The sequence below is a fragment of the Podarcis vaucheri genome, assembly GCF_965113315.1.
Source record: "Podarcis vaucheri genome assembly, chromosome: 16".
Taxonomy (NCBI): Eukaryota; Metazoa; Chordata; class Lepidosauria; order Squamata; family Lacertidae; genus Podarcis; species Podarcis vaucheri.
Genome location: NC_138754.1, coordinates 22,603,340 through 22,850,185, shown reverse-complemented (window position 1 = coordinate 22,850,185; position 246,846 = coordinate 22,603,340). Strand labels below are relative to the sequence as shown.

At 46.5% G+C, this 246,846-nt stretch overlaps 2 protein-coding genes and 1 long non-coding RNA gene across 6 annotated transcripts; 1 reads left to right on the top strand and 2 right to left on the bottom strand.

The window, feature by feature from the left end:
• Positions 1-16,387: 16,387 nt before the first annotated feature.
• On the bottom strand, positions 16,388-41,441 carry HSPB8 (heat shock protein family B (small) member 8). Of its 3 annotated transcripts, none has more exons than XM_082203512.1 (4): positions 41,055-41,441; positions 28,405-28,832; positions 20,299-20,362; positions 16,388-16,672 (listed from the first exon to the last, which is right to left on the bottom strand). In XM_082203512.1, the coding sequence occupies exons 2-4, from the start codon at positions 28,790-28,792 to the stop codon at positions 16,513-16,515; spliced, it is 612 nt and encodes a 203-aa protein (XP_082059638.1). In that variant the 5' UTR covers positions 28,793-28,832; positions 41,055-41,441; the 3' UTR covers positions 16,388-16,512. The 3 variants fall into 3 exon arrangements, with proteins under 3 accessions (XP_082059638.1, XP_082059637.1, XP_082059639.1); XM_082203511.1 differs by lacking the exon at positions 41,055-41,441 and adding an exon at positions 28,949-29,306; XM_082203513.1 differs by lacking the exon at positions 41,055-41,441 and adding an exon at positions 29,022-29,306.
• On the top strand, positions 29,902-40,866 carry LOC309521186. 2 transcript variants are annotated; one of them, XR_014214539.1, is made up of 2 exons: positions 29,902-30,284; positions 39,299-40,866. It is a non-coding gene; the product is annotated as an uncharacterized lncRNA (long non-coding RNA). The 2 variants fall into 2 exon arrangements; XR_014214540.1 differs by having other exon boundaries at positions 29,902-30,289.
• Positions 41,442-54,948: 13,507 nt separating the features above from the next.
• Positions 54,949-177,995, bottom strand: SRRM4 (serine/arginine repetitive matrix 4). The gene is made up of 13 exons (XM_082203349.1): positions 177,803-177,995; positions 99,164-99,304; positions 91,674-91,757; positions 89,422-89,496; positions 86,100-86,126; positions 85,050-85,100; positions 80,239-80,337; positions 77,653-77,815; positions 65,075-65,406; positions 63,455-63,577; positions 61,048-61,158; positions 58,984-59,130; positions 54,949-56,482 (listed from the first exon to the last, which is right to left on the bottom strand). Exons 1-13 carry the CDS (start codon positions 177,931-177,933, stop codon positions 56,209-56,211), a joined length of 1,758 nt encoding a protein of 585 aa, XP_082059475.1. The 5' UTR covers positions 177,934-177,995; the 3' UTR covers positions 54,949-56,208.
• Positions 177,996-246,846: the final 68,851 nt, after the last annotated feature.

Genomic DNA, 246,846 nt, shown 5'->3' with positions numbered 1-246,846 from the left:
AGACAATGGAGTGTGCCTCTGGCTGTGAAGTCCAACCTCTGGAGAATCACAGCACCTGAAGTGGCTGCAGAGACCAGTAACTCATAACTGCTGTCTCCTGCATTGTTTTTGCTGCATCTGCAGCACTGAAATGACCTCATCGGGGTGCAAGCCTGGGCAGTGCATGTAGGTCCTGGGGTGCCCAGACAACGACCCCCTTCTAAGTTTCACCAATGATGTTGTTGTTGTTTAGTCGTGTTTGACTCTTCGTGACCCCGTGACCCCGTGGACCAGAGCACGCCAGGCACTTCTGTCTTCCACTGCCTCCCGCAGTTTGGTCAAACTCAGGTTGGTAGCTTCAAGAACACTATCCAACCATCTCATCCTCTGTCATCCCCTTCTCCTTGTGCCCTCCATCTTTCCCAACATCAGGGTCTTTTCCAGGGAGTCTTCTCTTCTCATGAGGTGGCCAAAGTATTGGAGCCTCAGCTTCAGGATCTGTCCTTCCACTGAGCACTCAGGGCTGATTTCCTTCAGAATGGATAGGTTTGATCTTCTTGCAGTCCATGGGACTCTCAGGTGTCTCCTCCAGCACCATAATGCAAAAGCATCAATTCTTCGGCGATCAGCCTTCTTTATGGTCCAGCTCTCACTTCCATACATCATACTGGGTAAACCATAGCTTTAACTATATGGACCTTTGTTGGCAAGGTGATGTCTCTGCTTGTCAAAAGGAAAGCAGAGCAATATGTTTGGCACCAAGTTGGCAGCTGGGATTACTGGAAGGAAGTGTTCAAGACGCCATCCAACCATCTTATGGACTCCACTCCAGATGCAGCGGTTCTCAACTTGTGGGTCCTGAGATGTTGGACTACAACTCACATCATCCCTGAGCTCTGGTCTTGCTAGCTAGGGGTGACGGGAGTTGTAGTTCAACAACATCTGGGGACCCACAGGTTGAGAAAGGCTGTGTGTGGCGTTTACTCTAGGCTTGCCATACGTTCGGGAATTCCCAGGCACGTCCTCTTTTGAGGGCCCCAAAAAGCTCAACAACTTTGTTCACCTCTTGAAATATGGCATCCATAGTTTACTCCTTAGCCTTTTCTTCTGCTGAAGATGTCCCACAAGGCAGTGGGTAATATGCTTTAATTGTGCAAACTTAAGTTTCTGGCATGTGACTGAACTGCTCCTGCAGAACAGTGACAGTCTGGAGGCAACCCTGGTGGGTACTTGAAGATGAAAAGCTGTTACGGTTAAGTCTCTGACAGGTTCTTAATGTACTTGGAAAGTTTTGTGTTCGTGAAATTGTTCCAGGGCTCCAGGGGCGTCATCAGAACAAATGTCGTAAGAGAGCATACCAAAGGAACGCAGTCATCAGCTGGCTCTTTGACAAACGTTATTACCAAATGTTCGAAAACATTTTCGCTCCCTCGACTCTCATCTTTACATGAGGAAGTTACCCTGAGCAAGGCTGTGGATACTGGGCGAGATTCACCTTGTGTGCACCATCAGTGAAAGTACCGTGGGAGGACTTTTCCTTGCACAATGGGGCTTCCTCTTCTCCGTTACACCCCTGAAATGGGGGGGGGGGAGTGTTAGGAGGAGCGAGGGCAGTGAAACTGCCTCTCCCTGCCCTAGAAATCTTATTCAGCACTTCCTTTGGCTTGCTTCAGTGGCCCTTGCCTACCTGCTCCCAAGTGTGTTGTTGTAACCCTGAAGGCTAGATATTTGCTCTTTGGAATAGCCCTGCTATATTTATTTCCCACATACAGTATGCTTCTGTTTTCAAAGCAGTTCACATTAAAAGAGAAACAGGCGAAAGACAGTTGTAAAATAAGGATACGTAATATATAAAAGGATCCTTGGAACTGTAGGATGTTACGGGTGTTTGAGAGACGCCCATTCCCCTCACTGGGCAACCATTCCTAGAGTGGTTTAACAATCAGTCCCTCTTCCAATGGAACCCTGGGAATTGTAGATCTGTGAAGGGAAGAGGGGTGTCGCCTAACAACTCTCAGCACCCTTAGCAAGCTTCATTTCCCAGGATGCTTTGAGGAAAAACCACAACAGCTAAAAGTGCTTTAAATGTATGGTGTACAAATTGCTTTAAATTTGCACATAAGCAAATTTGCATTGAGGTCCTTTTGCTCTAGAAGTTTTAAGCACTTGCTTCACATTGTGCATCATTTTATGTTCAATTTGTCCCTACGAGCAGTGCATAGAGAGAGGTTCGGAGAGCCAGATGGACTCATTCCAGAAGTCCATCCGAGACACACTCTGAGAAACAACCTCTGGAAAGGTGAGAGGCGGTGGTCAGCCTCTTCTTCTTCTTTGGTGATCACTCGTAGCCGAGTAAGATTGTCTTCCATAAACATGTGTTTAACAGTGAGTCTGTAAGTGACTGTGGAGGCCAATTCTGGATCCACACGTCCTTCCACAGTGGGGACATAGGTTTCCGGGAGGGAGTTGATCATGGCGAGGGTTTGTCAAACATGCCTTCCTCTTAGCTCGTTTCTCCCTTTCATCCTGAGTTGGAGTGTCTTCAAAGCCCATGATACCTTTGGCAAAGGCTGTTCTCCAATTGGAATGCTCGCAGGCCAGTGTTTCCCAGTTGTCGATGTTTATACCACATTTTTAAAAGATTTATCTTGAGAGATTCTTTAAACCCCTTTTGTTGACCACCAGCAATACGCTTTCCATTTTAAAGTTTGGAATAGAGTAGTTGCTTTGGAAGACGATAATCAGGCATCCGCACAACATGACCAGTCCGACGAAGTTGATGTTGAAGAATCATTGCTTTGACACTGGTGGTCTTTGCTTCTTCCAGTACACTGGTATTAGTTCACCTGCCTTCCCAAGTGATGTGTAAAAATTTTCAGAGACACTGTTGATGGAATCTTTCGAGGAGTTGGAGATGGTGTTTATAAGTGGTCCACATTTCAGAAGCATACAGTAAGGTTGGTAGTACAATAGCTTTGTGAACAAGCATTTTGGTTTCCCTGCGAATGTCCTGGTCCCCAAACACTCTGCCTCTAAAACCATGGTGGTTTTATAACAATAATCAGTGCTATTTTTTTCAAGAAAAAAAGGTGCCAGAACACCTCCCTTGTTCTCTTATAATGACAATGGTGCCCACCTGAGAGGTGCCAGAATTGAATTCCGGCAAGTTCCGGTTGGGAAAAAAAGCCCTGCCTATGAGGGAAAGAAAATGGTTTCCGTATATTGATCTGAAGCAGCCAGGCATTGGATCCCTTACTACTGTTGTTAAATTACACCTTTCAATCAATAAATAGAGAATACAAAGAACTAACCTCTTACATGATCGTGGCTGTAAGCTTGCCATTTACTCAGGGAACAAACTGGAAAGCTTTAATAATACCTCAGAGTAGAGATTGGATAAATGAGCTTTGGGAATTAGCTTTGATGTCAAAATCATTGCACTACTTAAGATCAAAGAAAGGGGATGTCGGCAAAACAGATTTCCAGAAGCGTGGTGTAGCAGTCAGTCAAGTTGTTTTCGGTCCTGGTGGCGTAGTGGCAAATTCAGAAGTGTACGGTCCCTTCACGATAACCACAGCCAGGCCCCTTCACAGCCACACCTCTTCTAAGATTATACAATACCTTTATCATTATGCAATAATGATAATTAGGGATCTCCATCAGCTTTGATCTACTATTTTCTGTGCATGTACTGTTCTTCTGCTCGGACAGTTTGAGGGTTTCCAAGAAGCATCTAGTTGGCCACCATGAGAACAGGATGATGACTGAAAGGGCCACTGGCCTGATCCTGCAGGCTCTTTTTATGCTCTTAAACTCTGCCTGAGCCTTCATTGCTGTCCCAGATGGGGATGAGTAAGTTAAAGAGTAAGTTAAAGAGGGACGCGGGTGGCGCTCTGGGTTAAACCACAGAGCCTAGGACTTGCCGATCAGAAGGTCGGCGGTTTGAATCCCCACGACGGGGTGAGCTCCTGTTGTTCGGTCACAGCTCCTGCCAACCTAGCAGTTCGAAAGCACGTCAAAGTGCAAGTAGATAAATAGGCGGGAAGGTAATCGGCGTTTCCGTGCGCTGCTCTGGTTCACCAGAAGCTGCTTAGTCATGCTGGCCACATGACCCGGAAGCTGTAGGCGGACAAACGCCAGCTCCCTCGGCCCATAGAGCGAGATGAGCGCTGCAACCCCAGAGTCGGTCACGACTGGACCTAATGGTCAGGGATACCTTTACCTTTACCTTTAAGTTAAAGAGCCCTTTGTCCTCTTAGTGCATGTTTAAAAGAGCTGATCCCTCAGCCCTCAATTAAAAGCAAAATACTTGCTGCCAACTGGGGATCCTTATAACTGCAGGTGCAAAAATACCACTAGTCAACAGGGGAGACTGCAGCACTCAGTGCAGATTTTCCGTCATTGACATCTCTCATTGGCCACTGTGAGAACAGGATGCTGAACTAGACGGGTCACTGTCCTGCAAGCTTTGTGCCCGCTCCGTTTCTGACACTGTTGTGTTTGTGGCATCGTGGTCTCCATGGCAGCTGAGCGGACGATGCTGGAAAACAAGCTGGGGTGTGTGTGTGTGTGTGATTTGAGGGGTGCTGCCTGCTTTGCCAAAGGCAACTGGGCAAAGATTCCTTAGACAGTTGTATGAGACCAAGAGACATGCAGACTGCCATAACTTTTACTAAGAAACCAGAGGCTTTTTTTGGTTGGGAATAATAGGGGTAGAGATACCTACAGGAGACAAAATTTTATTTATGTACACAACCATGGAGACCTGAATGATTTATGCCCAGAGACGGGAAGAAGATAACGTTGCAACCAAAGAAGAATGGCAGCAAAAACTGTTGGAGTACGCAAAAATGGCGGAACTTACTGGGAGAAAAAAGAAACCAAGAAGACAGAGTTTTTAATTTAGAGTGGAAATCATTTACTGAATATCTAAAAAGTAATTGTAAACGGATTAAATTATTAGCTGGATTAATATAAAGACGTGCAGTGAAACAAAACTAGTTTTGACAATACTGGATAAATAGTAATTAGGTTTAACTTGGATATGCATTGAAAATAATAAAACAAGCAGCCGCAGAAAGTGGGGAGGGGGTCGAAACTGGGTAGAGTGGTACCTCAGGTTAAGAACTTGATTTGTTCTGGAGGTCCGTTCTTAACCTGAAACTGTTCTTAACCTGAGGTACCACTTTAGCTAATGGGGCCTCCCGCTGCCACTGCGCCACCGCCACGCAATTTCTGTTCTCATCCTCAGGTAAAGTTTTTAACCTGAGGTACTATTTCTGGGTTTGCGGAGTCTGTAACCTGAAGCATCTGTAACCTGAAGTATCTGTAACCTGAGGTACCGCTATACTGGAATTTGATGTAAAAATATTTGTTTTCTGCAATGGTAAATGGAGAGAGAGAGAGAGAGAGAGAGAGAGAGAGAGAGAGAGAGAGAGTCTCATGCAGGCTGCCTCACTGTGGAACTGGGTGCCAATTGGCATTTCCTCAGCAACCCTGGGCAGATCTGATCTCTACGTCACCCCGCTGCAGAGCCTCCCTTCCCTGCCTCCTAGGTACCAGGGCTTGTTTGTTTTGTTGACTGGCAAGGATGATCAGTCGTCGTCAGGGCAGGTGGCAGTGAAGTCAAAAGCATGTCCTGCCGTGGACTCCTATTATCTAAGGGCACAGCGAATGTAGGCCTCACTTGAGAAGAACTGTTGCTGTTGCAAGAGGAATCATGTTGTTGTGGTTTCGGGAGGCAGTCTGGATAATGACCAGTTTTTCGGCTCCTGTATCCATGGAGGTAGAATGTAAGGAACTCAGGATAGCTCAGTTGGTAGAGGATGAGAATCTTAATCTCCGAGACACAAGATCTACCCACTTTGGAAGAATGGCAGATGAAGGTGATAGACTATATGGAATTGGCAAAAATGGCAGAATCCGGGACCAGGAAGAAGAGTCGGTGGAAGAAGATTGGAAGAAATTTAAAGATTTCTTACAGAAATATTGTAAAATTAATGAATGTTAGAATGATGTTGGATAGAAATTAAGTGGTTTCTAGCTGTAATGCTTTAAGAGAATATGAAACAAAGGTCTATAAATGGGTAAAAGCTTAATGGTAAGGATTTGCTGAACTAATAAATTTAAGTGGGATACAAAAAAGGGAGGTATGAGGAGGTCCGGGGAAATAAGCTTAAGGAAAATAAGAAACGGAAAATTAATGTGTTTTTAACTGTTTTTATTTTGCATTTTTCTTTTTCTTTTTCCATTTTTATTGTAATGTGTGAAAAAATCTTAATAAATATCTTATTAAAAAAAAGAGAATCTTAATCTCCGGGTCCTGGGTTCGAGCCCTTTGTTGGGTAATAAATTCCTGCACTGCAGGAGGTTGGACTAGATGACTGTGGTCTCTTCTCTGAATGTGTGAGAGCAAGCTTGCAAAACCAGTCCCTTTGTCTAGGCAAAGCCTTTGGCTGACCAGTTGAGCACCACAATCAGCATGACCAAAGAAGTTGCTGAGTGCCAGAAACTAAGTGGGTGGGCCTCCCCACTTTCCCTTCCCTGCCACCATCTCACCAAACTAGTAGGTAAGAGAACATTAACCAGCGGTATATGTGAGCATTGAGCTGGGACCAGGCGGCACAGAGATGAATGGAGAAGCAAGATCTGCTGGGGTGTTAATGCTGTGAGCCCTTCCATCTTATGCTCAGGTGGTAAAGGTAAAGGGACCCCTGACCATTAGGTCCAGTTGTGACTGACTCTGGGGTTGCGGCGCTCATTTTGCTTTATTGACCGAGGGAGCCGGCGTACAGCTTCCGGGTCATGTGGCCAGCATGACTAAGCCGCTTCTGGCGAACCAGAGCAGCGCACGGAAACGCTGTTTACCTTCCCGCCGTAGTGGTACCTATTTATCTACTTGCACTTTTTAGCATGCTTTAGAACTGCTATGTTGGCAGGAGCTGGGGCCGAGCAACGGGAGCTCACCCCGTCATGGGGATTCGAACCACCGACCTTCTGATCGGCAAGTCTTAGGCTCTGTGGTTTAACCCGCAGCGCCACCCGTGTCCCTTGCTCAGGTGGTATATCTGTGTAAATAAATTCATATATCCCATACCCGGCAAGTGTCCCGAACAAACTGGGAAATCTTGGGGGGGTTTTCTCATGAGAGGACAGCAGCCATTTTGAGCAACATAATCTAGTGCAATTTCAGGCTGCGATTAAGACATCGTAGCACAAAATTGCTCAAGATCAAAGTGCCCCAAATAGCCACCGTCCTCTCGCGAGTAAAAACAGGAAGGTGGCATCCTGGAAGATGGTGTCCCAGGTTTTTCCCCCTTTAATGTGTTGGAGGGTATGATACCCTTAGCACACCACAGTCTCTGCTGACCTTCGTACCAAGGAAACTGAACTCGGGGTAAGTGCTTTGAACTACTTGGGTAGTGCGCAACGTTGTTTTAAGGGCTGGGAAAATGTGACAGTGATTTCTTCTCCCCCGTTATGACTTTGGGTTAACATGAACTAGGGGAAATGCTTATTCTCTGCCCCACATACAATTATCACTTATTGTCAGGCTTCGGGGAATCAACTTCCTCCCCCATGGCCGTAAATGAGCAGATCAAACAAAAAGAATTCTTACCAGTTAGTTTCTTTAATAAACACAGCAAAGGACAAAGGAAAGTGTCCACCCAGAATAGCGGTGCTCCCAATTAAGGTTTACACCTCCTCCATCCCTATTAATCTACATCACTCCTACGTTTTGTAATCTGAGTTTGTACCCTCTGCGCTTTCTGTTCTAACACTTTATGAGCTCTCTGTGTCTTTGGAGATGGGTGTGTGTGTGAATGCTGTCCAGAGACTGTGAATCTGTTAACTCTCTCTCTTCTGTTTCTTCTGCTAGCTGTTCCCCATCCAGGATTTCACAGCTTCTGCCTTCTGAATTATCCCCTTCTGCAAACCACTGTTTCAAATTTATACTGTCCTCCTGCTCTTAGGACCATTCAGGATCCAGGTCAGGGGGAGGGGTGGCTCCCACTATTCCTCCTCAGCACAGTCCCTGACATGTATTCTGTTTGAGTGTGTAAACCAGCAGTGAGGAACCTCAGCTTCAGGGCCCAAAGTCAGCCCTCCAGGCATCTCTACCTGGTCCTTGGCACTCTTCCCAGGCCAGACCCCTCTCCGGCCTTGCTCCACCTTATTTCACCCCTGCCTGGGATATGTCCCTGAACTTTGATAACGGTCACATCTGCACCATACAGCAAAGCACACTTGTTTCCTTGCAAAGAATTCTGGGAATTGTAGTTGGTTAAGAGTCCGGAGAATGGTTGCTCTGTGAGGGGTGAACTGCACTTCCCAGGATTCCTTGGAGGAAGCCATATGCTTTAATTGTGTGGTCTGGGTGTAGGACCAAACCCGCTTGCTTGCCTGGATGCAGGGTTGAGAGGGGTTTGCTTGCAAACTAGTCTACTGGACAGAGGTAACTCTGTCCCCTTGTGCCTCTGGCTTTGCTCACCTCTGGCCTGTGGCCCTGGGAAAGCTGTCTTGGAAGGATTGCGACCCTCAGGCTGAAAAAAGGGTTCTCCACCCTTGGACAAAAAATGGAAGAAAAACCTGATCGCATACGAGATGCCATTGAGATTCCAGTCACGCCTCTCCAGAGTTTGCACTGATTTCCGAAAGATTGCAGTATGTCTATATCGATGTAAATTGCGGGTCTTGATGAAAAAGGAAAACAAATGGAGTTTTAAAATGCAGCTAATCAGGGAGTTAAAGAGAGGTTAATCCTTATGGATTAATCAAATTGCATGTGTAAAGGGAGGGGAAGGAGGTGAGAGGTAAAGAGGGATGAGAGAGGAGACGAGAGGAGGGAAGGAGATTGAAATTGGGCTTGGCTGTTTTGAAGCAAAGCTTTCTGAGGAAACTATGGGAGAAATTGATCTTCCGGCCTTTGTTTGTCTGCTGAGCAAAGAGTAGGGCCACTTGGTTCTTTCTCAGGTGAGTGTTTAGGAACTATTGAGGGCTTCAATTTGCCCCTTGGAAACATCTCGGGGAAGGGGGGAGGGTCTGGACAACCTCAGACTCTGCCCCAATCCCTGATAAATGTGTGAGTCATTGAAACCCCACAAGGCTACTTGCTGTGGTGTAGTAGTTCGGACTAGGACCTGGAAGAGCAGGGTTCAAATCCTCACTCGGCCAAGAAGCTCGCTGGGTGTCCTTGGGCCAGTCATTGCCTCTTAGCCTAACCTAACTCAAAGGGTTGTTGTAGGGATTAAATGAGTGGGGGGAAGGGAACCACGCACATCACTTTGAGAGAAAAAGTGGGGTATTATGCAATAAATCACAAATAAATGAATAAAATTTTAAATTAGGGGCGGGGAACATGAGGCCCTCTAGATGTGGTTAGACTCCAGCTCCTATCAGCCCCAGCCAGCAGTTCACCAAGGATGATGGGAGTTTTTGCTCAACAACAAAAACATGTTCTTATTATTTTATTTATACGTATACCCAATGCTTTTTTTCTTAAAAAATGTTTAGGGGTACAGTGGTACCTCGGGTTACATACACCTCAGGTTACATATGCTTCAGGTTACAGACTCCGCTAACCCAGAAATAGTACCTCGGGTTAAGAACTTTGCTTCAGGATGAGAACAGAAATCATGCTCCGGCGGTGCAGCGGCAGCAGGAGGCCCCATTAACTAAAGTGGTACCTCAGTGGAACAGTTTCAGGTTAAGTACAGACCTCCAGAACGAATTAAGTACTTAACCTGAGGTACCACTGTACATTTTCCTACTCGTATTGAGATACTGCCTCTCAATGAGGCCAAACTTAGATTCACAAAAAGTTTAGGGGTCTGTGTACCCCTGTGTCCCCCCCAGAAAAAAGCACTGCATATACCACCTTTTCCTCCAAAGAGCTTAAGGTGGTGTACACAGAATCACAGAATTGTAGAGTTGGAAGAGACCCCAGGGGCCATCTAGTCTGACCCCCTGCAATACAGGAATCTCCACTTAAGCATTCATGACAGACGGTTCTCCTCCGATCCCTATTTCTTCCTCACAACAACCCTGTGAGGTAGCTTAGGCTGAGAGATGCTGACTGTCCCAAGGTCACACCCAGTGAGCGTCAAGGTCAAGCGGGAATTTGAACCCCTGGTCTCCCAGGTCATTGTCCAACACTAACCAACACAAGACACTGGTGGGGAGGCATATGCTCTCTGTCCCTCTTTCAAATAAATTGCAGAGGTTACTCTGCACAGAGGAAATGCGTGCATGGTAAGAAGTTTGCTTTTCCAAACGTGCAAGTTTGAATGCAACAGATGCCAGCAGCATGGCTTCCTTCTTTGTAGTGGCATGTTTGGCCAAGAAGGGAGTGCAGAACGAAGGTGCCACCATCAAGAGTAATCGCCCATCTCAATTTGCAATCGCCCTCTCCTGTTCCATCCTGCCGGGAGCCCGTTTCCCCCTTCCAGATGGGAGCGGGCTCCCCTCGTTAAAATTCTGAGCGCCCGCATCTCCGGATATTATCTGGAGGATATTAAGCCATAAAGCGTAATATGTTATGACACCATAAAAGGCAGCGTAATTGCTACGGAACCATAAAATGTAATACAGTTGGCTCAGCGGCCATTATCTTCCCCTCCTCTTGCGGCTCTAAGTACTTGAAAGTGTTATCGAATAGCCCGGGCGAGGGCAAAGAGAGCAGCTCAAAAAGCCTCTTTGTTGTCGGAGACTGCAAGCAGAGGAATGACCTCAGATGCCCTCTTCCCGCTCCTGGAGGAGCTGACTCCTTTTCTATGCAGAAGGCAGCGCAACCGAAAGTGAACTGGAAAGTAGGGCGCTAGTACACTCAGTTGGTTCGAGCATGGTGCTGAGAACGCCAAGGTTTGCGAGTTCGATTCCCATACGGGACAGCTGTGTATTTATTTATACATTGCAGGAGGTTGGACTTGTTAAAGAAATTCTAAGGTCATATATATATATATATATATATATATATATATATATATGCTTTCGTAGATTTTCACGGGTACAGGAATGCAGGTTTTGGTGTCTTCGGGTGTCTTCCCGTGTAAGAGTCGGGGTGTCTGTGCGGATTTGAAGATGACGAGTGAGACCTCGTCGAAACGTCGCACAGACACCCCGACTCTTACACGGGAAGACACCCGAAGACACCAAAACCTGCGCATATATATATACACACACACACACACACACACACACACATATATACACACACACACACACACATATATATATATATATATATATGATGTCCATAAATGTACAAGGCAAACACATACATAAGTATATAAACCACGTGTCTGAAATAGTACAGGAGAACAATCCCGAAGGTTTTTTTTAAAAAACAACAACAAATAATTGTTTTAAGATTGCTGATTTTAATGATGTTAATTTGTTTTGAATATATATTGGTATTTTTAATGTAGTCTGTAGCTTGTCCTTTGTAAATTGCTTTGTAAACAGCCATCATCTTAAATTGCGAAAGCAGTATACAAATATACTTGAGTAACCAGTATACAGGGACGCGGGTGACGCTGTGGGTTAAACCACAGAGCCTAGGACTTGCCGATCAGAAGGTTGGCGGCTCGAATCCCCGCGACGGGGTGAGCTCCCGTTGCTCAGTCCCTGCTCCTGCCAACCTAGCAGTTCGAAAGGACATCAAAGTGCAAGTAGATAAATAGGTACCGCTCTGGCGGGAAGGTAAACGGCATTTCCGTGCGCTGCTCTGGTTCACCAGAAGTGGCTTAGTCATGCTGGCCACATGACCCAGAAGCTGTACGCCGGCTCCCTTGGCCAGTAAAGCGAGATGAGCGTCGCAACCCCAGAGTCGGTCATGACTGGACCTAATGGTCAGGGGTCCCATTTACCATTTACAAGCAGTATACAAATTTTGTTGAATAAAAATAAATATAACATGCCTGATATATCTACAATATACCTGAGACTTTTCTCCCAGGGAGGTGGGGATATGGCAACGCTAGAATGGGCCTTTTTAGTGGTGGCTCCCTGCTTGTGGAATGTTATTCCCCATCACTGTCTATTTTCAGGTGCTGTGCCAGGCAAAAACATGTTTTTTTTACCCAGACTTTCTACCCGGCGAGTTTTCAGTATTTATGGCCTCTTTTAGTGGGGTGGGATCTGCTAGACTGACCTTTTATATCAATGAATGGAGGTGTTTTTAGGTACTTATTCTGTTTTGGTTTGAAAATTTCTTTGGGTCGCTCTTGTGAAAAAGGGACTAATGAATACTAATCATAATGGTAATGATTTATTTATCTTATATTTCTTGCATTTATCTCCCACCTTTTTCTCCAAGGAGCTCAAAGTAGCTGGCATACATGGTCCCCCCCCCCAATTTAATTTCCACAACAATCCTGTGAAGTAGTTTAGGCTGAGAGACAGTGACAGGTCCAAGGTCATGTAGTGAGCTTCATGTCTGAGCGGGGATTTGAACCCTGATCTCTTCCAGGTCCTAGTCCAACCCTCTAACCACTGCACCACATACAAATGGTATTCATAATAACATTATTATAGGATTTACACTCATGAAAAGGTAAGAATGCTGAGCTGAATGGAGCTGTGATTTCTAAATCTGTTGCAAATGGGACAACAATAGATGACATTGTTGTCTGCCAGAGAGGGAACTGGTAAGGCTTTTTTACAGGTGGTGTGAATTTCACAGTTCATGGTTTTCCATAATGATACATTACATCTTTCGAGGCCACGCTACTGCATCCTATAATTCTGGTCGCAGTCCAGGACTCAGAAACCCACAATTGTACAGCTGTATTCATTAGACATGCTCCAGGAACATATCCCAGTAGGATCCGGTTTTTATCTGAAGATTAAAAGCTCAATAAAGCCTTGATTAAAGAGAGAGAGGCTTTATTCTCAACACACCCTTGGATCGCAGGGTTGCCACAACCCATATAAATTAGGAATCTTCATAAATGCGATTGCTCACGTTTACTGAAGAAGGCGGCTTGGCAATTTAAACAGCTGCAGAAAGAAATAAGCAAATACTTTCTCCCCCACATTTCCCTCCCCACTCTGGAACTCTAACAATGGGGCACCTGTTTGATTGTTGCCTGTTGGTCAGCGGCGTTGCAGTCTGTTCAACAGGAGTGGCTATGGCTAGGAAAGGTATGGGGGAGAGCACTTTCAGAGCATCCAACATGACATGGGGAGAGGTGATAAGGCAGGTCAAACATGCCCACCTTGATACAATTTGGCTTCCTTTATTAATCTGGCAATAGGAACAACGCCCCCACCCTGGCCACTCACATTCATCTATGGAAGGGCTTCATAACAGATAAATAATATGTTTATTTGTACAATGTCATACATATGTGCCAAAGATAAAACTTCTGCTTATGTGCCTTCCTATATTCATAGAAACGTAAGGCTATCATCACACTGCAGTTCACATGGTCATCAATAGGTGGCTCCACCAACTGCACTGAATGGCAGGCAAGTGAGTGAACAAGCAGCATGGAGGGCAGCCAGCCCAGAAGAGTTGTTTAATGGAGGGGTTGAGGTGCTTCAGAGAGCAGTTTGGCAAACCGCTCTTTAAAGCACCTACCCCCTCCTTAAAAAAGGGAATGGGGCTTGGGGTGAGCTGTGAGGGGCTAGCCAAGGGCGAGGTGTAAAAAGATGTATTGGGTCAGGTATAAAGCCCAGTTGTTCTGGATTACCATCAGCCTTAGCCAGCCATGAATGGAACTAGTGGACCAATCTGAAAACCTCCGAGTTAGGATGTAGCAGATATACATGTACACACAACTAAAAACTTCAGTTTGGGTTTATTGTTCAATAAAAGCACAAGTCTTATTTGGGGGGGGGAAGGACATTGCTCCAAACAAGGGCATAATTTCACATGTTTAAGTATTTTCAGACTAATGACATCCTCCAGGTCTAGAATGTACCCACCCCACTCAAAAATAGCTAATCTTGCGGTTCACATCAACTTTATGGGGAGCTGGATTGCCTTTAATTAAAAAAAGAAAGCAGGAAAAGCTTCCTAAAGGCCAAGAATACTGAACATTTAACCTATCTATTCCTACTGTCATAAATATCTCACATACACCAAAATTATATTAATGACAAACGACTTGTTGCTACGTTCCACATACAGATACAAAATGCTGGAGCATGGCTTGTAAGACCTTGATAAAACCAGGGGTCATAGAGGCAGTTGTACCCAATTAAATCTTGCAGAAAGTAGGCCCATTGAAATGAACAGAGCCAAGTTAGCCATGCTTATTATTTTGAATGGGTCTACTCTGAGTGGGATTAACATGGCCTACAACCCCAGGCGTTAATTTGCAACTAGGGAGTGTTTCCGTAAAAAGGATCAGTTGATAAGGTGTTGTTGCAATCCCGAGTTTCTGTAAGACTGGCTTGGCCTGGCCTGTCCCAACGCAAGGACAGCCCTTGAGAGAACAAGAAGCAATCATGAGAACCTGGCAGGGAACTGGATAAAGACCAGAGCACTGAGGACTCCGCGTCTCTCAAGGACCAAGGCGTTCTCAGTCTTAATCAGTAGTTAGACACTGACGCTCCAGGAAGACTCGTAAACTTTGATGGATTACGGCAACCCAGAGGGACAGCTTTAGTGCAAAATCAGGGGTGGGTGTGTTGGTGAACCTCCCAGGAGCAGCCCATGGCTCAAAGGGCCCAAGAACAGCGCTCGATTGTAGTGAATAGCTCAGAATGGGACACGGAGGAGAGCCAAGTTTTCTGACACAGTGTGAGCTGTCTGGTGGCTTCCAGAGCATCACATTGAACAGAGCATGGGATTCAGTCACATCCTTGCAAATTCAGGTGATGCCAGTAAAAAGAGGATTCTAAACCCGCTTCTAAACCAAACCAAACCAATGGATGTTTTGCAGGAAGGAAAGTGATGGGGAAAGGAACAGGGAAAGTGGGTATAACAGCTGCTTGAATCAGCATTGTTTGCCTGGCAAACAGATCAGAATGGTTATTCAATGAATGATGGATGTTGTATAACCTCCACACAAGTTTTGTGCAAATAAAAAGCAGGATAGATACTCAATAAACAGGCTGTCTGAGAGTGATTTCTGACCCTACACTTCTGTGTGATTTCTTGCAGGCAAGGGGACTACATCTGATCTTAATATACGAGCCATAGGAAGGATGCCCTGGACCCTGAGCTCTTTTTGGGAACACAAGCCAGGAGCTTTCAAATCGGGAGAAAGACCTCAGTTAACTGTGGCACCAGGAAGAATGTGCAGCTTAACTGAGCAGAGGTGGGAAGGCATTTAACTGCTGGAGTAAAGGCGGCTGGACTTAGACCAGTTCTGCCTTCAACATACTGAGTCAGACCTATTGGTTTATCGTGCTCAGTATTTTCCACACTGAGTGGCAGCTGAGTCCAGGGTTTCAAGCACAGAATCTCTCTCAGTCCTACGTATACCTCTGCCCTGCCCTGCCCTCCAGGAAAGGACCAATGACTGCCATAGCCCTGCCCTCTTCAAGCTGAAGGAATTTCAATTGAGCCTATTGCCTCCTCAACCTCTGGAACACCTGGACAGCCTTGGGATGTTGATGTAGTAGAAATTCAGCGAAGGTTGGGCATCACCTGGGGGAAGCTAAGAAGGTCTCAGCACCTGAGAAAGGGCCCACTCCCACCACCCCCTCTAGCTGGTGTGACAACCTGAGTGCTTGCAAGCTCTGGGTCAATGGGCCCCCAACACATCACAGCTGCTAGGAATTGTGGGAAATATACACGGCAACTGGAGCTCACCCAGGCTCCAAATGATCTGAATTCCCCTTCAGATGCCAAACCGCACAACTTTCCGAAGCCACCTGAAGGCGTGTGGGGAAGTTTTTAACGTCTGATGTTTTGCTGTGTTTTTATTATGCTGGAAGCCGCCCACAGTGTAGCTGGGGCAATTATTTATTATATAACCACCACGGTTTTAGAAGCTGACCGCCACCTCTCACCTTCCTCTGAGAAGCCTCCCAGAGGTTGCGTATCAGATGGTGACAGGACTTCTGGAATGAGTCCCTCTGGCACGGAGGTGGGGAGCCTCAGGTCCCGGGGCCAATTCTGGCCCTCTGAACCTCTCTCTATGTGGGCATGCCCCTCATTGTCCCTGCTTTGCATTCTCCTTGAGTGCTTTTCACTGGTTGAAAAGTGCCCTTGAACCCCAATAATGCCGTTTTGCTTGGCTAGATGGAGGGAGGGGTGTTTGTGTGTGCAGAAACTATCTGGCCACACAAAGTTAAAATTAGCATTTCTTGCCCCGCCTACCACTGACATGTGGCTGCCTAGAGAGGAATGCCCTACTCGTGGCAAGGACCTGGGTCATGTGATTTTAAAAGGCCACTGATACGAAAGCCACACACTGATCTGATTGGAATACTGGGAGGAAGCAGCAGAATGTTTTGAGGAGGAAAAATGCTCTTTATAAGAAAAAAAAATGTACAACATCAAGTGGCAAATGCATGTAGGGAGAGAAACAGGGGGTGGGGATGAAGGGAGCTGGGAACTTCTAGATGGGACATCCTTCAGGCACAAGTTGCTTCTTGGTTCTCCAGAGGTATTTCATTACCATAGCTGCCATCTCCGTACTGGATGTAAGGAGGTATCTGAGGAGCCTCAATGATCAGCAGCCCCTCTGGTGACAAGGATGCGAAAACTGTGACGGGATCCACTTCTCCAGGAAGCCTAGGGAGGGAACATAATGATTCATAAATAACACACACATTATCATTCAGCCCAGACACCGAGATCCATCTCTGAGGGACTTCTGGTGGTTCCCTCACTGCGAGAAGTGATGTCACTGGGAACTAAGTAACAGGGTCTTCTCGGTAGTGGCGCCCGCCCTGTGGAACGCCCTGTCACCAGACATCAAACAGATAAATAATCTGAAGGCAGCATGTAAATTCTAATAATTAATTTTCTTCTTCATCATATATTGCATGTATATACTGCATTTATTTCCCACCTCTTTCTCTGAGGAGCTCAAGGTGGTCATGTGGTTCTCCTCATGGTCTAAACTCCGCAACAACCCTGTGAGTAGGCTAGGCTGGGTGAGGGATTTGAACCTTGGTCTCCCTGGTCTGACATACTTACCACTAACCCACACAACTAACAATGAATGAATTAGGCATTGCTGGTAGCTAATCATTTGGCCTTAAATGTTAACTGGGTACACACCCTACATTGAAAGGACATGACCCCCCCCCCCAAAAAAAAAGATCCTGGGAACTGTAGTTAAGAATTTGGGAATTGTAGCTTTGCAATTGGGTAAAAGCAACACCTCCCAGGATTCTGTGAAGGACGCTATGTGCTTTAAACAGGTTTTAAATTTGTGGTGGGAGAGTTTAGAAGGGAAAAGGCTTAGGAGAGGGATTATGCTCGCTTTTCTTGCTTTCCCCCCATTTTTTTTAAAAAGGGGTGTTGTATTGTAATACAGGCTTTGTGTTAAATCTGTGCAAATTCTTTGGCAAGCCGGTTTGGCTGGATGCCTTCGTTTAAGCTGAGTACAAGCACATCAAAGTAAACTTTGGCCGTTGCAAGCAGGAAAGAAGCATGCCCAAATAAGGAGCTCTTGTGAAACTCAAGAGACAGGCCAACCATGGCCTAGTTGGGTTCTCAGCGAGATGGTAAACCTGGAGAAGATTCTTCTACTCTTTGTGACCTGCAGTCCCCTGCTGCTATTTTTTTCTTAATGGCAGAGAAAGTTCCGGAGCATGACTCATCGCTTAAAAGTAAACAATGAGGGCCCGAGAGCATGATGAGGCATAGATTCTAAAATAGACATGAAGAAGCAGCTTTGCAAAGCAACTCCAGGACTGAGCTCAAAGCCCTACCTGAACCATCCATTGAAAGCAGTATGATACAACTTTAAGCAATCTAGGCTTCCCCCAAAGGCTCCTGGGAAATCCACGTAGCTCAGTATTGTCTACACGGAGGCCTCTTCTGCACCGTGCCTATAAAGTGGTATCATACCACTTCAAACAGTCGCAGCTTCCCCTCAAAGAATCTGATGGTCATTTATACCTCTGGTACCTCCCTACTGCTGCCCTCTGACTTCTTAGCACCCCCCAAGCTGCCCGGGGGCAGTGCCACCTGCTTTGGGAACTACTGACCCATAGCGTGGAGCTCTGGCCAAATGACACCTTGTCCTGTGAGGGGTGGGGAACAGCCAAAGATTTCCATGAATGTGCAGAACGCCCCTACTCCAGTGTTTGGAGGGGTCTGTCCTCCTCCCCAATTAACCTCTGTCTCCAGACAGCCTGGGGGCTCCTCAAAATGCCTATCAGCTCAGAGCATCAGCACAAGATAGCCATGAGAGTGACCATGCTGCTGTCAGCCGGGAGGAAAGGTCAACATTGCTCCAGCCTTACTGGCACCTAGAGAGCCCTGTATCATCTTTACAGGAAAAGGTTCCAGGAGCGCGATGGGCAGAGGTCAAAGAGTCAGTGAGCAAGTGAGGAGAGGCTTTCAATCTGCTTGCCTGTAATAAAATCCCGCCAAGCAAGGAAGGGGAAAGCCTGAATGTCGGTTCAAGGCAGGGAGCCCATATCCTTGAAATCCAGAGCATACGATACATTCAGCATTCCTAACAGCTGACCCTGATCAAACTAGTGTTCAGAGAAGTTAACCTAAAGACAACCATTTACAGTGGTACCTCGGGTTACATACGCTTCAAGTTACAGACTCCCCTAACCCAGAAATAGTACCTCGGGTTAAGAACTTTGCTTCAGGATGAGAACAGAAATCGTGCAGCGGCAGCGCGGCGGCAGCAGGAGGCCCCATTAGCTAAAGTGGTGCTTCATGTTAAGAACAGTTTCAGGTTAAGAACGGACCTCCGGAACGAATTAAGTACTTAACCTGAGGTACCACTGTATTTATTTTTTCTGTTAAAAACAGGTTTCCACTAATTTAGTGCCCTTCAGATGTTTTGGAGCATGCTGGCTGGCTGAGGTTGTCAGGTCAGGATCATCCCAGACCCAGAGATTTTAGGGCCCAAACCTGTTGACCTGAGCTGTCAACTGTTCGACAGTGGAATTTGCTGCCAAGGAGTGTGGTGGAGTCTCCTTCTTTGGAGGTCTTTAAGCAGAGGCTTGACAACCATATGTCAGGAGTGCTCTGATGGTGTTTCCTGCTTGGCAGGGGGTTGGACTCGATGGCCCTTGTGGTCTATTCCAACTCTATGATTCTATGATTCTAACTTTTCCCTTTTCTTGCGAGGAATCCTATTCAGAATAAGGGAATTTCCGTTTAAAAAAGGGAAACGTTGACATCTATGGACCTACTGGCAGTCTCTGGTGATGTCACGGTGACAGGCCCTGGTGATTCTTCCTCTGCAATCTCTCCCACCACTGATCTCTGGAGACAGAGGTTAATTGGGAGAGGGGAGGAGGAGGAAAGTCTATGTAATCATTTGTAGTTTGCTTCTGCCAGGCTTAAGCTTGCAAGGTGCACTCATATTAGTTTGCTCCTGCTTTGAAGGCATTCCCAGCCAGAGATTCAAGCCCTCTCTCTGCCACCTGGAGGGGGCCAGGAAAAACCTGGAGACTTCAGGTCAGCCCTGGAGGTCTGGCAACCCTATCGATGGGAGTTGTAATCCCAAACATCTGGATTTGGAGTTGGCTCAGGGTTGGAAACTTGTGGCTAAGTCGTTGTTGAACTCCAGCTCCCATCAGGCCCAATCAGCATGACCCACCCCCTTTTAATTTGCCCCAAATCGAATGCCCCGTCCTATAGATCTATGAAATCTAGGTGCCCAGTGAGGAGGGAGGTAAGTGGCAGCAGAGCTGAGTCATGAGGAACCCTTCTGAGATGCTGGAGACCTTGGCTCATTGACTTGGCTGATCGATAGCACTGGACCCAGGCAGAGATATACTTTCCCCAGACGTATTTAGAAGTTCCCTGGTAAGGTAAGGTAAAGGACCCCAGGATGGTAAATTCCAGTCAAAGGTGACTTTGAGGTGTGGCACTCATCTTACTTTCAGGCCGAGGGAGCCGGCGTTTGTCCACAGACAGCTTTCCGGGTCATGTGGTCAGCATGACTAAACCGCTTCTGGCGCAACGGAACACTATGACGGAAAGCAGAGCGCACGGAAACGCTGTTTACCTTCCTGCCATAGCAGTACCTATTTATCTACTTGCACTGGTGTGCTTTCTAACTGCTAGGTTGGCAGGAGCTGGGACAGAGCGACGGGAGCTCACCTCGTCATGCGGATTCAAACCGCTGACCTTCTGATTGGAAAGCCCAAGAGGCTCAGTGGTTTAGACCACAGTGCCACCCATTTCCCTGGGAAACGAAGCTGTGAAATACTTACTGGATTTTCTTGGTAAAGTTTTTGGATACAATTCCGCCTTCCACCTGTTGTTCTTCATGTTTACCTGCAAAGAACAGAGGGGTTTTTTTGGTGTACAAATTCCACAGCACAACAAATTTCCATCAAGCTTGCCACACATTCTGGTTTGTTAACTCAGCTGGTTATTATAATTTCATGTTGCTGGGGGGGGGGGGGAGCGTTAAAGCAGCAGTTCTCAAACATTACTCCCCATCCCAAGCAGACCATCTGAAAATTGTAGGGGAGTCTCAGTGGACTACTTGATCTTTCATTCATATAGCACCAGCATAATTTTCAAATCTAGCATGGAATTATCAAAATCACAGTCCGCAGAGGGCCACTTACCCAGTACGTTTTAAGAAACAATTAGCAATTACACCAGCTCCATCTGCATTTAAAGCTGTAACATCCCACTTTAAGCAGTCATGGTTTCCTCCCAAAGAATCATGGGAACTGTAGTTTGTTAAGGGTGCTGGGAATTGTAGCTCTGTAAATTCCCAGGATTTTTTTTTGTGTGTGGTGTGTTCTTTAAATGTATGGTGCATCTGCAGCCTCTCTCAATCTCACCTCATGTTGAGTTAGGACATTTTTTATTTTTTTTACTGTTGCCTTCTAAATAATGTTATGACTTTACACAATTTCAGCTCTGTGGGGTTTCCTTCCTCTGCCCTTACTTGTTAAAAATTGATTTGTCCCTGTAAAGTTTCTTTCCCTCTGTTCTGTGTCATGGCTTTTTAAAAAAAGCGATTTGTTAAACTACAATGAAGGCATTTTGCTGTTGCAATATTGTTTAATCCATATATATATATATATATATATATATATATATATATAGTAAACTGCTTTCAGGTTTTACTACAAATCTTGAGAAACAAACAAAAATAAACTGCCCAGAGATCTTGGGTTATAGGGTGGCCTATGATTGTATAAATAAAATAAACAGTGGGATAACATGGGGCGTAAATAGCATGGGATGCAAGCTGAACTCCTCTGCCCTGAAGCAAGGCAGGATTATTTATTATTTTAACTACTAAATGTTGATCCCATTTCTTCCAAAGGAGCCCAGGGTGACAAACAGTGAAATATAAACTCTCTCTCTCTCTCTCTCTCTCTCTCTCTCTCTCTGATATCATATATCTATATAATATATTAAAAAGCCAAATATTCTCAAACTAAATTAATGTTTTTTTTTGCTCATTAGTTTTTATTAATTTTTCAAAACTGTCAACAAATTAACTTCAAATTACCGTATTTTTCCATGTACAAGACACCCCTGTGTATAAGACACACCCTATTTTTTGGGACTCAAAATTAAGAAAATGCACTATGCACTATCCCTGTATAAGACAACCCCTTATTTTAAACTTGAAAAATTTAGGAAAAAATATAGTTGTATACATGGAAAAATACAATAATTCAAATTTAAAAGCTGACTTCCCACCCTTCTCCCACAATGTTGCCATTCTCCCCCCCTTTTCTTACCGCATTATATAACATAAAAAGGTAAAAGTAAAGGACCCCTGACATTTAAGTCCAGTGACAGATGACTCTGGGGTTGCGGCGCTCATCTCGCTTTATTGGCCGAGGGAGCCGGCATACAGCTTTCAGGTCACGTGGCCAACATGACTAAGCTGCTTCTGGCAAACCAGAGCAGCGGACAAAAACACCATTTACCTTCCCGCCAGAACGGGATTCATTCTCATAAGAGGCAGGGATGGCTGCCGAATTGGGCGCGTTTAAATGAGGATTAGACAAATTCCTGGAGGATACAGTTATTGTTGACTGCTAACCATGATGCTGTGGGTTAAACCACAGAGCCTAGGACTTGCCGATCAGAAGGTTGGTGGTTCGAATCCCCGCGATGGGGTGAGCTCCCCTTGCTCGGTCCCTGCTCCTGCCCACCTAGCAGTTCGAAAGCACGTCAAAGTGCAAGTAGATAAATAGGTACCACTCCAGCGGGAAGGCAAATGGCATTTCTGTGCGCTGCTCTGGTTCGCCAGAAGCGGCTTAGTCATGCTGGTCACATGACCCGGAAGCTGTACGCCGGCTCCCTCGGCCAATAAAGCAAGATGAGCGCCGCAACCCCAGAGTCAGCCATGACTTGACCTAATGGTCAGGGGTCCCTTTACCTTTACCTAACCATAATGGCTGTGTTCTACCTTCACTGTCAGAGGCAGGGTACCCTATTTTTGGGAATCACAAGTGGGGAGAGGTGATGTTGCACCCAGGACCTACTTGTGGGTTTCCAAAGAGGCATGAGACTGGCCACTGTGAGAACAGGATGGACCTTTGGCCTGATCCAATGAGATTTTTATTACGCTCAGACACCAAATGCATGGGCTGAACAGGAATGTTTTAAAACTCTATCTACAGGTTAATAATAAGGGAGGGGAGATGCAGGTCTTTGCCAGCCAGGGCAGTACCCAGCAGTGATTTAAAAACATGCTGTGCTCCAGTTACTGTGGACGTTACTGATATCCTGTTCAGCTGCTGCGTCTATTTTTGACCTGGCCAATCCTTGCACCTGGATTGTTTTCTCCTAGCTACTGAATGGTAGCGAGATACCAAGGTGGGGTGGTATATCTCTGTATTAAATACATATACAGTGGTACCTTGGTTCCCAAATGGCTTAGTTGTCAAACAAATCTGCTCCTGAACACTGCAAACCCAGAAGTAAGTGTTCTGGTTTGCAAATGTTTTTAGGAAGCTGAACGTCAGACGCGGCTTCTGCTTGAGTGCAGGAAGCTCCTGCAGCCAATCGGAAGCCGTGCCTTGGTTTTCGAATGGTTTCAGGAGTCAAATGGACTCCTGGAACAGATTAAGCTTGAGAACTAAGGTACAACTGTATAAAGAAAAGCCAACTAAATTTTACTATGAGTAGAACTATGGAGATGAATGGACCTAAATTGGTCATGTTCATTAATGGCAATGAGTCTACAATGAGTAGGATTAGCACTAGACACAACCAAGTACAGTGGTACCTCGGGTTACATACGCTTCAGGTTACAGACTCCGCTAACCCAGAAATAGTACCTCGGGTTAAGAACTTTGCTTCAGGATGAGAACAGAAATCGGGCTCCGGCAGCACGGCAGCAGCAGGAGGCCCCATTAGCTAAAGTGGTGCTCCAGGTTAAGAACAGTTTCAGGTTAAGTACGGACCTCCGGAACGAATTAAGTACTTAACCCGAGGTACCACTGTATCTTCATATTTGCTCCCTGTTTTGCTTCTGATCACATTTCACTAGTGGGCAACTCTCATTTGAAGCCATGAATCTGGTTGCAGCCTTTGTGCTAAGCATAGGATTGGAGGATAGGTTCGTGGCTACTAGCCAATGAGATACTTCTCCATGAATTGGTCCAAAAGTCTTTTAACAAATCCAAGTTCCTGTGGGAGCGAGTTCTGTAGTTCAACTATATGCTGTACAAAGAAGCCATTTCTTCTGTCTTTCAGCGCCTGCTAAACACATTCTTGTTTAGACAAGCCTACCCAGATTCTCAGAAACGCTGGCATGAATTTTATCTTTCTGTAAACCACTTTGAGGTGCTTTTTAAACCCAACAATCAAGCAATGATTTTATGAAATAAATATGTCCTGAATCTTCCAGCATTCAGCTTCATTGGATTCCTCTGGGTTTCAGTGTTACCAGAGAGGGAGACAAACTTTTCTCTATGCTGTACATCGTTTTATACATGAGGCTCCAGCATCGCCAGGAACAGCTGCTGTCTGAGGCACTGCCGTAAAGACGCTCAGAAAATCTCTACGGAATGGAATTCCCTGGCAAGAGTCTACCCACAGACTGCCCTCATGGCAGACAGGTTGTCTCTGCCGTCATTCCCAACAGCTTCTGGGTGAACTAGCAAGAGCCTCAGCAGGAGCGAATCCACCTCAGATACGGCTCTGGAGAAACAGCTGCTGCTGCTGACATTCTCTCCCTAGGCCACATTCATACCGCACATTTAAAGCACTATGGCGACATTTTAAACATCCTCAGCTTCCCCCAAAGAATTCTGGGAGCTGTTGTTCGCTAAGGGTGCTGAGAGGAGACCCCCTTTCCCCCTTGCAGAGCTACAATTCCCAGAGTGGTTTAACAACAACAATTGGTTATTTATATGCTGCCCATCTGACTGGGTCGCCTCAGCCATTCCTCCTTCCTGGGCAACTCTGGGAATTATAGTTCCGGGAAGGGAATAAGGGTCTCTTGACAACTCTCAGCACCCTGAACAGACTGCAACTCCCAGAATTCTTTGGGGGGAAGCAGTGAAAGTGGTATCATAGCATTTTAAATGTATAGCGTGAAAATGGCCTCAGTACATTCAGCATGGATTTCAGTCACCACACAGAACATGGGTATTTATTCTAGGCAGGCCGGATCCCTGACCAGCCCTGTGATTATCCATTAACCACCTGCTGATGTGCAGAATAATGTAGGGAGAGAGAGACAGAGATTGTCATCCATCAACAACCTGATTAAAACTGTTTGCACACTATACTTTAAAAGGCATTCAAAACACATTCCTTTCCTCAGAGAATGACGGGCACTGTAGTTCCACCCCTCACAGAGTTAAAATTCCCAGCAACTCTTAAACTGCCCAGAATTCTTTGAGGGAAAGGATGCGCTTCAAGTGCGTTTTAAAAGTATAGTTTGTACACAGCAGATCTCCCAGATGGCTGCTATTTGCGGGTGAGATTCAAGGTTCGTCCATACTGTCGTTCAATGTTGATAGCCAGTTTCCTGTACCTCTGTGTATTCTCCGTTGTCTGTATGACATTTCTCCTCTAAATCACTGTCTTCACACACCTTCTCCTCCTTCAATCTGGATTTTTTAAAATACCCTCTTCTCCTTTTTGGAGTGCCCCTGGTATGAGGAAATCCAAACTGAGAGAAGGGTGTACGATGGCCGTGATTTGTAGGAGAACACCATATGGTCAATACGATGGTCATCAAATAGCCTGCTTTGTCTAACCTCCCTGAAAACCAATCACGATGAATGCTCATAAAGAGATTGTCTGGAAGTGAGCTAAGGGATGTCCCCAACTTAAAAATAAATGCAGGAATACTTCGACCCCAGATATCTCTTGCTTTGAGTGGGCATCTGTGTGCTGTCATAGCACATGGCATCGCATGGGGATGGTGAATGCATGTACAGTGTTACGCACATTCCAGTGCCAAACTGATTAGACCAGCTTTCTCCAGCCAATGACTAGTGGTGTGTGGTAACACAGAGGCAGGCTTTTTCACTGGAGACACCTGCTGAAATATGAGAGGCCCCATCACTATTGGCATTCTGCTGGCTCCTGAAGGCACTCCTGTTTAGGGAAGCGTTCCCCTGAGCTGAACTTGTGATTTTATCATTGTAACTGTTTTCTTCTCTTTTCTTTTTAAAAACTGTATTAACTGTAATGCTTCCAAATTGTTTTATTGACTATTTTAACTGAGGATGCTTTAATGTGATTGTGTGTGTGTGTGCGCAAATTTAAATTATGGATTGGCTTCATATTTGCAAACCACTTAGAACAAGTCATTTTGTCATATACGTGGCATCAATCTAATCATCACCATCATCTGATGCCTTCCATATTGTTTTGGACCACAACTTGCCTCAGCCCCAGCTAATATGATCTAGTGTATAATTTACATGCACTGTGGATGGGGGAATCTTAGAACTGGTTCAGACATGCATGTTGATGACTAAACCAGGGGTCTGCAACCTTTAAGACAAAAAGAGCCACTTAGACCCGTTTCCGAAGAAAAAACAACTGGGAGCCGCAAAACTTGTCATTATAAAAATAACTTTTTTGTCACTTTTTATTATTTCTTTGTTTGACCCCTCAGAATTACTCCTCCTCATAGAAATAAACGTTAAATTAACAAATTACCTTTTTGTGTGTGTGTTCTTCACTCCCCTTCAAAACAGTGACCAGCGTACATGCCCCTTACAATGTAGCGGCCGGGCGGGCGGGAAGGTGACATCGGGACGGTGCGTGACTAATGCACACACCGCCCCCATGTGACGTCACAGCCAGTACAGTGCCCGCCACAGTGGGGAGTGTCGGGGCGCACAATGCGCCTCCTCCCCTCGCTAGTATCCGCCCCAGAGCCGCGGCAAAGGTGTAAAAGAGCCACATGTGGCTCCGGAGCTGCGTGTTGCAGACCCCTGGACTAAACCATCGAGCGAGGCTGGGCAGCTTCAGATTTAAAAACAAAAACAAAACACTACTGGGGAAGTGCCATAGCTCAGTGGTTAGGGCAGTTGCTTTGCATGCAGAAAAGCACAGGTTGGATTCCTGGGACTGGGAAATACTCATTGCCTGAAACCCCCAATAACTGCTCCTTCTCAATGTAGACAGTATTGAGCTAGATGGATTAATGGCTTGACTTTGTACAAGATGGCTTCCTATGCTCCTTTTATATCAGGGAAGGGATGTAGCACAGTGGTAGAGCATCTGCTTTGCATGCAGAAGGTTCCAGGTTCAATCCCTAGCATCCCTAGCGAGGGCTGGGAGAGATCCCTTGCCTGAAACCCTGGAGAACCTCTGCCAGCCAGTGTAGACAGTAGTGAGCAAGGTGGACCAATGGTCTGACTCAGTATAAACCAGCTTCCTAGGAACCACAGAACTCCAAACAGAAGGCATCTCAAAAACAAGCAGTTCACACATATGGCAACCGGCCAGGAATCAAATGACGCACTTTGCTTTCATTCTCCCTGTCTCAGAAGCCTGACAGGCTTCAACTAGATGTCGGGGATTGAATGTCACTAACCCCATACTGCGGAAAGCAGAGGCCTCCTCGCTTTCAACGTTGTCTCTTGAAGACCCTTGTTCATGTCTTTGCAGCTGTTGAATTATTCTTATAAAGAGCCAGTCACGTTAGTGATCATTCTGCATTGTTTTCAACACTCCTTTAGGCTTCACTGCATTCCTCTACATTCTTACACATCACCTAGGTATTTTATAGGCGTGGGTGGTATATAGATACTTTAATATCAGATGGGTAGCATATAAATAGTAATTTTTTATTATTATATCAGACTTCCTCAACCTCAGCCCTCCGGATGTTTTTGGCCTACAACTCCCAAGATCCCTAGCTAGCAGGACCAGTGGTCAGGGATGATGGGAATTGTGGTCTCAAAACATCTGGAGGGCCGAGGTTGAGGAAGCCTGTTATATTATTATTACAGTATTAATGCACAGATCCCAGAAAATCCTATTAAAGCACATTAATTCATTTTCCCCCCCTGGTTGGGGCGATGAAAAAAAGAGGCTTTGGTTGATTAGTTTCCCCGCCTCCCCATCTTCAAACGGGAATTGAATTTCAGTGAATTTGGAGATTATAAAATGAATCACCATAGGTGCTTTCTGGAGATAGTGAAGGCTGTTCAATCAGCAACATATATTTCTTCCCCCACCCCCCAAAAAATCCTAGGCAGTTTGTTAAGGGTGCTGAAAGTTGTTAGGAGACCCCATTCCCCTCACAAAACTACAATTCCCAGCATGGTTCAACAGTCAACCACTCTTCTCAGGGACCTCAAATAAATAATAATAAATAATAATAATAATAATAATAATAATAATACCCTGTCCATCTGGCTAGGTTTCTCTAGCCACTCTGGAAATTGCAGCTCTCCGAGAGGAATAGGAATCTCCAAACAACTCTCAACACCATTAAAAACTACAGTTCTCGTGATTCTTTGGGGGATGCCATGACTGCAAAGTCAGTGATTTAGTGGTTAGAGTGTCAGACTATGACCTGGGAGACCCAGGTTCAAATCCTCCCTTGGCTCTGTTGCTCACTAGGTAACCTTGGGCCTGTCACTGCCTCTTAAGCCTCACCTACCTCACAGGGTTGTTGTGGAGGTTAAAGAAGGAAGCGAAGAATCACGTACGTCTCCATGAGGGGGGAAAGGTGGGATAATATAGATGCAATAAAACAAATAATAAATAAGATGCGATGACACTGCCTTAACTGGGTAGTGAAGATGGGTTCTTAAGTCTTACACATGTTTCGAATGCTTGCTCTGACATGTACCATGCCTTCCCACCCCCAAATCCAAAATGACAGCCCTCTGCTTAATTTCCCCATCACTCACCTGAGACTTCCACATAACCGTCCTTGGTTTTCACCGTCAGTTCCTCGGGTTTAAAGCTCTGCACGTTGACACACACTTTCCACGGCTCCCCGGAAAAGGGGGGAGGGCTGCCCCCAAAGGCCGGACCTTCTGTGTACTCCCCAAATCTGGGGCCATATCCTGGCGGGGATAGGCCAGTGGTCCGGGACCTCAGCGACCCCGGCCACGCTGGACCCAGTCGGGAGCGGGCCCAGTCCGGCCAGTCTGAGGTCAGGCCTGTGGGAAAGGAGGACAGGCCAAAGTCATCGTCCAGAAGCCGCGAAGACAAGCTGGGTTCCCGGAACGTGTCTCGAAGGGTCCGGTGCCGGCCGGGATAATGGCATGAGAAGGGGATCTGGCTGTCAGCCATGACAAGTTTCTTCTGAGTCGGAGCCGAGAAGAGTCAGAGACTAAGGGAGAGAAAAATCCAAGAAAGATAACTTGATTGAATTTGGTTCAGGACCCAAAAATATCACTCGTGCTGTATGTGAAATTTCAGCTTCAAAGGTGCTGGTTCGATCGATACCTGGATACTTCCCCGCTTTTAAAGCACCCAAAATGAAAATGTTTGCGTCCGCAAATCTTAAATGAGAAAGCACCTCTTCAACGCTGAGAAATGAACCAGAGGAGCTCCTGTTTGCTTTTGAATTCCAGAGAGGAGACGAGCAATCCTTTGGCCGCAAGGTTGAAAAGCAAACGCACCTGGCTGCTGCGCTCTCCTGATTAAAAAACTCCCTCTCCCTCCTGTTGCTCACACAGGAGCTTAAATAAACCTCTTTCGTAAGAGCCGCGAAACTTCTCTGAAGTTCTAGGCAGCTGCTTGCCCTCTATTTATAAGCGCTTTAGTGCTGCTGCTGGTGTTGCAATGCGTGCCCTGCAAAGCCGTATTTTTGGAGAGGGTGAAACAGCCCTGGAGAATCTGGGCTGAAACAGCTGACTTCACCCCAGCGGGACAGACAAGCCCCAATGGAGAGCCAAGTTTAGACAGCCTCTCTCACCAGCCCCACCTCCTCTCACCTCCTTGCTTCCTTCCCTCTTAACATAAAGCAGGCAAGGCGGCTATTATTAGTTTGGGGTGTCAGGCCTGTTCCTCTGCGAACATCTCTTAATATCACCTTTTGGGGGTTTGCCCTGAAAACAGAGCCTTGTTGTTGTGGGACCTTTAAAAAGCCAAGTGGACATAGGAAGCTGCCTTATGTTTTTGGGGGAAGCCTTTTAGCTCAGTACTTTGCAAGCAGACGGTCCTAGGCCCAATCCCTGGTTTCCATCTCCAGGTAGGGCTATGAGAGATTCCTGGTTTGAAACCCTGGGGAACCAGTCAATGTTGACAATCCTAAGATAGATGGAGCAACTCAGTCTAATGGATATTTATTTGGGGAAAATCCATGGGTCAGTGGAAGAGGACCTGCTTTGCATGGACGAAGCTCCCAGGTTTAATCCCTGGCATCTCCAGGTAGGAAAGGGTTCTGTGGCTGCTCAGTTATGCTAATGCATGGGTAGGCAAACTAAGGCCCGGGGGCTGGATCCGGCCCAATCGCCTTCTAAATCCAGCCTGTGGACAGTCCGGGATTCAGCATGTTTTTACATGAGTAGAATGTGTGCTTTTATTTAAAATGCATCTCTGGGTTATTTGTGGGGCCTGCCTGGTGTTTTTACATGAGTAGAATGTGTGCTTTTATTTAAAATTCATCTCTGGGTTATACGTGGGGCATAGGAATGCGTTCATTATTTTTCTCTCAAAATATAGTCCGCCCGCCCCCCACAAGGTCTGAGGGACAGTGGACTGGCTCCCTGCTGAAAAAGTTTGCTGACCCCTGTCTAATGCATCAGGAAGAACTACCTGGACAAAATTGCAGTAAACTGTAAGGTATAAATAGGAAAATATCGCATGCTTTGTGAAGTCGCTAATCTACACGTACATCTGCATTTTATGATTGGGTTGGTTCAGGCAGCGGCTCTGCTTTTTATATACAGTTGTATAGTTATATAGATATTTCTTTTCCTGACAGTGTTTGCATGGTTTTGTCATGGCCTTTGGCTAGTACAGTAAAGCTTATTTTGATTGATTTGAGGTAGGCCTGGGGGAGCTGCTGCAAATCAAAGTGGGCAATGCTGAGCTCTTATCTGTGTTTATTGGGCATTTGTTCTGGGATAGTTATAAGACAAAGAGCATGGCCACTATTATTATTTATTGATGATGATGATGATGAGTGGTTACATTCATTATTATAATTATATTATTTATAATTATCCCAATTCATTCATCATATAGTCATTTTAATTTGAGGGGTGCTTATACCATCAGCCATTCACCCACTTTTCAGTGAGGGGTCTCCTGACAACTCTCAACATCATTAGAAACTAAAGTGCTCAGGAATGTTTTGGGGGAAGCCATGACAGCAGAGGCAGAGTGGTGTAGTGGTTAGAGTGTTGGACTAGGACCTGGGAGACCAGGTTGAAACCCCTGCCCCCCCCCCCCATTCAGCTATGAAGCTCACTAGGTGGGCTTGGGCCAGTTGCTTCCTCCCAGTCTAACCTACCTCCCAGTACTGTGGAGGAAAAGGTGGGATATAAATGCAATAATAATAATGAATATATTGCCTCATCTTGTGGCAGTGAGTCCCACAAGTTAATTACACACCGTGTGAAGAAGTACACAGCTAGGTGAGGCATTGAGGACACTTCTCCTGGGTGCAACCCTGTCTGGGGGCAACAGGCATCAAAGATCATGCTGTAATAATATTATTTTAATATCTGTAATTATCAGTATGTAATGTTTTCCTTTCAGTGTGGAATAATTAAAGATGAGCCAGCATCGTGCAGTAGTGGTTAGAGGGTCAGATTAGAATGCAAGAGATCCTGGCTGAAGTCTCCACCCATTGAACAACTCCAGTCATTTTGCTCAGTATCGTCTATCGAGGGAAACTTTGGACCACCAGATGTTGCTGAACTACAGCTCCCATCATTCTTGACTATTAGCCATGACTGCTGAGGCTGTTGAGAGTTGGAGTCCAAAAGCAACTGGAGGGCTGAAGATCCCCCAAGCCCTGGTCTCTTCTGACTGGCAGCGACTCTTCAGGGTTTCAAAAAGGAGTTTTTCCTAGCCCAAGAAACTGTTGACCACCCATCCGTCTGCCCTTTGTTTTGTGCATACAGTAGTACCTCGGTTTTCGAACGCCTCCATAGTCAAACGTTTCGGAACTTGAACGCCAAAAACCCAGAAATAAATGCCTCGGTTTTCAAACGCGCCTCAGAAGTTGAACAGGAAATGCGGCTTCTGTTTTGAGTTTTTCGTTCTGAGGCTTCGGTTTTTGAATGTTTTGGAACTCGGATGGACTTCCGGAACGGATTACATTCGAAAACCGAGGTACCACTGTACTAGGAATGCCCTCAAGGAAGCCTGGGAAGAGGAATTCAAGGTAAGAATTTCAGTTTCCCCCAGCCCAAAGCATGTGCTGCGCTACTGAGCTATGACAATTCCTCTGGCGCTCAGTGTTCCTGAAGCTTATGGGGAGACCCTGGGCCACAATCTTTGAGTCTATCCCACCTCACAAGGTTGTTGTGATAAAAGATGTCTATGGGAAGAACGCAAGAAGATCAAACCTCTCCATTCTGAAGGAAATCAGCCCTGAGTGCTCACTGGAAGGACAGATCCTGAAGCTGAGGCTACAATACTTTGGCCACCTCATGAGAAGAGAAGACTCCCTGGAAAAGACCCTGATGTTGGGAAAGATGGAGGGCACAAGGAGAAGGGGATGACAGAGGACGAGATGGTTGGACAGTGTTCTCGAAGCTATGAATTTGAGTTTGACCAAACTGTGGGAGGCAGTGGAAGACAGAGGTGCCTGGCGTGCTCTGGTCCATGGGGTCACGAAGAGTCAGACACGACTAAACAACTAAACAACAATAACAATGGAAAGATCCACTTAAGAACCTCAGGCCTAGGGGTCAAATGCCTCTCTATCCGTCCCTTAGCATATTCCTCAGGCCATACCCTGCACTGGTCCTGCTTCATGCCCCAAATGTTTTTGCCTGGCTGGAATGTGTCTTGATAATGCCTCACGCTTGTCTGGGTCGAGGACACACAGAGGTGTGTGTATAGAAGGTACCGGTAGTTTAATGTACCAAAGTAAAAACTGCATTCATTGCTCTACTCACTTTTGCCCCTGGCCTGGCCCACAACAGACATGTGGCCCCCAGAATCTTGCGCACAAGAGAATGTGGCTCTCTGGTTCTAAAAGGGTTTAAGCCTCCCTGATCTCCTTGGATGAAGAAAGCAAAATGAGCCTACTAAATATATAAAGCTTTCCAGATAGTAGATTACAAAAGCTAGACGTCAGCTTTCTCGGAGGCTTAGTCAGGGCAGCAGGCCACATCCGCAGCCTAACCCAGCGTAGCACATTCAGCTTTGTCAAAAAGGATAAAATGGGGGGGGGCACATGACATCACACAGTGACAGCAGCCAGCAGGAGTTATTTGCAAGCACCTCTCAACAGGAGCAGTCTTGCCTAAGCACCATTTCTTCAGTAATATCTTTAAAAAGCCCATGACTGTGTGCCTTAACCCAGCGTTGGTTCCGGCCGAAGGGGGTGAAGAGTTCAGAGAGCTTGTCTCAGGTGTAGGAATGTCTATTTATGGCACCGAGTGCCAAGGCTGTTTTTAAAGCACCGCTTTTAAAAGTTGGCAACCTTATTTGCAGGTGATAGCCTACTTTTTAGGGTCGTATGGTGTTGCCTGAGGTTGAATCAGCCCATCTTGTCAAGCCCTGATGACTGACTGGCAGCAGCAATAAGGGGTCTCAGCAGGAGGCGTTCATATCACCCATCACCCGAGAACTCTTCTTAACTAGAAATGTGGAGGATTAAAACCTTAGATTTTCTCCATGAATGAGATGAACGAAATGCATGAGGTTACGATAAACAGGGTGGATTTGATTTAAAACATTTTTTTTTTACAGAAAGACTCATTCTTGCTGGTATAATCTTAATATTTACAACCAGAGGAAGGTTTCATTTTTGGAATTATAAATTTTCAGAGTAGTTTTCACAAAAAATTCTGATTTGATTATATTATTAGAAATACATAGACGGATAATTATGAAATTATTGTGAGGTTCAATAAGTTAACTGTTTATATTTGGGCAACTTTTCTGCTGTACTTTTATTGGAAGGAGAAAAACAATCATATCCTTAATAACAATTTAAACTATTTATTCAACTAAGACAATAACATTATAGCATATGGATCCATGTTTGTTAACCGATGTGGTTAAACAATTAAAAAACCCCAAAAAACTTAGACTGAGTTTTAGCACGCATGCAAAATTTAAAGCAAATCCTTATTTCCTGGTGAATAGCCTTTGGATTATAATGTAACTTAAATAGAAAACTATCTTTAGAAAGATTTTTCCTCCAAAAGCACTTTATTTTAAAAATCCAATTTAAATAAAAAAAAAATCTGATTTAAATAAAAGAATCTGATTTTTTAAAAAATCATTGATTTTTATCCACCCTGGCAATAAAGACACTTGATATTATTATAGAAAAATAGGGGAAGGGCTCACTCAGAACAAAATATTGCAGAGTGGAGTGTTTTAAACTGTTTTTAAAATGTGTTTTAAATGTTGTAACCTGCCGTGGGACCTTAGGGTGAAGAGCAGGTAAATAAAAATGAGTTAAAAGGGCCATGTTCTGTGTGGTGACTGAATTCCTGGCACCTAGAAACAAGCTTTAGTTTCCAGAATTCTTAGTTTTAAGTGTATGGTGTACAGGCAGCCTGGGACAGAATACCGAAACTGCAGAAGCTCTGTGTCTTTACTTAAGGTCTATACAAACTGCTCGCTTTCAATGAAATATGCATTCTGGTTTGAGCAGTTTAGAAAGCAGATTATGTCTCACCACATGTGCGAAATTGACTGAGCCTGAGTCAGCACCCAAAGGGAGAGTCCTGCTGTCAGCAGGTGTTGACAGCAGGTATCTAAGGAAAAGTCTGGAGCTGGTGGAGTAACTGGGAAGGATGAACCTTCGGGATAAGCTGGTTTTTTGGGGTACTTCTGCAGAGTCTCAAGATTTCCCCAAGCTTGCTGATGCTCCCATCTTGTGCCTGGGTGCTGTGTTTTTGACAACATAAACAACAGCTGTCATAGCTCCAACACTGGAAATAGAGGGAATTAAGTCCGATTGGGCTCTGAAGTAAGCAACTGTATATTCTAGGCTAAAACTGTACAGTGTAATCTCGGGTTGCGAATGTGATCCATCCAGGAGGCACGTCCGCAATCCGCAGCGCTGCGTCTGCGCATGCGCGTGACATGTTTTGGCGCTTCTGCGCATGCGCAAAGCACGATTTAGCTCTTCTGCACATGTGCCGAAAACCGGAAGTAACTCATTCTGTAACCCGAAAACGCGCAGCCCACAGCGTTCGCAACCCGAGGTATGACTGTAGTCAAATCCATACTACATACAGTGGTACCTCAGGTTAAGTACTTAATTTGTTCCGGAGATCCATTCTTAACCTGAAACTGTTCTTAACCTGAAGCACCACTTTAGCTAATGGGGCCTCCTGCTGCTGCCGGGCGACCGGAGCCCGATTTCTGTTCTCATCCTGAAGCAAAGTTCTTAACTTGAAGCACTATTTCTGGGTTAGCGGAGTATGTAACCTGAAGCATATGTAACCTGAAGTGTATGTAACCCAAGGTACCACTGTATTTTGCTAGTGGTGTGTGTGTGTGTGTGTGTGTGTGTGTGTGTGTGAGAGAGAGAGAGAGAGAGAGAGAGAGAGAGAGACGAGACTGAGTGAACAGCAGCTTACATGTAAATCTTGTTGAAGGGTGGGGTATAATAAATACCTAAAGTTGGGAGGCTCTAGAAGACATCCGTCACAGATGATAAAAGGAAATACCATTCCTGACTCAGTTGAGTTTAACAAGATCTCCGTAGTTCGACCACCCCTGGAGACTTAAGGCATGCATGCTTGCTATCCACAGTCTGAATCCAATCTGCCTAACATTACATCACACGTGAGATAATTACTGTTTATAGTAGGGAACTAGGCACTCCCAATTCTGCCTGAGGCCTAAAAAGAGGCAGCACTGAATCCCTCTGAACTCAAAACTCAGCCATTCTACGCTCTGCAAAGTTGGTCTCGCCAACTAGGCGGAGGACGCAAATTTTAATCTTGGTTTTTAATCCTCTTTCATTTCATAAAATTTATACACCCCTTGATTATGGAGTGCTCAATCCCTGTATATTCCAAATTAGTTCCATCTCAAAAGGTTGGTGATGGAACTGAAGCCTTTTGCTGTTGCCTAGCGACCGCAGGGCACCCTCCCAACCCTCTTAGGGCTGGCCTGGAAGAGAATGGGGTATGTTTCTCGTTGCTGTTGCTAGGCAACCACCAGTGTTTCCCTGTCCTCCGAATCCACAACACAGCTGGCTAGGAACAAGGGCCAAAGAGTGTCCTGTGATGCAGGAGGTCTGCAATCATATCCCCTGACATTTTTATTTTTTACTTCCTTTAAAGCAGCCAGATTTTGACTGGGGAGAAGTTCCATTGTAAGACCACGACCTCAGCTGACCACTTAAAAGTGCCCTCATCAGCAGCCCCAAAGAGTAGGCTAGGTTGCAAGAGCCATTCCTAAGGAACGATGCCCTCCGGGCTAATGGGTGGACATTCCCTCCACCTGGCCCTGTCCTAGCCGCTAGGAAGGAGAACAGTAGCCATAGGAATGTGAGTGACTGAGCTGGAATCAGGTTGGGAGCTGGAGACACAGAGACCGGCTTGTTCTGTCCTGAATCCAGAGCTGTGACTAATGGAGAAGCAAGATCTGTTGGGGTGTTAATGCTGTGAGCCCCTCCATCTTATACCCAGGTTGTTCAGCCCGGACACTGAGATCCAGCACAGAGGAGACGTGAGGTTACAGGGAAACAGGCAGAGGGCCTTCTTGGTGGTGGCGCCCGCCCTGTGGAACGCCCTCCCTTCAGATGTGAAGGAAATAAGCAGCTATCCTATCTTTAAAAGACATCTGAAGGCAGCCCTGTTTAGGGAAGTTTTTAATATTTAATGCTGTATTGTTTTTAACACTTGATTGGGAGCCGCCCAGAGTGGCTGGGGAAACTCAGCCAGATGGGCGGGGTAGTAATAATAAATTATTATTATTATTATACAGTATGTATAAATAAATCTATATATCCTAAAAGATGCCACAGTCTCCAATGAAGCAGTATTCTTTCTGTTGTAAGACTAATTATAGCACTTTTCCCTCTTTTTTTTTTTTTTTGCTGGAAGATAGAGCAGTGGGAGATTTACTTTAGGAGGGTGGCAACATGAAAACGGGCTTTTTCTTTAGTGTAATGCTCTCCCCAGGGAGGTTTGGCCGACGCCTTCATGATATACCTTTAGGTACCAGATGAAAGGGACGCGGGTGGCGCTGTGGTCTAAACCACTGAGACCAGGGCTTGCCGATCGGAAGGTCGGCGGTTCGAATCCCCGCGATGGGGTGAGCTCCTGTTGCTCGGTCCCAGCTCCTGCCAACCTGGCAGTTTGAAAGCACGTCAAAGTGCAAGTAGATAAATAGGTACCACTCCGGCGGCAAGGTAAACAGCGTTTCCATGTGCTGCTCTGGTTTCGCCAGAAGCGGCTTAGTCATGCTGGCCACATGACCCAGAAAAACTGTCTGCGCACAAACGTCGGCTCCCATGGCTAGTAAAGTGAGTTGAGTGCCGCAACCCCAGAGTCGTTCGTGACTGGACTTAACTGTCAGGGGTCCTTTACCTTTACCAGGTGAAAATGTTCCTCTTTAACCAGGCCTTGGGCCGATTGACATCCGATGCCCTTTTAAATGTGTTTTGGAATGGGGGTGTGTGTATTATTGGGTTGTCGTTTTTATTTTTATTATGCATCTTCTGGGTTTTAAAAAATATATATTGTGATTTTATGTTGTGAACCGCCCTGAGATCTATGGGGATAGGGCAATGGACCAAACAAACAAACAAACAAACAAACAAACAAACGGTGTTCTGTGGGATGGGAAGGGTTAAGCAGTCTGCATGCAGCAAGCCTGGGTTGCGAATTTAGAAATCTTATTCTAGCAGAAGGGCCACCTCTTCATGGGAAAGCGTCTGCATTTGCAGGTTCGATCCCGAACGGCATCTGCAGGTAGGGTGAGACTGTCACCTGAAATCCTGGCCAGTGTGGTCTCATTTGCACTCCATGTTTAACTAAGTACACGACTTTAAACGGTCAACAAACGACACTTCGCCAGATTTCTTCGGGGTGGGGAGAGCCGGGACTGAAGGAGCGTCTCCACCCCCATCGTTCTGCCCAGACACTGAGATCCAGCGCTGAGGGCTTTCTGGCGGTTCCCTCCCTGCGAGAAGTGAGGTTACAGGGAACCAGGCGGAGGGCTGGTAGTGGCGCCCGCCGTGTGGAACGCCCTCCCATCAGATGTCAAGGAAATAAACAACTACCTGACTTTTAGAAGACATCTGAAGGCTGGTTCAGGGAAGCTATTAATGTTTGATGTTTTACTGCGATTTTAATATTTTGCTGGAAGCCACCTAGGGTAGCTAGGAAAACCCAGCCAGATGGTTGTTGTTGTTGTTGTTGTTGTTGTTGTTGTTATGTGGGATGATACAGCCTTAGGCCTATATGCAGCACAAATGGCAAGCCACATGACCATGGTGGGCTGGGCCGCAGGAAAAAAAGTGAGTGGGGCAATGAATGTAAATGTCACCTTTATACATTACGCTGCTTTCTACACAAACACACACACACCTCTTTTTCTAGAAAAAATAGCCCTGCATCCTGGCACACAAGACCCATGATCAGAGTTCAAGGGCACTCATGACATGGGTGTAGCTGGGGGGGGGCAGGGAGGGGCAGTTGTCCCCCCCCCTAAATCAATAAGAATACATAGCAAGCCAAGGTCCTGTGTTTGGTAGCTATCCAGCTCAGACCTGAAACATAGCAAGGCAGAATCATAGAGTTGGATGGTACCTCCAGGGGTCATCTAGTCGAACCGCCCCTTTGCTAGAAGTCCTAACACTCTTTGCCTCCTTAGCAAATCTCCATCTGGCACTTAACGCCACCACACCTCATTATCCCATTGAGAGTCACTCAGCAAATCGCCTGTATGGCATAGCCACACAGACGAGACTCCCGCCTGCCCGCCCTTCCCCTTGGCAGGAATGAAACAAGAAGTTGGTTCCTTCCATCTGCTCTTCTCTCCATTTTGGTTTGCTGCGTCCTTTCCTCTGACAGGTGGTCGCTCTGGTCGCCTCTCCCTCCTTCCCCTGCCAAGGCCGTTGCCAGTTTTTTGAGAGGGACCTGGGCAAAGTGCCCTCCCCACAGAGGTTAAACAGTGGCAGATGAGGATGGGCAGTGGCAGCTGAGAAGGGTAGGCAGCTGTGCAGATGCAACACACTCCTTGAGCCCCATGGCTATCTACAGACCCTGGCGTGATTATCTTCCTTGAACCCAGTGCTTCTGGGACCTGCCTCGGATATGTATGTCAGGGCCCAGAGGCGTAAGGGTAAGGGATGGGGAAGAAATTCCATGCAGTTTGCATTTAAGCCCTACCTAATTTGCACTTCCTGGAACAATAGACAAACTAAAACACAGGCATCCTTCAGAATTTGCACTTTTTAGAAGTTTTCGATGCAGTTCTCTAGCCGAGAAGTGTGTACAAAAATGCCTATACTAGGGTAGTCTCCATAAAAATGCATATGACATACAGTAACACATTATATCAGGGGAGATTGCTTTGCAAAAAATATGTTCCTCAAGAGCCACTGCATACAAAAAAGTGTTTGTTAGGATGTTCACGCAAAAATGCTGATGAATTTTCATGACCTTTTCTTCTTCTTTTTTTAAAAAAAAGGCTAACTGAGAAGTACAGAACTGAACTGAAGACTGGAGAAATGAGAAGCAGAAAACAGAAACTGATGTTATTTCACCCATCCTTCATCAGGGATAAAGAAGATGGTGGTTGCAGCCATGTGGCCTAGCACTTTAATGTCATGATTTATTTGTTTAACAATATGCATATACCACCTGATTGTGAAAAAACAAGAGAACCTTCTCTTCACAGTAGCAGGAAAACCATGGTTACAACTAATGGCTAATCTGGAGAGAGCTAAACCATGAGCCCGGGTCTGGACAACATGTTAATCCAAACTACAACCATATATGCACTGCACCTTTAAAGCAGTATCACACCACTTTAAACAGCCATGGCTTCCCTCAAAGAATCTTGGGAAGTGTAGTTTGTAAAGGTTGCTGAGAGTTGCTAGGAGACCCCCTATTCCCCTCACAGAACTACTGTTGCCAGAGTGGTTTAACAGTCAATTCCTTTTCCCAGGGGACTGAGGGGAAAAGGGGTCTCCAACAACTCTCAGCACCATTAACAAACTTCACTTTTGAGGTGCCTTTGGGAGGGAAGCCATGACTGTTTAAAGGGGGAATGATCCTGTTTCAAATGTATTGTGCTTCTGGGGATCAAGATTGCAATCCTATATATGTGGGAATAAGCCCCACTGATGCTAGTAAGACATACTTCTGGGTATCACGCACAGGAATCCTGTGCTGCAAGGTTAAATAATTATTTCATCATCAAAACCTCAGACAGGGCCTATGGCTTTAATCAGCATGGCAATGTGCAGAGAAAGGCTTATCTGAACCAAGATACCAACATATAAAGAAGAAAGTCATGAGGGAAGATTTGTTAACAGGCTTACACCTAACATTCAGAAACCTGTGAAATAACGATACTCTTCTGCTGACATGAAACCTGCTGCACCTGAATTAATTGGCAAGTTTGATTTAACTAATCTAGGACTCAGTTGAGAGCAGGGTTGTCTTTACTGCTAACACTGTTACGGCCAGTCAATACGGAACATTTGCTCCGATTTATTTCCCAATCAGCCTTTTGTCCATCCATTTCGATGCATTCCTAACCACACTTTTTCAAAAAGTGATTATGTCATGCCAGGGCGACAAAGCTCTTCATGCCTTTTAATTGCACCAACCAAAAGTTGCAGCATACTCTTGAATCCCTCCTGCAAAAATACCGACAAGGCTGGAGGCATTGTGCGTTCTCACCAATAACAGCTGTTGTGAAAGGTCACTGCAATAAACTAGGAGACATTTGAGCTTCACAGAAACATGCCTTGAAGTTACTCTTATCTCTGGCATTTCTTAACCCACTTTCTCTCTCACACACAGGTGTAGAGAGAGAATCTGCCAACCAGTAACAGCACTTCAGAGACGAAGAGCCTTGTGGCGCCTTATTCCGGTGCACAAAAGCTCGTGCTAGAAGAATATAGTTGTTAACCTTCAAGGCAAAATGGGACATTTTTGTTGCTTTCGTTGCAATAGCCCTAACACTGCGAAACCCGCCCCAGGAAAGTCTAAAACTTGGTGCAGGCACAATAAACCTTTAAATGAGCATGTGATGCTCTGTTTATCTGTGTGGTTTGCTCTCCCAGGCTAAATCCCACCGGGACTGGAGGTCTGAAATACACGCAGGAGATCTAAACTCAGACATCCACATAAGCAGTTTGAAAGCATGACCCCTCCCATAGCTCAAAGCATCAAGTCTTCCTTCCCCCCTCCCTGGCTCCCTAGTAGTCTCTTACCCACAGAAGCCTCTGTCTGGAAAGGTCTCCAAAGGATGACAGGCAGTGCCTAGTCACTGAAGTAGGCTCTGGGGCGTTCCCTTCGCAACTGAGCAATGGCGCCTTCAGTGCTGAATCAGACGTGCACCAGCCAGTCCCCTACTCCTCTTGACAGTTCAGCAATGCAGATAGAAAAAGCTTTCAGCCGTGTCCCTGGCTTCCCTGGGCAGGCAGCCACACAGCAAAGCAGTGTTCTCACACTGGGCAGAGGTGGAGCGAGGCAATGCGCCAGGAATGCTATCTGGAGAGGCCCTAGGAAAAGGAGCTTGGAGGTGGTTCGTTTTATTTTTGCTTGGTTTTTTCCCCCAGCAGAGATGGCCTTGGCTCAAGCCCAGCGCTCTCTCCGGAAGGCCTGCGCTTTTCGCCCAGTCGCTTCTGACCCTGACACTTGGAGGCCGGAGTGAGGAACTGCATTTAACTCCACCCAAAACCATCCAACCTGCATCAGCTGGAAACTGCTGATAGCAATTGGGCTTTTATTGGATGGAGGGGGGGAAGAAGGGATCAAAGAAACAAGCGCCGGCTGGGTGGCTGCAGGCTGTTTTTCAATTAACCTTCTGGAAAAGAAAAAAGGCCTTGAAATACCTATTGGCCGAAATGCATTTCCTGGAAATAAAAGCCACATTTTCACCACACCTGCACCCCTTTCCAGGATCTTGAGATGTCTTCTCTTTCATTTTGGAGTCCTGGATTTGAGCCAGCTGCCAAAATAAAGGAGTGAAATGAAAAATGAACAATGCTTTCGATTTCATTTCTCTCTCTGTTTCCCTCCCCCACCAGACTTAAATTCATTTCTGCATCTGTTTGTGACTGGATAAGAAGAAACCCTCAAGGAAATTTATCAGCATTTTAGTGTGAATTTCACCTAATATTTTGGGCTCCTTTTTGGGGGAGAAAGGACAGGATATAAATTCAATAAATAAATAATGTACATGTTTTCATACACAGCTTTAACTAATATACACGTTATTGCAAGTGATTTTCCCTAATGGAAAGGATCTTTTTGTATGTTACTTTACTAATGCATGCCTTTTTAATATATGTGTTTTTGTATAAACATTGTCTGCTGGGATGACTACTCTGCAAAATTTGAGGCCCTGTGAACGTTGAAGGGCAGCTGTGTTTAGATTCACACACTGATCTGAAAACTGTGAATTTGTTTCTCGTTAAAATGTAAGCAAAACGGCATCAAACACCTTGGTACTCGGACGTTTTGGCTCCCGAATGCCACAAACCTGGAAGTGAGTGTTCCAGTTTGCGAACGTTCTTTGGAACCTGAACGTCTGATGGGGCTTCCGCAGCTTCTGATTGGCTGCAGGAGCTTCCTGCAGCCAATCAGAAGCCGTGCTTTAGTTTCCAAATGTTTTGGAAGTCAAATGGACTTCCGGAACAAATTCTGTTCAACTTCCAAGGTACGACTGTATAGGGTACTTTAATATTTGGGGTGCTTGACAATAGAGGCAGCCAAAAGTACATCATTTACAGTCTACCACAAGTTCTCTGGGTAATTGGCAGAAAATCAGTAATGGCCTGACTTCCTAAGATTTCAGCAGTAACAGTAAGGCTGCAAATAAAAAAACAACCACCCTGTTGTATCTGCTCCTTTTGGTGTTTATCTTTTGCGTGGTGTTATAAATAAATTTTGCTACCAGTTGCTGACACAGTAGTCCTGGCTTTCATCCAGCCCACAGTGACATAGGCTCTTACTCGAGAAGAAGGAAGAGGTCTTTATCATGACAGATAAGAGATAAGAGGTTCAGCAATAGGTAAATGAGTCACAGCAGCTTCTACATCCAGGTTTGATGATGGGAAAACCAAGGTTAGACATACAGTGGTGCCCCGCAAGACGAATGCCTCGCAAGACGGAAAACTCGCTAGACGAAAGAGTTTTCCGTTTTGGAGGTGCTTCGCAAAACGAATCTATGGGCTTGCTTCGCAAGACGAAAATGTCTTGCGAGTTCCTGAGGGTTTTTTTTTCCTTTCCCCCCTTTTTTCTAAGCTGCTAAGCCACTTATCAGCTGATCCGATAAGCCGCTAAAAGCCGCTAAAAGCGCTAATCCGCTAATCCGTCAATGGGCTTGCTTCGCAAGACGAGAAAACTGCTGGACGAAGAGAATCACAGAACGGATTCTTTTCGTCTTGCGAGGCACCACTGTACTAGAAGGATTGGTCCAAGCTCGAGGAGTCCCAAGCTGTAGGCAAGGAGGTCAAAACTGCATGGAAGCCACAAAACTGTCCCAATGGGTTGGCACACCCACCCACCAAGCTTTTAAAGATCAGGCCAAGTGCTCTCACTTGCCCTTGTGCCTATCTAGATTGTGCCTGGGAGGGTGTGTCTAGGTCCTGGGTGACCAGACTGTCCTTTTCCCTTCTGACTCCAGTTCCTCTACCCCTAGCGATGGGCCATTGCCCAGCCCAGATTCCATTGCTTTGTTCCTTTCTCCTGGTAGGAAGAAGGGACCTGGGAGTCTTGCCTCTCCTGCTGTGGCAGCTGGATCTGGGGAGGGGGAAAGTACCTACCTTCTCCAGCCATTGTTCCCTGATCTCAGCGCCCCCTCCCCATGTTACCCTCGTATTCCCCCTGTTTCAGCCTTCCACTCCACTTCTGAGACACATGATACCTGAGGATGACTGACGAGAGCATTGTTTTACCGTATTTTTCACTCCATAAGACGCACTTTTTTCCTCCTAAAAAGTAAAGGGAGATGTTAGTGCGTCTTATGGAATGAATGGCGCTGCGCAGAGAGGAAGAACTGTGCAGCGCCCCTTCAGCGACACGCCTGTCCTGCGAAGCCAGAGGAGGAACAGAAGGGGCTCCTCCTCCCTTAAGAGGCTTGGCATGGCTATCCCAGAAGCCAGAACAGCCACAGGCTATCCCAGAAGCCAGATCCCTCTTGCTGTTCTGGCTTCTGGGATTCAGAATATTTTTTTTCCTGTTTTCCTCCTCCCAAAACTAGGTGCGCCTTATGGTCTGGTGCGTCTTATGGAGCGAAAAATACGGTGCTTTATACAGCTTAGGGAGAGAGAATCTGTGCCCACCTCCTCCTCCAGATTAGCCTCCCCCAACCTGATGCTCTCCTGTTTTGGTTGGACTCCAGCTCCCATCAGCCCCAGTCAGCATGGCCAATGGAACCAAGGATGCTGGGAGTTGTTGTTGACATCTGTTTGTCTCAAGAGAAGATGGAGTGTGAGGATGAAATCAAGCTGCTGCATTAGCAACACTGAAGTGACCTCTCCACAGTGCAAGCCTGGGCAGTGTGTATAATAATAATAATAATAATAATAATAATAATAATAATAATAATGATAATTTATTATTTATACCCCGCCCATCTGGCTGGGTCCCCCCAAAACGGCTTCCAACAAAACACTAAAATACAATAACCTATTAAACATTAAAAGCTTCCCTAAACAGGGCTGCCTTTAGATATCTTTTAAAAGTTTGGTAGTTATTTTTCTCTTTGACATCTGATGGGAGGGCGTTCCACAGGGTGGGTGCCACTACTGAGAAGGCCCTCTGCCTGGTTCCCTGTAACTTGGCTTCTTGCAGTGAGGGAACCGCCAGAAGACAGCGCTGGACCTGTGTCCGGGTAGAACGATGGAGGTGGAGACGCTCCTTCAGGTATACTGGACCGAGGCTGTTTAGGGCTTTAAAGGTCTGAATGTCCTGGTTTGCGCAGATGACAAGACCCCCTTCTGGGCCTCACTGATGTGGTCCAAAGGAAAGCAGAGCATGGTGTTTGGCACCAGCTTGGCTGCAAGAGTAGCTGGAAGGAGGTGTGCAAGGCACCATTCAGCTGTCTTAAGAACTCAACTCCAGATTTCTTTAGCCTTTTCTTTGCCTGAAGGTATCCTGCACGTGGTTTTGGATCAGAATTTTCCTTCTCCTAAATGGAACCTGGGCTACCTTCCCAAGTTGATGAGCCCCATCTGCCCCTTTGCAGTTGTAGTCCAACAATACTTGGAGAGTATTGACATTTAGAGGACATCTGAAGGCAGCCCTGTTTAGGGAAGTTTTTAATGACTGATGTTTTAATATATTTTAAATCTTTTGTTGGAAGCCGCCCAGAGTAGCTGGGGAAACCCAGCCAGATGGGCGGGGTAGAAATAATAAATTATATTATTATTAAAGGTTAGCTACCAATGCCCCGTGGTAGGAATGGAAGGTTATGTCAATTTCGCTTATCTCAGTTTCTAATTTCCCCAAATTTAAATTCAGTTCTCCACATTTTGCAACAATTTGAGGCTTGGGTTTTTTTAATCCTCATAAACACTCACCAGCAAGTTTTGTGTAAATTTCTCCTAACATATACGTTTTTAATATGCAGTTCTGACCAATGTGCCTATCTTTGCAAGCAATTCGCCTAATATAATGCATTTTGCATGTAATTTTCACTAATATTTTCATGCACCTTCCCCCCTAATCTGATCTATGCATTTTTAGAAATAATTGATGTGAGAACTCCATTGCAACATTTCAGATAAGCCTCAATTTCCAAGGATAGCTGTGTCTCGGTTTACATTTTGTTTCGGAAGTTTTGGATTTGATAGATTTGATTTTAAACATGCATTGAATCAGATTTCTCTTCCACCCCTAGCCCGACTGTGTGAAAAATAGAATTGCACCATGGGAAGAAAACCCTGGGAAGGGCTAGGAGGAACAGAAGCTATGCAAGGAAAAGGCAAATATTGTAAAGGGGTTGTTACAATATAAAAACAAACTGGGTCAAGGTTGCTTTTGCTTCAGATGCAGCTAGAACAAATGTTGTGGTTGCTCATGTTATGGTTGTGTTTATTATACAGTACTTTTTTTAAAAAAAACAACCCTGGTGAAACAGGAAGGGAGTCAGAGAGCAGGGGCCTGATCTTAAAGGAGACAATATTAGGAGTTAAGCATATATGGGTGGATTTACACAAGAACAAAATAATGTAAGAAGGGTTAAGTATAGTAATTTAATTCACTGAACTTGTGAATGCCTGTAGGCCTTACTATATGCTTGAATTTGATTGGTTGGGAACTGAATTCTGGACCTAGCTGTCAACGTTTCCCATGTTTAAAGGGAAATTCCCTTATTCTGAATAGGATTCCTCACAAGAAAAGGGAAATGTTGACAGCTATTATTCTGGAGAGTTCTCTAGTACAGTGGTACCTCGGGTTACAGGTGCTTCAGGTTACAGGCTCCGCTAACCCAGATATAGTACCTCAGGTTAAGAACTTTACTTCAGGATGAGAACAGAAATCGTGCTCCGGCGGCATGGCGGCAGCAGGAGGCCCCATTAGCTAAAGTGGTGCTTCAGGTTAAGAACAGTTTCAGGTTAAGAACAGACCTCTGGAACGAATTAAGTTCTTAACTCGAGGTACCACTGTAGTTCTTATATGATTGGTTAATGGTCACATGAGAGGCATCTAGTGATGCGGAGACTCCATTTTATGTGAAGCAAGATGACTGTGTTTTAGAATCCACCGTGAAGCATGCGACTGTAAGTATTATGCTTTAATTCGTCAATAACTATAGGTTTCTGCAAGCAAAGTTTTTGAATGTTGAAGTCTGGACATTGGTTTAATTACCAAAGTAGGGTGTCAGTCATGATTAGAGCTTCTTAGCTGCGGTTTCGCTGCTCTGGTCTCAACAAGAAGAGCTTTCTGGATCAGGCCAATGACCCATCTAGTCCAGCATCCTGTTCTCACAAAGACCAACCTACAAGCAGGATTCGACCACAAGAGCATTCTCCCATCCTCTGGTTTCCAGCAACCAGAGCCATAACAGTTGCAGTTCCAAACGTAGGACCTGTTTGCTGCTATTTGGTTTTGCCACCTATGTAAACCTGACTGCAGAAGACTTGCACTGCCATTGACACATGTCCCATCCCCCTGTCCCCCCACTCATTCACAAGTGATTTTCTACTAGAGCTGCAAAGCTGACTTCAGCATCTTGTTCTCACAGTGGCCAACCAGTTTCCTGTAGGAAACCTTCAAGCAGGATCAGGGCCAGATTAAGGTTTGATGAGGCCCTAAACTACTGAAAGGTAATGGGGCCCTTTGTACGTCCAGCTGTCCTTTGTTCAACAACAAATTGCCGCTGTTTTTGTGTGTTGAACGTATGCTATAAGGTAATTTATAGACCTAACAGGTATCTAAAGCCATTTGCACATGTTGCCATGCAGAATGTAGCCACCCTATGCAGTGGTACCTCGGGTTACAGATGCTCCGGGTTACAGATGCTTCAGGTTACAGACTCCACTAACCCAGAAATAGTACCTCGGGTTAAGAACTTTGCTTCAGGATGAGAACAGAAATTGCGTGGCGGTGGCAACGGGAGGCCCCATTAGCTAAAGTGGTGCTTCAGGTTAAGAACAGTTTTAGGTTAAGAACGGACCTCCAGAACGAATTAAGTTCTTAACCCGAGGTACTATATACCACTGTATATAGAAATGAGCAAACCAGTGATATTTTAGGGAGCAGGCTAGCAGGCTGGGCCCATTACTTACATCATAGCAGCCTACACAACGCAAAACACTGTTGCTGTATGTAGGTTTTATTTGTTTTTTATCTTATATTTTGTAAATGTACATCCAGTGTTGTTTTCCTTTAATTTTGGGGCCCCCCCCAAGATAGTGGGGCCCTAAGCTATAGCTTGTTTAGCTTATACGTAAATCCGGCACTGAGCAGGATCTGAGCCCAAGAGCCCTCTCCTCCTCCTGTGGTCTCCAGCAACAGGTATTCAGAATCATTACTGCCTCCAGATGTGGAGGTAGACAGGGGTCAGCAAATTTTTACAGCAGGGGGCCGGTCCACTGTCCCTCAGACCTTGTGGGGGGCCGGACTATATTTTGGAAAAAAATAATGCACGAATTTGTATGCCCCACAAATAACCCAGAGATGCATTCTAAATAAAAGGACACATTCTACTCATGTAAAAACATGGATTCCCGGACTGTCCGTGGGCAGGATTTAGAAGGCAATTGGGCCGGATCCAGCCCCTGGGGCCTTAGTTTGCCTACCCATGAGGTAGAGCATAGCTATAGTGGCTAATAGCCACTGATAGCTTTTTCCTGTACAAAGTTGTCTAATTGTCTTTTAAAACCATCCAAGTTGATGGCCATTGGTTACCAGCCTTTGACAGCCTCATTCTCCACGAATTCATCTAATTCACTGTGATTTCTTGGTGCTGAGGTTATACAACGACGTGCATCCATGCTGATTTGCTTGCAGGGTGTTTCTGTATCTGCATGTCAATCGCTTACTTTCTAGCGCCTTTCCCAATCACTATCTCCTAAATGCAAGAAATCCGTTCATGGATTTGCTATGGCGACGGAAAGCTTCAAGGCCGTTTTATTGCGCAAACCGACATTTCTGGTATGTACTTGAACCCCTTCTGCAAAACAGTGGCAGCCTTGTGGCGCATTTTGTGTGCATTAATTTATTTCAGGAACAAAAACAAGCAGTAACGACGGGTGAGAATGAAACACAGCAGGATTTTATTATTATTATTATTTGTACATTTGTGTGTGTGTGTGAAACTTCTTCAGGAAGACTAAAGAATACAGCCATGTCAAAGGTAGGTTTTTTGTTTAAATCTGAAGTTCAATGAACCAATGTTTTGGAGCAGCTTAGTAGCCGCTTGTCAAAATGTGAGAACGAGAGGGATGTGTTGCCTGCTACTCATCACACACAGCCCATTCTGCGGCCTGGCTTTGTTCTAAAGGATTTGAATTCATGTCAGGACTGGCTCTACCATTAGGTGGAGTGAAGCAGCTGCCTCAGGTGTCAGATTCTGAGGGGCAGGCAGTGGCGGCAAGGAGTTGGAAGACAGCCTGCTATGCCCCTTAGGCTAGCCTGCTCCCCTCACAGGAGGGCAAGTAGACAGGAGGAAAAAAAAATCAATTGCCAATTGCGTCAGCTTCTGGGTCTGAGATGAGGACCACATCTTGTCTTTTGCCTTGTTCTGCTTGAGTTCAGATGCTTCAGGAAAAGAAAACCTCTATTTCTCCTTCATGAAATGTTCTACTGCGTGTTCTTCTTCAGAATATGTAGCCGTCACATGTGAACAGAATATAAAAGGAAAACACCCTTGTCTGGGTCCGAAATGTTTAAATTTCTGAGATGTTCAGTTGCTGATTTTCTTCGTTAGAGAGAAACTAGTGGTTCTCAAAATGTAATGAAAACAATTTTTGTTTGGGGGGGGGGGTAAACACCCACCCCTCAACAACCCAAAACCCAGTGACAGAATCGTTTTCATTAAAAAAAAATCCAAATAAATAAATAAGTAAATAAATAAATAAATAACGCGACACCTGTCTCTCATCATATATACAGTGCATGATAAATTAACAACAACAACAATAATACCAATGGTTTGACTGGAGACAGAAATGAACTGGTAACATGTAAGGTGGAAGAGCAATTCAGCATTTAGCAGTTAAAGCAGAGAGGGAGGGAGAGAATCAAACCCTCTAATGGGGAGGCTACAATACTACCCACCCACCCACCCCAGGAAACCACTGTGGCTCAGGGGTAAGAGCATCTGCTTTGCATGCAGAAGGTCCCGGGTTCAAGTCCCGGCATCTCTAGGTACAGTTAGGAGAAAGACCCCTGCCTCCATATACACTGAATTCAGCGGCCCTTACTTTTGAGTAAGCAGTTCATGTTTTGGATTGGGCTTTTTGAAATCTCTTGGAATGGAGGTGGCCGTCTTTTGGAGAGATCTTCCCCCAAACGTTTTCCCCTTCTTTGGATGCAGAGTGGGAAACCAGACTTGGGGGTGGTACGGTAATTACATGCAGAAAATGGGAAATATTTTAAGGTATTTATTTTAGGGGAAGCTGGAGATTTTCGTGAGTGCAGAAGAGGAGAACGTATTGGGCAGGGTTACAATTCCCAGAGTTCCCTGGGGAGAGGGATCAATTGTTACACCACTCTGGGAATTGTAGCTCTGTGAGGGGAAGAGGGATCCTCCAACACCTTTCTGCCTCCTTAAGAAACTATAGTTCCCAATATGATATGGGGGGGAGCTACAAAAGTGGTAGCTAGAAGCAAGCTGGTTTAGGGGATAGTCTACAGGGCATGCGTTGTTCTATCTTCTGGCATCTCACCCCCCCCCCCAAGTCCATAGCTGTCAATTTACAGATTTGAAAATAAGGGACCAGCAGCCTCAAAAATAAGGGATCAGCAGCCAAAACAAGGGATTTTCCGAACACAGGTATGTTCAGCTTCTGAGCCCCTCCGAACCAAAGGCAGAAAACCCAGCCAGCAGCCAAAGAAAGCCTCAAGCGGTGGTTCCCACAGCGCAGCAACCCGGCAAAGGGGATGCAGCAAGGAAAACCGCCGTCACCTCTCCGCTGGGAAGCGCTGAGCAAAGGCGAGTCCCCAGGCAATGCGGCCGATTTGATTGGCACAAGGCATGCAAGCTCCACCCCCCCAGTCGTTCTTAGACTCCTTATTGGGTGAGCAACGCAGCCAAGCAACACAGTTGGAGCCTCCCTCCTCCCTGGCTGGCTGGCAGGGAGGGAGGGAGGGAGGGAGAGGAGCTGCTTCCTTTGAAACCCGGGAAATTTAAGGGACATCATCAATAAGGGACAGCAGAGGGACACGGCGCTGGGATAAGGGACTTTCCCACCAAATAAGGGACAGTTGACAGCTATGTCTAAGTCCATACGCCTCCTTCCCACACCCGCCATTGGAAGCCTCTGCCTCATTCTGCCTTATGGTAGGGCCAGTCCCAAATTTGGCACTAAACTCTGTTGAAGTTGCTGCTTGTGACCGAACAGCTGTCCCCCCCAAAGGGACAGGAAATCACTGAAATCTTTGCAGGTTCACATAGGCTTTTGGGGGGGCACACCCTTTAATTTTGTTCTAGAAGGAGCACCACCCAGAACTGAATGCTTGGTTTAGCCAGTCACAGTTGCTGAAGGAGTCAAGCAGCCTCCAAACTAAGGTGGCATTGTGGGTAGAGGCAGGGGTGTCGCAAGGGGGGTGCGGTCTGGCCCGGGTGTCATGCTTAAAGGTAGAGGTAAAGGGACCCCTGACCATTAGGTCCAGTCGTGACCGACTGGGGTTGTGGCGCTCATCTCGCTCTATAGGCTGAGGGAGCTGGCGTTTGTCCACAGACAGCTTCCGGGTCATCGATAGACGTCTTTTGCTTCTTATCCGTAGACTACATGAAAATACTCGGATCCGTGTTAGATGCGACCGTTATGGGAACCTATCAAAGGAAATCCAAAGTTCCCATGGTGTCAAGCAAGGCTGTGTTCTTGCCCCTATTCTTTTTAACTTCTATATAAACTCCTTAGTCGGAAAGATGGAGGAAGCAAGTACTCACTCCCCAAATCTAAATAATACACCAATCCCGGTCCTTTTGTACGCGGATGATGCGGCACTTATTTCCTTCTCTTGTGTGGGTCTAAGAAAACTTTTACGAGCTCTTACAGAGTATTGCGAAGCTGAACACCTAATAATAAACTACACCAAATCAAAAATTATGGTGTTCTCCAAGAGAAAACTCCGACATAAATGGAAAATTAATAACCAACCTATTGAGCAAGTAACATCTTTTAGATATCTTGGAATAATTTTCGATGAGAAGGGATCTTGGTGCCATCAGATTAAGAATTCCATTGTAAATGCGCAAAGATCTTCCAGAGCTATCATAAGATTCTTTTATAGAAAAGGAGGTCAATATGTTCCCGCTGCCTCCCAGGTCTTTGTTGCAAAAATACTTCCACAATTGACCTATGGCACCCAGATATTTAATTGTCAAAAACTCAAGTCCCTGGAATCTGTACAAACTAAATTCTATCGTTCCCTACTAGGGTTACCTACCTGTGTCTCTAACACTGCCGTTAGGCTGGAGGTTGGCCAACTCCCTATTAATGCCAGGATATGGATCCTGAAGATTCATTTCTGGCTAAAACTCATATTTTTCCCAGTGGGAGTGGCTCCATTGACTCTACTAGACCCGTTCCAGTCTAAATGGAGATTGTCGCTCTATGAAAAACTGAGGGGCCTGGGGCTTTCCTCACAAGAACTTATAGCCTCAGGCTTTGAAAAGGCTAAAATGATGGTGAGCCAGCGAATAGGAGATGTAGAGCTTCAGGACCATATGAGCAAGATAGATAAATATCCAGCTATCCAAGATTATGGAAAAGGGTTTAACCTAACCCCATATTTGATGGACCTACAAATCGCAAAATATAGGCGGGCGTTTACCCTTACTAGATTTGATGTATTGCCATCTGCCTTACTAAAGGGCAGATACGAGGGCACACCCTATGCTGAACGAGTTTGCCCATGTGGTCTGAAGGAGGTGGAAACGGCTTCACATGTGTTATTACACTGCGACCTTTACGGGGATATCAGGTTACTGTTTATCTCCCCTATCATTCAGAAATTTCCAGGTCGATCTGAATCTCAGCGGCTGAAAATCCTACTAGGAGACAAAAACCCAGAAGTAACACTGAAAGTGGCCAAGTTTTCTGCGGCCGCGATCAAGCGGAGGGCATTAGCTGTAAAAAAGTAAAAGATCTGACCCCTGGATAAGCCCCCCCCTTTTTTAAGCCCATACATATACTGTAGTGCATATATGAGTATGTATATGTGTGTGTGTCTGTGTGTATATGTGCATTGTTTTTATGTATAATTTTACAACTTTTAACTGACACCACCATTCCCTTGTAAATTATTGCTGCCTTTTATGTTTTTTTTTTTTCCTTTCTTCTGGTCTATGACCGTAATAAATTCATTCATTCATTCAGCTTCCGGGTCATGTGGCCAGCATGACTAAGCCGCTTCTGGCAAACCAGAGCAGCACACGGAAACGCCGTTTACCTTCCCGCTGGAGTGGTACCTATTTATCTACTTGCACTTTGATGTGCTTTCGAACTGCTAGGTTGGCAGGAGCTGGGACCGAGCAACGGGAGCTCACCCTGTCGCAGGGATTCAAACTGCCGACCTTCTGATTGGCAAGTTCTAGGCTCTGTGGTTTAACCCACAGCGCCACCTGCGTCCTGGCGTGTCATGACTAGGGGGTGTGTAAATACGCCTGGCGATCAGTCTTGCACCCCCCGTTGGGCTGCGTTTGCACCCTCCGGCGGGTGGTTTTATGCGATTGGCGGTCGGATTTGCTCAACAACTCTGGGCAACCTTCCCTAACCTTCAACAATTTTGTGTGTGTGTGGGGGGGGGTGACAATTTTTTTTCTGCACTGGGTACCATCTGACCTTGCTATGCCTCTGATTGCATGCAGCACTGCTTCTGACTGCTGCGATTCGTCTTCCATTCAAAGCAATGTTCTTTTTTCCCCAGGTCCACTGGGGCAAAATTGTGAAACATGTGATTTAGGTAACTAACTATGTAAATGACTTTGCCATTGCAATAGGGCCCAACCCTACTTTGTGATTGTCAGTTGTTTTAAGCTACTTTTAACGTTGTGTCTCGCCATCTGCTGTGGTGAGATTACGCAACTTGCGTAATTTCTGTAATCATTGCATATTGTCATTGCAATAGGACCCAAATTATTTTTGTGACTGTAAGTGGATTTAAACTGTTTTTAACGTTGAGTTTCAATTGTTGCAATCCACTCTGAGACCTTAGGATAAAGGGCAGGTAATAAATTAAAATAATAATAATAATAAAAATAGTAATGTTTTTCCACCCATCATTTCAATGCAAAGAAAACACAATGCTAATAGTGGGAAGGGGGGTGTAATCAGCAACATATGATTTGCAGATTGAAACCAATAACAGTGACTCTCAATTGAATTCACCGTATTGATTTCCACTCCAGATATGGGACCAAACACCAGCAATTTCCACTCCTATTTCCATTTTCATCAGAGTTTTCTGACATTCCTAATTAGGGGGAAAGAGCCAGAGGTAGCAAAATATAGTAAAACTGAGCCTGAACGTCACTCGTGGGCCTCTACATCCCTGCATTAAATGAAACAAAACAACCCTAATAATAATAATAAATACTAATAACTTAGTGCTCAAAAATGGGAATAAATTAAACTTTGATAGCGACAGCAAGTGATTGACATGCAACTCAGGACCGAATCCCAAACGTAATAAATAATTACAGCAATCAATAAATAACAAAGGAACATATAACAGCACACGGTCGAATTGAGGGAAAAAGAAGGAGCCTTTGCTGCCACGGAGTCAAACGCCTGTGGACAGCCCTCTAAGCAGGCACATCTTTCCAGGGTTTGCAAAATCCCACATTTAACCACCCTCTATGTGGTCTGGCAGGAAAGGTTGGGGTGGATGCAATACAGCGGAGGAGGGGGTTGTTCAGAGATCCCTCCCACCTCCAATAAATAACATGGAACTTCTGTCTCTCTCTCTCCTTTTTTGCCTCTATTTATACAGGTTTTACAAAGATGAATGGTGATTAATGCGCACAACGCCTCGCCTTCCACAGAGTGATGGACTTCCCTTATCTATGTTGGAGATGCTATTTCGCTTCACTTGACCCCCTCCCTCAAATTCCCTGCATCATTTGTTGTTGTTGTTGTTTAGTCGTTTAGTCGTGTCCGACTCTTCGTGACCCCATGGACCAGAGCACGCCAGGCACTCCTGTCTTCCACTGCCTCCCACAGTTTGGTCAAACTCATGCTGGTAGCTTCGAGAACACTGTCCAACCATCTCGTCCTCTGTCGTCCCCTTCTCCTTGTGCCCTCCATCTTTCCCAACACCAGGGTCTTTTCCAGGGAGTCTTCTCTTCTCATGAGGTGGCCAATGTATTGGAGCCTCAGCTTCAGGATCGGTCCTTCCAGTGAGCACTCAGGGCTGATTTCCTTCAGAATGGAGAGGTTTGATCTTCTTGCGGTTCATGGGACTCTCAAGAGTCTCCTCCACCACCATAATTCAAAAGGATCAATTCTTTGGCGATCAGCCTTCTTTATGGTCTAGCTCTCACTTCCATACATCACTACTGGGAAAACCATAGCTTTTACTATACGGACCTTTGTTGGCAAGGTGATGTCTCTGCTTTTTAAGATGCTGTCTAGGTTTGCCCTGCATCATTAGCTCGGTGGATTTTAACTCCTCCTCATTAATTCCGGAGGTGGGTTTGAGAATCGTAGGTTGGGGGTGGTCCTGGTTGTGGGGAACCAGTGGCCCTCCAGCTGTTGTGGGACTTCAAGTCTCCAAAAGAATCTAAGAAGAGCCCAACCAAAGGCCCTTCTCATCCAGAATCCTGTGATGGCCAGTCAGATGACCCAACTGGGAAGACCACAAACATCCATAACTGTTGGCCATGTTGGCTTAGAGTTGATGGACGTTGGAGTCCATCGAGCATCTGGACGGCCGTAGGTTCCTCTCCCTCGGGTCATACTAAGTTCCATGGCCTGGACTGGGAGATGCTGCTGATTTAACAAGGAAGTTTGTCGGTCCTTGGAAGGCCGGCAACTGGTGTGTCGTCACACGACTGTCACTCTCTGGTGGCAGAAAGTGAGATTTTTGCAGCCACCTGGGTCAGCCAGGGAAGATTGAGGCTGCAGGTCACAAGAGGAAGAAGGACATGGAGGACAGAAGCTCAAAGGGATCGATCATAGAATTGTAGAGTTGGGGGGGTCATCCAAGTCCAGCCCCCTGCAATGCAGGATTCTTAGTGCATGACATAGCAAAGTCTACTCCCCCTTAATGGGGAGCAACAGGAACCAGCAACATGACTTGCTGAAGAGTGGAGGAATTTGGGGTGCGGCATCAATAGCACTCCCTCAATGGGACGGTCCAACGGTGGCTGTGATACAGGCAAGAGGAGGACGCACCCAGTTCTCTTGAGTTCCCAGAGCTGATGGACTGGTGTGAAGCAGATCCCATCCCTGCAGGAGAAACGTGCTAGAGACAGCCCAGGTTTGCACTCGCCGGCCTGCAATGACAAGGAATCAGTTTCATGGCTGGTTTTTTTTCCCATGGGTTGGTGGGTCAGGTGGAAAAAAGATAGAAAGGTGCATCCCTCTGGGACGTTCCCCACAATTTAGGGTTGCTGAACGAGTGGTGTCGTTTGCTTCCGGTCAAGAACAGGACGCCTTTCCGGATCTGCCCCTCGAGAAATTCATTCCGTTGAGTCCATTGAAGTGGGAGGGAAGGGCACCCCCTGCTGGCCGTGGTCCGCTAACGCCGCAAGCTGTCGTAGCTGCCTGCCGACTCGCCGCTCCTGCTGCCGCTCCGCCGGCTGTTCCGTGCCCCTGAGCTGCTGCCACTGCGGCTCCGGTTGCTGCCGCTGCTGCTCCAGCTTCTGCTGCGGCTGGTCCTTTTGCTGGAGTAGCTGCGGCTACGGCTGGGGGAGTAGCTGAAGGGGCTGTGCCAGGAGGAGTAGCTGCTGATGCTGCTGGGGGATGAGGAAGAGGGGCTGGGGCGGTAGTAGGGGATTGGGCGCTTCCGGGCACTGCGGAGACAAAAGAAATGAAGAGGGAAGCTTTTTTCTTCCTTTTCTCATTACTCAAGAACTCGCGGACATGCAAAGAAGCCGACAAGAGCAAAAACATTTGTCCAAATTTTGAAAGAAATTTCAAAAAAGAAAATTAAATTTGCAGTTTAAATGTGTAAATTTGAATCAATTTAGATTGCTTTTAAATGCAAAAACAATTTAGATTACTTTTAAATGCAAAATCATTTTAGATTATATTTATTATAGATTATATGATCTATAATATATAGATTATATAATAAAATATAAAATATGTAGACCATATAATCTATTATATAGCTTGTATAAACTAATCTATTATATATAATAGATTATATTATATTTATATTTAAATGCAAAATCAATTTTAAATTCACGGAATTTTCATTAAATATATAGATTTAAATTTGCAGAATCTTCACCCTGACATTCTTTGTGCACTCAAAATCTTTGCAACCTGAAATGGGGCAAAATTTGACGAAAATTTGGTTCAGTGCTGTCAATATATATTTTACTGCATTGCTATCTCACCCTCACAGCAACATACCCTCTAAAATTTCTCTGATGAAAATAGGGATGTCCTGTATAATAATGATAATGATAATGATAATAATATACCCCACCCATCTGACTGGGTTGCCCCAGCCACACTCTGGGCAGCTTCCAACATATATAAAAACATTAAACATTTTAAAATATCCCTATGCAGAGCTGCCTTCAGATGTCTTCTAAAGATTGTCTAGTTATCTCCTTGTGTCGGAGGTCACATAACTCCATACCCTCCAATATTTCTCTAGTGAAAAGAGAGATGTCCTAAGGAAAAGCGGGACATTCTGGGATCAAATCAGAAACCGGGATGGCTTTTGTAAATCCAGGACTGGAAAATAGGTACACTTGGAGGGTCTACAGCAACCCTGTGAAGTAAATTAGGCTGAGAGGCACTGACTGGCCCCAAATCACCCAGTGATTTTCATAGCTAGGTAGGGATTTGAGCTTGGCATGTCCCAGTCCTAAGCCATTCTTTCTACACTACCTCCCCAGTTAGAGGCAGTACACTTCTGAACACCAGTTGCTGGAAACCAGAGAAGGGGAAAGTGCATTTGGGTTCAGGTCCTGCTTGTGGACTTCCCTAGGCATCTGGGTGGCCACTGTGGGAAAAGGATGCCCTACTTGATAGGTCTCTGGTCTGATATAGCGGGTGGCGCTGTGGTCTAAACCACTGAGCCGCTTGGGCTTGCTGATCAGTGTGGGATGTGAAACACAAGAGCAGTCAAGTACAACATTCCTAGAGTGAACATGTTTACACATGGGGAGGAATGTTTGTCCAGCCAGCAGGTAAACTTCCTGTTTCCTTCTGGGCTGGGACAGACTTCCTTTGCATGTGAGTAGAGGTGGGTGTGGCCTCACCTGTGCAGGTAATGACAAAAGCACAGGGCGGGGCAGCCATCTCTCTCTCTATGACTACTTTCGTCGAAGAAGCAACATCTGCTTAGCTAAAGATGCTCTCTTGGCTTCAGCCAAGAGAGGACAAAGGGACTGACTTCTTATGGAATAGTTTCCAAGTGTATGTTACTTTTCTAAGCTAAGTCTGCCTTCTGGGATCCTATTGTGAACAGAATGATATGTGAGTAAACCTTTTTATACTTTTATAGAAGACTGTGTCGTGTCTTATCTTATATGAGGGAATAAGGGGGAAATACCAGAACAGATATTATAGATGCTTTAGCGAGCCTGAGCAAACGCATCCACAGCAAGTTTAAAAAGGGGAATGTTACTCTGCTAAATTGTGGAACTTGTTAACACAAGTTGGAAAAGGATATAATCAGACAATATATCTTCTCCTGCATCCCTGAACATTCCCACAATCAGAAGGTTGGTGGTCCTAATCCCCGCAGCGGGGTGAGCTCCCATTGCTCTGTCCCAGCTCCTGCCAACCTGTTTAGGGAAGTTTTTAATATTTAATGCTGTATTGTTTTTAATACTTGATTGGAAGCCGCCCAGAGTGGCTGGGGAAACTCAGCCAGATGGGCGGGGTATAAATAATAAATTATTATTATTATAGCAGTTCAAAAGCACGCCAGTGCAAGTAGATAAATAGGTACCACTGCAGCGGGAAGGTAAACGGCACTTCTGTGCGCTCTGGTTTCCGGCACGGTGTTCCTTTGCACCAGAAGCGGTTTAGTCCTGCTGGCCACATGACCAGGAAAGCTGTCTGTGGACAAACACCGGCTCCCTTGGCCTGAAAGCAAGATGAACGCCGCAACCCCATAGTCGCCTTTGACTGGACTTAACCATCCAGAGGTCCTTTACCTTTACCTTTTAACAGACTGTTCTTATATTTTTATGCCTCTTGAGGTGTAATTCCCAAGTGGGTGGCAGCTCAGCCCTGACACCTAACCTTTCAAGGTGGTTTGATCACCTTGACAGCAGCTGAGGAGGACAGTCTTCCTTTTTTTACCTCTGGGACAGCCCTAGCTCACCTTGTTATGCGTCGGGCTTCCAGATGGCTGGGGGAATCTCTTCTCCGCTTCCTCATGGGTGAATATGATTGTTTGCGGCGTTGGCGGTCACGGTGCCTGTGAGACTCCTTCCCACTGGACCCGTACTTGTGATCTCGTTCACGGTCCCTGAGAAAAAGAGATAATCCCATGGATGATCAACCGTGCTTATCTTAGTAAGTACTGGAGATGCAAAAAGGTTGAGGGAACGTTCTTTCATATGTGGTGAACTTGTAAAAGGGTATTGGGAAATGATCCATAATGAATTGAAAAACATGTTTAAAAGTGCTTTCCCCCCCAAACACCCAGAATCCTTTCTGTTGGGGATAATTAAGACTGAAATTCCCAGGTGTCAAAAAAGGTTACATATGTATGCCACTACTGCTGCCCGTGTTTTGTTAGCCCAAAAATGGAAAATGAGCAAGGTCCCAACCAAAGAAGAATGGCAACTTAAGTTGACAGAATATGCACAACTTGCAGACTTAACATATAGAATTAGAGAATAAGAAGAACGTACATTTAGAGAAGATTGGAAAACTTTTATTGAATATATGGGAAATGCCTGTGTACAGCTGAAAACACTGGAAGCACTATGAAAAATTCAACAGTGTAAATAAGTTATGATGGATGTAATAATGAAATACTGAATGGTATAGTTTCTGTAAATATACAGGGATTTATGATATGTAAAATAAACCAAGGGAAGTCATTGATATCTTAAGGATGTAAAAAAGTACTTTAAATTGTAAAACAGAAAATTTAATAAAAAGTACACACACACACACACACACACACACACACACACACACACACACTGCTTATCTTAGCTCAGGCAGATACACAAGTTCTTGTTATTTACTGGATTTGTCAGTTGCCCTTTTTTTTTTTTTTTGCTGTGGCAACTCAAAGCAAATATTCTAAGCAATAAACAAACACAGGCATACATTGAAGCTTTTCTCCCTCTCTCAGAATGCTAGAACTTGTTCAGGGAAGTTTTTAATGTGTGATATTTTAATGTATTTTTAATCTTTGTTGGAAGCTGCCCAGAGTAGCTGGGGAAACCCAGCCAGATGGGCGGGGTACAAATAATAAATAAATTATTATTATTATTATTATTATTATTATTATTACAACTACTACTACTACTTGTGGCCATCCAATGAAGTTGAGTGTCAGAAGATTCAAGACTCATAAAAGAAAGGACTTCTTTTGAACTATGGAACTCATTGCCACTGGAGGCAGTGATGAGGGCCACCAACTTGGATGGCTTTAAAAGAGGGTTAGACAAATTTGTGGAAGATCAGGCTATGAGCCATGATGGCTACCTTCTTCCTCATCGAGAAGTGCAAATTTGGCAGTTCCCAAATTAAAATGCAAAGGAAACAACCCCTCCCCCAACCCTAGTCTGAAGTTTGCCCTAGGCCTGGTGTTGTTCCTGGCGACCGCCAGGCCTTGTGTGACTTTCTTGGGGCTGCGTTAGACCCCGAGCTGGTCCTGGCGCTCACCTGGCCTTGTGTGACCTTCCTGGGGCTGCTCAGCCCACCATCATGAGCAGAAGGCCAAAGACAACAAAGGTAAGAGAGGGGAGGGCAGAAGGGGGGGGAAACAGGCAGGTGAGGAAGGGGCTAGCGGCAGGGAGGGGGTGAGTGAGCAAGGGAGATGTGGGGTGGGGCTTGCCCCAATAGTGGTGGTGAGGGTCTGGGTTTTTGATCCCTGGAAAATGGCAACCCTAGATTAGTTGACATGGGAAAGAAGACTCTCATATCTTCTGTTAATAACCTCTTAACAACATCCTCAGATTTACTGCCCACCCACTCCTATCTCCAAGTCCTTCCTATCTCTTAAATATCTGCTAATGTCAAATCTCTTGCAACCATCTGCAGAGCCTTCAAACATCATTCCGCAACCACCCTGTGACCCCCAGGTATAGGGTGGTATATACTGTATAGTCAATGAATGAATGAATGAATGAATGATGGAGATCCTGGATGAGAAGTGTGTGGATGGTAAGACGGGGGCACTGGACACAGCACAAGCAAGTGGTACCTGATAGGACTATAGCGAGCATAGCTGGGACTTCGTCGCTGCCTGGAGCTTCTGCTCCCGGGGCTTCTCTTGCAGGACTTGGGTGAGTAGCTAGGAGAACGTGAATAGGATCTGGAAACAGGGGAGAAATATAAGGCTGATGGGAAAGAGCAAGAGGTGCAAGATTCAACCCCCAACAGAAGCTGTATGCACTGGAAGGTGGTCTTGCTGAGGTTGTGGTTACACAGGGCCACAGAACTCGTTCACAGAGACGTCTTGCTACCTGGTGTAGGATTCTGTTGAGCTCAGGGGTGCAGATCCCTTTAGTTCTCTAGATACATACCTTCCAACATTTCTCTGATGAAAATAGGGACGTCCCATTCCATAATGCTAATTTTACTATTTAAACCCCACACATCTCAGTGACCCAGCCACTCCGGGTAGCTTCCAACATATATGGGTAAAGGTAAAGGGACCCCTGACCATTAGGTCCAGTCGTGGACGACTCTGGGGTTGCGGCGCTCATCTTGCTTTATTGGCCGAGGGAGCTGGCGTACAGCTTTCCGGTCATGTGGCCAGCATGACTAAGCCGCTTCCGGAGAACCAGAGCAGCGCACGTAAATGCTGTTTACCTTCCCGCTGGAGCGGTCCCTATTTATCTACTTGCACTTTGACGTGCTTTCAAACTGCTAGGTTGGCAGGAGCAGGGACTGAGCAACAGGAGCTCACCCCTTCGCGGGGATTCGAACCGCCAACCTTCTGATCGGCAAGTCCTAGGCTCTGTGGTTTAACCCACAGCGCCACAACATATATAGAGAAACATAATAAAACATTAAACATTTTTAAAAACCCTTCCCTATACAGGATTGCCTTCAGATGGCTCGGGGGTTGGATAACTCCATACCTTCCAACATTTCTCCAATGAAAATAGGGACACCCTAAGGCAAGCATGGCCAAACCTGGCCCTCCAGCTGTTTTGGGACTACAACTCCCATAATCCGTAGCTAACAGGACCAGTGGCCAGGGATGATGGGAACTGTAGTCCCAAAACAGCTGGAGGGCCAAGTTTGGCCATGACTGTCCTAAGGAAAAAGGGGACATTCCAGGATCAAATCAGAAACCAGTATGGCTTCTGTAAATCTTGGGCCGTCCCTGGAAAATAGGGAGGCTTGCAGGGTCTGTAGATGTTGTCGGACCTCAGCTCCCATCAGCCCCTGCCAACATGGCCCACTGTCAAAAATGTTGGGAGCTTCATAGATCATAGAATCGTAGAGTTGGAAGGGACCCTGAGGATCATCTGTTCCAGCCCCCTGCAATACAGGAATATGCAGCTGTCCCATAGGGGGATTGATCCTGCAACCTTGGTGCTATCAGCACCATGCTCTGACCAACTGAGTTGTAGTCCAGCAGCATCTGGAGAGGCACAGGTTTCTCATTCTGCCGGGTATGAATGACAAGCAGTGTGGCACAATGGTTAGAGCATCATACTAGGACCTGGGAGACCCCGGTTCGAATCCTCCCACTCAGCCATGTGAAGCACCTTGGGGGCCAGTCATTGCCTCTCAACTTAACCTCCTCATGAGGTTGTTGGGAAGATAAAATGGGGACTTGGAGAACCACGTGCACCACCCTGAGCTCCTTGGAGGAAAAGGTGGGGTATAAACACAATACATAAATAATATACACGTTTATATCATGCATTTTAAAATACTACTTAATCAACCAGAAACCTCCATGCCGTTTCAAAACTTTTTAAAGCAAGCCTTCCTAGGCCTGCATAGTTGATATAAAATTAAACATGTAATTTTATTTGTGTGAAAACTGCTGATTTTGTTTTTGAATTCCTTTTTAGGTTTACTTTTTTTTAAAAAAACACATTATTGGTAATTTGAAATGTATATTTTATGTAAGCTACTTAGAAGCTTCGATGACTAAGCAGCATATACCGTATTTTTTGCTCTATAAGACTCACTTTTTCCCTCCTAAAAAGTAAGGGGAAATGTGTGTGCGTCTTATGGAGCGAATGCACGCTGTGCAGCTATCCCAGAAGCCAGAACAGCAACAGGGATTGCTGCTTTCGCTGCGCAGCAATCCCTCTTGCTGTTCTGGCTTCTGGGATTCAGAATATTTTTTTTCTTGTTCTCCTCCTCCAAAAACTAGGCCCGTCTTGTGGTCTGGTGCGTCTTATAGAGCGAAAAATACACTAATTCCAATGTAAAAAACGAGTTCGCATAAAAACGCATACCTATGCAGTTTCAAAACAAATATACACAATCAAATTCCGCGTTAAAAGTATGTTTCAGGATAGACTTTTCTAAATGTAAAATGCTTTGGCGGGTCCTGAAAAGGATAAGAGTGAAGGTGCCTCCCTGATATCAGTGGGGAAGGGGAGTTCCAGAGAGTCAGTACTGCCCCCCAAATACCTCACCTTGTCCCTGATGAACAGGATCTGCTGTGTGAAGACCGGGATCCCGCCTTGTGATGTAATAAATGGGAGTGGTTAGACTCTGGAGATGACCTGCTGGATGTAGAATCATTCCGGGCACATGACCTAAGAGGCGAGCCAAAAAAAAAACAAAGGGTGAAAACAAGACTTTCTTTTCTGAGTGCCCAGGAGATTGCAACAAGCCTTTTCCTGAAAAGGGACATTTCACACCCAAAAACAGCATTCTAGCCTTACAGGAACTTGGTACAGCAAACCAGTTTCTGCTCTAATTTCACTCACTTTAAAAGATGCAATTTGAAACACAGAAAAGCTGCCTTATACTAGGTCAGGCTATTCATCCATCTGGCTCTATACTGGCTACTCTGACTGGCAGCAGTCTACTCTTTACCCATCACTGCTATCAGAGACGCTTTTGCCTTGCATGAAAAAGGTCCCAGTTTCAATCCCCAGCAACTCCAAGTAGGGCTATGTGAGAACCCTCTCTGAAACCCGTGTCAGCCATGAATTTGTCTAATCCTCCTTTAGAACAATCTAGTTTGGTGGTCATCCCTGCCTCCTGTGGCAGTGAGTTCCATAGTTTAACTAGGAGGACTTTCTTTTATCTGAATCTTCCAACATTCATCTTCATTGGATGCCCATGAGTCCTAGTGTCATGGGAGATGCAGAGACACCTTTCTCTGACCAATTAAGCCATGCATAATTTTATAAACCTCTTTCATCATTGCTCAGGTCCAGTATATCTGAAGGAGCGTCTCCACCCCCATTGTTCAGCCCGGATACTGAGGTCCAGCACCGAGGGCCTTCTGGCTGTTCCCTCACTGCGAGAAGCTAAGTTACAGGGAACCAGGCAGAGGGCCTTCTTGGTAGTGGCACCCGCCCTGTGGAAAGCCCTCCCACCAGATGTCAAAGAGAACAACAACTACCAGACTTTTAGAAGACATCTGAAGGCAGCCCTGTTTAGGGAAGCTTTTAATGTTTGATGTTTTACTGCGATTTTAATATTTTGCTGGAAGCCGGCTAGAGTGGCTGGGGAAACCCAGCCAGATAGGTGGCATTATTATTATTATTATTATTATTATTATTATTATTATTAGGGATGATACGGCCTTAGACCTATATGCAGCATAGATGGTGAGCCACATGACCATGGTAGGCTGGGTCGCAGGAACAAAAGTGAGTGGGGCAATGAATGTAAATGTCACCTTTATACATTAGACTGCTTTCTACACAAACACACACACACACACCTTTTTTTCTAGAAAAAATAGCCCTGCATCCAGGCACATAAAAGCCGTGATCAGAGTTCAAGGGCACTCATGACATGGGCGTAGCTAGGAGGGGGGGCAGGGAGGGCCAGTTGTCCCCCCCATCAATAAAAATCAATAAAAATACATAGCAAGCTAAGGTCCTGTGTTTGGTAGCTATCCAAGCTCAGACCTGAAACATAGCAAGGCAGAATCATAGAGTTGGATGGGATCCCAGAGTGGCTGGGGAAGCCCAGCCAGATGGGCAGGGTATAAATAATAAATTATTATTATATTATCAGGAGCTACAGCAACTTCCTGTTGCTCCAGAGCTCAGACTTTTGGGGTGGTTGCTCACCTTTGATCCTTGGCTCGAACCCTTGGAGATGGATTGTCTAAAGTTGCCCCCTTCGTCCGGGAGAAGCAGCTGGTGAAGGAATTTCCTGAATCAGAACTGCTCCCGTTGCTCACCTTCCCGGAAGAGAAGGCCCGGCTGAAACCATCACAGACTTGATCACATGGTGGTTTGGGGGCCCCCTTTGACCTGGATGCACTTGTCTGGGTGGATGGAGGGGAAGAAGTATCATTTCCTGAGTCGTACTCGTGGGGTTCTCCATTCTGTTGGGCCAGCCTGCCAACCCGACCCTCTGCTTTTTTAAAGAGGTCAGCAGGACACCCAGACTTTGAAATCTGCAAGCAAAACAAAAGCCATTGGCCAGCGTTTAAATAGATTTTTCCTCAGCCCATTAGTTTTGTCTGATTTTATACACTCAATCACTATTCTTTTTTTCCAAATAAACCTTTTTTCTTTTATTTTCTTTTTAACCATCATGATGCACAGTCTGTAATCAAAGGAAAGAAAGAAAGGAAGGAAGGAAAGAAGGAGAAAGGAAGAAACGAACAAAGAAAGAAAGAATAAAAAAACAAAACAACACATCTCCCTGAAAGAAAGAAGAAATGTCTTTTTTCCCCACCCAGATATAAATTGGAAGATTTTAAGGCATCATGCAAAGAGTCCTAGGCATGCGAATCAATGTTGAATGAAAGATCAAATAAAAAATATATAAAGCAGACTTAAAACCAAAGCCTTCTCTAAAAACAAAGGGGTTGAAAAAGAAAAGGAGTATCTTTAAAAAGACGGACAGACATATGCCTTAGAAATTAGAAACAGAACAGAACAGAATCCTGCAAGCATAATCCAGCTAAAATTAAGCACTTCTAGTTCCCATTGATTCCAGCAGGGGAGCCTTAAACAGCCATCGCTGACCCTGGTTCCCTCCAGATGCCCCCTGCTGGTGGGGGCTGGTGGGAGTAGTAGGCCAGAACATCTGGAAGGCACCAAGTTGACAAAGGATGGTATTAATCGTGCATAGGTTCTTTCTTGAAGAAATCAACAGAGTATAAGGAGGCAATCCTATGCACCAGTAGTCCCCAACCTGGGAAGTCCTCCAGCTTGTTTTGGACGACAACTCCCATCAGCCAACATGGCAAATTGTCAGGGATAATGGGAGCTGTAGTAGCAACATCTGGAGTGCCACAGTCCCTGACACAAACGAATGTCCTGTCTTGCCCTGACTTTGACTGGAAGCCCACTGGAAGGACATAAGGCAGGCCAGTAGTTTCAGCACCATGGGCAAAAGGCTGGCCAGTGGTTTCAGCACCATGGAAAGCTCCAAGTGAGCTACTTGCTCCAAGAATGTCTAGGACTTAATTGAAGCCTTCATTGCCTCCAGGGGCCAGATCACCCCCTCTGAGACACCACACCTTCCTCAAGGAGTGGAAGGACATACTGCCTGGGACCGATGGGAATTGTAGTTCAAAACATCTGGAAGGCACCAGGTTGAGGAAGGCTGCTGTACACATTATATGAGATTAAATCCCATTTGAAATGCAGTGGGGTTCAATCCCAATTAGATATGGATCGATTGCATGTCCCATTGAAAGGAGTGAGTCTTAACTCCTGAGGGACCATGCCTGGAGCCAAGCTGTAGAAGAGCTTAACTTTGGCTGGGGTCTTGCCCTTTTGTGATTGATCTCCATTTCAAATCAATCAATCAATCAATCAATCAACTCTCGACAAGGAGATGGGATGTCTATCACAAACTTTAAAAGAAAAGGAATCTCTTAGGAATGACATAAAGGAAATCTGGCAGGCAAACTGTAATGCCTTGAAACAATAATCAAAAGAAGGAAATGAAAGAAAACTTTAAGAAAACAAAAAGCAAAAACTCCCTCTGGGAAAAAAAGGTAGACATATATATTTATCTCGGTGTGGTTTTTTCCCCTCCTAGAAGGCACAGCTCAGGAATGGGGAACCAATGGACTCCCAGATGCTGCTGGACTACATCTCCCAGAATCCTCAGCAGCCAGAACGGCCAATGGTGGAGGATGCTGGGATCTGCATTCCTGCAATATCCAGGAGGCCACAGGTTAGTCACCCCTGGTACAGCTCATACTTTCGAGGGACCTCTAGTAATAAACGTCCTAGCATCTTGCGGTTTTCATCCACTTACCAATCAAGATTTCCTCCTTTAGTAGGGTAAGGTGTAAGAAAAAGGGAAGAGTGGGCATCATAAGTCCATCATTAGAGTCTCAAATTACAAGAGAAGATTAAAAAAAAAGAAGAATCCACAAACCCTCTCTCTATCTCTCTCCACTCAAGTGTTGGGTGGTTGTTTTTTTGTCTTGTCCGATTTTAAACAGCTTTGCCATCATTTTCTCTCTCTCTTTGCAAACAATCCCTTTCGAGCTATTTCCTTTTGGCCACTTGTTTATCTGGGATTTATATGGCATCTATTCACATCATCACCTTTGGCTTTTAATGCTGACCCACATAAAAAAATAATCATTAAAAGGAGAACAGAGATTTATTTATTTTTTGGTAAAAAAAAAGAGAGAGGAAGATTTCCCGCTTTGCTTTTTAGTGAGGACCAAAAGGAAGACGTAGGCACTGGCTACAAAGTACAAACACACCTGTTCTCTCATTGATGCTTTGTGGCTCCCCACAATATCATCAGATCCATGGGGAGACGATCCTGGGTTCTAGAGCAGCTCATACTAGCCTCGCCTGCAGACTGTCCCAATGCAGATTGCAAGACGTAGCAAACAACTACAACAAGCTCCAAATCTCACAAAGCATGCTGCCTTATACCAGGTCAGCTGCCTGACCATATCTAGCTCAGGACTGTTTTTGCTGTCTGGCAGAATGTGATAGCTGGTGCCCATTGAGACTGCTGGGGAAGAAAGCAGGGAGTCCCACAGCACTGGCGGAGGAAGAGGGGGGTGGGGGGAGCGTACCGGCCCTGGCACCATGATCTTGGTGGGGTGCCATCGTGGCTGCCCCCCCGTGCTGGGCACCACGCCCCCAGGACACGTGCCATGCCCCTGTGGGTGGTGCACCATGCCCCAGGATGCATGCCATGCCCCTGGGACATGCACCACGCCCCTGTGGGTGGCACACCATGCCCCCAGGACGTGCGTCACACCCCTGCGAGTGGCATGCCACACCCCCGGGACGTGTGCCACACCCCTGCGGGCGGTGTGCCATGCCCCTGGGCTGTGCACCACACCCCCAGGACGCATGCCAGTCATGCCCCTGCCTGAGAGCCAGCGTGGTGTAGTGGTTAAGAGCGGTGGACTCGTAATCTGGTGAACCGGGTTCACTTCCCCGCTCCTCCATATACAGCTGCTGGGTGACCTTGGGCTAGTCACACTTCTCTGAAGTCTCTCAGCCCCACTCACCTCACAGAGTGTTTGTTGCGGGGGAGGAAGGGAAAGGAGAATGTTAGCCGCTTTGAGACTCCTTCGGGTAGTGATAAAGCGGGATATCAGATCCAAACTCTTCTTCTTCTTCTGCTGCTGCTCTTCACCCCGGTGCTGGAGCATGACGCTCCGCCACTGTCCAACAGTAGAGGGCACCAGAGCCAATGACAGGTAGAACCAACTGATTCTGGTTTCCCATCCTTGTCCCTAGTGAGTTATGCAAGGGGCAAGACTGAGAGGAAGCTGAAAGCCAGGGCTACCCCCTGGACTGGTTGTAAGTGGAAAAGCAGGCAGCAGAGATTGAGTCTGGTGGGGGCAGTGCCCCATTCTCCACCTGGCATCCTTGGGCAGCTGTCGGGGCCTCGGGGGTCCCATCTGCCAGGCGGCTGGATATGGGATCTTTCCAGCATTTTAATTACCCACAATGCCCCTGTCATCGTGTTGCTACTCCAGGACATTGTGAGCAATGAAAACTAAAATGGGGCCGGTCATTTGCATTTCCTGCAATGCCCCAGAATGATGTCACACCAGGGGCATTGTGGGTAATTAAAGCGGTGGGTGGTTCCCAAAGCCCTTTGCCACAGACCCTTGCCAAGGTGAGGAGGAATGTACCAGGGGACATCCTCAAGCAGGGGTTCCTAAAGTGTGTGGTACCATCCCTTGAGGGGGATTACCTAGGGGGTCTAAGAGGCAAGTGGGAATGTGTAAATGGCTATCAGACTTTGAAAAGCTGGTCTTATGGGATCAAGTTCATCAGTTTTGTTGAATTAATAATAACACATAATAATAATTTTATCATTTGCACTCAGCCTACGTGACTGAGTTACCCCAGCCACACTGGGCGGCTTCCAACAGATATAGAAACATGAGAAAACATCAAACATTAGAAACTTCCCTATACAGGGCTGCCTTTAGATGCCTTCTGAAAGTTGTATGGTTATTTATCTTCTTGACATCTGGTGGGAAGGGGCATTTCACAGGGTCCCTGTAACCTCACTTCTCGCTGTGAAGGAACCGCCAGAAGGCCCTTGGAGCTGGACCTCAGTGTCCGGGCTGAACCGTGGGCATGGAGACGCTCCCTCAGGTATACAGGGCTGAGGCCGTTTAGGGCTCTAATTACTCAAACCAAATGGTTTATACTGGATTTTGAATAAATGTGCAATTAAGGGCTACTTGCTTTGAATTTTGTCGTGTTATCACCTTCCTTAGCAGGGATGCCAACTTGAATAAAATATTGGGGGAAGAGGGCAGGTAAGCCCTGCCCTGCATAATCCACAAGATGTGGTACATGCACACCTTCTGAATGGCACTGTCCATCAACTTTGGGGGTCCCCAGCCCCCTCAAATATTTTATGGGGGTGGTGGTGAAGAAACCTCGGCCCCTGGGAGTTGGCTCCTAGGTTCCTTAGTGGCTTGTGCAGACTGCTATTCTGAGTACAGTCATACCTTGGTTTCCAAACAGCTTAGTTCTTGAATGTTTTGGCTCCCAAACGCCGCAGACCTGGAAATGAGTGTTATGGTTTGCGAAATATTTTTTGAAGCCGAACATCTGATGCGGCTTATGCAGCTTCTGATTGGCTGCAGGAGCTTTCTGCAGCCAATAGGAAGGCGCCTTGGTTTCCAAACATTTTGGAAGTCAAACCGACTTCTGGAATGGATTCTGAGAACCAAGATACGACTGTGATGCTTTTTATAGGTCAGGGTAGGGGGAACTGGGGGATGAGTTTATGGAACCAAGAAAAAGTTTCAGAGCAGCTACCCTACACTATCTGCATATAAACAAACTGAAATATTTCCTCGTTTAATGTGGGGCCTGGGAACTAACCCTCAGACCAATGCGCCACAGTTGCTGCGCAGACACCTTCTGCCATTCATTCTCAAACGCATTAATTTCACGGTGGGTGCCTTGTTTCATATCGCTTTGCTTAGATCTCTATCTAGGTGAAACGATGGAGATTGCTCGGTTCTCCTGTCAAGAGAACATTGCTGTTACCGTTTTGCCGCCAGGCCATGGGTCTGTGAGATAGGCAAGAGTCCTGCAGGGGAAACTTCACTAAGCCTACTTACTCTTATCAAAAGTCCCATTGAACTCTGCAGGACTTAACTTCTAACTAAATATATTTGGGATCAGGCTGTTTGCAAGTTTTCTGGTCGGGTCAAAACATTATTTAATTGAAGTGGGAGGAGGAGAAAAGAAAGGCTCGTACCTTGGGCTTCAATTTCCGCCGAATGCTTAGCTCATGAAGCAGGGTAGCCCAATAGGTTACAAAAGTATAATTGCAGCGAATTTTCCAATTAAACTGAACAAGCCTGCTTGGTGTGCTTTAAATGCCTCCTTGGAGAGACGTTGCTATCAATTTTCTCAACCATATGGAACCAGCAATTTTTGCAGCGCGCTTAAGAAACCTCTCTCTTTCTGGGGGGTCTTTCTTGTGTTTTAAAGCTCCAACTTCAAAGTCAGAATATCCTTCCCTTCCAGGAGGTGCCTGGCGGCGGAACGAGCCTGCACAAATCCACAGATTTTCTGCATGAAGTCCCAGATTTCTCTTTGGCTGCTCTTTCCTTTACTCTCCCATACAACACTCCCACCCCACCCTGAAAGCGTGCACATCTATTATCAAAATGTGAGTGGCAGCCGCCAGCTTGGTTGGTTTCAGAAAAGGAGCCAGCAAATCTATGGAGGACATGGCTATCGATGGCTGCTAGCCACAGTGGCTATGATCTACCACATAAGAATGTTGAAAGAGCCTGCTGGATCAGGCCAATGACCCATCTAGTCCAGCATCCTTTGCTCCCAGTGGCCGACCAGATGCCTGTGGAAAACCAGCAAGCAGGATTCGAACACAAGATCCGTCTCCCCTCCTGTGGTTTCCAGCAACTGGCATTCAGAAGCATCGCTGTAGAGGCTCTGACTGTAGAGGCAGAGCATAGCCATTGTGGGTAGTAGCTATCGACAGCCCTCTCCACCATATTGGAAGCAGTGTGCTTCTGACTACCCAGTGCTGGAAACTGTGGGATGTACAGTGAGGGGGGGGGGAAAGTATTTGACCCCCTGCCAAATTTTCCCGTTTGCCCTCGGACGAAGAAATGACCAGGCCATAATTTTAATGGTAGGTTTATTGTAGCTGTGAGAGACAGAATAACAAGAGGAACCCCCCCCCCCCGAAACCCAGAAGACAAAAGTCAGAGATGGATGTGCATTAGAATGAGTGAAATAAATATTTGGCCCCTTTGCAAAAAATGACTTAGTACTTGGTGGCAAAAGCCTTGTTGGCAATTACAGAGATGAGACGTTTCTTGTAGGTGGCCACCAGGCAAATTTAACAGGGGATCAAATACTTTCCCCCCCTCACTGTAAAACTGCAGTCAAGTACAACATTCCTCCAGTGGACATGTCAGGGGATGTTTTGTACCACTCAGGAGAAGACTTCCTGTTTCCTCCTGAGCTGGGACAGACTTCCACCACATGTGGCTTGAAGAGGGTGTGGTCTCTTGTACTAGGATGGAGGAGCACACGGCCTCCACGTTCTGATCAGTGTGTGTTCTCCATTTTGTATGTCACTGTGTGTTTGGAGAAGTGACTGCTTAGTCGCAGTCACTTGGGACTAACTTCTTTATGGAATAGTTCTAGTTGTTATGTAACCTAAGCCTGCCTTCAGGGATATGCCTGTGAACCTGAATGAATCTGCGAGTAAACTACTTTTATATTAACGTGAATCAGATTCATGTGTTGATTCTTTTTAAGAGGGATTAGAAGGGATTTTACCAGGAAGGAATCTTTAACAGTAAGACTCAGGTGAGTCAGCAACAAGCTGATCGCTGCGTAATTTCAAAAGGGGGATGTTTGGAATTCTGCTAGAATATGGAACTTGCTAGCGCAAGTTAGGAAGGATATCATTAAATAATATATCCCCTCCTGCCTCCCTAATCATCCCCACAGAAATCACAGCAAGGGAGAGCACTGTTGTGCTCAGGTCTTGTTTATGGGCTTCTCAGAAAAGTCACCTGGTCGCCCACCATGAGAACAGAATGCCAGACTAGATGTGCCATTCACCTTGAATCAGCAGTGCTCCTCCTAATCCTCCTCCTCATCTTACATGCAATACCTGTAAAAAAACAGCAACAATAAGATGACCTCCTGTTTGGCAAAGAGCCTTCTCCATCTGCTAATCTGGCCATAGACTTATTCAGAATCTTGAGAAGCCACCTGCAATTTTAAGTTCCCACACTGTTCCAGAGGAAGGCTGCATCAGCCGTTCCAAAGCACTGTGGGAAATTCAAAGCGATGGGTGGTTTCCCAGCGCCTGCTGTTGCTAGGCAACCGTGCGGGGCTTGTAGGCCACATGTCGACAATAGTAAGCCATGTCAGTGTGCTGGAATGCCAAAGCTGTCTAGATCAGCGTTAGCCTTCCAATACTGTAGACTACAACTCCCGTCACCCCTGAACATTGGTCATGCTGGCTGGGGCTGATGAGAGTTCCCAAAGTATCTAGAGGGCGCTGTGCCAACTTTCCCTGGTCCAGACCTAGATCTGAACTTTCCCCTGCCGCAGCTCAAGTTTAATTGTGTGGTTGTTTTTTTAAAAAAATTAACTCAATTAGTGCTTTTGCTATCAAGCTCCCCAGGAGGCATCTTGATTAAGTTTAATGGGCAGTGGAATAATAATGCTTAACAATGAGTGTTCAGACAAAGTATAGCAACAGCAACTATCTCCATAGCTTTCCTCTCAGGCTACCCTTAGGAACAGACAACCCTTGGTCATAGAGTGGGGAGACTGGTTGCCTTTCTCTCCTTTGATGCTCAGCTTACTGTATTTTTCGCTCTATAGGACGCACCCGACCATAGAACGCACCTTGTTTTAGAAGGGGAGAACAAGGAAAAAAAAATTCTCTCCCTCTCTGCGCAGCCCCTTCCGTTTCTCCTCCCGCTTTGCTGAAGGGGCGCTGCGCAGAGAGAGAAAGCTGTGCAGCACCTCTCCAGCGAAGCAAAACCAGGAGAGCAAGAGGGATCGGTGTGCACCGACCCCTCTCGCTCTTCAGTTCCCGCCTCGCTCCGGAGGCTTTGGGTCCCTTTCGCTGAAACCGAGAATGTCTTGCTCTCCTGGCTTCAGCAAAAGGAACCCGAAGCCTGGAGAGCGAGAGGGGTCAAAGCCCCCTGAGCACCCTCCTGGCTTCAGGCAGCCGTCCCTGAAGCCTGGAGAGTGAGAGGGGTCGGTGCACACCGACAGGAGCTCTTCCTCTGCACTTTGGAGGCTTTGTGCTGCTATCGCTGAAGCCATGGAGCCTGCATTCGCTCCATAAGATGCACACACATTTCCCCTTAATTTCTGGATGGGGAAAAGTGCATCTTATAGAGCGAAAAATACAGTAATTCTATTGTATCTGACGTTTACAAAGATCCACAGGAAAAAGCGGTTTGTGCTCTCCCTCCCTTTCTATCTCTCTCTGGAGGAGAAAGTGGCCTTGTGTGTATGTGTGTGGCTCATTTAGGGAAGTGACCAGAAAGGGGGGCACCCAAGGCACTTGCTCAAAAACCCAAATCTGCTCATTAACTGAAAGAGGTGGGTGACCCCTCTTTCAACTGCTACTCAATATGTCAACTATGTTAAACGTTCAGAGTGAGTCATAGATAGGAGTGGGTGACTCTGTCTCTTTCAATTTCTTATTTTTCTAATCTTCAGTTCTCCACATCAGCTTGCATTAAAAAGAAAAAAAATCCTCATGGAAATTCACCAACATTTAAGGGCACATTTATCCTAATATGCTCGTTTTTAAAATGCAATTTTGCATAATATACACTTTTTTTTTTTTGCAAAACAATGTCCCCCTAAAACATTGATTTTTTGTGTGTTACTGCAAAATAGATAGATAATTTTTAACGGACACTTTATCCCAGGATATGAACATAAGAACATAAGATAATGAGAAGAGCTTGTTGAATCAGGCCAATGGGCCTTCTAGACCAGCATCATGTTCTCCCAGTGGGCAGCCAGATGCCTCTTGAGAAGTCTGCAAGCAGATTCAAGCACGAGAGCAACTCTCCCTTCCTGTGGTTTCTAGCAACTGGTATTCAGAAGCATTTCTCCTTGTGAGCATGGAGGCAGAGCATAGCCACCACGGCTAGTAGCTTTTGAATTTATCAAATCCTCTTTGGAGCCATCCAAGTTGGTGACCACCACTGACGCAATTTCTTCTACCTGTCCCAAACCTTCCAACATTCAGCTTCAGTGGATGCCCATGAGTCCTAGTATTATGAGAGACTTTTCTCTATTTCTCCATCTCATGCATCATTTAGAAACTTCTATCATGTCAGCTTCTACTCGCCTGCACTCTAAATGAAGAAATCCCTTACATCTCAGCCTCTCCTCATAGAGTCACTCCACCACCTCGATCATCTGAGTTGGCCTTTTCTGAACCTGTCCCAACACTAGAATATCCCTTTTTGAAGTGAGGCCACCAGACCTGCGCACCAAGTGTGGTTTGCATCATCAATACACATTTTTGTACACATCACTTGACTGGAGAACTTGGCTTTGCAAAATTCAAGAGGCGTGAATTCTGAAGGATGGCTGCATTTCAGTTCTCCTATTGTAGATTCACCTTGAATTACAAACTGAATCAAATTCCTCTCCGTCTCCAGCACACATCACCTAAAACAGAAGGCTGTGCTTTTCATGCAACACAGCTTCCTTCTAGCATCTCTTTCAAAGTACAAAGGTTCTGCTTTTAAACCTACCTATGAGAAGCTACTGCAGAGAAACTTCTACACATAGGGGGCAGAAATGCCCAGATCAGATTTCACACACAGCACAGTTTCCATTTTGCTGCAGTTCATATTCTGCTAAAAACCATGCTATTTGCCTGTCGTCCCCAGTGGCAAAATTATGTATGCAATGTACAAAATCAGTCACATACATTCCGTAAGTTACTTTGCCATTGTATCATTTGCAGACTGAAAGCAACAACAACAATGAATACTGATTGTTTTTGCTGGATCTATTTCCAAGACAGACATGGAACAAATAAGGAAACACCAGCAATTTCCGCTCTCATTTTTGGTTTTGTTGCAACTCTCTTACTTATGAGTCTTTTTAGTTTCTATGCCTGAGGGCAGGGTCCACCTCTCTTTGTCTCTGCCCCCATCTCTCTTGTTAATGTGAGCCACTTTGGGCCCTGCCATTGGGTAGTTTGAGATGGCAACCTCAGGTGGCATATACTGTAGGATGGCAGCAAAATATTGAGCTGTGTACACCACATGGCCTGGCCTGTGCCTGCTGCCCTCAGGTGTGATAAAGGATGCTATCCTGTCACCGGTGTTAAAGGCTGGTTTGTTGGTGTACAAGGAATGGGGGTGGCATCTTCTCGCCCTTTGCCTCAGGCAGCAAAATGTCACGGGCCAGCCTGATGTAGGGCAACGATATTTGTTTGAAATGCTGTATACACACACACACACACACACACACACACACACACAATAAATACATATTTGAGAGTATGCACTTTGAGAGTATGAGGCCATGTAGATTCCCTACATGGGATGTGGGTGGCGCTGTGGGTTTAACCACAGAGCCTAGGACTTGCCGATCAGAAGGTTGGCAGTTTGAATCCCCGTGACGGGGTGAGCTCCCGTTGCTTGGTCCCTGCTCCTGCCAACCTAGCAGTTCAAAAGCATGTCAAAGTGCAAGTAGATTCTATGATTCTATAAATAGGTACCACTCCGATGGGAAGATAAACGGCATTTCCGTGCACTCTCTGGTTCACCAGAAGCGGCTTAGTCATGCTGGCCACATGACCCGGAAGCTGTACGCCAACTCCCTCGGCCAATAAAGCGAGAAGAGCACCGCAACCCCAGAGTCGGCCACGACTGGACCTAATGGTCAGGGGTCCCTTTGCCTTTACCTAGATTACCTACACATTCACTTGAATGTTCTGATTTAGGGAAGTGGGGGTCTCCGGATGTTGGGGTCCAAATGCCTCTCTCAAACGCCATCCAGACCTCTCTCACCTGGCCCTTGAGACTCTCCTTGGACCACACCCTTCTTCATAGACCACACCCCTCACTAGCTCTGCATCTCTCTCTCTCTCTCTCTCTCTCTCTCTCTCACACACACACACACACACACACAGAATCACCATCCCTGGTTGGATCTGTGTCTGATAATGCCTCTTGCTTACCTGGTTGGAGGACAGGAGAGGGTTTTGTGTGAGTGTAGAAACCAGCCTACTGAAATTTACATCCATTGCTCCACCTGCTTTTACATCTGGCCCTGCCCACTACTAGCATGTGGCCCCTGGAGCGTAGCCGAGAAGGAAACATGGCCCTTGGCTGATAAGGGTTCCCCACTCCTGCTCTAACACCTACACAGGAATGCTTGTTTGCTTGCTTTATATAAAAAAGGGATCCTAGCAGAAAATCAGGCACATTAAATCAACACTGCGTGGAGGCTCCTCTGTCTGGCTTGGGGGTGGAGGAAAGGCAAGTCTTGGTGCCAGAAGTAGATGCATCCAGGCAGGCCTTGAGCACAAACAAACCCGACCTTGAGCTCACAGCGATTGCTGTGCCCAAGCCAGCCCTGTTACGTCTGTGCGTTCAGAGGAAGGATGCCCCCGGGAGCCGGCTGCCCATTTTCTCCTCTGGTGCTCGCAAGGCGTCTATTAGCATCCATGGGAGCAGCCACGGGGCCTGTTTGTTGAGAGTCCTCCAGCATCCCCCTTCGTCTCTCGCCACCCTTGCACCTCCGCTCCCACCCGATTCAATGCAAATGTTGCTTTTTTAAAAACAGGTTTAATCTTGCGTGCCTCCGAGGACTGAACCGCCTGGGTGCAAGAGGCAGCAAGCCCACGGAGCGGAAGAGGCATGCTACAGAGACACCCGTGTGAAATATCATTGCTGGAGGGCACTGCCTTGGTAAATGTCTCCCCTGTATTATTCATGGGCTACGGCCTAAGCAATCTCTCGTCCTCCCCGCGGTCCCATCCTCCGCCCTCCCTTTCTCCCCACCCTCTGTGCAAAAAACTGCACGCTCTCCATACATCAGAGAGCCACGTCGTTAATAATGCATCGAGCTTTCAAACCGACTTTTAGTATAACATGCCTGTAATTGAGTCATAAACATTGCATAACGGATCCTCGGGGCCTTAAACCAAGGGGCAAAGCAGATAGAGGGATACTTACAGCTTCCGTGGCGGGGAGCAAGCCGTCGTTCTGGGGGGTGCAGCCAGGGAAAGGAGTGGTGGTCAGCTCTGTAGTGCCATCGGGCTTTCGAGGGCTCTTCAAGGAATGCCGGGAGTGTTTCCATCTCGTTTTGTGGCCTTCCTCCCGTGACCTGGCTCCCGGCCTGGAGGGAGAAGGGGGGTGGCTCCTACTTAGGAAGATGCCTCATAGCGTCAGGACGAAGAAGAATTGTGGGAGGCGCTAGCCAGGGAACCCCCGAGGGAACCTCCAGAGGAGGAAGGTTCAGAGCCAGGGGATTGGTGGTGGGACACTGAGGAGAGGTCAGAGGGAGAAGTTTGGGAGGAGGTGCCGGATGCTGAAGAGGCAACAGGGTTTAGTGAGCAGGAGGAGCTTCTGACAGAGAGCAGTTCAGACTCCGAGGCTGAAGCGGGGTGTGTGTGTGTGTGTCAAGAGACTGCCGAAGAGTCCAAGGAGTCTCCTTTTCCTGCTGTGACAAGCTCCCCTCCCACTGTTCTCCCAGAACATGCAAAATAATGAGGAGAGCAGAACAGAGGCTAGAGGTGAGCAGACACAGTTTGAGACTGTTTGGGAAGCATCTGGGAGAGAAGGAGCTTTTGAAGGGGTGGAAGCCAGGTGAAATATACTCGGAGTCGAGAGTGGATTTTATGCTCTTTATTCAGCTCATAGTGGTGAGGAGGAATGGAAGTTCCCCCAGAATGTCTGCTTTTTATACATTATTTACACGATGGGCCCCACGTGATTGGCTAATTCCGGGATTCTCCTGTAGGCCAATCAGGTTGCAGATTCCCTTCCACCTGGAGCTGGATTGGGTGGCTCCTGTGGACCAATCAGACTGCTGCATTCTGAATCCTATTGTTCTAGGACCAATCAGACTGCTGCATTCTGAATCCTATTGTTCTAGGACCAATCAGACTGCTGCATTTTGGATCCTGTTCAACATAACAGCAGGGACCTTCAGTCCTGGCAACTGCTCCATAGGGACAAGACCTACTGGGAAGTGTTGCTGAATTGTATAGGACCCTGACCATTAGGTCCAGTCGTGGCCGACTCTGGGGTTGCGGCGCTCAGCTCACTTTATTGGCCGATAGCGTGGCCAGCATGACTAAGCTGCTTCTGGCAAACCAGAGCAGCGCACGGAAACGCCGTTTACCTTCCCGCTGGAGCAGTACCTATTTATCTACTTGCACTTTGACGTGCTTTCAAACTGCTAGGTTGGCAGGAGCAGGGACCGAGCAACGGGAGCTCACCCTGTCATGGGGATTCGAACCGGCAACCTTCTGATCGGCAAGTCTTAGGCTCTGTGGTTTAACCCGCAGCGCCACCCGCGTCCCGCTGAATTGTATACTGTCTCCTTGAATAAAGCGGATTTCATATAGGGTTCTCATCCAACCTTACATAGAGGTGCCACTGGCCCTTTTCTTAAGACAGTGGTTTTCACTTCCACTTCCACTTTCACTTTCATTTCACTGGGGTGCCAGGAATGATGGTCGGGGTGCTGCAGGCAGCACTGACCTCTGTCCCTCTTTCCTTCCCTCCCTCCTCTGATGCCCTGTCTTTGCCTTCCAAAGGCTAGCACAGCTGTTTGTAGCAGCAGCCCTAGCTACAAGCTCCTCAGGTGAATGGTGCCTCTGGGGCTGGCCAGGGGGTGCTTCCCAGGCCACTGTGAGGCAGTGTGAGGAGGCACCTCTCCTTGGGGCAGGGGGGGGGGCAGCCCAGAGACCTGAGGTGGCAGCCGTGGCTGCCCAGAGGACTCCCAAGCAGAGGGGAGAGGAGACTGAGTGAACACTCCACAAGGGAGTGAGAGGGTGAAAAAGGGTGAGAGGCTGCCAGCTCTGTAGGCTAGGGGTGACATAACAGGGCTCCTGAGCTCCACAGGGGTGCTGAAGGAAGAATGTGGTTGGTCCAGGGAGTCGTGGACCCAGAAAGGTTGAAAACCTCCTATGCCTTAAGACATAGGAAGATAGGAAGCTGCCTTCTACTGAGTCAGACTGCTGGTTCATCTAGCTCAGTATTGTCATCACCTACTGGCAGCAGCTCTCTAGGGTTTTAGACAAAAATAATAATAATTAACACCGGTCTTGAAAGACCTACACTGGCTCCCAGTACGTTTCCGAGCACAATTCAAAGTGTTGGTGCTGACCTTTAAAGCCCTAAACGGCTTCGGTCCAGTATACCTGAAGGAGCGTCTCCACCCCCATCGTTCTGCCCAGACACTGAGGTCCAGCTCCGAGGGCCTTCTGGTGGTTCCCTCACTATGAGAAGCCAAGTTACAGGGAACCAGGCAGAGGGCCTTCTCAGTAGTGGCACCCGCCCTGTGGAACGCCCTCCCATCAGATGTCAAAGAGAAAAATAACTACCAAACTTTTAAAAGACATCTGAAGGCAGCCCTGTTTAGGGAAGCTTTTAATGTTTAATAGGTTATTGTATTTAAGTGTTTTGTTGGAAACCGCCCAGAGTGGCTGGGGAAACCCAGCCAGATAGGTGGGGTATAAATAAATTATTATTATTATTATTATTATTATTATTATTATTATTATTATTATTATTCCCAGGTAAGATTCTTACCTGCTTCCACAGCTCTCTGTGAGGGAATTGGTGCTCTCTGAGCCAGAGCGGCAGCGGCGATGGCGGCGGCGTTGGGATTTCTGTGACTGACTGTGAGAGCTTTTGAAAAAGAAGACAGAAAAACAGAACACCTTAACATTCACCTGCAGGTGGGAAGCTGTCTTTGAAGGGTCCATGGAGCATTGGGAGATGTAGCCAGAAAATACAGCCGGCAAATGCCAGCTCATCAGTCGTAGGGCTAAACGAAAACAGCTTTCCTAAAGCGTCTGCAATGGCCTTCCCTAACCTGGTTGTCAGACTACAACTCACCTCGTCCTTGACCACTGACCCTGCTGGCTGGGGCCCATGGGAGTTATAATCCAACAACATCTGGATGGCATCTGTTTACGGAAGGCTGTGACATGGAATTCCTGTCAAATTGGTTTATCAGTGAGCCCAGTGTCATGTATGCAAGAATCCGGCCTGACTACAAAACCTGTAAGAACCAGCTAAGGAGGAACCTAATGGCAGAACGCTGCAGTAAATTGGAAAACAACTCCATATAAGGTACAAGGAGGGTTCTAATATGTACAGTAAAAAAAATGGGTTGAGTAAGTGTTTTCAAGGACTGTGGTTGTATGTGAGATGGTGTGGCGCTGGGGTGGGGTGGCAAAAATATGTATATTTGGCCATATAGTGTGTGTCCTAGGGGAAATGCTCTGGCAGACACTTAGAACTCTGTCCTGTACTGAACAACGCTTGACCAACCAATTGAGAATTTGGTGCCACAGCTGCTCCACAATATTTACAGGCAGCAAAATTGTGGGAAGAAAGGGATTTGATTGAAAACACCTCTGGGAAGTGGTTTTATATATCTCTATATCTATCTATCTATCATCTATCTATCTATCTATCTATCTATCATCTATCTATCTATCTATCTATCTATCTATCTATCTATCTATCTATCATCTATCTATCTATCTATCTATCTATCTATCTATCTATCTATCATCTATATCTATATGAGATGGTTGGATGGTGTTCTTGAAGCTACTAGCATGAGTTTGATCAAACTGCGGGAGGCAGTGGAGGACAGAAGTGCCTGGCGTGCTCTGGTCCATGGGGTCACGAAGAGTCGGACACGACTAAACGACTAAACAACAACAACATCATCTATATCTATCTATCTATCTATCTATCTATCTATCTATCTATCTATCTATCTATCCCCACCCCCCCCCCTGAAAAAAATCTTTCCCAAAAGATTTTGTAGAATCATAGAACTGTAGAGTTGTAGAGCCCTTCAACGGCTATTGGGTCCAACCTGTCAGGTTTGGGGTCTCTCCCACACGCACATGAGACGACTCTGGTAGTTGATTATTTCAGATTTATTGTCCATTACAAAGCCCCGGTCGGAGCTCAGCTAATTCAGTCATCCTCTGACGAAAGCATTGCCAAAACTGAGTTCTTCCCCCTTCTCCCCCAACAGGAAAACCCCCACTTTCTCTTCCTGTTAATTTCGTGCTTCTCGGCTAATCTCATGATTCTACGAGATTTGGGAGATGGCACTCCCTGTATTCCCATGTCTGTGTCACTATCTGAGCTTAGCCTCTGTGTTCCTTCTCCCTGTGTCTCTGTGTGAACAAAGTTCACATTCCCGCGGCTAACTGCTTCTTTCCCCTTCCTCAGTTCCTTCCCCTTGTCTCTCTGTGTCTGCTGTCAGAGAGGGACTTGCTTTGACACAACCCCTGCAATTGCAACAAAAGAATTCCACCGCTGAACAGCTCTTACCACCAGAAAATTCTTCTTAATGTTTTATCAGAATGGCCTTTCTTGTTATTTGAAACCTATGATTTGGGTGCTACCCACCAGAGCAGCAGAAAACAAGCTTGCTCCATCTCCCATGTGACAGCCCTCCAGATATTTGAAGATGGCTCTCATATCTCTCCTTTTCATCTGTATACCTGTATACCTGAAGGAGCGTCTCCACCCCCATCGTTCAGCCCAGACACTGAGATCCAGCGCCGAGGGCCTTCTGGCGGTTCCCTCATTGAGAGAAGTGAGGCTACAGGGAACCAGGCAGAGGGCCTTCTCGGTGGTGGCGCCCACCCTGTGGAACACCCTCCTTTCAGATGTGAAGGAAATAAGCCGCTATCCTATCTTTAAAAGACATCTGAAGGCAGCTCTGTTTCGGGAAGTTTTTAATATTTAATGCTGTATTGTTTTTAACACTTGATTGGAAGCCGCCCAGAGTGGCTGGGGAAACTCAGCCAGATGGGCGGGGTATAAATAATAAGTTATTATTATTTCACCTAATGTTGAATGAGACCCTGCTGTTAGTTCATATTGATGAGCAAGGAATGGGTTGAAAGAGGAAGGCTGAACAGAAGAAGCCCATCGATTCCTTCAATATTAAAATAATGTCAAGCAATATGACAGCTGGATCCACAGTTGTGCCCAAGGTTCACAGAAACATAGTTGGCCACTTTGCCCCATATTCTGCAGCGGAAGACTAAAATTCCCCAGTGCTTTAGTGGTCATCTGTCAAGTAAGTGGCATATAAGTTTTGTGAACCAAATAAAACCATTTTTCGGTCTGCTTTTCTTCCTGAAGGAGCCCAGCGCAGTCACACAGCTATAGGAGCCAACTCCAGGGGGCTGTGGGTGTACCCTATTGGCCCGAATATAAGCCGCACCCAAATATAAGCTGGACCTTTAAAGTTGGAGTGGTGAAAGGAAAAAATACCCAAATATAAGCCGCTCCCTTCCTCGCTGCTCCTGGCTGTGTACGGGGGGGGGGGGGGGGGAGCCGAACTGCGTTGCTGGCAGCCTTTCCCCTTCCTTACTCTCTCCCTTCCCGGCATTGGGGGAGAGGACAGGGGAACTACGCACGGGGCGGGAGCTGCTTTGCCGTGCACCAGTGTGGTGTAGTGGTTAAGAGCAGTAGATTTGTAATCTGGTGAACCGGGTTCGCTTCCCTGCTCCTCCACATGCAGCTGCTGGGTGACCTTGGGCCAGTCGCACTTCTCTGAAGTCTCTCAGCCTCACTCACCTTACAGAGTGTTTGTTGTGGGGGAGGAAGGGAAAGGAGATTGTTAGCCGCTTTGAGACTCCTTCGGGTAGTGATAAAGCGGGATATCAAATCCAAACTCTTCTTCTTGGCGCTGTTTGCCCCATGCTCCTGGCTGCATACCATAAGGTCACGAATATAAGCTGAATTTTAACTTTTCACGGTCAGAATTTGGGGGGGAAGTGTGGCTTATATTCAGGCCAATATGGTAATATACCGTATTTTTCACTTCTTAAGGCGCGCCTGACCATAAGGCACACCTAGTTTTAGAGGGGGGATTCAATAAAAAAAAAATAATTAAAGGGAGCGCTGAGCAGAGCCTGTATGCATCCCAGGCTCTGCTCAGCGCTCCCTTTCATGAGCCACATGGAGCGTGTGTGCGGCGCTTGCAGGCTTTTTCCGGAGAAGGGCAGCCCATCACTGACAGCCCATCACTGAGCTTGTGTGTGGCTCTTGGGGGCTTTTCCCGCCTGCCTCCCCCCTGCATTTGCTCCATAAGATGCACACACATTTCCCCTTACTTTTTAGGAGGGAAAAAGTGCGTCTTATGGAGTGAAAAATACGGTAATTGTGGGGGCCACCAGGGGCGTCTTACCCATAGAGGCTAGAGGCTCGGGGCGCCAAGGCACCAAGTTCTGGAGGGCACTAGGGAAGAGGCAGAGGCTGGACGCGGTGCCTCCCGGCATCAGCTTGCCACCTTCGCCCGCCTCTGCCATGCTGCGCTGAAGCAGGGCTGCGCCCGGAGCCTCTGTCTGCTGTGGCCACTGTGGCACGAAGTGGCCAGCTGAGCCAGGAGCCACCGCATCCAGCCTCCACCTCTTCCCCACTGAAGGAGCCACCCTTCAGCCACTGCCCACCTCCTCCAGCCCCGCCAGCAGTGCCGTCCTCCCTAAAAACTCTGGGAAATGAGGGGGGGGGAGCGGAGGGAGCTTTGCACCATGGTGCTGGCTATGCTTAAGACGGCCCTGGGGGCCACACACCCACAAAGTCATTGAGCCAAGCCGGCAGGTGGCAGTGGCATTGCCTTTGAGAGAGAAGCAGTTCAGCTCCATCCTCTGCTATTAACACTTATAAACGCCATCTCCAACTCCTTGAAAGATTCCATCAACGGAGTCTCCAAAATTTTTTACACGTCACTTGGGAAGACAGGCGAACTTATACCAGTGTACTGGAAGAAGCAAAGATCACCAGTGTCGAAGCAATGATTCTTCAACATCAGCTTCGTTGGACTGGTCATGTTGTGCAGATGCCTGATGATCGTCTTCCAAAGCAACTACTCTATTCCAAACTTAAAAATGGAAAGCGTAATGCTGGTGGTCAACAAAAGAGGTTTAAAGACTGTCTCAAGGCAAATCTAGAAAAATGTAGTATCAACACTGACAACTGGGAAACACTGGCCTGCCAATGCTCCAGTTGGAGAACAGTCTTTACCACGCAAAATGACATCACGTGCATGCGCAGAAGTGTCGAATCGCACCACGCGCGTGCGCAGATGCGGTGGTTCAGGCTTCGAACACTGCGGTTTGTGAACGTGCCTCCCGCACGGATCACGTTCGCAACCCGAGGTATGACTTTATTGCTATAATATGGATTTTTCTTTCTTTCTTTTGGGACAACATGAGTACCTCTCCCCCCTTTTTTTTTAGCTGAAGAGCTTACTTGAGCCAACGACACCCACCCACCAATGTACGCACCAATTTGCATGCATGCGCAAATCAACCACGAACGCTGGTGCATTCATAGCGACTGCCTCCACTTACTGTTTCTTGTGTTTTCTTTCTTCCTTCCTTTTGCCTTTGGGGCTTGGGGAACTAAATAAGAGAGTGGGGGGGGGGAAAGAGTATAAGCTAATGAACGGGTAACTGACCATTCGATTTAGATAGCTGGTAAAAGTTCAACGGGGGCAAGTAAATCTGTAGGAGCGCCACCGTGCTTGTTTATTTATTTATTTTTATTTCATACAATTTATATACCATTGATGGTAAATACCCCCCCCCAAAAAAAACACACCCTCAGAGCAGTAAAACCATAAAATCAGCAGTAAGAACAATTAAAAACAACTATTTGGAACAGGGGTCAGCAAACTTTTTTAGCAGGGGGCCGGCCCACTGTCCCTCAAACCTTGTGGGGGGCCGGACTATATTTTGAAAAGAAAAAAAAAATGAACGAATTCCTATGCCCCACAAATAACCCAGAAATGCATTTTAAATAAAAGCACACATTCTACTCGTGTAAAAACACCAGGCAGGCCCCACAAATAACCCAGAGATGCATTTTAAATAAAAGGGCACATTATACTAATGTAAAAACACACTGATTCCCGGACCATCCGTGGGCCGGATTTAGAAGGCGATTGGGCCGGATCCAGCCCCCGGGCCTTAGTTTGCCTACCCATGATTTGGAACATTAAAACCCCCCCTGAAACAAGTGATGAACTAAAAAAGGCATTAAAATGCTGGGGAAACACTGTTTCAGAGGGGGGGGGGGCTTATCTAAACAAAAACGTTTTTAGCCCAATGTCAATTCTCAGGGAGTTCCAAAGTGTGGGTTCTGCCACATTAAAGATGAATTTCTTACAAAAGCTAACATGCGGTGGCATCAGATCATTACCCAAAATGGTCCTTTGGCAGGAGCAGTGGAAGAATGCTGAAACTAGGATCAGGAACTAGGGGCCTTCCCCATTAGATCTGGTTGGACCAAAATGGCTAACTTCCACTGACCACTGGTGAGCTGGTTCAGCCTGTGATTCTAGAATTATTCCAGACAGTTTAGGCAAGTCCCCCCCCCAAAAAAGCCCTCACTATCCTTACCTGTGTCTCCTCTTCTTTGAAGAAAACCTGGAACATAAAATGGAAAATATTAATATTAAAATAAAAATGATTAAACCAGGCAAGAGCATCACCGGCAGAATCAGCAAACATTTTGTGGGAAAACCAACCTCAGATAACCAACATACTTAGGCCTAATTAATTCTTGAAAGGGTTAATAGCATAGAGTAAGCTGTCCTGCCCGGCTTAGCTGAGGTCACTTCCCCTCACCCTGGGAGGAAGAAGGTTACCAAGCCTTACCAGTCGACTTAAGAAGCTGAACTTGTGAAGAAGTTTGAGCTGGTTGCTCCAGTTCAGCCGCATGGCTCTCATCAGCCACTCTTGTGTTCCTATACTAATAATTTAGGAACTTTTACCACTTTGTAACTAAGCTAAGTTTTGCTGCCTGTGCAGATGTATGGAATAGCACATGAACAAGACCTTTGGAGAGTTTGTAAGTAAACCAATTTTTAACTTACCAAATATGTGGCTTTTTCTTATGCTGTGGGAAGTGGGAAACTTTGGAAGGAACTTGATCTCATGGTTGGCACATTCCTCCTAAATATGATTTTATCTCTATGTATGAATACTTAATAGTGTTACAAAAGTTGGGTGCCGCCCCCTTTCTCTGCTGAGCAGTGGCAAGAGGCCATGATGTTCCAGGAACTCACCCAGGATCTGTGTTCCTTTGGAGAACTGAGACACAGCAGAGACCGTCACAGCTTTAAGAAATAAAGTTTATTCCCTGATTTACACCTTCGGTCTGCATGGAGGGAGTCCTGATCTTATAGCATGGTTATTTCAAGAGGGGCTTGTACCCCACAGCAGTGTAGCCCTGGAGTCCAAGGCCTCTTTCCCAGCAAGCAAGCAGCCAGCCTGCCCAAGATGGATCCCATTCGTTCTTGTCCTTTTTTCTTCCCCACAGAACACCTTGCTAAGAAACTCTCTTTTTCTGTCACCTCACACCCAGTTATCCTGGCAACCTTCCAAATACCCAGTCTCTGTTCACACCTCAGGGCAAGGAGGGACTTCCCTCACATTGCCAATGGCCCTCAAGGGCCCTGTATTGTTTCTTCCTGGCCCTAGCTTGGCCAGGTCATTTTACATAGGCTAGAGTCTCCTCTGCAGATTGCATTTCTCCCTTCACATCCCAAATCATCAAAATCTTACCATTTATTAATATCTAAGGTTTAGGAAATGGGACGTGGGTGGCGCTGTGGGTTAAAGCACAGAGCCTAGGACTTGCCGATCAGAAGGTTGGCAGTTCGAATCCCCGCGACGGGGTGAGCTCCTGTTCCTCGGTCCCTGCTCCTGCCAACTGAGCAGTTCGAAAGCACATCAAAGTGCAAGTAGATAAATAGGTACCACTCCGGTGGAAAGGTAAACAGTGTTTCCGTGCGCTGCTCTGGTTCGCCAGAAGTGGATTAGTCATGCTGGCCACATGATTCAGAAGCTGTACGCTGGCTCCCTCGGCCAATAAAGTGAGATGAGCGCCACAACCCCAGAGTCAGTCATGACTGGACCTAATGGTCAGGGGTCCCTTTACCTTTACCTTTAAGGTTTAGGAAAGAGGGTCCCCCCAAACCTATAACAATTTATTTTGTATCCATTTGAAACTTGCATCCCAACGTGGAATATATTTTATTCTATTCATTAGTTTTTAAGTTCTTTTAAAAATGTATTTTTTACTCCTCTTGAGCTTATGGTGTATTTTAGCTTGATGTTTTGTTTGCTATATTTGCATATCATACTAATTTAGAAAAAGAAAAAATGAACCAAGCAAGGCAGCTCATAATTTATCTTGGCTCCATGGCCGTTCCTGGCGACTTATAAAAGTTTGCCAAACCTAGGGACAACAGAGAAATTCAGTTGGGTCCCCGTTTTAAGGCTAAGGCAGAGGAAGCTGCTAGGCAGCTCCATCACCCTCTGGACAACAGAGAAAGCAAGAAGGCAGGCATGCGCAGGGGTGTCTGGCTGAGAAGAAGAAGAGTTTGAAGAAGAGTTTGGATTTGATATCCCGCTTTATCACTACCCAAAGGAGTCTCAAAGCGGCTAACAATCTCCTTTCCCTTCCTCCCCCGCAACAAACACTCTGTGAGGTGAGTGGGGCTGAGAGACTTCAGAGAAGTGTGACTAGCCCAAGGTCACCCAGTAGCTGCATGCGGAGGAGCTGGGAAGCGAACCCGGTTCCCCAGATTACAAGTCTATCACTCTTAACCACTACACCACACTGACTCTGAGGTTGGTGGGATGGTCCTGTGGGATGCAATCTACTGAAAGCAGTCAAGTACAACATTCCTTGTTTTCCTAGAGTGGACATGCAAGGGAATGTTTGGTCCTGCCAGTCAAAACATCCTGTTCCTCCTGGCCTGGAGCATCTTTCCTTGCATGTGACTAGTGGGTGGGTGCGACCTTTCCAGACCTGGTAAAAGGCCACTCTCTCCTTTTTTCATCTTCCTTTCTTCCTGCAAACTTCCTGGACTGCTAACTGCAGTCACTAGGTCAACCCACATATGGGGTAAACCTGTTTGTATATGCTTGCAACTTTAAGCCATAAGCCTGCCTTCAGGAATCACACTGTGCTCTGCCTGATCGTGAGCAAACTTTCTTTTTATTGCTCATGAATAAGACTGTGGTGTCTTTATTCTTTTAGGCGGGATTCAAGGGGCCTTACCAGGAAAATATTAGAACACATTTCAATTTGGAGAAGCCAGAATGAATTCCGTATTGTCTTAAGAAACTCACACGAGTTTGCAACTAGTTTCCTGCTGTGTAAAGGGGAATGCACTTTTTTAAGTACAGTGGTACCTCGGGTTACAGACACTTCAGCTTACAGACACTTCAGGTTACAGACTCCGCTAACCCAGAAATAGTACCTCGGGTTAAGAACTTTGCTTCAGGATGAGAACAGAAATCGTGCGGCGGCAGTGGGAGGCCCCATTAGCTAAAATGGTACCTCAGGTTAAGAACAGTTTCAGGTTAAGAACGGACCTCCAGAATGAATTAAGTTCTTAACCCGAGGTACCACTGTAAAGGAACTTGCTAGCGGAAGTTAGGAAGCATATTAATAAGCAATATATCCTCTCCTGCCACCCTGAACATTCCCACAGGTCCACCCTAACTGCCTAGCCTCCCCTGCCTTTCCCTCCTGGCCACAGTGGGGATTGGGGCCAGGGGTGGGAGGCAAGTGAGCAGGCAATGGTGAGCAGAAGGACCAATAACATCTCTGCGCAAATCTGCAACCACCGGTACAGTGGAATCCTCTTGAGCAGGAGGAAACTTGGCAGGCATTCAGGAGTGGGAGCACAGCAGAAGAAAGACTTGCCTGTTTCTTTTCCTTTTCTTTGAGCTCTTCTTTTTCTTCTTCTTCTTCAGTGGTGAGGGGCTGCAGGACGGAGACCTAGGGAGAAGTCACAGAATCACAGAATTGCAGGGTTGGAAGGGACCCCCCTGAGGGTCATCTAGTCCAACCCCCCTGCAACACAGGAATCTTTTGCCCCAACGTGGGGCTCAAACCCAGATCCCTGAGGTTTAGAGTCTCATGCTCTGCTTACTGAGCTAAGGCAGGGCCACTGGCGGAGGAAGAGGAGTGCAGGGGAAGCGCCCCACCCCTGGCTGCGCTATCCCGGTGGGATGCCATCGCGGCTGCCTCCCCGCCCATGCTGGGTGCCACGCCCCCACAGGTGGCATGCCACACCCCCAGGACATGTGCCATGCCCCTGGGACGCACACCAGCCACTGGGCAGGGCACTCATTTTGCGGATAAGTCAAGCCCATTGCTGCTAGCTGTGCGAATGAAAGGACCTTGACACCTTTCCCTGCTTTCAGGGCCAACCCAGATGCTTGAACGCGGCAAATATGGTTTATTATTTCTTCCTAAATTACAGGGGTATATGTGTGCAGGCTTGCAGGGGGCAGGTAAAGGTAAAGGACCCCTGGACGGTTAAGTCCAGTCAAAGGCGACTCTGGGGTTGCGTTGCTCATCTCGCTTTCAGGCCGAGGGAGCTGGCGTTAGACAGCTTTCCGGGTCATGTGGCCAGCAGGACTAAACCACTTCCGGTTTAGTCTTAGGTTTGCCAGTTAGAAGGCCGGCAGCTGAATTTGGGTGACGGGGTTACAGGGAACACAGCCTATGGAGAAGGAGGATTATCTCCCCCTCTCGCCTGTGCAGTTGGATCCAACCCTCTCCATCATGCACATGGGAAATAAAGTATCCTGTCAGGTGCTTATGTGGTTGCTCGGGAGCAAACAGGCAAGACTCCAACCTGTCTTTTCCAGGCTTTATTATCTGTACAAACTATTTACAGTGCAGAGCGTCGCAAGTCCAGGTCTGCTCAGTCGCTAGCAGAATCTGGGAGTGGGCGGCCCTTATACCTTCCCCAGCATAACAGCCGTGTGACCCCCACCCTTCTCGTCCCCTCTCTGCACTGAAGACTACTGCACAGAACGGGCACTGACTCCCCTCCCCTCCGCTTTGCTCAGGCTCGGTGTTGAGGCTCTCCCTAGCATCTTCTGCTCCTTGCACAGGTGGGGCTTCCCTCCTCGCCAGAGGAAGAACTACTTCGCAAGATCTTCGGGGGCTCCCTGTAACACAACTGCCCTTCCACCTCTCTCCTCTGAGCTGATGGCAGTTCCCTGACATCTCCATTGGCAGTAATAGGTACATCCAGATTTCGGACAGCGACACTCCCACTGTTGCCCTGCCCTGCCCTGGTGATGCCAAGCATTGATAGGAACCTTCTGCATGCAAAGCAACAGACTTTCCTTAGGGTTTCCAAATGGGATATGTAATAAAACGGCTAGCTGAACCTAAATATCTGGGGCCCCCTTCCGACTATTTGATTCAATGACTGTCAGCTCTATTCTCCTGCTCAGGAAGGATTTTTTTTTTGGAGGTACGGTAGGGTTTTTGGTGGTCACAATAAAACTTGTGGGGATAGAGCCTGCTGGCCACAGGTTAGCCTCCCCTGGTTCATAGCTGTCAACTTTTCCCTTTTTTAAAAGGGAAATTCCCTTATTCCGAATAGGATTCCTTACAAGAAAAGGGAAAAGTTGACAGCTATGCCCTGGTTGTCAGGGACTGGGCAGAAGAGGAATGGTGGAGACCACCTCCCCAGACTGACCCTTCCAGAGAAGAAGAAGACTGTTCAGAATCACAACAGGGGTTTGAGGGAGGTCACAGCTCAGAGACAGATGAGGGGAAAGCTGGGAAAGAATGGAAGAGGAGGAAGAAGAAGCACAGCTGATGGATACAGCGTCTTTAGAAAGCATTCCAGGCCCCTCCTCTCCCATAACCCGGCGAGCATTAAAAGTAGGAGAGCAAAGAGCTCAAAGGCAGAGGGCACTTCTTAACACCTGTAGCAATGATGCATGAGGAAGTGGGAGAGAGGGAGGGGGTGGAGACTAAATTGGGGCAAGATTCTGCATTCCCAAGCCTCTCTCTGTAAATACTGAATAAAAAGCAGTTGGTAAGGACTTTTCATTGTCTTATCTGTTCCTGGCAACCTGCCGTGGGGGTTGGTTCCTCGGCTACCTGACGCTGGCGCAGAAATAAGCCAGTGATCGATTTCCACTCACCTCCTTCTCTTCTTCCGCGTAGATTTCTTCTTTTTCTTCTTCCCCTTGGTAGGAGGTGGTGTGAATTCCTCAGTACAGGATGGGCTTTGGATAGAGGAAGGGAAAGAGAGAGAGAAGATATCAAGTTTGCATGATGACTACTAGCCACGATGGTTGTGTTCTGCCCCCACTGTCAGAGGCGGTAGTACAATGGGCCTCTGAAAACCGGTTGCTGGGAATCGCAAGTGTTGTTGCATTCGTGTCCAGACTGCAGGCTTCCCACAGGTATCTGGTCGGCCACTGTGAGATCAGGATGATGGACTAGGCAAGCCACTAGCCTGATCCGACAGGCTCGTCTTATGTTCTCATGTTCTCATGTGTCAATCACAGCCATCTGTCAACATCTTGACAGTTCTGATCCCCAAAGTACGGTTTCTTGTGAAGGATGGGGTCTTGTGGGAGATCCATAACGTAGGGTGAATGTTTAATTGCCATGTTCCGGGTAATTTAGTCATGCTTGAAATTAACTGTCTCCTCCAGGGATTTATTGCAGATCTAATGAGAGAGTTACTGTATGTTAACTGGCTTGGCACCGAGTTATTTAAGACATATTTATCGAGGTTAACAACTCTATAATAGATTTATACATTTGGCTCCTCTCAGTAAATATGTTTTAAAATAAATTAATCAGACTTTAATTTGCATAGGATAATGGTTGCAAAGTATGGGCATCCGCCTAATTTATTTTTAAAAGAGACTTGGCAATGTTTATTAAATAGCAATCAATTACATAAACAGGAGATTTAGGCTGCAATCCCAAGGCTGGGACATGGTGGTGTGGAGCTGATGAAGGTTTGGTCACCTTATCCAAGGCTCTGCCAGGCTCTTGCCGGAAGGGCAGAAGTGAGAGTGGAGAAGGCTTCTTGCATCCCTCCATCCTTTCCCCGTGCACAGAGGTTTTTGCAGAGGTGCCCCATGCTATTGGTTGTCTTCCCCCAACTGCAGGCTAGTCATTGCATTCTACACCAGCTGGAACCACAAGATTGTGGGCAAGGGCAGGAAGAATGGCAGATGAAGGTGATAGATTACATGGGACTGGCTGAAATGACTGGCAGAATCCGAGACCAGGGAAAAGAGACGGCAGAAGAAGATTGGAAGAAATTTAAGATCTACCTTAAGATACATTGTAAAATTAATGAGTGTTAAAATGTTGCGGCTATAGAAGTAAAAGGATTACAGCTGTAAAGATTAGGTTAATAGATTAAATTAAGGGTGAGGATTTGCTGAACTAAATATTTGAAATTGGAATGCAGAAAGGGGAGGTATGAGGAGGTCGGTGAAGTAAGTTTTAAGAGAATAAGGATTTGAAATTATACTTGTTTGTCTTTGTATGTGTTTGTTTATATTGTGTTTGATTTTATAATTTGTGAAAATTTAATAAATATCTTTTTTTTAAAAAAAGATTGTGGGCAAGGGCAGCCCCACATTGCAGTAGTCCAGGGGCCATCGGATTGTATGCCCAATTGCAAGAGTCCCTTGAAAAAACCACAGGGGGTTGTTCCAGCTATAACAGAGGCTCATTTATGTACTAGATTTAGATTTATTTTTTTTAATCTTGCCCTGTCTGAAAGGCTCAGAACAGCCTACAACCAAGATGCAAAATACCATTGTCCTCTGTGTGAGGAAGGACCCCAGGCAAGGCCTCAAGGCAGGTGATGAGTCAACTTTGCCATATCCAAGCAGCTCTGGGACTAGCTAGCGCTGATAAGTGCCTACGCGCCTTTCTGAATTCATTGGAAGGTAGGGTATAAACTGAATATATACATATGTACATATAGGAAAGAGCACCTGAAGTCACGATCCCATACACACTTACTTGAGAGTAAGCCCAACTGAGCACTGTGAGAGAATTATTTCTGAGTAGAAATTTTAGTTAGCTCTATGTTGCAAACCACCTTGAGCTTGAGGAAAGGTAGTGTGTGATATACAGTGGTACCTCGGGTTATATACGCTTCAGGTTACATACACTTCAGGTTACAGACTCCGCTAACCCAGAAATAGTACCTCGGGTTAAGAACTTTGCTTCAGGATGAGAACTGTATATATATAGAGAGGTAGATTCAGTTAAGCGGCACCCCGAAATATTTCAGGGTTCAGAGCCAGAAATGAAGGATGAGTCACCGCGAGCCACTCAGCATGATTGACATGATGCAAGCAAAGGCAGCCAGCCTTTGTGTTCTTGATCAAGAACATACAGTCCCTCTCATGCCGTCCATTGCCATTTAAAAGCATCCACTTCACTATTTCCCTCTTGGTGAGGGTTTCAAAGATCCCAATGAAGATTTGTTAAGTGATCCTCGCAGCACCTGCTGCTGCCTTTTACCTTTTTTTAAAAAATAAGTGGTGTGATGTGCTATTAAAAAAAAAAAGAAAATCTGCATCAAGGACTATCTTTACAAAGAACTCAGTCACCTGATTTCAGATCAAGCTGCCTTTTAAGAGGCTCGTGTTATCAGCAGAGGAGCATTTGCTCTTGGAAAGCCTGAATGCAATTCCAGGAATGCCTCCTTTGTCTAGCCCTACCTGGTTCCTTCGGTCCTCGTGAAAGATGCTCTTAGAAGTGCTGGATGCTCCCAAGGTTCATCTTATGCCCACAAAGGCAGCACATGTGTTTTAAGCCTGGATAGCTCAGTTGGTTAGAGCACGGTGCTGATAACACCAAGGCTGCAGGTTGGAACCCCATATGGGTCAGCTACATATTCCTGCACTGTAGGGAGTCGATCCTCATGGTCCCTTCCAACTCTATAATTCTGTGATTCCATGTCCTCTACGAACTCAGCAGCAGACCAGCTACCGCAACTTGACCGAGCTGGTGATTTATATGTGCTTTGACTAGGACAGGAAACACAGGTTGTGTTGATTCTCCTGTACAGCACAGGGGGCTATTTTTAAAAGAGGGGACGTGGGTGGCGCTCTGGTCTAAACCACTGAGCCTCTTAGGCTTGCCTAAGGTTGGCGGAGTGAGCTCTGTCCCAGCTCCTGCCAACCTAGCAGTTCTAAAGCAGACCAGCGCAAGCAGCATTTTCATGCGCATCACAGTGTCCCGTTGTGCCAGAAGCAGTTTAGTCATGCTGACCACATGACCCAGAAAGCTGTCTGTAAACAAACGCCAGCTCCCTTGGCCTGAAAAGCAGATGAGCGCCGGAACCCCATAGTCGCCTTTGACTGGACTTAACTGTCCAGGGGTCCTTTACCTTTTGCTATTTTAAAGCTATGGAGTCAAAGTCAGCTGGGGCCTGACGTGGCTCAAATGCAAGCTTCTCCAGTGTTTTAATTCCGACAGATAACAATGGGTTCAAGTTTGTGCCTTTTGTGTGGTTTATTTCTATGGCTCGTGGCATCTGTGTGGCTGGCGTAAGCTTAAAATGAAACATATCCCCTCACGAACTATCTGTGACCCTGGAACAGCCTCCCATCTAACAACATGACCTGGAATGAATAAGTAACACCCTGAATAGCTCAGCCGGTAGAGCGTGAGACTCTTAAGCTCAGGGTCGTGGGTTTGATCCCCACATTGGGCAAAAGATTCCTGCATTGCAGAGGGTTGGACGAGATGACCCTCGTGGTCCCTTCAAATTCTACAATTTTATGATTCTATGACATCCGCAGCATTCTAATCTTTGCGTTTACCAGCAAAACTTAATTGTCACTCTCCAGGAACCAGGCTTGGCACAGACAATGAACTCTCTCTCAGTGTATGTTTGTTATTCAAGAACGTGCCGTCTTTCCATAATTAGAGTTGTGTCTCCTCCATCTAACCTAACTTACGGAGGAAGGCGATCTCACAGGTAAACTGGTTCCAAATTGTTAAGGGCTTTATATGCTCACTTCATGCCCACCTCTCATCTTTATTTGGTGAGGGTTTGGGCGTTTCGTCTCGTCTTGGAGGCCTCCTAAAGCTGATGCAGATTTAATTGCACCTCACTGATTGCAATCTAAGTCTAATTAAGAAAAGCAACTACAATGCACTTCAGGCCGATGCAGCGGTAAGCTCGAAATCTGGGCATCTGTAGCAGCCCCACCTCCCACCTTCCTGCTGCAGTTGGAAGCAAAACAGTTACGTGCTTCAATTCCGGGGACAGTTTGGCAAATAGGGCCCTTTTAAACAACAATCCGCTTCGCCGCAGGCTTCATTTCCCCCCACCTTCAAAATGACAAAGAGCAAAGGTTGGTCGATAGCAGAAAGAAGCCACAAAGGATGGGGGCAGAGGGAGAGGCGCTCACTCTCTTTTTCATCCTCCTTTATCCATTAGAAAGACTTTAGTCTTCAGACAGCGGAAGCAGGAGCAGAGGTGGGAGTGGTCTCCACGACTGTCCCCAGAGACAGGGTGGAAGGCAGGGAGTCCAACAGTAGGTGGCGCCAGAGCCAATGACAGCCACAGCCAACTAATTCTACTGTTATCCCCATCCTCCTCCCTGCTGAGTTCTACAAGGGCAACGCTGAGACTAAGGCCACATTGACACCATGCATTTATTATGGGCGGCCCTTTTATCGGGAAGTTTTTAATGTTTGATGTTTTTTTTATGTTTTTATATGTGCTGTAAGCCACCCAGAGTTGCTGGGGAAACCCAGCCAGATGGGCGGGCTATAAATTATAAAAATTTTTATTATTATTATTATTATTATTAGCACTGTGATTCAACTTTAAATAGTCACAGCTTCCCTCAAAGAATTCTGGAAGCTGCATGCTCTATGGCAGTGTTTCCCAACCTTGGGCCTCCAGCTGTTTTTGAACTACAATTCCCATCATCCCTGACCACTATCTAGGGATGATGGGAGTTGTAGTCCCAAAAACAGCTGGAGGCCCAAGGTTGGGAAACACTGCTCTATGGGCCTCTCTTTAGGGTGGTTTGCCTTGAAGCAGTACGGTGATTTAGGCTCTATTTTTACTCTCTTCAAACTCCCCGACGTGGTTGCACTCAGGTGCTGAAAACACGAGCTCCAAGCCTACGCAGTGCCTTAAATGCATGGCGAGGACTACTTCTTAATTGCCACCCGGGCTTATTATATCCGAAAGAGAGACAGGCAGTCTTGGAATGCAGAATCTTAAAATAAAAATAAAAAACCCAGGCTGCTCTGAAAGACTGCGGCAAAGACTGCACCGCGGGGAAGCTGAAGCATTCAGCTTTCTCTTGACTTGGATGTAAAGCCCTTCGCGAGGAAGTCGGCAACTGAGCCATCTCGCCAGCCTCTTGGAAAACACGTGGGTGCAAATGGGTCCCCTTTAGGCAGAACTCTCATTACTTCGCCATGTTTTATTGAAGAAGCGGCAGAAAGCATTTCAGAGAAAGCAGGAAAACAAAGGATGACTTAAGGAGGCATGTTCCTTTGCTGCTAGCCCTGGGTCTAATTACCAAGCAAGGCTAAACTAAAATAATAAAAAAATGCAAATACTATTCTAAAAGCCTTTTGTGCCAGCCATTTCAAAGGGTCTGAGATGGGCACTGACTGCAGGGCAGCTAGTTCCTACGGATCCTTGAATAACCTGTCTGCTGTACGGAAAGGTTAAACAGAAGGTAGGCTGAGATCTGCTGGGTAGATTCCTGCGTGGTTTTCAGCAAATCGGGGGGAACATTTGTCAGCCTGAGATCACATACCTTTCTGAGCAACCTGCCAGGGGAGCCACGTGTCAGAGTTGGGCAGGGGAAGAGGCCAAAGATGCAATGCTAGAACTCATGGACAGCCAACGAGTCAGAATGTTGGGAGGTTCCAGGACAGATAAAAAGAAGGACTTTTTCACACAGCGCATCGTTAACCTATGGAACTCACCCCCGCAGGAAGGAGCAATGGCCACCAACTTGCATGGCTTTAAAAAAGGATGAGACAGATTCATGGAGGATATGGCTATCAATGGCTTTGAGGCTTGGTGGAGGCTCTGCTCTGCTTCCACAGTCGGAGGCAGCAATGCTTTTGAATACCAGTTGCTGGAAGCCACAGGAGGGGGATAGATGTTTTTGTGCTCTGGGGGTGAAATCCCCAAAAAGGATGTTACTTTTTTTCTGTATGCCATAACAGCTGCGAGAATATTGCTAGTGAAGAATGGGAAGAAACAAGATTTACCAACTATCAAAGAATGGCAGATGAAGATGATGGACTATATGGAACTTGCCAAACTGACAGGGAGACTCCGAGACCAGAGAGGTGGAAGAAGTTTAAGGAATATTTGAAAAAAATATGTTAATATTTAAATCTTTGGAAGTAGATATCGGCTGTAGGGTTAGAAGATAGTGTATTTTAAAATAGTATTATTTGTAAATGATAAAATGTGAAGTTATTTTAAGTGTGATTAAAAAAAAAAAGATGGTTAGAAACTATGATATATGTAAACTGCTAAAGATGAAGTAAAATGAAAATCAGATAGGTGGAACCTGGGGAAGCCCACTTAATAATGTTTAGAAAAATAAGGATATGACAAGAATTTGTTTGTATTGTTTGTTTTTTTGTTTGTGTTCTTTATTTGCATTATAAAATGAATATATATATATATATATATATATGTCAGGGAACTGCCATCGGAGCCAAGAGTGGAGGTAAGGCTCCCCGACGATGCGGGAGAAGGGACCAGCAGAGGGAGAGAGAACACTTCCTTTGGGGAAGGAAATCAGCGTGACACCTGGGAGGAAGGGGAGCAGGGAAGGACTTCGGAGAGAGGGCTCCAGGACTCTTCCTCAGAGACCAGCGGGGAGAGTCCAGGACCTCCGCTAGCCACGCCCACTCTGCGCAAAAGACTTCCGCGCAGGGAGTCTAGGCGGAGACTTGGTGTAAAGGAGTTTTTATGTTGGAGGAAGTTCAGGAAACGCCCACTGTCGGATTCTGCCAGTGACTGACACAGCCACAGAGTAAAGGCTGTCCAGCCAGGGAAAGGTTTAGCCAGGGAACGTTGCCTAGAGTATCCGCACCCTCTACGCACAAGCAACCCCCAATTCCCTTTACTATATATATATATATATATATATATATATATATATATATATATATAATCTAGATAGAGATATAGATATAGATATAGATATAGATATAGATATAGATATAGATATAGATATAGATATAGATATAGATATAGATGTTCTTGTGCTCATGTCCAGCTTGCAGGTTTCCCACGGGCATCTGGTTGGCCACCGTGAGAACAGGATACTGGACTAGATGGGCCATTGGCCTGATCCAGCAAGCTCTTCTTATGTTCTTAAGTGGCAACAACAAATGTGAATTCTACCTTTGTACAGAAGGCTTAGTTTCCGCACACACTAACCCCCATTCTCTCCTCCACCCAGGCAAGCAAGAGGCATGATCAGACTTCAAGGACACATCCCAGCCAGGAAAAAAACACTCAAGGAAGGTACAAAGCAGTTGTGGGCTGTGGAGAAGCATTGTGGCTTGTGGAGAGTCCCGAGGGGCAGATGGAGTGACCCAGAGGGCCATATCTGGAGAGGCCTTAGGCCCTGAGTCTTACCTGCATGATCTGTGCCTAGCGTACTCCTGGCTGTCTTTCAACCTCACACAGCCATTGGTGCTAGAGGTCTCTTGAGTTTGGCATGGCTCCTCTGAGTGCTTGTTGTCTGTTGGAAGCGGAAGGCAGCTGAGTGCCTCAGTGCTGGAAAAGAAGGAGGGAAAAGAAGAACCTTGTTAGTGAAACATTCACAGGTGTAGGGGGCAGGGGGGCTTCTATTGCAAGCTCCATGGGGCAGAGAACTCTCAGGACCAAGAGACCACGGCCATCTTGCCATATGTTACCAATTTACTTTGGATCTGCCTAACCTGTACTGTTAGGAACGTGGGTGGCGCTGTGGGTTAAACCACAGAGCCTAGGACTTGCCGATCAGAAGGTCGGCAGTTCAAATCCCCACTATGGGGTGAGCTCCCGTTGCTCAGTCCCAGCTGCTGCCAACCTAGCAGTTTGAAAGCATGTCAAAGTGCAAGTAGAAAAATAGGTACAGCTCCGGCGTGAAGGTAAACAGCGTTTCCGTGTGCTGCTCTGGTTTCACCAGAAGCGGCTTAGTCGTGCTGGCCACATGACCCGGAAGCTGTACGCAGGCTCCCTCGGCCAATAAAGCGAGATGAGCGCTGCAACCCCAGAGTCGGTCACGACTGTACCTAATGGTCAGGGGTCCCTTTACCTTTTTTAACCTGTACTGCTAGGTGTCGGTGCCCACAAAGGAAGTGGCAATGGATGCCAGAGGCTCGTCCAGATCAGGTCAAAGACAAGGCAAAGCAGATCAGGACCATGGACACCTCCCAGGGCCTCCTGCTACCTGAGCGTGGGAAGATGTTGCAGCAAAGGGCCACCAGAGATAGCAGAGCCACTGGGAGCTGTCCACGGTCCTGATTTTCTTTGTCTTTGACCCGACCTAGAAGTGTTTGGAATTCGTTTTCACATCCTTTGTGGGTCTCCAAGCCACGCCACCACTCAGTCCATCTAGCCCAATGTTCTCCAAACTTGGGTCTTCAGCTGTTTTTGGACTACAACTCCCATCATCTCTAGCTAGCAGGACCAATGGTCAGGGATGATGGGAGTTGTAGTCTAAAAACAGCTAGAGACCCAAGTTTGGGAAACACTGATCTAGCCCATGTGGTCAGACTCCAACACACGTGAGCCCCAGTTAGCATGAATGACCAGGGGTGATGGGATTGAGTCCAGCAACATTTGTAGGGCCAAAGATTTTCCCATGCCTGCACTGTCAGGGCTGTGGATCTGGTGACTCTCTTGCTACAGATTCCCCCCTTCCTGTCTCCATGAGATTGTTCTGTAAAAACAGTGCTTGAGGTGGTTCAGAGCATATTCAAAGCAGTCCAAAAGACACATGGGTACTTGTGATATACATTCAGAACCCTTTAGTATCACAGAAGGCAGAACAGAGGCATCCCACTTACTGAATAGATCAGTAATAAAGTATTAATTTTTAAAACAAAAACAAATGAGTTTCAATAATAAATAAGAGTGGGGAGTAATAAAGCAGTAGTTGAGGGTGCAGTTTTGAAGATTCGTTTTCAGCTTTTCCAGTGACAGGAGTATCTCTCTCTCTGACACACAGGCAGGCAGGCAGGCAGGCAGGCAGGCACGCGCACACACACACACACACACACACACACACACACACACACACACACAAACACACTGTTACAGCTCCACATCTATTCCCAGAGCTTCCTCCACAGGTGTTACCCCACTCTTCCAGGACAGGAACTTGACCTGAGGCACTTAAGGGAAGCTGCAATCCTTAAAAAGCCATAAAGTTAGCGGAACCTCCAAAAAGGAATCATTTACCTAAAGGTACAGGAGTGCCTGGAAACCACAATAGCATTTTTCCTGCTCACCTATGCATTTATTTACAATGGTACTTCAGGTTACAAACGCTTCAGGTTACAGACTCTGCTAACCCAGAAATAGTACCTTGGGTAAAGAACTTTGCTTCAGGATGAGAACAGAAATCGTGCGGCAGTAGAGGGAGGCCCCATTAGCTAAAGTGGTACCTCAGGTTAAGAACAGTTTCAAGTTAAAAATGGACCTCCAGAACGAATTAAGTTCTTAACCCAAGGTACCACTGTATTTTTAAAGCACCAAGCTGGAGGACAAATGATGTCAAATCCAGGGAGGAGAGATAGTACAGACGTTGTCTGAGGGCCCTGGTGGTGTCTAAGAATCTATGGCTGCCTGAGATTTTAATTTTAGCACATCTGTTTGCCACATTGCCCCTTCTGGTCCTGTACTGCAGCTTCCAGACCTCTTTCGCTCCCAGAAAAGTTGTGTTTGGCAGCTGGGATGAAAAGCTGCTAAACCAAATCAAGCCATCCGTTAAGAAATGAGGGCTTGGGGTGGAGGCATTGAGTGGCCAACCCCCGCAGATTGATTGGGGTACTGGGAAGCCGAGACACACTTTCAGATTTGCACAAGCCAGTGGTCTTGTCAGGAAGCATTTAGCAAACAAGCAGTTCTTTTGTGCTGCGATATGGCAACTAATGACAGTCTGGGAGCCCCAGCCATGCATAGCCTTCCTGGAAGCAGGAAAGCAGCCCAAAGAGAAAGCTGGGTTGTCAGGGTGACATGCCATGCTGTGAGTCACAGATGTTGGGAGCGGGCTGGGAACAGACATCACCAGGTCTGGAGAATGAAGAGGAGCAGGAAAATCACAAGTTGGACCTGTGACAAAAAAAATGTTGCTGTGTTGGGCAAACCCCTGCTCAGGGTTTCCAGCCAGCCATGCCCTTTTCCAGGAGGCTCCATTCCATTATTTCCAGGACACTCTATTCCTTTTCCATGCCAAGGTTGCTGTGTAGAGTGGTCCTTTTTAGGGTTCCAGCCAGCCAGCCAGCCAGCCAGCCAGCCATGCTGTTTTCCATCTCACCCACCCCAGGGCACTCCATTCTTTTTCCATATGAAGGGCCCCTGTTAAGGTTTTCAGCCTGCCAGCCAGGACAGTCTTTGGGCAATTCTCCTCGATTAAGTTTCCTGCAGGGAGTTCTGCGATAATCCTTTCCTTTAAGATTAGAATAATCGTTCATATTAAATTGCAAATGCATTTCCCATCACAAACATGAAAGTCTGCAAAGAGGAAACGCGCACACGCACTCGCACACAGCCATTTATCTGCCTCTGCAAGAATCCAGCCCAAAGAGATTACTAGTATTTTAGGGCTCAGGGGAGCTTCGGGAATCAATGAAAAAGAATATTGGGCTGAAGCAAAAGCAGACTTTGATGGGATTGGGGAACAATTATTTGCATCAATAATTGCTCTCCACCCCTGGGGGAATAGTTCAGAGCTTGCTCCACAATTGTAGCACTACGTCGTCCTAAGGCCAGCTATGAATTAACCCAGGAAACAAATATGCTATTTAGCAAATGCTGGGAAAAAACTGTAGAGTTAAAAGTACATTGGGGAGGGCTGCCCCTTTCTCCATGCAGAGATGGCGCACTGCCTGTATTGCATCCAAAGCCAGAGTAACACCACACAGATATTCCCGGGGGAGGGGGGGTGGGACACAAAAACAGAAATAAAAAAACACCAATCGAAATTCACCAAGGAGTGAGCAAGCTTTCACATTGCCCGTAGCTCTTCTTCAGACTGACAGCTGAACAAAGGGAAAAAAGGGGGGGAGAGGGAATACTTTTGCCGCAAAGTAGGGCACCTCTATCTTTGCTGGGGCTTGAACCTGGGACTTTCTGCATGTGGAACAGGGGCATCACACAAGTGACCTCATCACTGCTCTTGAAGATGGTACCATCTGAATTGGGTTGCTTCATTCTGCTGCGGGACGGTGCTGGCTCTGAGTGAGTTTGCTAGGCAGTTTCAATTTTTTCTCCTTCTCACAATAAGGCTTATAAGGCGGTTCAGGAAAGGGCTACAAAGAGACTGTTGCAGATGTAGCGGATGTCTGTGAATGAACGCCTGTGAAATTGCTGCGGTCCACAAATAGACTGATCAGGATGGAGCGGTCTTTTGTGAAGGAACACCTGCAAAATTGGCACGGGCTGCAAAGAGGACTGAGTCATCCATCCCTATTAGAAAGCCCCGAGGCATTAAGAGGGACTCGAAAGTCACAATTGATTGGCTAGCGCAGCGAGAAGCCACGCTTGGTCCAACGAGAGCATGCAAGATCTTGTTTTCATTCTCTTCCCCCCATTTAATTTACAATCACAAAGTCCCTGTCCTCACAGGCAGAGGAGCAGCAGCGAGGGATATGATTGCCCTTTGGCACACCTTCCCATCACAAAGACACATCAATTGGAAATGCCAGCAGGAGGGACCTCCGAGATGATCTTCCCGGCTTGAGTGACTTGCAGTTAATCAAGGGGAGAATATTGCTCTGCGGCCTGAATGGCAGATTTCAAAATTCAGCCTCTGGAGAATGTGCTGGTTAAGGGGCATGGCGTATTGGAGGGCAGAGGAACACATAATCAAACCCAGTAGGATGCTGCAGGAGAAGCTCGTGCTTTGATGCATGCGTCTTCCACAGAGCTTCATAAAGGAGAAGAAACCCACGGAATGTGAGTTGTAGGGTGCCCCAGTCTCCTACCTCACAGGGGGGACAGCCCTCTTTTTGGAGGCATCTTCTCTTGGGTGGACTGGCTGGTCCAAGGCCAGTTTCAAGGTCAAGATGCCTAAGAAAAGTGAGCAGGCACTTCATGTTGCCAGTCCTCATTGTGTACCTGGGCAGCCAGTTGAGGAACCACATGGTCCACTTGGTCACAATCCACATTGTGTTTCTGCTTAGATCAGTGGTTTTCAACCAGTGTGCCGTGGCACCTTGAATGATGGTCAGGGGTGCTGCAGGCAACACTGGTCTCTGTCTTTCTTTCTTTCCTTCCCTCCTTTGATGCCCTCTCCTGTCTCTGCCTCCCAAAGCCTTGCACAATTGTGTGTTGCAGCAGTCCTGGCTACAAGCTCCATAGGTGAATGGTGCCTCTGGGGCTGGCCAGGGGGTGCTGGTTGCCAGAAGTTGAGGTGGCCTCGGAGTAAGCAAGCAAGCAAGGGAGCCCAGCTATCCAGTCCACCAGCCCTAGCTGTTGGGAATGGACAGGCAGGTTCCTAGGCCCCTGTGGGGCAGTGTGAAGAGGCACCTCTCTTTGGGGCATGGGGGTGGGCGTGGGGCAGGACCAGAAGGAGAGGAGGGAAGGCTGAGGGAACACCCCACAGGGGAGGGTGTTCGAAAAGGGGTGAGAGGCTGTGAGCTCTGCAGGCAAGGAGTGGCATAACTGGGCTCCTGAGCCCCACAGATGTGCCACAGAAAGAATGGAGTTGGTCAAGGGAGCCGTGGACTCAAAAAGGTTGAAACCCTCTGGCTTAGATCATAGTTTGCATCTCTCTGCATATCAGTTAGGTTTTACACAGCTGCGCCATCTTTTCTCCTCTTATTTCTTTAAATATTACTTTCTTCTCCTGCCCTTCAGCCTCCCCCAAAAGCCACTGGAGCAGTCTACAAGTCCCCACCATCAGGGTTATACAATCTAGAAAGAATCAACACAAAAGGAAAATAGATGGGGAGGGGAAATATGCAAACTCGGGTTCAAGTTCTTCGCAGGATGCTTTGGTCTCCTCTCACCCCACCCCAGAACTGCTGGGTGCAAGTGTGAGAGAGATTATGCACAGCATTCGTATAAATGCTCAGGCAGTTTGCATGCACCCAAATAAGTGCAATGCCGTAAAATAGGTGCCTCTGGAAGGTCTGCAGTTTTAAGCCAGTTATAGTGCCCATTCCTTGTGCCCACCAAAAATTCTGCATTAAGAAAGGCTGTGTAACTCGGTGACAGAGCATGTAATCTACATGCAGTAGGTCCTGGGTTCAAACTCTGACATCTCCAGATATGGCAAGGAAAGACTCTTGTTTGACTGCCAGGGTTTCAATGTGGGCAACACTGAGCTAGTTGGGTAACAAGGTAAAGGGCCCCTGGATGGTTAAGTCCAGTCAAAGGCGACTATGGGGTTGCAGTGCCCATCTCGCTTTCAGACCGAGGGAGCCGACGTTTGTCCACAGACAGCTTTCTGGGTCATGTGGCCAGCATGACTAAACCACTTCTGGCACAACAGAACACCATGATGGAAACCAGACCACATGGAAACACCGTTTATCTTCCCTCTGCAGTGGTACCTATTTATCTACTTGCACTGGCGTGCTTTCGAACTGCTAGGTTGGCATGAGCTGGGACAGAGCAACGGGAGCTCACTCTGTCGCGGGATTCGAACTGCTGACCTTCTGATCGGCAAGCCCAAGATGCTCAGTGGTTTAGACCACAGCACCACCCATGCTAGTTGGACCAATGGTCTGACTATGCATAAGGCAGGTTCCTACCAGTGACTGGCATTGGGTAAGCTACATGCAGTAGTGGAGACACTTTGTCCAGGTGGGACCAGTGGGGACCCAGGATCAAGCCCCACTGTCAGCTGGATCAACCAGTGACATTTTTGTTCCCATGATACCTCCACAGGTGGTGTTTGTGGATGATTTGGGGCTTGTGCCCGGGTCCCAACTGGAAGTGGTACACCATCTCATTCAACTTTAACCAGTTTAACTTTAACCTCATTTAACCAGTTTGGGGCTCCTGTCCTTTTCCCCATTTCTGTTTATGAAACTACCCAAGGTCACTCTTCGCAAAGCTTTCTCCATAGGGGCTGACATCATACAGTCACATCTATTGGTAATCAACAAAGTTTGTAGGTTCTTCCGTTCCAGCTAATTGATGCCTGACCTTCTCTGAAAGCCCCATTTAAAACTAAAACCCCTTTTGAAGCTAAGTCTTTTGGAATCAATTCTGAAATGTTTTCTGGAACCGGTGACCTGGGTTAATGACCAATTAGGGTGCATTAGTTAAAATGTGAGCCTTGGGCTAAATATGGCTCATAGGAGTCGATAAATAGGAGAGACTTCTGGAAGGAAAGTAGGGTTAGATCAGCCAGGAAGCTGAGGAACCTTTGCTTTCACCATGAAAAGCATTTATGCGGTCTCCAGCGCCTGGTATTCGCAAGCATTAGTGCCTCAGATCATGGAGACAGAGCATAGCCATCATGGTTAGTAAATACATAGAAATGTAGAGTTAGTTGGAAGGGGTCACAAGGGTCATCTAGTCCAACCCCCTGCATTGCAGAAATCTTTCATCCAAAGTGGGGCTCGAACCCTGGGATTAAGGGTCTCATGCTGTACTGATTGAGCTATCCAGCCTCATCTAAGTAGCCATCAATAGCCTTCTCCGTGAATCTAATCCTCTTCTGAAGCTATCCAAGTTGGTGCTCCTCACTGCCTCTTGTGGAAGTGAGTTCCATAGGCTAATTATAGGCCGCATGAAGTACTTTCTGTTCTTTGTCTTGAATCTTCCAACATTGGCTGTCCAGACAGAGAGAGAAAGGGGTTCTCTATTTAGCTCAGTTGGTTAGAGCATGGTGCGGATAACGCCAAGGTTGCAGGCTTGATTCCCATATGGGACACCTGGGGTTGGGCTAGATGATCTTCAGGATCCCTTCCAACTCTACAGTTCTTTGATTTTATCCATTTACTTGCCTATTCTCTGAATCAACATTTCCTCATAGGGGGAGTTGCTCCAGAAATAACAATGCAGAGTTGGAGCCTCGGTGCTGTCAAACAGTGCCTGAAACTGCTGCTATAGGAATAATTGCTAAAACGCTTAACTCTGATCACTTTCTGGTTTGGATTTTCATTCCAAGATACCCTCCGCAAAGGGCACGTCAGGTCATGGCAAAGGTCAGTCTAGCTCGGCGTTGTGTTGCGATACAGAAACCCAGTGCTTCATCAACTTCTTGCGTTTTTACTTTTTGCGTTGTTTTTTTTAAAAAACTCAAATCAGTTCACTTCCCACTCAGAATCAGAGCAAAAATTTGCATTGCAATTTGCATAATATGCAAAGCAGACTTTCCATGCTTTCATGAACTGGAATATGACAAGGCTAGGTGAAAATTTCTCAGCAAAGATTCAATACCTGCTCGTGGATATATTTAGGATGGTTAAATTACCGAAAAGCATTTTTATATACATAAAAAAAATCAAAAATGTTTTAATGGTGTTGGCTCTGCCTGTAACCACAATGTTATCTACACAGGTTAAACAGTCAAGGTGATTTTCTCCTTCGGCATGTATGCTCTGTACACAAGGCTTGTTCACAGTGCAATCCTAGGCCTTCCTATTCAGAGAAAGCCCTATGAAGTTCAAGGGAAATTTCTCTAGACCCACCAAGTGTCCCTGTTTTCCAGGGACAGTCCTGGATTTACAGAAGCCATCTCAGTTTCTGGTTTGATCCCACAATGTCCCTATTTTCACTGGAGAAATGTTGGAGGGCACCCCAAGCCAAGGAGATAAGTAACTATACAACCTTTAGAAGACGTCTGAAGGCAGTCTTGCATAGTGAAGTTTCTCTTTTTTAATGTTTAATATTTTATTATGTGTTTATATATGTTGGAAACCTCACAGAGTGGCTGGGGTGACCCAGTCAGATGGGTGGGGTATAAATAAGAAAACAATTATCATAATCACCATTGAATAGGACGTCCCTATTTTCATCGGAGAAATGTTGGAGGGTAGGATACTATCAAGTAACTTTGTGTAAGGGAGGCGGGTGGCGCTGTGGGTTAAACCACAGAGCCTAGAACTTGCCGATCAGAAGGTCGGTGGTTTGAATCCCTGCAACGGGGTGAGCTCCTGTTGCTCAGTCTGTGCTCCTGACAACCTAGCAGTTCGAAAGCAGATCAAAGTGCAAGTAGATAAATAGGTACCGCTCTGGCAGGAAGGTAAACGGCGTTTCCGTGCGCTGCTCTGGTTTGCCTGAAGCAGCTTAGTCATGCTGGCCACGTGACCCGGAAGGCACATGACCCGGAACCAGAGCAGCACACAGAAATGCCATTTACCTTCCCGCCGGAGCGGTCCCTATTTATCTACTTGCACATGACGTGCTTTCAAACTGCTAGGTTGGCAGGAGTGAGCCTGTTAGAATGCTGAAAAATAATAAAATCCCCTAAATGGGACCACTGGCAGAGGAAGCGTGTGTGTGCAGTGGGTGTGGTCTACCCCAGGTGCTATCCCTGAGGGGGGGCATTGCTGCCCCGCCCCCCCGGGACGCTTACCCCGCCCCTGCGGACGGTAGCCCCGCCCCTGCCTGGGACAGTTCCACGTCCTACCTTGAGCAAATCGAGAGCAGTTCTTTCAGACACTGCCTCATTCCAAGCTCAGAACCCAGGGCCTTATAAAGATGGATGCAGATGGATTCAATCGGGAGGGAAATCAATTAAATTTTAAACAGGGAGGAAGATTAGAAATCAGGCACAATGCTTTCTTAATTATAGCACCTAATCACTGACTTTAGGGGGAAAAATAAAGTTGAGCTCATTTCCCTTCCTCCGTGCATAGATTGGATGGCTCATAACAAGCGTCTGCGACTCTCCTCAAGCACTCATTCACCGGGGAGGCTTGTCGGATTCATAAAATGATCAGGTGTCACAGCAGAGTGTTTCATATGGTTTCGCTCTCACGCACCCCTGAGATTTTCCTCTTTTTTTCTCCTTTTTGAAAGGTTTTTGTCGCTTATCACCTCCCCTTGGACTCTGGGTTTATTGTGCAGAGATAAGACGGGAGGAAAAGCTTTATGGACAGAACGTGATGAAACGAGTCTTTGCAAGGCTGCCGGAACGAGGCGATGGCAGGAACATCGAGCTCTAAAGAAAATAGCTTGAATTGCAATCAGTGTCAAGTCGCCCGAGATATAAATTACTTGGAATGGGATCCTCCTCCAGTAATTGTTCCCTCTTCCTGCTCTGTGTATTCTCTCCCAGGCCCACCTTGTACAATAGAGGCTGAGCTTAACACTTCGCTATCTACCATGCCATCTGCAGTGTATAATGCAACACAATCCATTCCTTTAAAAAAATAAATAAGAGAGCCTTTCACAATGGAGGGAGCACAGAAGACAGAGGACTCAGCTACCTGGAGGATCTTCTTCTCTCCTATCGGTCTGCCTGGTCACTGAGGACAGCGAATGAGGTGTCCGTTGTTTTGCCACAGCCTGAAAAAGCCCACCTCGAAGCAGTCAGGGGCAGGGCCTTCTCTGCTGTGGCACCCTCCCTATGAAATAATCTCCCCTCTGAGCTGAGGCAACCCTGCTATCATTCAGACACCTGCTGAAGACATTTCTTTCCTCACAAACCCCCTGCGAATTGCTGCTCAAATGAAGGCGACTAAGGGTCTCTCCTCGAAACTCCCAGCACCCATAAAAAAACTACACTTCCCAGAATTCTTTGGGGATATTTGAAGTGATGCAAAACTGCTTTAAATGTACATTGCAGATGGGGCCTAAGCACAGTGAAGGGCCTTAACTTGGTTGGCAGACCCAACAGCTGCGGATCCGAACCAAGAAGCCGGATTGCTGATGGGAGCCTTTGAAAGCAGCGAGACGGAAGAAGGCATTCTTAATTGAAATTTTAAAAGTAAAACCACATTCCATTACATCACGGCAAAATATTTCCCTGCTCGTCACCAGCATGTTTTCCAAACGGTACGCCTGCCCATGATGATCTCTCCGGAGTGAAATAAATGCTTGTTTTGAAACGTATACAGCTGGTTACTATCAAACCTTGATTTAAAACAGGCTGCAATCATTCCCATAGTTTACACAACCAGCCTTTCTTTGAGAGGGGGATCACGGCATGATTTACACCATCACTGGGCCAGAGAAATCAGCTGCGCTGCTGCTAAAACCATCCTAGATCAGATTCTGTCATCCCCACTTTGCATTTTCTGGAACATATTCCAACCACAGTAGGTAATACGTCTGGTACTGAACACCCTTGTCACAATATTTATAGCATGCAAGGTGTCTTTTCAATACTTTCTCTGGGAAGGCGGGTATTTAAAGCACAGGATGGGTTAGCGTGGTGGGAAAGGGATCTTTTTCAGCCCAGTGATTACATTCCCTCCTGGGCCATCTTCCGGGGGCCACATGTCAGTGGCAGGCAGGCTTGGGAGTGGGGGAATGAGTGGAGCAATTAATGTAGATTTTGCCCTGTACAGTAGGCTCGTTGCTATACACCCTTCTCCATCTCAGCAAGCAAAAGGCACGATCGGAGTTCAAGGACGCATTCTGGCTAGGCGAAAGCATAGGGCCAGGGAGGGGTGTGGCTTAGGGAAAGGAGGTGTGGCTTAGAAAGGGGTGTGGCCTGTGGATAATTCCAAGGGCCAGGCAGAGAGGCATTTGGCCCCCAGACCTGAAGCTCTCCAACATCTTGGTTAGCAGAAGCGGGAAGCTAAACCCTCAAGCTGCCCATGCTCTCCTCCCTGTTCTCTGGAGGACTTAGAGCTATTTCTCTCCTAGCGGGGTTGCATGTCTGGAAGGAATATTAGCTTAGGTCACCCATGTCTGAAGGGAGGGAGGTTTGGTGAGGTGGAAAGGGAGGAAAGGGTGGTTGGGGGGGAGGTTGGCAAAGTAGGTAGGGTTGGCAAGTGGACTGAGTGGGGTGACAGTCCCAGTCATAATAAAATAAAATAAAATAAAATTTGCTATCTATCATCTATATATGTCTGTCTGTCTGTCTGTCTGTCTGTCTGTCTGTCTGTCTGCCTGTCTATCTATCTATCTATCTATCTATCTATCGTCTATTCCTTCATTGCAGGGGTGGAGATAACTCTCATGGCCCCTTCCAACTCTACAATTCTACGATTCCATCAAACCTATCACCTGTATCTATATATTATTGCATTCACTATAAATATACACTTTTAAGTTCTTTACGCGGTATGTAAAACCATTTAAAGAACTCTAATTTCATTAAAAAATAATAATCCTAAAATTAGAATTGATGCAAACTCTCAAATTGCCTCCTTGTAAAATCTATACAGGAGATGCACAAATTCACTTTGCAGCGGGAACACAGCAACACATAAATTAATCCCAATGCCTTCTAATTTAATAATTAATAATTCTCCTTTACATTTGTTACTTCCTAGAGCCGCATGCAATCCATGCTTTATACTTACTACACCTAGCTTTATGAGAATCATGGGAAATCCAGAAATGGCAGTGTCACAAGCCATGCCAATCTTCGAACGGCGAGAGAATCCGGGGTTCCTGGCGCCTATCCAGGTTCAGTTTCCTTGGAATGAAGGACAGCGGAATATGTGGTGCCTTTAGCATGCATGGTTTTATTTACACATATGTACAACCTGAGCACGGGACGCGGGTGTCACTGTGGCTTAAACCACAGAGCCTAGAACTTGCCGATCAGAAGGTCGTCGGTTCGAATCCCAGCGACAGGGTGAGCTCCCGTCGCTCAGTCCCTGCTCCTGCCAACCTAGCAGTTCGAAAGCACGTCAAAGTGCAAGTAGATAAATAGGTACCGCTACGGCAGGAAGGTTTCCCGTGCGCTGCTCTGGTTCGCCAGAAGCAGCTTAGTCATGCTGGCTACATGACCCGGAAGCTGTACGCTGGCTCCCTTGGCCAATAAAGCGAGATGAGTGCTGCAACCCCAGAGTCGGCCACGACTGGACCTAATGGTCAGGGGTCCCTTTACCTTTACCTTTTACAACCTGAGCATGAGATGGAGGGGCTCACAGCATTGTCGGCCCTACAGATCTTGCTTCTCCATTTGTCGCAGCTTTGGACCCAGCACAGAGCAAGCAAGCTTCTGTGTATCCAGCTTCCAGTCTGTTTCTAGCTTTGCTCAAACACACCACTCCAGCTATTGTACTCCTACCTAGCTACAAGGTTGCAGGGAGTGGGATGGAGAAAAAGCACCTATTAGCCTGGAGGAAACTCTTGCAACCTGGATCATTCTTTAGGGATGTTGATGAGGACACTTAAGTGACCAGCAATAATAATAATAATAATAATAATAATAATAATAATAATAATAATAATTTTTTATTATTTATACCCCGCCCATCTGGCTGGGTTTCCCCAGCCACTCTGGGCAGCTTCCAACACAATATTAAAATACAGTAATGCATCAAACATTAAAAGCTTCCCTAAACAGGGCTGCCTTCAGATGTTGTCTAAAAGTCTGGTAGTTGTTGTTCTCTTTGACATCTGGTGGGAGGGCATTCCACAGGGAGGGCTCCACTACCGAGAAGGCCCCCTGCCTGGTTCCCTGTAACTTGGTTTCTCGCAGTGAGGGAACCGCCAGAAGGCCCTTGGGGCTGGACCTCAGTGTCCGGGTAGAACGATGGGGGTGGGGACGCTTCTTCAGGTATACTGGACCGAGGCTGTTTAGGGCTTTAAAGGTCAGCACCAACACTTTGAATTGTGCTGGGAAACGTACTGGGAGCCAATGTAGGTCTTTCAGGACCAGTGTTATGTGGTCTCGGCGGCCGCTCCTAGTCACCAGTCTAGCTGCCGCATTCTGGATTGGTTGCAGTTTCTGGGTCACCTTCAAAGGTAGCCCCACGTAGAGCGCATTGCGATGGCCCTTGCCTTACAAAGAAACCTGTCTGACAACTTCAGCAGTAGAATCCTCTGCAGGTTTCAATGACTGAAGCTTGGAGGCCCCCACCTAGAGCATCTCTTCAAATCTGGGGTAAGATGGAGGACTTCCAAAGTGCTGGTTCCAAACAGGCTTAAGGCCTGACACCTCTCTCTTTCTCTTTCTAAAATGAGGCAGGAGGCAGCAAACAGGCTTGCAGGTAGCTATGCAAAGCATCGGCAGGCAACGTATGACTGCTCTGTTCAATTACTTTCATCTATAGGTAAACAGCTCTGGTGTAATGGGCTGATTAATCTTCTTATCACACAAAACCCATAAGTGTAATTACATCAGAGACTACGGATCCCTGAGCATAGTATCAATCAAGCAATCGCAGATTCCCTCCCCTCCTGTTCACACACACACCACCTCCAGCTGAGATGGAAGGAGAGGAAAAGAGAAGTTCTTATATTTCCTTTGTGTTGCCAAACAGGACTGATTGAGGGAGTGGTTTGCTGTTTTAAGAAGGGTATCGACAGCCAAGGTGATCAAGGGTCTGGAAACTAAGCCTTATGAGGGATGTTTGAGGGAGTTAAGTATGTTTAGCCAGGAGAAGGGAAGACTGAAAGGGGATATGATAGGCATCACCAAATATCTGAAGAGCTGTCCCATGGAAGATGGAGCAAAACGTTAGAACATGGGTAGGCAAACTAAGGCCCGGGGCCCGGATTGGGCCCAATTGCCTTCTAAATCCAGCCCGTGGATGGTCCGGGAATCAGCGTGTTTTTACATGAGTAGAATGTGTCCTTTTATTTAAAATGCATCTCCCTAACCCTAACTCCTAAGGAAATAAAACCCGGACACCCTCCTGCACCCCTAGAACTCTCACTGCACAGACAGTTGGAGCGTGCATTAAAATTCATTTTGAGTTTTATCTTCCAAAGAAGGAATTATCCATTCGAAAGCGTTAAGGCAGGAAGAGTGGAAGGCGAAGCAGGGGGAACCTCTTGAAACAACAGCGTCAAAGAATGCACCACTCGCCCTTCAAATTAAATGAAAGGAAGTAAAATAAACGTCCGTCAAGTTCTCATGATTTTCACGCTGGTGACATCAGTGGGGATTTTGATTTGGCTATTATATTCATCTCACAGCCTGCCTTCTAAGCTCCTTTCTCCCCCCTTTTTTTACGGGGTGTGTGTGGGGGATCAATTAACTTTTAACAAGCACCTTTTATCGCTTTTGCTTTTGGAAAAAAACAAATGCCGCCGCTCCTTTTTGGGAGGGAGACCATGTATTGGCAGCACCGTCAGTGGCAGGCCCCCTCCTGGAGCCGAGATATCAAGGAATTGTGGAGCTTCAAAACCTACCTGGTGGGGATTACTGCATTGAAGGCTTGTGCTAAAGAAGAGATAAACTAGAAAACAGCAGGCAGGGGAAGGAGGGAGGGATCTGCAGCCAGCGATGGTGATTTTGTGGGGGAGGGGGTTGGTTTTAAAAAATACCAAATAGAGACTGGGAGTTAGCCATGTTGGGTTGGATATGGGTGGTTTGCGAGTGCACTTATATATGAATGAAATGTGCATATATATATATATATATATATATATTGTGCGTGTGTGTATATATTCAGTGGACACTCGGGTTGCGAACGTGATCCATGTGGGAGGCACATTTGCAACCTGCAGCGTTCGCAACCCGCGGCGCCACATCTGCGCATATGCGGGTTGCGATTTGGTGCGTCTGTGCATGCGCAAAGCGCCGAAACCCGAAAATAACCCATTCCGGTACTTCCGGGTTTCAGCGTGAAAGTAACCCAAAAACGCGCAACTTGAAGCATCTGTAACCCGAGGTATGACTCTCTCTCTCTCTCTCTCTCTCTCTCTATATATATATATATATATATGAGAAATATTCCCTGAGAAAACTTCACATTATTTTAGCACACCAAACAACTCCCAGTGCCATCTTGGCTTTTCTAATTACCATATTTTTCCTTGTATAATACTAGTTTCCCCCCCCAAAATAATAATGTCAAAAATTAGTGGGAATCTTATACACGGATAGTGCCGAGGGTAGACTGGTGATTGGTAGTTGCCACAAAATAGGGGTGTCTTATACAGGGGGGTGTCTTATAGACGAAAAAATACGGTACTCTAAATATTTCCTCTGCAGAAGGAGATATCCTGGAGAAACCTTTCCCAGTAGTTATTTTCACTTACAAATCCTATCTGCCGTACGTCTGAGATTTCCCAGACATATCTAGGATTTGTCTGTCAAAAATAGGGTCTGGGTGGAATTTCTGAAAACCGGTAAAAATGTCCAGGAAAACCCAGGCATATGGCAGCCCATGTCGGAAGCTCAACAACTTTGCAAAACAAACAAACAACCCCCCCCCCCAAACAACTTTTATGTCTGGATTTTCACTTTTTGAAATATGGCAACCCTCGTTTGAAGGGCATATTTGTGTATGAATAGGGTATGCCTGTAACTTGGATCCAAGAACTACAGTATTTACCATCTCAGAAGAATGGCCAGGCTGCCCAGGTAATGCAATCAGCAAAACATTATCAGGGATCTTGGCAGACGGCCACACTCTCAAATTTCTGTGGTGGACCACCTCTTTCTGTGATGTATGTGTGATGCTTTTAAGGTGGTCTTTGGCTAAGGGGTTGGGCAATGTCAAAAGTCTTTAAAAGTTCCTGCACACTTTGTTCTGGGTCTTTCTTACCTTCTTGAAAGGCGTGGAAGCAGGGCCGGATTTAGGTTTGATGAGGCCCTAAGCTGCTGAAGGAAATGGGGCCCTTTATATGTCCAGCTGTCCTTCGTCAACAACAAATTGTCGCTGTTTTTGTGTTGAATATATGCTATATTGTAATTTATGGACCTAATAAATTTCTGGCGGTTCCCTCATTGCGAGAAGTGAGGCTACCAGAGGGCCTTCTCGGTAGTGGCGCCCGCCCTGTGGAACCCCCTCCCATCAGATGTCAAAGAGGTAAACAACTACCTGACATTCAGAAGACATCTTAAGGCAGCCCTGTTCAGGGAAGTTTTTAATATTTAACGCTGTACTGTTTTTAACACTTGATTGGGAGCCGCCTAGAGTGGCTGGGGAAACTAAGCCAGATGGGCGGGGTATAAATAAATTATTATTATTATTATTATTATTATTATTATTATTATTAGTAGTAGTAGTACTAATAGGTATCTAAAGCCATTTGCACATAACAAATAGGAGCCTACACAACACAAAACGCTCTTGCTGTATGTAGGTTTGATTTTATTTGTTTTTTATCTTATATTTTGAGAATGTTCACCCAGTTTTTCCCCCTTTTAATTTTTGGGGGGCCCGCAAGAGAGTGGGGCCCTAAGCTATAGCTTGTTTAGCTTATACATACATCCAGCACTGAGAAATCCAGCACTCTGTTTCAACATAAAAATAAAGATTGGCCTTGCTTTCCCTAGATCCTGCCTCCATTCATTCTTCTCTGACTGATCAGTGGCGTAGCGTGGGTTGTCAGCACCCGGGGCAAGGCAAGTATTTTGCGCCCCCTAACCCGTGGATTTGCACCCCCTAACCCGTGGATTTGTGCCCCCTAACCCTAACCCCCAGATGTTGCGCCCGGTGCGGCCGCCCCCCCTGCACCCCCCCCCCGCTACGCCACTGTGACTGGTCATGAACTTAGGGGCTCAGACACTTGGGGAGTTGGGCAGCAAAAGCCAACAGATAGATAGATAAATAAATAGATAGATAGAGATAGATAGATCATAGAACTGTAGAGTTGGAAGGGGCATGGAGTATCGAGGGCTTTGGCAAGGAATACACAGAGTAGAGTGGTACCTCGGGTTAAGAACTTAATTCGTTCTGGAGGACCGTTCTTAACCTGAAACTGTTCTTAACCTGAGGTACCACTTTAGCTAATGGGGCCTCCCGCTGCCGCCGCACGATTTCTGTTCTCATCCTGAAGCAAAGTTCTTAACCCGAGGTACTATTTCTGGGTTAGCGGACTCTGTAACCTGAAGCGTCTGTAACCCGAGGTACCACTGTATTCCTGGACTTTGGGACGGAGGCACCAGCCTTTAAAACTTTAATTTGCTGGGAACATTTTGAGGCACTAGCTTAGTCCCTCTAGTTGACTGACCCCACACTACTGATCTATCCCAGCATCCTATTCTCACAGCCGGATGCCCGCAAGTAAACCCTTTAGTTGCCCCACTAGCTGCTTTCTAACTTTCCCCAGCTAAATCTTTTCCTCCTCTCTCTCTCTCTCTCTCTCTCTCTCTCTCTCCTGATGCCATTTCTGCTGGCTGCCAGCTTTGAAGTAAGATGGATATAGCTTCCCGCACCCCCACTGCAGGCGTCAGGGTCTGCCTTCGCTCAAGCTGGTTTTGAGCCATCGGAGCATGAAAAAGAAAATTGCCTCCCGCCCCCATATGTTCGGCTCCGAAGCATTCCACTCAGATAACTCAGAGGGCCGCAAAACACCCCGCGGCTGCGCTGCAGTGCTGGATGGGGCCTTCCGCCCTGGGGGTCCCGAGCGAAATGCCGGCTCAGTAGAGTCGAAAAGCCGTGGACTCGAAAACTGCTAGCTTTGTGCAAATACAAGAGAACTTCAAACGGCAGAGTTTGCTTTTCCTCCACAGTGGCTCTTTAGATAGGGTTTGGGACGGCAGCTGCAGAGTTGTGGTGGGGCTAGATGGCTCAGTCAGCAGAGCGTGTGGCTTTGAATTGCAGGGTCCAGGATTCAAAACCCACGCAGGACAAATGATCCCCGCGTTGTGTGGGGGTTGGACTGGATGACCTTCAGGGTCCCTTCTAGCACTACAATTCTATGATTGCGTGAGATGGCTATTTAGAATGTTCGGGCATGCAAATAAGGGGAGCAGTTAGAGGGAACTGATTGGTTTACTGGCAGATGATATCACAATGGGTCTTCAGTCTGCAAGATCCTGATTGCATCATTAAAGACTTTATTCCTTTTCCTAGAAGACTGGGACTTGGGAGTGGGGGCTCTCCCTCTCTGCTAACCCTGAAGAGTTGGCTGATTCACTTCAGTTCTTTAAACTTTCTTAAGATAAGCCAGTCATTTTAAAGATTATTCTGTGTTGTTTGGATGGTATTTTTTGTTGTGGGGGATGACGACTTGTAAACCACCCTGATATTTGTATATGATGAATGGGGAGCAGGGATATATATATATATATATATATATATATATATATATATATGCAGGTTTTGGTGTCTTCGGGTGTCTTCCCGTGTAAGAGTCGGGGTGTCTGTGCGACGTTTCGACGAGGTCTCACTCGTCATCTTCAGGCTGGTGCTTTCGGCTTCTTGTTACTGGAACAGCTCTGTTCCAGTAACAAGAAGCCGAAAGCACCAGCCTGAAGATGACGAGTGAGACCTCGTCGAAACGTCGCACAGACACCCCGACTCTTACACAGGAAGACACCCGAAGACACCAAAACCTGCATTCCTGTACCCGTGAAAATCTACGAAAGCATATATATATATATATATATATATATATATATATATATATATGCAGGTTTTGGTGTCTTCGGGTGTCTTCCCGTGTAAGAGTCGGGGTGTCTATATATATGAGACATGACATCCCCAGATGTTTTGGACTACAATTCCCATCATCCCTGACCACTGGTCCTGTTAGCTAGGGATCATGGGAGTTGTAGGCGAAAACTTCTGGAGGGCTGCAGGTTGGGGATGCCTGATATATCTATATCATCTATATCTATATCTACACACACACACACACAGAGAGAGAGAGAGAGAGAGAGAGAGAGAGAGAGACATAAATTAAATGTGAATGGTCACATATTCCCTCAGTCAACAGAGCACGAGGCTTTTAATCTCAGGGTTGTGAGTTCAAGCACCACGCTGGACAATGATCAGGGGGTTGGACTAGATGACCCTCGTGTCCCCTCTACGATTCTGTGACTGAGGAGATCTGGGTGGGTGTGAGAGAGAGGCTGCAATGTGCCACACATCCCCGGGATGGGTGGGTCTAGAAGCAATAGTGTAAACAATTTGTATGACCAACTAGGAAGTGCCCAACCATTGGTCCTTCTATCTCAATTCTGCTGGCCCTGACTGGCAATAGCTCCCCGGGGTTTCTAGCAGTGGCTACATGGAGACGCAGTTAGGGATTGAACCTAGGACTTTCTGTATTCAAATCAAGTGTTCCACCACTAAGCTACAGCTTTTCCTCCATAAAAACACAGGGAGCTTCGTTCTACTGAGCAACACCTTCAGTCTATCTAGCTAGCTCAGTACAGTTGACACCGACTGGCAGCAGGTCTCAGTGGTTTCAGGCAGGGGAGACTTCCATCTCTATCTAGTGGTGGTTCTCCAAGGTTTCACAAGGTTGACACAAAAGGAGGTGGGGAGGAAGGAGGAAGAGGACGGAGCGGACAGCAAAGTTGGGTGTCAGCAGTGGCATAGCGTGGGGGTGCAGGGGGGCCGGCCGCACCGGGCGCAACATCGGGGGGGGGGGCGCTCGCACTCGCAGCTCTCTGCCCTTTCTAAAATCCACGGGTTGGGGGCGCAAATTACTTGCCTTGCCCCGGGTGCTGACAACCCATGCTACGCCACTGGGTGTCAGTTCTTAAGGGTTTTCGTAACGACTATAAAGGAGACAACTCAGGAAAAGTTCGCAACTGGGTGGCATTGGAGGCAGAACCAAAGGCAGCCGCCCTCTTAGCAGAACAGATGGCATAGCTCCCCCTCCATTCTCTCCCTTCCACTCCTCTTCAGCCTGATGGAAAGAATGCAGGACTGCTACTTCACATTCACAAGGAAAAGCTCCTCTTTGCGTCTGTGCCAGAGTGAGTCACATGCATGGCTCTGTATCCTCTATGCCGCAGAACAAACAAACAAGAACCAAGTCCTGCATTCAGGAAATCCAGATCCTGCACAAAAAAATAGTGGAACTCTCTGACTTGTTTAAAAGGATCTAAGTGGCCCTGTGTGAGTACTATGCTGGGAGAGAAATACAGTAGATGCAGCTAAATAACATAAGAACGTTAACAGATAGGTAGCCGTGTTGGTCTGCCATAGTCAAAATAAAAAAAATCCTTCCAGTAGCACCTTAAAGACCAACTAAGTTAGTTCTTGGTATGAGCTTTCGTGTGCATGCACACTTCTTCAGATACACTGAAACAGAAGTAGCCAGATCCTTCTATATAGTGAGAAGGTGGAGAGGGGTATTACTCAGAAGGGTGGTGGGAATGGGAGATTGGCAGATAGCTGAGATGAGCCTGTTGACGACTCTTAACGACTGCAATAGGTCTTACAGGAAAAGGCAAGGGGTGAGAAGGTGAAAAATGGCTTAGTCATGTGTAATAAGAACGTTAAGATGAGCCAGCTGGATCAGACCAATGGCCCATCTAGTCCAGCATCCTATTCTCACAGTGGTTGACCAGATGTCCTTATGGGAAACCCCCAAGCAGGACCCAAGCACAAGGGCAGTCTCCCCTCCTGCAGTTTCCAGCAACTGCTTACTCAGAAGCATTACTGCCTCCAACTGTGCATTGCCATCATGGCTTGCAGCAATCAATAGCCTTATATGCTCTGTGAACTTATCTAAGGTAAAGGTAAAGGTACCCCTGCCTGTACGGGCCAGTCTTGACAGACTCTAGGGTTGTGCGCTCATCTCACTCTAGAGGCCGGGAGCCAGCGCTGTCCGCAGACACTTCCGGGTCACGTGGCCAGCATGACAAGCTGCATCTGGCGAGCCAGCGCAGCACACGGAACGCTGTTTACCTTCCCGCTAGTAAGCGGTCCCTATTTATCTCCTAGCACCCGAGGGTGCTTTCGAACTGCTAGGTTGGCAGGCGCTGGGACCGAGCGACGGGAGCGCACCCCGCCGCGGGGATTCGAACCGCCGACCTTTCGATCGGCAAGTCCTAGGTGCTGAGGCTTTAACCCACAGCGCCACCCGCGTCCCTAGTACTCTCTAGAGTAGTACTAGAACTTATCTAGTACTCTCTTAAAACCATTTAAATTGGTGGCCATCACTGCCTTCCTGTGGGAGGGAGTTCCATAGTTTAAATATGCACTACTTAAAGAATTCCTTTCTGTTCTCTGCCCTGAATCTTCCAACATTCAGCTTCATTGGATGTTCATGAATTTTAATGTTGCAAGAGAGGGAGAAAAAACTTTCTCTATCCAGGCAGTTGGAGGATGTATGGTGGCTAACAGATTGAGGTTGAATCCTGACAAGACAGAAGTACTGTTTTTGGGGGACAGGAGGAGGGCAGGTGTGGGGGATTCCCTGGTCCTGAATGGGGTAACCGTGCCCCTGAAGGACCAGGTGCGCAGCCTGGGAGTCATTTTGGACTCACAGCTGTCCATGGAGGTGCAGGTCAATTCTGTGTCCAGGACAGTTGTTTACCAGCTCCATCTGGTATGCAGGCTAAGACCCTACCTGCCCGTGGACTGTCTCGCCAGAGTGGTGCATGCTCTGGTCATCTCCCACTTGGACTACTGCAATGCGTTCTATGTGGGGCTACTTTTGAAAGTGACCCAGAAACTACAACTAATCCAGAACGTGGCAGCTAGACTGGTGACTGGAAGTGGCTGCCGAGACCATATAACAACAGTCCTGAAAGAGCTACATTGGCTCCCAGTATGTTTCCGAGCACAATTCAAAGTGTTGAACCTTTAAAGCCCTAAATGGCCTCGGTCCTGTATACCTGAAGGAGCGTCTCCACCCCCATCATTCTGCCCGGACGCTGAGGTCCAGCTCCAAGGGCCTTCTGGCGGTTCCCTCACTGCGAGAAATGAGGTTACAGGGAAACAGGCAGAGGGCCTTCTCGGTGGTGGCGCCCACCCTGTGGAACACCCTTCCATCAGATGTCAAGGAAATAAACAACTATTGGACTTTTAGAAGACACCTGAAGGCAGCCTTGTTTAGGGAAGTTTTTAACGTTTGAAGTTTAATCATGTTTTTAATATTCTGTTGGAAGCCACCCAGAGTGGCTGGGGAGCCCTAGCCAGATGGGCAGGTGTCAGGGGTTCAGGAGCAGAGGCGAGGGCAAGGGAGGAAACAGAGAGCGAGGGGGAGGAGGCAGACGAAAGGATGAGTGATGACGACGACCCGAGATCTCCGAGCCTTTCCAGTGAATCAGAAGATTCACAAAAAGGAGCACCAGTGGCCAGGGCAAGGGGGGAGACTAGGGGGACACCCCAGGAAGAAAGAGCCAGAGGGGACTCAGAGGGGAGCAGTTGGAGATCGGGACCAACGTCACCGCCAGAGAGTAGGAAAGAGGAAGAGCGCCAGGGAGCAAGCGCTGGCAGCTCGCAACAGGAGGGAGGGCACGAGTCAGGAGTGGCCACACCTTCATCGGGGAGCGAAGTGACGGTTAGACGGAAAGTGGAAGGTTGGGCGCGCGCGCCAAGTTCAAATGCACAGGAAGGTGGCGCAGTAGGCAGCCCGGAAAGGGAGCCAGGTCCTAAAGCCCGGCGCAAGGAGACAGAAGGGTCCGGGGGGTCAGCGTCAGAAGAATCCCGGAAGGAAGAGACCCAGGGGGGCAGAGGGACCCAGAGGAGAACTGTCAGGCGGAAAAGGTGGAGCAGGGCTAGGATATTAAGTTGGTGCGCAAGGGGCGGAGACTCAGACGGAGCTTCGCCGATCTAAGCATAAGACGTAGGGTTGCACGCAGCAGCTCGAGAATGGAGACTGTAACTCAATAAAGACTTTTATTTAACGACCGCTGGCTAGCGTGATCCTCTGTGAGCTCGGATCTGGAAGTAACCCTGACAGGCAGGGTATATATGTATGTATGTATGTATGTATGTATGTATGTATAAATAAATAAATAAACAAATAAATATTATTATTTTCTCCATGCCATGTATCATTTTATAAACTTCTATTATGTTAAGTTTAAAAGCAAACTTTAAAAAATTGTTGCAACGAAAGAAAACTAAATGTCCATTTGTTTAAAGGTAATGCTTGCTGCATGCTATATACATCACAAAAAATAAAATAATCAGGGCAGTAGGCTTTAGGGATGAAGGAGAAATTTCATCCAGTTTACATCTTACTGTAGGAGTCGCATCCATTGCTCTGCTCACTTTCATCTATGGCTTTACCCACCACTTTGCCTATATATAGCGTGTTTTGAGTAGAATCGCACTGTAAACCGTGCAACCCTGAATTTTGCCCTTGTAAACCTAGGTTAGGATAAAACGCCATGCTAGGTTTCTCCTGATGTAGCTGAAATTATATTTGCTGGACTAAATCTTGCATGACTACGAGAGAGAGAGAGAGAGAGAGAGAGAGAGAGAGAGAGAGAGGAGACGGAGAAGCAGCAACTGACCGGGTGCTTTGACTTCTGTCCTTGAGAGGAGGAATGCAGTTTCCTCTCTTGCCGGACGACAATTAGTGTCAGAGTCCTTAATCTGTGGCTGCGAGGCTCTGTTGGAGCGTGGATGCTTTGGGGCTGCGAGTGTCACAGTCTTTTAAATCCAAACAACCCCAGGGAAACAGAGGTCCTTCAACACAGGCGAAATGTATGTGGTGTCTGTGATGAGAAAACAGGCTATGTTTGTGGGCAGGGGTGCAGAGATGAAGATTTATTTCCCTACTCGCTCGGGGATATGCACTGGGTGAGTACGGATCAGATCAGCTGTGGCATCTCCTAGGGGTTTGGGAAGAATCTATCTTTTCTGAGCAGGGAGGACACTAGATTATTTTTCAGAGTGTTGTAAGTGATATGAGACTCTTGGGTTGTGGGGGTCAGTTTGGATGATGCCACAGGCCCCTTTCCAGGTCTTGGGGTCCTGTATTTGTAGGTGGGTTTTCCCAGTAGTGATGTATGGAAGTGAGAGCTGGACCATAAAGAAGGCTGATTGCCGAAGAATTGATGCTTTTGAATTCTGGTGCTGGAGGAGACTCTTGAGAGTCCCATGGACTGCAAGAAGATCAGACCTATCCATTCTGAAGGAAATCAGCCCTGAGTGCTCACTGGAAGGACAGATCCTGAAGCTGAGGCTCCAATACTTTGGCCACCTCATGAGAAGAGAAGACTCCCTGATGTTGGGAAAGATCACAAGGAGAAGGGAACGACAGAGGAGGAGATGGTTGGACGGTGTTCTCAAGGCTACCAGCATGAGTTTGACCAAGCTGCGGGAGGCATTGGAGGACAGGGGAGCCTGGCGTGTTCTGGTCCATGGGGTCATGAAGAGTTGGACACGACTGAACGACTAAACAACAACATCAACATCTGTAGGTGTAGAATGTATAAGAGAAGGCGTGCCAAACCAGCTCCTTTATTAAGACAATGGCTTTGGCTAGCTAGCTAAGCACCACAATCAACGTAACCAAAGAAGTTGTTCTGTGTCATTGCTTGCATGTGGCCCTCAGAAGGTTGCTATGAATGGAATGTGGCCCTCGGGATGAAATATGCTTCCTCACCCCTCCTGAACAAGGCTTCCTGCCTAGATCCAAATCTTTCCTAGACTTTGACTCAACTAACTTCCTCCATTGACCAAGGATGCCTGGGACAACTGAAGACTGTTCCCAAATGGGGCTCAGCTAGAGGACCTCTAGGCGCCCTTTGTAGTTACGATTCTGCCACCGTCTCTCCGCAAACATTGCCATCAGTTCTCGGGGAAGGAGAGATAAAAAGGTGCGTGGATTATTCAACGCCACATGTTTTCTCCCCTCCCTACCTCACATTTTTAATTATTTCTCTTTATAAAAAATAATTAGTCTCAATCAAGGCAGAAGCTCTTCAGAATTACAGCTCATTAGCCACTCTCCCGCTTCCCAGTTGCTATAAAAAGTCAGGCTCTGCTGATGAAAATTAGACCCTTGGAACTAGTTTTGCATATGAGGAGGGTGAGCTTCCTATATAACTGTCATCTGCATCTGCTTAGCATAGCCAATTGCCACCAGGGAGAAAAAAAGAGGAATTAGGTCTCTGTGCTGATGAGCGGCCAAAGTCCAGAAGGAAGAATGGGAGACCTCCGGACCTTCTAGGTGCTAGGAATGGGGGATCTTTGTCCCTCCTGATGCTGAGGACCCACCTCCCATCAGCCCCAGCAAGCATGGCCAATAGCCAGAGTTGTAGTTCAGCAACATCTGGGGGCCAAGGTTTCCACTACACCTGTCCTAAGCCCTGCAGGAATAAGATGTGGGATGGCTTGCAAGTTGGGAGGTTCAGGGTGGAGACAAGGAAGGACTTCTCCACACAGCACAGGGTTAGACTGTGGAACTCTCTCCCACAGGAGGAAGTGATGGCCACCAACTTGGTGTCAGGGACCGTGCTGAGGAGGGCTGCACTGAGGAAGAATGGTGGGAGCCTCTCCCTGATCCTGAATCTTCCCAGGCACAGGTTTGAAGTTAACTACCGTATTTTTCGCTCTATAAGACGCACCAGACCATAACATGCACCTAGTTTTTGGAAGAGGAAAACAAGAAAAAAAAAATGAATCTCAGAAGCCAGAACAGCAAGAGGGATTGCTGCGCAGTGAAAGCAGCAATACCTCTTGCTGTTCTGGCTTCTGGGATAGCTGCGCAGCCTGCATTCGCTCCATAAGACGCACCCGCATTTCCCCTTACTTTTAAGGAGGGAAAAAGTGAGTCTTATAGAGCAAAAAATACGGTAACTTGATCCAGACTTTTCAGACTGTAACAGCCACCCACCAGTTTTTGCACTGAATTTTGCTATTACTATTGAATGGGACATCGGAGAAACGTTGGAGGGTATGCGAATGCAAGAAGCATCATAAGAATTCAAGGACAAATCCCAGCTCCACAAAAACACAAGTGCAAAGAAGCAATGCTAGTGAGAGACATGGCATTTGGAAAGTTCCAAGGGCCAGATACGGAGGCTTGGAGGGCCGCAATCCCTGCCATGCCAGAGGTCCCCCGTTTTATTGCATCGGCCTCTTTCAAATAAAAAAACTGCAAAGAAATAATAAAGGAGTCCCGTAACCCCAATGCAGCGTTTGATCAGGGCCGGATTTAGGTTTGATGAGGCCCTAAGCTACTGAAGGTAATGGGGCCCTTTATATGTCCAGCTGTCCTTTGTCGACAACAAATTGTCGCTTTTTGTGTGTGTTGAATATATGCTGTATGGTAATTTATGGACCCCCTTCATGGACTGCAAGAAGATCAAACCTCTCCATTCTGAAGGAAATCAGCCCTGAGTGCTCACTGGAAGGACAGATCATGAAGCTGAGGCTCCAATACTTTGGCTACCTCATGAGAAGAGAAGACTCCCTGGCAAAGACCCTGATGTTGGGAAAGATGGAGGGCACAAGGAGAAGGGGACGACAGAGGACGAGATGGTTGGACAGTGTTCTCGATGCTACCAGCATGAGTTTGACCAAACTGCGGGAGGCAGTGGAAGACAGGAGTGCCTGGCGTGCTCTGGTCCATGGGGTCACGAAGAGTCGGACATGACTAAACGACTAAACAACAAAATTTATGGACCTAATAGGTATTTACATGCAGAATGTAGCCACCCTATATATAGAAATGAGCAAACCAGTGATATTTTAGGGAGCAGACTAGCAGACGGAGCCCATTACTTATATCATAGGAGCCTATACAACACAAAACACTGTTGCTATATGTAGATTTTATTTTATTGGTTTTTTATCTTATATTTTGGAAATGTGCATTCAGGTTTTTTCCTTTAAATTTTTTTTGGGCTCCCAGGACAGTGGGGCCCTAAGCCATAGTTTGTTTAGCTTATACGTAAATCTGGCACTGCGTTTGACGCATAGCAGTTTGTTCATAAACGCCAGCCAGAACTTGACGCTGCCGGTCATTGAGTGGTGAACCTGCTATGTCCAGGCCAGACCTAGGAGGGTCTGCTCTGAATTGTCCCTGAAAGACCCTCCCCAAGCTTACAGCACCCCCTCCCCTGTCATGGGCACAGGAGGACAGAGTTTGCACACAGGCATCCAGCAATTGGCAGGCTGTCACGGCTGATTTGCAGCCCTGAGCTTATGGGTTTGGATTTTGCCTGCTGGAGTCATCGGCCCATGCTCAGAGTTTGCGTGCTGATCTGCTCCGTCCAGCCACTAAACTCTGCTCTTCCTGCAGGAGAATATTTAAAGCGGCCTTGGCTCTTTGGTTCAGCTGAGACAAGAGAGAGAGACAGGGAGAGATGGTTCCACGGGGGAAAAGAAGAGAGAACAGGACAAAATTTCCCTGCAGGGGTATCCTGAGACCACTCGGGGCTCCAGGACATGGCTGTCACTTCCCATCAGTCTGACGGGTCTTGGCCGCTGACTGCATCACTCAGCCCAGAAGCAATCTAGCCAAAGTCAATCCGCTTGTTCTCCAGTTTTGTTTTGTTTTGTTTTGCTCGGCTTGCAGCAGCTCATTGCGAAACCAGGCTGCTTTTTCTCAGTGGCATAGATCCTGCCTTCCAGTTTGGGCAGCTAAAATCCGGGGTCGTGTTATTTATTTATTAAATAAAATCCATGTATCATTTGATTGTAACTGCACCTCGCCCCCTCCAAAAAAACCACACACCTCACAGTGGTTTACCAAAGAAGATAAAGCAATAGAATAGTCGATAATAGCAACAATAATTGAAGACTTTCAGGAAGTTAACAATAAACGAAAAGCAAATTAAAATTTGCACTGACTTTCTAAACATCTGAGTAGGCTTGTCTAAACTAAGCAAAAAAAGTTTTATCAGGTGCCGAAAGAGTAAAATGCAATAATAATGATGATAATAATAATAATAATAATAATAATAATAATAATAAAGTATAGTGAAGGCACCTGCCTGATGCCAATAGGCAGTTCCTCATACGGAAATAAAATACTGAAATTTGAAATAGTGCTTCTCCAGTTCAAAAGCATTCTCTATTCCGCCCCCCTTGCCACCGCCTTTACCTCAAGCACATTCTTAAACTTCCAAATCCTTTGCCATCTTTTGCTAATTGTTTGTGTACACACTTAAAAGAATTCAGATCCGACCTCCCTCTCGGCACTCCTTGGGAACAGCCATCAAGGCTGTAATTATCTGCTCCAGCTTTTATTTATTAAGAGCTGTACAGAATGAGCTACAGAAGGAGAAGGCGTGGCCTTCAAGGAAACAAACAATCCCAAACAGTCTCTCCCTGAGCAGCAATGGTATTTTGAAGATGCTGTTGGCATCACACGACCCTGGGGCCGGACTCCCCATGTTCAGGGGAGAAGACCAGGTCTTCCGAGTGGAAGGGGGTAAGGGCCGTAGCACAAAGGTGCAGCAGTTGTGAGTCGAGGACCCGCCACCCGCATGAGATTAAAATAAGACACAAAGACACATTATTTTAGGTTAATGGGCCAAATTAGGCCACAACTTTATTGGTTACCAACTTTATTGGTATTGGCTTAGGCATTGGATAAAACAGCAATACATGACTCCACCCCGCTCAGTGGGGAGTCATTTCAGGGGTTAACAACCAGTGGGAGGAGCTTGTTGATGCAAATACAACTGGAAGCTTCACCAGGAGTCATGCCATGGCCCTAGCCACCAGCAGGGCATCGTACAGGATCCACGACCGCCAGATTCCTTTAACGGAATACCCAAAAGAGGAGGGGTAGATGATGGCTATACCCAATCCTCCAACACAGTACCTCGGGTTAAGGACTTAATTCGTTCCGGCGGTCTGTTCTTAACCTGAAACTGTTCTTAACCTGAAGCACCACTTTAGCCAATGGGGCCTCCTGCTGCCGCCGCGCTGCTGGAGCACGATTTCTGTCCTCATCCTGAAGCAAAGTTCTTAACCTGAAGCACTATTTTTGGGTTAGCAGAGTCTGTAACCTGAAGCGTACGTAACCTGAAGCGTATGTAACCCGAGGTACCACTGTACACATATTCGAATGCCTAAACTGTTCTTTTAATATATATATATATATATATATATATATATATATATATATATATATATATATATATATATGCTTTCGTAGATTTTCACGGGTACAGGAATGCAGGTTTTGGTGTCTTCGGGTGTCTTCCCGTGTAAGAGTCGGGGTGTCTGTGCGACGTTTCGACGAGGTCTCACTCGTCATCTTCAGGCTGGTGCTTTCGGCTTCTTGTTACTGGAACAGAGCAGAATCTGGTGTTTGAGTTCCTATAAATACTGTTGAGGGGTGTGGTGTATAGCCTCCAACGTTCTGGGCAGAGAGGAAGTTCCTAGATTAGTGTGCCTTTTCTTCTTTTGTTCCTTAATTACTTGAGGGATATCTTGAGTGATTTCATGAGTGATATTCTGAATACCACTGGGTGGGTCATTAAGTGTAGATTAGTTGCTAAAGCTTTCGTGTCTTGACCTCTTGAGCTTGTGAAGAGTTTTTCTGAGAAGATGGCTGTGCTGCATTTAGTTGTGCTCTGGCTTGGCTTCGTGTATAGGGGCGAGCTGTGGTTTTGTGCCTTGTACACAGATCTGGCTGGCACAAGGCACAAAACCACAGCTCGCCCCTATACACGAAGCCAAGCCAGAGCACAACTAAATGCAGCACAGCCATCTTCTCAGAAAAACTCTTCACAAGCTCAAGAGGTCAAGACACGAAAGCTTTAGCAACTAATCTACACTTAATGACCCACCCAGTGGTATTCAGAATATCACTCATGAAATCACTCAAGATATCCCTCAAGTAATTAAGGAACAAAAGAAGAAAAGGCACACTAATCTAGGAACTTCCTCTCTGCCCAGAACGTTGGAGGCTATACACCACACCCCTCAACAGTATTTATAGGAACTCAAACACCAGATTCTGCTCTGTTCCAGTAACAAGAAGCCGAAAGCACCAGCCTGAAGATGACGAGTGAGACCTCGTCGAAACGTCGCACAGACACCCCGACTCTTACACGGGAAGACACCCGAAGACACCAAAACCTGCATATATATATATATATATATAAATTTCCATTTTAACAATCCAATCCAATCACATTAAATATTCCAAATTATACAAATACATATCATATAGTCCGAATATTCTGCCAAATTATAAATTTTTATTGGGACTTCCCATGCTTCAAGTTCGGTGGGGCTCTGATCATCTTATATCTCTACTGCCTTGAGTTTCTAATACTTCCTTTAAATCTTCCTGTTGTTACCCTTTCTTCTTTCATGGCCTCTGAGTTGTTTCCACAGGCGAGCTGAAGTAAGCAATGATGTGCTAACCTGAAACTGTTCTTAACCTGAGGTACCACTTTAGCTAATGGGGCCTCCAGCTGCTGCCGCCGCGCCGCCGGAGCACGATTTCTGTTCTCATCCTGAAGCAAAGTTCTTAACCCAAGGTACTATTTCTGGGTTAGCAGAGTCTGTAACCCGAAATACCACTGCATGCTTCTGTGTTCTCATCAAATGATGGCAGTATATAAGAACATAAGAAGAGTTTGCTGGATCAGGCCAATGGCCCATCTAGTCCAGTATCCCATTCTCACAGTGACCAGCCAGATGCCTGGATCTGAGCACAAGAAGAAGAAGAAGAAGAAGAGGAGTTTGGATTTGATATCCCACCTTTCACTCCCCTTCAGGAGTCTCAAAGCGGCTAACATTCTCCTTTCCCTTCCTCCCCCACAACAAACACTCTGTGAGGTGAGTGGGGCTGAGAGACTTCAAAGAAGTGTGACTAGCCCAAGGTCACCCAGCAGCTGCATGTGGAGGAGCAGGGAAGCGAACCTGGTTCACCAGATTACGTGACTCTTAACCACTACACCACACTGGCTCTCTCCTCTCCCGTCAGTGGCGTAGCGTGGGGGGTGCAGGAGGGGCTGGCCGCACCGGGCGCAACATCTGGGGGTTAGGGTTAGGGGGCGCAAATCCACAGGTTAGGGGGCGCAAATCCATGGGTTAGGGGGCACAAATTACTTGCCTTGCCCCGGGTGCTGACAACCCACGCTACGCCACTGCCTCCCGTGGTCTCCAGCAACTAGTACTCAGAAGCATCACTGCCTCTGACTGTGGAGGCAGAACATAGCCACCCGACTAGTAGCTATCGATAGCCCTCTCCTCCATGAATTTGTCTTATCCTCTTTTAAAACCATCTAGATTGGTGGTCACCACTGCCTCCAGTGGCAGTGAGTTCCAGAGTTTAACTACACACTTTTGTGTGTGGGGTGGGGTGGGGTGGAGTTAGGCATTATTCCTGTAACAGATATGGTTGGAGGGCATGAACTTGCAAACTATCAAGCACAGGGGCTGAGCCAACCTGGTGGCGATTATATAGGGCTTTCCCTGCAAATCCAAAAACTGGGATGTGATCCAACCAGGGTCTAAGGGAGCCCTGCAGGAACAGTGCAAAATGGGGAAAGTTTCTGTTTTTAAATGGCATACCATGTTTGCTGCCGACTCTGGAGAGGTATCACCCGCAGGTGTGGAAGGAATAAAATGTTCTCCATTATGGTCCCTTCCGTTGGGCTTTGAAATATTCCAGTCACATCCTCTTGCAAAATGCACCCAGATATTAGCCCATGTTTTAAAAACAAATAAACTAGTCCGCCTGCTCACATAGACTGACGCAAGCCCGTTTCTAGCACAGATCCATCCAGAAGAGTAAAGGAAATAACCTCTCTCTTTTCTAGATGTTCTTCATTGTTCTTAAATGTTTTGAGCACCCTTTATTTTAATTGTATTGTTTTCCCTGCTTTGCTTGCTTGCTGCCCTGGGCTTCTTTGAAAGGAAAGCTGGGAACTTAAGAATAACGACAACGACAATAATTACACTCCCCTCCCTGGTTGCTTGGAGGCAAATGTCTGTTCACCATAGGCAAACAGACAAAAAGCTACTGTATTTTTTGCTCTATATGACTCACTTTTTCCCTCCTTAAAAGTAAGGGGAAATGTGTGTGCGTCTTATGGAGCGAATGTGTGTGCAGTTATCACAGAAGCCAGAACAGCAAGAGGGATTGCTGCTTTCACTGCGCAGCGATCCCTCTTGCTGTTCTGGCTTCTGAGATTCAGAATATTTTTTTTCTTGTTTTCCTCCTCCAAAAACCAGGTGCGTCTTGTGGTCTGGTGCATCTTATAGAACGAAAAATATGGTATTTTATACAATCCTATACTTGTTCATTTCTACTTGCCTTTGGCTGTTGAGTTTATCTTTTGTTTTTATATTTGTAAGCAGCCCATCTTGACCATCTGCTTATTTCCATTGCCCAGGGGAGAAATATGCTCACAGGGTTCTTAGCAGCACATCCGCAACTAGCTGACAGCTGCAGAGGTTTCTGGCATGTACAGCAGTACCTCGCAGGGTCTCTTGTTTCTTCCAAAGCTCAGTTGGGCTCTATTAGACTTGCCGATTTACTGCACTGCCCCAGAGAGAGATCTGCTCCTGGGATACACAAAGCTGATCAGAAAGTAGTTGGTTGGCATCCTGTTCTCACTGTGGCAAGCAGATACCCCAGTGGGTATCTCACCTCCTATAGCTTCCAGCAACTGATATTCAGTGGCATTTCCTCCCTTCAACCGTGGAGGTGGAACATGGCTAAGTAGCCACTAACAGGCTTCTCCTCCATAAATTTGTCTAATTCTCTTTGAAAGCAATCTAAATCGGTTTTCCATCGCTGGCTTCTTTGGGAGTGAATTGTGCCCTGTGTGCAGAAGTCCTTTATTTTGTCTGTCCTGAATCTTCCAACTTGCAGCTTCCTTGGGTGTCCCTGAGTTCTAGTGTTATGGTAAAGGTAAAGGGACCCCCGACCATTAGGTCCAGTCACTGCTGACCCTGGGGTTGTGGCCTCATCTCACCTTACTGGCCGAGGGAGCTTCCTGGTCATGTGGCTAAGCCACTTCTGGTGAACCAGAGCAACGTACGGAAACGCCGTTTACCTTCCCGCCAGATCGGTACCTATTTATCTACTTGCACTCTGACGTGCTTTTGAACTGCTAGGTTGGCAGGAGCAGGGACCGAGGAACGGGAGCTCACCCCGTCGTGGGGATTCAAATCACCGACCTTCTGATCGGCAAGTCCTAGGCTCTGTGGTTTAACCCACAGCGCCCCCCGCATCCCTATATGTGATCTATTCCTGCGTTAATTTTGTTGCCTGCACCGCATTCTCTGAGCAGCATAAAGGTAAAGGAACCCCTGACCATTAGGTCCAGTCATGACCGACTCTGGGGTTGCGGCGCTCATCTCACTTTATTGGCCGAGGGAGCCGGCGTACAGCTTCCGGGTCATGTGGCCAGCAGGACTAAGCCGCTTCTGGCGAACCAGAGCAGCGCACAGAAACGCCGTTTACCTTGCCCCCGGAGCGGTACCTATTTATCTACTTGCACTTTGACGTGCTTTTGAACTGCCAGGTTGGCAGGAGCTGGGACCGAGCAATGGGAGCTCACCCCGTCATGGGGATTCGAATCACCGACCTTCTGATCGGCAGGTCCTAGGCTCTGTGGTTTAACCCACAGCACTACCCGTGTCCCTTCTCTAGTGTTATAAGAGAGGAATAAAAATATTCTCTCGATCCTTGAAGGATAACTACTTGAAAATGATTTACAGATGGTACCTAACTCTGAGTAGGCTTGCTAAGATGTATAAGACTGAATCAGATAAGTGCTGGGGAGGCAATGAGGTCGAGGGTATGTTCTTTCATATGTGGTGGACCCGTAAAAGGGTAAAAGAGTACTGGGAAATAATTTATAATGAATTGAAAAAAATGTTTAAATTTGGCAAGCCACTCTATTTTTGTTGGTATATTTGTTGGTATTATTGGAGTACTACAATATATCCAAAACAGTGGGAGAAATTGGAAGGCTCTCAAAAGAGAAGATAGACAGGGACTGGAAGGTGTTTAAAGGATACTTGCAAAACCATATCGAAAAATCAGAACTCCTATTAAAATAAACAAGTTCCGTTTTAAATACTGAAATACTAAATAAGATGGATAACAATGTGTAATAGAAAAAGAAGCATGAAAGTAGGTTAAAGGTGTGTGAAAGAAAGTAATAGAAGTGGAAAGAAATTGCAATTGAGTAGATTGGAAGTCTAACACAAAGGTGGGGTGAGGGGTGGTGGATGGTGATGGGAAAAGGAATTATCTGTGGGATTGAGTGTAGGTATGTTTGAACATTTTAAAGGATTGTATAAAATGTATTTTTGTATGCTTGTATATTTGCAATATGTATGTATTAAAGCTGAATTATTTTAACAATAAAAACTAAAAAAGAAAAAGAAAAAATGTTTAAAAGTACTTTCCCAAAAAAACTCCACCTAGAATCCTTTCTGTTGGGGATAATTCAGATGGAAATTTCCAGGTGTCAAAAAAAGGTTATTTATGTATGCCACTACTGCAGCTCGTGTTTCGTTAGCCCAAAAATGGAAAACGAGCGAGGTCCCAACTAAAGAAGAATGGCAACTTAGACTGATGGAATATGCGCAGCTTGCGGACCTAATTTATAAAATATGAGAACAAGAAGAACATACATTTAAAGAAGATTGGAAAACGTCTATTGAATATATGGGGAGGGGGGAATTGTGCACCCTTGAAAACGTTGGCAGCATTAAGATAAATTCAACAGTGTAAATAAGTTTTGATGGATGCAATAATAGAATACTGAATGGTTTAGTTTATATAAAATATTCAGGGAGTTATGTTATGCAAAATGAACCATGGAAAGAGAAGAAAGGAAGTCATTGATATTTTAAGGTTGTTTAAATGAATATTTTAAATTGTAAAACAGAAAATTTATACATATATAAATCTTCTCTCTATCCACTCTCTTATCTAATTTTAGACACCTCTACCATGTCTCCTCCTGTTTGTCTTTTCAGATGGTTCCCCAGGCAAGGAGCATCTCCTGCGATGCTTCTACTTGTTCAACAGGGTTCCGGGTTTCAGCCCCGCCTTAGGCAAAAAGATTCCTGCATTGCAAGGGGTTGAACTAAATGACCCTTGTGGTCCCATCCAACTTTCCATTTCTAGGGTTCTTTTTATTTGATTGCAAAACTGCAGCTTGTTTCATGACTTGGAGGCAGAATCTGCATGCATGACCTTTCCCCATCACATAATAATACATCTGCACACTTGGATCTGAACACAAATCACTTGCAACACAGACGGACTGGCGAACTGGCACTTTTCCCGCGTAACGCCATACGGGCCACCCAGGGCAGTGTTATTATTATGACCATTATTAATTACCCGTCTGTCAACCCCAAGGTCCCAGGGCTGGTTACAACAATTAAAACACAGCATTAAAACCAACAGAAATACAGTGGGTCCTAAAAATAGACATCTCAAAAGTCAAGGTGCATCTCCAGCATTTGCTGAAAGCTTTGTAGTGAAGAAGCCAGACAAACCCCCATAGGGAGAGAGTCCCACAGCTTAGGGGCCACCACAGAGAAGGTCCTCCTCTCCTGGGCTGCGACTCTCAAGTTTCTTAGAGGGCACCTTCTGCCCATCATAGCATCTGAGAGGGTCTGCAATGAAGGACATGGTGTTCTGGCTCTTTGGGGCTGGAGTCGTTTAGGGCTTTAAACACTAATGCGAGCACCTTGAATTGGGTCCAGCGATGAACTGGCAAGCAGTGCAGCCAGTTGCATAGCGTGGGTTGCCAGAGCCCCGGGCATGGCAAGTATCCTCAGCACTGCCCGCCAATAAGCTGGAATGAAGGGGCAATAGTATGTGACCTGCCCGAGTGGCAGCTGTGGTGCCCCATGAGCGTTGAGCACTGTGGAGAGCTGAATGGGGGATTGGTCAGGAGCGAGCATCTTTCTAAAGACTGTGCAGAGGGCGCCCTAGCAACCAGCCGTCACCCAAATCTGATCCTCAATCTGCCTGCACAAACATTGATAGATTTTCTGTGTGAGGGTGAGGGGGCACTGGCGGAGGAAGAGGAGTGCGGGGGGAGTGCACAGCCCCCAGCAGCGCGATCCCGGTGGGGTGCCATCGCCACTGCCCCCTGCCCGCACTGGGTGCCACACCCCCGCAGGCAGTGTGCCATGCCCCCAGGACGCGCATCGTGCCCCCAGGATGCGCGCCAGCCTCGTCCCCACTTGTTCTCTGCCCTCCAGTGCTGGAGCATTGCACATGAAGCTCCACCACTGCAAGGGGGCACATTTAAAAAATTTAAAAATTTAAAAATTTATTGTTACTACTTTCCCCCCTTTTGAAATTTTGCACCCCTAAGAATTTTGTGCCTGGGGCAACTGCCCATCTTACACCACTGAGGGCTGTTCTTTCAAAACAGGGGTTGTATCTTGTATGAGATCTAAATGGAACCCCAGCCAGCAATCTGGCTGCTGCTAATTGAAATTTTTCATGTCGTCTTCACTCAGAGGAGGCAACACTGAGCTAGATGAACCAATGGCCTGACTTCATCATATAGCCATCATACAAAGTACCGTATTTTTCGCTCTATAAGACGCACCAGACCACAAGACGCACCTAGTTTTTGGAGGAGGAAAACAAGAAAAAAAGTATTCTGACTCTCAGAAGCTAGAACAGCACGAGGGATCACTGCGCAATGAAAGCAGCAATCCCTCTTGCTGTTCTACCTTCTGGGATAGCTGCACAGCCTGCATTTGCTCCATAAGACGCACACACATTTCCCCTTACTTTTTAGGAGGGAAAAAGTGAGTCTTATAGAGCAAAAAATATGGTAGTTTCAGGGGTTATTGTGTTTAGTGGCTAATGCTTGACTGTCCACCAGAGGGCAGCAACACAGCTTGGCAGATGTGCTTTCTTTATGCTGCCTCCTCCACAGACAGGTGTTCAGCACCTGCAAGCATGGGGCATAAGATAAAGCAGGAGAAGTAGACTTCCTAGCTTCTACCGCACGTAACAAAATATAATCAGCTTCACCCTGGGCAACTGTGGGAAACAGCTGGCAATTCTGATTTATTGGGGGGGGGGAGTTTGAAAAATTGAGGACAGTCAACATTAGGGCTAGTGTATTATTAGGACATGCCTGGAAATTTGTTCAGAAAGGCCGAGCTTTCGAGAAGGGGGAGGCTTTATGTTTCATGCTAATCTGGCTTCTCTTGATATTTTCCCAAGGAGTGTTGCCAACGTACTAAGGAAAATCAAACCTGGTCTGCTCTTCTGTCTGTAAGAGAAACCCAATGCATAGAACATGGGTAGGCAAATTAAGGCCCAGTGGGCCAGATCCGGCCCAAATGCCTTCTCAATCCAGCCCGTGGACGGTCCAGGAATCAGCATGTTTTTACATGAGTAGAATGTGTGCTTTTATTTAAAATGCATCTCTGGGTTATTTGTCATTGTCCCATACAGAACAACGAAATTGAAAATCTACATCAGACATTCAGAAACCAACAAGCCTGCTATCCCAGTTATCCCAGCCTGGTTAGCCCCCTAAAAACTCTGATACCCCATAATTAAACACAATATACAGTGGTACCTCGGGTCAAGTATTTAATTTGTTGCGGAGGTCCGTACTTAACCTGAAACTGTTCTTAACCTGAAGCACCACTTTAGCTAATGGGGCCTCCTGCTGCTGCCGTGCCACTGGAGCACGATTTCTGTTCTCATCCTGAAGCAAAGTTCTTAACCTAAAGCACTATTTCTGGGTTAGCGGAGTCTGTAAACTGAAGCGTATGTAACCTGAGGTACCACTGTATTCCCATAGAGACTACCTTACACTGTGTTTAAAACCAAGATCGCATTTGAATAGAAACTGTTTCTCAGGCGGATAATCCTAGTCTTTCTTCTTCCAGAAGGCAAAAGCTGAAAGAGATCATTTCTGGGGTGCGCACTATCCTGCACTATCTCTGCAGCTTTCTTATGGCACCTGGAAGCATAGATTTGATCCAAGGTGGGAAGAGTGCACCCAGTTATTCTCTCTGCAGTCTTTACAACCCTGGACAGCATTGTTTTTTCCCTGACCATGCAGCTCCCAAGCCACACACACAGACCTTAAGTTAATACACTCTCGACAGTACAATGGTAAAATGCCATCAACAGGTCCTTTGAGAGATTATTTCTCCAGGGGATTCTCAGAAAATATAACCTCTGCTGTGCTCTCTCTTTCAGGTCTTCTAAAACTATCCAAGTTGTTGGCCATCACTGTTGCCTGAGGAAGTGAGTTCCGCAGTTTAACTATGAACTGCGTGAAGGATTTTTATCTGTCCTGACTCAGCTTTATTCTAGTGTTATGAGAGAGGGAGGAAAACTTTTCTCTATCTACTCCCTCCATTCCAGTGGTTCTCAAACTATTTTTTTCTCTGGGCCACACTTTCAGAATAAAAATTTGCTCGTGCTGACAGTTTTTTTTTAAAAAAAAATATTGTTATGAAATACATTGGAAAACAAAAAGAAACAGCTAGCAATGCTTGATTTATAACACAAAACACAATTACTTTATAATACAATCATGGGACTTCTGGAAAGTATACAAGAACGAAGAACGTGAATCATTCCCAAAATATAATTATAAACGAGCCTCTTACACATGTACCTTAAGTATGTATACAAACTCAGTGAGAGGTGTGAGTTTGCTTTTGCCGGCTCAATCTCATTTATATTAGGTCTAATTTGAGACAAACAAGCTCTCATCTCCTCATCAACACAAAGAAGCCTTTCTCTTTCCTGATCTTTCATACTGACAGAGCTGAAAATCCCTGTTGACAACAATATCATGGGGAGCTGTAGAAGAATAGCCAGTGCTCTTGAAGACAGGCGTGGACACTGTTTCTGGGTTCCTAAACCCAGCACCAAGCACAAAAGCACAAGAACTACCATGCAAAAACCTAAGTGGCTTGGGGTCAAAGGACCTCAGGGATGCCCCCTACCAAGAGGGACCACCTCAGACCTTGCCCTTGGCAGGAGGAATCATAGAACCATAGAATCATAGAGTTGGAAGAGACCACAAGGGCCATCGAGTCCAACCCCCTGCCAAGCAGGAAACACCATCAGAGCACTCCTGACATATGGTTGTCAAGCCTCTGCTTAAAGACCTCCAAAGGAGGAGACTCCACCACACTCCTTGGCAGCAAATGCCACTGTCAAACAGCTCTTACTGTCAGGAAGTTCTTCCTAATGTTTAGGTGGAATCTTCTTTCTTGTAGTTTGGATCCATTGCTCCGTGTCCGCTTTTCTGGAGCAGCAGAAAACAACCTTTCTCCCTCCTCTATGTGACATCCTTTTATATATTTGAACATGGCTATCATATCACCCCTTAACCTCCTCTTCTCCAGGCTAAACATGCCCAGCTCCCTTAGCCGTTCCTCATAAGGCATCGTTTCCAGGCCTTTGACGATTTTGGTTGCCCTCCTCTGGACACGTTCCAGTTTGTCAGTGTCCTTCTTGAACTGTGGTGCCCAGAACTGGACACAGTACTCCAGGTGAGGTCTGACCAGAGCAGAATACAGTGGCACTATTACTTCCCTTGATCTAGATGCTATACTCCTATTGATGCAGCCCAGAATTGCATTGGCTTTTTTTAGCTGCCGCATCACACTGTTGGCTCATGTCAAGTTTGTGGTCAACCAAGACTCCTAGATCCTTTTCACATATACTGCTCTCCAGCCAGGTGTCACCCATCTTGTATTTGTGCCTCTCATTTTTTTTTTGCCCAAGTGCAATACTTTACATTTCTCCCTGTTAAAGGGAGTCCTGATGGTGGGACTGCAGGCGGGGGGGGGGGGGGTACCTGACTGGTGCCGACCCTCCATAAGTCCATCTCCAGAGCGGCTTCCTGCTTCTGAAATGCCCCCATCCTTGGTGAAGTTTTCCTCCTTATGGGAATTTAGGCAGGATGTTAAAGCATCTCTGTTCAACCAGATACTTGATGCCTGAATTCCATCATTTCTGGCAACCTTGACATTATTTAGCAGAGAAAGTGTGTGATTGTTTAAACATATTTTAAAGTTTTTATGTTGCAGTTTTTCTGTTCGGCCACCCAGGGCTTTTTTGAGAGAAAAACCTGGACAAAAAGTCCAATAAGTAAATAAATAAAAATCTAGACCATAAGAACCCCACTAGATAAAAGTGACGAGCCAGTGAGGCTCTTCTGAACGGCTGTGCCGCAGAGGGGGAAACCCAGCTCCCCCCCTTCCAGCTCCTCACCTTCACATCAATCCCAGGGCCACAGATGTGAGGCCCCTTGATCACACTCCTTGCACCTTTGGACACCCGCTGTCCCACACCTGGCACAGGGAAGAGCAAAAGGGTGAACTGTGTATCCCCCTGTATGCACTGTATATCCCCCAAAATTATTTTGATACTAATACTGTACTATACTGTACGGAGATGTTTAAAATGTATTTGATTGTCCGTGAATCTTCCTGCCACACCTCCCATCTTCCCTGCCACACCAGCAGGGGCGGAGGAAAGGGGGGCGGTGGGGGCAGTCTGCCCCGTGTGTCACCACTGAGAAGGGCTGACAAACTGGCGGGTGGCACTCACCGCAGGGCCTGCAGCGTGCCTGAGCCACGCATCTCTCGTGGGAATGACACAGTGGCTTGGGCGCCCGCAGACTCCACTCTGCCTCAAATGGTCCACCCACCGCCTCCCCCTCAGCTGTAGGGTGGCTGAGTGGGAGGAGGCAGGCAGACTCATCGGAGGCCCCACGGAGGGTCCTGCCCTGGCTGCCTTCTATGGGGATATACGCTCGGTATTTATCACCCCTGCTATGCAAAAATCTCCAAATGAATCCGAACTTCAGTGTCTAAAATCCCTGGTAGAGGACAAGGATCCTGAGATCACCCTAGGGGTAGCCAAATTCTGTGTGATTGCCATAAAACTTAGGGAACAAGCTGTGCTATCATAATGATTTAAGGTTTTAAACGATAATTTTAGGTTATATGTTGATTGCTAAGTTTTAATTTATATATTTTTAAACTGTTGCTATATCTGTATTGTCCCTGTTATACCTAATTGCAAATTCAAATGTATCCCTATCGTGTTTTATGACTTCCTTGATATTGTATGTGGGCTGCAACTGGTCTGTGACTGAAATAATAAAATTCAAATTCAAAAGTCCTGCCCCGGCTGGCCCCGCCCCCGGGCACAGGGCCGCCCCAGGCTCCTGATTGGCTTGCTCCGCCGCTGCACACCTATGTGGTGCGCCACACCCTTTGAGAACCTCTTCTCTTTGCCATGCTTAATTTTATAAACTTCTATCATTTCACCTCTTTCTCACCTTATCTCTAAACTATGCAGTCCCAAATGCTGCAACCTTTCCTCAATGGGGAGTCGCTAAATCCTTGCCCTTTTCTGAACCTTTCTGAACTCTGTAACCTCCTTTCTTTGAGGTGGGGGCAACCAGAACTGTACGCAGTATTCCAAATCGGGTTGCACCATAGCTTTGGATAACAATGTTATGATGTCAGTGGTTTTATTTTCAATTCCTTTCCTTTCCTCTCTGTGCCCCCTCTAAACCAGCTGAAGTTGGGGTGGTATGGAGAGACCCTTTCCTCCTCCAACCCACATTTTCACCATTCACCCCCCCCCCATTCCTTCTCCCTCCGCCTCCTCACAACCGTATTGCTCTTCCATCAAGCAAACATGCATTTCGAGGGTAAATTTGGCAATGCAAATGATCGATCCACAGTGATTAATCTGCATTGGCTCGGTCACACATGGACAAGTGCCATAGCTTAGGGAAGGCACCCAGAAGCTGAAGAATGGCAACTCTGGTATCAGATTGTGCCTGCTAACAAGATTTTAAGAAGGCAGCCCCAAGTGATAAAAGAGCGAGAAAATAAGGAAGAGTGATTTATCAGAGAAAAGCATCAGAAAGCAGGGATCGCTGGAGTGTATGCTTGAGACAAATGACAGGATATCCCCCATTTGGTGGAAGGTGTTTGATGTCAGAGAGTCCCAGTGATGGAGTTATAATGTTCCAGATATGTGAGAAAATGAATTTACTATCAACATCACCGCTACTGCTGAAGAGGTACTGGCAGCGTTGAGAAGGAAAAAGAAAAAAGAAACGTTTAGGGAATATGTGCCCATTCACATTTTTTTTTAAAGTATTTATAGATCTCCCCCACCTCCAGTCATATAAAAACATCAGGATGGTTTGCAAGTCCCCCAAACATAAAATACTATCTCATGGGTAGGCAAACTAAGGCCTGGGGGCAGGATCCTGCCCAATTGCCTTCTAAATCTGGCCCAAGGACGGTCCGGGAATCAGCGTGTTTTTACATGAGTAGAATGTGTCCTTTTATTATTATTATTATTATTATTATTATTATTATTATTATTATTAATAATAATAATAATAATAATAATATTTTTATTTATATCCCGCCCTCCCCAGCCGAAGCTGGGCTCAGAGCGGCTAACGGCAGTAAAATAATACAGCATTCTAAGATCAATTCATTATAAAATCAGTTCAAATCAAATCGATGGCAACCATTGCGCTAGAGTTCTGTGAGAATTGCCAAAGGAGGGGGTCAGGCTGTGCCTTGGCCAAAGGCCTGGTGGAACAGCTCTGTCTTGCAGGCCCTGCGGAAAGATGTCAAGTCCCGCAGCGCCCTAGTCTCTTGTGACAGAGCGTTCCACCAGATCGGAGCCACAGCCGAAAAAGCCGTGGCTCTGGTTGAGGCCAGCCTTTGTGGCCCGGGACTTCCAAGGTGTTTTTGTTTGAAGACCGTAAGGTCCTCTGTGGGACATACCAGGAGAGGTGAATTGCATCTCTGGGTTATTTGTGGGGCCTGCCTGGTGTTTTTACATGAGCAGAATGTGTGCTTTTATTTAAAATACATCTCTGGGTTATTTGTGGGGCATAGGAATTTGTTCACCCTCCCCCGAAAAAAATATAGTCCGCCCCCCCCACAAGGTTTGAGGGACAGTGGCCCGGCCCCCTGTTGAAAATGTTTGCTGACCCCTGTACTATCTAAACAACACAAAATAGAATTATAGATCATAGAATTGTAGAGTTGGAAGGGACCTTTTCCCCAATGTGAGATTCAAACCAATGACCTTGAGATTAAGAGCCACACACTCTACTGACTGAGCCATCCCAGCTGACCTATGCTGCCAATCTCATTTGTTCCAACCATTAAGTGGGCCTCGCCATTGGTGTAAATCTCAAAGGAATCCAGGCGGCCATTAGAGTCCCATGTCTCCCTCTTCCCAACGAACTTATTGCCAACAATCCAATGCGCACACACAGAGAGTTAGAAAGGCAATGTTATGAATCTTGCACTTCGAATTAATAGGCCACCGCTCAACTTTTGCAACACTTTAAATAGGCCCCGTTTTCAAAGTACCACTTTTCCTGCCTGCGGAGCATGCCTGCCATTTGTCATTTATTGGCCATTAAACTCGGCCTCTGCAGGCTCCCTGGCAACGTGTGACCCGGCGACATTCCTGGCAGCGCTCTCAAGATGCTCATAATTTCCCTGGAGATAAAAAGATGCAGCCGGTAATCCGATCTCGGTTCCAAAGAAATTGGTCCCAAACCGATAACTTAATTCGACTTACGAAAGCACAAGGACAGAAGAAGAACCCGCAGGGTCAGGCCAACGGCCCATCTACTCCAGAATCCCGGCCTTCCCATTTTAAATTGGGGCAGAGTGTGTCCTGGCTCTTAAACACAGAACACAGAAGCTACATCTTAAGGAGGAAGAAGAGATCAGAGCCTGTTCCGCCTCGACTGTCCACTTGGTTTACAGAGCCTCCAACTGCCCTGTGGGAAGAATTCCAGGGGCAGGAATAAGAACATAAGAAAACCCCAAGAGGCCATCTAATCTAGCATTGTCTTCTCACCAAAGCCAACCAGATGCCCACATGGCAAACCCTCAAGTAGGACCCAAGCCCAGGAGCCCTCGTCTCTCTTGTGGTTTTCAAGCAACTGGTATTCACAAGCACAACTACCTCTGACCATGAGTGTAGCCATCATGGCAAGCAGCCACCAATAGCTTTCTTCTCCATGAATTTGTCCAATTGTCTTTCAAAGGTGCCTAAGTTGGTAGCCATCACTGCCTCCTGTGGGAGTGAGTTCCATAGTTTAACAGCACGCAGAAGTCCCTTCTTTAATCTGCCCTACATGCCACACAGAAGGCCAAAAGGCATCTACCCCAGGAAGATGTTCTATTCTGAGTCAGACCATTGGCTCATCTATTTTATATGATCTAATGCCAAGGTTAAATCTTAAGAAGCAGAGACATCACCTTGCCGACAAAAGTCCGTATAGTTAAAGCTATGGTTTTCCCAGTAGTGATGTGTGGAAGTGAGAGCTGGACCATAAAGAAGGCTGATCGCCGAAGAATTGATGCTTTTGAGTTATGGTGCTGGAGGAGACTCTTGAGAGTCCCATAGACTGCAAGAAAATCAAACCTATCCATTCTGAAGGAAATCACCTATGGCGAGTAGACATTTGCCACCAAGCAACCAGAGAAGGGAGTGTGGTGTTGTTGTTGTTATTGTTGTTGTTGTTGTTGTTGTTGTTGTTGTTGTTGTTGTATTATCAGCAGCATCATTATCAGCCCAAAATAAACCATAACAGAATAAGCTGGTAGTATTCAGCAGTACTGATTGCCAAAGAATTGATGCTTTTGAATTATGGTGCTGGAGGAGACTCTTGAGTGTCCCATGGACTGCAAGAAGATCAAACCTCTCAATTCTGAAGGAAATCAGCCCTGAGTGCTCACTAGAAGGACAGACCGTGAAGCTGAGGCTCCAATACTTTGGCCACCTCATGAGAAGAGAAGACTCCCTGGAAAAGACCCTGATGTTGGGAAAGATGGAGGGCACAAGGAGAAGGGGACGACAGAGGATGAGATGGTTGGACAGTGTTCTCGAAGCTACGAACATGTCTGACCAAACTGCGGGAGGCAGTGGAAGACAGGAGTGCCTGGCGTGCTCTGGTCCATGGGGTCACGAAGAGTCAGACATGACTAAACAACTAAACAACAGTAATGCCAAGGTTGCAAGTTCAATCCCTACATAGGGAAGCTGCATATTCCTGCCTTGCAGGGGGTTGGACTAGATGATCCTCAAGGTCCCTTCCAGTTCTACAATTCTATGATCCTTTGATTCACTTCCTGGGTCTAAGGCTGGAGATCCTCCCAGCCCGACCTGGAGAGGCCGGGGATTGAACCAGGGACCTTCTGTACATAAAACAGATGCTCCACCCCTGAGCAACAGTCCTTCCCCAAGTTCAGCCTAGGGAATTAGTCCCAAGGGCCAGAGAGAGAGGTCTGGAGGGCCACTTCAGCCCACAAGCTTGAGGATCCCGACTCCTAATAAACAAAATCTGCCTGTAAACCAGGAGGAAGGCTGACTTCAGAATGGTCATTCCCCGCGCATTTCTAATACCGCCAGTTCCTTCTAATGATGCAAATCTTCAAGTCAGAGCCCGGAGGGTCAAGTGTGTCCATGCTCTGCTGGTGAGCTGGCAAAAGAAGCCATGTCAGCAGCTTCGTTCGCTGTGTCTCTGCCCGCCTGGAGCCTGGCATCACCTGAGTCTGCCACACCTGGTTTCTACAGCTCTCTGCTGCAGCGTCTCTGAGATTGCATCCTTCCAGAGTTCTCCAGCCTACCAGAACTCATTTCTTTGCTCCTGTCTGTCACAGCAGAGGCGCCTGAGGATTTCATTCGGTCTGCATTTTTAAGCGAAAAGGACTGGATTTGTGCTTTTCTGCCACTCGCACACATTTTTTCGCTGTGATCCCAGCATTGCTGTGGGTTGGACTAGATGACGTGTGGCCAATGACACAGTTCTATGACTCTACCAGAATCCAACAGCATCTGGCTGGCCACATGGAGAACAGGGTTCTGGACAAGATGATAATGATTAATTGAATTTATACACTGCCCTATACCGGGGGGGGGGGGGTGCAGGTGGCGCTGTGGGTTAAACCACAGAGCCTAGGGCTTGCCAGTCAGAAGGTCGGCGGTTCGAATCTCCGCAACGGGGTGAGCTCCCGTTGCTTGGTCCCTGCTCCTGCCAACCTAGCAGTTCAAAAGCATGTCAAAGTGCAAGTAGATAAATAGGTACCACTCCGGCGGGAAGGTAAATGGCATTTCCGTGCGCTGCTCTGGTTCGCCAGAAGCGGCTTAGTCATGCTGGCCACATGACCCGGAAGCTGTACACCAGCTCACTCAGCCAATAAAGCGAGATGAGCGCTGCAACCCCAGAGTCGGCCACGACTGGACATTATGGTCAGGGGTCCCCTTTACCTTTACCTTTATACCAGGGAGTCTCGGGGCGATTCACAGAATAAAATCAAGATATAAAACCACATAATACATAGTACAAAATGTAGAGGAGCCACTGGCCTGATCCTGCAGGCATTTATCATGTTCTTATTATCCTACTTCGGCCACAAAGCTCCCTGGATCACCTTGGGCCAGTCGCTGCCTCTCAGCCTAACTAACCGACCTCACAAGGCTGTTGCGCAGATTAAATGAGGAGGGAGAACAAGGTGGGGCAGAAATGCAATAAAACAAAAGTACAGTGGACGCTTGGGTCGTGAATGTGATCCGTGTGGGATGCACATTCGCAACCCGCAGCGGCACGTCTGCGCACACGCAGGTTGCGATTCAGTGCTTCTGCACATGCGCAAAGCACGATTTAGCGCTTCTGAACATGCGCGACCACTGAAACCTGGAAGTAACCCGTTCTGGTACTTCCGGGTTTCGGCGGTCCATAACCCCAAAAAATGCAGCCTGAAGCATCTGTAACCTGAGGTATGACTGTAAATAGAACAAACTCGGGCAGGTAGAAGAAGCAGACAGCGAGCGCATTCTGCCAAGGCGACAGGCAGCCGGCAAGGGGTATTTCTCACAATATCCAAGCAGCTAATGAGAGAGGCAGATGGCAGCGAGGGGATGTGTGTGACAGAGAGGGAGAGGGAGAGAAACGCAGGAGTTCCCAAAAAGTTCCACTTGTCCTGTGACCAGAAGCCCTTTCCGCCTTGAGAGGACACCCCCTTCCTTAATCCTAGCATCTTCCAACCCCCTTGGGTCCTTCTCCATCCCCTCTCGCCCTCTCCCTCCCCCTTCAGGGCTGCCTGCACTGCTGTGTGGCCTGGTAATTAGAGATGTGAATCACCTCGGCGGACCCAGGGAGGGCCGCTGTACAGCTGGAGTCCCCCCCCCTTACCCCGGGGTCAAGGAGCAGACGGGCAGCTTGGCTCTTAAAGGCTTTCTTTCCCTCCCTTGCCTCCGCCACCCTCAATTCACCCACTTTGCACTTGGGCTGAGGAGGACCGAGAGGGGCTCATTATGAGGATGCGTTTGGGGGGGGCAGCAAGAGGGGGCCGCTGGGAAGGAGCAGATGGCAGACAGGCGGGTGGCGGAGCCCAGGCTGCTCCTCTCTCTCGCTCAGCAGATGCCCCAGAACAAGAGCAGGGAGAGAGAGAGAGGGGGGGGGGAGAGAGAGGATTAAAGGCCTCTCTGTATCAATTAACATCTAAGGTCAGAGAGAGGCAAAGAGGATGGCAAGGAGGCAACAGCAGGCCCCAGGAAGAGCAGGGATTCAACAAGGTCAGGAAGGAGGCTGGAGAAGGAAGGGGAGAAGGAAGAAAGATGACGCCAGGCTCAGAGGGAAGCTGACCAGTCCGTTTCAGTCCCTCTCCAGTTTGGTTCTCCAAATTTCTGCGTTTCATTCCTATTCGAGGCTCCTGCTCTGCTCCTCTTGCGATCCCTCCTCTTTATACACCAGATTAAAACTGGACAGTTCTCAGTTAGGAGGTGCTTTTAAAATATTGCATTTATCAAGCTGATGGATAAATTAACTGGGAAGCTCAGGAATCAAGAAGATTAAAGAGGGAAAGGAATTGCTGAATTAACCAATTGAACTGGAATACAAAAAAGGGAGGTGAGAGGAGGTCAGGGAAGCAAGGAAATGAAATGTAAGATACGGAAGGATTAATTTGTTTTTAAGTGTTTTTTCTAACTTTTTTTTCTATATTTTGTATTTTGTATGTTTTTCCCCCTTGTCTCTTTTATTTTTAACTATGTAATTTTTTGTTTCTGAAATTTTAATAAATATTATTCAAAAAAAAGACAAGATTTTATTTTTTTTAAAGGGAAATGTTTCTAATGTATATACAAAATCATTGTAAGCAGGTTGAAACATTAGCAGAATTTTAAATGCAGGGCTGCCTTCAGACATCTTCTAAAGGTTGTATAGTTACTTATCTCCTTGGATCAGGGGTTGCATAACTCCATACCTTCCAACATTTCTCTGGTGAAAATGGGGACACAACAGGGTGAGCTCCTGTTGCTCGGTCCCTGCTCCTGCCCACCTAGCAGTTTGAAAGCACGTCAAAGTGCAAGTAGATAAATAGGTACCGCTCCGGTGGGAAGGTAAACGGCGTTTCCGTGCGCTGCTCTGGTTCGCCACATGACCCGGAAGCTGTACGCTGGCTCCCTTGGCCAATAAAGCAAGATGAGTGCCACAACCACAGAGTTGTTCGCAACTGGACCTAATGGTCAGGGGTACCTTTACCTTTAAGGAAAAGTGGACGCGGGTGGTGCTGTGGTCTAAACCACTGAGCCTCTTGGGCTTGCCGATCAGAAGGTCAGCGGTTTGAATCCCCGCGACAGGGTGAGCTCCCGTTGCTCTGTCCCAGCTCCTGCCAACCTAGCAGTTTGAAAGCATGTCAAAGTGCAAGTAGATAAATAGGTACCACTCTGGCAGGAAGGTAAACGGCTTTTCCTGCACTGCTCTGGTTTCACCAGAAGCGGCTTAGTCATGCTTGAATTTCATTTCAATTTCAATTAATTGATTGTGATTTTATGTAAACTATGTTATTTTTACTGTTGTTAGCCGCTCTGAGCCTGGGTTCGGCTGGGGAGGGCGGGATATAAATTGATGATGATGATGATGATGATGGCCACATGACCCGGAAAAACTGTCTATGGACAAACGTTGGCTCCCTCAGCCAGTAAAGTTAGATGAGTGCCGCAACCCCAGAGTCGTTCGCGGCTGGACTTAACTGTCAGGGGTCCTTTACCTTTACCTTTTTAAGGAAAAGTGGGACATTTCAGGATCAAATCAGAACCCGGGATGGCTTCTGTAAATCCAAGATTGTTCCTGGAAAATAGGGACAGTTGGAGGGTCTACTCATGTGTGCATTGCACCCAACCTGGAAGTGACCAAAAATCATCACAAAAAGGGGTGGAACAGGGTGTTTTTCAATTGTGTTTCAAATTTACATGATTTCACTTAAATGCGCTCAGAACATAACCCCGTATAAATGGGGCATTGCCCATAATTAAACTAGTTTTAACTGGAATTTTGAATAAATGTGCAATTGATGGCTACTGTTTTGAGCTTTATTGTGTTATTATCTTCCTTAATTGGTCATGCAAAGCACTATTTGTAATGGTGCTTTTTATAGGGGGTACTGGGGATAAGTTTAGGGAACCCAAAAAATTAGGAACCGACGCTCCAAGCAGTTTACAAAAGACAGTTGAAAATATTCATTGAACACACCAGCAACATTAAAAACAAGTTACATAATTTTATTTCTTTCTAAAAAAAAATTAAATGAAATACAAAATGAAACCAGTAGCTTTATCAGACTACTAAAAACGCGTGTCAGGATTACATGCTAAAATGACGGGTCCGGGTCAGGCCAGGGCTGTCTGCCCTTCAAAACAGAGGACAGTCCTCTGCAATGTAGAACATGCAGATGCCCTCGGAGAGATTCCCAGGGTCAGCTTGGGCCTTGTGCCCGACACGCAGGCTGCACACGGGCTCCCGAGATTAGCAAGCGACTGCGCAAATCTCCCTTTTTAATCTTCCATGCAAACAGATCAAGCGACCAAATCTCTCCCACCCGCCCATGATGTGCTCTTGCGCATAACGCTCTGTCGTTCCTCTGACAATATGTCTCGGAAGATTAAGGGTTAATGGGTGTATCGCTCCAGATCTCTAGCCCCAAGTGACTCTGGGAAGAGGGAAGAGGCCAGTCTGCCATCTGGCCCATTTGTCAACCTAGAATTTGCAGGAGTCTGCCCACGCCCCCCAGCACTCTCCAATTTCCTATGGGACACAATCAGTTTGGGGTTGTTCCAAACTCAATCTTCCCGGAGGCATGGGAAATGTAGGAAAGGGCCGTGGCTCAGCGGTAGAGCATCTGCTTGGAGTGCAGAAGGTCCCGGGTTCAATCCCCAACAGCATCTCCTGGTAGGGCCGAGAGAGGACCGTATCTGAAATGCTGGAGAGCTGCTGCCAGTCAGAATAAACACTACTGGGCTAGATGGAGGGCTGCTGCCAATCAGAGTAAACAATACTGAGTTAGATGGACCAATTATATGGCTCAGTATACGGAAGCCTCCTATGATGGGGAAAGGGCAGTAGCTCAGTGAAAAAGCGTTTATGTTGCATGGAAAAGGTCCCAGATTCAATCCTCAGCATCTCCAGGTAGGGCCGGGAGATAATCCGGGATTTGAACTTGGGTCATAGAATCATAGAATCATAGAATCATAGAGTTGGAAGAGACCACAAGGGCCATCGAGTCCAACCCCCTGCCAAGCAGGAAACACCATCAGAGCACTCCTGACATATGGTTGTCAAGCCTCTGCTTAAAGACCTCCAAAAAAGGAGACTCCACCACACTCCTTGGCAGCAAATTCCACTGTCGAACAGCTCTTACTGTCAGGAAGTTCTTCCTAATGTTTAGGTGGAATCTTCTTTCTTGTAGTTTGGATCCATTGCTCCGTGTCCGCTTCTCTGGAGCAGCAGAAAACAACCTTTCTCCCTCCTCTATGTGACATCCTTTTATATATTTGAACATGGCTATCATATCACCCCTTAACCTCCTCTTCTCCAGGCTAAACATGCCCAGCTCCCTTAGCCGTTCCTCATAAGGCATCGTTTCCAGGCCTTTGACGATTTTGGTTGCCCTCCTCTGGACACGTTCCAGTTTGTCAGTCTCCTTGCCTTAAGTCTAGCACTACATTGCACCAGTTCACCAACAGGTTGAGCAGGTGTGTCATTGAAAGTTGAAGTTGAATTGCTCTCTTAGTCAAGCGGAAACGCAACCATGGATTTATTCCCACGTCTGAAACAAACTGGGGCTCAACCACCGACTCTTGTCATTTCCAAGTTATTTGCAGGTGTTGTCATGGTAATGGTATTTGCGTTCTGCCTCAGAAGTCAAGAGACGACTTGTTTCTCTAGCCTTTTCTCTGTCACCTGATGCTCGCTTAATGAGTGCTGGTGGCCTTTGGTGACTGATGGCTTCTAGCTACCCGATAGATAGCGTGACAGCATTTTTTTTAATCTTGCTCTTTACCCACTTCCCCTCACCTCAAAGGCTGCCAGAACAGCTTACAAATGTCAGCGATAAGGCAGTCTCTGCCTTTAGGATGATAATCTGAAAGGCGTGACACAAAAGGAAATGGGTTTGGGAGGGATGAGGGGAAAGGAAAACCCAGGTAGCATTTCTCAGTTACAGGAGGCTGAAAGAAAATGACAGTGGCCCTATAAGAATCTGTTGCAGGAACTTTCCACAATCAGGGGAAACAGGAAGCAGGAACAACTCTGAACCATCCCTCAATATGTCAAGATCTAGTTTTGTTTTGTTTTAAACATATTTTTTTATTGATTTTCACAGGTTTTACAAATTTACTTACATTTAAATATATATTTTCCTTAAAGTTTTGACTTCCCACCTACTTCCATGATCTTTTTATTCCCAACTTATATCAACTGCTTCAAGGGACGCAGGTGGCGCTGTGGCTTAAACCACTGAGCCTCTTGGGCTTGCCGATAGGAAGGTCGGCGATTCGAATCCCCGCGACGGGGTGAGCTCCCATTGCTCGGTCCCTGCTCCTGCCAACCTAGCAGTTCGAAAGCCTGTCAAGGTGCAAGTGGATGAATAGGTACCGCTGTGGCGGGAAGGTAAACGGTGTTTCTGTGCGCTACTCTGGTTCGCCAGAAGCGCTTAGTCATGCTGGCCACATGACCCGGAAGCTGTATGCCGCTCCCTCGGCCAATAAAGCAAGATGAGCGCCGCAACCCCAGAGTCGGTCACGACTGGACCTAATGGTCAGGGGTCCCTTTACCTTTACCCTTATACAAACTGCTTTATATGACATACTTTAATATAATTATCCTCTATTTCACTTAGCATTGTTTTCATTCCGCTGCTCATGATTCTAACCTTGCCCACGTTTTCATTTGACTGCAACAGTTTGAAAAGATCTAAGCTGCTTTCTTCAGGTGCAGACTGGACAATGTTCTGAGGGAATTGAATGTGCCTAGACCATGGTTTTTTAAAAAAACAACAACATACTTTTGACCCAGGAAAAATTCTGTCACCTAATCTACCTATTGGGTGGTTTCTTCTGCTTTACATAGTATGTGCTATATTTTAAGTACTTTGCAAAACAATCCTTCTTTTGCATGCAGGAGAAGGTATTTCATGCACGCACGGAGACGCACACGTTTCCACCCTCTGACAACTGGAAATCCACCCTCTGACAACTGGAAATCTTATTCTATCGCTTTTCTCCAGCTTTGAAATGCCACCGGGCTCCACTCCCAATGAAATTTTCTCCGGAAACATATGGACTAGGGCCTTGCATTTGGAAATAGTGGTATCTTGGGTTAAGAACTTAATTTGTTCTGGAGGTCTGTTTTTAACCTGAAACTGTTCTTAACCTGAGGTACCACTTTAGCTAATGGGGCCTCCCGCTGCTGCTGCACTGCTGGTGCGCAATTTCTGTTCTCATCCTGAAGCAATGTTCTTAACCCGAGGTACTATTTCTGGGTTAGTAGTGTCTGTAAACTGAAGCGTCTGTAACCTGAAGCATCTGTAACCTGAGGTACGACTGTAAACCAATCTAGAAGATTAAAAAGCCAAGATTCTAGAACAGAGCTTTCCAAACTGTGTTGCAACACGTTAGTGTGTTGGTTGCAGTGTGCGGGTGTGCCACGCAAACGCTCCCTGCTTTCTTTCTTGGGGCTGGAAAGGGGTTAGTTTCACATCTGCTTTACTAGCAAAACTGAATTACACTGTGTCGTGAAATGATGCACGTCTAAAAAGTTCTGTAGCATTTCAGAATTGCACGACGCCCAGAATAAAATTCCGAAATGAAATTCATTTCCACTGTCAGTCCGGATCCACCTGCTTCCTGCGGTGACTTTTGAAGACATGCTCTGTTTTACATCCCCCTTTTATGCCCTGTGAATAAAGCTTAAATATAAAATAATAAAAGGATTCTTTCTCTTGTCTCTTTACAGCAGTGGCGTTGAAATGAAATTGTGCCGGGGATTTAAATAGGGCTTACATATAAATTTGCCAGCAGGAGGGAGAAATAGCCCTTGAGCTGCTTAGATTGCAGGCAGGGATATTGGGCGGCGGGGGAGATTATTTATGGGGCGGGTGGAGTTTATCAATCGGGAATTTCCTCTGCTCTGGTGCTCCCTAATTTATAACTGGGCTAAATATGCTCTTGTCACCTGGGGGCTTTCTGGCTGGTGACCCACTTTCTCCCTGTCATTTGGAAGCCAGGCATGCCTGCCTGTCAGCACAATTTTACAGCAGGGAGGGGGACCTGGTGGCCTTGCAGATGTTGCTGGACTGTAAATCCTCATTGTCTCTGACCATTGGGTCGTGCTGTCTGGACTGGTGTGTGTTGTGGTCCAGAAGCATCTAAAGGGGTTTGCCAGCCCTGAATGAGAGCCAAAATCTGGGAAGGGATAGGACTTTGAATGGGGTGCTGATATCTAACTGAGAATATGAATATCTAAACACAGTGGTGGCTGAAGCCCACTGGGACTGGTAGGGCAGAAGGCAGGGAGCCTAACAGTAGGGGGCGCCATAGCCAATGACAGGTAGAGCCAACTCACTCTAGTTTTGTCCCCATCTGCTTCCTTGCAAGGGCAACACTGAGACTAATGAGGAAGCCGAAAAGAATTGTTTACTCCCTGGACTGGTTGCAAATAAGCACACAGGCAGGTTGAGGGAAGGGCTGGCTAAGAGCAGAATGAGGTTGGTGGGACAGCTTGCCAGTCATGCTAATGGATCAGCCACCACTGCTTGAATAAACTGGGGGTGAAACCCATCTTACTGAATGTTGTTGTTGTTTAGTCATGTCCGACTCTTCGTGACCCCATGGACCAGAGCACGCCAGGCCCTCCTGTCTTCTACTGCCTCCCGCAGTTTGGTCAAACTCATGCTGGTAGCTTCGAGAACACTATCCAACCATCTCGTCCTCTGTCGTCCCCTTCTCTTTGTGCCCTCAATCTTTCCCAACAACAGGGTCTTTTCCAGGGAGTCTTCTCTTCTCATGAGGTGGCCGAAGTATTGGAGCCTCAGCTTCAGGATCTGTCCTTCCAGTGAACACTCAGGGATGATTTCCTTCAGAATGGATAGGTTTGATCTTCTTGCAGTCCATGGGACTCTCAGGAGTCTCCTCCAGCACCATAATTCAAAAGCATCAATTCTTTGGCGATCAGTACTGCTGAATACTACCAGTTTATTCTGTTATGGTTTATTTTGGGCTGATAATGATGCTGCTGATAATACAACAACAGCAACAACAACACCACACTCCCTTCTCTGGTTGCTTGATGGCAAATGTCTACTCGCCATAGGTGATTAGGCAAGAAGCTATTTAATTCTTATTCATTTCTCCTGTCCTTTTATATCCCTCTAGTCTTGACCTTCGGGACATGGGTGGCTGTGTGGGTTAAACCACAGAGCCTAGGACTTGCTGATCAGAAGGTCGGTGGTTCGAATCCCCGTGATGGGCTGAGCTCCCGTTGCTCAGTGCCCGCTCCTTTAGTGTTGACCTTCAGTGCCATTGCTTATGTATCCAAAATGGCATGTCCAAGCAAAAGGAAGAAGTATCAGTGGGATAGGATTACAAACTCCAAAGTTTGCATAAGTGGAGGGTTTTTTGGGGGGGAGGGGAGAGTTAAAGGAGGAAGAATTCCCAAAGAGCTCAATGAGAAGTGAGCATTGCTTACTGATAATGGGATGTTGGCTGGCTATTGGCAGGAGAGAAATGGGAAGCCACGGTAGGAGAGGGAACAGAACAGAGTGAATGGAATCTAAAGGATCGTGCTTTATGCTGCAACATTTTGTTGCAAGGCCCAGTTGTAGTAGTGGCAGTAGCAATGATAGTAATCACAGTGAGAAGCCAGAAATCATAGATCACATGGTCTTTAGACATATTTTCTGGGACAACTCCGATCATTCGTCAAGACCCAATCAACTCACACACACAAAAAAAACACCCTGATCACAGCCACCTGACAATGAAACAACGAACTCTTTGTTTTGCGCTACACTACGACAATACGTGCACTATCTGAGCTTAGAAAAATGCAGATTCGGTAATCATCTGGCCGAAAGCTGTTGAAGCCAACCAAGCAATAAATTGTCAGATGCCAGATTCAATATTTCCAGACATAAATAAGAAGCAAGTCATGTCACTGCTAGCCACAATGCCTATGTTCTTCTCCTTCTGTAGCTGACTCTGAATAGTATTTGCTGGGAATCGCAGGCAGGGAGAAAGGTTGGCTGCGGGTGAGAGGGGTTAGAATAATAGATTTGTAGAATTGGACGAGACCTTAAAGGACATCCAGCCCAGCCCCCTGCAATGCAGAAATCCCAGAATCCCTATCCAACCTCTGTTTAAAAACCTTCAACAAAGAAGATTCCACAAACTGCTGTTGTACAATCATACCTTGGCTCCCAAACAAATCGGCTGCTGGATGATCAGAACCCAGAAGTGTTCTGGTTTTCGAATGATTTTCGGAAGCCGAACATCCGGTGCAGCTTCCGCGGCTCCTGATTGGCTGCAGGAGCTTCCTGCAGCCAATCAGAAGCCGCGCTTTAGTTTCCGAACATTTTGGAAGTCATATGGACTTCTGGAACGGATTCCATTTGACTTCCCAGGTACGACTGTAGTCCGTTCCATTGTCGAACAGCTCTTACCCTCATGAATTTCTCCCTAAGAGAATCTCTCTCTTATCATTTGAATCCATTGTTTCAGGCCCTACCCTCTAGAGCAGCAGAAAACAAGCTTGCTCCATCTTCCATGGAACAGCCCTTCAGATACAGTGGTACCTCGGGTTAAGTACTTAATTCGTTCCAGAGGTCCGTTCTTAACCTGAAGCTGTTCTTAACCTGAAGCACCACTTTAGCTAATGGGGCCTCCTGCTGCTGCTGCTGCGCCGCCGGAGCACAATTTCTGTTCTCATCCTGAAGCAAAGTTCTTAACCTGAGGTACTATTTTTGGGTTAGCGGAGTCTGTAACCTGAAGCATATGTAACCTGAAGCATCTGTAACCCGAGGTACCACTGTATTTGAAGATGGCCACCTCAGCCTTCTCTTTTTCTGGCTAAACAAACACAGCACCAACAACCGTTCCTCATAAGGCTTGATCTCCAGACCAAGAGTTGTAGTTTCAGACATCAGGAGCAGTGGGTGACGAAGTGGGTGGCACTGTCTCCCGAGGTGGTGGTGGTAGGATTATCTCAGGGGGTGCCAAGAGGCAAGGGGGTGGCAGCAGGTGGGGTGCTGGAGGTGCCAAACAGACCTTGAAAAGCTGGCATTCCTAGATCAAGTCCATCAGTTTTGTTGAATTAATCAAACTAAATCATTTAAATCGGATTTTGAATACAGTGGTACCTCGGGTTACATACGCTTCAGGTTACATACGCTTCAGGTTACACACTCCGCTAACCCAGAAATACTGCTTCAGGTTAAGAACTTTGCTTCAGGATGAGAACAGAAAATGTGCTCCGGTGGTGCGGCAGCAGCAGGAGGCCCCATTAGCTAAAGTGGTGCTTCAGGTTAAGAACAGTTTCAGGCTAAGTACAGACCTCCGGAACGAATTAAGTACTTAACCTGAGGTACCACTGTAAATTGTTACTGTTTTGAATTTTATCGTGTTACTGGTTTATGAAACCAAGGGTGCACAGCTTCAAAAATGTTTGGGGACCTCCTGATCCGGAGGGCACCAGGTTGGAGATTGTTGACAAAGGTCCACCTAGGCCAGGGAGCTGCATCCCGAGGTCACGCCAGCAGCAGATCCAAGACACGAAGGAGAAGATGTGAAGTGGTTTCTGTCCCCGCTTCAGGCCTCAATGCCAGGCTCTGACAAGCTCCAGGAAAGGTTAATTGGAAAAAGTCCTTTCTCCCGATTGTCTTATTTATTCTGCCACGGTACAAGCAGCTCAATAATCCATTCGCAGAGAGACATCGTTCCGATCGCACAGGGGAAACCAGAAGCCCCCAGGCCTCACTGCAAAACATTTACAAGAATCTATATGAAGGAGGGAAGGAGGGAAAGAGGAAGCAACAACAGGGGGCAGTTTCCCTCCACCCCTTATTTTTTCCCCCAGATAAACAAAGACAAGCCAGGTATGTTTCAATTTCGGCTTCTTTGAGGGGTTTGCAAGGAACGCTAGCAGCAATTAGAATAAATGGCCCAGAGTGTTTAACACAGGGACTGGGAGCGGGTCCAGTCACTGCCAGGGACAATGGCAGCCTGGATGAGTGCAGACCCTCTAAGTCATGGGTAGGCAAACTACGGCCCGGGGGCCGGATCCGGCCCAATCGCCTTCTAAATCCGGCCCATGGACGGTCCGGGAATCAGCGTGGTTTTACATGAGTAGAATGTGTGCTTTTATTTAAAATGCATCTCTGAGTTATTTGTGGGGCATAGGAATTCGTTCATTTTTTTCCTGCAAAATATAGTCCGCCCCCCCACAAGGTCTGAGGGACAGTGACCGGCCCCCTGCTGAAAAAGTTTGCTGACCCCTGCTCTAATTGTCCCTATTTTCCAGGGACAGTCCCAGATTTACAGAAGCCACCCCAGTTTCTGATTTGATCCCAGAATGTCCTGCTTTTTCTAAGGAAATCCCTCTTTTCAGCAGAGAAATGTTGGAGGGTGTGGAGTTAGGTGGCCCCCAAACAAAGGAAGCCACGGACCTCCCTGGGTTTTTTGAGCCAGTCACTGCCTCTTAGCCTAACCTACCTGGCAGGGTTATAAAAAGGTAAAGGGACCCCTGACCGTTAGGTCCAGTCGTGGCCGACTCTGGGGTTGCGGCGCTCATCTCGCTTTCCTGGCCGAGGGAGCCGGCGTATAGCTTCTGGGTCATGTGGCCAGCATGACTAAGCTGCTTCTGGCAAACCAGGGCAGCTCACGGAAACGCCGTTTCCCTTCCTGCCAGAGTGGTACCTATTTATCTACTTGCACTTTGATGCGCTTTCGAACTGCTAGGTGGGCAGGAGCAGGGACTGAGCAACGGGACCTCACCCCCTCGCGGGGATTCAAACCGCCGACCTTCTGATCGGCAAGCCCAAGGCTGTGTGGTTTAACCCACAGCAGCACGGTTATAGTGGGGATTAAATAAGGAGGAGGGGAGAACCATGCATGGCACCTTGAGCTCCTGGGAGAGAAAGGTAGGATATCAATGCAATAAATAAACACATGATTTTTTTACCTTTGCTGCTTGGTTCACTTCGGCTTCTGTCCCAGCCCACCACCAGCCCACGGCCCCCGCAAGCTTGCCCAGAACAGAATGCGGCCCTCAGGCTGGACAACGCCCCCAACCCATTCTAACCAGATGCAGGTGAAGGCTAGGATCAACGTCTCTGCATCATCATGAGTTAAAACCAATAAACTCCCCATCTCGCCAGACTGACAGCTGGAACACACACCTGTCGCTTTCCCCCTTCCTTCACAATAAAATGCAACCTGATGCATTCCCTTCCCCCCAGCGGGAAGAGAATCAGGTTTCTGGCATGGCAGCGCCAGGCAGCTGACCCCTGGCTGTCTGGCAGACCCAGGTTGGCTTGAGTTTGCATCTGGACAGCAGAGGTTGGTCTGTTAGGGCAGCTGGAGCAGTGCCCCACTGACCTCAGCCAGCCTGCCTTCTTACCTACAACGGGCCCTATCAGTTTCCTTCTCCTAAGTCTCATCATGTTCCCCCTTGCTGGTTTTGACCTTTAAAGCCCTTTGTGGCTTAGGGCCCTTGTATTTACGGGACCGCCTCTCCTGTTCTGCCCCGCAGAGGACCTTAAGGCCCATGAATAATCATTAGAGGTCCCTGGCCCTAAGGAAGTCAGATTATCCTCCACCAGGGCCAGGGCCTTCTCAGTGATGCCTCCGACCTGGTGGGATGCTCTGTCCCATGAGACCAGGGCCCTGCAGGATTTAACTTCCTTCCGCAGGGCCTGTAAGACAGAGCCTTTCCCCCCTAAACTTAAAAAGTCCCAAGCCCAGAACCTTCCTTCATCCCCTCGATCATTTGGGTCACCCTTTGCCGAACCATTTCCCACTTTACAATATCCTTTCGGAGCAAAGGTGACCAGAAACCAGAACTGTACACACAAGTATTCCAAATGACAAATGTGTCAATACTCTCGTTCTTGGCTTTGTTGACGCAGGCAGCCGAACGAGGAATCTTTAGGTGGCCGCAGTATTTTTTATTTATTTAACTTATTAAATCTTCTCCGCACCCTTCCTCCCCGAGGAACCTCGGAGAAGAAAAAGGAGGAAGAAAATCAAAAGCGCATTAACGCATCTGTGGCCAGGCACAGATGAGCTAACATTTCAACAAACTAAAGGGGCAAATGTTCCATGATGCTTTCTTGGCCAGATGTCTGTTTTGAAAATTTTCTGGCAGAGAGCCTCGCGGTCTCATGAAACTCCCCATTTCCACTGAACGCAAAGCATGCCTGCTTATTCCACCCCCCCTCCATGTCAAATTCTGAAGAGCAGGCATCCTTCAAAACTGGATTTTCATCTGACAGCTCCCCCCCATTCGATACAAAGCCTCTCACACCACTTCACAGATGGTCCCTCTCGCCCACTACAGCGTTCTTGCAAAGGAAAGAAAGCCTTCTGCCCCCTACCAAATGCCCCACTTCTACTCCTCCTGGCCAAGTCTGAAATAACCCCCTCTTGCTTTTGCTCAGGCAAAGACATCTGTCTGACATTGAGGCCTGTGCAGAGCAAGCAGCCCCAAAGGAGCTGAAAACTTGATATCGGGTGAGCCTAACACAGGGGCTGAAACACAAACTTGAATTTATTAGGAACTTGCTAGGTGCAGGTCTAAGGCTGTGGACATACCAGACTTTTAAAGCATACATTTCCCTCGCCCAATAATCTTGGGTAGTGTAGCTTAACCCTCACAGATCTACAGTTCCCAGCACCCTTAAAAAACTACAGTTCCCAGGTTTTGTTTTTTTGGGGGGAGGGGAGGAGAAATGTGCTTTAAACGCATGCCCGAAATATTACAAAACATACGAAGCTTCTGCTGAAAATAGTAGCCTTGTGTTTTATCTGACAAGCATTGGTGAATCACTTCCCATAAAATATCTCGGAGCAATTTCACAGTCAAAGCATTGGCAGCACTCAAAACCCAGTTAGAACACACACAAACGATCCAAACCAATTCCATACGTGAAAACAATTTCAAATCCGATTACGGAGACAGGAGTGTGATAAAGATCTCCACTTAAAAGGCTGGAGATCCTACCACACACACCAAAAGCACACTAAAGAAAGTGCCTGTCTGACGTGCAAGAAGAGTGTCCCTATTTTCCAGGGTTGTCCCTGAATTAGAGAAGCTGTCCCAGTTTTTGATTTGATCCTGGAATGTCCCCCCTTTCCTTAAAGGTAAAGGGACCCCTGACCATTAGGTCCAGTCGTGACTGACTCTGGGGTTGCGGCGCTCATCTCGCTTTATTGGCCGAGGGAGCCGGCGTACAGCTTCCGGGTCATGTGGCCAGCAGGACTAAGCCACTTCTGGCAAACCAGAGCATCGCACAGAAACGCCGTTTACCTTCCCGCCGGAGCGGTACCTATTTATCTATTTGCACTTTGACGTGCTTTCAAGCTGCTAGGTTGGCAGGAGCAAGGACTGAGCAACGGGAGCTCACCCCGTCACGGGAATTCGAACCGCCGACCTTCTGATTGGCTAGTCCTAGGCTCTGTGGTTTCTATTTTTATTGGAGAAATGTTGGAGGGTATGGAGTTATCCGACCCCCAAGCCGCCTATGTATAATTAGTAAAATTATCAAAATTATCATTATGGAATGGGACGTCCCTATTTTCATCAGAGAAATGTTGGAGGGTATGCCAAAGAGCAGGTGTTGCCACACTCAATCTGCTCCACTGACCTGTGGGGAGGAGTTACGGTGGACTGCGTGTCCACCCCCTCTCCTCCGGGGGTGGGGGACGAAGTCCCGTGTTGCCCGGGGGATCCCAGCCATGTCATCGCCAGCCAGCCAATCCGGTGGCTGGGGCGTGGCCGGGAACAATTTAAACAGTGGCGCGAGCCGGAGAGCTTTCTCTTGGCTCACTACTTTAAACTCCTGCCCTCTCTCCCTAATTTTCAGGTTTACTTTTTCATTGGCCTTGCTATCAACCTTGGTTGGTCACCGTTGAGGGGCCTGGTAGGAATTTTTCCACTTGTCAAAATTGGCATGGGGCCATTTGGTTTTCACCTACCTCAAAGCAAACGTCACAACTTTTTATAAGGTTTTGTGGTTAGGCATTGTTTGACCTTATGATGGGGAAGGGGAGGTGTGGCCATCACCTGCCCCTCCAAGCTTAAGGGTATTCCGTTAAAGGAATATGGGGGTGTGGATCTTGTCTGAAGCCCAGGGGGGGGGGAGAGCTAGGGCCATGGCATGACCCCACGGGAACATCTGGGGCAGCCCAAGTTGGTATGCATCGACAGGGCTCCGCCTTCCGGTGGTTTACCCTTACCGGACTTCCTGCGCAGTGGGTCAATTCAATGCCTAAGCCAATACCGCTCACAGTCTGTAATCAATAAACTTGTGGCCAAAATTTGCCCAATAACATTAACATAGTATCTGTGTCCTGGTGTCTTATTCTTTAAGAGGGGGTGGCTGCGGGGTCTCGACATGCAAAGACGTGATTCCTGTACCATACGGAAGGGCCCTCCTGATAAAAGGTATCTGCAGGCAGTAGGAGCTGTTTGTGGTTCATTGGGTCTGGTCAGGTGGAAGGCAGGGAGGCCAACAGTAGGTGGCGCCAGAGCAGGCAGGGCCGACTAATTCTAGCTTTGTCCTTAGCCTCCTCCCTGCTGAGTTATACAAGGCGCAACACAGAGACTGAAGAGGAGGGGGCAGCTGATGGGCGGTGCCAACTCCTGGACTGGCGGTTAATAAAGAGGTTTCACAATTTTTTTAAAAAAAATATTATGGCACACTTTCCCCTGATATAAACTATTTGGGGTGTGGGTGCAGTTTTTGGATGGAGAAACGCATTGCAAAATCTGGAGAAATGTAAATTTTGACGAATAGCTGCGTTTGTGAATTGTTTCAGGAAGTACAAATTAGTTAACGTTAGCATTAAAAGGATCACCATCATTTTTTTATTCTCTCCACTGTCAAAATCAATCAGTGTGTCCCCCGCTTATCTGGATGTCAAAGGATCGTCTCAGGACAGAAAGTAATTGCTTCTGGACAATTGATATTCATGTTTGCAATTGTGCCGCTTGACTTTTTTTTTTTTTTAATCGAAACATGTACACCAAGGAAATCTTGTGTCTCCACCACCACGTTCTGGATGAGAGGCATCCAACCCAAAAAGGATTGTGTGTACTTCATCACAATGATATTGGCAAGGGAGTCTTTGCAGGTATGTCAAGCGACAGCTTTTGGCCAGGTCTGTGGGAGAAATATTCGCATCAAGCAAAGAGCAGCCCTTGAAAAATTTTATGGATTCAGACCTCTTGCAAAAGCAGGTCTGTATGTCTCAAGGCTCAGAAAAAAATATGGAAATTCTACACCTGGGCTGAGCATATTGCAGTCAGCCTGCTCTACACAGTGTAAAATGTTTTTATTGTTGAGGACCAGAGCCAGTGGTGGGGTGAGACAAAAGCCAAAGGGGGTCGGACAGCCCCTTTAATTTCTTTTAGTTTAGCACACCTTTCTCATTCTCTCTCTCTGTATCTCTCTCATTGACACCCCCTTTCTCTTTCTGGCACCCCTTATCTTCTCTTTTTGACAATACAGTGGTATTGTGGGCACCACAATTCAAGAAGGACACTGACAAACTGGAACGTGTCCAGAGGAGGGCAACCAAAATGGTCAAAGGCCTGGAAACGATGCCTTATGAGGAACGGCTAAGGGAGCTGGGCATGTTTAGCCTGGAGAAGAGGAGGTTAAGGGGTGATATGATAGCCATGTTCAAATATATAAAAGGATGTCACATAGAGGAGGGAGAAAGGTTGTTTTCTGCTGCTCCAGAGAAGCGGACACGGAGCAATGGATCCAAACTACAAGAAAGAAGATTCCACCTAAACATTAGGAAGAACTTCCTGACAGTAAGAGCTGTTCGACAGTGGAATTTGCTGCCAAGGAGTGTGGTGGAGTCTCCTGCTTTGGAGGTCTTTAAGCAGAGGCTTGACAACCATATGTCAGGAGTGCTCTGATGGTGTTTCCTTTTTGACAGGGGGTTGGACTCGATGGCCCTTGTGGTCTCTTCCAACTCTATGATTCTATGATTCTAAGAACTTAATTCGTTCCGGAGATCTGTTCTTAACCTGAAACTGTTCTTAACCTGAAGCACCAGTTTAGCTAATGGGGCTTCCCGCTGCCGCCGCGCTGCCGGAGCATGATTTCTGTTCTCATTCTGAAGCAAAGTTCTTAACCCGAGGTACTATTTCTGGGTTAGCGGAGTCTGTAACCTGAAGCGTCTGTAACCTGAAGCGTATGTAACCCGAGGTACCACTGTACCTTTTTTTCTTTCTCTTTTTGACATCCCATTTTCTTTCTCTTTCTGACACCCAGTGTGGTGTAGTGGTTAAGAGCGGTAGGCTCGTAATCTGGTGAACCAGGTTCGCTTCCCCGCTCCTCCACATGCAGCTGCTGGGTGACCTTGGGCTAGTCACACTTCTCTGAAGTCTCTCAGCCCCACTCACCTCACAGAGTGTTTGTTGTAGTGGAGGAAGGGAAAGGAGAAAGTTAGTACTTCAGGTAGTGATAAAGCGGGTTATCAAATCCAAACTCCTCCTCCTCCTCCTCCTCTTTTCTTCTTCTTCTTCTTCTTCTTCTTCTTCTTCTTCTTCTTCTTCTTCTTCTCCTCCTCCTCCTCCTCCTCCTCCTCCTCCTCCTCCTCCTCCTCCTCCTCTGTGGCTCTGACACCCCATTTCTCTCTCTCTCTCTCTCTCTTTGACACTGCTTTCCCCCTTTTCGCACCCCTTTCTCTTTCTGACACCTCCTTCCAAGGGTGCCAACTTGAATAAAATATTGGGGGGGGGGAGGTAAGCTCCACCCCTATTAATCGATCACATGACATGGTCACACACTCTGTTTGAATGGCAATGCCCATCAACTTGGGGGAGGCCTAACCCCCTCAAATATTTTATTGGGAGGGCCGAAGGGGCCAGCAGGCTCCGAGCAGGGAAGAGAGATCACTCTTGCCAGTGGTTTGAACTCTCAGATGACTTTTCCCATTCTCTTACCATCACCCCATCCATTGGAGCTTCTCCCCATGTTTTCTTTATCTCCCTCTTGACTCCCCCCAGCTGAATGAGATAAGGCCAAGGGTGGACACAGCTTCCTTGTCCCTACGTTAGTGTCAGATCTTGGGACTGAAGGGAACTGAGTTCAAAACCCCACTCAGGCATGAAGCTCATTCGGTGGTTTGGGGCCAGTCATTACCAGCTCTCAGGCTACCCTACCTCACAAGGTTGTTGTGAGTTTAAAATGGGGAGGGGAGAGAGCCATGTGGAGCTCATTGGTGGAAAATTGGTATATCAATGTAAGATGAATGAATGAATGAAATTGGGTGATATCTGTAGCCTCGAATGATCTAGAACCAACTCCATCTATAAATCGGACAGAGTTGCAAGATGCTGTCCAGGATCCATGGCAACATATCCTTAACAGAGGACAAGAATATACACTTAAGCAACCTCTTCTTGACCAATATGAGATTAATTTAACATCAACTCCAAAATGGAGTTTGGTTTTAAATTGCCTAAAATAGGTCTTCTCAAATTTTCTTAAGCCCAGAGGTATGTTTACCCAGACCCAGCGTAAGATACATTTTTTTGCAACTAGTAGAAGCAATAATTCTATCATCTCTCAGTATATAGAGGATATATCAAACGTTGATTCTTTTCTATGATTACCACTATGCTCGTCCAGTGGTCACTTTTAGAACTTGGAACATCACTCACAGAGTATATGGAAAAAACCTCAAATTTCTGGAAGTCGGCATAGAGGTGAACAGATATTTTGAAAACAATGTAAGATGAATATTCTCCCACAGGAGAACCTCCGATCTGTGTAAGATATGCACAAATTAGCTCCCCTTATTTTCCGTAACTGATTTGGCTGTTCCTGGGTGAGGAACTTTGCAACCCCATTCCCAACCACTGGGAATCCTGCACAGGGTCCACACTCTTGTGGCTTTGGTGAATTCACCAGGCCTTGCTCACACACTTTCAGGCTAGTTTCCTAGCAATGAGGGCTAGAAGCTTGCTTTTTTATTTTTTGAGTTGGGGGGAAATAGAAATTCTCTGGAAAGTGAATCCTCTACCTGAAATCGCAGCATCCAGACAGGTGTATTGGAGCCCGTGAAGATCAGAAGACAAAGTACGTAACATTTAATTCATCTAATAATGTGACCTCACTGCAGGCTAAGCCTTTGACGATAAATGGCAGCGCGGCCTGACCGGTGATTCAAAGCCAATCACACTTTTTTCAAGAAATATGGAAATAGCACCCAGCTCTTCAGCTTACGGTACATATTTAACTTGAAGGTTGTGGTTTGCAGTGTGTGTGTGTGTGTGTGTGTGTGTGTGTGTAGGGGGGAAGAACTGCGCCCCGCAAGAGGCAGAGATGACATCAATTACTCCTCCGAGCAAAACACCCATCAGTTCTGAGAGCCCGATCATCCATTATGGAGCTCTCGAGATAGCCAAGTGGTCATAACCACAGGCTGTCAAAGGGAAGAGAGTGAAAGGTAGACTGGGCCACCCGCAACAGCCTTTGAATATATTCCAGGCAAGCGAAGGTTAGAATTGCAGGCAGATCTTTGGATACGACGCCACAAAATTTGATTGAACCAAATGGGGAGAGGAACAGAGGAGGGAGATGCTCTCTGTTCTGTCAATATGACAATCTCTTGCTTCTTTTAAGATGATGGGGCTGACAGTTGCCTCTAAATTACTTCCCCCCTTTCCCCCCACCTTAATTTCCCCAATGAGCATCCGATAGAGCAGAACTTAGGGGAGGGGGGGTGTTACAGGAAGGAAGGAAGGAAGAAGAAAAGAAAGTCAAAAAACGATTGTTGAATTTCTTGGATCAGAATGGGTGCAATTTCCTCGGAGTTGCCACTTCTGAAAGCTTTTACGTGCTGCCTGAGTTTGGCAGGGAACGGATGAGCAGAAATTGCTTAGGAAAAAATATATAGATATAGATATATAGATCGGTCGACAAAATAACAAAATAAATTGCTGGAGGAGAAATTGCTTGACAAAATAAAATGGTTTGAGAAGACCCCACCCCCCTGCACCTCTGAATTCCCGTCAAGAATGCCACACAGACAAAGGTGAGAATTCTACTATAGAGAATGTAAGCACATAAGAACTTAGCAGGACCCCAATGGATCAGGCCAATGGCCCATCTCGTCCAGTATCCTGTTCTCACAGTGGCCACCCAGAGATGCCTATAGATGCATGCAGGATCTGATCACAAGAGCCCTCTTCCCCTCCTATGGCTTCTAATAACCGGTATTCAGAAGCATTGCAGAGCCATCCTAGCTAGTGCCCATTGGCTGCCTTCCCGTCCCCCATGAATTTGTCCAGTCCTCTTAGAAAGCCATTCAAGTTGGCTGCCATCACTGCCTCCTGTGGCAGAGAGTTCCACAGACTGATTGATGGATTAGATTTGCATACTGCGCTTCATCAAAAGATCTCAGGGTGGTTCGCAAGATAAAAATACAGGATAAAAGCACAAATGAATAAATAGTTATAATCTGTTTTAACTACATGCTGTGAGAAAAGGTTCTTTCTTTTATCTGCCCTTAATATCCCAACGTAGGGACGCGGGTGGCGCTGTGGGCTAAAGCCTCAACGCCTAGGGCTTGCCGATCGAAAGGTCGGCGGTTCGAATCCCCGCGGCGGGGTGCGCTCCCGCTGTTCGGTCCCAGCGCCTGCCCACCTAGCAGTTCGAAAGCACCCCCGGGTGCAAGTAGATAAATAGGTACCGCTTACCAGCGGGAAGGTAAACGGCGTTCCGTGTGCGGCTCTGGCTCGCCAGAGCAGCGATGTCACGCTGGCCACGTGACCCGGAAGTGTCCCCGGACAGCGCTGGCCCCCGGCCAATAAATGTGAGATGGGCGCACAAACCCCACAGTCTGTCAAGACTGGCCCGTTCGGGCAGGGGTACCTTTACCCTTTACCTTTAATATCCCAACATTCCTCTTCATGGGATGCCCACTGGTTCTAGTCTGAGGAGAGAAGGAGAGAAACTTTTCTCTGTCTAGTTCCTCCATAACATGTATCATTTAATAAACTTCTATCAGGTCAGCTTGTACTCACCATAGGTTATAGCATGATGGAGACCTTAGCCAGCATGGCTGGCTAGCAGAATACTACTGAGCATGAATAGCTCAGTTGGAGGATTATTATTATTATTATTATTATTAAATGAGTTCATTTAATAATACCTAGAGGTCTCAGGGCTGTTCACAGAAAATATCACAACATATATAATCAGAATAAAAACAACAACTCACTAACATCCCCCTCCCCAAAGAGCCACATTTTAAAAGGGTAAAATGTAAAGGGACCCCTGACAATTAGGTCCAGTCACGGATGACTCTGGGGTTGCAGCGCTCATCTCACTTTACTGGCCGAAGGAACCGGCGTACAGCTTCCGGGTCATGTGGCCAGCATGACTAAGCCGCTTCTGGTGAACCAGAGCAGCGCACAGAAACGCTGTTTACCTTCCCACCAGAGCGATACCTATTTATTTACTTGCACTGCGTGCTTTCAAACTGCTAGGTTGGCAGGAGCAGGGACCGAGCAACGGGAGGTCACCCTGTCGCGGGGATTCGAACTGCCGACCTTCTGATTGGCAAGTCCTAAGCTCTGTGGTTTAACCCACAGCGCCACCCTCGTCCCATAAAAGGGTGCAGGATGTCAAACAGATCAACCAAAGGCCTGGTTAAAAATGAACATTTTTGCCTGGTGCCTAAAAGGTTTATAATGAAGGTGCCAGGCAAACTTCCCTGGGGAGAGCATTCCACAGACGGGGAGCCACTGCAGAAAAGGCCCTGTTCTCATGTTGCCAGCCTCTGGATCTCTTGAGGAGAAGGCACATGAAGGAGGGCCTCAGAAGATAATCTTAGGCTACGGGGCAGTTCATATGGAAAGAGGTGGTCTAGGGTTTGGTGCTGATGACACCAAGGTTGCAGGTTCGATTCCCATGAGGGACAGCTGATATTCCTGCATTGCAGGGGGTCGTACTACTAGATGATACTCAGGATCTGTCCCAACTCTATGATTCTGTGATTATCCCCTGGTCTGTGTTACATACAGTGTCAGGTGTGGGGTGTTTGGCCTCCAGGCCAAAAGGTTCCCCACTCCTGATATGTGTAATGCAGCAGTCAGGAGAGAGACAAAACCACATTTGCTGGATGAGAGCTTAGGTAAAAACCTGCTCTACGCAGCAGACTTCCCTGGGAAATAATCCTTCTTGAAGCTGGGTTTGCAAGGAAGTAGTAGAGTGCAAGAAGGGATGTGGGTGACACTGTGGGTTAAACCACAGAGCCTAGGACTTGCCGATCAGAAGGTTGGCGGTTCGAATCCCCGTGACGGGGTGAGCTCCCATTGCTCAGTCCCTGCTCCTGCCAACCTAGCAATTTGAAAGTACGTCAAAGTGTAAGTAGATAAATAGGTACCGCTCTGGCGGGAAGGTAAACAGCGTTTCCGTGCACTGCTCGGGCTCGTCAGAAGCGGCTTAGTCATGCTGGCCACGTGACCCGGAAGCTGTACGCCGGCTCCCTCGGCCAATAAAGCGAGATGAGCGCCGCAACCCCAGAGTCGGTCACGACTGGACCTAATGGTCAGGGGTCCCTTTACCTTTACCTTTAGTAGAGTGCAAAGAGGCCCAGAGAGCCAAAGTTGGCTACAGTCATCTTTCAAGCATACACTCAGTTGCAGACGTGATTTTTCTGCCATGTTGACCCGGGGAACGGCCTTTGTTGCTTTAAAAGCCACATGCATAAAGCGCCCTTGCAAATTCGCATTATTTCATGCTAGATTTCATTGTGCTGCTTTGCCCCAAAGACTCAGATTGGAAAGGGAGAGAGGCAGTGATGGATACAGACCAATGCTTTCCATCTCTCTCTCTCTCTCTCTCTCTCTCTCTCTCTCTCTCTCTCTCTCTCTCTCCAAGTGTGTTTCCTCCAAAATAGCATTGGGGGGTGGGGGAAGCTGCCTGCTAGCTGACTCTGTAATAAAGAGAAAGGTTCTGGAATTAGCTGTGCGGCAGTAAATTTCCAGGATAATATAAAAAAACAACAATCCATCTACAAAAGCTTTTTCATCTTTGTTCAAAACTGCAGTCAACTAGCAGAATTTCTCAGGTGTCTGAGGATGAAGTTAATGGCAGGCACCCAAGGCATCAAAACGGGACGGTTCGTAAGCACCCACAACCACCCACTGTGTCTCATTTCGATCTCCCTGCCTCTCCCTGCAAACGCCATCTCCCCACTTCACCCCCCACATCACCTTCATTGCTCGCCTCTGGAATGAGCACCAGCAATGTGGTGTAGTGGTTAGAGTACAAGGGAGCAGTGCCTGGGAGAACCAAGGCTCAAATCACCCCCACCCCCACTCAGCCATGCTGAAGCTCCTTGGGCAACCTTGGGCCATAGTCACTGTCTCTCAGCCTAACCTACCTTGCAGGGTCGTCGTGAGGATAAAGTGGAGAGGGAATTAATTTATATTGGGGGATTACCGGTTTGTTTTGGTTCTTATTTTTTATTATGTATTTTGTGGTGTGTTTTTTTACTGTAATTCTATGTTGTGAACTGCCCTGAGACCTATGGGTATATAGGGTGGTATACAAATTTAATTAATAAAAATAATAATATAATACAGTACCTCGGGTTACATACACTTCAGGTTACATACGCTTCAGGTTACAGACTCCGCTAACCCAGAAATAGTACCTCGGATTAAGAACTTTGCTTCAGGATGAGAACAGAAATTGTGTTCCGGCGGCGCGGCAGCAGCAGGAGGCCCCATTAACTAAAGTGGTGCTTCAGGTTAAGAACGGACCTCCAGAACGAATTAAGTACTTAACCCAAGGTACCACTGTATTATTTTTTCTAGGCACATACCCCCCCCAATATAAACTCTTTTCCACGATATCCTTTTTAAAAAAGTGAATACTGAGGAGAAGGCTATCACTGGCTGCTAGTGACGGTTGGCTGCATCTTCCCTAGATTATCAGAGACAGGATACCTCTAAATGCTGGTTGCTAGGGACACACAAGCAGAAGAGGACTATTACTCTCATCACGGCCTGTCTACGAGCCATCTGATTGGCCGCTGTGGGATGCAGGACTAACTAGGTGGCCCTTTGCTCTGATCCTAGCAGGTCTCTTTTTTACATCCTTATTTATTAGAGAAAGCTCCTCATTATGAGCAGGTACATTCTTCTGAACATAAAGGCGGCTGTTCCCATTTGACTTATCCGTTTCCAACACTAACAGTTTGCAGACATGAAAAAGCACATCGATGCTTTGCTCTTAAGCAAGAGGCTTACAGAAGCTTCTGTTGGTTGTGAGATAAATCGCTCCTTGTTCGTTTGTTTCTTTGAAGCCTCTTTTGTGGGGGGGGGGGGAGACGGCAACCCCACCTGGCATGGAAGGGTGTCTGTGCCTTTATATAAAGGATTGGAAACTGCCAGCCCATAGGCCTAATCTGGCCCACCAAGCCTCTCCATTTGGCCCACGAGGCCATTTTAATTAAGTCATTCCCACCTGACACCCAGTCCAGAGAGGCCACCACCTTCCTTCTCCTTAGTGGCAGTACAGTGGTACCTCAGGTTACAGACGCTTCAGGTTACAGACTCCGCTAACCCAGAAATAGAAGAACTTTGCTTCAGGATGATAACTGAAACCGCGCTGCGGCTACCATCATTTACCACCATTTAGCTACCACCATTAGCTAAAGTGGTACCTCAGGTTAAGGACAGTTTCAGGTTAAGAACGGACCTCCAGAACAAATTAAGTTCTTAACCCGAGGTACCGCTCTATTGCCTTTGTGGAACTCAGCAAGGAGGGGGATGAGTGCAAAACTAGAATTGGTTGGCTCTGAGCCTTGTCTGTCATGGGCTCTGGCTGCGCCTCCTGTTGGTCTCTCTACGTTCTGCCCACCAGTCCAGATGGGCACAACCAACCGCTGGGTTATGGAGGTGGGTGTTCAAGACTAAGTCAGTGGTTCTCATGTAGTTAAGTACTATGAATTCCCTGTTTTTCAAAAGCCAAGCCATGGACCCCCTCTTTTGAAAATTTAGATGTCTCTATGCAGTGCTGTCTTTCTAGAAAAAGAAGTCCTGGAACTGACCATGAACGCCTCCCTTGTTCTCTTATAATGGCAATGGCCAGAATGGAGTTCTGGCTGAAAAAAAGCCCTGTCTCTATGGTAGCCTTTATGTGAATGGTGCCATGGGCCCCTTGGGTGGGTTATGTAGATCCCCAGGGTCCATGTATTGGTTTCTGTGTGTTGCCACTGTGCAGTGCTCTTGGAGTCACAAGACTCTGTTTACATTCCAGAGACATTCCAGGCTGCTGGAAGTCTCAAGGAAGACAGGCAATGGATGTGATATTACTGGTTTCCTGTTCCTTTGTTTTTCAGTTGCTCTCTGCTTTCACAGAGAGAGCATGTATATTTCTTTTCTGTCTGCGTAGTTAGGAATAAAACTCTTTAGCAATGTAGCTCATAAACTTCTCGTCCTTCCCTGTGCTGGATACTCTGCGTAATGGGGGAATGTGCTTGGAGCCTTATCAGAGGCTCAGGTCGTTAATCATGTCGGAGGCGATTCCGGAGGACTCGACCAGAAGAGTTGCTCGGTCGAACGCAAGTCTGACACCATGGACCACCAATTGGGAACCACCGGACTAAGTTTTTGCTGGCTTGAGTCGACACATCTCCTTTCTAACCTTTGACTTAAAGGTTTGCATACAAAGGTATTATTAATTATTATTGTTGTTGTTGTTATTATTACTACTACTACTATTATTACTATTATTATTACTACTATTACTATTTGATTAAACTGCCTCTTGCATGTACATTTTCTCATGAGAACCAAAAATGAAACAGTCAGTTCATTTAAGAATGTGAGAAGACCCCTGCTGGATCAGGCCCAGTGGCCAATCTAGTCCAGCATCCTGTTCTCCCAATGACCAACCAGATGCTGAGCACAAGAGCCCTCTCCCCTCCTGTGGCTTCTGACAACTGGTATTCAGAAGCATTACTGCACCTTTCTGTCTGTGGAGGGAGAGCATAGCCTTTGTGGCTAGTAGCCATTTGCGCTGACTTGGTTACTGAACCTTCTTTGGCCTTAACTGGGGCAAGCTTCCTTGCAACTGAACCTGAACTGGAACCAAGTCAAAACAATGTCAACTGTTTACCTCCACGCCAACCACCCTGTTCATCCTCTGCAAAATCCTATTGATTGATTGATTGCAAAAACAAACTTCAAATATCGACATATCACATAGAATAATCAATACAAAATAAGAAGACATAAAAAGAATAAAAACGACTTCCCTCCACCCGTATGTGACTTTTCCTTTTAAATTTTACTTCTCTCGTTGTGTTCTTATGCTATCTTATACCACCATTTCTGCTATGCCTGTCATTACTCTATCTCTTCTCCTTGCAATAGCTTAGACTTCATATCAATATTTCAATACTCATCCTCTGCAAATCCTGTGGCTCCTTTTCTTTCTCTTCTTCTTTTGCTTCCTCTCCTACTTTCAGTTACAAGATGTTTGGGGCAGAGTCCTGTATATCTTTAAAAATGCTTATAGAGTATACTGACTGTGACAATAAACAGCAACACCTCCCTTCATGTTTGAAAATAGGGATTCCCCTCCACTGTCAGGACCTCTGTAGTTCAACTCCAATCAACATTAGGGATTATGATACAAAAGGAATCAAGGTGACCCCTGGTCTCCTGCCAGGTGAGATTTGCTCTGGATTAATATAATCAGAATTTGTATTCAAAAAAGAAAAAGAATTAGATGTCACGAACAAGCCCAGGGATTCAGCATTCCTTTCCCTGCATTAACCTGACAGTAAAAGGTCTGGGATGAAAATGCCATCGGAGAATGAGACCTTGACCGCCTCTGCAGTCTTTGTTACAACAACAGATGCAGGCAGTCATTAGCTGGTCTCCTAAGAAGATCTTGTTATCTAGAGCTGCACTCTTCCCTCCCAGTCCTTTGCCAGTGAGCCGAGAGCTTCCCTGTATCATTGCCCCCCAAAGCAGCCCACAATCTGTCTCGCCAGAGCTTGGCAATGCTGCCCTCCAACAAGATGCCCAGGAACCCTGACCATCGTGACAGCATCATCCCTAGCACCCGCCTTAACTGCCCCACTCGGAAAGTCAGTTCAAGGCTGGATCAGTGTCGCCAAAGCTCTTCAAATGCCCCGGAGGCAGTCTGGGCATTTATCTCTGCTAATGCATGCATATGTTCAATTGCAAGGCATTTTTTAATAATGAGGGAGGTGAGGGTCACTTTCTCCAACACTTGTGCTCATGCTTGAGCTCGTTTACCAGTTGATAACCATATTCCCATCCGGAATGAGATTTATTAAAAAGATTTTCAAGCATTACAAATGGTTAAATGTAAACGATTTCAAGAGGCAGCACACAGGAATCCGGGAAGCTGCCTTATACTGAATCAGACCATCCAGCTCAATGCAGTCTACACTGACTGGCAGTGGCTCTGGGGGTGGGGTGGGGGGTTTGCAGATATAAGGCATTCCAAGTCCTACCAGGAGATGCCAGGGATTGAATCTGGAATCCCCAGCATGCAAGGTACTGTAGATACTCTATCACTGAGCCAATGTCCATTTGCAAATATCAGAAACTAAATTGGGATGGAGATATGCATTTTTAAAAAATAAAACAATGAAGAAATAGTTTAAAGCGGTTCTCAACCTGTGGGTCCCCAGATGTTGTTGGACTACAACTCCCATCATCCCTGAGCTCTGGGGTGATGGGAGTTGTAGTTCAACAACATCTGGGGACCCACAGGTTGAGAAAGGCTGGAAGGAAAAAGAGGAAATGCAAGAGGAACTAAGGCAGACTAGCAAGGGTGCAGCCTACCCTCTGGATGTTTTGGACTACAACTCCCATCAGTCTCTGCCAACGGTGATGTTGGGATCCAGTACATACAGTGGGCAGCAGGTACGTGAATGTTGGCATAATGAGTCACCCACCTGAAATAAAGACTTGCACGTGATTACTTTGGGCACAGATAATGAAAGGCAATCAAATGATCCAGGAGTCATCCGTAGGAGTCAAATCTCATTGGGCTTTCGTTTGGTGAGATATTTTTACCCAATACAGTATGAGAACGTTTTCTCAAACCATTATTTTAATAGACGGTACCTTCTCACTGCAGTAAGGAGGGAAATGATGTAAGTGGTGCTTTTGTAGGTTTTTTTAATGTTTCTAATGGCGTAACAAATGGGAAGTGTGGGAGACAAACTTGTGTACTCGGAGCGTACAGGGATTTGGGCTTTCAAACATTAGCACCTATTGCTTCAGAGAGCTTCATTCTAGCTGTTGATGTTTGCTTGTCATTATGGTTAATTGCTGCAATATACACACTTTGGGAGCCCAGCAGATGTAATACGTAAGATTAAAAACTACAGTGCAAAATATAAATTGTAAGAAATCGTGACCACAGTCAATGTAACCTTTCTCTTTGTTGTCTATTCAGGGCTGATAAAAGAACATACTTTTTCACACAGCACATAGTTAAACTCATTCCCACAAGAAGCAGTGATGGTGACCAGCAGGCTCTTTTTATGTTCTTATGAGGAATGAAACAAAGCCCCTGTTTCCAAATTGTCCCTCTCTAAAGATTTTGCAAGCACCACACCCCCTTCCTTCTCAACAAGAACAGAAATGCTGTAAGAATGTTATTCTTTATAGATAGTCAACGCCTGCATTCCCAGAGGTCACTATATTCTCTTGAATAAGCTATATCAGCCTGGTGCCTTCCAGACTTTTTGGGCTACAACCTCCATCAGCCCTAGGAAAATTTGATCCGAACCTTAAATTTGAAGCTGGGACAACCAGCCCTTTATCACCTCCAATATACACAGATGGTCAGCTTCTTGAAGGAAGCTATCAGTTATTGGTAAGAAGTTCATAGGTATGGAAGAGTTGCCCTCAGAAGTTATATGTGGGGAGGGGGTGGCTGAGGAACCAAAGTGCTTTATGAAAGACCCTCTAGAGAAGCAGATTGACAGTCTTCCGTCCCCTTTCCAGAAAGGAAATGAACAACCAACCCAAATGCAACCAACAGGAACTTAAGGAGCTGCCGTATAATGAATTGGACTGGTGGCTCTCTAGGGTTTTAGATGGGGAATCTTTCTCAGCCCTACCTGGAGATGCCATTGGGGATTGAACCTGGGACCTTCTGCATGCAAAACAGATGTTCAACCTACTGAGCTATGGTCCTTCACCATATTGAATCAGACAATTCATCCATCCAGCTCAATACTATATAAACTGACCGGGAGTGGCTCTCAAGGGTTTCAGAATGGAAGTCCTACCTGGAGATCCTGGGCATGGAACCAGGGAACTTCTGCATTCAGTGCAGATGCGCTTCCACTGAGTGATCAAGTTGCATCACAGGCTCAATAGCTAGCTGTTCCTAATGCCAGTGATAGTGGAGAATTATGTGCGCTGTTCCATATCAACATCTCTTCCCAGAATGTGAAAGCAATGGAAGCACCATCACTGAGAGATGCCTGGACAAATATTTGCACCCAAAATGCCATTTATGTGCTGGGGTGGACTTCTGCATGGGGATTTTGTTTGACCCTACAGTGCCACCAGCCCCTATAAGCCCCACTTGGCAAGAGTGCCAATTCTTGCGCTTATCCATGCAATAATCTGGGAGAAGCCACATAGATTGCTGTACTTGCCCTAAGCCTCTTGGAAGAGCTGCAGCTCAGTCCTATGGGTAATCCTCCTGAATTCTAGCAGAAATGTTGCGAAACGGCAGTGCAGGAAACTCCAGCGCCAACAAACTCCCCGGTGTGCAGCTCGGGGAGTTTTATTTGAAAAATGCTGCTGTCTTTCAGCCCCAAAGTCCATTTATTTATTTAGCAAAATGTATGCACAACTTTATTTATTCCCCAAGATTGCTATAACGCTTGATGGTAATAAAATAAAAGCCAGTGGTAATGTAGTGGTTAGAGCGTCAGAGTAGGACCTGGAGGGGACAAGGGTTCAAATTCCCACTTGGCCATGAAGCTCACTGGGTGACCTTGGGTCAGTGGCTGTCTCTCAGCCTAGCCCACCGCACAAGGTGGTTGTGGAGATTAAATGAGGACCATGCATGCTACCCTGAGATCCTTGGAGAGAGAAAACGAGGGATATAAATGCAATAAAGTAAATAATAAAACCTCAAAGGAGTTTACAAAAAGAACAAAGCTATAACATTTTCAGTTTTTTCATTAAAACATTTAAAAACAAATATTGAAATCATTTAGAAATATATATAATTGTAAATAAACCTCTGAACAGTTAAATAATATGTATGTGTGCCACATACAATTTCCTTCCTCATCACCTTCACCTTTGGACTTTACACCTTTTAAAGGTCAGAGCACCACAGATCAGTAAGCCCAACTTTATTTTTCAAACATCCAGTTGCTCATGCATCATGGCTTTTTACAAAAGGGACTAAAAGGTTAGACTCCTCTGCCATTCTTCCGCACTCCTGAATTTTTCTGTTTAGGTGGATGCAATTTTAATATCTTTTTTTTAGTCATTTCCAAACCAGGGCACACTTGCTGTGTTCTAGATGCATCAATTTCAGTCTCTTGCTCACCCTATCCTGAATGTTGGGTAGTGGAGGAAAGTAACTGTACATTTACAAAAAGTTGTGTTTTTTAAATGCCATTAAATCTGTTTCAGATTGACTGGAGAACAGGCACATCATCAAGGCTCAACCCCCAAACCTACCTTGCTTCTAAAACCCAACCATCACCACCTTCACAATCAATATATTTGATTTGCTCTTGCAGATGCTACTCTTTAGCTCCCCTGCTCCCACCAAAGCCCAGCTGGTCTAGAAGAAGTTTTCATGCCCACCTCCTCCATTCACAGAAATGCTCGGTGCACAAAACCAGGGAAGAGTCATTGTTTATTCCTGATGTACATTTTTCAGGATCTAACCCACCCCATCCTGAATTCTGCAGGATGGTAGGAAAGGATGCAGGTGCCGTAAAGTGACAGTATATTAAATATGGTGCTTTTTTTTAAAAAAAAGTCATTAAAACTCGAACATTCAGAGAGATTGGACATATTCTTCAAAGCTCAACCCCAAAACCTTTCTTGCTCCTTAATAAGCCAACCACCACCATCCAGGTATCTGATATGCTCCTGCAGGCTCTTAATTTCTACCGGTCCAGGAAAAGTTTCCACATCCACCTCCTCATTTACACACAGACTCCCACAAACCCCTGATCTACCCCAGTTAGGGAAGATCTCTTAGCCATTGATCAAACAGAAGGCGAGAGGGTCCCTGACTCCCTGCACCCACAGGGCTGAAGCAAAGGGTCCTCTTCCTCGATAATTTTTATTTACCATTTAATATGCAAAATCCCTGAGTAGCTTACATAAAACATAGTAAGATAACTGGGGGGCGGGGGAGCAAAACGCATATACTACATTGAAAACCCAAACCACAGAGAAATACATCAGTCAAGACAGAGAAGTCATCAATAAAACATGCGGTTAAACATTTATTTGTTTGTTTATATCCCGCCTTTCCCCCAAGACCAGGGCTCAAGGCGGCTTACACAATGCAGATAAAACAAAGGAGGCAGAAAAGCATATGCAAATTAATAGTTAAAAAGTATAACGGAATTAAAGCAAGATTAAAAACAACAGATCTACTAAAACGCAGAGAGTAAAAGCAGCAAAAGCACTATTTTCAAAGCTCTTTCCTTACAAAACGGCCAGTCTCCCCCGTGCCCCAGCATGTTGGAATAAAACAGAATAAACCGCGGAAGGAGAGGAAGGAGGCAGCCGGTCTAGCTTCAAATACAGAGCAATGCGAACAAGTTTCCTACCTGGCCAGGGGCTTGCGGGAGGTGATGCTGGCCACGATGACGCTGCCGGGTCTTGGCGTGGCCACGGCTTTGAAGGTCCCTCTCCAGAACTTCTCGAACAGCTGCTTTTCGCCCTGCTGGACGCTCGCCATGGCCCGACCGTCAAAGCGCCGCCGCGCTCGGAACTGTCCAGGGTTCTGAAATGTTACATTTCCGCCTCTTCAAGCCCGGGGGCTCTCTCACCTGGCCGGCGCCTGCCTAAGATGGTTTGCCCTGGCGGGGTAATAGCCTGGATCGACAATATTTTTTGGGGGAAATCACCAAGCCCTGTGTTTCCTGCGTAAGGGAAGCGCCTCCGTCTGCCTCCCGACCCGGCTGTGCGTGCGCGCTAAGCCCAGGCAGGCGGGCGTTTTGTCTTTGCTCCGATGTGACGCGCAGCTCGGGGGGCTGGTCAATTTTCAAGAGCTGCTGCTGCGCTCTCTCCTCCTCCGTCTGCCTGGAAAACATCAGACAAAAGACGGAGGGACTCCTCCAGCCCGAATCAGCATCACAAAGGGCGGCTGGTCCCCGGGTCCTCCGGGCGTGTGCCTGTCAATGGCCTGGGAGGGGAGAACGGGGGTGGGGAGGACAGGGCGAGGCGCTGACTCAGACGCGATTTAATTGAGAAGGGGAGGAAATGAGCAGAAACTCACGCTCGCCCCTCCAGCTGCTTGTATGCATCTCTTCCCCGCCCCCAGCAGAATCGGGGAGGGAGGGAAGGAACAAGCCTAATTAAATAACCTCACCCCCCCCCCTATTTTGGAGAGAGGCGGGGTAAGGACAGGCCCTCAAGTGCTCAGCGCAATGGCACTTCCTAAGGACTCACAGTCTGTCGCAGGCAAACACAAAGGCTTGAGCTTGCACTTTGTTCGTTTCACAAAATTTATTATGTCCCGCTCGACTGCGAAATAAAATAAAGCCTGAAAGCGGTTAACAAAAATAAAATAAAACAGTGAAATTATCAGTAAAAACAACTGTTTAAAACGTCAACTGGAAAAAAATGTATTCGAATGTATTCGAATAAGCTGTGATAAATTATATACTGTACATCTGATTGTCCCAAAAACGATGCTAATCAAGCCCTTTAACGAAAAATTAAATTGCCATATCTAACCTCCCCCCTCAAAAAAAAAAAAGTATGCTAAAAATGAATTGCAACTAAAAACAGGTTGCATTCAATTTTAGTTCTAGACACGTGGAAATGGATGGGCAACTTAGGTCCCTTAATTTCAATGGGTCTACTTTGAGTAGAACTTTGCTGCATACAACCAATAGAATATTGTAATACCCTAAAGCCTAACAGTCCCTGTTCCTTTTTGTGGGCTAGGAAAGGAAGGGAGATTTCAGGCTTAGAATCATAGATTTATAAAACTGTAGAGTTGGCCCATCCCGTCATCTAGTCCTACCCCCAGCAATGCCTGCAGGATCGACTTAGTTTGTTTGGGGCTATATATTATTTACTTGCGACATTTCCATCCTTACCTTTCTTCCAAGGAGCTCTAGGTGGTGTGAGTGGATCTACGCTTTCTGACCTTTCAGCATCATGATCCAGTGAGGTGGGCTAGGTTGCGACTGCCACCCCCAGGTCAGCCAACGTGTCTCACGACTGGATGGGGAGTTGAAACCTGGTCTTAACCTTCTCACCACTTCAACCTGACATCCATCAGTCAAGTCAATGCTTTCCTTTCGTGGCAGTTTCCACTCAAAATGGCCCATTGAGGGGGTGTGTGTGTGGAGATACAGATATCTTTCCCACTGTGTTCTGCTCCTACCTGATTTGAAACATCCCAGCTGATATCAGTCCTATGGTTTACACAACCTGATCCAAAGCATGTTTACTCAAAGGAAATCCTCACTGTGTTCAATGGGGGTTTGAACTTAGGTGTGGGCGAACAGAAGGTGTATGGAAAAGAACCTGGTTGGTGGGACATGACTCCTCATCAATGTTCTTCTGTAACTTTTCCTGGAGTCGGGGATAGGAAAACTGGGGGAGGGGGTTCATATTGTTCTTCTATTTCTTCTACAACCTATTAAAAATCATTATATATATATATATATATATATATATATATATATATATATATATATGCAGGTTTTGGTATCTTCGGGTGTCTTCCCGTGTAAGAGTCGGGGTGTCTGTGCGACGTTTCGACGAGGTCTCACTCGTCATCTTCAGGCTGGTGCTTTCGGCTTCTTGTTACTGGAACAGAGCTCTGTTGGCTCTGTTCCAGTAACAAGAAGCCGAAAGCACCTTGCAGACTGTGCTTTGCAATACAGTGTTATCTCGGGTTACATACGCTTCAGGTTACAGACTCCACTACCCCAGAAAGAGTACCTCAGGTTAAGAACTTTGCTTCAGGATAAGAACAGAAATCGTGCTCCGGCGGCGCGGCAGCAGTAGGAGGCCCCATTAACTAAAGTGGTGCTTCAGGTTAAGAACAGTTTCAGGTTAAGAACAGACCTCCGGAACGAATTAAGTACTTAACCCGAGGTACTACTGTACTCTGTCTCGGGTTGCCAACTTAAATAAAATATTGTGTGGGGGCTGATAAGCCCCACCCCACATAATCAGTTATAATATGCAGCATGCACATGACATTTGAATTGCAATGTCCATCAACTATTTTTTTGGGGCGGGGAGCCCCCTCAAATATTTTACTGGGGGGAGGGCAGAAGGGTCCTTGGCCCTTGGCTCCTATGCTCTGTCCCAATCACCTATGATCACTGCATTCATTCAAGCAACTGTAGGAAATCAACTCTCCCTCCCAAGCAGTTCTTCCTCCAGATTCCTGACATACATTGCGCTTGGACTGGAAAGCCATCAAGTTGCATTACCATTATTATTACGCTCTCTCTTGCACCAGCCATTGTGCGGAGAATGGGAACCAAGGGGCAGACAGCGAATGGAGTGCTCAGAAACTCAGCGAGATTGGTGGGTAAGAGTGCCCTCTAGTGGTTCCTTGGAGCTGTGCCAGAGAGAGGGTTCTTTCCAGCCATACTCTTGCGAACAGCTGGTTTTTGTTCTGTTGCAAAATTTTACTCGAGTTTAAAAATCCCTTTCTGTCTCCAGTTTCACAACAACCGGGGTATGCCTCCTTGCTCTTGATAAGCTCTGGCTGGGAAACGCTGAAACGTGCACCCACACCCATGCCATCAGCTCACACATAGTTAACTATGGAACTCACTGCCACAGGACTTGCTGATAGCCCTGGATGGCTTTAATAGCAGATTAGACAAATTAATGGAGGAGAGGGCTATTGATGGGCAATACTAGCCACAGTGGCTCGGCTCGGCCTCCACCGTGAGCCTCCCAGGGGGTGCGCCGCCTGCAGTGTCCTGGGGGTGCGCTGCCCATGGTGAGTGTCTGGGGGTGGTGTGGTGATGTCACCCTCCCCCAGGTATGGCACCCGGGGCAGTCCGCACCCACCGCACCCCCTTCCTACACCCGTGGTTGGAGGCAGCAACGCTTCTGAATACCAGCTACTGGAAGCCACAAGAGTAGAGAATGCTCTTGTGCTCGGGTCCTGCTTAATTAATTAATTAATTAATTAATTAATTAAATATAATTTTATTTATACACTGCCCTCCCCAGCCAAGACCGGGCTCAGGGCAGCTAACACCAGTATAAAAACAATTGATTGAAATACAACTTAAAAACAAGATTAAAATACAACATTAAAATGCAGCCTCATTTCAGTAGGAACTCAAATCAAAAACTTTTTTGGGGGGTGAAAACATCAAGTCTTCACCAAGGCCAACTGTCCAGACTGGTCCTACGTGGGCCAGAAAAAAGCCAGGGAAGTCCCCAAATAGGAGTTCCATCACAGAAGGAGAAAGGAGAAAGGAAGAGGGGGAGGGGATCAATTTGATTCCAAGCCGAAGGCCAGGCGGAACAACTCTAATAGGCCCTGCGGAAAGAAATCAGATCCTGCAGGGCCCTGGTCTCATGAGACAGAGCGTTCCACCAGGCCGGAGCCAGCTCTGGCTGAAGCTAATCTGACTTCCTTAGGGCCCAGGACCACTAGGGTGTTGCTCTTTATAGACCTTAAGGTCCTGCGTGGGGCATACCTGCTTGCTGGTTTCCCATAGGTACCTGGTTGGCCACTCTGAGAAAGAGCATGCTGGATCATTGGTCTGGCCCAGCAGGCTCTTCTGATCTCACTTTTCATGGTGGTCATATGCTGCTTCCTGGATCAGAGGCACCAGGACAGTGGAAAAGGGACCACAGAGGGAGTGGGCTGTTGCCTTCACATCCTGCTTGCAGACTCCCCAGAGGCATCTGGTTGGTCCCTGCAAGAACACAGTGATGGATGAGATGAGCCTGATCCACTGGGGCTTTTCTTATGCCATGTTTTACCTCCACAATCCAAGGCAGTATGCCTCTCTTACCAGATGCTGGGAATTACAAGTAGGGAGAGATGCTGTTGTGGCCCAGGTCCTGCTTTTGGGCTTTCTGTTAAGGCATTTGCTTGGCCACAGGATGCTGGGTGAGATGGGCTATTGGCCTGATCCAGCAGGGTCTTGTTGTTGTTGTTTAGTCGTTTAGTTGTGTCCGACTCTTCGTGACCCCACGGACCAGAGCACGCCAGGCACTCCTGTCTTCCACTGCCTCCCGCAGTTTGGTCAAACTCATGCTGGTAGCTTCGAGAACATTATTCAACCATCTCGTCCTCTGCCGTCCCCTTCTCCTTGTGTCCTCCATCTTTCCCAACATCAGGGCTTTTCCAGGGAGTCTTCTCTTCTCATGAGGTGGCCAAAGTATTGGAGCCTCAGCTTCAGGATCTGTCCTTCCAGTGAGCACTCAGGATTGGTTTCCTTCAGAATGGATAGGTTTGATCTTCTTGAAGTCCATGGGACTCTCAAGAGTCTCCTCCAGCACCATAATTCAAAGCATCAATTCTTTGGCGATCAGCCTTCTTTATGGTCCAGCTCTCACTTCCATACATCACTGCTGGGAAAACCATAGCTTTAACTATACGGACCTTTGTTGGCAAGGTGATGTCTCTACTTTTTAAGATGCAGGGTCTTATACATGCTCTTCTTTTGGCCATCCCCCTCAACATTGTTTAAGTCAGCAACAATTGACAAATGTTGTGGCGGTGAATTTCATAGACCTGTGATAGTCAACATGGCAACCTCTAGAAATTGTTGGACCACCAGCTCCATCACCCTTGCCTAGGACTGATGGGAGCTGGGAGTCCAGCAGTTCTGCATTCACGACCCCTGGAATAAATGAATATTCTGAGTGAAGAAGTGCTTTGTTTTGTCTGCCCTCCTCCTGCCATTTATTGCCTTTATGTCATGCTCCCTTCAAGGAGCTCAACGTGGACTATGTGCTTTTCCTCTTCCTCATGTCATCCCCACAACAACCCTGTGAGGTAAGTGTTGGGAATCTGAATACGTGCAGCTACTCACACAGAGTCAATGAGAGTTTGGCAGACAGCCAAGGTAATGTGAAGGAGTAAGTCTGCCTGGTGATAACAGAGGCATGGAGACAGCTCCCTGATTGGTCAAGCTCTCTCAAGGGAGTGATAATTAATGGCCTACTAACTGGAATGTGTTAGTTCAGTGGTTCAGTGTGTCATTGTAGGAGTCGTGAGTCGTGTATGAGAGAGCTAGCTAAAGATCCGTGTTCTGTTCCTGTAAATAGTCCACTGTATATAATAAACACCTAACTACTAGTTCCTGGTTCCTGCTTCGTCTATCCTGTCTGCAGCCAAGTTGTCAATTGCTTCTGTGGACTCTGCTTTTACTCTGCTAGGTCTGGCTAAGGTCCTGCAACTAGTCAGAAAGTTGTGAAACACCAATAGGTTTTGCCAATAGTAGGTTAGGCTGAGAGTGAGTGTCTGGCCCAAGGTCACCCAGCAAGCACAATGGCCAAGCAGAGATTTGAACCCTGGTCTCCCAGGTCCTAGTCTGATAATCTAACCACTATACCCACACTGACTCTCGTCTGCCACCAGTCCTTTTCACTGGATGACCCGCCCCCCAAGTTCTAATATTACAAATGCATTGTCCTACCCACAGGGAAATTCAGTCTTAGGAATTATGAGGAAAGGAATTGGTTGGGGGGAGGGCTGAGTTTTAAGCTACTTTTCAATCTAAACCATGTAGTTTTATTTTATCTCCAAATTGCTACTCTGAGATCCATGCTGTTCCTGTTTATACCACTGTTTATATCACTCTGCTTTACAGCTGGCCTATTATATGCTTATTTTGTCTGGATAACATGTCCATGTCTTGTGGCTATCATTTTATAAATGATAAAATAGGTCAAACCTTGAAATGTTCCATCATCTCATCGAATTGCAGCTCATCACATCCTAGGAAATGTACAGAATCTGGGATGAGCCAGGAAGTGTGTTCAATGCTTACTTGTCAGAAACACAGGAAGCTGTCTTTTGTCAAGCCAGATCTTTCTTTCTTTCTTTCTTTCTTTCTTTCTTTCTTTCTTTCTTTCTTTCTCTCTTTCTCTCTTTCTCTCTTTCTCTCTTTCTCTCTTTCTCTCTTTCTCTCTCTTTCTTTCTTTCCTTCCTTCCTTCCTTCCTTCCTTCCTTCCTTCCTTCCTCTCCACCCCCCTCCCCATCCTACAGGAACGACATGCTCATACTTAAAACGAGCCAAATATGTCACTTGCTCTGCACTGCATGGATCTAATGATAGAGAAAACAGCAGATGGAAAATCTGTGTGGGGCTTAGGAAACAGTGCCAGAGAGAAGAATTCCGTTCGGGATCCATGCCTCGCCTGTTTCCTTCTTTCTGCTGCTCTAGCTGTGACTGCTTCTCGGTTTGGAACAGCAGCTGAAGAACTTGGATTGTCAGTCCATTGGTGAGTAAGAGGAGACATAATGGAAGTTTATGAAATGATGCGCAGCATGGAGGGAAAAAACAGATCGGGAAAAGTTTTTCTTCCTCTCTCGTAACATTGGAACTCATGGACGTCTGATGAAGTTGAATGCTGAAAGACTCGGGGCAGAGGAAAGAAAGGATTTCTTCATGCAGTGTGTGATTGAACTGTGGAACTCACTCCCACAGGAAACAGTGGTAGCCACCAACCTAAATGGCTTCCAAAGAGGATTAGATGAATTAATGGTGGAGAGCGCTACCCATGGCTACTAGGCAAGGGGTCCATGCTCTGCCTCCACAGTTAGACGCAACAACACTTCTGAATCCTAGTTGATGGAAGCCGCAGGAGGGAAGAGAGCTCTTGTGCTCAGATCCTGCTTGCTGGTTTCCCATAGGCATCTGGTTGGCCAATGTGAGAGGCCAAATTACATGGACCCTTGTCCAGATCTGGCAATGTTCTTATGTTCTTGTTGATGTTTAGTCGTTTAGTCATGTCTGACTCTTCGTGACCCCATGGACCAGAGCATGTCAGGCACTCCTGTCTTCCACTGCCTCCCGCAGTTTGGTCAAACTCATGCTGGTAGCATCGAGAACACTATCCAACCATCTCGTCCTCTGTCATCCCCTTCTCCTTGTGCCCTCCATCTTTCCCAACATCAGGGTCTTTGCCAGGGAGTCTTCTCTTCTCATGAGGTGGCCAAAGTATCGGAGCCTCAGCTTCAGGATCTGTCCTTCCAGTGAGCACTCAGGGCTGCTTTCCTTCAGAATGGATAGGTTTGATCTTCTTGCAGTCCCTGGGACTCTCAAGAGTCTCCTCCAGCACCATAATTCAAAGCATCAATTCTTCGGCGATCAGCCTTCTTCCATACATCACTCCTGGGAAAACCATAGCTTTAACTATACGGACCTTGGTCAACAAGGTGATGTCTCTGCTTTTTAAGATGCTGTCTAGGTTTGTCATTTTCTCCCAAGAAGCAGGCGTCTTTTAATTTTGTGACTGCTGTCACCATCTGCAGTGATCATGGAGCCCAAGATATTCTTATGTTCTTACCATACCCCAAGTCAACAAGATGTCCTGAGCCATTTTCTTTCCTGATTAGCGTCACCAGCAAAAAGAGTATCTCATCATATACCCAGATCTGTGCTCAGCTAGCATGCCAGCCAAACAGAAGACATTCTCTCCTCTCTGGCCCTTCCACACAGGGGTGGTGACAGCACCTGGCATCCTCAAACAGATGACTCTGGCCGAAAGTGGTTCTTGCGTTATCTGCCACAAACGGAGAGCCACCTGTTGTTGTTGTTTTCCTAAATTCTCCCAGAGTGATCCCACGCTGGGGACATTGTGGGTAATGAAAATGGCAGGTGGTTTGTGCAGGTTTCAGATAAGCACACCGAGTGACCACCAATGTGTGTGTTGGGGGTGGTGAGAAAGTTCTTTAAACTTAGAGCTAGTCCAACTTGCAATGGTTTATAGGTAAAGGTAAAGGACCCCTTTACCTTTTTGCCTTTGCCTTAAACCACTGAGCCTCTTGGGCTTGCTGATTGGAAGGTTGGCAGTTTGAATCCCCACGATGGAGTGAGCTCCTGTTGCTCTGTCCCAGCTCCTGCCAACCTAGCAGTTCAAAAGCACACCAGTGCAAGTAGATAAATAGGTACCGCTGCGATGAGAAGGTAAACAGCGTTTCTGTGTGCTCCGGCTTCCATCATGGTGTCCTGTTGTGCCAGAAGCAGTTTAGTCCTGCTGGCCACATGACCAGGAAAGCTGTCTGTGGACAAACACCGGCTTCTTTGGCCTGAAGCAAGATGAGCACCGCAACCCCATAGTCGCCTTTGGCAGGACTTAACCATCCAGGGGTCCTTGTCCTTTACCTTGACCTTAAAGGACCCCTGGATGGTTAAGTCCAGTCAAAGGTGACTATGGGGTTGTGGCACTCATCTCGCTTTTCAGGCCAAGGGAGCCAGTGTTTGTCCACAGACAGATTTCCGGGTCATGTGGCCAGTATGACTAAACTGCTTCTGGCGCAACAGGACACCATGATGTAAGCCGGAGCACACAGAAACACCATTTAATGGTTTATAACCCCCCCACCACCATTATTGCATCCTCAAATCAACAAGCCTCAAACTGATATAAATGGTGGTCCACAGGGGTGGGGAACTTCAGTCTCAGGGGCCAAATGTGCCCCCCCAGGCTTGTCTGTCTGACCCTTGGGATTCTTCCCAGGCCCCACCCTTTGACCAGCCATACTTCATATTCCTCTGGGGTGTTTTTCTCTGATCCTGGTGCCTGCTTGACTGCAGGATAGAGATGGGTGTGTGATCTTGTGTAGAACGTAGCGTTCTGCGCAAAGGTTTACATTCTTTGCTCCACCCACTCCCACCTCTGGCCCCGCCCTACTCTGGCATGTGGCCCTCAGAAGGTCACCAGGAAGGGAAGATGGCCCTCAGGCTGAGACAGGTCCCCCATCTTTGTGACAGAGCCTTCTTTGGAGATGCCTTCTTTTCCCATGTCTGTGCATGCATGGTTCCAACAAAACGGCTTTCTTGAAAGGCTGGGTTGGGTGAGGGCCTTCTTACATGAACACCTGGGCTCCTACTCCAGCTGCAGAGCCTTCTGGGTAATGCCAAATGCAATGCCTCCCCTAGCAAGCACAGTTGGCAGCTCTTCAACAGCCATTGATCCACAGCACGGAAATAACAGCTTTTAGCAGCAGCCATTAGACTTGAAGACGGTAATCAAATCCTGAGCCGTTTCCAGAGGTGCCCCTCAAAATCCTAGAGGCCGACGTGCTTCCCATCACAATGCTCCCTGCCTCCCAGCAGCACAACAGCTGCAAGGGTAAGCAGAAGAGGGCAACGTTGACCTCCAGATCCTTGGAAATCCTTGGGAAAGGGTGAGCAAAATAGTCAAGGGGATGGAGCGACTCCCCTTTAAGGTAAGCTTTTTGGTTCAGAGGAAAGGCGAGTAAGAGGCAACATGTTGGCTGTTTGTAAAATCATGGCTGGCTTGGAGTAAGCAGCTAGAGAAAACTCTCTCTCTCTCTCTCTAATAACACTAGAATTCATGGACACCCAATAAAGTTGAACTTTGGAAGATTCGGGACAGATTTTGAAACATGCTGTTATGCATGCCGGCGTGGTTGCTTGAGAGCAAACAGGCAAGACTCCCCGTTGGTCTTTTCAAGGCTTTATTATCTGTCCAAAACGTTCACAATGCAGATCGACTCAATTCCATGTTTGCTCAGTCGCTAGCAGAATCTGGGAGTGGGTGGTCCTTAAACGTTCCCCAGCAGAGCAGTTTTTTGACCCCCATCCTACGCCTCCCCTCTCTGCGTGTAAGCCTTCTGCGCAGGGAGGGTGTGGGCAAAGGGGGACCTGCTTCCCCCCCGCTTTGGTCAGGTTCGGTGTTGTGGCTCTCCCTTGCATCCTCCGAGCCCTGCATCCCTTCCCCACTGGAGGCGTGGCTTCGCTCCTCTCCGGAGGATGAGCTGCTTCTCACTATCTTTGGAGGCTCCCTGTAACCCAACTGCCCTTCCACCTCCCGCCTCTGAGCTGATGGCAGTTCCCTGACACATACTTATTCACACATCTCATAGTTAAGCTATGGAACTCCCTCCCACAACAGACAGTGAAGGCCACTAATCCTTAAAAGAGGATTTGGCACATTTATGGATATAAGGCTATTGCTTTACCTTCATGGTTGGAGGCAGGAATACTTCTGAACACCAGTTATTCAAAGCCACGAGGGATGGGGGAGTGTGCTCTTGTGCTCAAGACCCACCTGTTGGTTTCCCCCAGATATCTGGTTGGACATTGTGAGAACAGGAAGCTGGGCTAGACCCTGATCCAGCAGCCAGTTTTTATGGCTCCATTTGGTTCTTGTCAAAGGACTGTTCTGGATTGATCAGTGTATATCTCTCTCTCACACACATCAGTCAGAGTACGGTCCAGGGATATAGGAAGTTCCACTTGGAATCTGTCATTAAGTCTTCTTCCCCCCATATATACAGCTTCCACCTTCAAGAGGGGGCATAGCTCAGTGGTACAAATCTGCCTCCCTAGAATCTCCACCCATTGGTTCTAGCTCTGAAAGTTCTGCCAGGAGTAGAGCATGCAATACTTGGACCATGAGGATCAGTGGTGGCAGAAGGCAGGGAGGCCCAACAGTAGATGGCGCCAGAGCAGAGAAGCCAACACACATAGAAGCCAGCTAGTTTTGTCCCGATTCTCCTCCCTACAAAGGCAACACTGGGGCTAAAGAGGAGGAAGCTCATTGCCAGGGCCACCCCACTGACTGGTTGTAGGAAGGAAGACAGGCAGGTGGGAGCTGCCTGAGGTTGGTGGGGCACCACTGACAAGGACACCTGTAAGGAAACAAAATGGGCCATGAGAGTCTAATGTCAGCCCAGCCCTGCTCCTTTCCACCACTCTCCAACTTCAGTGTGACCTGTCCAGGGTCCTGATCTTTTGCCTGCCTTCCTAGACTTGCACAATGTGTTGTGGGCTGCCTGCGGAACACCCAGTTCCTCTATTGCTAGGATATAGGAGACATGGGATGCGGGTGGCGCTGTGGTCTAAACCACAGAGCCTAGAGCTTGCCGAGAAGGTTGGCGGTTCGAATCCCTGTGACGGGGTGAGCTCCCGTTGCTCGGTCCCAGCTCCTGCCAACCTAACAGTTCGAAAGCATGTCAAAGTGCAAGTAGATAAATAGGTACCGCTCTGGTGGGAAGATAAACAGCGTTTCCACATGCTGCTCTGGTTCACCAGAAGCAGCTTAGTGATGCTGGCCACATGACCCGGAAGCTGCACACCGGCTCCCTTGGCCAGTAAAGCGAGATGAGCACTGCAACCCCAGAGTCGTCCACAACTGGACCTAACAGTCAGGGGTCCCTTTACCTTTACCTTTAGGAGACACTCCAGAGTTTCACCACGCCACCACAAGGCAGCAATGCCTCAAACAAGAAGAGCTTTACATATAGTGCTTTACATATAGGTTCAACCCACAGCTTCTCCAGGTAGGACTGGAATGTTCTGAAGCCCTGGAGACCCACTGTCAGTGAGTATAGGAAAATACTGACCTAGTTAGACCCAGGCTCTGACTCCATTTAAAGCAGCACCCCATGTTCCCATGATGGTAGAGAGTTCCAAAACCTGGGGACTCTGTTTTACAGCAGACCTGCTTGTAGAAAGCTGCAGTACCAGTTGTAAATAGAATGCATAGTGTCAACTGGCCTGCATGAGTTCGGAGAGAGAAATTGCAAGGATATTCTGACTAAAGATTAGGAAGTCATTTCAGACGGTAAGAGCTGTTTGACGGTGGAATGAGCTCCCTCAGAAGACTCTCCTTCACTGGAGGTTTTTAAACAGAAGTTGTGGGGCCATCTGTCAGGGATTCTCCAGCTGTGATTCCTTCATTACAGGGAGTTGGACTAGATGAGCCTTTGGTACACCTCCAACTCTGCAATTATATGATTCTATGAAGATCAGACTGGTACAGCATGACCTTTTGGCAGCAAGAAAGGGCTACCACTTCCTGCAACTTCCAGTGTAGAAGTCTCCCTCACTTGCACTGGCTCAGGTATGGTAGTCACTGGAAAAGACAGCATGCCCTAAGTTAGGGTTACCACACATCCCCGGTTCCCGGGGACAGTCCCCAGATTTGCAAATCTGTCCCCAGACAAATTCTGTCACCGGAATGTCCCCAGATTTGCAAATCTGTCCCCGGGAAATGTGGCAGCGACAGTCTCAGCAGCCCAGAGCCAGCCTGGTAGCACAGTTGGCTCTGGCTGGCTTCAGGAGCTGCTCGCTGCCGTGGTGCCCACCATTTTTCCTCTCCGGAAGTCCCCATACGATGTGTCTTGTGCACAACACATCATATGGGGATTTCTGGCAAGGAAAAATGGCGGGCAACATGGCAGCAAGCCACAAGCAGCTCCTGAAGCCAGCCAGAGCCAACTGTGCTACCAGGCTGGCTCCGGGCTTCTGACTGCTACTGCCGCCGCCACTGCCAAAGGGGAACCAGGGACGTCTGGTGGTACAGATCTCCTGCCCCCTTCCCCCTTTGTTTTGACTGATGGGGGGTGGCTCGGGAGTTGCAAGCGGCGCACTTTTGCTCAGTTTTTTAAAAACTCTGCGCATTTATGTTTCACAGGATGCGAAAGAAGGGCTTTGCACCCTTATACAATATGCATGTGTGCTTGGGCCCAGGGTCTTTTACCTCAACATCTCTACTACTGACTCCCTGTTGCTACTCAGCTTCCAAAAAAAAAAAAAAAAAGTGTCCCCGGAATCTGGTAACCATACCCTAAGTGGAAGGAAGGATCCTGATTCCCACAGCCAACTCAGCACGGCACCTCATTGCAAATATTTCCCCTTTCTCTGTCACATCCCTTTACAGCCTGAATCCTACTGATTGCAGTTATGATGTGTTCAGTCCCTGCGCTCTCTCTCCTGCTTCCTCTGGCAGCAGGCTGGCTTTCGATTTGCAAGGCAATGCAAGCAAAGCCGACATCAGAACACAGCATGCTCCAGTACCTTTGCAAAACAACACAATAAAGGGACACACACACACACACACACACACACACACTCCAGTTCCTGAGCGAGGCCACCGGGCGGGAGAATCACATGGCGCTTTGTCTGACGCTTCCTCTTTAACAGGATTGAAAAGAAAACCAAAAACACCCAAACCGAACCCAAACAAAAAGCCAGCCTTCATTTCTCCCTTTCTTCTCTCCAAATAAAAGAATCCCTACAATGTGCAGCCCATTAGCGACTGCGGCAGCGTTTTTCTGTGGCTGCACTCAAATGTTTGAGGTAAAAAGGAAGATGCAAGCTTTAAGGCGATTTCTTTAGAAAAACAATATCATGGCCCAATCACCCATAGATTCAGAGGACTGAATGGGCATGCAACAAAGCTGAATGCTGGAAGATTCAGGACAGGTAAATGGGCAAAGTTCTTCATGCAGTGCATAGATAAACTGTGGAACTCACTGTGGTGGCCGCCAACTTTATTTTATTTGCTGCATTTAAATCCCACTTTTTCCTCCGGGGTGCTCAAGATGGCAGACATGGTTCCCCCTGTCCTTGTTTAATTCCCATAACAACCACCTTGTGATGTGGGTTAGGCTGAGAGGCAGTGACTGGCCCAAGGACAACCAGTGAGCTTCATGGCTGAGTGGAGATATCAGCCCTAGACTTCCAGGGCTAGTCTAACCACCATGCCATGCTGACGCTCAATGTGGATGGATTGAAAATTCACAGGGGAGAGGGGGTTACCCATGGCTACTAACCTTGATGGCTGTGCTCCATGACTGGAGGCAGAACAGCTTCTGGGTACCCGTTGCTACAGAGGACAGTACTCTTGTGCTCAGGTCCTGCTTGTGGGTTTCCCATGGGCATCTGGGTAGACAGTGTGAGAACAGGATGATGGAATTGATGGGCCATTAGGCTGGTCCAGTGGGGCTCATTCTGCTCTTATGATTATTAGCATCAACTCTCTGAAGAATCCTTTTATGGGTTTTTATGGGCTTATGCAAGAAGCCAACAAGGCCTACATATCCAATGTGAACATTTGGGTTGTTTTTGTTGTGGCACATTGTAAATTGCAATCAGACCTCCTGGGTTCTTGCTCACATTGGTGTTTCTGCATTCCTTAAAAGGTAAAGGTAAAGGTACCCCTGCCCGTACGGGCCAGTCTTGCCAGACTCTAGGGTTGTGCGCTCATCTCACTCTATAGGCCGGGAGCCAGCGCTGTCCGCAGACACTTCTGGGTCACGTGGCCAGTGTGACGAAGCTGCTCCGGCGAACCGGCACCAGAGCAGCACACAGAACGCCGTTTACCTTCCCGCTGGTAAGCGGTCCCTATTTATCTACTTGCACCCGGGGGTGCTTTCGAACTGCTAGGTTGGCAGGCGCTGGGACCGAACGACGGGAGCGCATCCCACCGCGGGGATTCGAACTGCCGACCATGCGATTGGCAAGTCCTAGGCACTGAGGTTTTACCCACAGCGCCACCCGCGTCCTTACTCTGCATTCCTTTTCTGGGTACAAATACAGGCTTTGGAAAATATTTGTTTCATGCAATCGTGGGCATTATTTCATTTTTATTCACACCTATCTGGCTTGTCAACGTGGCTGCAAATGGGGTTAAATCTACTTCTCGGCCTTCTCGGTAGTGGCACCTGTCCTGTGGAATGCCCTCCCACCAGATGTCAAAGAAATAAACAACTATCAGACTTTTAGAAGACATCTGAAGGCAGCCCTGTGTCGGGAAGTTTTCAATGTCATTTTTTATGTGCTGTAAGCCACCCAGATTGGCTGGGGAAACCCAGCCAGATGGGCGAGGTATAAATAATAAATTTATTATTATTACTATTGTCAGGGGTTCAGGAGCAGAGGCGAGGGCAAGGGAGGAAACAGAGAGTGAAGGGGAGGAGTCCGAAGGAAAGATGAGCGATGACGACGACCCGAGATCTCCGAGTCTTTCCAGTGAATCGGAAGATTCACAGAAAGGAGCGCCAGTGACCAGAGCAAGGGGGGAGCTTAGGGGGACACCCCAGGAAGAAGGGACAAAAGGGGGTTCAGAGAGCAGCAGGTGGAAATCGGGGCCAACATCCCCAACAGAGCGCAGTGGGGAGGAAGGGCGCCAGGCATCGGGATCAGGCGGCTCGCCGCAGGGGGGAGGACATGAGTCAGGAGTGGCCACACCTCCATCGGAGAGAGAAGAAACGGTCAAACGGAAAGTGGGAGGTTGGGCGCGCGCGCCAAGTTCAAATGCACAGGAAGGCGGCACAGTAAGCAGCCCGGAAAGGGAGCCAGGTCCTAAAGCCCGCCGCAAGGAGACAGAAGGGTCCGGGGGGTCAGCGTCAGAAGAGTCCCGGAAGGAAGAGACCACGGGGGGCAGAGGGACCCAGAGAAGAACGGTCAGGAGGAAAAGGTGGAGTAAGGCTAGGGTATTAAGTTGGTGTACAGGAGGCGGAGACTCAGACGGAGCTTCGCCGGTCTAGCTTATAAGACGTAGAGTTGCGCGCTACAGCTTGAAAATGGAAACTGTAAATCAATAAAGACTTTTATACAGTGAATGCTGGCTAGCGTGATCCTCTGTGAGCTCGGATCTGGAAGCAGCTCTGACAACTATTATTATTATTAGCCAATAAGAGGACTGGAAGGTCACTTTAGGTCCCTCCTCCCCGAATCTGAGGTCTCCTACCCCAGCTGTTGCACTAGGACAACAAAGACACAGCCCTCCCAAGGAGAACGCCAAGCAATTTTAACCCCACCCCCCAAAATATCAAAGCCACACCCTCTTTCCTCTACCACACACATTATATGCCCTCATTTGAGCTCTTTGAGATGTTCATGTTAATCTCCTGTTCCCTGGCCAACCAGCTCATCCAATCCAGAATATGGCAAGGAGGTTCCTCCCCAGTGTCTCTGGGCAGAAAAACCATGTAAGATATAGTACAGTGGTACCTCTGGTTACGTACTTAATTTGTTCTGGAGGTCTGTTCTTGACCTGAAACTGTTCTTAACCTGAAGCACCACTTTAGCTAATGGGGCCTCCTGCTGCCACCGCACGATTTCTGTTCTCATCCTGGAGCAAAGTTATTAACCCAAGGTACTATTTCTGGGTTAGCGGAGTCTGTAACCTGAAGCGTATGTAACCCGAGGTACCACTGTACAGGGTCTCTCAGCTAATCAGCCACGGTTGTGCAGGTTCCCACTTTCCCTAGTTGTCATTAGGGCAACTTCCCTGGCACATGGCTTCACTGGGTGACCTTGGGCCAGTCACTGCCTCCCAGCCTTAACCTACCTCTCAGGGTTGTTGTGGGGGTTAGTTGAGGTGGGGGAGAACCATGCATGCCACCTGAGCTCCCTGGAGAAGAAGGTGGGGTACTGTTCAATAAATAAAATAATAAAAACAGTGGGTGAGCTTCAGTGTCACACTATGACAAAAATTGTCTTCAGCATAAGCAGGAAAGGGGATTTGAACTCGGGTCTCAGAAATCCACACCTGGCACTAGCTGACACGGTTCCTCCTTGCAGGTTGGGAGGATCAGCCGCTCAATTCTCAAAACAAGCTTTCCCAAACACGTTTTAGTCAACAGGGAAGATGATTTTTGCAATATCGAACATTAAGCAGAAAGAATGCCATGCCTAGTTTAATGGACAGTTTAAAACGGAATTAAGCAGCTGTCGAAAGGCAGCACAGGCATCATACTATTAAAACCACATTAACTTGATATTTGGGAAAGCAGAGAGGAGGAGAAAGAGGGAAAGGCAAAAAGATGATGGGGGGAGGGAAGGGGAGGGGAGCTGAGCAAATAAATAACAAACACATTGAGAATCATATTTCACAATCTAAATTGGGTTTGATCTTAAATGCAAAACCACCAGCAACTCTGGAATCATATCTTTCAGTTCAAAAAAGCATTTAGACGGGAAACTGATGAGAATCAATGAGCTGATAAAAATAAAATAAACTGATATCCTTACGCTGTCAGATAGGTTGCAATGGCAAGCTTGTGGAGTGGGCCTTTCTGCAGGTGAGAGGGCTTGCTGGAGAGTAACCTGCCTTTAAATAGCTAACAAGGGACACAGGTGGCGCTGCAGTCTAAACCGCTGAAACTCTTGCGCTTGCCAATTGGAAGGTCGGCAGTTCAAACCCCTGCAATGAATGGGGTGAGCTCCTGTTGCTCTGTCTCAGCTCCTGCCAACCTAGCAGTTCAAAAGCACACCAGTGCAAGTAGATAAATAAGTACCACTTAGGCAGGAAGGTAAATGGCATTTCCGTGCACTCTGGTTTCCGTCACGGTGTTCTGTTGCACCAGAATAGGTTTAGTCATGCTGTCCACATGACCCAGAAAGTTGTCTGTGGACAAACACCGGCTCCCTCGGTCTGAAAAGTGAGATGAGTGCCACACCCATAGGCGCCGACTCCATGGGGCTTGAGGGGGCCCGAGCCCCCTCAAAAATTCGTTTGGGGGGGCTCCGTCCCCCCAATAATCTCGGGCGCCCCTCCAGCAGCTCGATAACGGGCGGCGGGGGGCGCCGGGCCGGGGGCGGGGGGCGGCCGGCCTGTCTCCTTGGCAACCCCATTGAGCAGCGCCGGCTCCCCCGGGAGCGCCATCCCCCCGCGCCGCCGATCGCCAACACCGCCGACGCTGTGGCTGCCCGAGCCCGAGCCAGAGCCCGAGCCAAAGCCCGAGCCAAAGCCCGAGCTCGAGCCCGAGCCAAAGCCCGAGCCCGAGCCAAAGCCCGATCCAAAGCCCGAGCCCGAGCTCAAGCCCGTCAGTCAGTCAGTCAGTCAGTCAGGAAGGAGAAATGGGGAGGGAGACGAGGGAGGAAAATTGCGCGCAGGGTGAAGAAAGGAGAAGGGCGAACGAGACGAGCTTCCAACCCAAAAAAGGGCTGGAAGACTGGGAGGATGAAGGATCGGGAAAGAAAGCGACGCCTTCCCCGCCCGCGACGTCGCCCACTTGTCATTGGCAGCGCAGCGGGCGCCCAGAGGGGCTGGGCACCGGCGCAGGGCCGCTCCGCAGCCGCGGAGGACAGCTGCGCGGCTAGCAAGGTGCGCCGCGTAGAGCGCGGCCCTTGTGTGGCCCGGTGGCCACGCAAGCTCGGGCGGGGACCCCCATGCGAATCGAAGACGGGAGAAGAGGGCAGAGCAAAGGGGGTCCCTTCCCCAACCTCCGGCTCTGAGACTTCCCTGCGCCCCAGAAAAGCGAAAGGATTTTCTCTCTCTTTTTTTTTTATAAATATTTTATTAAGTTTTCAAATACAAAGTTAGAAACATACACTGAAGAAAAAAGTAAAAGAACAAGAAAAAGAAAAAAAGAAAAAGAAAAAGAAGAAAAGAAAACCAACCATTCAACACATTTTTTATATAACTAACTGGACTTCCTCGCATCTCCCTTACCCTGCATTCTTTATAATAAAGATATCAGCAAATTATTACCTTGTTTCGTACCTTATTTTGTACTTTTCAAATACTATACCTCTAAATTTAACATACTTTTCATCAGTTACTTATATCTTAAATTAAACATAGTATTACCTTAGATTTTGACCTTTTCTTACTTAAAATATAATTTCCTGTTTCCCAAATCTAATTGCTGAAGCTATAGTTTCCGAATCGTCTAAATTTTTAACATTCATACAACTTATATTGTTTTTGTAAATAGTCCTTAAATTTTTTCCAGTCCTCTTCTGTTGTTTCTTCTCCCAAATCTCGGATTCTGCCAGTCATTTCAGCCAGTTCCATGTAGTCCATCAATTGCATCTGCCACTCTTCCAGTGTGGGCAAATCTTGTGTCTTCCAATATTTTGCAATAAGTATTCTTGCTGCTGTAGTTGCATACATAAAGAAAGTTCTATCCTTCTTTAACCCTTTCTGGCCAACAATGCCCAAGAGGAAGGCCTCTGGTTTCTTGGGAAAGGTATACTTAAATACATTTTTTAACTCATTATAGATCATTTCCCAGAAGGCCTTCACTTTTGGACAAGTCCACCGGAGGTGAAAGAGAATGTCCCTTCAGCCTCCTTACATTTCCAACATTTATTATCAGACAGGTGATATATTTTTGCAAGCTTGACTGGGGTCATGTACCACTTATAAATCATTTTCATAATATTTTCCTTCAAGGCATTACATGCAGTGAATTTCATTCTGGTGGTCCATAACCTTTCCCAGTCCTCAAACATGATGTTATACCCAATATCCTGAGCCCATTTTATCATGGCTGATTTGACTGTCTCATCCTGAGTGATTTTCTCTTCAACCTGCCCTCCATCCTCTTGCGGAAAACTCTTTGCCTGCCCTGCCCGTATCTCGTTTTTGCTTTTTAATTCCACACACGCACCCTTCGGACTTCGTGGCAATCGGGCGCGTGGGTGCGTTTCCTAAGAGAGTGAGGACCCCCGCCTCCTCCCCACCTGCTCCCTCGCCAGCCAGCCAGCCAGCCGCGCGCCCTAGCCGGAGAGCCCCGGCCGTCCCCGTCGCGCAATCGGCTGGATCTCCCTTCAGCAGGCCGGGCTCACAACTCGGCCCAGGGACCCCCCAGCAGCGGATCTCCGGCCCAGCTGAAGAATCCGGCAACAAGCCCCCTCCTCCCCAATCGCTCCGCCGAAATACGCTCCAAAACCCCCCAGATAGGCCGCCGGCCGCCAAGTCTCGTGGCGCCCTGAGCGAGGGTCTCTCCCCAACACCGCCACCTCGAACTGCGTTCTCCCGGCTACCCGAGCGAAGCAGCGGCAGGACCCCAGTATGGGCCCCCCCAATATTTTTTATAAGTCGGCGCCCCTGGCCACACCCCATAGTTGCCTTTGACTGGACTTAACCGTCCAGGGATCTTTTACCTTCTTTTTTTTTGCCTTAAATAGTTAACTCAGGATGCACATATTAATTGCAGCTCTTCCTTGCATTTGTTGTGCAAAGGCACAAACGAGCCTATTCTGCATCTGATAAGAACTGGAGGAGGAGGAGCGCCATAGCTCAATGGAAGAGCACCCGTCCTGCATGCAGAAGTTCCCAAGTTCAATCCCCAATGGCATCTCCAAGTAGAACTGGGAGAGATTCACCCCAGAGGGCCACAGAGAGAAACCCTAGAGGGCCACTGCCAGTTGCTGTAAGCAAAAGGGAGCTGGAAGGACCAATGGCCTCACTTGGTACAAGGAAGTGTCCTATCTTCCTATGGGAATCATGTAGCTCAATGGCAGAGCACCCGGTTGGCAGGCAAAAGGTCCCAGGTTCAAAACCCAGCTTCTCCAGGAAGGGCTGGGAGAAAGTCATTGTCTAAAAACTTGGAGAGCCACTGCCAGTCAGTAAAGACAATACTGAGTTTCATCAGTGTTTCCCAAACTTGCTACCTGAGCGTGGGAAGATGTTGCAGCAAAGACCCGTCAGAGATAGTAGAGCCCTGGGAGCTGTCTGCGGTCCTGATTTTCTTTGCCTTTGACCTGACCTAGAAGTGTCTGGTACAGTGGTACCTTGGGTTAAGTATTTTATTCATTCCGGAGGTCCGTTCTTAACCTGAAACTGTTCTTAGCCTGAAGCACCACTTTAGCTAATGGGGCCTCCTGCTGCCGCCGCACCGCCAGAGCACGATTTCTGTTCTCATCCTGAAGCAAAGTTCTTAATCCGAGGTACTATTTCTGGGTTAGCTGAGTCTGTAACTGGAAGCGTATGTAACCCGAGGTACCACTGCATTCCTTACCACATCCTTTGTGGGTCTCCAAGCCCCTCTACCACTCAGTCCACCTAGCCCAGTGTTTCCCAAACTTGGGTCTCCAGCTATTTTTGGACTACAACTCCCATCATCCCTAGCTAGCAAGACCAGTGCTCAGGGATAATGGGGAACGGTAGTCCGAAAACAGCTGGAGACCCAAGTTAGAGGAACCATTTTTATGTCTCATGTAACTGCCGACAGCACCATAATGAGTGCAAATCACCACCTATCTGGGAATGCCCACTTCTCAGGTGTGATGTAGCAGTGGGTTGTTTTCCCTTTTTTGCACCATCAGGGGTTGGCCTGGACTAGATGATGTCTGGGGGTAACATTCCAGTTCTGGAAGCACCAGCTTAAACAGTTATCATTGGGCAACTCTCCGAAGGATATCTTTGGAAGGCAGCAAAATGTTATTGAATGCATTGCTGCATCACTGCCCAAGCAGAAAATCCCACCTGAAGTTTTTCACACCCCATGAGCAAGCCTCACGCCGATGATTAATAACCCACCCTGGGGTATGATACGTGTGTGAGAGAGTAAGAACAAGTGATGCTATCTTTAGGAAACAGAATTTGAAAGGTGCAAGATCCTGGGAGATCACAAGGTCACACACCAATGGTTAACTTGCCCTAAATGTGTCCCAGCTGTCATTACAACTGTGTCATTACAACAGTGAGATTGCGATGGCTCAGGAATTTTGGACTCTCTCTCTCTCTCTTACACACACACACACACACACACACACACACACACACACTTAGACTGCCTAATTCCAAAGGCTCCAGCTGTGTACCACAAGAGAATTGCAAGCTCTTTAATCAAATTGATTGCTAGATTAATCAACTCAAGTCTCGATTCATCTATTTATCCAGATTTAATTGATCAGCTGTGGTCAGGGGGGCAATTTTAATTAGCAATAGGCAAATTTTCATGAATGTGAGTGACATGTACACCAATTTGATTTTTGAGGCTATTTTGGTTCTAACGCATTGATGTGATAGGGAATTATTTTTTTCAAAAAATCAAAGACCTGTTACCCTTATGCTGCTCATGGGTTTTTCATTAAGGCATCTGCTTGGTGATTGTGAGAACAGGACGCTGGGTTAGATGGGCCACTGGCCTGATCCAGTAGAAAGGCTCTTCTGGTGTTGTTAAAATCAACACGACTAGCTGGAAAATGCAACGGGACAAATGCAAACAAATTTAAACACAATGGAAGCGATGACAATGGGCAATACGACTCAGCTGTCGAGACTGTGTTGTCCCTGTTATCTGCTCATTTCCATCTTTCTCTGTGTGCTTTGGCCATTATATGTACGTACCACCAAACGACCTGAAGGAACAGTCAGTGAGGCAAAGAGAGCACACCAGAAGCCTGCTCCTATGCAAGGAGAAGATTTGTATCCCCAACCCACACCCTCAAACCAAGCTACAAAGTCCTTAACTTAAAGTTAAAGAAGGTCAAAAGAGCCCTACTGGACCAGTGTCCCTTCTAGCCCAGCACCTGGTTCTCACAGTGGCCAACCAGAGGCACATGGGGAGCCACATGGATGCCACAGCACTCTCCTCCACCTGCGATTCTCAGCGACTGGCATTCAGAGGTATGCAGACCCTCCAACATTCCTCTGATTAAAATAAGGACTTTTCTCTCTCCCCCTACAGTTGACGCTCCTAAACCCAGCGTTTTTTGTCGTCAGCATCTCCCTACCCCTGAGCATTTACTATCAGAAGAAGGGACAAGTGCCACCATCACTACATCAACAGGACATGGCATACACGCCTTCCCTTGTACTCAGAAAACCCCTTAATCCCTATCCTATCCTATCCTATCCTATCCTATCCTATCCTATCCTATCCTATCCTATCCTATCCTATCCTATTCTATTCTATTCTATCCTGTATGGAAGTGAGAGCTGGACCATAAAGAAGGCTGATCTACGAAGACTTGATGCTTTTGAATTATGGTGCTGGAGGAGACTCTTGAGAGTCCCAGGGACTGCAAGAAGATCAAACCTATCCATTCTTAAGGAAATCAGCTCTGAGTGCTCATTGGAAGGACAGATCGTGAAGCTGATGGTGGGAAAGATGGAGGGCACAAGGAGAAGGGGATGACAGAGGACGAGGTGGTTGGACAGTGTTCTCGAAGCTACCAGCATGAGTTTGACCAAACTGTGGGAGGCAGTGGAAGACAGGAGTGCCTGGCATGCTCTGGTCCATGGGGTCACGAAGAGTCGGACACGACTAAATGACTAAACAACAACATTCTATTCTATTCTGTTCTGTTCTGTTCTGTTCTGTTCTGTTCTATTCTATGGTAGATTTACAAAAAGAAAAAACCAAACACCAATAAGTCAACTTTAGAGAGGGGCAAGAATGACCATGGAGAGGCAAGGGGATGTTCTCTTGCTGCAGCTACATGGGACAAGTGCCAGCTCATCCCCCCACCTTGAGCTCAGCAATAGCAGCACTGGCAGGGAAAAAAGGGACATTTCAATATCGGATCAGGAGCTGGGATGGCTTTCATAATTCCTCCGACAATGGAAGTGGAATAGTAACCATTGTCCATCACGGCTAGAAGCCATTGCTAGCCTTCTCCATGCATTTGCCTAATCCTCTTTGAGAGCTGCCTTAACCTGCAGTTTTCAATGAGGAGTCAGTAGCTCTGGGAAATCAGCTACAAACCAGAACTACAGAGTTGGAAGGGATGCAAGGGGTCATCCAGCCCAACCCCCCTGAAATGCAGGAATCATAGCTAAGCGGTGCAGGAATTGCGGCTAAAGTCCCAAGTTGCTTCCTGCTCACCAGTCCAGTACAGGCTCCCCCCGCAGCAGCTAGCAAAAAGAGCAAAACAGATTTTGCAAAACAGTAAACATGGCAGGCTAATTTGGGCAAAAAAATAAATAAATAGAAGAGCCGTCCCATTCCAATTTGTTTTGTTTTCCTGGCGCAGAACGCCCCTCAGCACCATGTTTACCTTCCTCTTCATCCCCTGCTCCAGATTCGCTTTTAAATCGCTGCTCAGGAAGGGGGGAGTTCCAGCTCTTATCTCCCCATTGCCAAAGGAAAACCAGAGGCAGGAATTATCCAGCTAAATGGGATCCTCATTCGAGGCAGTGGCGGGGGCTTCTCTGCGCTGCTCCCCTACCTGCCTGAATCAAAAGGCAATCAATGGGAAATGTTCCTAGTTTCCCTTGCGTCCTTTGTTCCCATTTATAGAACACATAAGCAGGGACTCGGGGAGGTGATTAAAGCTTCGAGGAAGATTTGCTAGCTATTTTATATTTTCGAGCAACAATTTTTGTTTAAAAAAGGGGGGGAGGAAATGTTTTGCCACTGGGAGAAAAAAAACACAGGTAAACAAACATGATAAGAACATCCTGAAATTAAATGCTTGCTTTTCCTATCATGCTCTCTGCTTTGCTTCTATTCCCTCCTGCCTCCTCCTACATCTTTTCTGGTAACAATGGCTAAAATATATTCTGGAAAAAAACAGCTGGAGAAGAGAAAGGACCTGTGTTTGTTTGTTAAAAAAAACCCCAAAACCAAAACCAGATCAAGCAAACTCTTCCCAGCTGGATTAATTATTATGGGAAGCCCTGGTTTGTACAGAGGCAGGTGGAGGATCTCTGCCGGAACGCAAACAGGTGTGGCGGTGGCACACCTGGGATGAGATCCTTTAGCATCTGGAAGCAGATGCTTAATCCATTCAGACAGATTGGCATCAGGAGCTGGCAGCTGGCAGGGTCTCAGTGCCAAAGTTAGCTTGGTACCAATGTTAAATCCAGGGCTGGCTCAAGACATGTTGCTGCCTGAGGCAAAGAACAAGATGGTGCCCTCCTCTGAGGCATATATAGAAGCCATTTGGACTGGTGAAAATATAGTGACTTTATGGGTAAATGGCCTCGGTCCAGTATACCTGAAGGAGTGTCTCCACCCCCATCTTTCTGCCTGGACACTGAGGTCCAGCTCAGTAGTGGCACCCACCCTGTGGAACGCCCTCCCATCAGATGTCAGGGAAATAAACAACTACAGTGGTACCTCGGGTTACATACGCTTCAGGTTACATACGCTTCAGGTTACATACACTTCAGGTTACAGACTCTGCTAACCCAGAAATAGTACCTCGGGTTAAGAACTTTGCTTCTGGATGAGAACAGAAATCGTGCTCCGGGGACGCGGTGGCAGTGGGAGACCCCATTAGCTAAAGTGGTTAAGAACAGTTTCAGGTTAAGAACAGACCTCCAGAATGAATTAAGTACTTAACCCAAGGTACCACTGTATTTGACTTTTAGAAGACATCTGAAGGCAGCCCTGTTTAGGGAAGTTTTTAATGTTTGAAGTTTTATTCTGTTTTTAGTGTTCTGTTGGTAGCTGCCCAGAGTGGCTGGGGAAAATCCAGCCAGATGGGAGGGGTATAAATAATAAAATTATTATTATTATTATTATTATTATTATTATTATTATTATTCAGTTAGTTAAATATTTTTATTGTTTTACTTGATCTGGAGGGGGGCAACTGCCCCCTTGCCCCCCCTGGCTATGCCCATGTCTTCCACTGCACATAAGGGCTAGCACAGGGTACAAGGCTGGTCACACGGCATTCGTGGCTTTGGCCACTCCCTCCACCTCAGCATCGACCGCTTGAGGCAGCTGCCTCAGTCTGTCTCATTATAGAGCTGGCCCTGGTTACAACTCTAGTCAACCTGACTTTCAGCCTGTTCAGCAGGCAGTGCACTGTATTCCTTGTTCAGGTGGATCAGAATGATTTTGCTGTTCCACTTTGAGTTCCACCGAGATGAAAACCTAAGAATATAAGAAAAGCCTGTTGGATCAGGCCAATGGTCCATCTGGTCTAGAATCCTGTTCTCACAGTGGCTGACCAGATGCCTGTCAGAAACCCACAATCAGGGCTAAGAATATGTTGCGGGGAAGCAAGAATATTACTGACCCAAAAATGGAAGCAAGAAGAATTACCGTCGATTGAAGAATGGAGGATGAAGTTAATGGACTATGCAGAAATAGATAAACTAACAGGAAGGATTCGAAACTGGCGGGACCAGAAATTCATGGAAGACTGGAGTAAATTTACAGACTATTTGAAAAGTATTTGTGAAGATCAGACAATGTTTGTAGGTTTGCAAGAAGTTTTGTGAGGAGTATGATTGGAAGTATTGCAAAAATGGAGAAGGGGAAGGATGATTTGTTAAGAGATGTAAAGGCAACATAAAGTTAAGAAATGCATAAGAAGTGGTTAAAACGGTGGATCATCAGAGGTGCTGATGGAAGTCTAAAAAGATTGTATAAGTGATAAGTTTTGTGGTACATTTTATAATTTATATGTTAAAATCAATAAAAATTTAATAATAATAATAATTTTAAAAAAGAATTTGTTGTGGGGAGGATTTTGAATTGAACTTCTGCAAAAAAAGAAGATCGAGTTCTTCCAGGGATGCTGATTCCTGACGCTTCTTTCTCAGTGGTTTCATTTGGGCTCCATTTCTATCAGCACTCGCCACCTGACACTGGTATTAGAAGGAGCGAAGGACCCTCAGCGGCTCCAGACCCTGGGAAATCTGCGCTGACAGCTAAACAGAGCTGTACAAGCCGCCTAGATGTCTTCCGACAACGCAGACAAAAGGTACAGCTGTTCTCCCGCGGAGTGATTGCAAATCACCAGCAAAGCCCAGATTGGCCTTGACGGAGGCATCACCAAGACAGAGGCTTTTATGCGAAATGTGCATGGCGCTGAATGAGCAATTTGAGGAAGTGGTCTGCTGCCAGCATCGGGGAAAGGCATACAAACCGTAATGAAGTGCTCATTAATCGCTATCACGAGACCAAGTCACTGTGCTAATATCTGCAACGTGTTATTATATTTCCAGGAGCCGTCCATGACGGTTTGGCAGATGAAGGGCCCCGGCTGATAGAATCAGGGTCCTTGCCAAATTCCACTCAAAGCAGTAGCTCCTTTGAAAGGTGCAGTCCGTAAAAATGTGGAAAGCATCCTGGAAATGCTAGCAGGCTTTCCCTCAGCTTGCTAGTGAGACTACGTACAACACAGGTGCCTGAAGGGAGAGGTGATGAGAGCTAGCTAACCTATCATCATCATCTTCTTCTTCTTCATCATCATCATCATCATTTTATTACCCAACCTTCACCAGCAAGTTCCAAGGTGAGTTACAACAATTGAAAATTCAGAATTAAAAACAGTTAAAATAGATTATAATAATATAATAATAATGTTATCATTTATACCCTGCCCCTGGGCAGCTCGCAGCATATATCAGAACATACTAAAACATCAAACATTTTTGAAACATTAAAAACTCCCTGATACAGGGCTGCCTTCAGATGTTTTCTAAAAGTCAGATAGACATCCTTGACATCTGAAGGGAGGGTGTTTCACAGGGAGGGTGCCACTACCAAGAAGGTAACCTGTAACCTCATTTTTCAGAGTGAGGAAACCAGCAGAAGACCCTCAGAGGAGGACCTCAGTCTCCAAGCGATGGGGAAGGAGATGCACCTTCAGGTATACTGGACTGAAGCTGTTATGTTAGAGAGGGAGAAAATCTTTTCTGTACACACTTTTTCCAAAGCATGTATAATTCTATACACTTCTACAGCCTTCTGTCTTCACATTGAGAAAGGAAACGGCAAGGTGCATACCCTCCAACATTTCTCTGATGAAAATAGGGACACCCCATTCCAAAATGATAATTTTACTATTTATACCCCTACGTCTTATTGGTTTGCCCAAGCCACTCTGGGCAGCTTCCAACATATATAAAAGTGCAATAAAGCATTAAACATTAAAAAAAAACCCTTCCCTATGCAGGATTGCCTTCAGACGGCTCGGGAAGTCGGATAACTCCATACCCTCCAACATTTCTCCGATGAAAATAGGGACGTCCTAAGGAAAAACGGGACATTCCAGGATCAAATCAGAAACTGGGACGGCTTCCCTAAATCAGGGACGTCCCTGGAAAATAGGGACACTTAGAGGGTCTGAAGGTGGCAGCTCCACTGCTCTAGCCTGATACCGGCTGCTGGTGCAGGATGTACAAACATGGCGGTGGCAAGTCTGAATTTGATAGGCAGCAAAATACATAGTCTGTGCTGATGGGAGTTGTAGTCCAAAACATCTAGATGAACGGCAGGTTGACGAAGGCTGATTTCTGCCACAATGTTTACCAGCGGTAGTGGAGAATATGGGATTGAGAATGTTTGGGGGCTCATCAGCTTGCTCCATCGGAGCGCGCAGCTAGAATAATTCCCTCGAAGCAAATCATGATATTTTAAAATATTAACTTGAGACTTCCGGAGGCGGCGCGAAGCAAGTAATGGCGGTCCTCTTTGCGCTGCGAAGAGGGGCTCCGCAGGAAAGGGTCGTTCGCTGCGGCAAAGCGACGACCCACTAAGAAAAACCACGAGCAGAGTGAGCTCGTGGCCGTGGGATCCGGCGGGCACCAAGAGCGACCCCCGAAACGAAGAAGGGACCCCGTAAGGGGTTCCGGAAGCGCGGAGGGGAAGCGGTGCTGTGGATTCATCGCTCTTTCTGCGGGAGTGAAGCCGCGCGGCTGTTACTGATGAGCGCCGACCTTTCTTCCTTCTACATTGGATTACAAATCAACCACTCGTGAGTAAGACTTACTCAAAATTGGATTACAAATTTATGAATTCGGCTGAAAGCGGGAGACGAGAAAAAGGAAGTCCGTCTCCCGACGATGCTTAGTGATCAAAGGCAAAGATCTGACAAGCTGGAAGCAGCACAGAGAGGTTTTAAAGTGAGAGACATCATACGTCCAGAGAAGTCGGAAATTGAAGGAGGCAAGTTACTCTTATTTTCTTGTTATTTTCTGTACCTTATCTGGGGACTTTCTCCTCTGCTAGACCTTTAAAAATTTTAAAGACTTTAAAACCCCCAGTCTCCGGACTTGTAGCGGGACAAAAGGCTACTTTGCGGATACATTTACAACCTGAAATGGATATTTAGAGGCATTACTGTTGGATACAATTAAACAACTGTACCTTGCACCTTTTAAGAAACTTGTGGCAACATTGTGAGAGCTCTGCCAGAGGGAAAAGGTCTTTTCCAAGGATTATTGTTAATTTACTTAACTGAAGGAACTTTAATGGCGACTGAAACTTTGTTTCTTCTTTCCTGAACTGTAACATCACTCCCTCTAGTGGAGTTTGGGATTTACAACTTTCTGGGAACCAACTTTGCTTTGTCTCTCTGTGGTTTGGTTGTTTATTCCAAGGCCTGTCTTTCTCATGAAACTTTTGACAGTTTGACCTTGAATCCTAAGACAGGTGTGGAATGAGTGACAGAGTGAAAACAAGAGCTGCGTCGAAGGCAGGGAAAGGCAAATTGACACAAACAACCCTGTTTTCTCAGGGACGTAGATCTTCGGTCCCTGCTGTTTTACAGACTGCACCCTCGCCAACAACTCCAGCTGAAGAAGCTGAACAATTAACAGGCGAGGATATGGCATCTGGAGGATCTAACACTTTGCTAGAGGAAATGCTACAACAATTCGCAATTTTGAATAAAAAAGTGGATGATCAAACTGCAAAAATTGACTTAGCCACATCCTCAATTACCAAACTTTCAGAACAGGTGGCTAAGCACTCACAAGATATTGGTAATCTAAACGACGTAACATCTGAAAATCGAAAATTGGCGGAGGCTGCGATTGGGAAAGTAGAGGCTGCAGCCAAAGGAGTGGAGGAACTGAAAGGAGAGGTAAGGCCGCTCCACAAACATATTACGGACCAGCAGGCCTACCTGTCTTTGGTGGAATTGCGAAACAGGGAAAATAATTTGAGATTACGCTCTATCCCAGAGATTGAGAAAGAGGATTTGACTGGTTTCTTAACGGCAGAATTTTCCAAATTCTGGGGTATAAATCAAGATACAGACTTCAAAATAACGACTGCATTTAGATTGGGAAGAGTTGCCGGGAAGGACAGGCCTAGAGACTGTTTGATTATTTTAAGGACTAAACAGGAGAGAGACAAGCTACTTGATTTACATTTCAACAAAGCACTTGTGATCCAGGACAGAAGAGCACAAATTTACAAGGATATTCCTAAACAATTACTGGATCTAAGAGCTAACTATACGGACCTAGCTGGACTTTTGAGAGGTAACGGAATACCTTACAGGTGGGAGTTTCCACAAGGTCTTTCGTTTAAATACAAAGGAAAGAAGATAAAAATCAAAACGAAAGAGGATAGCCAGAAGTTTCTACACGATCACGGAGAAGACTTACAGAAAGGAGCGGCAGCTATTTGGCCACCACCAGAGTCAGGAAAAGAGTTACCACCCTCGGATTCGGACAAAAAAGAAGATACCCAACAAGAGTAACAACAGATTGACACAAGATGTCTCTGCAGCTGTATAGTTGGAACATTAATGGCGCGAATTCCCCTGAAAAACGCAAAAGGATCTTCCATATTTTAAAGAAAGAGAATTTGGATATAATTTGTTTGCAAGAAACACATGTGACCAGGCTACACAGGAAGGTGTTAACAAATAAAAGATTAGGCCAAGAATTTATCTCATCAGACAGAGTAAAGAAGAGAGGCGTGGTGATTTACGCCAAAGAGAATCTTTCACCAAAATTTTTGTTTAAAGATGAACAAGGAAGAATCCTGGCTATTGAAATTTCGACCCAAGGAGAAAAAGTTTTGATATTGGGAATTTATGCACCAAATGAGGGGAAATCAGAATTTTATAAGAAGCTGCATGAGACATTATTGGACTATCTGGACTATTCCAACATCATTATGATGGGAGATATGAATGGGGTTGTCTCTACTTTGATGGATAAGTCACAGAATCAGAACTTGACTAAAGATGGAAGACTACCAAAAACTTTCTTTGAACTAACTGACAATATGGATTTAATCGATCTATGGAGGACGAGAAACCCCCTAGGTAAAGAAGGAACTTTCTTTTCTGAAGCCCACCTGTCATGGACAAGAATCGACCAAATTTGGACAACTAGAGGGCTGGCACCTAAGACTACAAAAATAGAAATCTGCCCAAAGACTTGCTCCGACCATAACGCTTTGAAAATGGAAATGAGATTTACTACTGCCGATTCCTTCAGATGGAAAATGAATGACAACCTGCTAAGAGATCAAGAGATTGTAAAGAAGGCCCAAAAAGCTTTAAAGGACTATTTTGAAATCAACTTAAATACCTCGGTGGAAAAAAGAACAATCTGGGACGCGAGTAAAGCTGTTATGAGAGGGTTTCTGATACAACAGAATACGATTAAGAAAAAACTCTGGAATGGTAAAAAAGACAAGATATTGGAGAAGATAAGAGACGGTGAGAAAAAATTAAGATTGAATCCAAAATCAAAAGAGACTCTAAGAGAAATTAAATTCCACCAGTCACAATATGCGCAACTGATCAACCAAGAAGTGGAATGGAGAATTAAACAAATGAAACAAAGATCATTTGAGTCGGCAAATAAATGTGGGAAACTGCTAGCTTGGCAGTTGAAAAAGAGACAAAAATTAAATTATGTTACCAATCTAGAAGTTGAAGGAAAGAACATCCAGAAACCCGGAGAAATTAGAAAGTGCTTCCAGAAATATTTTAAAAAACTATACACACAAGGATCCGAGGATGTAGCCGAGATAGAACAATTTTTGAAAGAAAATGGCCTTCCAGAACTATCTCAAGAGAAGAGATCAATCTTGAATTGCAAAATAACACAACAGGAAATTGAGGATGCCATTCAGAATATGCAGTTAGGCAAATCTCCAGGACCGGATGGACTCACCTCCAAGTATTATAGGACGTTAAAAGACTATTTGATACAACCACTAGAGGAGGTTTGCAACCAGATTATGGGGGGAGGGAAGGCACCAGATACGTGGAAAGAAGCATTCATCACACTGATACCTAAAGTGGAAACTGAAAAGACTCAACTTAAGAACTACCGCCCCATCTCACTCCTAAACGTGGATTACAAAATATTTGCGGATGTTTTGGCTAACAGATTTAAAAAAGTATTAAATGAAGTAATCCATAAGGACCAAGCAGGCTTTCTCCCAGGTAGACATTTGTTTGATAACACCAGGAATATTATCGATATTCTGGAACTTTTACAAACAAATATTAACACCAAAGCAGTGTTAATTTTTATTGATGCGGAGAAGGCCTTTGACAATATTTCTTGGAAATTTATGAAGAAAAACTTGGAAGGGATGGGAGTGGGAAGGGGGTTTGAGAATGGAATAGAGGCAATCTATTCTGAACAAAAAGCTAAGTTGATAGTGAACAATGTGGTGACAGAAGAACTTCATATTGAAAAAGGAACACGCCAGGGGTGCCCCCTATCCCCTTTATTGTTTATTTCAGTCCTGGAGGTTTTGCTGAACATGATAAGGGAGGATCGGCAGGTACAAGGAATACGGGTCGGAGCGAAACAATATAAACTGAAAGCATTTGCAGATGATCTGGTTTTAACACTACAGGAGCCAGAACCCAGTACAAAAAGAGTTTTGGATCTGATCCAGAAATTTGGTCGGGTGGCGGGTTTTAAGCTGAACAAGCAAAAAACTAAGGTGTTAGGGAAAAATCTGACGGCTATGGAAACAGAAGGGTTTCAGAAAGAGACAGAACTAAACATTGTTAAAAAAGTGAAATACCTGGGGGTGAATCTGTCTTCTAAGAATTTGAATTTATTTAAAGACAATTATGAGAAATGTTGGCTAGAAGTTAAAAAAGATTTAGAAATTTGGTCAAGACTGAAATTATCCTTGTTAGGCCGAATTGCAGCTATAAAGATGAACGTTTTGCCAAAGATGTTGTTTTTGTTTCAGGCCCTGCAGATTGTGGACAGAGTGGAATGCTTTGGAAAGTGGCAGAAGGATATTTCCAGGTTTGTCTGGCAGGGCAAAAAGCCCCGAATAAAGTTCAAAATATTAACTGATGCAAAAGAGAGAGGGGGGTTTGCCCTGCCGGACTTAAGGTTATATTATGAAGCGGCGGCCTTCTGCTGGATGAAAGATTGGATTTTACTAGAAAACACTGATGTCCTAGATCTGGAAGGCTTTAACAATTCGTTAGGTTGGCATGCGTATTTGTGGTATGACAAGGGTAAATCATATGGAATGTTTAAAAACCATATTGTCAGAAAAGCAATATATATGGTCTGGAAAAAATATAAAGACTTATTGGAGAGTAAAACTCCGAGGTGGATTTCACCAATAGAGGCCAAAGCTCGGAAAACAACCAATATGGAGGCATACTGGCCGAAATATTGGGAAATAATAGAAAATATTGGAGGTAATTGGAGACTGCAGAGCTTTGAAAAACTAAAGGATAAGGTGCAAAATTGGCTGCATTATGCCCAAATTAATGAGGTTTTTAAGTTAGACAAAAAAACAGGTTTCCAGGTGGAAAAATCGAAACTTGAGACAGAATTGCTTGAACCAAAGACCAAGTTATTATCGAGAATGTATAACTTGCTGCTTAAATGGAACACTCAGGATGAGACAGTTAAATCAGCAATGATAAAATGGGCCCAGGACATTGGTTATAATATTATGTCTGAAGACTGGGAAAGGTTATGGACCACCGGTATGAAATTTACTGCATGTAATGCTTTGAAAGAAAACATTATGAAGATGGTATACAGGTGGTACATGACCCCGGTTAAGCTAGCTAAGATTTACCATTTGTCCGATAACAAATGTTGGAAATGCAAGGAAGCTGAGGGGACATTCTTTCACCTCTGGTGGACTTGCCCAAGACTGAAGGCCTTCTGGGAAACGATCTACAATGAGTTAAAAAAGGTGTTTAAGTACACCTTTCCCAAGAAACCAGAGGCCTTCCTTCTGGGCATTGTCGGCCAGAAGGTGTTTAAAAAGGATAGAACCTTTTTTATGTACGCTACAACAGCAGCAAGAATTCTTATCGCCAAGCATTGGAAGACCCAAGATTTGCCCACACTGGAGGACTGGCACTCGCAATTGATGAACTACATGGAACTAGCCGAGATGACTGCAAGGATCCGGGACTTGGGAGAAGAAGCAATGGAGGAGGACTGGAAAAAATTTAAAGACTATTTGCAAAAGTATTATAAGTTATATGAAACATAAGATGTCGTATGATTGGGAACTTAGCTCCAGTAATGAAACTTGAATATTTATGAAATTTGATAAGATTTATGAAAGAACCAAGATTTAAATGGGTAAAAACGATATTATGGTATATTTTTAGAGTATATGGTGATCAAGAGATTTAAATCTAAATTGCAATTGAAAATATAAAGAAATATACGAAATAAGGGTATAATTTGCTGATAAATTTATTGTTAAGAATGCATTGTGCGGGGGACGGGGGAAGTCCAATGGAAATTTGAAATAAGTCATTGAAGTGGTCGTGTTTCTTTTCTTTTTTATTTTCTTTCTTCTTGTCTTTTCTTTTTATTTTTTGATTGTTCTGTTATTTCTGTAAAAAATGTAATAAAAATTATTATAAAAAAAAAATAAAATATTAACTTGAAAAATGCTAGGGATCATCCACTGCATTAATTTGTTTCCCTTTTAAAAAAATACATGCGCTACTTGTTTTAATCCTTTGCAGCTGGAAGCGCCCCGCTGTTCCACAGGCAAACTAATGATTGCAGGGCTGTAATCTAAGATGGGTTTTTGGTACTGAGTGTGTTTGAGAGAGTGAGTTGAAATCTTCTCCTCCAAACAGATCGGCCTAAAGACTCCTGTGGGATCCAGGCGATCCAGAAACCACAGGGAGGATGTCTGGTCGCCGGCAGATACTTCTCCTTGCAAGTTTAAGGAAGCAAGTGCTAGCGGTCTGAAAAGCCTGCCAAATACACAGTTTACAGGGGGGAGTTCCGTCATTAGGGGATAGCAAAAGGTGGAAATAAGGCAGGAAGCTGGCTCAGCAAAATGCTGTCTGTGGTGTGGAACAGATCAAGGGCACTGCAAGTGCAAGCAGATAGAGAAGATTGAGACAGGAAGGTGCCATATTCTCTGAGGAAATGAAGCCAGAAGACAAGTGTCATTTGTCTAGAGCAGAGGTGGGCAACCTGAGGTCCAGGGGACAACTGTGACCCTCCAGGTCTCTGACAGGCCCTCAAGATTCTCTGCAGGCCACACCTTTCCAGGCCCTGAATCTCATCAGTCCTGCTACACAGGAACCTCCAGCCCATTTGGCAAATATGACCCACCTGGCCTGTTGGGATAGCCAGTGGTCCATGTCATACCTCAACACCCATGGCCAGGGAGAGTCAACGTGGTGCCCTTCAGGTGTTGTTGAGCTCCAAGCCCCATCAACCCCTGCCTAAAGGGCTAAGAATAAGAGATAATTGGAGCTGTAGTTCAATAGCATAAGAACATAGTACATTTCTGAGCACAATTCAAAATGTTGGTGTTGACCTTTAAAGCTGTGATGGCCTGGGAATCCAATTCAGAGGCTGAACCGGAGGAATCCCAGCCTGCACAGGAGTCCCCGCCTCCAGGGCCGGCTGAACTGATGCAGGATTCAAGAACAAGAGCCCTCTCCCCTCCGCTGGTCTCCAGCGACTGGTATTCAGAAGCATTGCTGCCTCCAACTGTGGAAGCAGAACAGAGCCATCGTTGCTAGTTACCTACTGAAAGACTTCTCCTCCAACACCCAAGCTGGTGGCCATCACTGCCTCCTTCTGGAACAACTCCTCCATGAGTGTCATCTTCACATATCTGAAGGGCTGACACATGGAAGATGGAGCAAACTTATCCTCCGCTGCTATAGAGGGGAGGACCCAAACGAAGGGATCCAAAATTACAAGAAAAGAGATTCTGACTGGGAAGAACTTTCTGACAGTGAGAGTTGTTTGACTGTGGAATGGACTACCTCCAAAAGTGGTAGACTCTCCTTCGTTTGGGGTTTTCAAGCAGAGTTTGGATGGTCATCTGTTACGGTTTCTTCAGCTGTGACATCTGCATTGCAAGGGATTGCATGAGACGGCCCTTGGGGACTCTTCCAACTCTAGCATTCTGTGATAAGTGTATAGAGGATTGCATCTCTGAATCTATTCTCAGAGTTGACTTGCTTGCCTTGCCAGTAATGTATCTAGGAATGGAATGGGATAGCATTGACTTGGAAGGTTGGGAGACACTGATGTGATCAGACATCCCCTTATGTTGTCATTATAAGACTTGGAAGGACACCGAATGATGCTCTTTTACCAGTGGAGATGCCTTCTGTCAACTGATTACACAACACGTAAGGCTTAATTAAGCCTGGCATTTAACCTGCCTGATTATGAGGATCGCTAGGAGAAGAAAAACGATTGTCAGATTGAACGCCATGCGGCCACACATGAACTTGTGGAAATACCCTGTTTGGTTTCAGACTACACCTGTGCTCAAGAAATCCCTCACGCATCACGCTAGAAGTCAGGGCCATCTAATGAAGCTGAGTGCTGGGAGACTTGGGACAAAGCACTTCTTCATGCAACACATGGTTATTATTATTTTTATATAATTTTTATTAGTTTTTTTAACATATCATTTTCAAATAATTAAACATACTTTTACATCTTATACAACTTTTTTGGACTTCCATCACATTTGAACATTTTCCAATCTAATCACTTAATATACACTTCTTACTTTCACTATTACCTTTAAATAGCTAATCTCTCTTCTTTCTCTATTTTGCAATATTTCATATATTTCTCCTTACAAAACTTCTTGTAATCCTTCTAGTGTAATTTCTTACTTACAGTTGCTTTTCAAATAGTTCATATATTTCTTCCAATCTTCTGTAAATCTCTGTTCCCATTGGTTTCAAATCCTTCCTGTCATTTTATCCAATTCTGCGTAGTCCATTAATTTTGTCTGACATTCTTCTTTTGTCGGAATTTCTTCTTGCTTCCATTTCTGGGCTAACCATGCAACACATGATTAAACTAGAAAGCTCATTCCAGAAGGAGGCAGTGATGGTCACCAACTTGGATGTCCATAAAAGGGGTTAGGAACATTCATCGAGGATAAGGCTTTCCATGGCTGCTTGTCACAACAACTATATTCTGCCTCCACTGCTGGAGACAGTATGCTTTGGGATTCCAGTTGCTGGGGGGAATGAGAAGTGGGGTGAGTGCACAGAGGAGGAATGGCTTTTTAAAGTTATGGACTACGCAGAAATGGCAATGCTGACAACCATATTAAGAGATCAAAATGATGAACTTTGATTTGAACAAGATTTACCCACCCGGGAAGAATGGCAGATGAAGTTGATGGACTATATGGAAATGGTGGAAATGACTGGCAGAATCCGAGATGAATCGGTGGAATAAGACTGGAAAAAGTTTAAAGACTATTTACAGAAATACTGTAAAATTAATGAATGTTAGAAAAATGTTGGAATGAAGTTATATGGCTTTAGTAGAAATGTTATAAGGAATTAAGTATAGATAGATTAATAGAGTATTAAAGGGAAAAATAAGGTTAGAATGTGTTAAGATAATTATAGGATAGAAAACAGAGGAAGATGGAAAGGAATTGCTGAAACAATTAATAGAAGTGGAATACAAAAAGGGAGGTGTGAGGAGGTCATGGAAATAAGTGAATGAAAGATAAGATATTGAAATTGGATTGTGTTTTAAATGGTTTTTGTTTTGTTTTGTTAGTTGTTTGTGTTAGTGTTTTGTAGTGTTTTTTGTATTGTATTGTATTGTTGTATTGGTTTTTTTGTGTTTTCTGTAGTGTTGTGTTTAAACTGTTGAAAAATTAATAAATATTATTTAAAAAAACAAAAACAAAATGATGAACTTTGTATAGAAGAATGGAAGCCTTTAATGGAATATTCTGCAAAGTATTATAAACAAAAAGAAATCGCGGGCAGGATTTGAGAAAGGAATAGAGGAAGAAAAATAAAGGAATTGGTAATTACATGAGAATTTGATATCTAATGCAGTATTATTATTAATTAAATATATAAATATCGCCCTTCATCCAAGGGGTACAGGGTGGTCTACAATATAAATATGCAAAAATTACAACATAATAACAAACAAAAACAATACCCCCCAGTTTAATTAGCCAAAGGCCTGGGAAAAGAGGAATGTTTCTACCTGGTGCCTAAAGATATGCAACAAAGGTACCCGGTGCTGCTTTAAGATGATTGCCATATTTCAAACAGTGAAAATCCAGACGGGAAAGTTGTTGAGCCCAAAAAAGTTGTTTTAGGCATTTTTTCAATTTGTTATAAATCATTTCCCAGAAGGCTTTTACAATCTTACAAGACCACCACATATTTCCGTCCTGACACTGCTGCTGACTGCAGTATTTTGGATATGTCCAGGAAATTCCTCACGTATGGCAACCCTACCTAAGAGCTATACTGCAGGGTGTATTCTAAATAATAACTATGATTGCATGTTAATAAATTTGACTTCTGTGAAGCATAAAAGCCCAAGGAAAGAGTTTGATTAAAAGCACTATGGAGATGGAAGCTGCTTTATACTGAGTCAGACCATTTGTTCATTTAGCTCAATATTTATAGTGACTGCTTTACCTGGAGATCCCAAGGATTGAACCCAGAACCTTCTGCATGCAAAGCTGATGCTGTACCATTGAGCTACAGTCCTTCCCCTATCATAGGAGGCTTCCTTATACTGAGTCAGAAGCATGGTCCACCAGATCAGTAATGTCGACACTGACCAGCAGGGGGTCTCCAGAGTTTCAGACTTTGCACTGCCCATTCTTTCATGTATAATATTTCGTGTCCCACTCAAAATGGGATACAGATTCTCCCCTTCTTAGAGGCTGGCTGGAGGTTAAGTGGTCATCTTCTAGTGACCGTCAGCCACTTGGGGCCAAGCCATGTTCATCTGCAACTCTGAAAACCACTGAACTGTGCTTTGATATGCCACTGCATGTGACAGTGTATGCAATCTAGTTTTCAAAAATACTTCAAAGGGACTTGGTTTGGTCTTCCCCTTTGAAGTCCCTTTGTGCAAGGCTGGTAGCCTTGCAGCCATCATTCCCCAACAAAAGAACTTCAAAGGGAAATGAAATTGCTGGGTAAGAATTTATCAGCAAGTTTGATTCTATTCACTTAGGACCCAATCAAGACTGAGGTTATCTCCCCAGGCCAGGTCAGTGCTTGAATTATGGTGGTGGATTTTACGAGTCTTATCAACAAGTTTTGAATCCTGACATCCTACGCCTTGTTTAAATCACATTGTTGTCCCCATAGCCTTTGACAGATAGTAGCTAAGGGGATTTTCACAAGGGATCATGCCCACATGACCTGAGCTAAGGTTGACTGGCAATGTGGTCTGCAGCAGTCACCATTGTTAGCACTTCTCCCAGAATGCACCTTGAATCTAAACATTTTGGAGAAAGGCATGGTACCCACTGGCTTGATGGAACTTGCAGGGCTACAAGAAGCACCTCCCCTCCACCGGTCCAATATTGTCCATAAAGGTAAAGGTAAAGGGACCCCTGACCATTAGGTCCAGTCGTGGCCGACTCTGGGGTTGCGGCACTCATCTCGCTTTATTGGCCAAGGGAGCCGGCGTACAGCTTCCGGGTCATGTGGCCAGCATGACTAAGCTGCTTCTGGTGAACCAGAGCAGCGCACGGAAACACCGTTTACCTTCCTGCCGGAGCGGTACCTACTTATCTACTTGCACTTCATGCTTTCGAACTGCTAGGTTGGCAGGAGCAGGGACCGAGCAACGGGAGCTCACCCCGTCGCGGGGATTCAAACCGCAGAAATTCTGATCAGCAAGTCCTAAGCTCTGTGGTTTAACCCACAGTGCCACTCGTGTCCCAATATTCTCCATATCCCTCTACAAATTGCAGAAACCAGAGCTCTACTTTCAAGGTCTTTCTCCTTTGAGGAAAGCTTGCAGTGTTTATAGTTTAGAGAAAAGGTGAGCAAGACATGACATGTTGGAAGTTTGTAGAGAGATGCATGGCATGGAGAAAGTGAATGGGAAACAGTTTTTCTCCGTGTCTCATAGCACTGGAACTCATGAATGTCCAGCGAAGCTGAGTGTTGGAAGATAAAAGGAAGAGTGGTGGCCACCACCCTGGGTGGCTTTAAAAGAGGTTGGACAAATTCATGGAGGAGAAAGTTATCAATGGCTACTAGGCATGCCAGCTATGCTCCACCTCCATGACTGGATGCAGTTTTCCCAGTAGTGATGTATGGAAGTGAGAACTGGACCATAAAGAAGGCTGGTCGCTGAAGAATTGATGCTTTTGAATTATGGTGCTGGAGGAGACTCTTGAGAGTCCCATGGACTGCAAGAAGATCAAACGTATCCATTCTTAAGGAAATCAGCCCTGAGTGCTCACTGGAAGAACAGATCCTGAAGCTGAGGCTCCAGTACTTTGGCCACCTCATGAGAAGAGAAGACTCCCTGGAAAAGACCCTGATGTTGGGAAAGATGGAGGGATGAGATGGTTGGACAGTGTTCTTGAAGCTACCAACATGAGTTGACCAAACTGTGGGAGGCAGTGGAAGACAGGGGTGCCTGGCGTGCTCTGATCCATGGGGTCACGAAGAGTCGGACACAACTAAATGACACAACAACAACAACAACAACAACAACAACAACAACAACAACGCTACTGAATGCCAGTTGCTGGAAACTAGAGAAAGGAAGAGCACTGTTGTGCTCAGGTCCTGCTTGTTGGTTCCTCGCAAATATTTGGTTGGCCACACTGGGAACAGGATACTGGACTAGATGGGCAATTTGCCAGATCCAGCAGGACACTTCTTATGATCTTATGTAGTGTGAGAATAAGGCAATCAATTTGAGGAGTGTGACATGGCACAGGGATAACCAATGAGTTTCTGTCCTGACACTGTTGAACTACAGCTCCCTAGCCCAGATGGCCAATGGTCAAGGATGATGGGACTGGGACTGAACTGAACTGCTACACACAGAAGGTCCCACTCAATCCCCAGCACCACCAGGTTGGGCTGGGAACATCTCCAGCCTGAAACCCCAGACAGCCTTTAAATGTGAACCAAATTCAATTCCTCCCTCCCTCCCTAGAGAACGTCTGTTTTAACTCGGACCACCAACAGGGAATGGCAGAAAGGAAAGCTAGGCTGGGAAAAGGAAGCTGAGAGCAGCGAGACATGGGATAATTTTTGTTTGTTTGATGGGTATAGAAGATGTTCCTGGATATCACTGAAGGGTCAGTCCATCATCACAAGGAGCCTCTATTTGCTGTCTTCAGCATGTGGCCTCAAGGACGAGCGTCTGGGAGAGATGGGGAGAAAGGTGCTGAGTCTCCTCAGCCAGCCTGTCGATCAATAAGTGGCAGGCATCATGTTTGGAAGTGCAGCCTTCCATGAAGATTGCAGGTCTCAGTACATACATCACCAGCAAGGAGCACCCCTATCCATCAAAACTTCAGGAGCAGCATCACAGGATTCGACTTAATCAGCCCCGTCTAGGCATGGAAATGGATTTGTGCTGCAGCAGGAGGGATAAAAAGATGGGGGCGCTTTGTGCCCCCCAGGAGCATCAGAGTAGTTGTCCAAGGTCAACACAGGATTCTCCCACCCCTGCTTTCAAGTATCCTTAACAATAGTACTGGCAGTCTGAGTCAAGACAGGATGAGCTCCTTTGAAAGCCTTGCAGAACCTCAGCTGTCTGGTCCAAGCAATGCTGCACATGAAACCCCAGCTCCTGGGCAGATTGGCTTAGCAAACAGGAGCTCACAGATCATTTAGGGCTGTGTCAGATATTAAAGTATACGAGGCAGAATTGCTTCTGAATACCAGCTGCTGGAAACCACAGGAGGGGAGAGGGCTCTTGTGCTCAAGACCTGCTTGGTGGGGTTGTTAGTGTGTTAGCTCCAACCCTTTGGGGTTCCTTTTACAGCCGAGTTACCCAGAAAGTCTTCCTGCATCTTCACAGCAGCAGTCCAGCTCTCTATTGGTGAATTCCCTTGAAGGAATAAACACCTCGCCCTTTCATGTTCTTCTCCAAAGTATTTATTTATATGACAAGTTGCATAACTCTATTCCACTGCTACTGGTCTACATTAACTATATGGGAATGTTCAGGGTGGCAGGAGAGGATATATTGTTTATTAATATCCTCCCTAACTTGCACTGGCAAGTTTCTTTACTTAGCAGAGTTTACATTTCCCTTCTCATGCCCAGCAGAAAACTAGTTGCAAACTCATGTGAGTTTCGTAAGACAGTACACAATTCAATCTGGCTTGTCCAGATTGAAATGTGTTCTAATATTTTCCTGGTAAGACGCATTGAATCCCTCCTAAAAGAATAAAGACACCACAGTCTTATTCATAGGCAATAAAAAGAAAGTTTACTCATGATCAGAAAGAGCGCAGTGTGATCCCTGAAGGCAGGCTTATGGCTTAAAGTTACAAGCATATACAAATAGGTTTACCCCATATGTGGGTTGACCTAGTGACCACAATTAGCAGTCCGGCAGTTCACAGGATGAAAGGGAGATGGAAAAGGGAGAGAGTGGCAGGATGCCTTGGCTTTTTACCGGGTCTGGAAAGGTCGCACCCACCCACTAGTCACATGCAAGGAAAGATGCTCCAGGCCAGGAGGAACAGGAAGTTTTGACTGGCAGGACCAAACATTCCTTTGCATGTCCACTCTAGCAAAACAAGGAATGTTGTACTTGACTGCTCCTCGTGGATTACATCGCACACACTACATACAGAGATTTCAATCCTCTCTGCTCCCTGCAGCCATCCGCCAAAAAAAACCAGGCTCACAAAAACTCATAGGCACTGGCTCTCTCCTCCCCCAGACGTGCCCAGGGAAAGACACCTGTTCCTGGGGAGAATTCTCATTTCTAAGCAGACTTGCTTCAAGGACAGCCCTGTTTCAAGAAACATTTCAAGTTTATTTTTTTGGAATACACCAACAGGGGTTTCCGCAGGCATCTGGTTGACCACTGTGCGAACAGGATGCTGGACTAAATGGGCCATTGGCCTGATCCTGCAGGCAGCCTCTTCTGAATGTTCTTGTGGCTCACTTTCAGCATGCAAAAGGGCAGGAATGGGGAGCTTCAGGCCTAGAGAGCTGCCCTTTCTCGATCTGGCCCTTGGGAATCTCTCCAGTGGCCCTTCTTTGCAACTTCTTGAGTGTTTTTGTTAGTCTGTCTCCTTGCACTCCGATGATGCTCCCTTGCTTACCTGGGAAAAGAACAGAAAGGTGTGCGTGCATCAATTCCCACCAGTTGCTCCACCCACTTTTGTTCCTGGCCCCGCCCACCACCGGCATAAGACACGCCCCCCACCATAAGGTTGCTTAGAAAGGTTTCCATGCTGAAAAATGTTCTCGGCCCCTAATGTAAAGGTAGCTGGGAAAGGTAAGCTCTGCCTTTTGGGGGTGATGGCATCTCCCATTCCCTTGACCTCCACCTCTTCCTCCCTTTCCCGCTGCAGCGTTTAGCACTTCCTAGACACAGAGGTGAGATGAAATATTGTGGCGACAGGTAAACGTCGCCACTTTTAAGGTGAATCGATTGGCAGCCTTGGAGAGCGGGAGAGGGCAGGAACGTGCCTTTGCCTCCCCTCCGACTTGTGGGCTCTGATGCAAGAAGTGGCTATTTGGAAGGGGGTGGGGATGTAGATCAAAATGTAATTTTCCCTTACAAGCTTCAGGAGAACACGAGGCCTGGTAGGTAACCTGCCCCAGGGGCCTCTAAGCAATAACTGCGCTCGCATTTCTTTTCTTTTGCACAGAAGTGGTGCTTATTAAAGGTCAAACGCAGCTGCAGGGTCTGAGAACGGATGGAGGTTGGGAAAGGGGGAAGCGGGGCTTTGCAGGAAGCCACAAAATTGAGCAAGTAAATATTGGGGCTGGCGAGGTGGCCGCTTCCGTGTGTAATTTCTGCTAAGGTCAAAAGACCCCAGCTGGTTCTCATCAGCCAGGGATCAAACCCAGAGACTGGAAGGCCCTTTGCAACAGTCAATTGGCCGGGAATCATTGGCAAGGTGTTTAACGGAGGAGGGCTAAGTCCCCCATCAAAAATAGGGAGGGGCCGGAGCTCAGCTGTATGTAAAGCACCAGCTCTACAGGCAAGCCGTTGCAGGATCCGGCCCTGGAATCTCCAACTCAAAGGGCTTCAAGAGGCAGGGCCATAAAATGTGGCCCACGCCCCATCGGATGCCATTGGACTACAATTCCCATCATCCCTGACTAGAAACGCACACCTGTGCCACTGTGGCATGATGCCTGGCATGCCAAACAAGAAACCAGGGGTCAAATCCCCACTTGACCGCGAAGCTCACTGGGGGAGCCTTCGGCCAGTCACTGTCGTGTATTGGCAGGGGTGCCGGGAGTGACAGGATGAGAATGACCCAGAGGAAGATGCCAGAGGGGCTCGGGGACAAGAGGCCAATGGGAGAGAAGGCAGGCAGCATGGAATACCAGGAACACAGGGAAGAAGAGATCGCAATGTCTTTCAGCCCAGAGGGGGCCCTTAGAACCCTGGAGAATCATGGCTCCCACAGTTGTCTCCAAGAGCCAGGAGCAGAATTAGGAAGGCAGACAGCTGAGTTGCTGGTATGAAGGAGTACAAGACTGGGGGCACATGACTCGCCACCTGAAGCCACTTAAGAGTCAGGCCAGCACCTGAAGCCAATGGAGCCAAGACCCAGGTGGTGAGTCTCTGCCCAGCAATTGAGGGAAATAAATAAAAATAAAAATAATAATAATAATAATAATAATAATAATAATAATAATAATAATAATTGTTGTACCTCGTGTTAGGATATTGATGTTCCGTTCCACCCTAAGAGGAACAGATATGTGGATTGTTGTATATCACATGTCTGTTTACATTCCAGCACAGCTTGCTGGGAACTTCCGTTTGTGTCTTGCTTTTGCTTATGCTTCCTGCTCTTGCACATGAAAGCGAGCAGACATGTTTTCTTTGTCCTGAACTATGCTGAATAAACTACTTGTGAATATGCTTTACATATGCCTCTGTCCGCCACTTTGGTTGCGTGTTATTCACTCTGCTGATTGAGGCATGCTCAAGCTTCTGAGGGCTTCTGAAGCTGTGTGCCACTGTTTTGATGCTGTGCTAAGGACCAGAGTTCGCCCAGCTGCCGGCCGGTGGGCTGGAGCCACTGGGGGCCTGCAAATTGCCCCCGTTCCCTTGGACACATCACAACAGCTCCTCCATCTGACTGGGTTGCCACAGCCACTCTGAGCAGCTTTCAACATAATATACAGAAACGCAACAGCAACAACAGAGGTAGCAGGCACAACTTCAAAGGTGGGTGCTTGCTCAATGAGAGAGTTGCATGGGAAGGGGACATTGGAGACCAGCAGGGGCAATAATGGTGGAAGGAAGAGAGCATCACCTGGGCAGTGGAGGTTGTACCAGGGAATATAATAATAATAATAATTTATTACTTGTACCCCGCCCATCTGGCTGGGAACTGCTGTGACACCAGATGGTGGGAGGAGGAGAAGGCAAGCCTGGGGAGAACCATCATTGCTGACACCTAAGAATCACCAGGGGTTGAGAACTCCAGCGTTGATAGCCGGAGCAGAGGAGCCACTGGTCCCAGTGTTGAGACTAAGAACACCCTGGGATCAGCTGGACACATGGGCTGCTGAGCTCAGCATTAAGCATCTATAAGACACTCACCACCTTTCAGCCTAACCAACCTAAAATGAGGGAAGGGGAGAACCTTGGGATATAAAGGGTGGGGTATAAATTGAATTAATATAACCATCAACATAATCCTCTTTTAAAGCCATCTGATTGTATGGAGACAGTTGTGATTCCTGGTGGAGACATCCTGATCCTCCGTCTCCTTACTGCAGCTCAGCAGTGTGGGAGGTGCAATCCTGCCAATGTCCTTTGCCTTGTAGCAGAGCCGTTAGTGAGTGATGTAGCTGTTCAGCAGCTGATCCTTACAGCAGAAAGAGTGTTTGCCACCCTGAGCAATCGACTGCAGCAAGGCTCGGTTGCCGGGTAACACCTCGTTTTGCATCTCGGTGGAGGCAAGAGTGTGTGAAGGACGTTGGGTGGCTCATCGTGTTTTATTTTTAATGCAGCCATGTAGGCGGCTGGTGTTCACCAGAAGCTGCAGACTCCCAGCTCTGAAACCGTCCCATGTTGTTTCATATCTAACTGGGGAAGATCTGTAGGTCTGTGGTGGAACATGGCCTGAACGGCTTGGTATCCTAATCCTGATGGCTCCTTGTCTGTTATAGAGCCCTGGCTGCATCAGGCCAATGGCCCATCTAGCCCATAATCCTGTTCTCACAGTGGCCACCCAGATGCATCTGCTGAAGCCTCAAGCAGGACCTAGGAGCACAAGAGCATTCTCTTCTCCTGTGGCTTCCAGTAATTGGTATTCAGAAGTGTTGCTGCCTCCAGCCGTGGAGGCAGAGCATAGCCGTCATGGCTTATATTCATCCAAAGCCCTCTCCTCCATCATCTGTCTAATCCTCTTTTGAAGCCATTAGGTAGGTTGCCATCACTGCCCCCTGCGTCCAACCTCCGAAGCATACCAGAAGCTACAGAGAGGTCTTCCTCCATCTCTGCTTGCATGTCTAAGTACTTGTGGGCATTTGTGGGTGGCTAACATCCATTGGAGCTGGTAGGGTGGACTGTTGGGAGCCCAAGAAGTAGACAGAGCCAATGACAGGCAGAGCCAACAAGGGCCACATTTCTCACCATACATTTAAAGCACTATGATACCACTTGAAACAGCCATGGTACAACAACAAGAATCTGCGGACAGCATACAAATCAATCTGGCTAACCTGAGCCTAAAACACACACATACATACCCCACTCACACAGAAAAACAAATCTCACTACAGCCAACCAAAGACAACCAACCACACCCTAGGCTATTGTAATGGTTCTAAGGGGCTGCTCGTGAGTAAGCAGTTGCCTATCTCCCTGGCCGGGTGCGAACACCTGGCTGGGCTGACAAAGTGAACCTCTTCTGTCCGGACAGCCACTCACCCGTGGCTGACTCAGTCGCTGGCAGAATCCGTGAGTGAGCGTTTCTTAAACTTCTTCCAGCAAAGAAGTTCTTTGACGCCTAGTCTCCGCCTACCCTCTCTGCGAGAAAGCCTTCTGCGCAGGGAGGGCGTGGGCAACGGAGGGCCCCTACTCTCCCCGCTGGTCCCAGGCAAGGAGTCATGGGACCGCCTCGCCACTTCCCCCACCTGCCCCCCTTCTCCACCGGTGCTACGCTGATTCTCTTCCCCAGAAGATGGGCTGCTCCTTCCGATCCCTGGACGCTCTCTGGAATCCCTCTGGCTTTTGTGCTCCCCCTCCAGTACTGATGGCAGTTCCCTGACAGCTATGCTCCTGAAGGAGCGTCTCCATCCCCATCATTCTGCTTGGACACTGAGGTCCAGCTCCGAGGACCTTCTGGTGGTTCCCTCCCTGCGAGGTGAGGTTATAGCGAACCAGGCAGAAGGCCTTCTTGGTAGTGGCGCCCACCCTGTGAAACGCCCTCCCATCAGATGACAAGGGAATAAACAACTATCTCACGTTTAGAAGACATCTGAAGGCAGCCCTGTTTAGGGAAGTTTTTAATGATTGATGTCTTCATGTATTTTTAATATTTTATTGGAAGCCACCCAATGGCTGGGGAAACCCAGCCAGATGGGCGAGGTATAAACAACAACAACAACAACAACAACCTCTCTCACCACCAAGGAAATACAACAAGCGAATAGTAAGAGAACCCACACAAGTGACGCTGCCGCAAACCCCCACACTTACACCAATTAGAAGAATAGAAGCGTTATCACCTGACCCCACCCCACTCACCATTCTCCCCTTCTTTTCTTCCTAACCTAACAGTGTGTTAATGTATCGCATGAAACTGACCTGTAGAAAACGCAACTTGAAAAAAAGCGACAATGCACAGTTTTTTTGTAAACTAAGAAATCTTTAATAAAAATATTTTTTAAGAAAAAGAAACAGCAGTGGCTTCCTTCAGAGAACCCTAGGAGCTGTCGTTTGTTAAGGTGCTGAGAGGTGTTTCAGAGACCCCATTAACCTCACAGAGTGACAATTCCCAAAACTGCTTGAACAAACAATCCCTCTTCAACAGAGAATTCTGGGAAATGTATCTCTGGGAGGGGAATAGGGGTCCCCCAACAACTCTCAGCACCCTTAATAAACTACAGGGCCCAGGATTGTTTGGGGTAAGCCATGACTGTTTAAACCAGGGGTCAGCAACCTTTGTCAACTGTGGGCAAGTCCACCATCCCTCATACCATGTGGTGGGCCGGAATATATTTTTTTGGGAAAATGAACGAATTCCTATGCCCCACAAATAACCCAGAGATGCATTTTAAATAAAAGCACACATTCTACTCATGTAAAAGCACACTGATTCCCAGATTGTCCATGGCCAGATTTAGAAGACGATTGGGCCACATCTGGCCCACGGACCTTAGGTTGCCTACCCCTGGTTTAAACGGTTGCCATAGTGCTTTAAATATATGCTGTGAATGTGGCCTGAGAGTGTAATGCTGGATGGGGGAGATTTTTTTAATTCTGAAGGCTGCATTCTCTTCTGGGCCATCTTCCAGAGCAGGCATCTTCAAACTCGGCCCTCCAGATGTTTTGGGACTACAACTCCCAACATCCCTAGCTAGCAGGACCAGTGATCAGGGATGTTGGGAATTGTAGTCCCAAAAGATCTGGAGGGCCGAGTTTTGGGGTGCCTGTTCCAGAGGGTGCATGCTAGTGGTGGGCGGGGCCAGAAACAAAAGTGGGTGGAGTAATGGATGCAAATTTTACCTTTGTACAGCAGGCTAGTTTCTGCGCACACACCTCTCTCTTTCTCTCTTTTTTTAAAATAACTTTTATGCAAAATTGAAAAAAACATATTATCCAGAAACATATAATCCTTATTTCCCCCCATTTTTCCTCCCTCCCCCCACAGAACCCACCCACCCCACCCCCCGACTTCCCTCAGTTTCAGTCTTTGATTTCTCTACAAATGCTGTTTTCTGCATGTTACAAAGTTGTATAGATCCTCAAACTATTTAGCTGATTATTATCAATAAAAAGTTTGTGAATGTTTATTCAAAACCAGCCAAGGAGTCCAGTTCGCTTTGTTGCGTCTTCAAATACTTTGTAAAGGGTTCCCATTCATCTTTAAAGTCACAGTTATCCTTGTCCCGTAGCTTGTATGTCAGTTTTGCCATTTCTGCATAGTCCATCAATTTTTCTTGCCGTGGTTCTTTAGTTGGGGTTTCTTCAGTCTTCCATCCTTGTGCTAGTAAAACTCTCGCGGTCGTTGTCGCATACATGAAGATGTTTTTCAGCTTTTTTGGCAGATCTTTCCCTACAATCCCTAATAAAAATGCTTAGGTTTTTTTTAACAAATGTTAAATGGAACATTTTCTTCAGTTCGTTGTATATCATTTCCCAAAATATTTTAATTACTTTACAATCCCACCACATATGATAAAATGTCCCCTCCTTTTCCTTACACTTCCAACATATATTTGAACTAGTTTTGTACATTTTCCCTAACTGCACAGGTGTTGTGTACCATCTGTACATTATCTTCATGTAATTCTCCTTCAATAGGGAACAATCTGTAAATATTAAATCAGTTTTCCATAATTTTTCCCAATCTTCCATCATAATGTTGTGACCTACATCTTGTGCCCATTTAATCGTAACTGATTTTACCTCTTCCTCTTTCGTCTCCCATTCTAATAGTATACTGTATGCGGCCTTCAGACACCTCTCTCTCTCCATCCAGACAAGCAGCAGGCATGATCTGAGTTGAAGGATACATTCCAGCCAGGTAAAAGCACTCAAGGAGGGTATGAAGGAAGGTTGCTCCCCAGACAGTTTCCTTCCTGCTCTCCTTGTCCAGATTTTTGTGAGTGTGTTTCTCTCTGTGTGTGTCCTGACACTAGCTGCCCACCGACCCTCTTCTTGCTCTTTGTGCCCATTAAAGAAACCCGCTCCGTTTATGGCAGAAACGTGGTGGCTCTCACTCCCGTCTGTAGTGGTACCACTTATTCTTTTTTCCTCTGCAGCTATTCGATGGCAATTTCGCCGGGTTTAATGGGCATTTAAATGAGCCACAAATGGAAGCACACCAGCAGCTACAGAAAGCATGCAAACATACATACACAATTATGGCCTAGTAAAACGTTTTCACATTTCATTAGTGCCTCTTAATGGGAAGTGCCTACTCTCGCAACCCTCTGCTCGTTCGGTGGAGCCATAAAAGTTTCACCATTAGCAATTGTACTAACGATTAATAAGGCCAAGTGATCCACGACAGTTTTGCTTTGTCTTCCTCTTGGACCATCAGGGGAAGGATGGGGAAGGTAAACAGATGCTGGCAGAGCAGGCATTTAATGAAACAGGAAGATGGTTGTTACTGAAGCTGTTATATTTACTTATATAATAGGTAATGGGCTCTCCTTCCTTTAAAAAAAAAACAGAGGTCAGGTGACCATCTATCAGGGATTCTTTAGCTGTGATTCCATGCATTTCAGGAATTTGGACTAGATGACCCTTGTGATCCTTTCCAGCTCTGCAATCCTATGGTTCTAGATTCCTCCTTTCCCCCAGACCTGGACTCGAGGCAACTTGCACCCATCAAAACAACACAGATAAAATACACAAGGCCAGAAACAAATAAAGGGAATTGTAAATAAGCTGCAATAGATAAAAGCAATTATATTAAAATACCGGAAGTGAAAACAGCACAGCGCTATTAAAAACTCTTTTCTTTTTTAAAAAGTCAGTTCCCAAAAGCCTGTCAAAATAAGACAGCCTTCACCTGCCGGTGGAAGGATAGCCAGGAGGGAGCCACTCTAGCTTCTCTAGGAAGGAAATTCCAAAGTTTGGGAGCAGCCACCGAGAAGGCCCTGTCCCACATCCCCACCAGGGTAGCAGGACTGAGAGAAAAACCTGTGATATGAGGCAGTTATGGCAGTTGGTTCAGTTATGGCAGTAAGTTGACAGTCTTAACAGAGCAGCAGGTATGTTGTGTTGTGCTGCTGCCTGTCTCAGAGTTAGTCTGTAACAATTTAATCTATGTAAGATGTTTTAGCAATTTAAGTATCATCTACCTGCATATGTTTTAATCTGCGACCAAGTAAACAGTGATATGTACATCAAGTAAAAGTGATATGTTTTTAAAACTGTATAAGAGAGTGTATTGCTTGGCTTTTATAGGAAGGAAAAGGCAACCAGTTAAAGGACCACACAACCCAGATCTGTCTTCCGCATACTTTGCAAATGGGAACTGGAGTCTAATTCCCACATTTTATGCTGCATGGCAACTTTTTATTTTATATAGAAATGAAAGTAGTATACAATATACCCCATCTGCAAAAGGGACGGGGTACCTACAGGCTTCCAGATGTTGTGGGACTGCAACTCCCATCAGCCCCAGTCAGCCTGGCCAATCATAGAATTGTAGAGTTGGAAGGGACCCTGAGGATCATCTAGTCCAACCCCCTGCAATGGAGGAAGAATGGCCAAGAATTATAGGAGTTGCTGTCCAGCAGTATTCTGAGAGTCACAGCTTCCTCATCCCTGATCTGCAGCACCGAAAGTACAGACGTCACGAAAGCATTTAGTAACAAGGTGTTTTATTTTTGTTCCCATTTCAATATTACTTGCAAGAGCCCTATCCATTCTAATTCCCCTTGGGCTGTTTTCGTATATTACCTAAATATAGAAATAGACAGCAATTTACAAATTGTTATTATAACCAAGGTGAAGAAGATTATTCTTGGTTATGCTCAAGCCTCCTGGGACGGCATGGCATTTGAGCTGGTGTTCTATTCTGAACATGGCCCATGAAGGGAGAATTGGGATAGCAGAACCAGAGTTCAGCAACGGATGCAGGACCACGGACAGCTCCAAGTGGAGAGGGGTGAATTTCATATAGGACAGGGGTCAGCAAACTTTTTCAGCAGGGGGCCGGTCCACTGTCCCTCAGACCTTGTGGGGGGATGGGCTATATTTTTGGGGAGGGGATGAACGAATTCCTATGCTCCACAAATAACCCAGAGATGCATTTTAAATAAAAGCACACATTCTACTCATGTAAAAACACGCTGATTTCCAGACTACCCATGGGCCAGATTTAGAAGGCAATTGGGCCGGATCCAGGCCCAGACCTTAGTTTGCCTAGCCATGATATAGGAGATGAATAACATTATGTTGGTCTTGGGCAAATTCTTGATGATAAGAGGCACCAATATAATAATAACGTATCTTCCATGTGGGGGTTATTTAAAGAGACCAAGCTATGGTAACAGCAAAATGAATAACTCCCCAACAATGGAGCTGCCATTCCCTGAGTGTTTGAACAGTCAGTCCCTTTTCCAGTGGTTTTCAACCAGTGTGCCGTGGCACTCTGGGGTGCCTTGAATGATGGTCAGGAGTGCCGAAAGCAATACCAGCCTCTGTTGCTCTTTCCTTCCCTCCCTTCCTCTGATGCCTTCTTGCATCTCTGCCTCCCAAGGGCTTGCATAGCTGTTTGTTGCAGTAGCTCTGGCTACAAGCTCCCCAGGTGAATGGTGCCTCTGGGGCTGATCAGGGGGTGCTTCCCAGGCCCCTGTGGGGCAATGTGAGGAGGCATCTCTCTTTAGGGCGGCGGCGGGGGGGGGCAGCAATGATTGCCTAGAAGACTCCCAAGGAGAGGAAGTTGAGGGAACACTCCACAAGGGAGGGTGTTCGAAAAAGGGTGAGAGGCTGCTAGCTCTGCAGGCAAGAGGTGACATAACTGGGTATCCTGATCCCCACAGGGTGCTGCAGAAAAAAATGTAGTTGGTCAAGGGAGACATGGACCCAAAAAGGTTGAAAACCTCTGCCCTATTCACAGGGAACTCTGGGAATTGTAGCTCTGGGCAGGAAGAATTGATCCCGTGAGACCCTCCAGATGGCACTGAACTAAGGCCATATTCACACTATGCTTTTTAAGCACTGTTATGCCGCTTCAAGCAGCCATGGTCTCCCCCCCCCAAAAAAAAAAGAATTGTGGGAGCTGTAGTTGGTTAAAGGGGCTGAGAGTTGTTAGGAGGCCCCTATCCCCCACCCCCAGCTACAATCCCTAGAGTTTCCTGCAAAGAGGGATTGATTGTTAAGAGAATTATCACTCTGTGGGGGGAATGGGGGGGGTCTTATATCACCTCTCAGCACCTGTAACAAACTACAGCACCCAGGACACTGGGGGAAGCTGTGACTGTTTCAAGCACTATCATAGTGCTTCTTTTCGAAAGCCCTTTATTGTCATTTTTCATAACAAAAGTGTTACATACTTGTGCAGAGGCTTAATACGGTAGTAATGATAGTCATAAAACATAGGGAGTGTAAGTTTCTGTTTGCCACTGAGCAGCTACTTAGAGTCACAGGACTCTGTTTACATTCCAGACACATTCCAGGCTATTGGAAGTCTCACGGGAATGGGAGACGGATGTGACGTTACTGGTTTCCTGTTCCTTTCTTGTTCAGTTGCTCTCTGCTTTCATAGAGAGAGAATGAATATTTATTTGCTGTCTGCGTAGTAAGAAATAAAGTATAGCAATGTAGCCATAAATCTCATCACTTCCCTGTGCTGGAAACTCTGCTGAACGAGAATGTGCCTGAGGCCTCATCAAAGGCTCAGGTCGTTAATTATTCGTCGGGAGGGTGATTCTGGAGGAAGATGAGCTTTATCAGCTTGGCCGAGTGGAGATCCCGACAGGGAGATGGGGGACATAAAATGTGCAATGCAGCTTAAGACAGCAATTGTATATGAAGAAAGGGAAGAAAGTTAGCTTACTTTTCTATAAAACCTCTCCATAATATAATATAATATAATATAATATAATATAATATAATATAATATAATATAATATAATATAATATAATATAATATAATATAATATAATATAATATAATATAATATAATATAATATAATATAATATAATATAATATTTTATTATTTATACCCCGCCCATCTGGCTGAGTCTCCCAGCCACTCTGGGCGGCTCCCAATCAAGTGTTAAAAACAGTACAGCATTAAATATTAAAAAGCTTCCCTGAACAGGGCTGCCTTCAGATGTCTTTTAAAGATAGGATAGCTGCTTATTTCCTTCACATCTGAAGGGAGGGTGTTCCACAGGGTGGGCGTCATTACTGAGAAGGCCCTCTGTCTGGTTCCCTGCAACCTCACTTCTTGCAATGAGGGAACCTCCAGAAGGCCCTCAACGCTGGATCTCAGTGTCCGGACTGAACGATGGGGGTGGAGACGCTCCTTAATGTTGTGAATGTGGCCTTGGTCATGTCAGCCTTACATTTCGTTTCCTCTGTGTCCATGCCACTTCCTTCTCTGTTCTCTCTCCCTGAGTCCCTCTCACTTTCTCTTTTCTCTGTGCACAACATTCTACACCTCCCCTCCTCACTTCTCCCTGGGTTCTATACCGGCACAGAAGCAGACCTGAGCACTCATCTCATGGGATACAAATGATAAAATAGAGCTTCCTTGTCTGATCATGAACAGAATGGGAAACAGCTCCACAGGGGGCTACCCTACAGCTCAACCTGCTGACACTCTGAAAGTATGGCTTTGTCTAGAGAATCTCTCTCACACACACCACTGGAGAAGTAAAACTGCATTTCCCCCGTGCACGCCGGGCCCTGTAGCTGGCATCGGAGCAGATCCTTTGTGTCCTATCCTTTGTCCTTCTGAAAGACAACCTCAGCCGCCCTATCCATCTCACACTCACAGGGAAAACATCCCCGCAGCCCCATCAATGCGGGACTGTCAAAGGAGCAAGAATGGTTGGAGCCATAAATAGAACATTTTATTTTTCATCCCCCTACGTACTGCCCCAGACAGTCTTTGTGGAGGAGATGATTGTCTGCTGGTAAGCATCCTGGGGGTGGGGAGGGGGAGAGAAGCACAATTTATTTCTCTGTGGGTATACAGGCGAGGAGCGGGGTATGTCATTTTTTCATTTTCCTGGAAGGACACCTGTCAAGCTGGAGGCGACATCTTAGGATGTATCTGCACTGGGCTTGGGGGCAGGATGATGCTCACTAAGTGCTGTCAAGGAGGGGGGTCACTTTCCCGAGTCCTCCCTCCAAGCTACTAATCAATCACATGCAGGCACCGAACGGGTTACAGTGGTACCTCGGGTTAAGAACTTAATTCGTTCTGGAGGTCTGTTCTTAACCTGAAGCACCACTTTAGCTAATGGGGCCTCCTGCTGCTGCCATGCCGCGGGAGCATGATTTCTGTTCTCATCCTGAAGCAAAGTTCTTAACCCGAGGAACTATTTCTGGGTTAGCGGAGTCTGTAACCTGAAGCGTCTGTATCCTGAAGCATATGTAACACTGTATTAGGCTTTATCGGCTAGCATGGTGTAGTGGTTAAGAGCAGTGGACTCGTAATCTGGTGAACCGGGTTCGCTTCCCCGTTCCTCCGCATGCAGCTGCTGGGTGAGCTTGGGCTAGTCACACTTCTCTGAAGTCTCTCAGCCTCGCTCACCTCACAGAGTGTTTGTTGTGGGGGAGGAAGGGAAAGGAGACTGTTAGCCGCTTTGAGACTCCTTAGGGTAGTGATAAAGCGGGATATCAAATCCAAACTCCTCCTCCTCCTCTTCTTCTACTTCTTCTTCTCTGGCACCAGCTACAGAACATCAAATAGCAAGTCTCCCTCCCCTGGCAGGTTAACTTGAAGATTTATAGGGGCTGGGGAATGCTGGCAACCAGCCAACCCCATCACATGCCCCCCCACACTTTGGGGACTAATTGTTACCACCTGCCTGAGGGGCCCCACCCAGTGGCACTTGCTTACAGGATCACTACTTCGTGACATCCCTTCTTTACTCTGAAGATGAAATTCTCAATGTTAGAATTTTCATCTTCAAGTAGAACTGAACCACAAACAACATACGTACTATAACCATTCTAAAACCAACGAAAACAGAGAAAATAAGTTACAAAACGAGAAACAGACATAACAAAAAAATATCCATAGTACATACTGCAAGATTAAAACACACCTGTTAAAATTAACTGTAATCCTCGTAATCCACATAGATTCTAGATAAAAAAATCAGCAACTTTATTAGCACTTCCTTTTAAATGAACTGTGTCAAAATTGAGACTTTGGGCACAATGGAGGACTGTAATTTGGATGAATTATAATATGCAGTTGCCAAAGTATTTAAAGGACCTATGGAGGTGAGGAAGGAAGTCCTAAGATTCGGAAGAATCTTGTTTTATTTTCAATATTTTTAAGAATGTTAATTGTGTGACTGATTATGTAAAACTAAATAAAAATTATTTTTTAAAAACCAAAACCAAAATTGAAATCCTGATGAGGGAGATTCCACCTTAAAAGTTTTGGGTTAGAATTTTTTATTCTGTCTAACCAAGATAATGGGGAATGATCAGTTTCAGGTGTAAACCGCTGACCCCAGAGGTAAGATCGCAATTTATTAAGGGCCCGTACTACAGCTAAGGAACGCAGGTGGCGCTGTGGGTAAAAGCTCAGAGCCTAGGGCTTGCCGATCGAAAGGTCGGCGGTTCGAATCCCTGCGGCGGGGTGCGCTCCCGTCGTTCGGTCCCAGCGCCTGCCAACCTAGCAGTTCGAAAGCACCCCCGGGTGCAAGTAGATAAATAGGGACCGCTTACAAGCGGGAAGGTAAACGGCGTTTCCGTGTGCGGCTCTGGTTCGCCAGAGCAGCAATGTCACGCTGGCCACGTGACCCGGAAGTGTCTTCGGACAGCGCTGGCCCCCAGCCTCTTGAGTGAGATGGGCGCACAACCCTAGAGTCTGGCAAGACTGGCCCGTACGGGCAGGGGTACCTTTACCTTTACTACAGCTAAACCACAGCATAATTACTTCTCGACCACAGCATAATTACGTTCTCTGGGAAATAACTTCTTACTGATAAATACAACAGGACGTAGTTCATCTTTGTCATCTTGTTGAAGAAAGGAAAGCACCAAGACCAGCTTCTGAAGCGTCGGTCTGAACTACGAAAGTCTTCCTTTGGATCAGGTGGCATTAACAGCTGAGACCGCAGTAAAGCTTGCTTTAGGACATTGAAAGCATTTTGACAGATATCATTAAATTCTAACCCTTTCCTGGTTCCAGGAATTTAGGAGAGTCTTGCCCTTCCCCCCCAAGCCCCCCCCCACATATATTGAGCAAGTTGCATCACCACATTGCCCTGCTCCAGGTCCAATTGGAAATTGTGAAAATTGTTACCAGAGATTCACAGAAGACTGGTGTAAATTTACAGACTATTTGAAAAGTAATTGTGATGACCAGATTACGTTTGTAGGTTTGCAAGAAGTTTTGTGAGGTGAATTATTTGAATTATTGCAAAAATGGTTAAAGAGGTGGATTGTGAGTTAAGATAATTAAAGGCAATAGGAATTTAAGAAATGCAAAAGAAATGATAAAAATGGTGGATCATCAGAGGTGCTGATGGAAGTTCAAAAAGATTGTATAAGATGTGAAGTTCTGTGGAATGTATAATAATTGGTATGTTGAAATTAATAAAAATTATATATATATAAAAAGGAAATTGTGAAAATTGCTTTTCACTATGTGAGTGAGCTGTAGATCACCACAGGTTTGTGAGCTCCATGCACCACAAGAGAAAATCACGAACATCCGCTTCCAGTGTTTTGTTTTGTTTTGTTTTTAAAAAGCACAACCAGTTTCCCATGACATCTGATCTCAGAGAACATTGGCTTTTTAAGGATTACAGTCAGTGAAAACAAGCCAGGTTCTGAAACCGCACTTTGATCCTGACTTATTCTAATTAATCATTATTTAAACAAGCCAAGGTTTCCCTGTGTTTGGATGTTACACGGAATTGTGGTTTGTTTTGCATCACAAGGCTTGCCACACTTCATCTGTGTAGTGGGATGCTGTTTTCGCGTTGCGTGTGAACCAGCCACTATCGTGCCTTTCATCAATGACTAAGATTGTGGTTGGGTTTCTTTTTCACCCTTAGTAAGTTAAACTTCAAAAAGAAAGAAAAAGGGGGGGGGGGAGCGTAAACAGTTGAACAATTCCAAAATTTGCATTCTAAAATTTGACAAAATTCCAAACACACAAAATGCAACTCCCATCTTCAAGAAAAACTATTGAATCAGACTCAGTTGCCATGAAGCAGGAATCATCAGATGTCTTACGAAGACTCTTTTTTTATCCAGGCTTTCCCTGGTCCACAAGATTGGACCCACTTGTATGGGTTAGAATTCTCTGGATGTCTTTTTTTATTCATATGCTTTCATGTGTTTTTATATTACTGTTTAACTTGGGCTGTATCTAAACACATCAAAAAAAACCTTTACAGAAAATGTGTTGTAAAACTCATAATGGGAAACAACGTTGCCGAAAGACGGAACTCCACAGCGCCATCTGGTGTCACAATGTTATAACGCATTTAAAACGCTTTTTCTTTACTAATGTAGCTGACTCCTTGGATTAGATTATCATTTTAGTTTTAATGATATATTCATAGAATCGTAGAATTGTAGAGTTGGAAGGGACCCTGAGGATCTTCTGGTCCAACCGCCTGCACTGCAGGAATATGCAGCTGCCCCCTACGGGAATCGAACCTGCAACCTTGTGCATTATCAGCACCACACTCTAAACAACTAAGCTATCCAGGCTGATTCTTTGGGGTTTTTCCTGCACCATCTAAAGTGGTATATAAATAAATTCTAATAAATAAAATGCAACAAATGCACCAGACACGTACCGTTTATTAAATCAAACTAATCAATAATAGCAGCATGAGAATAATAAAACCGGCGGGTGGTCTTCGAACTTCCTCCAGTGATAGAGTAAGTTAATTCAGGCTGGGGGTTAAGAAGGGCTTTAGGGAATCTGCTAAGCAGTCGTCCCCCGTCCCCCCATGCTGAGCTGCAAATTAGCTCTTCAGATCACCTGATTTTGTTGGGCAGAGAGCTGCATTAGATATCCCGCTTATCTTTAAGGGCGTGCATTCAGAAAAGGGCAGCCAAAATGATCAAGAGGATGGAATGACTCCCCCACGAGGAAAGGTTGCCGCATTTGGGACTTTTTAGTTCAGAGACAAGGTGAGTCAGAAGCGACATTATAGAAGTTTGTGAAATCATACACAGCATGGAGAAAGCAGATAAAGAAATTTTTTTCCTCCCTGTTTCGTAACACTAGAAGTCATGGACACCCAATGAGGCTAAATGTTGGGAAATAAAAGAAAGGACATCTTTATGCGACACAGAGTTAAAACTACGGAACTCCCTCCTGCAGGGTCACTGACTTCGATGACTTTAAAAGAGGATGAGACCAATTCATGGAGGACTGCACCTTTCAGAATTGTACTGATTATAATCATTTTTAATTTTATTTTTTTTGCATGATGGTTCCAGAGATCAAGGACAGGTTTCTGTCTAGCTTTGGGTGCAAGTGGACACTATTTTGGCTCTAGATCAGCAGTTCTCAACCTGTGGGTCCCCAGATGTTGTTGGACTACAACTCCCATCATCCCTGAGCTCTGGCCTTGCTAGCTAGGGGTGATGGGAGTTGTAGTTCAACAACATCTGGGGACCCACAGGTTGAGAAAGGCTGCTCTAGATGGTGGACTGAACCTTTCAAAACTGCAACGATTTCAACCGCTGATCTCAAAACTGACCTGATATTTTGGTTTCCTTGAATTCCCGAGCAATGAGGCTGCTAGCCTGGTGTAAAACCAATAGACGTTTGCCCTACAGCAGATAGGCTCTGTTTCTGATTTCTTTCCTAAAGAGAGCTATTTCATTTCTTCCATTTGTCCCTTAACAAGCAGCTGTAAAACAAAAAGCCAGGCACAATGTTTCCAGTTCTTGCAGAAGAATTAGCCTCATGCTGCCAGAAAGAGGGGTGACAAGAGCTGCCCGTGTCCTATGCCTCTATTACTTTGCACTATTACTTAGAACAATGAGGCAAAAGGCAATTTTCTTGAGACACTCACAAATCCATTCCCTGTTCCTCTCCAATCACTGGGGGTAGGGGGGAGAGAACACTTGATAGAAGAGTGAGGAAATAAGAACACAAAAGACATCCTCTCCCATTCTGTAGCATCTAGGACAGGGGTCAGCAAACTTTTTCAGCAGGGGGCAGGTCCACTGTCCATCAGACCTTGTGGGGGGCCGGACTATATTTTGAAAAAAAAGGAATGAATTCCTATGCCCCACAAATAACCCAGAGATGCATTTTAAATATAAGGACACATTCTACTCATGTAAAAAACACGCTAATTCCCAGACCATCCTCAGGCCAGATTTAGAAGGCAATTGGGCCAGATCCGGCCCCTGGGCCTTAGTTTGCCTACCCATGATCTAGGAGCTGGCAGGTATGGTGTGTGTTTCTCCGCACCTTGCAAACTATGGGGTGTGGGTCATTCCCTCCCTGCCCCATAGCCTTGAAACTCCAACTATTTCTCAGACCCACCAATTATTTTTGAAACATCTGTATCTACCTCTATTGATATGGATATCTTCCTATATACATAAAAATGGAATGTTGTCGTCGCATAGCCTCCACTGCCGGATTTGTAGTGCCTCATCATAATCCAGGATTTTCATGAAGAAAAACCCAAGAGGCCAAGAAAAGCAAGCTTAGCTGCATGAGGTGTTGGGGGGAGCCCTATGGAGTTAATTTGGGGGGAATGGTGGGGGGGGGTGAGTAGAGCAAGTGGAGATATAGAATATATGTGTGTGTTTGTATCCTGTATCATCATCACCATCATTTTATTTATTATTTGTTAAATTTGTGTACAGTCCTAGAACTGTAGATCTCAGGGTGACTCACAACATAAAATTAGAACATGAAAAACACAAAATACATAATAAAAATAAGAACAGAGGCAAACCAATAACCACCCCCACCCTTCCATAGCACATTTAAAAGGGCATCGGATGTCTATCAGCCCAAGGCCTGGTTAAAGAAGGCACCAGCCGAACCTTCCTTGGGAGAGCATTCCACAAACGGGGAGCCAATGCAGAAAAGGCCTCTTCTCATGTTGCCACCCTCCGGACATCTCATATCACACCCAGGGTAGGATGGCAATGAGTGAGAAACCTCAAAGACAGTCAGGCATACCCAAGTGCCTTCTGGGGAAACCATTGAGTGGGTAAATTCGCAGCAGCTTAGAAAGAGAGACGGCTAATGTGGCCACATTCTTACCTTAGGAACTCTGGGAACTGAAGCTTCTTACTTTCTCTGAACTCTCAAAATCTCTTTAGGTTGCCTGAATGGAGCTTAGACCAAAGCGTGCATAGGAACTAAACTGCACAGAGGAAAAATTGCATACATCTCTGCCCCCACCCACTTTAGGGAAGCTTTTAATGTTTAATACACTATTGTATTTTAATATTCTGTTGGAAGCCGCCCAAAGTGGGTGGGGAAACCTAGCCAGATGGGCGGGGTATAAATATATTATTATTATTATTATTATTATTATTATTATTATTATTATTATTATTTTACCCCTGACCCCTCCCACCACTGGTATGTGGCCCCCAGAAGATTGCCCAGACATGAACATGGCTCTCAGTTTGGAAAAACACCCCCACCCCAATCTAGCTGTTCTCCGAAGGACCCTCATTGACTATGGTGCCTGGAAACCCCAAATTTGCAACAGAGGCTCGCCGTCCCATGTTCCCCAAAGGGGGGGGGGCAACTGGCATGATATCAGAGGTGCTATTTGTGGGATAATTAATTCTCTTCTGATCATCTGCTTTGCCAAACACTAGCTGGCAGGAGTTAATCATGCATAGGAAATGAATCCGTTCAACGCCTTAATGAGTATTGAATCAAGATCAGCATCTGTTTATTCCCCTACACTTTTTCCTTGTCTTGGCAGTTTGAACAATTAATTGCACCAATAATCCGCTTTCTGCCGTTAAAAGGAAAGGGGGCCCTCAAAGCAAACAGGCTTCCACTTGTGTCCTTGTCTGTCTTCATCTATTAGTTTTATCACTTCAGTGTACGTTATTTATCATGGGGGGTAAGTATTGTTGGAGGCAGTAAAGGAGTCGGGGAAAAAGGATGAGTCTGGAAAGGGTGAGAGTCCATAGCTCAGCAGCAGAGCAGGTGCACCGTAGATCACGAGGATTTGCACAATTGCAGTGGCTGTCTATACATTGATGGACCAGATTCAAGGTGTCAGTTTTAACCAATAAAGCCTTACATGGCTCAGGACTAGGGATCTAGGAGAAATTCAATTCGGTTTGCATGAGAGCCAGTGTGGTGTGGTGGTTAGAGTGTCAGACTAGGACCTGTGAGACCAGGTTTCAAATCCCCACTCAGCCATGGACCTCCGTGGGTGGCCTTGGGCCAGTCACACACTCTCAGCCTAACCTACCTCACAGAATTGTTGTTGTTGTTGTGAGGATAACTTGGGGAGGAGTAGGAGAAGTGTGTGTGCTGCCTTGGGCTCCTGGGAGCAAAGGTGGGATAGAAATGTAATAAATAAATGATTTAAAAGTGAGCCTACCAGATTTTCGCTTTCCGAAAAACTACGACCCCCCCTTTGAAATTCAAACTCCTCCGGATTTTGCAATGAAGGTTTTTTCCGAAAAAGTTTTCACAATTACACAAGTGTGCTAACAAGTTGCAATAACATATCCCGATAATCCTCACCCCCCAAGTGGGATTGGGCAGAATGAAATACTTTGCTTCTGAGTTGCAGTTGGGTGTTCAGAGGATATCACACTACAGGATTATCAACTGAGAAGGCAATGAAATAGTATCAAGTGTCTATAACAGGGGTCAGCAAACTTTTTCAGCAGGGGGCCGGTCCACTGTCCCTCAGACCTTGTGGGGGGGCAGACTATATTTTGGAGGGGGGAAATGAACGAATTCCTATGCCCCACAAATAACCCAGAGATGCATTTTAAATAAAAGCACACGTTCTACTCATGTAAAAACACGCTGATTCCTGGACTGTCCGCAGGCTGGATTTAGAAGGCGATTGGGCTGGATCTGGCCCCTGGGCCTTAGTTTGCCTACCCATGGTCTATAATGTCATTCATGCCTTGTTCACGCCACAAAGCTTTCAGGTGTTTGCTAAACTTCTCCAGTCCTGCCACTGCCCATACGGTGGTACCTCAGGTTACATATGTTTCAGGTTACATACGCCCCATTAGCTAAAGTGGTGCTTCAGGTTAAGAACAGTTTCAGGTTAAGTACGGACCTCCGGAACGAATTACCGTATTTTTTGCACCATAACACTCACTTTTTTCCTCCTAAAAAGTAAGGGGAAATGTCTGTGCGTGTTATGGAGGGAATGCCTACGGGTGGCATGCCTACGGATTTTCCTCCTCTAAAAACTATGTGCGTGTTGTGGTCGGGTGCGTGTTATAGAGCGAAAAATACGGTAAGTACTTAACCTGAGGTACCACTGTATTCTTTTGCCTCCACAGGAATGGATGTAAATTGTCCAGATCTTTCCAGTTCTGAGCAAATGGCTGGAACGTTTCCTAGAACTCTGACAATGATTGTCACTTGCCTGGATGCACGATGGAGAGGGGTGTCTCTCTGCAGGAACTACTTTCCTGCACAAGGTTCATATTCACACCAGTTCTTCCACCCGCATTTGTGTCTGACTCTGCTGACCTGTGGCCCACAGAGAATTTCCTGGAAGGGATTAATTCTCCCTTGGTATTCCCTACTCTGATGGCAACAGCTCGGGGGGGGGGGCTCATTCCTGCCACCTGCAAACAGCAAGGAATGAAGCCGAGATTGCCTACAGGCAAAGTGAGTGCTTGACCATATCTCTCAGTCACAGCACGGGGAGGGTTGCTGGTTTTTATCTGTGACTCTGTGAGCTTCCCAGAAGCACTGTGTTTTGATGCCCTTAAGCCAGTCAACCGGAGAGTCGCGTATCAGTCCTTCCAGGTACCAGGGAGAAAAGGAATACAGATATCCAGTCCAGTTGGCCCTAGTTAGGTAGCAAACACAGCACCATTCTACATGCAGATGTCACTGGATTAGGGGAAACAAACATAATCATTGCAAGCATATGTTTGCTCTTCTGGGAGGGGCTGAGTGAGGCAGATTTGCCGCCAGGACCCCTACCTTTTGAGTGGGTTGGAGGAAGCTGCTGAATACCAGTTGCTAGAAACTGCAGGAATAAATAATAATAATAATAATAATAATAATAATAATAATAATAATAATAATTTATTATTTGTACCCCGTCCATATGGCTGGGTTTCTCCAGCCACTCTGGGCAGCTTCCAACAAAGATGAAAAATGTGCTCATGTCCTGTTTGCAGGTTTCCCACAGTGCTTGGCCACCATGAGAAAATGATGCTGGACTAGATTGTCCTTAGACCTGATCCAGAGGCCACTGGCCATGATGGAAGTAATGGTACCCAATACCAGTTGCCGGGAATCACAAGTGGGAAGAGTGCTCTAGAGCTCAGGTGCTGCTTGAGGGTTTCCCACAGGCATCTGGTTGACCACTGTGAGAACAGGATGCTGGCCTGGATAGCTCAGTTGGTTAGAACGCAGTGCTGATAATGCCAAGGTTGCAGGTTCGATCCCCAAATGGGGCAGCTGCATTGTAGGGGGTTGGACTAGAGCAGGCATAGGCAAACTCGGCCCTCCGGATCTTTTGAGAATGCAATTCCCATCATCCCTGACCACTGGTCCTGCTAGCTAGGGATGATGGGAGTGGTATTCCCAAAACATCTGGAGGACTGAGTTGCGTATGCCTGGACTAGAGAATCCTCAGGGTCCCTTCCAACTCTACAATTACAGTGGTACCTCAGGTTAAGTACTTAATACGTTCCGGAGGTCCGTTCTTAACCTGAAACTGTTCTTAACCTGAAGCACCACCTTAGCTAATGGGGCCTCCCGCTGCCGCCGTGCCGCCGGAGCATGATTTCTGTTCTCATCCTGAAGCAAAGTTCTTAACCTGACGTACTATTTCTGGGTTAGCGGAGTCTGTAACCTGAAGCGTATGTAACCCGAGGTACTACTGTAAATGATTCTGTGATGAGACGGGCCCTTGGCCTGACCCAACAGGGTTCTTCTGATGTTCTGATGTTCTCCATTTGAAGGATTATCTGGTCTGTGTCTAGTTTAAAAATTAAACAAAAACATTGGGAAGAGAAGGCACCTTTTATCATATGTGGTGGAAATGTAAGGTAGAAAAGGAATTTTGGAAATGATATTTAATGAGTCGGAATTTTTTGTTGTTTTTTTAAAAAAAACATTTTCTTTAAAAACACTGAAACTTTCCTTTTAGGAATACTAGTGGCTGAAATCCCAAGGGAGCAGAAAAGACTATTTATGTATGTGACTACAACTGCATGGATGTTATTGGCCCAGAGATGGAAATAAGATAAAGTCCCTACCATAGAGGAATGGCAGATCAAGTTGATGGATTATGCCAAAATGGCTAAAATGACCAGAAGAATCAGAAATCAGGAAGACCGATAGTTTAATAAGGAATGGGGGAAATTGATAACTTATCTTAAAGACCATTGTAAACAGTTAAAATCGTTTGTAGGATTGGAATATTGTTTGTTGTTTAATGGTGAATTTTGGATACACTGGAGAGTTGGAATATCTGGATTATTATAAAAGATGCAGGAGGAAATGATTAACAGTAGGACCCACAAAGGGGAGTAAGGAAGTCCAAGAGATTCCTTCGAATCTTGTTTTTATGTTGTATGTTGAATATGTGACTAAAATTTCAATCTGAAAAAACCAAATAAATAAATTTCAAAAACTACAACAACAACACTGGGAAGGGAGAGTTGAGAGGGGAGCCTTGAAGCTACCCACCAACACCTGGGCACTGGACAGTGCAGGGACACAGGTATACCTTATCAGTCTTCACTGCTATGGTGAGATGCACTGCATTTCTGCATCACTGATGATGCATCTGGTTAGCTACTGTTAGAACAGGACGCTGGACAAGATGGACCACTGGCCTGATCCAGCAGGGCTCTTTGGGTGTTCTTATGGGTGGAAGCTCAGTGACAGAGGTCTTCATTGATATGCGGAAGATTCTGATCAGCAGTGAGTGGTGGCCATTGAGGCAGGAAGCAGGAGGCCCAACAGTAGGGGGTGCCAGAGCCAATGACGGACAGAGCCAGCTAATGCTAGCTTTGCCCCCATACTTCTCTCTGCTGGGTTCTACAAGGCTAGCACTGAAAATAAGAAGAGCCTACTGGATTAGGCCAATGGCCCAGCAGGTCCACCATCCTGTTGTCACAGTGGCCAACCACTGGGAGACTGTGGCAATGCTCAGGGATGCAGGAGAGGGTATATAGTTTGATTATAGCCTTTCCAACTTGTGTAAACAAGTTCACAATTTAGCAGAGTAAGATTCCCCTTTTTAAACTCACAGCGGAGGCGTTTGACTCAGGCTCGCTAAAGCCTCTATAATAACTGTTCTGGTATTTTCCCCTTATTCCCTCATAAAAGATAAGACACGACACAGTCTTCTATAAAAGTATAAAAAGAGTTTACTCACATTCTGTTCACAATCGGATCCCAGAAGGCAGACTTAGCTTAGAAAAGTAACATACACCTGGAAACTATCTCATAAGGAGACAGTCCCTTTGTCCTCTCTTGGCTGGAAGCATCTTTGGCTAAGTAGATGTCGCTTCTTTGATGCGTGTAGTCAAAGAGAGAGAGATGGCTGCCCTGCCCTGTGCTTTTGTTGTTGCCTGCACAGGTGAGGCCACGCCCACCTCTAGTCACATGCAGAGGAAGTCTGCCCCAGCCCAGAAGGAAACAGGAAGTTTACCTGCTGGCTGGACAAACATTCCTCCCCGTGTGTAAACATGTTCACTCTAGGAATGTTGTACTTGACTGCTCTTGTGTTTGACATCCCCCCCACACAAGAGCCCTCTCTCCTCCTGTGGTTTCCAGCGACTGGAAATCAGAAGCATTGCTGCCTCCAGCTGTGGAGAAAGAGCATCGCTGTCGTGACTAGTAGCCACTGATAGTCCTCTCCCCCAGGAGGACGAGGAGGTAGAAGCTGCCAGCCAGGGCTACTCCCTGGACTGGATCAAAGTGAAAAGGCAATCAGGTGGGCCTGGTTGAGATTGGTGGGGCCATTCCCCGTTTGCCTTCACAGAGCAGCCACCACGGATCTCAAGGGTCATCTAGTCCAGCCCCTGCAATGCAGGACTCTCGAACTCAGTGCAGTTCAAACTCAGGACCCTGAGATTAAGAGTCTCATGCCTCAATCTCTGTGAAATATACTCAGAGTCGCACTCGTACGACACTGGGCCAGTGACCCTGGTGACTGTGGCGGGTACCCATGCCGGGCCTGCCCCAAAATTCTTTGCGTACACTGGGTCCTGGGCCTCGAAGGTCCGGGGGTTCCTGCCTTCCCCCACGACTACCACATCCTGAGCTCTATCGGGGTGAAGGCGGTCCAATCTGATTGCAAGGCGCCGACCCATTAGTAGTTCCGCGGGGCTCCGGCCAGTCGTTGAGCTGGGGGTGCTGTGCTGTGCTAGAAGGAATGTGGCAAGGCGGTACTCCCAGTCCCCTTGCGTCATGCGGCGGAGGGTGTCCTTGGTGGTCCGCACCATGCGTTCTGCTTGGCCATTGGTGGCAGGGTGGAACGGCGCTGAACGGATGTGGCGGATGGCGTTCTGTGCTGTGAAGGTTTGGAATTCTCCTGACGTAAATGCAGTCCCGTTGTCTGAGACGAGAGTGTCAGGGAGCCCGTGGGTTGCAAACAGCCTGCGTAGTACCCGGATGGCTGCGGACGTGGAAGTGGACGGTACCAGTGCGACCTCCAGCCATTTGGTGTAGGAGTCCACCACTATGAAGAATGTTTTTCCCTGAAAGGGGCCAGCGAAATCCACATGCAGGCGTGACCATGGTGCTCGGGCGGACTCCCAGGACTGGACTGGGGCCCTTGGGGGATCTGGGCGGGATTCTTGGCAGGCCTGGCAGTGTTTGACCCAAGCCTCTATCTCTCCATCGATCCCCGGCCACCACACATAACTCCTGGCAAGGGCCTTCATTCTTACTACCCCTGGATGTGTCTCGTGTAGGGCTGTGAGGACCCTTTTGCGGAGGGGCTGGGGAACAACGACTCTGCTTCCCCATAACAGGCACCCCTTGTGGGCCGACAGTTCATGTTTGCGGGTTGTGTAGCCGGCGAATTCTGGCCCGGGGCTGCTGCTGGGCCATCCCCTCCACACCCAGTCCAGGACCCGGGAGATGACCCTATCTTTCTTGGAATGGTGTGCAACTTCTTGTGCCTGAATGGGGCGGTCATGAAGCAGCTCCAGGCTCATAACCTCTTGTGCAGGTGCTGGGTCAGGGCCTGTTTCCGGTAGTGGTAGCCTGCTGAGGGCGTCCGCATGGCCCATTGCCTTCCCCGGGCGGTGAATCAGTGCATACTGGTAGCTGGCAAGGAAAATTGACCACCTGAGGACGCGAGGAGACAGCACTTGGGGGGTCTGCTTTTCGGGGGCAAACAAGCCAAGCAACGGCTTGTGGTCAGTCACCACGGTGAAGGGCCGCCCGTACAAGAAATCATGGAATTTTTTTACTCCCTTCACGATTGCCAGACCCTCCTTGTCAATTTGCGAGTAGTTCCGCTCGGTTGCGTTGAGTGTCTGGGAAAAGTACGCCACCGGTACCTCTCTTCCATCCGGGAGTTGGTGCCCCAGGACAGCGCCAATGCCATAGGGTGAGGCATCGCATGCTAGCACCACTGGCAGCCTCTCGTCGAAGTGTGCCAAGACAGAGTTTGAGACAAGCAAGTCCTTGACTGCCTGGAATGCAGCCTCCTGGCGCTGGCCCCACACCCAAGGGGCCCGCTTGTCCAGGAGTCTGTGTAGGGGCTCCGCTACCGCCGCCTTGTGGGGAAGGAAGGAATGGTAAAAGTTCAATAGTCCCAAGAAGGCCTGAAGTTCAGTCTTGCTCTTGGGCGCTGGGGCATCACA

What these genes read in the sequence shown, in the direction of transcription:
- HSPB8 (XM_082203512.1), bottom strand. Translation starts at nt 28,792, where the DNA reads ATGGCTGACAGCCAGATCCCCTTCTCATGCCATTATCCCGGCCGGCAC. An exon ending in CGGTTATGTGGAAGTCTCAG is followed by an intron (nt 20,363 to 28,404) that starts GTGAGTGATGGG and finishes TGTTCTTTGCAG; the next exon opens with GTAAACATGAAGAACAACAG. An exon ending in AACTTTACCAAGAAAATCCA is followed by an intron (nt 16,673 to 20,298) that starts GTAAGTATTTCA and finishes TTCCCTCCCTAG; the next exon opens with GCTTCCTGGAGAAGTGGATC.
- SRRM4 (XM_082203349.1), bottom strand. Translation starts at nt 177,933, where the DNA reads ATGGCGAGCGTCCAGCAGGGCGAAAAGCAGCTGTTCGAGAAGTTCTGG. An exon ending in TCAAAGAAGAGGAGACACAG is followed by an intron (nt 85,101 to 86,099) that starts GTAAGGATAGTG and finishes TCTCTTATTTAG; the next exon opens with TTCCCCAAGCCCCAAAGGCA. An exon ending in GAAAGAAAACACAAGAAACA is followed by an intron (nt 80,338 to 85,049) that starts GTAAGTGGAGGC and finishes CTTTTTCAAAAG; the next exon opens with CTCTCACAGTCAGTCACAGA.